This window comes from Echeneis naucrates, chromosome 16 (genome assembly GCF_900963305.1).
Source record: "Echeneis naucrates chromosome 16, fEcheNa1.1, whole genome shotgun sequence".
NCBI lineage: Eukaryota > Metazoa > Chordata > Actinopteri > Carangiformes > Echeneidae > Echeneis > Echeneis naucrates.
Window position 1 is genome coordinate 7,301,019 of NC_042526.1, and position 221,863 is coordinate 7,522,881.

General features: G+C 41.8%; 10 protein-coding genes across 21 annotated transcripts; 5 read left to right on the forward strand and 5 right to left on the reverse strand.

Moving 5' to 3' along the window:
• Nucleotides 1-1,127: 1,127 nt before the first annotated feature.
• On the forward strand, nt 1,128-16,436 carry tshz3a (teashirt zinc finger homeobox 3a). 2 transcript variants are annotated; one of them, XM_029523719.1, is made up of 3 exons: nt 1,128-1,209; nt 12,956-15,388; nt 15,479-16,436. In XM_029523719.1, exons 1-3 carry the CDS (start codon nt 1,170-1,172, stop codon nt 16,261-16,263), a joined length of 3,258 nt encoding a protein of 1,085 aa, XP_029379579.1. In that variant the 5' UTR covers nt 1,128-1,169; the 3' UTR covers nt 16,264-16,436. The 2 variants fall into 2 exon arrangements, with proteins under 2 accessions (XP_029379579.1, XP_029379578.1); XM_029523718.1 differs by having other exon boundaries at nt 12,956-16,436.
• A 23,087-nt stretch (nt 16,437-39,523) lies between these two features.
• Nucleotides 39,524-53,548, reverse strand: LOC115056147 (zinc finger protein 536-like). The gene is made up of 4 exons (XM_029522409.1): nt 53,540-53,548; nt 51,502-53,152; nt 45,286-46,215; nt 39,524-39,876 (listed from the first exon to the last, which is right to left on the reverse strand). The coding sequence occupies exons 1-4, from the start codon at nt 53,546-53,548 to the stop codon at nt 39,641-39,643; spliced, it is 2,826 nt and encodes a 941-aa protein (XP_029378269.1). The 3' UTR covers nt 39,524-39,640.
• Nucleotides 53,549-65,789: 12,241 nt separating this feature from the next.
• On the reverse strand, nt 65,790-73,870 carry uri1 (URI1 prefoldin like chaperone). 2 transcript variants are annotated; one of them, XM_029522793.1, is made up of 11 exons: nt 73,080-73,870; nt 72,109-72,143; nt 69,781-69,859; nt 69,493-69,628; nt 68,368-68,459; nt 68,215-68,278; nt 67,882-68,077; nt 67,561-67,795; nt 67,298-67,449; nt 66,977-67,217; nt 65,790-66,678 (listed from the first exon to the last, which is right to left on the reverse strand). In XM_029522793.1, the coding sequence occupies exons 1-11, from the start codon at nt 73,149-73,151 to the stop codon at nt 66,490-66,492; spliced, it is 1,491 nt and encodes a 496-aa protein (XP_029378653.1). In that variant the 5' UTR covers nt 73,152-73,870; the 3' UTR covers nt 65,790-66,489. The 2 variants fall into 2 exon arrangements, with proteins under 2 accessions (XP_029378653.1, XP_029378654.1); XM_029522794.1 differs by lacking the exon at nt 73,080-73,870 and adding an exon at nt 72,908-73,053 and having other exon boundaries at nt 65,791-66,678.
• Nucleotides 73,871-74,547: 677 nt separating this feature from the next.
• LOC115056784 (protein C19orf12 homolog) lies at nt 74,548-76,179 on the forward strand. The gene is made up of 3 exons (XM_029523499.1): nt 74,548-74,662; nt 74,985-75,145; nt 75,325-76,179. The coding sequence occupies exons 2-3, from the start codon at nt 74,986-74,988 to the stop codon at nt 75,588-75,590; spliced, it is 426 nt and encodes a 141-aa protein (XP_029379359.1). The 5' UTR covers nt 74,548-74,662; nt 74,985; the 3' UTR covers nt 75,591-76,179.
• Nucleotides 76,180-76,419: 240 nt separating this feature from the next.
• LOC115056723 (cytochrome b-c1 complex subunit Rieske, mitochondrial-like) lies at nt 76,420-78,312 on the reverse strand. The gene is made up of 2 exons (XM_029523409.1): nt 78,089-78,312; nt 76,420-77,147 (listed from the first exon to the last, which is right to left on the reverse strand). The coding sequence occupies exons 1-2, from the start codon at nt 78,198-78,200 to the stop codon at nt 76,537-76,539; spliced, it is 723 nt and encodes a 240-aa protein (XP_029379269.1). The 5' UTR covers nt 78,201-78,312; the 3' UTR covers nt 76,420-76,536.
• A 261-nt stretch (nt 78,313-78,573) lies between these two features.
• Nucleotides 78,574-82,765, forward strand: rxylt1 (ribitol xylosyltransferase 1). Of its 3 annotated transcripts, none has more exons than XM_029523166.1 (6): nt 78,574-78,769; nt 78,929-79,117; nt 80,436-80,538; nt 80,684-80,998; nt 81,130-81,300; nt 81,832-82,765. In XM_029523166.1, the coding sequence occupies exons 1-6, from the start codon at nt 78,622-78,624 to the stop codon at nt 82,232-82,234; spliced, it is 1,329 nt and encodes a 442-aa protein (XP_029379026.1). In that variant the 5' UTR covers nt 78,574-78,621; the 3' UTR covers nt 82,235-82,765. The 3 variants fall into 3 exon arrangements, with proteins under 3 accessions (XP_029379026.1, XP_029379027.1, XP_029379028.1); XM_029523167.1 differs by having other exon boundaries at nt 78,968-79,117; XM_029523168.1 differs by lacking the exon at nt 78,574-78,769 and having other exon boundaries at nt 78,948-78,999.
• Nucleotides 82,766-83,579: 814 nt separating this feature from the next.
• srgap1a (SLIT-ROBO Rho GTPase activating protein 1a) lies at nt 83,580-156,980 on the forward strand. 5 transcript variants are annotated; one of them, XM_029522329.1, is made up of 22 exons: nt 83,580-84,265; nt 110,777-110,972; nt 116,985-117,147; nt 122,838-122,900; nt 125,740-125,919; nt 126,554-126,682; nt 128,302-128,523; nt 129,036-129,137; nt 134,109-134,306; nt 134,781-134,865; nt 135,962-135,989; nt 136,966-137,071; nt 138,979-139,039; nt 139,711-139,788; nt 139,974-140,108; nt 141,562-141,667; nt 141,838-142,062; nt 143,300-143,379; nt 147,937-148,117; nt 149,920-150,057; nt 153,144-153,516; nt 154,229-156,980. In XM_029522329.1, the coding sequence occupies exons 1-22, from the start codon at nt 84,202-84,204 to the stop codon at nt 154,634-154,636; spliced, it is 3,321 nt and encodes a 1,106-aa protein (XP_029378189.1). In that variant the 5' UTR covers nt 83,580-84,201; the 3' UTR covers nt 154,637-156,980. The 5 variants fall into 5 exon arrangements, with proteins under 5 accessions (XP_029378189.1, XP_029378191.1, XP_029378188.1 ...); XM_029522331.1 differs by lacking the exon at nt 136,966-137,071 and adding an exon at nt 137,757-137,790; XM_029522328.1 differs by having other exon boundaries at nt 153,141-153,516; nt 154,229-156,978.
• cfap263 (cilia and flagella associated protein 263) lies at nt 156,514-159,671 on the reverse strand. 3 transcript variants are annotated; one of them, XM_029522334.1, is made up of 9 exons: nt 159,539-159,671; nt 159,259-159,385; nt 158,867-159,028; nt 158,669-158,788; nt 158,284-158,394; nt 158,026-158,124; nt 157,826-157,933; nt 157,452-157,607; nt 156,514-157,298 (listed from the first exon to the last, which is right to left on the reverse strand). In XM_029522334.1, the coding sequence occupies exons 1-9, from the start codon at nt 159,616-159,618 to the stop codon at nt 157,158-157,160; spliced, it is 1,104 nt and encodes a 367-aa protein (XP_029378194.1). In that variant the 5' UTR covers nt 159,619-159,671; the 3' UTR covers nt 156,514-157,157. The 3 variants fall into 3 exon arrangements, with proteins under 3 accessions (XP_029378194.1, XP_029378193.1, XP_029378197.1); XM_029522333.1 differs by having other exon boundaries at nt 158,639-158,788; XM_029522337.1 differs by lacking the exon at nt 157,452-157,607 and having other exon boundaries at nt 158,639-158,788.
• A 258-nt stretch (nt 159,672-159,929) lies between these two features.
• parp12a (poly (ADP-ribose) polymerase family, member 12a) lies at nt 159,930-164,541 on the forward strand. 2 transcript variants are annotated; one of them, XM_029523208.1, is made up of 11 exons: nt 159,930-160,335; nt 161,020-161,155; nt 161,258-161,513; nt 161,612-161,761; nt 161,911-162,100; nt 162,179-162,353; nt 162,452-162,687; nt 162,819-162,918; nt 163,016-163,146; nt 163,510-163,661; nt 163,841-164,541. In XM_029523208.1, the coding sequence occupies exons 1-11, from the start codon at nt 160,016-160,018 to the stop codon at nt 164,095-164,097; spliced, it is 2,103 nt and encodes a 700-aa protein (XP_029379068.1). In that variant the 5' UTR covers nt 159,930-160,015; the 3' UTR covers nt 164,098-164,541. The 2 variants fall into 2 exon arrangements, with proteins under 2 accessions (XP_029379068.1, XP_029379069.1); XM_029523209.1 differs by having other exon boundaries at nt 161,615-161,761.
• Nucleotides 164,541-170,286, reverse strand: tbxas1 (thromboxane A synthase 1 (platelet)). Its single transcript, XM_029523210.1, has 14 exons — nt 169,999-170,286; nt 169,698-169,791; nt 169,447-169,540; nt 169,066-169,118; nt 168,861-168,957; nt 168,646-168,762; nt 167,600-167,688; nt 167,361-167,509; nt 167,062-167,192; nt 166,589-166,945; nt 166,392-166,480; nt 166,090-166,227; nt 165,682-165,844; nt 164,541-165,432 (listed from the first exon to the last, which is right to left on the reverse strand). The coding sequence occupies exons 1-14, from the start codon at nt 170,036-170,038 to the stop codon at nt 165,319-165,321; spliced, it is 1,725 nt and encodes a 574-aa protein (XP_029379070.1). The 5' UTR covers nt 170,039-170,286; the 3' UTR covers nt 164,541-165,318.
• Nucleotides 170,287-221,863: the final 51,577 nt, after the last annotated feature.

Genomic DNA, 221,863 nt, shown 5'->3' on the forward strand with positions numbered 1-221,863 from the left:
CAATGCTTGAAAATAGTTTCATTTAATTTGTTTATTTCTAAATTCTTCCCTCCCTGTTAAATCCCAAGCTTTTGGTTTACAGTTCACTCTGTGCATTTGTAAATTTGTATGAATATACATCTACTCTGTCCACTATTTTCAACACAACCAATATTTTGACATTAGTCAATTCACAATAGACTTTGTTGTTTTTATGAGAAATTATGTACAAATGCTGTTCTGGATTGTGATTGTGAATTTGTTTTGTTTTGTTATGTTTTTTGTTGTTTTTTTTTACGCACAGAACAAGTGAAATCTAATTATTTATTATTGTTATCATTATTATTATTATTATGAAGCTGAACAATGGCTTTGAAAATTCCAGAGGTCCCCAAAGTGTCATTTGTGCGTTTTACAAAACCTGTAACAAATATATTTAATTCAAAACCACAATAAGACACTAATGACTAATGAAATGATGAATCTCAGCAGAAACACTATCTGGACAGATTCAAACTAAATTTTGATGAAGGTTAAATTCAGTGATCTCATCCGTGGGCGTCAGTGGAGCATTATTCATGGAGTTTGTTTTGTTTTGTTTTTAAATCAAGATCCCAGAAGGCTGTGTGTGTGTGTGTGTGTGTGTGTGATTCACAGGAGGGATCAGAGGTAGGAGGACACTCGGTGTGAGGTGTCCGCCCCTCTCTGACAACTAAAGAGTTAACGGAGCGGTGGGTTTGCCCATTCTCCCGCTGTGAGTGACGCGATCGGCTCTCTTATCCCTCAACTTTGCCTGTTGCCAGACCAGGCAGCCGAGGTGGACGCTGGCTATCACGGCTGACATTCTCAACGCGACCACACCAGAAGACAACAACAACAACAACAACAACAACAACAACACCACCGCCGCCTCTTGATTCACACCTCCTCTGACTTTTCGCCGCAGGCTGCGATTCCGCGACGATGATTTTTAGTTTTTCCTCTCCGTCGGACTCCCCGGTGTTGTGCAGTCTACTACACGAAGGCGTGAATCTCTCATGAGTAGAGGTGGATCTTCCCGGATACAGCGAGAGGGCATATCAAATCAAAAACAACCACACACACGCACACACACACAGAGAAAAAGAGGGGTGGGCGGGTGGGGGGGGGAGAAAGAAGAAGAGTTTCACGGAAATCCCCTGAAATAAAAAATGCCACGGAGGAAACAGGAGGCACCGAAGCGCGCAGCAGGTATGTGTGTCCAACTATAATGTGCTCTCTATCGCACAGCTGCGGATGTTACCTTTTGTTTTGTAAAGCTCACTTTACAGTCGCCGCATTTCCGTTTCCACTTTGTGTTTTCCAGCGATGCGCTTTGTCACTCCTGGCTACTCTTTGAGATCTCCTAGAAACTGCTGTGCCCCCCACCCCCCTCTTTTTTATTTTTTATTTAGATATATATTCTCAGAAAGGATGTTCATCTGTGCATACAGCGATCCGCGTTGTCGCTCGACACGCTTCTGTGGCGTCCATCGGGCGACTCGGCTGCTCTAAACTTTCGCTTCCTATTGTTCCAAACTTGAATCCCTGATAGTTGATCGTCCCCAGCTGCCGTCTATGTTATATCTGTAAGAACAAACCCTCTCCAAATAAGCAGTTTGTTTTGGTGTTGTTTATTTTTTTATAATGGTGAGTGTCCGAGGCGTGCCATAAGAGGGACGAGAGGGGCTTTGTGCGCATTTGATCCGAGCGCATAACTTCTTTGCACAAGCAGGGGAAAAAAAGCTACCATACCTTCTGAGCTTTTTGTTTCCCCCTTCTTTTCTTTTCTTGGGATAAGATAAACAATTTGAGGGCAGACAATGGGGTTTCGTGGGCTGGAAGGAGCCATAATCGACAGTTGCCATGTCTGATTTGACGGTTGATTGATTGGCTGTCATGCAGCTTTGATCTGATCCTTCCCGATTTGCATCAGAAAATCACTTCCCACCATGTGCTGCAGGCCCCTGACGTCACGTTTAAACCACTTTGAAAGGCCCTGTGTACTTTTTACACACTCACTCTCTCTCTCTCTCACACACACACACACTCACTCATTCACTCTCACACTCGCTCTCTTCCTTTCTCTCACTTTAATGGTCAAGTTACTCCAAGAAAAGTGAAAGAAGGAGGGACGAAGTGGTTTCACAGTGAGACATCACGCACAGACACACACTTCCAGTAGAGAACATCACACTCTTATGTGCACATGCTCACTTGTTCACTTTGAACACACACACACACACACTCAGTGGGTTGAGGAGGCGGAGGGAGTGGGTTAGGGGTTGTAAAAGGAGCCGTGTGCTATGTAATGGAGGGGAGGAATGGGTTTGCTCTGTCAGACCAGGCCGTCACAACGGCTTTGTTTCATGTTTGATTTAATTGTCTCTCCCCTGACAGGCCCATTCATCAATGGCTTTAATGGTCAATCAGAGACAGGCTGAGTGAGTGCTCCCATTCTGTTTAGCCATAAGCTGGCCTGGGCTTTTATTTCATCAAAATGCCCCAGCCTAATGTACATGCTCACTGGCTCAGAGTGGCCGCGGGGAGCACATAAAGAATGACTGAAAGCTTTCTGATTTCAGATCAGTGAGAAGGATGGGGTTTTTTTTTTTCATCTCCTCTTCTCCTCTCTCCTCCCTGCTACACTGCTGTTTCTCTGTTGACGAAAGGGAATAAAAGGCTGTAATATAGATCGTTTTGTGTTTTTAGAAAACAACTTTTTCTCCCTTAAACCATGCTTCTTTGTTCATTCATTCATCTATTCATTTCTTCATTTTTTCATGCTCCCCTTCCACCCCTGTCAGTCAGCCTGTGCAGCTGCAAGTTATAAAGTTGTCAACTGTTCAGTGGCACACAAAGGGTGATGATGAATTGATTGCAGCACAGAGCATGGTGATAGAGAGAGCAAAGAAAAGGATGACAGATGATGGGCCTTGATTAGGGACTTAGGGGGAGAGTCAGCCCACTGCAACCTTGAGACTTGCATGAAAAATCCCCCCCCCCCCCCCCCCCCCCCCCCCCACATAAACACACACACATACACCCTGTTTTGCTCTCATTGTCTCTCAAACACACACTCAGCTTCTCTCTCTCTTTCTTTCCTTCCCCTGTCTGAGAGAGTTTTCTCTCTCCATAGTAGAAAACTTGTTTTGCCTGCTTCATTAGCGTTGGTCCAATTAGCCGTGAGGCTGATGGAGTCCTGACAGGCACTGTGATTGGAGATGACAAGCTCGGGGTGCCCAGCCCAATGAGGTTTGCCACCACTTTGATGTAATCAACTTGATATTACACAGAGCCGCTCGCCTTTGGTTGTGCTGTAACTCAATTTTCCGCTGCAGGTGACAAATGGGCCTGCGTACCTGGGTCAGGTCTGAGTGCTCTTAACAACCGAGGGCAGCTGGGCATGTAAACAGCAGAGCAAACATGAGAATAACACTCTCCCAGCTGTGGAAATACAGACCTCCTTCCTTTGCGGCGCTGCAAACCCAGACCCCAGAGCTGTTGAGACGGCTGCAGAAAGTCGAAATACCCCACCGACTTAACAGGAAGTCTACAGCGGCTTTACAGCACACTGGCAAAGAAATGGCTATTTCACTGGAACGTATAACCTGCGCAGTATTTTTGCAGAGGGCTGCCAGTGTATTTACAGTCTTGTGCGTGAGTGCTGTGTGTGTCAGTGTGCTGTCAAGACCAGTAAAGAGAAAGCCACCTTCTCCCCTTTTTTGACTGTCATTACCTGCACGCAGGTCATCTGTCTATGAGTCTGGATAAGAGAATAAGAGAATCCAACACAGGTGGAGGGGTGGGGTAGTCTGATGTGGACCAGGCCCCGCAGCAACGGCCTTTCTGCAGGGTCAGGATTATGGCTGCCAGACTGGCAGCCATCACTCCCTTTTTTTTCTACGAATGTTTGCATTTGTATGCGTTTGGGGGTGTGCATGCATTCTCAGATCAGCAGGCATGATCTTTCTGATTTGTTGGGTGTGTTTGCTGTGTGACCACGATGAAAGGAATTGTAACTGTAAACCCCCTGCTGCTGTTGTGCCATAATTCTCTTAACCCTGTCGGTCTTTTACGTCGTCGAGTTTCTTCTTCTGTTTTCTCTCTGTCTTCACACATTACTTACGCAGGGCATATGCCAGCACAAAAAACACAAAACATGGCACATAAACATGCTGTGTTGGCACAAGTAAAGACACAAGCTTTTAAGGCACGCATTACAGACACATGCGCCCCTGTTGTGACTGGGCTGTAAAAGCAGCATTCATGTGAAGTAAGTTGTTTTTATATATCTGTCTGCCTTCCTGTTGTTTGTGTGTGAAAAGCATGCCTTTACGGAAGCAGCAGGAGAGCCAGAGTTTGGACCGTAATTGTTCAGGCAACATACAGCCCGACAGCGTTAGCAAACTTTAACAACAACCCGCCTCCAGTGGCCTTGTTTGCAGGTGTGAGTGTGGCGAATGTTTTGGCCTTGCAGCCCTGTTGCTAATGAAAGTCCTGTGGCTGGATTCCGGTGAGGTTGAGTCACGTCTGTGATCTATGTGTCTGATAAGTGCATACCTAATGAGGCTGTGAGCACCAGTGGAAGAAGGAGGAAGGCTGACAGAGTGTTTCCCACAGGTATTGACAGATGCCTTTTTGTTTTTGCCATAGGCCCTGACTCCATAAATCCAGCCTGTGTAATGATAACAGTGCCACCCTGCCAGCCAGGGAGTGAAAGAGAGAGTGCAAGAGAAGAGAGAAAGAGGGCAGAGAGGGGGTAGGAAGAGGAAGAGGAGGGTGCTGGTGGTGGGGACGAAAAGGAGAAGAAGAGCGGGGGCGGTGAAATGGGCCTTCTCTCCTTTTTAACACGCACTTGGCAGATGTCAAGCCATAGGGCTGGACTGTGGGAGAGAAAGAGGAGTGTAAGTGCTGTAGTAGTGTCACAAATAGAAAACCGTTAGCCATCCACTCTTCCCTTTCAGCTTTCAGTGTGCTTTCAGCCGAGGTTTTCAGCTGGGACTGCTGTCTGGGCACTGAGTTGGAGGCTTTGTAAAAATAGTCCCACTGCTGTTGTGATAGATGCAGCTGCACTGTGGCGACAATTGGGACAGACCGGATCCCTCCAAACTACCTCCTACCCACCCCCCTCTCTCATTCTCCCACCCCTTCCCAGAGGTAGAGAGCGTCAGAGCCTGGTGGGATGTGTGCTCTTTTCGGGGAAACTGAGCCGCTCCGGTCTTCAGGGGTCCTGAAACCCAATCCAGGAGGAGAATAGCTTGGCCATGCCAGAGAGCCGATTTCCTTTTCAACAGAGTCATTTATCACTGACCCACCCTTCGCTTCTGACACGGTGACATGTGTCATTTATCAAACAGGCTTTACCAGACACACAGAGAAGGGAGGTGGATAGGGGGCAGAGAGGAAGAGAAAGAGAGAGTGAAAGAGGGGAAATCAAGACAGAGAGACAAAGAAGGGGAAGAATGGAGAAAGAAGTACAGAGTCAGAGGATAGCTGGGAAAAGAGACTGTGAAAGAGCGAGTTTTTCCAGGGAAGAGTGAGTTTTCCTCAAACCCGGTAGGAGAATTGGTTGGGAGGGAAGATTTTTTCGAGATGACAAGAAGGATTTAGTTACAGAGTTGTGTTTTGATGAGTGACAGAATGTTCCTCCATGACAAATCTGTAGATGTCTAAATGAAGGGAAGAAATATGCTTTGTGAGCATAAAGGGGCCTACAAGTGTACTCATATGTATAGCACACATGCATGGCTCTATAGAGGTGTGTGTGTGTGGTACGCACATGCAAACGCACAGCCATATGGTGTCAGTGTATAATGTTGTAATGTTGAGTGTGCGAGTGAGTGTGTGTGTGTGTGCTGCTCCCTGATGAGCAGAGCTGACAGGTATCACTCATGTAGCAGCCTGGCCTTTAAATGAACCCGAGCTTCTCTGCTCTCCCGTGGCCCTAACAGGCTCTCTCCAAGATGGATGCTTCTTTAAAAATCAGATTAATGATGGATACCAGGCTTATAGTGCCATTTATCATGAAGAATATTATTTAGGCCGGCCGTGTATGGCTGTAACTGGAGAGCCAGGACGAGAAGAAGCAGGGTGGAAAGCCTTAGACAGACACTCACTGTGTGATGGATGGCTGAGCGCTCTCTCTGAGTGTTACTAGACACCAGTGCCGCAGCAGTAGGCCATAATCAGATAGCCCAGGGATGTTTATCCCACAACTACACTACCCAGATTGCCTTGCCTGAAGGGTTGCTTTATGAAAGGTGTAGTCTGTCATTATTATCATCTTTAAAAAGTTGGCGGAATCATGGAAAAAAAAAAAAAAAACTTGACCAAAGGGCACACAGATGACTCAATGGAGTTTATTACAATTATAGATTGCAAAATGACCCATAGGATCCAATATAACAGACCGTAAAGATTACCTTGGAGTTTCCATTCAGCGTTGCCCAGACGTGTCCACAGCCACGCACCATTCCCCAACAATCATGAATAAAAGAGTACAGTAAAGGGTCAAGGCAAGGCCAGCCTTGTTGCTGCTGCAGAAAAGTAAAAACTAAAAAAAAAAAAAAAGACTGTTTTGTTTTTGGGCCTGTTCTTGTTCCCTTGCTGTGTCTCCTACCTCCTCCTCCTACACACCACTGTGATTTATTTATGGTGGCCATCCATCTTTGTGCTGTGTCCATCACCTCCTCGTTGCTAGGCGATCGCAGCAGCAGCTGTGAGATGTGAGACAGGTTTGCTTGTCAAACTCCCAAGCCCCAACTTTACCCCCTTCCGCCCTGACATTCCCTCTTACCCCGAGATTCAAGTATACAACACAGTCCCAGGTTTAGCCTCAGCCAAAAACTTCAGTCCTGACTCTTCAGCATTAGCTTTAGCTCAAACTCCTATCTTACCTGCTCAAACCTGAATCTCAGAAAAACCAAAATGTTCCTGTAGTCCTCCCCCATTTTAAGCTCCTGATTGTCATTTATTGAGAAACACAGACACCTTGACACACCCTATCCTGACATCACCATTATATGACTGAGAGTGTCTTCAGGCAACTAGGAAAACTGATCAAGCAGCATTCAAACAGGTCCAGTTTTATCAGCAGTAAAACTTTGTAGAGGTCAAAAGGAATATGAACGTTGTAATTAGCCGACTGAGTCGACCTTTGCAAACCTCAGCTGAGCTCATCTTAATTCCAAGACAGTTTAGATTATTGAAATGTTACATTGTGACATAAACTGTGACATTAAGATGCAGGATGTAAAAAAAAAAAAAAAAAAAGTTCACAGAGAATTTCCTAAATTTAGTTCAAGCCCCGCCTTCATCCAGCTGCTTTACTGTTTAGCCTTATTCACGCAGTGTGATGACCTTTTAACAGCATTGTTTCAGAGCTGAAACGGTTCACCAAGTAATATGGAAATGGAGGTCCTGCCTGATGGAGCTTTACTTGAGAAATGCCCCACGCAGGTACTTTGACTGACTTGCATACCAGACAAGACAGACTCAGATGTGTACCTTGTACTGGAACATTGTCTCCCTACGGCACCTCCATCTTTATTACTGCCCTTGGATTTGCACCTGTGGAAGCTGTTTTTGTCATGTGTGTTTTGTTTTGTTTTGTTTTTTTTTGGTTTGTTTCCTTTTTGTTTATCGCTTATTGTGACTGCATCGAGTTTCAAATAGGGTCTTTATGAGTTTGGTCACCTCATTCTCCTCCGTGTTAGCGTTAGTAACGGGAGGCCTTTATGTGTTTGTGGCTTGCCTTGTGTTAGATAACCAAAATGAATTTTCAGGTCTCGAAGGTCTTTGTGTGCACCTGGCAGCTCTGAGGTCATAACACAACAATCAGCTGAGGGTTGAATCTATTCAGTGTCAGTGGCCTTTTTCTCTTTATTTTCCTTTCTCCCTCTCTCTCTACCTCACTTTCTCTCTGTCTGACTCCCTCTCTGTCTCTCTCTCTCCTCTTACTATGTGCATTGACAAGGTTCAGCCCTAAGCTTTGCCTGGGGCCAGAATGATCTCTCTGTTTTTCCCATCTCCCATATCACACATCCTGCACTACAATCGGCGGACACAATGTATTCACAATGCCATCAGGGGGTAGAGAACACACACAAATAAAAACTGACAAAGACATCCATGATTGCTTGTAACATGATAGCTTGAGAGTGATGTAGCGGCAGTGTTATGCATTAAAGAAGCCCAATGTGAGTAGCACTCGATAGCCTTCACTGGTCGTATCTGTAAAAGCGACTTAATGCCAGGACTTGTTAATTTTTCAGATGGCCACAGATCACCTGTTACGTATTTTCTCGTGGGACCTTAAGGCAGCCTTTAAGGATCAAAGGGAAAGAAGGCAGAGAATTAGGTTTGATTGAGTGCATTACTTTGGCAAATGTGTACAACAGAAAGGCATTTTAGGTATGTTACTGATCTGCTGCTATTTTGACAGAATGGGGCTGTTTTTGGACTAAATTATTCTGATCTATTTAAAGAGTTTTAGGCTGCTGGGAAACTTGAGAAAGTGGGTGGAAGTCTGCGGTTTGTAGTTGTTGTCTTTTTTTTGTTTTTTTGATTGAGACTGGGGTGACTTCCCGTCCTGCAGTGCTCTGGAGCTGTTTCCTGTCAGAAAGAGCCCCCTGCTGTGGGGCCATGTTGGTTTAAGGGCGTCAAGGTCCAGTTAAGATACTGTACACATGTCAAGAAACGCTTGTCATGTTGTAATACAGTTTAACTCGTTCCTCTCTGTGCCAACTGACTTAAATTCTCTCTGCCAGTCTGAGATCGAAAACCTCTGGCAGCGAGGTCCAACCTGTTTCCTCTGGTCTTTAGCTTTAGGGTAAAAACTATGCATAAAATGTCTTAAACCAGCAACAATAGCCGGTGTTTTTTTTTTTGTTTTTTTTTTTCTTTGTGCGTGTTGTTTGAGTTTTTGTTTTTTAACAGCGCCATAAAGATTTTCCTGTAATCTTTACAGTAAGCTTTGAGGGACCACCCATCCAGACCATTTCCTCTCCCTTTCCTGGATCCCTGTAGTGTCTTTGTGTATTGTACAGTTCTCAATGCATATGGTAATAAAAGTTATATGCAATCATGATAATCATGTTATGAAAACCATGTTAACATAATTTTTCTCTTCTGGCGTTAATTAAGCATTCTAATTTCTCTTTTGTATCTTTATAATACATTGTAATATGCATTCAGATTTTTTTTACAGTTATTTTATATATTAATATTGGTGCTATGGTCTGTTTAGAGCCCTTTTTAGAATAAAAAAACTGATGAAATATTGTACTCATGATGACAGCACAAAGGATTGAGCTTTTTTATGTCATGATGCCTGTGGCAAGGTTGTACTCTTTCTTTCTTTTCTTTTCTTTTTTTTCAGAAACCAAGCAGTCATTTGGGTATGAGGGGTCAGACTCAGGTAGACTTTTTAATGACACATCCTGTTTATCCCACTGCTGTTGGGTGTGATCTGGCTCCCAGACTATTCATTTAGCTATAGAGGTCAGACTAGGAATATGCACTTTGGTCATCAGGGGGCTGATGAAGGACAAACAGACTGAAGTAGCTTGATGATTGAAACTTAGGCCAATTCACCAAAAGACACAGATATATATGGAGGTGAAATCGTGTGCTAACATGAGCTGCTGTCGACATCCAAAAAGTGAAAAGATTTCTATTTGAATAGTGTATTTCTTGGGAATACGTATTATCACTGTTGCATATGAGGCCTATTTAAAACAGGGCATTAAAAACAGACAGTGCTTTCAGGAGCACTTGGGGAGAAATAACCCATGGGACAGAGAGAGAGAGAGAGAGACACTGAAAGCCTCTGCTTTAGAGGCAGCCACAGCACCTTCCTGCTTAATCACCCCCTGTCTCTGCCCTGTCTGTTGTTCCTGATCGTCAGAGCAGCACTGCAGTATTTCTATCAGATGATCTCTCCCTTTACGTCTGCGGCCCTTATGTTTATGAAAATGATACTCCACAGGAATGCCTCCTGGAAGCCAAGATGTCACTGTCTTTCTTCATTGCTTGCATCTATGTGAGAGCGTGTGTGTGTGTGTGTGTGTGCTTGGGGGAGGGGTGGTGGGGGTGTCATAATTGACTGAGTAGCTTTATTTTTAATTGCGCGAGGGTGTATTTGAGGTTGTGTATTTTCTGCTCGGGCGCTGTACATTTTCTTCAGCTCGTGTGTTTGCGTAAATGTGTGACTGTTATTTCTGTCTGAGCCGTGACTGAGATGTTGATTGTGCAAATGTGCACCTCCTACCCTTCTTATCTCCCCCTCAACCCCACCCCCCCAAAAAGGAATCATTCATGGAACCTAATGATTCTTGTCTTTTCCCACATGGCATCAGCTGCCTTTATCATTGCAGGAAAACATACACACACACACACACCAGGAAAACTCATACATTGGGCCTATACCATATGCTTAGATACTGGTTAAGACTGCATCCAAGAGTATTGTTGTATTCATAATCCTCTTCCTTCTTTATTCTTAGGGAGCCTCTATACTCCCATCACCTTTTATTAGCTTGATAAATCACCTCTGTTGTCAGTCAAGCCAGGGAGAATAATTGGATGTGGTTGTCGCCCTCTGTGATGGATTATCAGTCATTGGGGATTAAATTAACAGATAGTGCTCAGACATAATGGTTTTTGTTTTGCATTTTAAATTGCCTGGGAGCACCGCTAGACTCGGTAGGTTTTATAGTTGGTCCTTTTGGACTACTCTCGCCTTCGTTGTGCTATCTGGGCTTAATGACAAATGAAGAATAACCTATAGTGCTGCAGCTCTATTAGTATGAAATGTAAAACATTTACTGTGTAGTTAAAGTGCAGAGAGGCTGAGTTCGGGGAAGGCTTACAGATGTGATAGCCTGACATGAAAGCGGATATAGCAGTAGTTTGATGAAATGGAGAGACAATATGAAGAAATATGTGGAGCATTTTCTTGTTCAGGAAGAGAAAAGTGACCTGACAACTTGGTCAAGCGGTGTGCCTGGCTGGCCTGATGCAAGCTGACATCTGTGACCAGCTAGTCAGGACACAAACACATTAACTACCTCATCCTGGCTGGATTTCCCCTTTTAAATGAGAATCTGACGTGAATATCTTCCAGAGGAGAAGTGGTAGAGAAAGTAAAGGACAAGTAAAGAGGGTGTTGGCAGTGGTGTGAATGCTGGTTACGGTGAGATTTCCTCCTTGTGTGTTTGCCCGAGCGTTAGGGATTTACCTCTTCGACCCTTCTCTATCCTCCCAGACCCCTCCCTCCCTTCCACGGCCACATTATCATAATTGTGTCCAGAACATGAGGGGCCGGGGAAGTGATCATGTCATTTTATTTACACCCTGCTTGGTCCTTTTTACAAACGACATGCCGCTGACTGCCAAGCGGACTGGGGCCCGACGACATCTTTTGATCAGGGCTGTCGCGACCTATCAGCAGAGAATGGCAGGTAATGGATATCCAGTGACAAACCAAATCTCCGGGAGGACGAAGAGTGGGCCGCACCTGCCAGGTCTCCATTAGGCCGGCCTCTCAGTAGGGCTGCCTGCTGACTGTGCCCCCAGGGCCAAATCAGACCAGCGCCTGCTGCATGGCTGCCTAGAGATTGGCTGTTAGCACTGGAAATGAGAGTTATTTCAGCTATGACATTTTTGTTTAGACTGGACGTGTGTGTCGGTGGTGGTGGGGGGGGGGGTGAAGGATTTAGTCACAGTGTGTGTATGTGTGTCTGTTTGTCTCCACATGCGCAGAATCAACTGTGCCCAAATCATTAAAGCCGGTACCTACAGCTTCTTTCTGTGGCATTTGTCTTAGTTTACAATATTGTGGCCTCAGACCTGTCCACAGGCCATCCACTGTTTTCAGAGATTATTTGTTTTTCCTTAAATTGAGCAGTTTAGCGAATGAGGTGGACAGGAAATGGGGGGGGGGGGACACGGTGACAATGCGGAAGAAGGGGGTGAGTGGTAGGTGGGTTGGTGTCATTTGAGCGGGCTTGCCACTCAACACAGGAGTTTGTTTTGATGTGTGTGTGTGTGTGTGCAAACACATGCACACGCTCCACGTGAACAGTTTGTGCCATCTTGAAAAGCAACACATTGGATAAGCATCACTATCCAGATCCAGGTCAGGATCCCTGATCTTGGTTCCTCACTTTTTTGTTCTTTTTGGGTTTTTTTTTTAGACTTTGTCAAATTTTGTATACCTCATGTTTGAATGACCTTTAACACCTGTTTGGACAGTGCAGACTGTAGCTGGAAGAGGAGTATTGACTACCATCTGCATGTTAAGAAACTAATGAGCTCACTTCAGTCTAGATGACATAGTTTGCTGTCTCTTCAGCTTGTCAAAATTTCACAACAAATTCCTGACATCTTTCTCTTGAAATTCTTCAAGATATGCTCTTTGTCTGTGTGTGCATGTATGCATGTGTGTGTAATCAGAGAAGAGGCAGATGAAGAGGCGTCAGACATATTAACTGACAGATGGAGGTTGATCCAACTCATTTATTACCCCAGAGGAGAATGCCACTGTGAGATTGGGCTTCATTAATTTCAGATTTAGTTTTCATTTCAAGCTGTTGCGCCCTGAGATAAATAAAATGGCGCATTATGTTTTTGCCAAGATATTTCTTTTTTGTTTTCCTCCAATAGAAGGAGTGAAAAGAGGGGAGGCATAAGTTCCGTGTGGCTGGGGTAGTATATAAATACAGGCTCGCCTAGAGGAAAATAACACCTCAACGGTTGATGAGGTGAAATGGGATGACTGTAATTTCTCAGCTCAGCTTTAAAGGCTCCCACACAGATGGCTCATTTATCCCTGGGAGTCCTCGGGCACACATAGCAGGGAAACTTTTTCTCCAGTTATTCTAACATGGCGTTTTCACTCCCTGCAATTTAACTCATCTCTTTCTTTCCCTCTTTGTTTCCATTCTGCTTGCAGCCTATTCTCCCGAGGAGCTGACAGAGCACACTGTGGAGGATGAAGAGGCGGAAGCAGATGACCTGCCCTCGGCCCCTCAGGATGACCTTCCCATGAAAGATGAGTTTGTAGAGCAAAGTGCGGGGCCTGCCAAGGAGCAAGCATGTGATCACGAATCGGCGGGGGTCACAGAGCTCTCTGGACAAGACATGGACAGCGAGTCACATGTCAGTGAGACCAGTGACCGGCTCTCAGACTTTGAGAGCCCCTCCAGAAAAGCTGAAGGCATATTGGTCTCCCCGCCTCTAAATGGTGGCACTAAGACACCTCCTGTAGGCATGGACACCTTAGAACAAATGAAGGCTATCTATTCCAGCTTCCTGACCAGCCCCTTGTGGTCACCACTGAACTTTAATTCCACTCCGCCACTGGCGCAATCGTCGGCCTCTACAGACAAGCCAACTCGCAGCAATAGCACTAGTAGCAGTAGCAGCTGCAGCAGTGGTAGCTATGACTGGCACCAGTCTGCCGTAGCAAAGACACTACAACAGCATCCTCCCCAGAGCCGTCACCCCGTTCAGTCTGAGCCCAGCCTCTTTAGTACAGTCCAGCTCCACAGGCAAAACCCAAAGCTTTTTGGCTCAATCTTCACAGGGGCCAGTAAATTTCGCTGTAAGGGCTGTAGTGCCGCTTATGACACCCTGGTGGAACTGACAGTTCACATGAATGACACAGGCCACTACCGTGATGACAACCAGGACAAGGCAGGAAGTGGTGCCAAGCGCTGGTCAAAACCACGCAAACGGTCCCTGTTGGAGATGGAGGGGAAAGAGGATGCCCAGAAAGTTTTGAAGTGCATGTATTGTGGCCACTCCTTTGAATCGCTCCAGGACCTCAGTGTCCACATGATCAAGACCAAACACTACCAGAAAGTGCCTCTGAAGGAGCCCATGGCCCCCGTGGCAGGCAAAATCATGTCTTCTAAGAAAAGGGGGCTTGTTGGTTTGGACCTCACTGCTTCGGCCCGTTCCAGAGATGGAACCCCGAAAACTAAGCATCCACAGTCAGACCTGAGTGAAACCCTACAGAAACCTTCCTCTAGCCCTTACACCACCTCCAATAACCGCTACGGCCATCAGAATGGCGCTAGTTACGCTTGGCAGTTTGAATCCAACAAATATCAGATCCTTAAGTGCATGGAGTGTGGAAGTTCCCATAATACACTGCAAGAGCTGAGAACCCACATGATGGTGACAGGACACTTCTTAAGGGTGACCAGCTCTGCAGGAAAAAGAATCAAAACACTCCCTGAGGCTACCTCCCCCAACCCTGGCAGGGTGGCCACACCTACTGAACAAAGGGTCCAGTCTGTCCCGCTGGCACCCTCCACCTTCTCTCCTCCACCTCTTCAAGCTACCACAACCTCCCCTGCCTCCACCCCTCCTCTCAAAGAGATCAAGAAGGAGGAGGTTGAGGAGGAGTGCACTAAGCAAGAGGCTGTTGGAAGTGAAAAGCAAGTTGCAGTTTCTGTTGGAAAGGAGGAAGATACTGAAAAGGAGGAAAAATATGACATCTCAAAGTACAACTATCTTACTGAAGAAGACCTGAAGGAGAGCCCGAAAGGGGGCTTAGACATTCTCAAATCACTGGAAAACACTGTGACATCAGCCATCAACAAGGCCCAGAGTGGGAATCCAAGTTGGGGGGGCTACCCCAGCATCCATGCAGCGTACCAGTTCCCCAGTGCCCTCAAGCTTCAACAGGGCAGCATGGAAAAGAATTCCCCAATAAAGTTCTTGTTCAATGGAGGTGACGGAGCATTATCCAAGAACCAGCCCCTCATTTCCCCACCACTGACTCAGTCTTCCCCCTTCCCCAGCAACAACTTCCAGGCAATGGAGGACTTAGTGAAAAAAGTGACAGAGAAAGTAGCAAAAGTAGAACAAAGGGTGAAGCAGTTGTCTCCTAAGAGGGAGAACCATCTCTCCCCTTGTAGCAGCGAAGCTGGAGACTCACATAAGGGAGGAGAGTCTGACTCACCTAGGGAGTGGAGAGCAGTCACTCCATCCAATAGCGACAGGGGGAGCAACAGTGACAGAGCATCCCCGGCAACAGAACCCAAGAGAGAGACGGCAGTCAAATCCCCACTTGCCTCAACGCTCAGATGCAGTACTGCCATTATTACCGGCCATACTCCTCCAGAGCAGCCCTTTGTCAACCCTCTAAGTGCTCTTCAGTCAGTAATGAACATTCATTTGGGGAAAGCAGCCAAGCCCTCCTTGCCAAACCAAGATCCCCTGAGCCTGCTCTCAAGGCTCAGCCAGAGCATGGCTGAGAGAGCTGCTGTGGCCGCACCTCCCTCTCAGACCAAAAAACCAGAAAGCGTAGTCGATAATAGTTTTTACCAGCCCATTGATGACCAGCCTATGGACCTCACAAAAGGGAAAAATGAACGAGGAGGCTCTGTAAGTTCAGCCTCCCTAACCCCCTCATCCACTGCCTCCTCCATCTCCCCTTCCTCTCTCGTGACTCCTGCGAAGCTAACTGTGGTGTCTCCCTACACGTCCAGCAGCCCTCTACATGAAAATGCATTGTCGGATATCTCAGACATGCTGAGGAACCTGACACAGTCCCACCACGTCCCAAAGCCTCCTTCACGGACCCGGGTCTCAGATAAAGCTGAGGTTGTGGGGTCCACTCATGATGATGACGACGCATCCCTGCATGGGCACAAACGCAAGGGTCGCCATTCCAACTGGAACCCCCAACACCTCCTCCTCCTGCAGGCCCAGTTCGCCTCAAGCCTGAGGCAGACGTCAGAGGGGAAGTATATCATAAATGACCTAAGCCCACAGGAGAGAATGCACGTATCGCGTTTCACCGGTCTCTCTATGACCACCATCAGCCACTGGCTGGCTAATGTCAAGTACCAGCTAAGGAGAACGGGCAGAACCAAGTTTCTGAAGAACCTGGACTCCGGTCAGCCTATATTCTTCTGTAGTGACTGTGCATCGCAGATCCGAACCCCAGCAGCTTATGTGTGTCATCTGGAAGCTCACCTCGGGTTCAGAATTAGGGACCTGGCCAAACTGTCCCCCAAACAGACCGTCAGGGACTCCCATTGTCACACTGAGAAACTCGTGCCGCTGGAGCCCTTCCTTTCGCCACAATCACAAGATGACTGCAGTAGTAATGGGGCGGTATACCGCTGCCAGCTCTGTGTCCGTAAATTTGCCACTAAGCACGCCATCAAGCTTCACCTCAGCAAGAGCCATGGGAAGTCTCCAGAGGACCATCTGCTATATGTGTGTGAACTAGAGAAACAGTAGATTACTCTCAAAGGCAGACATACAGAAAAACATGTAGAAAAAAGAACTGAATATTCGAAAAATGTTGTCATGCACAAAGATGATATGAACTACTGTTTTAAAAAAAAAAAAAAAAAAAGTCAGCACAAGGTGTTTGCATCTATTCGGCCTATAAACATTTCTGGTTTCTCTGAGTTTCAAAGGACATTTGTTTCAATTCAAAATACACTGGTCAAAGATATTCAGCCCAATTTGTTGTCTCCCTCACACTATGTATAACTTTGCTAAGGTGAGACAACGGAGGACAGATTCATAACCACGGGGAAATCTCTTGACTAGAAGGTCAGCAAATAACTTGAAACGTATGAGCTATTGTATTTATTTTGTCTTTTTTGTGAGTTTTGTTTTTGATTTGATGGTAGACTGCATGTTCAACAAGTTTTACCGCTATGTTTTTGTACAGTCCTGTCCTGTCCAGATTTTAAAATGCTCTCTGGTCATTTTTTTTCAACACCTTAAAACAGCCAAATGCCTGGGAAAGCTCCTTAAAAGGGTCTACCGAACAGCAAATGTTCATTGCTTGTTTTTATGGTTTTCTCTGTACAGCCTCTTGATTTTTCTTGCTGATTGTAAAAGCTGCCTTGTTCTTTATCATTGAGTAAGGGGCACTTAAAATCCAGGTCTCTGTAAAAATGTACATATAGTATATAAGCGTACAAGTTTCTGTTTAAATTATGCATACTTGTTATATTTCCTAATTTAAGAGGACTATGACTATCCACTGGTGCAGAGCCTTTGAAGAAGATTAAAAGGACATTGTTTTGCACAATAGTTTTATAAATGTTATTTGATAAAAAAAAAAATACAAATATGTTAATGCCTTGTGCTTCTATGATTAAATTTAATTAACTGCTGCATAAAATATTTGTTTTCTTTTATATTTATCAATCATGGAAATTTGTAGATCAAGGTGCGGTATGAACCTCAGCAGGCGGTATTGTCCAAAATGTAGTTTCCAAGTTATCGTATTTTTCATCTGGCTTAGTGGAAAAATATGCATCTCAGAATTAAAAATACACACACACACACACACACACACACACACCCCTCCCAATTGTTGTCCCACATTGTAATGACTAAGCATTTACAAATCATCTGACAGATTGCTCACCAGCCTACATCTGCAGAAACCCTGAACAGAGCTTAAAACCCTCAGCATTTATCTCTGCAGTTGTCTTCTCTACCGCAATTTGTCTCGATATTCCTGGTGATTTCTGTGTCGTTGCGTTGTTGCGGGGCGGACTCGAGAGGTGCGAGCGTGTGCCACTGCCTGCAAGGCGTCTGGCAGGTGGTGTGTGCTGCATGTAAACCACCAGATGTTTCTGAAACGAGCCACTGGAGGAGGAGGAGGAGGAGGCAGGCAGGCTGCAACAGCAGGCAGAGTGGGCTGATTACCACAGGGGCTTGGATGCCATCAGGAGCCCTGGGCACAGACAGCAGATCTGGCACACACCTGGACTCCAAGACTGTCCCTTGGAAAAAATAAAGCGGATCCTATATACGTGCTCTGAGACGAGCTGACAGTGGTGCAGAATGCACAGACAGGTGCTATTGCCTCAAAGCAGGCTTTTGGATCTAACAATATTACTGGCAGGTGTTGATGCCATCAGAGTAGTCACAATTCAGGCTCAGTGCCATGTAATGAGAAAGTTTTTATTTATTTATTTTTTATCTTGTCTATGCATGATAAAGGCGCACTCACACACGCATTCCCTCCACAGATTTTCCAACCATCTACCTTTGTCTTATTTGAAGATGCCTGGGGACACCATGTTCTTTGTGTTTGATGTTCCCAGGCTTTGCTTGTCATGACGGACTGACTGAGTGACTTGGGGCCGGGGAAGTTATCTGGTTACTATGGTGACGGCCATTTGCCCAGCCTCTAACCCTGTTCGCTCACTCAACAGAGGACAGCTCGAGTGCAGCACACCCATTTACTCTCTTAAATCTCATCATCTCGCTTCAGTTCCTCCCACCCGGGAACAGATTAATTAACACACACACACTGTGTCCTGACCCCGTCTTCTCACACAAACTCATTACCGCCTCAGACTTGCTCCCGGCCCTCCGACGTTTAGGAGACATTGGTCTAACGTTGTGGGAGAACCCAGTGATGAGTCACATCTGACAAGCAGAATGAAGCCCTTAACAAAGGATGATAATTGAAAGATGGGATTCAGACCGGTAGCCATTGATAATGTAAATGAAAAACGCTGAGCTGCCTTATTAAATATCTCGTGAGTTTTCCAAGCATACCATGTCTATGCAGCTATAAAATGATCTCTTGGACATGATAAATTTTTTCTCTCGGCACTGTAAGTGTTGATGAATGCTTCAGGCTTAGTGAAGGACTCAGGGGTGATGATGGTTGGGGGCGTTAATGAGATAGTTGACACTTTGGGGGTTAATGAGGGGCTAGAGGGAGCGGGCTAAATGATTGGACTTCTGCTCGAATGAGCATTATAGTGGCTGCTAGAGCAGAGCAATGTAGAAACTACGGGTCTGCTGTAGCCAATTATTTAGCATAAAAAACACAAAACTCCTCTCAATTGTATTTTTCTGCTATAATAAAGCGGAGATTAGATGTGTTATCCATTGTTCTTTTGTCTTGACTATCCTTGAGGGCTGGATAGTTATAGATGCCGATGTGCCTCAGTGCTCCTAAAACAAAGTCAGTAGTGAAGGGGGAAGAAAGGAGGCGGACAGGACAGGGATAGGATAGGAGCTGGATGAGGCCCCCCTCCACCCCCTCCACCCCCCCCACTCCTCCACTCCACAGATCTCCCATCAGCCCTTGTCATCCCTCTAATGAATATCAGTTAAATTGCTCTGTGGATCTGAGGAGTTTGGATGTCAATGTGATTTGTGTGAGTGTGGCGGATGGAGGGGCCCAGACTAATGAAAGGCGAGCAGAGCCTGACAGAGTGATGAGCATCAAGCCCATCAGACCAATCACACAAGAGTGGGTGACAGCACCGACAGCTGAGGAGGAGAGGCTATGTATTTAGAAAAACAAAATGGCTGCCAAAATAGTGGTGGATGTATATAGAGTACATTGATTTATATCGCTCCTGTCTCAGTGCGCTTGTACAGTTGTGCAAAGTGATACTGGCCGCTGTGTCACAAGTATGCAGATCTGAAAAGCCATAAATTGTGGTTTCAGTAAGATTTATAGAAGCCAGCTCTCTCTTGTGTCTTTAATGCTTTGTGTTAATCACAGGAAGTCTTAAAAATATCAACAGGTTTAGAGGGTAAAATGCTTTAACCACTATTAAAAAGGAAGAACAAATCAAATGCTCCTTCACGTCTCTTTGGCCTGACATAATTTGATTTTAAAATATATTGCTGTTTCCTGAATACGTGTGTGCCGTGATGGAAGGCAAAGTACGTATTGTCCATTCTACCAAAAGTGACATGACGGCCTTCGACAGCAGTGCAGGAGTCGCGGGTAGAAGTGAAGTCAGCTTCACCTTGGACCTCTGACCCCTGCCTCAAACATATGGGAGGCATCACACATTTCTATGACAAGAAATATAAAGGTCACTGTGCCATCTCTGTTCGCGCCAGGAAAGGAAACATCAATTGATTCCAAGAGCAACTCTAATGTATGAAGATGGCAAGAACAATTTAAGCTAGCAATAACACACAAAGGTTTTGGTGGTGCGAGATGGAGTCAGAGACTCGGAGAAAAAGAGGCTGAGAGGTGAGTTTAAGGTGGTCTGGTTTCCAAATGTGCTTTCACTAGTAGCTGCAGGTTTTCATGCTGCTGTGTTGCAGTGCTCCGCTGCTGTCTGAGATAGCTGTCAGAGGTATTTTGGTGTGATATCTGACAGATTTGCCAAAGATACTCGTCTCAGGGCACTACTCTATATATCGTTAGTTTAATGCACAATGACAAGACCAATTATAGGGAACTCCATGCTCAAATAGCATGTCAAAACCTGTGTATCAATCCATTAGATCCTGTCTCCCATCACATTAAGTGGTACCTTTAGCTATCTGTTCGGCACGTAAAGAAAAATGCTGACAGAATGGAAAATCTGCCCGCGTTGTTCACTGAGCTGATGTCTTTTGGAGGAGGTTGTCTCTCTCTCTCTCTCTCTCTCTCTCTCTCTCTCACTCACTCTCTCTCTTTTGCTCCTTCTTTGTCTTTCTGTCTCTCTCTTTGCTGCTCTCTCACTCAGACGCTCTGCCACCAAGCGCAAAATGCATAAACAATACATCTAGATAATGGCCTGCATTGTTTACTTAGCCCTGAAAATGTATTTGTGCAAAACTCTAAAATGCATTTAGGAGGAATCATTCACTCTGTATAAAGCCATGTTGACATTGGGGTGCTCTCAAAAGTGGGGAAGTGTCATAACAACATCATACATCACCATATCAATTGGAATAAAAGGATGTGATGTATATAACTTGGAAAAAAACAGTCGATTTGACCAGTAGATTTTCTCCCAGTCTTTCTACACCAACTTGCTTTGTCGGCCATGACAGTGGGTGGATGAAGGTATGTGATTTAGTGCAGTTGGTCCTAACAACCTCTGTGTCCTTGTGACGAGGACACACGGCCTCAGGGTGTTGGCATGGAGGATGTGCCTTGGACCGCCTGGCACCTCGCCTGGCACCACGCGTGGCAACACGTCCACACTCTGCCGCCCTTCTGATGGATTGGGCTGTCTCTGGTGCCACCTTCATGAAATCACTTTTTGATTTGTTGTCATGTTTTTCTCCCATTTTTCCCTGCTACTTAGGTTTTTCACGGATAAGAACACCCTCTGGTCAGGTATTACAAGAGTGATTAAATTAACCTTCAATAAATCAACATAATAGAGCATTACCTGTGAGTTCGTGTGCGTGCCTGCCCAACAGTATGAAGGTGTGCTATCAGGAGGTCAACATCAAATGTCCATCCATGACTACTGCATGAAACACAGTTGCCCCGTGGCTGGAGCTGCTCTTTTCAATGTGCCATTTCACAGGAAACACATCAATAAGGCGCGATTACAAGGCTGACAAAATTAATCTCAACTGTCATTTCACAGAGCTCGGGTTTGAGAGTGCTCTGATCAAGTTACATTAGCGGGAAGCTACTGAATGATTTGGAGTGAAATCAAAATCCATTTGACTCCCCTTCTGTTTGGCTAAGGCTTATTATCATCAAAAACCATTTCCTATCAGATACAAATGGCCTTTATGAGTGCATTTTAATCAAGGTTTCTGAATTTATTTAATACACACGATATTTTGTTCTAACTGTTGCTAGCGTAGACGCTGACATCCAAGGCAGAGAATCTGTTGTACGTTGTGACACTTAGAGTGAGTGTGTCAGGCCTGCAGTGCAAAAACACCATAAGTCTCGCAAGCAAAAATAGAAACAATATTTTACATGTATAAAAGTAGAAATACTACCCTTTACATATGTAACATTAGGCTATTTCAAATATAAAATGTCATTTTAAACCAAGGAATGTTTGTGGTACTATTTATGGTCTGCATTTTGAATAAAGTCATGTGATGCCTTTGTATGTGTTAATTTGAGCCTGAAGTAACGACAACTCAACACTTCACCATGTGATTTATTGAGATGGATAGATTTTTTTACAGAGAGCCAAACAATTTTCAACACAGTGCTCACAATTTCCCATCATAAAACTCATTCCTGACAGAGAAACAAGCTGAAACCTCAAGACAACTCATTCTTTCCATCTGGGCTGTCTTCAGTGTCCTTCAGAAGGAAATCTTGACAGCTCTGTCCGTAGAAGGAAGGCAAACTCAGGACATCTGCTTCTCTGCTTTACAGAGACATGGCAGGGATTTTGACACAGGGTGTCAGTGTCTGGGTAATCTGACAAGACAAGCCTCATGTTTTATCGGACCCTTCAAAAAATGTGCCACCGTCGCTCTGGCTTGTGTCTTCCGTACATCATTCTGTCTTCTGCCTGACTGTTAAGCATTGTGTAGGTGGCGCTGAAATGGACTGTCCCGTAAAACAGACCAAAGAGGGTTGAAAAGGAAAAAGAGAGAGACACAGAGAGAGACAGAGGGAAAAAAAAGAGGAGTCAGACCCGTGACCTCTTCGGCCGTGCGATGTGTCTGGAGCTGGCAGGGGACGCAATTGAGAGTGACACTCCTGGTTGGAGCTGCCAAACTGCCACTTCCTGTCCTCTTTATTCACACATAACAGGAGTTTAAGCTGGACATCTGAAGAGCGGAGAACAGACATGTGTCTCCTTGTACAGCCATTGTCATTATTGTGGTTCAGAACCACAACTGCCAAAATCACAGTCCAACACCCGTCTGCCAAAGAAGGTCCATAAAAGGGGAAAAACGGGAGTAGAGCGGCGTGATGGGTGAAGATAAATGGTTGTGTTTCTTTTTCTCGAAATTGACTGATATATGAAACTTTCTTCATCATTATTGTTCCCTCTGTTCAACTCCTTATGCCTCCCTCTGGTGTGTCATTGGATTTGGGAGTCCTCTGTGTCTCAGTGCGATCAAATTGCTTTGGAATTGGAGAAATTTGACTCATAATTTTGACGTTTTGTGTTGAATAACCCTTTAACTTTGTTAGGCTCAAGTTTGTCAATTCTCCTCTTCTGCTCTCTCCTTTAATGGCTTTGTTTTTCTCCTTCCCAGCATCCCTAATAATGCTCGTGTCTGAGATGGGTCACTTTCACCAATACAAATAAGATTCAAAGTCATGTGTCCAGCTCCAGGTTTTCATTGAATTCTGTCCCCTTAGGTCAAGTTTGTTTTATTTCTCTGATATTCCTGTCCTTCCTGCCTTTGTCTTACAACTATATTCATCTCTCGATCTGCTCTTTTTTTCTTTCTCTCTCGCTCTCTTCGGGCATAGACACGCTCTCACTCGCACACACGCACACATTATCCTTGGGCTATTACCAGGATAAGTCAATTTGATCCATCCAAGGCAGTGGATGTCATTTTATTCATATATTTTCAAGCCTGGTGACTTTATTAAAGGCTACTGCTTCAATCTATCCTGAATGGATGAATGCACCCACTGATGAAACACAGGAAAAAATGAGGCTCACACAGCCTGAAATGACCACAGCCAATCAGCCTGTCATTTTATAACATGTTCTCAAATTCTGTATTTTATATGAAATCGAAAACAGCTTGGTGGCACTGAAGCTTTTGGCACAATGTTTTCTATTCATCTGTGAGTGAAGAGACAGAGAGCTGCCTGCCCGCCTTCCAATGACAAGAGAATGGCTGTTGAGACTTCCAGCTTGGGGGAAAAAATGAGATGTTACAGTCAGTGGAGGCACAGAGCAGAGAAAGTTGGAGACGAGACAAAAATGTGTCTATTCATGCCAACTGGTGTCCTGACCCTCCTCCAGGCTGCCATTGCCTTCTGTCAGGAGAAAGAATTAAAGGGCCATTCACCAGACATGAAGACTTCCACTTCTGTCCGAGCAGGCCTCATCCGCTCTGTCCCATCCCGCTCTTACTGCTTTTAGGTCCCTCTGACACTTAATAGGTGCTGAAAGAGTCAACTTCCCACATACGTTCATTCAGAAAAAAAAAAAAAATGTAGGTGCTGTCTCTTTAAGGTGAATATGGAAATGCCAGAGTGCACATAGCCAATTAGTCTTCCAGAGAAGAGGGGAAGGTCGGATAGAGTTCAGAGGGAGAGCGATGACTGATGGTTAGAGGGACTATAGTGTCTGCTGCGGCACCTCAAAGACCAGGCTGGATGTGAACTGGTCCAACCGAGCTTGGACTGGACCAAAGACAACCAGAGCTAAACCGAAGTCATAGTGTGTTGGGTCTATTGCTGACTGGACCAACAACTCATGGAAAACCTGTTCTTTCTCTTTACAGTTCAACGTGAACTTAAACATGTGTATGTGCTGTTATTTCCAGCAGAGCGAAGACAATTTTCCGTATTAGGTTTCCATCTTAATAATGGCTCATAAGAAGCTGATTACTGCAATAGTACAATTTCTATCATTTCTAGTATTTGCCAACATAAGTCTTATTCTCATATTTTGTCCAAAATGTTTTATTCACAAAGACTGCAGCAGTGATATGGGAAACATATTTGCTTAAGAGAGACTCCAGCTGTGGCAAGCCCCCACAGTTGTCTCAAAAAAAAAAGCTTGGATTCACAGAAATCTTTTATCCAATTGGAAGTAAAGACATAAAATTGTCTGCTAGACCCATAGAAATCCCTGCAGCTGTTGTAGTGTAGATATATAGCATGGTAAATCCACTTTATTCTAAGGAAGTGACCGTTTATAACACACTTACGTCTGGCAAAAAAGGGGTTCTGCCCTTTGATGTTGCTCGCCAAAGAATCTGAGATGCAACGAGGATCCTGCCAGGAGAACTGCACCCGTCATCTCATCATAGTACACCACCGTAGCTGTGAATGTACGTAGTCTCATAGATCCTGGTGGAAGAGTTGAAGCACCAGCAAAAAGCGTTCCATGAAGAATCAGTAGAATAATACTAGTGAAGAGACTAATACTAATGAGGTGATGTAATATTTAATAAAAAAAACGGTGCTGTAGAAAACTAACTCAAGGCTCGATTTTATGTTAAATTCCGTCTTTAACTTTCCTAATTTATTGGTGCGCACAGTTCGTTTGATGTCAAGTGTGTATGCAAAAGGAAGGATTGTGTTTTGAAGTAAAAGTTCAGGACGGATAATCTAGAGCAACTGTTTTTAAAAGAGAGACATCGATTGTGGCCTGAAGTGACTATACCTACACCAAATCAAGTTATCAAATCAGAAACACACACGATTGGTGACTCTTAAATTGTCTGTCTCTGTATGTCAGGCCTGCGTCCTGTCCAGGCTGAATTCAGCCCTCGCCCAATGTCAGCTGCGATTGGCCTCAGCCTTCCTGCGACCCCGATAGATAAGTGCTATAGATAATTGATTGACGAAAGGAAAACACCTGAAATCTACAGTTGTTCCCAAAGTCCTGAGACTGAGCAGAGGAACTATGCATTTTGCCACAACAGCTGCAAGGATTTCAAGATTTCAACTTCAGCTGGACTCAGTGAAGACAGATTGGGATGATTCTTATAGAGATGCATTTTTTTCAGACAGCCAAACGTGGCTTGAGTGTTCTTATGAGTCTCCACTACAAGGATGATGAGATGGAAAAATATTTGGTGAGCCTCTTTCCTTTGTTATTTATTTTTACATTGTGAACCCGGGCATCACCCATTGAATACTGAAAGTGAGTACACAGGTAAGTGGTGGAAGTGGAGGATCGGCATCTGCAAGGTGACCCAAACCAGGCTTTGGTGACAACCTGTGGCCCTGTTTTCTGTTTTGATTATCAACGCCAAACAATAAACCAGAAGGCTCCCAAAGCTCAAGATATGAGAGAGAGATATGTGCTATTCTATGTGTGTGTGTGTGTGTGTGTGTGTGTGACAGTTGCAGAATCTAAATTCATCTCCCCTTGCTTCGGAAAGCTTCCCACAGCCCTCCACTGCCTCTTCCACCCACCTCAACTATCAGAGCTGTATCGTTTTGCAAACCTCTGCGGTGATGTTGTCAGGCTTCTCTCTGTGAAGTGGCCCCAGCCATAAAACAACAGTGACGTGAGTGATTGATCCAGCAATGAGGATGGCAATACTCCTCTGCATCAATATGAAGGCAGCCTGCGGGACTGGAGCCCTTTCAGACAGCTCTCTGTTTCTCCTCAGAGGAAAAATCCATACACAATTGATGGCAGTTCAAAGAGAGGCTTTATTGTGGGATATCAAATAAAACATCAGAGAACACAGAGAATGGGAGAGAGAGATAGAATGAGAGAGTGCACGTGAGTGAGTGAGTGAGTGAGTGAGCGAGCGAGCGAGTGACTGAGTGAGTGAGTGAGCGAGTGAGTGAAAGAGAGAGATTATGGTTGTGAAACAGCGAGAGAAAGAAAGAACGATCGGCATTTAGCTTTATCTCCTTTTTGCACCTGAATGGTAATGAACTGGCTGAGATGAAATGGAGAGACTTCATCGTTTGCCGAGGACTTGCAAACAGCATGTGGATGTCAGCAGTATCTATGGCACAATTACATTATATGATCCTGCACGAAAACGGTATGCAGATACTGAGACCAGGTGATTGTATGCGACTGAAGACACCGCAGATAGGCCGGTAAAGGTGTTAAGTATTTATAGGGTTATTTCAGGCTATATGAGAGAAGTGCAAGTAAGAGGGAGAGATATCAGTCGTTTCCTGTCTGTTCTCTGCAGTCTGGCCTTCGGCAAACCCTGTTATGATTTCATCAGCGCTGCTTCTAATCCACTTACTTAATGAAATACATAATTAACACAGCTTAATTGTGGTGGGGACAGTTTTGAGTAAAATCATTTCCTGTGGACTCTGTTTCTGTAATTGAATGTGTGCTTCACACCCGATCAAGACCTCTCAGTTAAAGCAGAGGTTTGTTAGCTTTCCCCGAAGCGCTTTTTTAAATAAGATGTTATATTCTTACTGTCCATGTCTTAATGTTCACCCATTTGTTACCTGGACACTCAGCAATCAGATTCAGTGATGATTTTTATTGATATTTGCAATCTATGAGCTCAAGTTATACTAATTATTTATAACGGTGGAAACAAATGCTGAAATTTTGACCTTTTTTTTTAAATACATGATGCATGAAATATTAGCTGCTGCTGCAGATACAGTGTACTTGAATAATTCATATGCTGCTGATGCATTCCCTTAATTACAAGTCAAAACAAGGTAATATAGTCAGTCATGTCTGGTTGGTGGCATTCATCGGAAATACAGTGTTTAATGTTGCTTTCATTTTTATTCCTCTTCAGTCTTTCTCCCTCCCCTCGCTCTGTCTTGTTCTTTGGTCATGATTGATCGATGTGTCAGGTATGATGGGGCATCATGGCGTTAGAGCGAGTTTGCATCTCAGGCATGTGACTGCAGCAGATGGCACAGCTGAGTATTAGAGTGGGTTCACCTGCTGTTTGCTCTCCTGCATCCTGCTTTACTGCTATCAAATACCACCAAGGGAGAGCAAAGGAGTGAGAGGGAACGAGCGAGGGAGGGAGGGAGGCAAAAGAAAAGTTGCAAGCAAGGCGGGCAGGGAGAGCAGGATTTGGAGAGAAAAGGCAGAAGAGGAGACAAATGGGAGGGAGGGATGAAGGAAAATAAAAACAGAGGGAGATGAGATGAAGACATGATGTGTGAAGAGGAGGGGAGGTTATGTGTGATTGTGCACATGGGGGATGCAAAAAAAAAAAAGACTGCACAATCAAATGTGCTGTATTCTTTTAATGAGCTCTCTCGCTCTTAATTTCCTTTTGTGATTTTCTCTCTCTTGCCTTAAAGTCTCAGTCATAAGACTCAGATCATAAGCTCATAATGACAGGATGTGGTCGAGGATCCATTTAACACCCGTTCCAGACCAGTGGATGAGTACAGATGGAGGGGCTTAAGAGACACACAAAGTAAGTATGACTGATTGCTGAGCCCAGTGACTCCAAGGGACATCCTCTATGTAATTCTCTTAGTGTAGCATAATATCATTTATCCTACAAATAGACATATGACCCTGCAGTACCCGTGTCACTCAGAGTTCAAGACTCAGGAGTGCACTGGAAGGACAGGACACACACTCACACAATCCGTTTAGTGCGCACACAAACATTCGGTTTCACACACATATGCCGGAGCTCATGCACCAATGCTGCCTGGCAAACACAAGTGCACATAGACCCAGATAAGAAACGTCATTCACACATAAACACTCGTGCTCATTACATATGCATAACCAGCATACAGCATCGAGGGCATTGCTGACTAATAGAGGCACTCTGTGTGGCCTGCAAACATAAGCGTGTTATCAGTGATGAATTCCACCACACCTACACACCTTGACAGCAGTCCAACCAACAGCCTCCTCGGCTGCTATCTGCCCTCTACAGCCCTGCTCCTGGGCTGTTTGGGAATGAGTGGCAGGTGTGTGTAAATGCTAGAGCCGATATGTCACAGGCACCAATCTGCAGTCCCCAGGGATTCTACTGGGAGTTCAGCCTGAGTATCACACCGCGGAGAAAACAATTTCTTCTGCCAATACTCCAGCGCATATGAGAAATGTTTTAATATTTGCTGCTGCTTTATGGCCGCGGCTGTGACAGTGATGGAGAAAATGTCAGCTTTTTCCACCCTTAAATGCCACTCTTTGTCTCAGTCTGTTTCTTTTCATTGATCTCTGCCCCTGCCTCAGAATCAATAAAGTCCACCAAACAGTCGCTTGTCTGAGAATGCATTGCCGTCTCTCCCTCTCAGGCCTTTCAGTGATACAGGATTTCACACTTTACTTTCTTTGGCTAATTAGTTATCCAATAAGAGCTCAGCTTGTGGAAGGCAACATGGACAAAGAGAGAAATTGCATTGCAATTCCACAGCTGATTTAGTTGTCAGTCACTGGAAAGAATGCGTGCCCCCCATCTCCATCAACACCGGAGAAAAGGCTAATGCAGATATTGTGTTGGGAAATTTGGATGCTCAATTTACTTTCTTTGGCTCTGAGTTGTAGTTTTGTGTGTTTTGTCTAACTGCAGAAACATTTAGTTCAATAACAGTGGCACAAAAAAGAGGACAACAATACTTCCCTTCTTCCCTCCAGCTCAACAGAGGCTTGTCGATAGTAAGTGACCCAAACTTGCACTCTCACGGGGGGGAGGAGGGTAATTCAGTCAGCGTTGTCACTCAGCTGCAGTCCCCGGTCACCTCTTCCCTCTGGTGCTGCTGCAAAAAGGGAAGAACTAAAGAGATATAGCTGTAACAGTTTAGGGCTCAACCAGGATGGTGAATGTTCTTCATTGACCACAGCCCTTGGGAGAAGACCGTAACTAGAGCCTGTGTCAATTCTGATCAGGCACCTGTAATGTCAGTTAAACAGACATGGGAAGTGATTTAAACCCTGCATCTCTTTAAGTCACGTACATGTGTCATCAGATGACTGCAAGATTACAATTTAATCATGAGCAACAATAGATCCATTTAGCTGAATTGTTGATTCTGGGGGTCAATGAAAGGACTTCAGGCAGAGTGACGATATAATATAATGCATCACTTCCCTTACATGTCAACAGGGCAGACAATTAAAGGTTTGTTCTCACAAGAAATGTCTTCCATTCCTGAGAGTCGAAGGAGGAGGAAGGAGAGGAGGGGGCATGAAAATGATCCCTCCTGAGACGGACTGTACAATGCATTGTCTTTATAGACAAATGTCGATATTCGCACAAGCACAAACATGCACATACAGTGTTTATATTGTACTGTGGCACCCATAAAACACACAGAGAATTCATAAGGTTATAAAATGTAACAATAGATATACAGTAAATCTTGTAATTTGTCTTTTGGGAAGAAAGGAAACAGATGTACAATACCTGGAAGCACCCAACTGTCTGCATGCTGCAGGCGTTTGCAGGTTAATGTTTAAAGCAAACACACCACTTAAAAGGCTTTACAGCTCACTTTAACAATTCACATGTTTTCCCCGTGGTGTACTACGGTTCAATCAATATTTACAGCATGAACAGCTGTTTTCCAAATCCTGTTTCTCACCTTTCATGTTAGTCTCACAGTAAGAGCACAAGCAAACAAGTTCTTCACCTGCAATGACGAACAGAACAATAAGTGACCATTTATGTTTAGCCTTTGATTTTTATTGAAAATTTTAAAAGGAATTGTTCAGTGTTTTGGGAAATGCACTTTTCTGTCTTGCTAAGAGTTAGACAGGGAATTCAACACCTTTAGAATTTATTTCAGTTTTAATTGTGACGGACCGGTTATATAAACACAGAAACTTTACCACGAAATGAGTCCTCGCGACTCAAACGACTATTTTCTGATGTCATAACTCTCCACTATTTATTTTTTATTTATTGAAAATACAATATTAATTAGTCAGCCTGCCAGTCACAGACAAGCTGTATAATATTCTGGGAGCTGTCATTTCACAGCCTCAAACGAGAAATAAAGGTTCTTGACTGAAAAGCCACAGAAATTTAGCCCAAATTTGTCCATCTATTTGGCTACTTCCAGCAGTGACTGACCGTTAGGGTTAGGCATTTCTGTTCATCAGCACAATTTTGCTTGTCTACACTTTTACACAACAGCTGGTGTACTGCCTGGTTCTTTGTCACTCAGAAAAAAGTAAACCGATCCGAAAAGAGTGCAGAGCTCGACACAAAGAGGGGATGTTAAAATACACTGAGATGGTTTTTGGTCATTAAAACCACAATGACATTTATGTGGGTGTCATATCGTCAAATAAAACATCAGGATTTTGGATGGATTTTGTTTGCTGGAATAGTTCCTTGCAGAGCAAATGTTTCTTTCTGCTTTCTTGTCTTCAGGAAAACAGCATATAGAAAAACACAGTATGAAATTTTGACAAAACCAAGGAGAATAATTTAATTAATGGGCTTTATAGCTGCTGCTTAGTGAACCCGTGGACAGCAGAAGTGTACGAGTTCTTTCAATGTTCTTATCCAGATTTCAACATCAGAGTATAATGCTTACAATGTGTCTTCTCTCAGAGCTTACTGTAAAGTTACTGTAACCCTAACCCTAAAGTAAAGTAACCCTAAACCTTCAATTTGTATTTTTCTGTTTGTTGTTTGTTGTTGTTGTTTTTTTTGTTTTTTGGGGTGGGGGGGGTGGTGCAATGTTCTTTTAAAAAATAGCCATTATAATCACACAGATTAGCATCTAATGAATCTGTATTGTATAGTTATAAACATGGAACTTTTCCAAATATTTGCAGTAGATGAAGTTTCACCCAGTGCTGTGAAAAAATGCGATAAAATGTAAATTGATCTTGAAGAGCATCACAGGGACATCTGGAGTTTCTTCCACATATCTCACTGATTCTCAAGAGAGCTACATGCAGAGAGACCGAGCAACAACACTACTGCAAATTATTGGTTTAAAAATCATCTCAGAGCAGAGTTGAGGCAAAACATCTCTGAGCTCCATAAAGTTTGTATTTATTTTCACAGTATATTATCCGATACTTCTGTTATTTTCGTCTGCCCTGAGTTCAAAAACTGTCCCGATATTAACGAAAGTGAGAGACACATGCTTGTGATTTTCACACATACAGTAGACACGCAGACAGTCCTGGACACAGTATGCGCGAGGCCTCGAGATAACATGAGTAAGAGAAACTGATGGTGTGTGTACACGAGGTCTTCAGAGCACTCCAGCTAAGGTGCTACAGCTTGTCAAAGCAGCCCAGTGTCAGGTGACAAGGCATCACGCCACCTCAGACAGAAATGGCCCAGTAATGTCTCAGCCAATGAACCACGAGCCGCAGCTTTGTCTCTCCATCACAGATGAGTCCAAACAGCAGCCTGCTGCTGTCACTGCCTGTTAATGCGTCTCCTCATAAACACACACCTTAACCGCATCGATGCTTCACTTTCATGTGGCCAGTTATCGTTATTGCTTTGTTTCAGCTCACTTTGGCTTCTCTCTTACAGTTTTGCCGCAAGTGCTTTAGACCTGTTTCTATAATTAGATAATTGTACGTCTGCCAATGTTTCTCGCCCTGTCTAATTTCATTGCAGGCGTGTTCCAAGATCTCAGCAGTTACTTTACAGTTCAGTGTATCATTCTGTAAATGATCAACACATTGGCCAAAATTTTGAAATAAGATTCAGGCAGCAATAAACCCGAACAAACCAAATGTGGGTGGTCTTCCTGTGAATCATCATAGTTTTATTTCATTTGCTTGACCGCTGAAGCACACACTGCAGTCCGTGTCAAAAATTTGACCACATATGAGCCTGATCAATGACTCGTGTCATTCTCTGTCATTCTCACTCCTTTTTTCTTGACTGAGCAAGGGAATTTTCCTCCAATTATTGCTGTAACAAAAGCAAACAATAGCTAAGTATAGTTGAATCTGATTGAGCAAACAAATCATCTTCCAGAGAAAAGACTAGTTGAATAGCATTTGAATGCTGGTATTGTATAACATGTTTCCCTCTGCCACACATCTTCATAGTATTCTGCCTAATCCTCTTTTCCACAGTCTTGTCTGAAAAAGACCTTTCACTCTGTGGCCTAAGGGACATGAATAATTGTTGATACAGAGGCTGTTTCATAAACTCCTAACTCTGTAATCACTCTCTGACAGATGTAGGCCTACTACATATAATCACACACACACACACACACATTTAACCCGCTCTTTCTTTTCCCAGTGACTCACTGTTCATATCAGCATAATGACCGCAGACTGATCCAGCCCACAGGGGCAGAGAGATGGGGCAACACTGAATTCTGAATAAACAATGAATGATGTATGATGAGGAGCTGGATGTGGCCACAGCCTTGCGTGTGTGTCACAACGTAAAGGGATACTCATAGTCCAAAGACACTGGCCATGGCTGTGCTGACATGAAAAAAAGGTTGCCTTTGATTACGGGATTTGTGTGATTCAACCAATTCCAGGAAATTCTTTCACCTTACGCAAGAAGTTCAGGTCAGTAAGTTGAGTGTTTGATACCTCCCGAAACGTCCAAATTTCTGTTATTGCAGCGGAATGAAATCAAAATAATGACATCTGACCAAATGCAGAACAATAGCTCTGCTATCTAACCTTTTGTACCTTGCTAAGTGGCAGCATCCTGGTATAGATTCTGCGACGATGAAGCATGAATAGTAATTGTTTACCTGCAGTTGGTACAATGTCAACAGACTAATCCATCACATGGACCCTGTCCACTTATTTATAGACAGGGGGAATAAATCAGGCGAGTGGATGAAAGTTGAAAAGACAAACACAAGGACACAAATAGGAGCCCCATACATAATCCTTTAAACATTTTTAATCAAGATGTCAGCAACAGGAAAGATGAATGAAGCATTCATCTATCTGTAATTAAACTTGTGCATCATCATAATGTAGATATAATGTGATAAACAGCTCGACTGTGATATACTGATACTAATAGTGAGGTGAATGATTTGAGCTTTATCACTGCTTGAAGTTTGCATTGTAATAGTGAAGGTAAATAATTTGAGCTATATTGTCATTATGGGTTTACAATGTAAAACTTGGTGCAGGGTGATATGAACTGCTGTATATCTTCACTTGAAGATCATTCAGCGTTGTGGAGTGATTGATTTTAATTATACGACATTAACTTTCTGATGAAGCCCAATGAAAGAGCTTCTATAAATAGAACCGACACTTGGATACCAAATACATCCCTAAATCTTTGAAGGACATTAGCAAAGATATAAAATTTTTACTTCTGCACTATTTGGTCAGTGAAAGTTGTTTTTAGATAGTTCTTTAACCGTATCATCTGACCAGCTGTAGTCAGTACTACACTGGAAGAGAGTATAAAAATGTCACAGGATGCGTCAGCAATGACTGTTTTTTGGAAAATCTTTTTGTGATGTGTTTATCTTATGATCTCCCAGATGCCTTAAGCAGTGCTGCTTACAACACAAATGAACCACAATCCATCATTTACTAGGAAAATTCCCCCTCATTTTTTTATATGTGAGAGATAAGAGAAAACTGTGAGCACTTACAAAATGTCCTCATGTATAAATATTTTCTATATGAGCTTGATTTTAAAATATTCGTGGGCCACTGTGTCACTCTTCTTTTTTTTTTTTTTTTGACTCGCCCACACACTTTCTGATGTGTTGTCGGGAGGTGTTCTCTCCTATGTCTTTTTCATCAAATTCAGGGGCCAGGAGACGGCACAACACCTTCAGACAGTCAGGCGTACAGTATGACGGCTGGAGAAGAAACGCAAAGAGACAGCGAAACAAAAACAAAAACAAACTCACTGTTAATCTCTGCCATGTGTGTTTCCTTCACTGGCAGACATTGCAGATTTAAGCTGATGGGCCTGATTCTATCTGCTCCAAAAACTCCTAGTACAATACTAACTTTCAATGTCATTGGATTTGTCTGTGTGTGTTAGCAGAGGGGTGGCGTCGGGGTGGGGGTATGGGTGGTGACTGAGATTACAGTGAATGTCACCCTACCGCCTCTCTCAATCATCCACTTTCAATCCATCGCCATCCCACGGTTTGTGAGACAGCTTGGCGATGATGCCAGTAAAATGGGATCAATAGCATAGGGAAAAACGGACCAGACAATCTCTTACCCCCTTGAACTTCTGTACCTGTGATTGATTTGTCCCCTGCCACAGCAGAGGAGACATTAGAGACAAGAAACATGTGTGTGGCCACACGTGTTTGTGTGTGCATGTGCACCTGCCTGCATGTGTTGAAAGCATGTTTTTGTTAAAGTGTGGTGTAGGCACATGTGTGTGTGTGTGTGTGTGTGTGTACATGGATCTGTGTATGTCTGTGTCCGTGTGTGTACTTGCACTCTGTGATTGATGATCTGAAGCACACACACATCATCAGCAAGGCATTTGCGAGGTGTGTGAGTCAGGAGCTGTCATCCCCCTCAGTCTCCCCAAGCAGAGGCCTCGGCTGCTGATTTATAGTAAATCATTAAAATCTGCTTATTATTGCAGCAGCTCATCACCCTCCCCCTCCCTCAGTCCCCATAACCAGCCCCTCCCCCCAAAAAACTTGCCACACCACTGCAGATACACACACGGTGAATATCATCTGACCAGCACAACGACACTAACTCACACACACAAAGTGATGGTCAGCAGGTTCTGGCACATTAAATCCATTTCTGACGCGTTTGAAAATAAATACCCCAGATGTCTTGTTTCATAAACATTGGCTGAAGAAGCCAATGAAAGAATCTGGCTGTGTTCCTGAACAACAGCTGGAGCAGAGTGGACCCATCTATTCACACACACACACACACACACACACACACACACACACACACACAAACACACAAACAAGGGGGGTTTATGAAGAAACTTTCTTATGGGCATTCAAGCTCACATGTGCATATTCACTAAAAACCCACACCCAACACACACCTGCACAAGTCCCCTGTCTTCCGTCTGTGAAACTGAAAATGTGATGTGACTTGAACAATGACAGGTGTGTTTGTCAAGGATGTGGCTGTCACTTCAAATCAATGGACGGGAGCATCTTCCCAGGGAGACTTTCCACTTCTGAGGCTTTGACTGGTTACACTGCGCTTCAGTGCAGGTTGGAGAACAGTAAGTTGTCAAAGTGGAATTCAGAGAGACCTGTTTCATTGTCATCTGATCAAGAAAAAAAAAAGAATAGGCACTCATTTTTTTATTTTATTTTATGAGAAAAATGTGCGTGGTGGCCGCTGTATACTGGCTTTTGTAGTCATAAAGGACATCGTTATTATCCGAAGATCGTTAGCTTGGACAGAATCGTAGTATCGCTGTTGTGGAGACTTACTGTTCACGCAAGTTGAGTAGGTCATACAATAAAAGGCTGATGATCTTTTCCACTGAGTAACTCAAGTGAGAATCTCAGCTTGTCTGTTGTCACTTTGTGGTGCATGGTTTGTCAAATGCTTTTCAATTACAGCCTTTAACTTGAGGCATTATCACATCACCATGAAGTGATTTTAATGGAGTTTGGTGCAAATGTTTGTTATGCGAGATGGGCCTCCTCAGCATAAAGCAAGGAGGGAGACTGGGAGAGAGGGAAGGCTTGAAAATCAAATGAACTTTGGGTGATAACAAGACACGAGCGGCTGAGCAGGGGAGAAGCTGTGGGCTCGAATCCAGTGACTTCCTGCTTTGGTATTTAAGTGAACACATGTATTGTGTACTGTGATGGGGGGGGGCGCTCTCTTACGTGTGCGGCTAAGACTCAGAACATGGCTGCTGGCATCCGATTTGGCAAATACAGCATTCTGGGCCCTGATTGCTGTCTCCGACAACCCCAGTCAGTTGATCTTGTCCCATTTTTTGATACCAGCTCTCCCTCCCTTGCACATACAATATAACAACCTCCTATCCATATTGTCTCCAAAGCTCCTGGATCCTTGGAGCACAGGTGCAGGACTGCAGGGCTACAGCCCACCGGCCCTGGATGCTGAAACAGGAGAGGCAAGCCGGCACACATGCAGAATTACAACGCCTCCATTTCTCACTCTGACATAATCCCCATGTTTTATTTGTCCCCTTGTAATTCTTTTTATATCTTGGGCTTATGTTCTTTGGCATCCATTCAATCCCAGCCTCGGGACACAGGGCTCTACCAGGCCCATATGTGTGCCTTGCTCCAGTTAACGCATATTAGTTCCTTTGTAACTGTGACTAAACTGGCACGTCTCAGCTGGGAGATGTGCTGGCTTTGACTGACAGCCCATGTCTGGATCCTGTACTTTGAGTCTCGCACAGACTTGTCAAACATGGGCTCTGTCAAAGCATCCCTCACTCTGCTGTCAGGCACAAGAACCAGGGAGAGCTGCAGAAGGTTCACATCTCTGACCGCATGTCTCCGAATTACCTTAAACCCGAGATGAGTGTCTGTGGGTGTGTCAGGTGGAGAGTGAATATTATCTCACACTCCGCTGTTCCACAATGTTACTTTTGCCAAAACTAAATCTCAGACGGATGTTCCTGGCATGTTCTTTCTTTCCCTCAGTAGAGAAAATCCTTAAAGAACACCTAAATGAAACATTTTTCATGCTTATGTCTCGGAGTGATTGCCTGTGAGAGAGAAAGAAAAAAAAAAAGGGGGGGGGGGGGGGGGGCAGACTTGTATAGCCTGATCAGATCAGTCACTAAAATTACATCGAGAAAGCTTTTCCAATAACAGCTTGATATTAGGACTTCAGCGCAGTGTTGATGTATGTTGTCGGCTGAGAAAATCTGTTAAGTCTGTGCCATGTGATGCCAACAGTCTTAAATATTGTTTTCACAACTGTGCAAGCTAATTACCTTTAATTTTTCATCTGTGCTCCAAGGGTTGTAAGAGACCATGATTAGTGATTCATTACTTCTCATTACCTGGCCTGTCAAACTGTTTCCTTTACTTATTCAGGCTGATTAGCTGTACATGGCCCGCCCCTCTCAATGAAGCTGAGAAAGAGACCTTAAACATGGTCTGCAGATAAGAAACTCTGAATAGTAAGAATAATGGGAGGATGAGCGTGCAAAAAAGTGAAAACAAAAAAAAAAAACAAAACTAGAAGATGATGAGGACTTTCAAATTAACATTTCACTTTAAGCCAATTAAAAATGACATGAATTTTTGGCTATGAGGTCATTGGATAAGACCTGCACTGACAGGCTGTGAGATGACATGTCTGCCTTTTCTCCAGAGAAGTGTTTATTTATAGGTTGCCAGAGAATGAGGATTGATTCACTGCAGGCAAACAGGATACCATTCACAACAAAAAGGTCAAGGTGAGCCAAAGCTTAGGTGGATAAAATACAGGAATTTGGCTTCTTTGTATTTCACTTGTCTCTGACGCCAATCAGGGTGCGAAAGGTGTGGGAGAACATGCTAACAGAGAAAATGCCCTTTTAAAATAAAACAATGACATGATGAGTTTATAAAACAACACACACCACAGAACAATGTGGGCAACAAAAAAAAAAATAAATAAAAAAGCCTGAGTGTGACATTGACTATGGCAGAAAGATGTTAACTAAAACATTCATCACCATTAGGAGTGATTAACAAACTTCCCCAGCATTAATTAAAAGGCCCTGCTTTAAGGGAAACTGCATAATTAGGAGGTTTTACAGGATGAGGCCTCAGGGATGATCCATATCCAGGGGGCTGTTGAAGGGGTACATGTGACAGACTTACTACAAAGCTGGGAGCTTTTGTGGCATTTCCTTTTTGCACCACAAAATTCTGTGCCCTTGGTCAACTCACAAGATGGTCTGTTCTGGTCTGATCTGGCTTGGGTGGTTACGATCAAAAAGTATCGACAGGTATGACAGTCTTCCGATTAGCGAGCCAGCTGGAGGCCCAGACCTTGTCACCTGTCAGGTAAAGAGATGAAGGGTGAGTGAGCAGAAGAGGAGGGGGAGGAGGAAGAGAAAGAGGGCTGAGAGAGCAGAGAAAGAATTGGTAATGTCAGGCACACAAAAACAATAAGTGGCAATAAAAACCACATGTATGCCCAGACTGAGTCACCTGCAGAAGTGTTTGTGAAGCACTTCATTATAAAAACCAGAGGGTCTGAGGATGACAAATGTGTATCCAAAGAATCTGTGATTGGATCAGGGATTAAGGGGCTGCCGCATGTCTCTGTTGGAAAACGGGCAGCAGACAGACAGACAGGGAGAGGAAGAAAGAGAAACAGGTGGAAGGAGGACAGTAAACGAATGTCGGACTGCCCAGGCAGGGAGACAGAGTGGCAGAGTGGGTGGGCTTTGACAGACACATCTCACACAGGCTGACAGCTCCGTCAATAGCCCCAGGATGGCCGCCCTGATTGACAGCTAGCAGGTGGCGCATGAATGGAGTTGTCAGGCCGACTGTCAGTCAAAGTCACATCGCTGTGGCTACAAGGGCCCGGCTGAACAGGCACACAGCTGCCCAGGGTGATCTCTGGGTGTACTGGCAGACTGCTGGCACAGGAGGCTGAGGAAACTTAGATCACGCTAAAATCACCATACAATGTAGTCGCAGCATAATACAATAGCTGTCCTGATTGGGGCTATTTTACACTAGTGGGCAGATCTGGTATATGCACACATGGGTGGTTCCACTCAATTTCAAAAAAGTAGAAAAAAAGAGATTTGAATGTACTATCAATGCATCTCTGCAGTTTTTCCATTTCCTTGGTTCCCCTTAATTGAGCATTGTTCCAGCATGAGGGCATGAAGCATAGGAGTTAATGGGCAATAATTATATGTGAGAGAGGCTTTCTCCCTGGAGTGGAATCGAGAACAAATGGAAGCTCCGATGTGCAACATTCTACTTCATTACATCTGCCGCGATTAAAGCCTGAACATCTGGCACCATATCCTGACAGATAGACAAGACTTCTGGACTGGAAGGGAAATCGAGCGATATTTACAAAAATGTAACACAGGGTATTTACTGGATGAAAGAACAAATGCTTTAGGCGGGCACGGTACATTCTCCCTATCAGACAAGTGTTGAACTGATAGATGCATGTAAACACAAGTAAATCGTTTGGACACTTTTGACAAAATGAACGGCACTAAATACCCCCACAACACTTTCACATCACAATGGACTTTATTATTATAGGCAGCGTCTTTTGCTACAGATAAATACGTACTGTGGCTCTTCAAGTAAACACTGGAATGTACATCAAGGTTGGTTAACTTTTTTTTTTTTTCTTTTAACAATCTCAATCATCCTAACCCCTTTGAGGTGAAGCTAAAACAATAATCAGAACTGTCTGTGTCTGCTGTTGCCATGACAACATCAAGTCCCACAGAGTGATGTCATGCCAATCTGGTCCCTCCCCGGCGCATGGTTGTCTCCGGTGATGCTCGGGGGCAATCTGGAGGGCCTCTGGGGCGCGTGTGAGCGTCGGAGGCGACGATCGGGGTAGAGGCTGTTGTCGAAGGGTTTACGGTGGACGCAGAGGACGTGGGTCTTCAAGTTACCCTTCTGGGAAGCACTGTAGGGGCAATATCTGCACTGGAACGGTTTGCGAGCTGTAAAAAAAAAAAAAAAAAAAAAACAGAGACAAAAGGCAGATAGAGAAACAAGCTTTAGTAAATATATACAGTTTGTAGTAGTTTAAAGTTGATGAGTGCCGAATGTATAAATATCAAAAAGATGATTTTTAAGATTAAATATTTTACAGATTATACTTGTGTGTTTACCTGCCTTCTAAGACTCCTGGCTCTTAGGCAAAACTTACATGTTTTACATATTTTAGGTCTGTCTATAAATTATTTTGTGAAATTGAAGTAGATAAGAGTGATTTCTGCGAAGAAAGTTTATAGTTCTTCATGTTTAATAGAACTCTCGGTGGGTCGTTTTCCTCGTACTACAGACCAGATGTTGGCAGGTGAGAAACTGAATTTGGACACCGAGCCTATGAAATACCGCAAAGAAAAAAGTTTACAAGTTTCAGCAGAGTTGAAAAGGTTTTCAGTTTTTATGATGTGAAGAAATCAGCGCTATTTCCAGAAAAAATATTAAAATAAAAAAGAAGAACAAGAACAATTAGCAGGTTTGTAGCAACCCAATTTTACCAAAACAGTGACACTTCATGGACTGACAGGTTTTTATAAAAATGGGCTGTAAGTTCTAAGTCATTGCATCAATTTCCTGCTCACAACACAAACATAGACACACACACACACACACAGACGTATGTAAAAACACACACAAGTGTTGAGTTGAGGAATGACAGACGTTTGCAGCTGGGAGGCAGGGCATGCCAAAACTTCCTGTCTGTCCCCCTCTTTAGCGCCCGCCACATTGCTCCACCGAATAATGTGAACCTACATGGCACAGCATGCAAACAACAAAGTGTGTCGTTAATAGCTTCCAGAGGTTTATCTGACCTCAATAAAAATCAGTATGACACCAAAGCCTGAGGGTGCTGCTAAGATCAAAACAGAAAGTGTGCTGGATGACTCATTTACCTTTCTACCTAGACAGCCGTGTGTCCTTGTTCACCGCTGTGCTATTTTTGAGATGTTACCTCATATAATGACTTTCTCTTTTCCCCTCTGTCTAACACTTCAATGTGTTTTTCTGTGATTCATGGTTACAGTAAACCATTATGTGCTGATGTCATTTGACATCACTTCCCAAAAACTGAGGGCTGTCTCAGCCTTTTCACCCCACCCTTGCCTCTTCCTCTCTATCATGCTCCTCATCAGAGCTGAGACAGCTGTACGCAGCTGAACACTCACTTTCACATCTACATAAAAAAGGTGTTTTTAGGGGGAAAAGTGGGAAAACTCACAGAAGGTGTGAGCAATAAAAGGTAATGCTCCATCTGTCGGTGTATAATAACCTGATGGCCGTAAAGGACACACACACTCACACACACCAGTCAGAGAGAGGATATGGCCTGACACATCTGAATATCATCAGGATGTGAAAGAGGTATTTGTATGTGTACATGTGTGTGCTTCTGTGTGAGAGAGTGAGCCAAGGAGTGATTGAGAAAGAGAGAGAGAGAGAGATACAGAGAGGATTACATTGAGGGAGGGGGAGCTGACTGGGAGGGACAATAATACAGAAAAAGCTTTGTCAAAATTCAGGTATAGTTTGTGTCTCACTGCAACGTCTTCCAACTTCAATAAACAGAAGGTGGAAAAACAGAAAAATAGGTTTGAGTCACCAAAAATGAACATCTGGGATGCTCAAGCTCTTACTGTTGAAGCTTAAATGCATCATCTTGAACATTTCATCAGGAAAACTGTCATCCAACTTCCCCAAATTTCACGTCCATTGTGACTAAACCAATCAGACTTCCCTCGACCTTGTTGTGCCAATCAAATATGAAAAATCCTGTAGCCTATTATGCTTCCATAAAGTCAGTTAATAATAAGTCAAAAGGTCTCATGTCTACATCAGCCGCATGTCACCCTGCTTGACTCCCTTTCTCTACCTCTATTGCCTTTCTCCCCCCCCCCCATCTTCCTGGGTCTGCTGTTCTTTCTTCCCTCCCACCAGAGGAGAGGGGAGGTCCAGGAGAGGGCAACCTCCAAATAAGTTCCATTAATCACAGGCAAGAGTCTAATGTAACTAATATTTTACAATTAGAGAAGACAGCAGTGGGCTCAGAGCAATCCATCTCTTCACCGCATGATCCTCCACTCACAGGCTGCTCTAGCCACAGCTTCAGACCAGCCGTACATACTACACACCAATGCACAACGCCTGCACTTTTATACAGCTGCACATGCATGAACGCAGAAAGAGGCTGGACAGGAAATGAGAGCTGTGTGATTGTGTGGTGATGAAAGAATGAGTAAAGACGTGACACAAGACAAAGAAGAGAAAATGTCCCAATGTTGCACGGCATTCCCATCAACATTTTACTCATCTACATCATTACTGAGATTTGGGATCATGGCAACATGAATGCAACCGGATCGAACACTGTGTATGCATTTTAGTCAGATTCAAAGCTTGATCTGAACCCCTTTGCTAATGGAATCCCAGACTGCACGGGAAAATTGTAAATTGTACAATCTTTAAAAAACATTTTGAAGTTTTGTTTGAAATCTTATAAATCATTTGACCATTGGCACTCCCCTGGACTACTTTCTACCGAACATGTTGCTACCATAACATGTTGCTTTTAAACTTTGGTTTTTGTACAACATTATGAAAAGATATTTGACTTTGTGAGCCGTGAAGATCCTGTAACTTCACATTTTATGAATGGTTGTATGAATCTAACCCGCTCTTAAAAACCCAGCACAGAATGACAACATTTTTTAAAAATGTAAACACTTTCTGTAACAAATTCATATATTGTTGGGTTATATCAAAATAGACATAGAAACGTCTCTAACAAATCCTGCTGATATGTTTGATAAGCATATCGTGTCTACATGAAAATCCAGTCACTATTCTCAAAGAATTTCAAAGGACATCTTATCTTTGTACTAAGCACATATTTGTGTGAGGTTGGGCAAATGTATATTTGTGTGTGTGTGTGTGTGTGTGTGCGTGTGCTGTGAGAGTGTGTTGTGTGTCACAGGCTGACATAATGACCATGATGACAGTGGCGGGGCCGTCGGGGGCCAGAGGAGCTGAATGGTGACGGATGACACAGGCCTGAGCTCTGATGGCACACAGACAGTGAGTGATGACTGCACATCCTTCCCGGTGCTCCACCCTTCATTATCTCTATGGGGAGAAGAACTGCACAAAGGCAGGCCGCGCTGCCCTCTCGCTGCCCTCAAACGACATCTGCTCATGGAGACAGCCGCACTACCGCTCTTCTTTCACCTCGCTGTCGCTCCATCTATCTCCATCTATGGTGATCTTTCTCGCTCCTTTTCTCTCTCCTTTTCTCTCACTCTCTGTCACCCTCTCCGCGGAGGGTGTACAGAGGTCACACAATGAGATAATGACTCACCCCTTTCAACCTTTCAAATCAGGGCCTTTTCTTTCTCTCTGTCCTCCATGTTCTTTCATTCTTAATCCTTTCTTTATCGATCTTCTCATATTCACTTGTTCTCATGCGTTAGAGAGGCCTGCTCTGATGCCTCAGAAGAGAGAGGCAGTTTAGTGAACCGTTAACTGGTTTAGAGTGAGATAATGCTCATAACCTTAACGTACGCTGATACATGGCTGTTGTCTCAATGACGGCTGTCTTAATGGTACCTGTGAAATATGAATGCGTAACAAAAATTCCACAGTACCTGGTGAAGCAATATTTTGAAGGCTGCAGCGTCTGTAACTCTATGTGTGGTAAATGTTGCCATCTAGTGGTTTAGTCAGAGAAGCGGGGAGAGTGAGAGTTTCTGTTTGAGACACAAGGGAGGGCTCGGTGAGACTAATGAGCATGCAGACAGGTTCAACCAGAGGTCACCATCTGGCCAATTACCACTGCTGGCACATTGGAGCCGACCTGAACTGTCATCACAAACACATCACTCCATGTCCAAACTGCCCGGCAATATGTCACCATGCCACTCGACGTGCCATACAGTATGGAGAGGATGGGGGCAACAGGAGACAGCCCCATGACAAAGCCACCTGGTCAACACTGCAGACAGGACAGGCTGCCGGGCCACCTGCTTAGTGCAGTTTTAGAGGACACTCAATGGACTCTCAATGTCAGTTAACTGCCTCCACGTCCAGTTTGACTGACAGGTGTTTATTGTGTCTTTTGGCATCTACTTCGTCGGTGACAAAAAAGAAATATATAGTGGATCAGGAGGCAGTAAACAAAAACGAGAGAGATGCTAGAATGATTTGTCGTAGCTAAGGCCCTAACGCTTCCTAAGAAACGGAAGCAACAGTCAGAGCAGAGGGTGCCATATTTGGGGGGAGGGCGGGGGGGGGGGGGTAATTTAATGATGCTCATTGTTCTGATTTTTCGAAAAATAAGTGAAAAACATGAGGTTTGCTAAACAACCCCATCCAATTTTTCAATCCAAAGACTATTATAAGCAATATAAGAAATGAAGAAACATGAATAGTGTGACTGCTAGGACAGAAGTTGAAGGGGAGGGGGGCTGCTTTTTGGCATATGATAATAACCATCTGTACAATCAAATACAAAAGTACATCTTGCTGTTAGGATCATAAAGAAAGGGAACAGATGTTAATCCCTAATGGAGTTGACAGGCACTTTCCTGTCTTTCACATGAACATATTGAGTTTCTGAATAAGAGGGGGATCAGAGAGAAGGTGTATCATGTTGCACTCATAATACATGCATATCAAAGACCCCAGCTGTTGGATTCCCTCTCCTGAGAGACAGCATTATTAAATCTGCACTCAGCAAGCATATCACACCATCACAAGAGCTTAAGCCTCTCCATCAGTGGGCTCCACTGGCTTGGGCGATTTGTAACCTATCACACAAGGAGATTATATCATCCTTTAAAGTGTAGGGGTAATCAGTGCCACACACCTGTGTCTTCTTTAGCCCTTATTTGAGATCAGACATAAGATCTGCCTGGAAAAAAAAAAAAAAACAAAAAACAAAACTAGGGTGCTGTAAGTATAAGCGTGTGGTTCATAATTGCCCTGATTCATTTGCACACTCACACTTGCTCTTCACACTTCTGCTGTCAGGTGACGTGGGCTGAGATACTGTCAAAAACTTTTATGTATTTCTATCGCAGCCTTGCCATTGCCTACAACATGTTCTGATGCAAAATATACAGCCAGAACAACAGTCAGCCAATCATACGCAGAATGAGGCTAAACAATTTTAATGTTATTTAATGTTCATCTGCAGCACTCTATCTCTACGAGGGCCTACAAGGCAACTCTGAGGGCCAAAATCAGAAGGCTCATTCCTTGTCCACTAGGTGGCAATAGATACTTTGAAATCTGGAGGTAGCCCTGGATACATCTTGATAATTGTCACAGCTGCATTGAACATATTTGACAAATACACTGATGCTCACCTGATGCAACATCTTTCTCCAGATTCGCCCCGCCGTTCAGGCTGGTTTTGTGAGCGCTGGCAGGCGCGCTGTTCAGGCTCCCCTGAGACCTGAGGAAGGAGAGCAGGCCACCTTGGTGCTGGAGCGGATTGGCCTGTCCTGGAGTCAAGTTCTCCAGAGAGGAGATGGGAGATTCAGCCACAGCTCTGCCCCATTGACCTGGCTTGTCTTGTTTATTCTCACCAAGACCCTGGAAATCAGTGTTGGCCTGTCTTAGCTCCGGAGCGTTATTTTTCAGCACCTGCCACTTGGCAGCATCATCATTTTCACCCTCCCTCTCTTGCTCCGATTTCTCAAATTCACCTTCAACATCGTGGCAAGCGGAGCCTCCTTTCTGTGTGTTCATCTCTTCTTTTGTTCCCTGCATCAAAAGGTCACACTGATATGCAGGTTTCACACTGAGTTCCGCTGTGGTATTAGAGTAACTTTGTAGCCGACGGGTAATGGAAGAGGAGAGTCCATTACTAATAGCACCAGACATCTGTACCAGTGCAGCAGGAGACATGGCTGAGAGAGACGTGACAGACTCTGGCCTGACGGACAAATCTAAGGGCTCATACTGGGTCTTCCTGCTTTGAGAAGATAAAGCGCCATCTATGACTGCCTCCTTCTCAGTGAGGTCAGACTGCTTGTTGACGAGAAGGGTTTTTTCAGTGGGGTTCTCCAGACCAATGTAGTGACCTGCGGCCGGGCTCCAGTCTTCCGTAGATCTGGGTCTGAGCTTGGGGTTGGGGCTGGAGCTGCTGCTACTGGTGGTGGGGTGCAGTGGAGAAGAGAGATCTCTGCTGTTCTGCCAGTGGGGGAATTGGTAGCATTCCAGGTGGAAGCCAAGGGAGGCTGTCTGTGCAGCGGTGTAGTCACTGGAGAGTGGACACCTGTAGACTTTGTCACCTAACACAGACAATAACAGCAAAATAAAAAAAAAACAAAAAAAAAACAAAACACAATACAGCCCAAATCAAATTAGGAAAATACGGGTATATGAGCCATACTGAGCATTGTGTTCTCAGAAAAAGTGTATACCAACAACCGATGTCTAAACATGAAAAATGTTGCAATCCCACACCAGGCTGAGTTGAATGATTTAAGCACTGCCCTGCAGTAAATCAAGCTTGTAATCAGCTTTCAGCTCCAGTGATCCATCATTTTACAGTATAGACGCCACCACCATGTGCAATAAATACACCCAAAGATGTTAACACCAAACAAGATTCTTCCAAAAATAATAAACAGTGAAATTGTAAAGCAACAAGAACAAGGCAGATGTCGCAGACAAAAACCTCATTCCATCAAAAGCAGTAAGTGGGTTTCCCAGTCAGAAATAACAACGACCAACATGTGAGCACTTCTGATTAACTGCACCATGAACTGCAGTTGAGTTTATTTTTGCTTCATACTTGAAAAATGGTGTGATGGGAGCATAATTCAAAAAGTACAAAGTGTATTATTGTGGAGAATGACAAAGGGTAATTTTTCTCCTTTTAGCCAGTGAATAATATCCATCTGGATATAAGATTTGATCCAGCGCACCATAACTTTTAATTAAAGGTAATTTAAAGGTACTTTTTCCCTCTGTTTACCTACAGTTTAATCCTTATGGTGATCACAGAAACACCCTCCAGGGTTAAACACACTCCCTGTGACCATTTTGAGTTAGTGATTGTCTGAGACCTCAGCCTTGCACTGTCTTTAAACAGCCCAGCTGTTTCGCTGCCATTCCAATTACAGTAAAAGTCATCCGACGCCATTAAGCCACAAATATTGGCAGTTTATTGCCCAACACTCTCCTGGCATTTGAAGGTCAGGTCATACATTATACTGTGTCTTTTAGGGATGCGTCTGGGATAGGGAGATAAACCCACCACCATTAATTTAATTCTATGCATATTGATGCCTTATTGTTCTTCTTTAATGGACTAATATCTGAGTTACAACAGTGATTCATTCCCGCCAGAGAAATATCAATTTCATACACCTCAAGATCTGACCCTGAGGTAATTCACTGAGGTAAATCTAAATCTAATGATCTGTAGTTGTTACTTTACTTTGTTTCCAACTTTGATAGAATATCCGCCATTGTAAGCTGAATGGGAGCACACAGAGGATGTATTTCACCATTTCAATACGTAGAAAAAACATAAAACAACACCCACGTTGTAATTAAATGGAGCTGAACCTGACGAAATTAAAAACCATCATAGCTGAGATGGCAAATCCAGGTCCTTGAACTAAAGACAGTGGCCCCTTTTTGTATCTGTGTTTGTGTGTCAATCTGCCAACAGTATGTTTGATTTAATGTCAGCATACATTACATGTGCGTGGCGACATACGCTGCTGTGCAAGTGCGGGAAAGAGACTTCATCAGTGCCACACCCTTGTCTCCAGTAACAGTCGAAAAAATTCAAACAGCTTAATGGAAGTCTTTCAGACACGCCATATATCTTAATTATTCTGTGGCTTAAATTACGATGACATTACCGGCCGGCTCCAAATGCAGAAAACACATATATCTGACCTCATCTTTCAGCATGGTCCTTCCTAAACCCATTTCCCAGCCTACACGAGAGCAGTAAAACAGCACAAAGCCTGAAGTCTCTGCCTTTTTTCTCTTCCTTTGGATGGGTGCCATCTTTGTGATTGCCTGGTTCATGCTAACTTAATCAGTTTAAGATTTACTTACACTGCCGAGGCTCACATTATGTGAGGGGAGTAATTTTAGAGCTTAGATTTATCAAGCAAAACTCCAATTACTGCATCATTACAAACCCCAGCCTCTCGCACCTAACACAGAGCATATAATGAAGTGATGCGTATGAGTTATCCGCCCTTACTGGATGTGCAAGGCAGAGGAAAAAGGTAAATAAATAAATAAAAAGCCTCAAGTGAGCTGTGTCTATGGAAAAAAAGCATGCAGCTGGGCTTGGACAAGTGATTCATTTCATATGGAAATAGGCTTTAAGATTTACAGCCATACATCACCGTCAATGCAATCACAGGCTCACATACTATATGCTTACATAGGCATTTGGCAGTTATGTTGTAGATATCAAACTCTACACAGAGTGGAGCTTTGGCTCTGTCTACTTATGCAATCAAGCACCTGAAATGCAAAACAGAGATACATGGTGGCTGGCTTGGTTTAAAATGAAACAGAGTGAGAGTGAGAGTCACACACAAGACTGGTGAGAAAAACAGGGGCACCAGATGTTCTTTGATGTTTATAATAGCATATATTATTAATATTAATTAGACCACATAGTCAATGACGCATTTGGGACGTTTCCAAGTCAATTAAGCCAAATGGCATTCAGGAGACGGTGGAACAATATTTCAAGGCAGGTGTTCAGAACTCCCTGGGTAAATCTTTTTATCTGCATGCTAGGAAAACAAGCATTTTGAGCTTAATTTGAGCCTCATATCTGCAATAATAATTAAAAAGAGGAGGATTAAAAGACAGAAGTGAGAGGGAGACGGAAGAGCCAACAGGTAATCAGTTTAGACAAACCAGTCAGACTGACTCTGATCTCTGAATAAGAGTGGAATTTGTGAAGCCCGACACAGGACCGAGTTAGATAAGAACCCGTTTAGTTGAAAGATGTTTTTACTGTCAGCAATCACAAAGAATAGGCTGATGTAACTGGAACAGCCAAATGAAAGTAATATTCTGTACAGCAGCCTGTTTTATCTGGGTTTCTGGGTAAACCACTGCTCATATTACCATTCACATTTTTACAGACGCTTATCATTTCAGACTCTGTCGCTTCAATGCTTACAGTAAAAGCATCTTAAAGGCAGAAAAAACACATGTGGGGACAACATCATTACAAGATGGCTGATCATTGACCTTGAGGTTAAGAGTATTGAATGGGAGTAATTAATAACTGTCAGAGCATTTTATGTTTGAGCATGTTTTTTTGTTTGAAGCTGGGATCTAACTGGTCCAATGTAGGTCAGAGGCCTGAAGCATGCACCCTTCATTAGTTTATCATTTTAAAAGGAGTCATTATTCTTAATCTCAGATTATTATTAAAGTCAAAGTGCATTTTCAAATCTGTCCTGATTAGATATTGAAAGAAGTAATTTGTAACACACGCGTTCTATTGAAATCAAAGGAGGATTTCTAATTTAAGATGCTGGATATTTGTAGTTAAAATCTAAATCCAGCACTATATCTGGATGTATCAAGCAAAGAAGCCGTCTCTCACTCTGACAGCCATGACTGTACTATATTTGCTATCCATATTGAGGACATCAATAACTTCATGACCACCATAGGCTGACTATGAATAATGCAGCCAGTAATTCTGGACTAATCAATGTTCCTCAAGCTGAACATCTGGCAGTGGTAATTCTTCCTCAGCATCTCCGCTCTCCTGAATTAGAAAACACTCGCTCTCTTTTCCGTCTACATCCAGCCATCGAGACAGACAGACTTGATCAGTTACAACCCCCCACCTCCAAAAAAACTTATCCCTGTTATTAAACCCTCATCAAGTGGTGCGTGTTCTCCATATGTGTAGGATTTACCTATCTGTCCCGCAGCAGACCTGTGTGTTGAGCCAGGGCCAGCAGCGTGTGATTGTGTTAATTAATCTGTCATTGTGAGCGTAGGGAACAGCTGCAGAGGTCTCTGGGATATATTGTCAGAGCTAAACAATGCGGTGCTAAGCCCCCAGAGTGAGTCTACCATTACACAGGACTAAGAACAGAGAGGAGAGGAGGAGAGGGATAGAGAGAGCCTGCCGGATCCATCATTGACTAAAGCAATGACGCCTGACCTTTACAATGAATTAGTTTCCATGCTTAATATTGACTGAAATTAGAGTCTGATACAGAATGTGCCATCCCAGAACTGTGCACACTCAAATCCTCAGCTAGCCAGCTATCATAAATGTTTCTGGAAGTGACACCGTATGGTCTTCAAGATAGGGAAAAAGAGGGAAAGTACATACAACAGAGTTAGAATATGTTTCTTTAAGACAACCAGAAAGGGATTTGGCCTTAAACAGCAGGCATTTACATGTAAATATGCAGATACCAGTATGTGTGTACAATATGGAAACAAAACATCTAATGAGATTAGACCTGATCCATTTATCTCTGCTATACGGCCATCATTTAAGAGGATACTGGATCGAATCCCACAAGAGCGCATCAGACTTCATGCACATAACAGCAGTCCTCATTGGAAAATAACCATAGTCATAAGCTGTGAGGAAACCGAGCAAAAGTTTGGATTTATTTTCCTTGTCTTCTCTTAACAACACTGTTATAGCTGTAATTTAGGCTCATGATAACATGTTAGCAGGATGCCATGACAAGAAAGGCATTTACCCCGAGAGCCAAATCATCCAAATCACCAGGTGGAACAGAACACTATCAATAAAAATACCAGGTGGTAGATCAAATCATAAAAATCACTGGGTGGTATATATCAAATCATTAAAAACACCAGATGGCATGCATTAACATCTTGTGCCCCCGTAGGCAAGGGGTGGGGATGTGACGGATATAAAATAGAGGGTACTAATTATCCCTACAATTCAACATGATGCCATTATCTTTAAAAGGAAGACAAAGTCCTCATGGATGACAGTAATGCCTGTCGTGGTATAACTGACCCTTCGCTTCATGCGCACCTACAGTAAGTGGGGAAGAATAATGAGGCCACAGCTGTCACTCAAATTAAAAAAAATTATATAAAAACAAAACAAAACAAAACAGGACATATAGAAAAGATTATAACGTGGATTTTTTATGTTTAGTTGCTACATTCTCAGCTGATCATTTCTCCTCTAATGACAGTTTGTTTCTGTAATTTTTTCAAATCCACACAAAAAAAAAAAAAAAAAAGAAAATTGCGGGATCATATCTGAACTAAATAAATCAATAAATAAATAAATAAAATTAGAAAAGAAGAGTCAAAGCTGAAGCAGCATAGGCTAAGATAAGTTCCTAAGATGAAAAAATGTTTTATATTGAACATATAGGGTCATTATTTTCCACACTTTGTTCGGGTCCTCCCACAGATACATTAACCAGCCACTTTCACAGGCTGAGCAGTATTTCAAGGTGTGTGTTCGCTAAACTGAACTTCATGTGTTAAATCGAGTGCCGCCTTAATAAGATCTTAAAATAGCCCTTTAAAATAAAATTAGCTTCCCATGACTGCATTACCTGTAGCTGGGGAAGAAGATTGAGGTCGATGGTCCATGGTACTGGCAGAGTGGGAGTTCCCTGTCTCTGCGATGATCTCTGTTGGCCCATGATGACTCACGCTGCTGGGGCTACTGGGTCTGCTGATGGCCTTGGTATCCGGGTCACTGAGACACACTTTCCCATCATCTACAGGAGGGCACCTCTCAGGCAGGTAGGAGGAGCACTGCTGCTGGTCTTTAGGGCTGAATATTCGCTGTTCCAGGGTCAGCCCCGGGGTCATGATCTGCCAGCCTGGGTAACTGCTGCCACTGTTGAGTGTATCTCTATTAGACATGATCTTCTGCAGATATTCCATGCTAGAAGAGCTCAGCTGAGGGTGGAGAGGATTCAAACCCAACAATGAGGACCTCTCAGCGTCCGTCAGAGGGCCTGGACCAGAGGAAATCATCCTCCCTAACATCTCCCTAACCTTCATGTCAACTCCTGCTGTGGTGACTATCTGGTTATAATCTGGATGGTCAGCTCTCTCAGCTGAGAGAAACCTGTTGTGGATGCGGGAGATGTACTGCGAGTAGAGGTTGCTGTGATGGTCTTGTGTCAGGCTACTCAGGCTTACTGGGGCATCATGCTCAGAGGGGAGATTACTCTTAGCTGCGAGCTTGTTGAGGTGGACCTTCATGTGGTTCTTGAGAAACCAGGGTTCTTTGAAACGACGGCCACAGATTTGACAGCAGTGCTCAAAAGAGTCCTTGTGTTTACGCATGTGACCTTTCAGGAACCAGGCCTGACTGAAGGTCTGGCCACACACCTCGCAGGGGAATTCACCAATGGGTTTTCCCTTATCGCCAGGTCCTGTGGCAGGCCTTTGTCCTGAGCCCGAGTCTGCTGTTATATGTGTTGTCTCAACGTGGCCAATGAGCTCCTCCTCGTGTGCAGCAGCAAACTCACACAGGGTGCATTTGTAAGGTTTGTGTAGGATCCTGATGTGTCGCTCAAGCTCCTGCTGCTTTCTGAACTTCCCCTTACAGAAGGAACAGCGGAAGCCACTTGGTTGGGGCTGACTGGGCTCATCGTGCACAGTCGTCACCTGAGGGGATGTCGATGTATGTGGCTGACTCTCCGCTGCACGAGAGTTGGTTGAGAACTGGTTTTGCGTCGGGACAGCCTGTGCCAGCTGGGGGTTTAGGATTTGTGGTAAAGTAGATGTTTGCTGTTGGCTAACATGACCGGCTCGCATCTGCCTGTCTCTTAATATCGCCCTCTCCTCAAGCTCATGAAGCAACCTGTTTTCCTCTCTAATTCGCCCACGGCCTTTGCCTAGAATGCCTTGCTTGTGAGTACGAAGGTGTATCTTCAGGTTGCCCTTCTGCGCAGCCCTGTGGTCACAGTATGGGCACTTGAAGGGCTTCTCGCCAGTATGGGTGCGCATGTGAAGGGAAAGGATGCTGTTAAAGCGGAAACGCTTTCCACACAGTGGGCAGGGATATTTCCTGTTCTTGCGGTTGTCATCCTCAGCCTGGGATGCAATGCTTTGATTAGTTACTCTGAGGAATTGGGAAAGCTCTACTCTCCCATTCATACTGCTGAGAATCCTTGCATCCATGATTTGATTGGCCAGAAGTGCCATCTGGCTTCTAATTGGATGGGTGGATGGGGTAATGAAGCTGTCCTTTCAGAGACTGGCTGATGTTACAGTATGGTGGTCAGAAGCGTCTGTGTGGGACAGTCCGAAGGTTAGCAGTCAAACTGTGTGCTTACTGTTTGCTCTTATTCAGTCGAAACAGGATGTAGATTCATGCTGTTCAGATGAAATGTCTGTTTGTTGTAGCTCAGACCTAAAGAGAAAGGAGAAAGAACATTAAGCGAGTTCAAATTCCACATAAACAAAGAAAGTATTCAAACACATATATTTGGAACGCTGGAAAGCAGTAACAGTAACATGCACGTAAAACATGAAAGTAGAGTTATGCGCAATTAAGTGTTCTTTTGCAACTGTTGTATATTGCCAGTGATGCACCACAAATAGGTCAGGAAATAGAGCAAAGTAGGTTCTGACTCTCCTCATCCTGTGTTAAGTATACCTGTGGTTTTAGATTATTGTTGGAGACAGAGAAAACGCTGATTAAGTGAAACCACATAGGCTTCCTCAACAAATATCTCATCTTTACTAAAAGTGAAAATCTTTGTCTAGATCTCATTTTGTTCTGACACAAAATACAAAGGCAGCACAAACATCAAAGACTGTCTTGTCCTTCCTTTGCATTTCACAAACCTGTGAGACATCTTAAAAGAAAGATTAAAGTAAAAAAGTTCCGCCTTTTCAGCAAATCTATTGCATGTTACAATGAAACCTTTACCAGGATATTTACGTCACAGGGGTCCTAAAGAAAATAAACGGCTTAATGATGCAAAAATGCAAAGTTAAGGGCAGAGTATCCAAATGGAAAACTAAAGTATGCTTCAATTTTCCACTGCCCAGCTCCAATTTTTTTTTTCTTTTGATTCAGCTGTAGCAGCAAAACAAAGCTTCAAATTCACATCGTGCTACAATGGTAGAGGTCACATAAGCGTGCCCTGCGCAGCTCTACTGCAGCACCAAAGGGCACAGAACAAAGCCTGCACTGTCCACACTGAATTAACACAGGCTTACATCATCCTGGACTGCAACCTCAGTCAGTCCTGAAAATGATGTACACAAAACCGCACAGATCAAGAGCTGGCAGGCTGGCAGCAGGGGGTTGGTGTGAGTAGTGTGTCTGCTTCAAGTTGCAGATCAGAAATCAATTTTAACCAAACAGTGCTGACCTAATCATATCTGAAGGGGGAAAAAAGTGACTAAATCATATCAGAATATAATAGATACAGTATTAGTTAAACTGGGCAGCACGGCGGCATGGTGGTTAGGGCTGTTGCCCCACAACAAGAAGGTTGTGAGTTCGGTTCCCTGCCTGGGTTTCCTCACACCATCCAAAGACATTAATGTTCAGGCTAACTTGGTGACTCTAAATTGTCTGTGGTTGTTTGTCTGTGTGTGTGTGTGTGTGTGTGTGTAGGGGGTGGGGGGATCATAGGATGCTGCCGCCCACCTCCCACCCAACGCCAAGGATTACGAGCATTCGAACTATTATTGCATTTGCCTCTATTAATGACATTACTGTACAGTAGCCTTGGATGTGTAATGGTGTACAAAGCATCCATTTGAAGTCTGCATTCGATCAATAATGATTGATCATTCTCAAGTTCAAATGGATTTGCAGTATCTTATGATATGGGTTTGACTAGTGTATAATTGGGTGCATTTCTTTTCATTAAGCAACGCACATACCTGCCTGTCACATCCAAGTGGATGAAGGTACGAGCGAGGCAAGTATGAAGAGAGTCACCTGCACTTAACACAACTTAAAGCAAAAACACAACACTGGATTTAAACTAACTCAAGGCCTTGAAAAAAAAAAACGTCTGACACTAAGTCTGAGCCACCTGCTGCTGCTTACATTCTAAATACAGTAACACAAATGTTGTACACAAAATTACACAGATGAAGAGCTGGTATACCTGCAGCTAAGGCTGCTGGGAGCTGCTGTGAGCTGAGATCAATGTAAAGATACAGGTCTGACCTAATCATATCTGACAGGGAGAAAGTGAGTGAATTATATTAACATACACTAGATCCACTTCATATTTACTAAAGTGGTATTCGTCTGATTAACTAAGCATAGATGGGAGGCTTAGGAACTTCATCACTCATGTGTGTGTGCGTATGTGTCCCAAGATATGGAGCGGCACGTCAGGCCATCAGGTGTTTTCTCTGTCAGAGTGAATTAGGCTCTTTTGGTACAGACTGAGAGAGTGCTTGATTGGTATTAAGCATCATGTCACAGTAGTGCCTCTTAGGTGTGGCCGCGCTCAGACGAAAAAGGAGCAGGTGTGATTTAGCACAGGCAATAAAAGAAAAAAGTGACACGTACACATTTAAACCAGCCCTGGGAGCTGTGCATTCTGGACAATTTTAGATCTGACACTCTCAAACATTGTTAGATTTATTTTGACTGCAGTCAGGCTAAGGATTCTGTATTTCAGTATTTAATCTACAGGAGGGTGGATGTATACTCTTCCTACTCTGTAGCTGCAGCATGCTGTCAGTCAGGATGGATGGACAGTATTGTAAATCCATAGCTAGGTGACACTGGAATGAAACACGTGAATAAAATTTATAGATCAGAACTGCATATTTCATGTGTCTTTTTAACAGCAGTTAAAAAGCATTAATAATTTATGTGGATGGTCGAGCAGAAAACTAATGCACTACAAACAGCTACGCCAGCCTGCAGCCAAGTTACGGTAAAAACAGAAACTACAATTAAGATTTTCAAAAGTAGAGCTAGAATGAACTACTAGGCAGTGTGATAACTTCACCAAATCCTAAACATATGAAGAACGTTCTTATAAATCATACGCTACAATGAGCTGAGAGGGCAGATTACTTGGAATTTAAACTGTTCTTCAGTTTTTAAGTGTTTAAGTTCACAAATGTGATTTCAAAAGCCTGGAAAAGATGGAAGGGTGGATTATTTAACTAGCACTTACTCCGGTGGTTGCCTTTTTCTATTTCTTTTCTTCGTGCTTGTTGAAAAATGTGCTCCCAGCACTCTGGAGTCAGCTTACATGAATTTGTGCTGTCAGCCCACAAATGACACGCAAATAAAAGCTTCATTTATTTATTAAGTCCATTCAGTTAAGGTGTGATATGTGTTGATATAACATTCTGATGAAACATATATCAAATGATGCCGCATGATATGTAGCTATACTTCATACACCTCAACTAAGGGTGCAGCTTAATGCGATGCATAACTGTCGATGTCCCAGATTCTTTGCGACATGCCTCTGCCCACTTCAAAATCACACATAACAAGAGATCGCGACGCTTCAAATTCCTGGAATTCCCTGACATCCCAGTCTGCAGATAACAATTGTTTTATTCATTATTACAGAGCAGGCTTATGTGCAGACAGTAAAAGCCTCGTGCCACGCATTATGCCCCCTGCGTATCACTCCACCCACGCCCCAGCCCACCAAATCAGCCAGCCAGCCATCCTGTGAACTGCCCTGTCAGGGGATGAAGCGCGCGTACAAGGAAGAGGGCAGTGGTAACACAGCTGCCCACCATGACCCGTACAAAAGATAACACCCATATACTTTCTGACAGCCAGATTAATGAAACTCTATAGGAGCTTCTCTGTAGGCCCCCCACCCCCCCAAAAGCCTGACGGAGACAGAATAGTCTAACCAGCTCCATTCATTACTGCAGGATTACAGAGCACAGAAAGAGCACACACAGCACTGACAAACTAGCTCCTTGTGAGTAATAGCGAAAGAACTCATAAAGGAATACATACACATTTGTTGTGGATGCAGTAAATCTATGCCACTCCTTCTACAACTATCAGAAATCTGGCTTATGCCCTGTAAAAATAAATCTGGCATGCATGTGGCGCAGTGGTGATGTGCAGTTATTTGAGTCAGCTATTTCACATGTTAAGCAAAAGAAGGCTTTCGATTCATTTTGTTCTGTTTGTCTCACCCACTAATGCCGATTAGATGCCTTAAATGCAGCAGAGGGAAAATAAGTTCTTCTCATAACACACTAAAAGCTACATATATAGCCACTGGAGGCCTGACGGAAAGAGCAGGTTCGCCAAGCAGTGACCAGCTGTGTTTATACCTGTATGAGTTGATGGAAAACCTTTCTCTGCTATGTCAATATTCCTATTTTACAAGTTTATCAAATGATAAACTGTTGCAAATCATATTTATGCAGCAGGAAAATACGTGAAAGTGACTAAAGGAAAGCATACATGAATGAGGAAATATGTAATATAATGACCTCACTACTGTGTGTGTCTGTGTGCACGCGTGTGTGTGGGCTGTAAAAACTCTGCTTTCAAAGGCAAACACAGAACAAAGCAAGGAAATATAAACACTATGTCCTAAACTCTCCTTCGTCATGCACATGCAAAGACACCCACTCTCTCTCATGCTGTTTCTCTCACACACCGCACGCACACACACACGCACACACACACACACACACACACATACACACACACACAAAGACATACACACAGTGGCACGTGCATATAGAATGTATTTTAAATCACTAATGTGTGAACAGTTGATCTTGTTTGCACAGACCACCTGTTCTTTCTGGACACAAACAAAGCTTTGGCGTACGATGGGGTGTGTTAACAGTGTGGGGTGCGTAGGGGATGCCTTGCACAAGAGAAGACTATCCACATGGTGTAGGCTGCATCAGATGGTTGGGCCCTGCAGGACAGCAGCCAGCTCCAACAGAACTCACACAGATCTCAAAGAATGGAGCTTCTTCAGTCTGCAACATACTGACACGCTTTGCTTTCTCAAGAAGTACAACTTCCTTCGGCGCAAGAAAAGCAGATTGCCAATACAGTCTTGTCACTATATCATTTAAAGAGACAAGATCCTTTTCTTTTTGCAGCGTGTTTGTCTAAATATTTGCAAAACCAGAAATCAAAAGAGATTGCAGAAAGAGAGGGAAAAGCTAGATCTGTCTTCTTTCAGTTGCGAAAGCACTTGGAGGCACTGAAACAAAAGTCATTAAACGAGTCATCACAAAATCACAGCGGGAGTCTGGTAATGCCACTTACAGTATCTCATTAAGCTATGGCATCTACAGGAAAAAACTGACAAACAAAGAGCATAATCCAAGGCACATTAACTGGGCTGATAATTCAATGAACTCTCATTTGGCAGCCATCTTGCCCTTGTGATGGTCTTTTTTCAGCCACAGCAGCAGAGCACAGGCCCCTCGTGAAGTTCCTCTCTCTCTCTCTCTCTCTCTCTCTCTCTCTCTCCTGTACACACACACACACGCACACACACACACACACACACACACACACACACACACACACATATATATATTTATATTCCTCCTCTCAATCTCTCTCTCCCTCTCTCTCTCCCTCTCTCTCTCTCTCCCGCGCTCTCTAAAACAACAAAACATCCACCATTAGACAACGGGGTACCAGCGTAATTAGAAAATGACTTCCTTTGCAATCCTAGCTAAGTAGTTTACACACTGTAATTACAGGGACAAAATCATCTTTTCATCATTTCACTGATTGAGCTCATCAACCCAGTGGGATCCCAGGACTGTGCTCAGGCAACATCTGGGCTAAGAGAATTAGCCCTTAGTTAGGCAGGCCTTACACAGTGGCAAGCAACACCACATGAACACCGGACATGGCCGTGGCACACATCTCTGATGGGGTGGGGGTATTTTGTATCAGTTTGGGTGTGAGATCACAGGCTTTATCAAAACAGCCGTCTTTCAACAAAACATTCAGGATGTATTCATTTTAATACAATGAGAGACAATTCAGGAGCAGGGCAAGGTCACTGCACAGTAGCTCCCTCCATTTCCCACACTTCCAAAAAATGCCATATCAAACTTCGACTCCCCCTCAGCGCACTCCTGTACTTGTGAATTGAAGCATTGAAGATTGACCTTGGTGCACAACAACATGCCTTTTCATGGGGCGCTCTGTTTACTCTAATTCTCTGTGTGCCCTCAGCCTTGACTTTCTAACAAACACGTGTGGTCCCAGAGTTGAAGGTGAAGTGCTTTGGTTTGTCTCTGTCCTGTGGAAGGGCTCTGCCTCTATGTGTTGGCAACAGAATCAAGTGTTTAATGTGGCAGCTGTTAGCCTCGTGGATTTTCACTAATCACTCTCTCCTGATTACTCTGATGAGTGTATGATGCTCTTAAATAATCAACCCGCAATGAAAAAAAAAAAGAAAAATAATTATCATCATCTCCCTAAGTAGTGCAGCTGCACCCGCCTGCAATAATTACAACTAGAACAGGGCGCCTTCTCTCGTCACTTACAACCACTTATTATTAGAGATAACGCTAATTGGTGCAGTGGTGGGCGACAATTCTTCATGGGGTTCATCATAAAAAGCCAAACCTTGAAAGTTATGGCACATTAGAGGTCTTAAAGCCAAGGTACGGTATTAAACACTGGATGCTGAGACACGCCGATAATCTGAGCCAGGGGAGTAGTAGATGTCCTATCAGTAGCCCTTTGGTTGCCTCACTGCCTTGCCCTCACTCCACCCTTCCCCCACTCCTGGTATCAGCCTGGCAGACACAATTAACATTTTCATAAAAACAATTCCCTGCCTCCAATAGTCCAATGTAATTTGTTTTCCATCTCTGTTCATTAATCATTGTTTAAATCGGTGAGCCATCCCCTCCACTCTGCCATCTGCACTCAGCTGTGTTACAGATATGACACCTTCCCCCTTAATGGGAGCTGACAGCCAAGAGAGGAGGCCTGTGGAAAATAGCTTCCTGCATGTGCACTTCCACCTCACATACTGCCAGCAGGTGAGAGAGCTGTATTTAATGGGTTCTGATTAATCTCAAAGGCAAACAACATTATACTACGGCATTATACAGGATGCAAGGCTGCAGTATATGCACATACAGCGCAGATGTACAGCAAGGGTGCAAAACCACATTGGTGAGAATAACAAGACCAAAACTCATGCACACTTGCGTGATAACAATGGTGATGGATTCCACATTTTGTCGAAGTTGTCGACTTTTTTTTCTCCCTCTAGTTAAATTAGTGCAGTGTTCCTACAATATGCTATTGTTTTCCTGGAATTGGGAGCAAGGTTATTAATTATTCACTGTTGTGTTCTCATATGAGGGGGCTATGCTTTTCACTGTATTGCCTCATAGCTCAAATACTTAGGGCCATGGTACTCGGGCAAATTTCATGAGGCAACATCACAGAGATATTATTATCACAAGGCAGACACTTAAGAGATTAAAAGTTTCCTGAAGAGTTTGAACGATTGGAAAGGTTCAGATTCTCCTCTGATAGGATTTCAAAATTCTGGGATTTCTGTGGTCTGCACGGGAAAGACAAAACAAATAACTTTTGCCTTGCTTTTTTCTTCTTTTTTTTCCCCTCCCAAGTGAATTTAAGCCTAAGTCTAAATAGCTTAGGCATTTTGGGGGAAAGAAAATCCTACTCAATGTGGTGGTAAGAGGGTGCCAAAAAGTTCATCTGGCCTGTTGATTTCAGCATGGATTACAGATATTCAAATCATGTGCCTCATGTTCAAACAAGTACTGCTATCAGGGGAGAAAGTTGCCAAGCAGAGCTTTGTCATGTAAGCTCTGTGAATTTAGTGCAGCATAATGAGAAAACGGCTGTGGCGCTACATTTAATACAGTTTCATCCACTCACCCGCCTTCTCTCTAATTTCCTCTCAGTTATGATCAGAATAAATTTGAACCCGCCCTCCTCCTTCAGCAGGGTCACAGTTTTACATTTCAAAAAAAAAAAAAAAGGAAAAAAGATGGTGTCAAGTGAATATAGATTATAGATGCCATTATTTTGTGTCATGAACTGTGTCCCAGCAGCATGAGCACGGATCCTTCTCCAAAAGGCTTCAGACAAACGCCCTAACTCTTTTGGGGTGTCTCTAACAAGGGCGGCAGCAGCAGCAGTAAATGATGTGTATATTCAAAGCTGAATATTTCATGTTGATTGATCGTACTGACTGCCACCCACCTGCTCCTCCTCCTGTCCCACCGGAGCTGGCATGAGGAGAATTCAGTAATTGAGAAGAGCAGAGCATGGTCTCTCTTTGCTCACATATGACAGATGGGGCATCATCGCTTCAAAGGAGAGCATTTGGAAACAGGAGGAAGAGGAGGGGGCAGGCAGAGGGTGAGGGTGGCTTTGAAAGTAGCTGTGCCACTCTGTACAGGTGACAGCTTTTTAAAAAAGAAGGGGGGGGTTCATCATACCTAAAGCATGGCCTCTCAGAGACTGTTACAGCAGGTAAAGGTATGTAAAAAAAAAACAACAACAACAACAACAACAACACAAAAAACATGTAAATAGTGCAAATCTAGGCAGCTCAATAATTCCCAAAAAATGTAGGTACAGACACTGCTGTGCTGTAGCTACAGCCTTTTTTTTTTTTTTAATGATGGGATTTATGGCTCTAAATCGCAATCAGCCGTCATTATCGAATACAAAAACGTAATGGGAGGTCGTTAAGAAAGCATTTTAGATCATGCTCACTGTCAGCTGCTCACGAAACGCATGCACAAATAAGCACGCAGGGAGACACACATTTGATGTGTTTTTTGCATTCTTTAGAGAGATTCGCCCGTTTTCGGGCTCTTTTGGTCACATTTCAGTCCCTGTCTTCAGTTACTTTTCCGCCAAGTAGGAAACACAAACAGTGTCCATCAGAATCCGACTGGTGAGAAACTTAAACTCTCACTTTTTTTTTTTTTTTTAAACTTAACACAGATAAGTAAAAGAGTAAAATCGCGGAGAGGAGACAGGAGTGTGGTCTTACCTGGTCAATGCGCAGAGACGCGGAGGACGCGCCGGCTGACAGCTGGAGTTCAGACTGATGTTCAGCTGAATGACTGACTGCTTCACACGCTTTATCATAAAACGCCCAGTCGGACCCACATTTCCCCCCTTTTTTTTTTTTAACTCCCGCTTCCTGTCTAAAAAAAAAAAAACGAAAAAACAACAAAAAACAACACAACAAATTAGACTATATAAATATATATTTAAAAACACACAGCACAACCTCTCAGTGGTCTCGCCGGGCGAAGGCAGCGGCAGGCTTTGCTCTGTAGTATTTCCAGTTGGAGGAAGCGCTAATGAAATCTATCTTATAAAAATTACTCGGGATACTTCGACATGTCCCGAAGCCGTATGTCTCCCTCATCTGGCCGCTGGTGTGTAAGTGTAACACGCTGGCACCGTGCGTAAAAAGGACGCAGACACCATTCAATCCCTCCTCTGGGCTTCACACATGTGTCGGCGTGATGTGCTGCTGTGTGTGTGCGTGTTGTGGGTGTCAGAGCTGATCAGAGATTAAGTGCAAAGTGTGGACAGTTTGTGTTCAGCGACAACTTCTGTGAGATCATGCTGCAGTGTCTTGATCTTTACACTTGGTCTTTATATAGAGATCAAGATGGCATCAAGTTGTTGGGTTTTTGTTTAGTTTTTGGGTTTTTTTTTTTTTTTCGTACACATTTTGAGTGTGTGTGTGTCTGTGTGTTGCTTTTACCCCCATGTGTTGTGGTTGCTTCCGGCTTCATGAACAAAAACTGTTTGCTGGTTTGTGACCCGATAAAGGATGATGCAGCATTTTAGTTGGTAAATGGGTCTATTAAGGAATTTTAACGGGAGGCTTGTAACATTTATCACAGCCCCACCATACCTGACCTTCACTGTCTATTATCCTGCACAGAGTGAGGAAGGGCCGCCTTAGTGGGAATAAGTGAATGCTTTCCAACCATCCTCCCCTCAACAAGTGTGTCAGATGAGTTGATGTGAAATCCCTGCACAATATTGAAGCACAAAGTATAAAAACAAATACAAATGAATACAGCAGGCGTAGTTTACATAAATATAAATATTTGTATATCAGGATGGGACATGCTTTACCGCTTTCTTTTGCGTGTTTTGTCTTTTGCGTTAGTTGGAAGTTGGATGCCTTTAGGTATTTGTGGCATTTTAAGCAGCTCACCTAGTCTCAAAGGTGGCAATGGAAAGATTAAAGCAGCAACTAGTGTTATTTTTCACCATCAGTGAATCTGTCAGTGATGTACTTAGTTGAACTATGCTTGTCATATAAAATATTGGAAAATGTTTATATAAACAGGCTGATTGCAGAGTCCAAAATTGTGTCTCCAGATTGCTTGTTTAGTCTGATCAAAAGCACAATGATATGTGTTTTGATATAAGACAGATGGATCCAAACAATGTTTAATATTTGTGCCTGAAAAGTGACTCTAAATTGCTCTTCGATTTTCTGACTATTGTCATAAAATAAATAACTTCCACTCAAGGGATTTATATTATGTATCTAGGTAGAAACATTGTCCAGACATGTTAGGGTTTGTTGTTTTTTGTTTGGTTTAGTTTTTTTCTTACAAAGATGTGCAGAGCCGCAACATAAATCTGCATGATATGTTTGAATCGAGAAACTTTGTGGAATTTCTCAGAGGGAATTTAATAAGTGCGAGGCATCTCGAAGTTGCGGAGCAGTGACATCAGCGTGTGGATCGTGTGTTTCTCTCCTGTGAGTTCCACCTGAGGGATGACCGAGGGATGGAAAAACAGGTCTTCTCATGGGCCATGAGTGTACATGATACAATACGTTTGGGTCTTTATTGATATTACGTGTTCAAAATGCAGCAAGGCAGATATATACCGGCTGCTGTTTAAGGCATTTGTCTGACATTTGAAGCTAAGTGTAACTCTTACTCTCCCCCTTGTAGGCCCAAGCACCTGTCTGGACAACAATACCTGCTTGAATCCTTCATCACATAACTCTTAAAATCCCTCTTAATCCCTGAAATGGAGATCTCGCCTGTGTTCCAGCCCATTACATAGTTGGTGAACGCTAAATTTCTTTGAAATGTAGTGCTGCTGTGTTCCAGCATATACCTTCACAGCTTACCCTACATAAGTCCATTGATCTGTGTCTCACCAACACAAGGCTAGCATGTTAAGTATTGCCTAATCTGTCTCATGCTACCTGGATTTTCATATTGGAGAAATAATCCTGATGAAGGGGAAGTGGGGGGGGCAGAGTCACCTCAGGACCTGTTTAAAAGCTCCTTATCAGAGACTTGCACTCCCACAATTTGACTAAAAGAGGAGTGATAGCCTTTCAACTCACAAGCCGCAGCTTTAATTAAAGCTATTTGTGGGTGAGATGAAGCTCGGTGGTGTGCATGAGTTGCACTTCAAGAGATCAAAATGTGTCCAAAACAATATAGTTCAGCCCACGATTATGGTCTTTTCACATCCACTATAGAACACCTTCCTCTGCATAACATGTTAATCTGATCTAAAAGTGATTTTTGTGAGCAAACGCAAACTTTAACGGGAGATAGCGAACTGTAAGAGGAATAAGTCAAATAATATAAATGGATAAGTTCGAGGGAACGTTTTAAAATCTTGGATCCTTCTCAACAATGAATTACTGTTTTTACATCTGTTTAACTTTAAATGCAATCATCATCATATTAATAGCAGTAATATTAGCTAAAACCATAAACAAGAGGTGGATAATTTTCTTTCTTCTTTTTGTGTATTAGTACAGGCATAAGAGGATGAATAAAATCTTGCTCGCATCTTGTTTTACACACAGTTTGCACTCTGTCTGGCAGCTATTCTACACTTCAACAGTGGTGAGACATGCAGTGCTGTTACACAAAGTATATTTACACAAGTGCTGTACAATTTTGAGGTACTTGGACTTTAATGGAGTATTTCCTTCACATAAAAGCAGTTGCTCGCTGAGCACCCAGGTCATATTTCAGATGTTTAGAAGTAGTTCAACCATAGAGACATTTTTCCCTTCTGAACTCCTCTGATTGTTTTATTGCACCAGCCAAGGCCCAAATAAGTTGAAAACCTTGTATATTTAACAAAGTCGAAAAAGTTAAAACAAATTCTAATGGCAGAACTTGTTGAGGAGCCACTGAACTGCATTTTGCTTATAAACCTTCAGTCCTTTTTACCCGTAATGGCATATTTTTAAGTAAATGAATCAAAAAGAATGACGCTTGTATTAATTCAGAATCATGTTTGTGCAGATACTCTGCTTCAGAGAAAAAAAAAGAGGGATGCACTGCTCCAGGTTAGGAGGTGAATCACAGGAATTTTGCTCTTTTGTCCAAAGTTTAAGTCCGGGCTGCTGTCTAAGAGCTGAAAGTTTGAAGCGCTTGACAGTCAAGAGTGCTGCCCAGAATCCAAACTGATCTACTAACCAGACTTTCTACTGGTCTTTCAACGGTTCAATCGTGTTTGTTGGGCCCAGGCTGAACTTGATTTGTTGTCAAGAGTGGTTGGCCTGGAAATTCCCTCTCTCCCATTAAGGTTGGCGTTTGACTCTACTTTTACTAACTGGAGTAGGCACTTTGCGTTTGGTTAGCTTTACAGCTTTGATGAAATGTTATTGCTCCCTTAGAAGGTTTGGTTGCAATTTGAGCTGGTGCTTTACTAAGCGCTTCAAATTTTAATGCACAACAGGAAATTCACCAGGAGTAGCAATAATTCATAAAAAAGAGACCACATTAACTCAGTCAGTGTCTGGTAATAGCTGTTTAAAGACCAAAACAATTTACACTAGGTATCAGGAGCAGAAATGCATTACCATTACACATTATTACTTGACTGTCAAACAAATTTGAGAAAACCTCTCCAGACTGTTTCTGCTGAAGATATTGAGATTGAAAATGCTGTCAGCACAAAACCACGCTGAACAAAATAAAAATCCACCAAGAGCCAACTTTTTTTTTCCAAGTAAGTATGAAAAAACAAGGTTTGTAGCCAAAACTGTTTAATTTCCAATAACTTTCCACCAATAATCTTTTCTCAATGTTTCATAAAGCTTGTAACAAATGAATGCATACATTCATTAGGCAAGTCAAAAGAAAGTGAAAGGAAACGCTATACCAGGCACCCGATTCTGTTAAATAATCAGTACTTGGAAAGGGAACAAAAACAAGGCAGCTACGGCAGCATAGAGTGATTCCTAAACTGGCGACAGCATTGTTCAACAGAGGAACAGTAGATAAAAAATTATGACAAGCACGAGGTTTAAACAAGACCAACCAAAACAGGGACAGTGGTGAAGTGCCGTTTATGCTGCAGTAGAAGATGAGCGTGTTCAGAGCTTGTTAAAAAGCATTAACATTGCTACTGTACTTTAACTCAGTGAACATCATATTCAGCTACAGAAACCCTGTATGGTTAAAAGTGAGACTTTTGATTTGTGAAAGAAAGGAGAAGAGAAGATGGTTTTGTCAGCTGTGGAAAAGAAACAAAGGCTTTCCTACAAAAAGAAGAAGAAAGACATTTTTGTGAAACATGGATATTAGCTTGTCAACAGTCACTTCTGCTGCAACCTGGCAGCTTTAAACTTTGACACCCTCTTCGGTGCCTGCTGGGGTGGGGCGACCTCAGGCATCACCTCCTCCTGTTTCCTCTCCAGTATGGTTGGCAAAGCTGGTGGAGCAATGGTCAGATGTGGAACAACTGAAGGCATCGGGTCCTTTTCAATCACTGTACCTGAAAAGGCCTGGAGGAACGAGCAAAATATTTTCATGCTGTGTATTCTTGTTTCACACTGCCTACTGTGACTGACATTTAAGGGGGGGGGGGTTGACCACAGGCAGCTCCCACTTTAACTTAAAGAGTCTTCTGTGAGAGTTTTGTTATGTTCTCATTAAGATGAGCATGGCTCAAAGGAGCTGTTCTCATAAACTGTTTCATAATATAGGTATACTGCCGAGGCCTTCACTCCCTTAACTGAGATTGAAGACTACACAAAGAAACTTTACTGGGATGTAATTAGAAAATCAGACATTTAAAGGTACCTCAAATCTGCTAGTGGGGTGCAATGGCATTGATGTGGGACTGTCTTCCTCTGTAATGCCGTCACTGGTGTCACTGTGTGTTGCCTCATCATGGCTGAAGCTGCGTCCAATCATCCGCCGCTCGTCAAAGTCTGCTGCGCTGCTCTCACTCGTGTCGCTGCAAACGCTATTCTCTCGGCTTCGTGACTTTAGGATGGACTTTCGAGGGATGGGTTCCCCATTCTTCACATCCACAAATAATCTGACCAGTAACCAGTAAGTGAGTAAGTAATTCAACAACACTTAAAATAAAATTCACTGATTTCAACGTGTTGTTCATACCTGTAAATATCTGCTGGTGTTGTGATTTTGTGAAGTTCGTGATGTGAGTGTCCGTTGTTGTGTCCGTTTTTCTTTTTCCTCTTTGAATGTTCTTTCTGCTCTTTCCTTTCACTGAACTTCAGTGTGGTGTTTTTTCCTGTGTTGATCCTCACCTGAAAACAAAATTTAGAGATGAGAGGCAAGGTAAAGGCAAAGTCACCAAAACAGAAGGAACCTCAGAATATTACATGAAGAATAACAAATTCAATATCTCATCATCTGACCTTCTTGGGTTCAACTGTGTGAGAGAAAAAGATGGTAGGCAAACAGTCGCCTCCTTCTTCCTCATCTTCCTCTTCTTTCCGGTTCACATTAGGTGGTGCTTTGCTGTGGGGCACAGAAGCCCAGCTTGGCTTCAGACTGAGTCCGTTTATAGGGGGAGCAGCATCTCCCTCCTTCTCCTCCTCCGACGAAGAGGATGATGTGTCATCCCCGTTCACATCTGCATTATCAGATAATCTGAAGAAAAATAATTCACATGATAGTCCAATTCATTATCAGATCAAAGTTACTGAGAATAAAAACCCTGAGTGTGTTTCATGTACCTGTCCTGTTCATCTTGTAGCTCCTCCAGTTTCTCCAGTTCATCCAATCTAGCCCAAAGCTCCTCTTCACTCATGATGCCTTTTTTGATCCCTCCATCTCTGTTATCTGTATAATTCTCTTCATCCTCCTCTTTTAAATCAAATATGGCATCCATCTTGGGCTTGGAGTTTGGTTTGTGAGCTATTCGTTGCCTCCCTGTTGAAAGACAAAATGAAAACTAAAATGTCAATCTGGGTCTGGTATAGAATTTGACTATGGGTTATAAGCTTTCTTTGCTTTCTCAAAAAAAAATGTGAGTGTGTGCAAATAAAACGAGGGCAGAGGGAATATACCTTTGGTGACAGAAGTGTCATTGTTTCCAACCTCTTCTCTGATGTCAACGTAGTCTCCTTTACTCTATGGAAGAAGCAAAGTCAGATAAATCTGTCCTCTTTTATGGTTTATGCAATATTATTTGTGAGACAACTTGCAGTAACGCAACATACAGCTGAGATCGTCTCCAAATCCTTCGCAAACCCAATTCTGGCTTCAAAGTTTTTCATAGTCTTGGATAGATTGTCAAGTTCGCTTTTCACATCTGTAGAGAAAGAAGGCGAATTATGAAGAAAATGTATGCAGAGAGTTGGAGATAAACTGACAAAACCTATTGTGCAAAAAAACAAAAAACAAAAAAACAACTGGCTACAGGCTGAAAGAAATTTCAATAAACCATTTAACACAGCAATGACAACCAGCTGCTAAAGAGTTAAACAAGTTGGGGGGAAAAAATTGAAAAATGATGACATAAACAGTTCATAATATCTTCTGCCCTGAATACTAGTCCGGATCATTAAATCTTCACAACAATTAAGCCCTTTTACTAATAGCAGCAGAGGGCCCTTGTTTCCATGGTGATCGGGAGCCCCTCCAGTCAGTGCATCAACTGGAAAAGAAAGGTCAAACACAGAAGGCCTGACAACTCAGCCGCTGTCTGACACATTTCAGCTAGCTATGTTTGTATTACAGCACTTAGCTCTGTAATAGCAGGGTGGGCAGGGTCAGGAGATAGGAGGCGTGGGGGGGGGCAGACGGCTGCGGATGGGCTGTGGCAGCACATTTCTGCTTCACTAAACACCCTAATAATGTTCACATCAGAGATCGTTACTTGGGTCCATTTGACTTGATATGAGATTTTCAGACATAGAATGAACAGCAGTGAAAACACAGCTACATGAATCACACATTATATTTGACGTATTGTTGCACTTTTTACGATTTGACCACAGATGAACATTTTTTTGGCTTGCTTTCACATTGACCGTATGTAGCAAAAGGGATTAAGTAAAACAATAGATCAGTTCAACGTGTCTTGATAATAAAGCAAAAAGCCTAAAATAGCCCAACAGTTTCCTTCAGTCATTACAAATAACATCAGAATTACGTTATCTATGCACAGGCATAAATAGAATGTCCTCCTGCAGTTGTGTGGTGAATCGCAACCAAAACTAAGTTTGTTACTTCAGTATTAAGACGAGCCATCCAGACTTGATGCAGCTACACCCTCTGGTGGGTGAAGACAAGCAGTGTTGACTGATTAACAAAGCTGTTCAGAGAGGGGTATACAGACTTACATTTCATCCTGTGATCGACAATTTTCTGAGCCTGCTTGGCAGAACACTTAGCGAACCAGTTGTCACCAAGCAGCACTGTGACCTCGTTGGTGTGCACCAGCTTCCCAGGCATGAAGGCCAGCGTGCCAAAGGGCACCTGTTTATAGCACAATGAGCGGATGAATGACGGGCACAATGTAGACATGAAAGTAAAAAAATAAAAAGTCAAGAATATCCAGTTTGGGACACAGATTATAGGTGAAATTGCCAGTTACAGCAGGAATTCACTGTAAAAAGGTTAACGCTCACCATGACATCATAAGACAGTTGATCTGGAAGAGTTTCAAGACGGTCACTCAGGGCTTCATAGTCACCTGACACCTTCTTCCTGCAAATTCAGGGATGTACATTGATATTAGACCAACAACTACTCATTTTGTATTATGTTGCCCAATTTGATTTGTTTGATTTATATTGGGAAATTAAGCAGCATAATAGGAAGCAAACCGCAGTTCATAGATTTCTCTTTTAAGGAAGACTGGGCATAAACCGAATGGCCTCAAGAGGTCATTCGTAGCAGGAAAATCTAAAACTTAACATACCAACCATATGATGATGGCTCACAGAAATGTGTCCAGTTACACTTTCAATGTCTCCTTCATCAAAGGCGTTTGGAGAAACACTACCAGAGCTTTATGTTAGCACTGTAGTATTTTACATTACCTTTCCCAGAGAAGAATGCATGATAGAGCCAAAAGCCTCTAACATAGACAAATTAGTCTCCCAGGTATTCTTAACTTCCTCCACAGCAATCTTTTTATTGTCCCATTTATCCTATCCTCAAATGACTAACCCTTTTTCCGAGAAGGAAAAATCAAATATAACTTGTCATGTTTTGGCCATATCTACATATGAAAATATAAGAAAGGTGCAAATAAAACTTTTTCCACATATGACATTTTGACATATCACATCAGGAAAAGCACAGGTGTAATTAGCAACATTCACAATGGCTGAATTCCATCAATTGATTCGGTTTAAGGGTCCTGCTGCATGCATGCTGGTACTCTGTCTCGCTGTCATGTCTTACTAGGAAAATAGAATAGAACAAAGCCATTGTTCGTGTAATTACTAACCTTGTGATGAATGAACACAGAAATTCACTAAATAGGCACAAATATCTTCTGGTGTTTAAAAAAAAAAAAAAAAGAAAAAAGAGAAAAAAAGAAAAAAGAAAGACTGCTCCGTTGCATTGAGGGCCTTCTGCACATCTTCACACGTTCTCAGTTATTGTGCCTCATAAGACATTTGTTTAAATGATTTTCACCTCATTTGTGAAAGATGTTGGTTTTGGGAAAGAACCCCATATTACCAAAAATACAGAGCCAGTCATGCAGGGATTAAAATACTGAGGTTTGTAGCTGAGTTGACTTGGGTTTGAAGAACTAGGTGTAGTTTTGAGGAAACTTTTATGACTTTGAAATTTATGTAAATACTGTTTACAAGTGGGACCTTCATCATTATAATGCTGTGGTAAATGATGCAAACATCAGGTTAAAGCTCGACTGGTGTATGGCAGGAATTATATGACAAAGAATTCAATATACCAATGAGAATGATAATGGAAAAATACATAGAAAGCCTCTAACCAACAGTAAGGTGGGTGTCCTACATCTGGCCTTTTAAAAACTGAGAGTAGTGCTGTTCAGTTTTGATTAGGATGACACTCCTGACTTGAACAGCTTTGGCCAAACTTGAATCTGAGGAAAGGTCTAAAGGAGTGCCATCAAATAGACTAAAACTTTATTATTCACAAAGGTGGATAACTGTATTTGGCACGTCTGGAAGTTCATTACTGAAAACCACTGTGTTGGTGTGCAGGGCCTTCTTTAGTTTCTGTTGTACTGAAAGCTCTCCTTCCTGCCACCACAACTGTGTTTGGGAAGCAGGAATAAATGTGCTAATTATGCTACACTTGAAACAAATGCCTCTGATTGGTCAGGGAGTGTCTCATTTGATGATTCTGACCAGAGTTGGCACTCTTTAGGCAAGCCATCAATATTACACAGAATCATGCTTGATTAATTGGACGCCTAACTCGTGGTTATTATTACAAAATGAACAAACACACAAATCTTAACAACAGAAAGGATAGTAGATAATGACAGGAGCTTCATTTCTGAGTGAAATTTTCATTTGCTTTCCTTGTCAAATTAGCTGTATTCATATATAATTGATTACTCAGAGACAAGCAAGCGCAGAAGAGCCACTGCTGGTTTGACAAAACGTCCACTGTGACTTATTTTGTACGGGTCAACTGTTTGTACAGTGTAACATTCAGTTGTCTATAAAGTTCACCAAGTCAAATTCAAAGTTAGTTATTAGATCTGAGCTTTTGACTGACCTTTCTTTGCGAAGGAACACATAGATGCGATATTTTGAAATAAAGCACCATCATACTGTAACCTGTGTTGACCAGCTCTTTTCCAAAAAAATTTTCCACCGTAGTGTAAGTGTAGTGCAAAATTGTGTAGTGCATGTAGTGTACTGAAAAACAAACAAAAACCTTAAAATGGTAACAGTATGAAACAGCAAAAAAAAAAAAAAAAAAATACATAGGACTTTCTAAATGCTTACCAGTGTTGAATCTGACTTTCACAGCTTTTCACCACCTGTTTTTAGGACAAATAATTTCAACATGAGTAACGCAGAAATATTTACAACAGCTACGTTCTTGATTCGCATCCCTTTTCTGGTTGGTGCCTTAATTTGGATGATATTACCAACACCCAAATTATTATTATGACCCAGGCAAGATAACACCCAAATTATACTGATCTTGCCTGGGTCATAAGAAAGGACAGACAAAATATCCAACCAAACTAGGAATGCAAGTCAGGGAAATAAAACACAGCTATCAAAACTACATGGAAAAGGCCAGGGCCTGTGCATGAACACCTTTTCACTCAGACAAATGGAGAGGTTTGCTGCAGCCCCTGACTCAAAATCAGAAATATCAGTACAACTTCTCAGGAGCCAAGTACAAACAACAAAATCCACTCACACGCAAGATCCTAATCTGCAAGTGAACTTGTTGTAGAAGTCAGTAGACTAGTTTCATTTGAAACTTCCTCGTTTGCTCTTCTAAAAAGGGGGGGGGGGGGGGGGTCTTTGACACGGTGGATTCACTAGCTAACTAGCTCCCTGTTAGCTAGCAGTTTACTAATCACCATGAAGTGAAAGTGTGTCAGTCTGGAGGTCATTAAACTCTGAAGGCCTGCAGGTACAAGACAAGTTTCAAGATTCACACCATCCAGCACACAACAGTTCACAAAAAAAAAAGAAAGAAAAGAAAGAAACAACACTTTAACATGTGAGTGGCTGCAAAGAGGAGAAGCTTCTGGAAAAAAAAGGAGGGGGGGGGAAGTCAACTCACAACTTAGAAACATGGCAGGTGGTGTAACCGGGGCACAGATGTGTGTTTTAATGCCTAAAAGCAGCTGGGCTGACACTTTGCCCGGCTGGTCCACCTCGTGGCCAGCAGCCGGCTCTGGTCGGGCTAAGCAGACACCAGCCGGCCGAATGTTTGGTGCTTTTGGGCCCGTTACCTTCTCGTGTTCCTCCCGGAGCCTGGCCACTCCGCCGAGATGCTCCATGTTCATACTACCTTTCTCTGCCATTGTCAACCCACGTCCACAACGGCGGAGCGGGAGGGAGGGTGGGTGGGTGGGTAGGTAGGTAGGTAGGTAGGTAGGGGGGGTTTGTCGGTGGTTTTTGTGACCCCAAACAAAAGCTCAGGGGTTGTTGTGAGTCCTAAAGAAGTGTTTATGAATGCAGCAGCAGCGATTCCTGAGACCCGTTCTGCTCGTGTTCATCAATGGGGCAGTGATAGTTATCCACACTCTCGGAAGTGATATCATCTCACACTCTCATTTCAGGATTTCTGCATGATTTTCAAAAAAATATATATATCCGCAGTTTTAATGATCCAAGGTTTGCAAATATTCCTCGTCACTCTCGCTTCGCCATGCACGTCGGTCCGTCGTAAAGTCACGGGAATGGCGACGGACTTCCGGTAGAAGACTTCAAAATAAAACATCTCTTCGCTGCGCTGCAAATAATTTGTGCTGAAATATGAAAGAAAAACGCACTGGGGTGAATACGAACACACATGTGGTATTATGATGTAATGTAATGCCGTATTATATGAGTTCATATAATATAATACCGTAATTATTTTGAAAATGAGAAATGAGAAATGCCTTTTTTGCAGCCAATTAAAACCAGCTTAACACAACTCATTCTGTGTCTCCCGGTGTATTCTGGGTAAAAGTGGACGACTGCATGAATATAAACAGTCGTCGTACTATAAAGGAATAGGTGTAGCTGCGGCGATCAGGACGGAGTCACATGCACAAGCATTTTCAGAGATTAATGGATGAGAGAAGTTAAACCTGCCTGTGACATGGTCGATCTGCCTTTAGCTTGATGATCATCATAACTATAGATCTTACTGAAACACATCCGGATAACAGCCCATATGAGTGTAGGCAGGTAATCCATCCATGGTTCCAGCCCCCCTTTTACCAGGCACTCATTGGCTGTTTTTGTTGCTTTTAAACGTTTCCAGAAATTTCACATCTTCCAACAAAAACCTAAACAAAAAATAAATAACTAAACTGATGTGCATATATAATTTCGATCATTGCTGCGAGATTAAGAGTGTACTAATCAATTATAGTAATCCAAACTGCAAAAAATAAAAATGGCTATTAAATCAGTTCAATTTAGGGCATTGCTGTTACACATGCTTGTGCAGGAAAAATAAAATCTGAACGTCCTGTGCATCAAATATGATTTTTTTTAATAATCTGTAACTAAATATACGATCAACAAAGCCAATGTATTCTTCAAAAGGAGACAACACTGAACTATGTTCACTGTAGACTATGAACTCTCTATTCTTCACTGAGTAACCCTCTTAGCAGTATCGGGTGTGAGATTTCGGAACTTCTCCAATGTCCGTGAACGCATCTTTTTGTTTTGTTTGTTTTTCTTTCCCATAAAGCATTGCGGCTACAGTCCTACGAGTTCAGAAGTCAGAGACATCAGCTGGGCAAACAGAGCATCGCTGATATAATACACACAGAACAGCTGAACACTATTGATGAGGATTTCTGAACACAGCGAGGTTAGTAAGCAGCGTTGAATAACACTCAGAGGAGATCAGAGGCTGCACTGTAACGATAGACTGAGCCTCACTGTGACTTCTGATGCAATCGGCACAATATCACTATCAAGCACTGTTACCTTGCTTTAGGAAAAACATTAATGTGCCACAATCTAAACTTTCCTTCGTCGTGTGGATGATAATGTTTAGTCCATTCTCGTGTTGTGCGTCAGTTTCTGATTGTGCATGTGAAGTGACTGTGTTTTTATTTTTTGCCCATTGTTGGAAGTATTTTAACTGTGACACTTTCTGGAATGTCCCCTTGCTTCAATCTAATTCACAGCATGTGTCATCGAATTGATGATGTTATGAAGCTCTGTTGTGAGTTATCTGCCAACCAGCAGATCCAGACTACGGTGAAAGGCTCAGGGAAGGGGGCGGCAGCAGCTGGAGGACTGGCCTTTGCTGGGGGGTTGGTTGGGGGTCCTCTCGGTATTGCAGTGGGTAAGTGGAGACATATTCCTCCAGCTCAACAGAAAACAGATTTGCAGTCTGTTGACTTACTTGTGGCTCCTGGCAATTTGTTGTCAGCATGTGCTTTCTGCTGTATAGCACACATATGACTTTTGGACGGATCAGTATTATTGATCATCTCACACATTCAAATCCCTCTCCCCCTGCAGGTGGTGCTGTTGGAGGCCTTCTGGGCTGCTGGCTGACCAGTGGGCAATTCAAACCAATGCCACAGATCATAATGGAGCTCAGTCCCCAGCAGCAGCAGAAGCTTTATGGTGATCTCATGGTCATCCTGGGAGACATTCAGTGGACAGATTTAGTCCAGTTAACTGCTCTGGTGATGGGCAACTCCACCCTGAAGCAGCAGCTAACAGCTGCACTTCTTCGGTACGTTACCAAGGAGCTGGAGGCCGAGGTGCATTATGTAGATTAATGCCTGAGGAAACATTGGACACCTGATTAAAAGGCCCAAGTGCTGTAGAGGATGGACTCTTTGAAAATAATGGACATTGTTTTGTTTTTTTTAAATAGAGCTCAAGAGACTTTTGATTAAATGTGAAATCACATATTGTAGTTACACAGATGCTGTCAAAGTCCTGTTAGCAGCTAACACCGGTGAAAAAGAAGGTTGGCCCATTAAAATTACTTGAAACAGCCTTTTATCTCGGGTAATTTAAGGAATTATTTATTAAGCCTTGAATGTTTGTAAAGATCATGTTAGACTTTTGAAGTTACTCTGAAATAACTAGCTGCCTAACTGCAGCTACAGTCATGCAGTCTCCAGCCATATTTAAATATAGAGGATTGTGCACCAACTAGGCACCAATCGTATAGTATGAATTTTTTGATTTGATGTGAATTTATCAATTGTTTGAATTCAACCAGCCTCTGTGTACCATAAGGTGTTGTGCCATCACTGAGTCAATTTGAACTATTTAATGCTTCAGTAAAAACAGTAAAAGCAAAAACGACTGCAGGTTTCAGTGGTTCATGCAGTCACACATGCACTTTATCTTACTAAGCAGTTTGGATATGATTTCTGCTGCCATCTATGTGATGAAGATTTGCAATGTTTTTAAGTTGATACAGTTGTTTTATTCAAAGGCCCAATTTTTCTGTCTTTGCTCCCATATTTATATTTGTGTGACGCTTGTGAACTTCAGAGGAACCCCTCCAACTGCAAAGCTACAAAGCTGATAAGTTTATTATTCATTGTGGGGAAACTGCTGTGACTGAAAGACATCAAAATAACTGACAAAAAATAAGTGTTAAATAACCTTTTATTATTACATAGACATATTGTATGTCACCAAGCACTCTTTCACAAAGCCATCTAAAAATACATATTACAGATAGGATCTCTGACAGAGCGCTGTTGTTTATCCAACAATGACGGTGTCATCGTCAGGGAATTCGTAGTAGGGAACCTCCAGGTTCAGAGGAGCAGGCCCTTTTCTTATTCTTCCTGAAGCATCATAGTGGGAGCCATGGCAAGGACAATAGTACCCTCCAAAGTCCCCGGCATTGGCAATAGGCACACAACCCAGATGGGTGCACACACCAAGGACGATTACCCAACGGGGATTAATCACTCTATCCTTATCATGCTGGGGGTCACGGAGCTCTGCAATATTTACAGCTACCTCTGTGGCAATTTCCTTCTCTGTACGGTGACGGACAAATAGAGGCTTTCCTCTCCACTTGAAGGTCATGTTTTTCCCTTCAGGGATGTCACTCAGCTTGATTTCAATCTTGGACAGGGCAAGGACATCAGCTGATGCGCTCATGGAAGAGACGAACTGGGTGACCACTGTCTTGGCCATATAGACGCCTACTACAGTGGACGCTCCAGTCAGAAGGTAGGAGAATGCTCTTCTTGAGTCACTGCTCTCCTGGGATGACTTTTTGGGGTCAATAACCTCGTTGCGACGGTAGTCTGAAAAGTCAGGAATCTTGACATCTGTGTGGGCAAGGCGGATTCCTCCAGGAGCTTAAAAAGAAAGCAAACAAAACAAACAAAAAAACTCAGAATTTAGTATTTGAAAAAATAGGAATAGATGGAATTAATGCAGTATAGAGTGATCATCAATTTTGAGAATTTTTCTTCGAAGTTTCAACACCTCACCCTGCATCCTCCCACGCTTACTTAAGAATCAATTTGGCCATGGTCATGAACACAGATTAATAACTTGTGGTGCCTTCATGTGGCACATTTGAATTTAATGTTAATATGGCAAAGAACCTTTTACAACCTTGATTAAACAAATTTTTATTAATATTATTAATTAGTTGTTCCAGAAGATAACTGAAGCCAACAATATCATGATTTGAGATATCATACCAGTCTGAGGAGGCTTTACACGTTTCACATTTTAAGCACAGAATCAATTGAGCATTCTGTGTAGCTCATTGATATTGTAGTTCATATTTAAACGATTCCCCCCCAAACTGTTGAAGTCTGCAAATAGCGAGTTTTGTCCCAAATATATACTTATTTATCATAATATTACCCCATGAGTGCCAAATGAATGGCTGATAATTAGCCAGAGTGAAGTTCATTTACAACATAATCACTGTTATAATCATAAATATATAAGACCTGGCCACATGGCATATTTGTGTATAATACAAGACCTAGGAATATTATATTCATGCCTCATTCATTCTTAATAGTTAATTGGAAAACATCGGCGTTCAACTAAAGCTGAATGTCTCAGGTGACAGATTCCACTTCCTGTTAGCCACAGAAGGTTGTTTACAGTAGTTTACCCACAATAACAATGGGTTAAACATCACGCTATACCAGTTTTACGCGACACCAACGACAAAATCTACTCGAAATGAAGTCACAACATTAAAATTTTCATGTTCCACCAGGCAGCTCAGTGACAGATTTCGCTAACTTTGACAACCACCGCAATTCGTCCTTACCAGAGGCCGGAACCAGCTCCTTGGCTCCGGGGAAAACCAGGCTTCTCACCGTCTGTTTTGTTGCCTGCGAGTACAGGGAAAGAGCCCCTGAACGGGCAGCTATGAACATCATCTTTGCCTGAGATGAGGAAACTTTTACCCCGCAGTTGGGGACACGACCTTGTGTGCGCAAATCTTAGGCGTCACTCTCTAAATTGCCTGACTAGAAACTGTCAAGTCTCCGCCTCAACGTTCCTCATCACGGAAGGGCTGAACGAAATAGCCTGTTCTTTTTTGTTTCTTTTTTTTTTTTTTTAAGAAAATTAATAAGTAGCCTTACAGTTTATAATCAACACAAAATAATAATCTATCTAAAACTGACTAAAAACGAGGATAGCGTGAGACACAATACAAACAAAATGGGAATTTTGTACAGGCGTTTTTCCAAGCCATCTATATCCAAAGGTCCTGGTGATGTAAACAAGGGCTTTCTCACAAAATATGGAGACGCTTTACACAATGGTGACGTGAGGAGGGAAAAAAGGAAAACAACAATGAAAATACCAAAAAGAAAACTATTCCTCCTCATTATTTTTGCTTATGTTGCGTTTTCATTGTATGCGGCGTATAATGTTTTCTTCAGCACCAAAGTAATCTCCCGCGTTCACAGGGTGGTGAAGAAAGAGACAGGGGCGCCCTCGGGTAATTTCTCTTAACCGATGCCTAGCTTCTATCGCAGAAGGGCTATTTGACAAAAAACCCCAAATAAATCCACAGTTAGGAACTCATTTGTTTCTTGCAATGTAGCTTAAGGAAGTGCGTTTTCACAGGCCGAATGGAAACGGTGTGTTGTATTTGCAGGTGTTGTCAGAGATGGCGGCGCAGTTGCTCCATTTTTAGCAGACGAGTGGAATCCGTGGGAGGATGAACAGGTGGACTACAACTCTGCTCTGAACAAAAAGAGAGAGGCTTTTAAACAGCACCTCGCTCGAATTGACAAGAGCAAATCTAAAAGATTCAAGGTCCAAATCTGGGGGAAAGCTGCCGTAGGTAAATCGCAGTTTCATGAGGTGTAATCAATCTGTCACAGCTTGTACAGAGGGTCCTGGTCCTGGTTGTCATTTTGAAATAACAATGCTGTGTCTTTTCGGTGTTTGTTTTCATACGTAAGTGTTCATTGACTCTACAATCTAACATTTTTCAGGCTCTTTTTTTATTAATTATTAATTGAGCGTAGTAAAAAAAAAAAATCTGAAAATATGGATTTTCAAATTGGTTAAGGGAAGTTTGGTATCGCATTTACCAAAAGCTCTTCAAAATCAAACATTTTCCCAAAAGCACATGTACAGTTACATACGGAAGCTATATCGCTATCACTATAAATCGCCTAACCAAGTGAAGAGAGAGTGCCAGAGTGAAATAATATACATAATTGGCTGTTTAGAACAATGTATTGAAAAACAGCATTAAGTCTGGACAATTTAGGGAAAATACCATTTTTGTATGTTCAAGTAGCTGTGGCCCTGGTGGTCCTAGGCCTAATTACGTAATATATTAAATTAGTAAAACTAAAACCTGAAAAGAAAGCATTGTCTTCTTTTTAATTACACCTTATAAAACTAACAGACCATAAAATGTTTGATAATTTGCCCCATAGATTAGTAAATGGAGGCAAAGACTGCAGATCAAGGATTTTTTCATTTTGATCTGAAATTGATTATAGCGTTTTTGTAAAATTGTCTCAAATTGTCCACATCATTTTGACTTAAGGCCAAATTTAGAGATAGTACAGATGAGAGTATATGTATTGGGAAGCAATGAAATTATCCAGATTACAGGTCTTAGTATATTTTTTGTTTGTTGATCAGCATCTTTGTATGCATGCTGTTTTGTGGCTGAACCCTACTGTGCAGGGATAGATACCATGACAAGTGGAATCAATGAACACAAAGAACGTTGTTATTCAGTTTAAAGTAATAGTTTGTAATTAAAACCAATCTTTTCCACAATACCCTCTGTAGTCCAAAAGTAAATTTGATAGTCATACATTAAGTTTATTTACTTAACATAACCCATACTGTCAATTAATAATCGACATTTTCCATGTTAACAGAGCAAATGTGAGGGAAAAATATTAAAATATCTCAATCAATTCTATTTTTTCCCAAGAAAAAAAATTACTAAGTTTTATTTTTCTTGCATTAGAGGGGAGAGGGATAACACTTTTGATGGTCTACACATATAAGATCCAAATGACAAAATGATTGATACGCCTGCTGTGGAAGCTTGGCATCAAAGTGACTATATCAAGGTACTGCACATGTTCACATTTATCTCAAATTGTGGTGCATTTTTCTTTCATCCTCAGGTCTTTACCTGTGGGAACATATTTTAGAAGGACCTCTCAACCCTACTGACAAGGTAGCACAATGGAGAGAGGGGGAGCTGCAGTTAGGGAAGATTGATTTCAGGTAACAAGTCCCATAAGTCTTCCGAACCCAAACATATTTACAGCCTCTTTGCAATAAAGCACACCATATAAAACCCATTGAAGAAGACTGAAATATATCATTGATATATGACATCTTCCCCTTTCCCTCCTAACTTTCTGTCTAGTTTCTACACAGGCCCTGCTGTGGTCCAAGGCCATGTTCCTCTGGATATGAACAGTCTGGTTCTGGTCCTGAATGGGCGTGAACAGCAGAAGGTCTCTTACTCCACACGGTGGCTGGAGCATGTTCAAGCTCTAGTTCATTCCCACACTGTGCTGCACGTGGCTGTGGTCCTACTGGGCAACGAGCAATGCAACAATGACTGGATTGGCCCATACTTGAAGAGGAATGGTGGCTTTGTTGACCTGCTGTTTCTGGTGTATGACAGCCCCTGGGTCAATGACAAAGATGTCATCCAGTGGCCTCTCGGTGTTGCTACGTAGGTCATCCTCGATTAGTATTATGTGTATTCATGTGTAGACAATATTAGTGCTGAGCAGCTTCTGTGGCCTGTTTTATAATACATAACATGGTCTAACATGTTAAGCTGTTTTCCCTTTTTCTGTGCAGGTACAGACAATTTCCAATGATCAGGCCAAATGCCCAATTGATTACCTCCAGCAGGCCATACCTCTGCAATTTCCTAGGAACTGTTTACAAGAACTCCTCCAGAGAAACACTCATGCAGGTGCTGAAGCAGTCAGGCATGGATAAGGAGTGCATCACCACTGCCAGAGAGAAGTACGTCATTTACTATTTAGGGCCATTGTTTAGGACTAATATGGAAGAGAAGATATTTAATTGCAATTTTGTTTTATTGACTTCCATATTTTTGGATTTCATTGTTACATACCATGAATAAGCACTTACTTGTATGTCCCTTTTTAACATATAAAATATTGACATAACTCTTTGTGCTACATTTGTCTTAAGAAGACTAAAACTTTGGAGGATACCCTTTTGATATGCTGAAGCATCACACAGTCACTGTGTTCTTTGCTGGAAGCAGTTTGAAACACCCAACCCCCAACATTTTGAGGCAAATTTTCAAGTTAATCTTTTTATTCTTTGGCCTGGTTTCAATCCTGAATGTGACAACTAAATCAATTTTAGAATTTCTCCTCTTTTAATTTCTGTAATTTTAGCTTTTAAGGTAATTTTAAACATCATACTTTGAGATAACTACATGACTTGTCCTAATGGAACAGTACAGGAATGGCCCATATCTTTTATATTTATCTGGTAGCATACTCACCTTCCTTCTCGCCTCAGGTGGCTTCCTCAGGAGACAGCAGACAGTCTGAGACACTATCAGACAGCTCTGGCCCAGAGCGAGCTCACCCTTTGCCCAGTCGGAATCAACACCGAGTGCTACCGCATCTATGAAGCCTGCTCTTATGGCTCAGTTCCCGTGGTGGAAGATGTACTGACCCCTGGTACCTGTGCAGCGGGGTCCAGCGCCCCACTGCGCCTCCTGAAAGCTGCAGGAGCGCCCTTCATCTTCATCAGTGACTGGAAAGAACTGCCGGCCATCTTGGAGAGGGAAAGAGGGATGAGCCAGGAACAGAGGGTGGACAGGAGGAGGAGGCTGTTGGAGTGGTACGCCAGTTTCCGTCAACAGATGAAAGAGAGGTTTGCTGATGTCATCGAGGAGACCTTCTTCAAAAGCGGCTGATTGTGGTGCTTAACTAACAAACCTTTTAAAGCTTAACAGGGATACCAGAAAAGTTATGTTATTTATTTAGTGTGGAGAAATGTGATGTACTACTGGAATAGTGAACCTGGTGATGTTCGGTGTGATATTCTTATGCAGGTCTTTAAAAATTACTATGTCTATGATAAAGTTTAAAACCTGCCTACACTAGTAAGTTAAGTCCTAAAAAGGACTGCATGGCATTACTGTATATTTATTACCTAAATGTTTACAATTGTGGAATGTCTTGGCATCTAGAGATCATGAATGATGACTTGCCTAGTCCTTGCATAATTTCAGCTATGTTTTATAAATCTGTGTGTATGTATGGTGATTTCCAGAAAACACTAAACATTAGGTGTGAAATGAGGTGAGATGAGAAGTGTTTTAGGACGTATTTGAAAATGGTACACAAATCTTGTAAATTTTGTATTGTGAACAGCTAGAAATTGCATGTGTCCCTTTTCTGAAAAAAAAAAAAAAAAAAAAAAAAAAAAAAAAGTATTTATTTCAGTGGTGTGTTGCTCTTTTTTTAATGGTGGTGCAATACAATAAAATGGAATGCTGTCCTGATCAGAAATCTGCTGATGTGCTCGTCCTGTGCTTCAATTTATCCTGCAAGTGGCGCTGTGGGCCAGTTAATTTTCAACAGTTATTTTAATTTAAGTGTGAGGGGAAAGCGTTTTGAATGAAGAAGAAAAACTTAAACTTTTCACTTTCATATCAACCAACACAGATGAATGTATGTAGGGTTCTAAAGACAGTGTATCACCCTGAAGGTTTAGAACAACATACAAAATGATACGCATGCTGATTGTCAGAGAGATAGATGCAGACACGTGTTCTCAAATGGGACAATAGTCTGAGTTTTTTTTACACCTCCCTGTTAAATAATGTATCACCCTCTATTACAGTCATCTGGATTAGATGTAGTCTATATGAGTGCATGATTGTGAGTGGAAAAAGCAGAGCTCCTGGAGTGGTCCCGAAATTTCCCCCTCCGCCATGTGTACACCTTATCTCACCTGGCGCAGAGCTGGGCGTTAGATTATTTTAAAAAGTTTTTATTTCTAAGACTGGCTGTCCAAATATTTAAGTCTCTAATTAAAAATGGTGATAGTTGGACCAGTGTACCGACTGATATGGACGTACAAGAAGCCGTAGGATCAGGAGTGTCACTCCAGTGGTGTCCACTAGCCGTGTGTGCGTGTGTGCGTGTGCGTGTGATCCCTCCCTCTCCCCGCCTGGCTCCGGCTGCTGTGTGCTGCAGTCGGCCGGCCCTGTCTGCCTCTGAGCCTGCTGGGAGTTGGTTGGTTGGAGGAACCGTCGTGGGAGAGTCAGTCGCCGGGGGGGGGGATAAAGTGTGTGTGTGTGTGTGTGTGTGTGTGTGTGTGTGTGTGTGTGTGCGCGCGCGTTTCCCAGTCCCAAACTGAACTGGAAAGCATTATCAAATACCACACGCACTCCTCTGCCCGCCGGCTGCTACTACTTTGAGGGATATATATATGATATATGTATAAAAAGCCGCCACGGAGACGCGAAAAGTTGCGTGGCTGTCTGAGTGTTTCTTCTTCGGTGGTGGCGGCAGCCGCGGGGCTGTTGCGTCGCGCCGGCCGCTCCGGTAGTTGAGCGGATCCATCGGTCGGAGCAGGACCGGAGCACCGGCCCTGCCGTGAATCCGCCGCCCGTCCACAAGGAAGAGGAACCATGAGGGACTAAACCTTTCTCCTCCGGATCCAAGCCCAGCTGGTTGCTGACTGAAATCCTTTCAAAGTGCCATTTTGTGTCGCACCTCTTCCTCCCGTGTTCATTTTATTTGATTTCATTTCATTTTTTTCCCCGTCTCCCTCCGGTGTGGGATGCCTCGGCTGCTGTAGGATCCCGCTTGTTGACAAACAGTTTAAAAGAAGAAGTTTCCAAAAAAGCTTCGGACGCTTGGAGATAAGAACATGTCCGCGCCGAGGTTCAAAAAGGATAAAGAAATCATCGCGGAGTACGAGAGTCAAGTGAAAGGTGAGCAGGAGAGACATGTTCCGATGGGAAAATGTGCTTGTTGGAGTCGATATAGATTAAAAAAACAAACAAAAAAAAGTGTCTTAGTTATCAGTCTGCCAGGCATGTGGTGAGTTTAAAAAAAAAAAAAAGTTGGAAATGGTCAAAATGGACCTGTTTGAATTTAGTGCGAGGTGAACTTCTAACACCAGAATATCTAAACTGTAAAATTACACATGGGCCCAGTACAGTTTAGTGATAACCATGTCCACATTGCAAAGGGAGTGAACAGTATAAAAAGACTGATAGTTGTGCTGGTGGGGGGGGGGCTTTCAGCCTTTGCTTCACTAGTTTTGCATGTGAAAGCCCAAGAAAGTACTCAGCAGATACTCACCAGCATAGAGGAGATCACTATCATTCACACATGACCTGCAGTCACTATCAGGTTTAGAGCATTTATTTATGATTACTGCTCATAATACAGTACCCCCCCCCCCACACACACACACACAACCTGTTACTGTTGTGGTGGCAGTGACTGAGCTTTCCTCGTTATTGAGTTGGAGATTTTAGTTACTCATGCATCCGGCAGCTTCACAGCAGGATTATGCAATTCAAGAGAGGATGAGCAGAAGTTCAGTCAAGTTAAAAAATACCCCAATAGGTAACACACGTGGTAACTATTGGGGTATTTTTTTGACTACTCTGTGTCCCATATTTTTCCCATTTGATCTCACAAGCCCACACGATCACTCCACGGTGTACCATATGACAGCTGTGTCTTGGTTTAAGCACCGTCGTGATACAATCCTAATTTATCTTGTGTCCTCTATCTGCTTCCCCTTTCCTCCAATGCATGCAAAACAGAGGTAGTTTATTCCCAGAAGGACCAACACAGGAAAGAGGCAGTTGCTTGCTCCAGGGTAACCATGGGGATTTGGCCCCCAGCCAGTCAGCTCTGTTCTTCACTCCTGTGAGCATGCTGAAATACCACCTATTGAAATCTCCACATCCAACCTGACGTGCCAAGAGAAAGAGGAAGGCGTAAGGGTTGATTGGGATTAGAAGATGGAAGTGATAAAAGAGAGAAGTACGCAGGGCAGTTTGAGGATTTTGAGATGTTTGTGTGTCTGGGTGCAAGTTCTCATTTCTGAGGAATGTTCAGCGCCCCTTCCTCTCCCTGCGAGGATGACTAAGGGCTTTTAGCCGATAATAGAGGATGATGCACAGTCATAGGGGGTGCTGAACAAGAGATGACGAAGCCTTCCATTTGGCATACAGAACCCAGTGGGGTGATCACAACAACCTGATGCTGATAAGAATAGCTGTTGCTTAATGGGACCACTGAAGCCTCATGAGCACTGTTTTGTGGAAGATGCAGAATTCAGTTATGAGGGCAATGCGCTGAGGCTTGTCATGCGACAGAAATAATGTTGCTGCGATGTTTATTTATATTTTATTCCTTTGGAGGGGGTGAACATCACAGGTTGCATTGAGCTATTTGCATAAAGTACTGTACTTATCTGCCTTGTATTGCAAATTGCCTTGAGAGTTACTTTATTTCATGCATTCATTCATTCATATATATATATATATATATATATATATATATATATATATATATATATATTTATTTTTTTATTTTTTTTTTACAAATACATTTGGAGAATCTTTTTGCATTGTACTTTATTCGAATGCGATTGCTGATGTTATTTTACATATAAAACAACCCAGTACTCACTTTATGTTACACCATATTGAATCATAGTCATCTATAGCTTCTATAAACACTCAGAAGTTTGCGCTTGTTGTCAAGTAAACAATAGGTCAGATTCCTATAAAAGCAGATGCTGTTGATAAAGAAAAAAAACTGGTAGGCTTGTTTGCGCATCAGCAGTTAGTAGTGGAAGAAAATGGTTTGTAAAGTATTAACGTGTTTTTTGCATTCAGTCAACATTAAGTATTCTGTTCTGGAGGAGCTCCTAAATTTGAAGCTGTAAAGCATTTTATGAGTTTGGCTTTCACAGTGGCAGTGAGTGGGATCATATCTGCAGTGTAGCTGTGATAGTGTAAGGTAGATTCTATTGAACAGACATTGACTACTCAAGAACAGCAAGCGGCAGAAGGTAACGGGGGATGTGTCACCATTTCTTTTACATCTTGTCTGTCTCACGGTTAAATTTGTGTAATTTTAAAAATATTTCAACACACAGTTATTTTTTTTTCCCTCGTCTGGAGCCATCTGTCCTAATTTTTGCCACTTGCACTGTGGTCATCTGCTATCATCCAGCTATCTGGCATTATTTTTTCTTTTCTGGGGGAAAGAATGAAAGCCCCAAAATACAGTTTCAGTACTTTTCATAATCATGGTTGCATAGCGTGATGAAGAGGCATGCTATTTGAGGTATTCCACATAATTTCCGACAGTTACTGTCTGAAAGCCTCCTAACAATGGGTGACAGTACAATTCTTGGCCTGACTTGTCATTCAGCCGCCAGCCAATTTCTTTACCCTCCCGCAGAAGAAATGAAAATGAATGTCATTTTGGTTAAGATAATTATCTTTTCATTGTAAAAGCTATTAAAGGGGGATTAGAGATTTGCTAATTGCTTGAATTGGCATCTACATCAGGACTCAAGTTTGTTTTGGAAAACAAATACATCAAGAAGACTGGATTATGACAATGGAACTCATTTGTGCTTAATAATGCACATTGGCTGTGCTCAACTGAAGTCATTTTAAACCAGCAGGGGAAACATTGTGGGTACATTGGCATTCTCTGTGCAGCTGTGTGTTTGTGTGCGCTGGCAAAGTGTTGGTTCGTTGTCTTGCTGATTGCTTGCTAGCTGATTGTGACCTGAGGGTCGTGACTCTGTAAGCAGGGCCCCTTGAGCCCCTGACTGGGGTCCTCTCCTAAGATCACCATAAAGGCTTGCCCCTGTGACCTGCCCCCACTGTCGTTTGAAATCAGAGGCATTCCCATCTATATACTCCAGCAGCCTGGTCATCTCATGTTTACAGCCAGGGGGATTAAAGGCAGGAAAGTGCTCTGAGGGGGTTTATTTGGCTCTCAAATCAGACTGTGGCTTGTGAATAAATATCACTGGCTTTTTAAAATGAGTAATAGTTGGAATTAATATTCTCTAATTGTGTAGCAGAAGAATGAGATATACGTGTTGATCATCTATAGGTAACATCTGGATTGTATCAATTTTGTTTTTAGCTAAATAAATCAATTTCTCACCCTATTTCAGTGAGTAGAATGTACAGTATAGTGTCCTAAATGTGTCCACAGTTGTTTTATTGGTATGTTTTGGTACAGATTACACAAATGTTTATTTAAATATTTCGAGGGTATAAAAATTAAATAGTTTTTATTAATTTGTGCTTGAAATGTTTTTGAGAAATGAAATATTTTCATCGTAAGGGGCAAACTTTAGCATTTAACTAACATCTAAATGACTCTTCCCAGTTCAGTACCTCCTACAGCAGTGAAGTTGTGTAATACTCATAATACTCAGTGGATATTGCTGGATCTCCTAAAAGTGTCTCAGAGGTGTTGATGGAGTTTAGAGCTTTAAAGAGAAATGGAATCCCAATGTCTCCTGCTGCTTTTCTTCACAACATCACACATCCATTCACACACTTTGCTTCTGTTTTTTTCTCCCTGTCCTTCAATAAGTGTGTGTGTGTGTGTGTGTGTGTGTGTGTGTTTGTAGCGTGTTTCCACCCAGTGGTATGGCACTGGGTGTGGTTTCAGTGTGTTTGTGCATGAGCATGCGTTTGCATGGGTGGGTGAATTGTCATTGACAGCACCATCTGTGACCACTCACCCTTTTTGCAGTTTTAATAAACTGCTGAGCACAAGCAACGCTTCACTTTCCCTGCTGTGCTTTTCATTTTAGCCACAATGACCACTCGGATATTACTGCAGCCCCTCTGGACCTTCACCTCCCCCTCAAAAAAAAAAAAAAAAAAAAAAAAAAAGAAAGAAAAAAAGGCCACACACACCCCTATCCATGGTCACTCATCCCTAAACCAAACTAAAAGTCTGCAATATTTACGTGGCAATGTTGCAGTTGAAGACTGAAGTTTTTTTTTTCTCCAGTTGTAACAACACTGGTTAATTTGGTTTCTTCCCAAAATGGATCAAATCAATCCCACCACAGTGTGACGCCAAGTGACGCTGTTTTGCCTCTCAATGAATCATCTGGCAATTGAAAAATAAACGCTCCACTCTCTTGTGTAAGTGGCTGCACATGCCATGTTGTGCTGTGAGCCCCCCCCCTGTGTGGAACCTGAGTGCTTGATAATGAGCTGGATGCAATTCAGTGCGTAACCACACTGCTTTAGCTAACAGAAGGTACAGTGTTCATGAAATTGGACAATGCTTGAGAGAACGTAAAACACAGGAATTAAAACTGAGTGGGAAGGCGAAGAGAAATAAAAGGCAAGGTTGGAGAGATTTTGGCAAATTTCTGGACAAATTTACTTCATTGGAACCACTGCTGGGGCCCAGCAGATGGACAGACAGGAAGGCAGACAGACACAGTGTGACCCATCAGGCCATGCTGCTGCCTGGATTAGGAAGGAGACTGGGGGATGGGATGGGACAGCAGGAGGTCAGTGCAGGAATAAGTGAAGACGGAGGTCATAATCTCTGACTTGCTTGACTTGTGTTAATCTGCGTCTCTCTGTGTGTTCAGCCGATTCATCTCCATGATGTAAGCTGTTTATGTGTTAATCGGTGGCAAAAGCTTTTTAAGATCAATACAAACAGGCTCTAAGTGAAATTTCTTGTTGGTCCTTATTTCCTGCATTCACTCGAACAATGTAACATCTGACAGCTCTGCCTTCTTTTCTGTGTCAAAGGTTTTACTTACCATGACAAGCTGTTGCCAAACAGCGGGCTGTTACTGGGCTCAGGTACTCCTGTGTTGTCTCAGATTAACCTCATGGGAACCATGTCCCTTTATGTATTCTCTTTGGCAAAACCTGGCGTTCTCGTGGACAACAAATAACAACAACCTGAGTACAGACTGTGCTGTTGCAGAGGATAATGGGCCATCTTCCTGGAGCTGCTGCTGGTTGCATTTTAATTGGAATATTAGGCGATTTGTATTCCCAACAAATTCATGTTCTTTTGTATCATTTGGCCATTAGATCAATCTCTGATGTGCCCAGAGCGGCTGGTTGTCAATAACTGCTTTGATATCATCTCCACTAATTTGTTTATGACTCAAGTAATTCAACATGCATTACAACAGGCATCTTGACATAATCAGGTTATCCTACTCAGAAGTTCATAATTGATGTAAACATAACTAAATAAAAAAATTGTTTCCTTGGCAGTTGTTTGAATTGGTATTGGCACGTGTGCAGTGTCACAGAGTTTAAAGCATAACACTAGGGACAAACATTTAGGATTTAAGAAACAGTGCCTTTGTTTCGTTGATTGCAGTGGTATAAAAATTAAGCTGAACTTAACAGGAAACAGACAAAACTCCAAACATCTTGGTATTTTTATGTCTAATATTTCTTATGAGGGTGCACAGAGCTCAGTAATAGGATACACTCCTAAGGAAAAGGACAGCCAATTTCAACTTTTTTAGGTTGACAGTACTTTTTGTGTGTACAGTACACTTCCCCTTTTAGACCACCTTGCAGTGAGGCAACAAGTAAAGTAATAAGAAAGACATTTGCCTAAATTTGGAAGATGCACACTCAAGGCAACAAAAGCAGTGTATTTACCTTATCTGATCCTGGACCTCCACTTTCTGACTGAGTATCTCTGTACTTCTGACTGCCATCACCTGGCATCCTTCCCAGCTTCCTTAATATAATACAATTCAAAACAGGCAAGTGTTTGGCAGGAATAGTAACCAAGAGGCTTTCATTGTGCTGACAAATCAAAACTCAACATCATTCATCAAATGGTTACTCATATTTTTTTAACTTTACACAGACAAGCCAAATGATATTACTCACTGTATACAATGCATATTATATATAATGTCATTCCCACTATATTCTTGAGGTTGGGTCTCTTAAATGTATGTCAGTATGTCGGAATGGTGTTATTCAGAACTTAGTTTTTCTACAACAAAAACCCCGTAAGGGATCAGTGTTGCTTTCCACATCAGTAATCCAATTCTGAGGCATGGTTATGAGGCCCGGTAAAACTAAATCAAACCCTGATGTTAACTTCTTTTCTGATACATTACATCAAGTGGAACTTTATATTCAAAACAGTTGTCTATGTGGGCAAACATTTCCCCTAGCTTATGTTTAAAAAGCCTCTTTCAGCTGTTAACATGATCACATCTTCTTGTAAAAGCTGAAATGTGCATCATCAAATCAGCCATTTCTGATGTGAGTTATCAAACACACAGTCATACTCAGATATCCTTTTAGGTCTGATGTTTCCAAACAATTCCTCCATCCACCGTCTGTCTTCAACTCTCATTCCCACCCAGCCTTAACACGGAGGAACAGAAGTTTAATTTACTGATCATGCATACTCCCCCTTGTCCCTTCCCCAATTCTTTCCCTTTTTTCTACCTTGACCTCATGACCTGAAAAAAGCAGGCTTTGAGCCTGCTGCCCTCCTAATCAATAGCCAGAGACCACCCCTTGAGGCACGGCTGCTATGTTGGACTGCCCTGAGGAAAAGTTTGAGTGTGAAACGGCATTAGAAAAAGAGGCTGTCAATGAGATGTCAACTAAAGGCTGCGTCTCCCTTGTGTCTGTTAGTCTCACTGATTATAGCTTCGAGCTAAGCCATGCCTCTTTCCTTTATTTTAAAATATAATGCACACTCATTGCTGCGGACAGCAGAAAATGTCTACATTGTTTATTGTGGTCACCCTTTCTGGTTCCTTTTGGGAGTGCAGAGCGGCACTGGACAGAGTCTCTCATGGTCTCAGCCCTCAGTGCATCACCCTTGCTATAAAGCCTCATTGTGGTTTGCAGCAGGAGGTTGCCTGAGCTGCAGCCATTGCTGGTGTCTGAGCAGCCCTAGGCAGGTCTTATGAGCTCTGGCCTGAAATTTTCTCCACCCTCCCCCGACATGGAAAGTAGAGCCACAGCTGTGGTTCCATACATGCATATGTGGGGTGTTTCAGGGGAAAAAAAGCCATTTACGGATAAAGATCTGTCAGCCATGTTACTTCACTGCTCATTGTGTCTCACTGCCGGTGGTCACACACACAGAAAGCTCCGTTGTAACCCACTTGCTCACTTGCTCCCAATGCTTCAAAGTAATTTCTCAATGGCTAGCAGCAAAATTAAAATAAATCAGAGAATGCAAATGAAGATGAAACTAGATATTATCTTTCACTTCTATCTTCTGTAATGCTTTCTCGTTCCCTGAAAACTCTCCTAGCTCCTGTGCAACACTGGTCAGCTGATTCCATAAATAGTACAATCATTTTATTGTCATGAGACTTCATGTCATGTGGTCATTATGCAACAGATGAAGTAGCTGATTTTTTTTTTTTTTTGCATCTCCTTCACGCCTTGAGTTTACTGTGAGATAAAAGACAAAAATGCAGCTGAGTCATCAACTGTTGCTAGTGCAACACTCGCTTAGATATTCACACACACAGGAATGTGATTAATATTAGAGGCCGAAAAGTAAATGTTCCATGCAATACTTCTGGTTTTCAGTTTCTGTCTGTTCTGCCCCTTTGCCTCCGTCCTGCCACTGAACCCCTGCTGTCGGCCTTCTGCCCTCGACAATTTGACTTGCTGGCCACCAAACTACTGACCTGCCAAATTTCTTTGGTCAAATGTGTGTGCTCCTGTCGTGCTGTCAACAGGCGTTGTGGATACCTCTTAAATAATGAATAATTATTGTTCTGTGAGTGTGACTGTATATGCAACTTCACTACACAGTCCTTGGAAGTACATATTTGTGTTTGCAACAGTTTAAAAACCGTGATGGTTAGTCAGATAAGACATTACAAAAACACTGTGGCACTCTTTAGAGTAGTACTACAGGAAATACGATGTTAAGATTAATGCAGTAAATCAATGTCTGAATATTTAACCTCAAATGACTAACACATTTTATTTCTGTTGTTCACTTACATTTCAGTCAGTACTCCCACTGTCTGATTTGTGCATGCTCTAAAACCATTCAAAAGGCACTCTTTCTCCTTTTAGTCGCATGAGGGACTCATGGACAGAACAAAAAGCCTATGTCTCCAACCCTCACCTGATCGAGCGCCATAATATTACATATAGCTACTGCTCAGTTCTTGGAAAACTTTGCGTCATTTTTTTTCAACGTTTTTTTTCTAGTAGGTGTTTTTTTTTTTGAAGGTTAAGATGAAGTGGAGCGCATTACTCTCTGCAAGATGTCCCAGCGGAAGACTGACAGCCTATTTTATTACAGTTTAACAGAAGTGGCATGAGCTGCAAAGCAAAGTAAATTTTTTAGGCTGGTCTTGAAATAGAACAAGCCTGATACTGTCCTGATGTACCCTTTTTCTGCAAAACTAGTGTGATTTAAATAATAATAATAAACTATTAAATAAATATAGATTATGATCATCTCTTGAAGGAATATTTTGCTGAAGTAGAAAAATAGCTGGAGAAGAAGATTGTTTCACACAGTTCAATACTGTGTTTCTCTGCTTGCACTTGCTCAGTCAGCTGCCCAGCATCGACACAGGAACCGTGAACATGCCTCATATATCTTACTTTTTAATCAGGCTATGTGGAGGCAGCTACCATCTCCCCTGGGGTCCTGTGATTTGTCCTGGTTAATGGCATGTCGGTGGGGCATGATGCATGGCAACCTGGCTAGGTGTGTGGCACATGCATGACTGGACAGCGGTCTCTCTCTCTCACACACACACACACACACACACACACACCCTCACTCAGGAAAGGGCAGCCTCTATGTCTGGGCTCTGTGGGAGACAGAAAAGAGAAAGCCCCAGTCTTGCTTGCTATAGTGTAGAGAAACAAAGGAGCTGTGAAAGCTGATCTGCCTGTTCTTTTCTTCTTCGTACTTCTTTGTCCCTCACTCTCACATTTTGAGCAGCTGCCCTGAGGTCCATCACATTCTTGGGCTGCACTCGGCTCAGATCTCATGTGGGAATCCAAAATCACTTGGTTGATCTCGCGGTGGTGCCTCCTGGAGGCACAACTTGCACTTGGTTTCACCTGTCCAGCCATGCCAAGTTTGTGTTCACATGGGGGAGATGACAAAGGCCTTTAGTGAACTATTCTGACAGACATTTTTTTCAGTGGAAGTCATGTCATTTCAGTGCCTAGGAGCCAAGCTGAGAGCCTGCTCTCAGAGTCAGCCATTGCCGTTGGTACTTAGAAAAGTGGGAGAGGATTGGCAGTTAAAGCTCTCCTGAGGGTAGGTCAGAGGAGATAACGTCACATAACTTGCTGTAACTTCCTCCATATTGGCTTGCACTGTAATTATCTGGAAATTAGGTCTTTGTGAAACCTTCTCATTCCCTTTTCATCTGTATGTGTGTGTGTTGGAGCATAACATATTATCTTGGCCACTGCTGCCTCTTGACTAACGGGGCAGTGGGAGGGGAGGTGTCGTCATTGTGGACCTCCTGATTCTCCACAGCTTGCTTTTCACCGCCAATGCCTTGTGAGAAATCAATCTCTGCTTGTTGTGATCAGGAATGTGTCGAGAGGGACTGACTGGTCCTCAGGCTACAGTGTGAGACACAGAGAGGGAGCTCAATCTGAAACCTGAGTGAGGGTGGAAATTAGGATGTGATTTGAACTACAACTGTCTTCTTTTCAAGTGATGGTAGGCACAGAGAAAAGACCTATGAGATAGTTGCACAAAGCAACAGGTTTCTGTTTATAAATGTACATACAGGCAGCTCTGTAAGGCCTCACTTTTAGCTTTTAATTCAAAATGGCACTATACCTAACACCAACACATTAACATGCTTTAATGTTTTAATGTTCACCATCTTAGTTAAGCTTATTGGGCATTAATAGGTATTAGGTGATAAACTCTACAACTTTACACAGTGATCGCACCAGATGATTCAGAGGCTCACCCACGGGATTACTGTCCGTAGAACCGCACTGCTCTGCAACTACACCGGAAAACCACATATTTAAGTTTCAGGAAACCTCCATCGTATCAAAACATAGCACAACTCAGAGTTTCTCTTTAGTAATTTGCCCCGTCCTCCAGCACTCAAACTGATATAAACATGTAATTATTCCTGACTTGTTCTCTCCCCTTTTCTTCTTAAGATTCCTTTGTCAGGTGAGGATCTCTACGTTTGATCTTGAGAGGAGGAATGTGGAGCAAATATTTATCCATGCCTCAGTTTAAACCACCAAACACGGCTGCACTGCAGTGAGCTATTTCGATCAAGGCAGTCTCATTATTATGCCCTTGCGGTACGGCTTTGCCCATACGGACGTTGTTGCATCAGACTAAGAGCAAAAAGATATTCAGATCTTATAGTAAATTCTCTCTTTCATTTAAAGTTTGACTTTAGCTGTCAGTTTGATTAGTTGAAACTGAAGTCACAGGTTTCTGTTACATATTTTGTTTAGTTCTGGGAATATTTCAAACTTGCATGATGATAAAATTATAATGATTGTAAGTTTATGATGGTCCCTCTTTTTTCTCTGATGATTCATTCACAGCCCTTAAACAGCCATTAAAAATTCATGCATGCCTATTTAGTTGAAACTCCAAAGTGTATCATATCAGCATAATTATATCTCTTTGATTTTAGATTATGCGTCTGCTTTGAAGTTTAGCTTTTAGAAACTAAATTCTGTTCCAGTAGAAAAAGACCCACCATTAATGTCTGTGTTGACACTCGTCCATGAACCCTTGTGTGTGAGAAATCATTTGTCTCTTTACTTAAACTGCCAGCCCCCACCCCTTAACCATCCTCCACCTGCCCTCATTTCTCTACTCTCAATCTTCAGTCCCAGCTTTAGCTCACCCATCCATGCTCTTCATTACTCTAACCCAGAACCTTCCTATTTCAGTCCCAACCCCTTTTGCCCTCAATACCCGGTCTGTGACCAGCCAGATGAAGGTCTAAGTCATGTAGATGCTCTTCAGCTGACATTCAGTCAGAGGTGTCATGTTAACCATAAACACTAAAGAATTCTGGCCTGGTTTAGTTGGGATGAAACATCTGGTAAATTCATTTTCACCATATTTGCTTTCTTTTGTTTGTAGTTTTAGTGTTTCAAAGGGCAATCAGCCCTGCAGCTTGGTTGTGGTTGTTATCGATACCGTCCAAGGTCTGAGGTTTCATCTGATATTTTCATTCTACGCTAGATCTTTTATGTAATGAACGTGCAATGGCACTGCTTCATTCCACCAATAAACCTGCTAAATTTCCAAGTTGATTGTCGTTTTCTAATTGTTTTTTAGTGTCTGACATTCTTTTTATGTTCAGTGCTTTTGAGTGTGCTTATGTTGTATTGTGTATATTGCAGCACTTTTGTTGTTTCTTACCTTCTTTTTTATCTACCGCTTGTCTGCAATTCAAGTTTTCCTCTTGGGAATAAAATTAATGCGATCTGACTTATAAACAGTGATGTCTCAGCTGAACTAACAAAAGTGGTTGATCAGTAACAATCGAAATAAAGAGGAAATTAAACCAAGAGCAAACAGTAACAAAGCAAACCAATTTAATTAAGTAAATAAGTATACACTCATTAAGTCACACAATACAAATACTGGGTTTGTTCTTCCCTTTCCTCTCCAAATGGCCTCACTTGTCATGCCATGGATTCCATAAACTGTTGGAAAGAAAACTTATACAATCTGGTCCACGTTGACATGATTTCATCACATTATCGCTGCAGCTGCACATTCATACTGTCTGTTTCACCACGTCCCAAAAGTGCTCTGTTGGACTTACATCTGGTGATTGGGGGAGGCCTCTGATGAACATAGAACTCATTGCTGTATTCATAAACTGAATCTGGGATGATTTTCTCACTTGGTGCATTATCAGTAACTATTAGAAGAAGGTAAACTGTGGCAATGTAGGGATGAACCTGGTCAGCAAAACTACACAAGCAAACTGACAGTCAAGCCATGATTGATTGCTAACAAGGGGCTAAGAAAATATTTCCCACACTTTTACACTACGACTCACACAAGGCAACTTTGACCCTACCATCGGTGTATCTCAGCAAAAATCCAGATTGAGGCAGGTGTCCCCAGCAGCCTCAGTTTGTTGTTCTTGGCTGACAACACCAACACCTGATGTCATCCGCCTGAAGGTTTTCACATGTTCGTTCTGAGATGTTGTAAACAGTTCTCTTTACTGTCTCTAAACTCTAAAAATTCCCAAAGGGGGGTGGAAATAAAGCTGAAGTGAATCGATCTAAACATTAACTGACCCCCTTGAGTTTTTACAATACACTGCTGCCAGACGACTGACTGACTGGATAATGAAATGAATAAGCAGGTGTACAGGTGTTCCTAATAAAGTGCTCAGTGAGTGCAATTTCCTCCTCCTAACCAGAGTGAGCTGGTGTTATAGCTAAACTGGAGCTGGACAAAGAAACTGACTTCATTAGACTTTCTTCCCTTCAGGGACCTTGACTCCGACTCTGGCGTTCTTCTCATTGAACAATCAGCTGTCCAGATATCATGTGGTCGATCTGCTCAATATTTCTCACTGAGGTAATGACATCCACTGTACACAGAGTTGACAATATTGCTCAAGTTATGTCAGTGGAAATGATTGTGAATATTGATTTCAGAGTTGTGTATCAGTTAGCTAAGATAGTTCCTTTTGACCAGTGTTTTTAACTGCAGTCAAAACGTGTTATCACCCATACAATAAAACCCAGCAAACAAAGGGTTTAATGTTGTGAAGAGAACCTTATCTGACAAACTCTAACCTTGAGATGCCTTTTAAGGTTTAACAAAGTGCATTTCATCGCATTTATTGATCTCAGTGTACTAAAACCCATTTGTGTCTGTGTGCTTCATCTTAATATAAATAAATGTAACGCTCACTCAGACATTTCAAAAAGTTTAATGAGGACTGTATGTTTGAGCACTGCTGAAGGACAACTCTTAAATCACTCCACTCTTCCTGCCAGAGCTCAGACTCCGCATTCCCAAAGTGAATATGTTTACATGAGCCCGAAGTCGTCTCCAAGAGCGGATTATTTCAGCTGTCACAACTCTGAGCACCAGGTGGGAAAAGATGAACTGTTTTTATTCACAGGGCGTTTCTGCTTTCTGTGCAACATTTTCAGCCTCTCCATGCTACAGAAAAAAGTTTAAAATGGGCAAAGAAATGGCTTTTGGTTGTTCATCTACACAGAAATTGAAAAGATGACTGATGACACACACAGTGCACATCCCTGGATAAACATTTGTACATTCTATTAACATTCACAAGGCCAATGCACAAGGAAGCTGTGTGTTTCAAGTGCAATTTAAAGGAATTAGCCTGGTAATCAATACTGCCTGTGTGTAGACACAGTGGGATTTCTAAAAGTATTTTTAGCAAAGGCTGAATGAGCATGCCTCTGAGCTTGGTGTTCATGTAGAGGCTGCATGACAGTACAAACTTTCAGCTGTGCTTTGTCTAAGCCAGCTGCTCCTTTGTAGATAAGACTTGTTATCCATCTTTTTTTGACCTTGAAAGTAGCCACATCTTCCTCGACTTGTCCTAAGGAAATGTGAGAAGAGAGACTGGAGCCGGTTATCTTTTTTTGTGGCTTGTTTTCCTTTTTAGAGACTTTCCTAGAAAAATTAATTGCCTCAAATGAATTTGGGGATGGATTCTCAAAAACTTTTCTTTGAAGTTGGAGATAAACAAGAGAAGGAAAGGGATGACATGCAAGTATACTGAAACTATCCTAAGATTTACATATGAGCTAAAAGACAACACCAGATGGAGGCTGTTGTGTACAATATAGCAAAGAGTCAACATCAACTCACCGATGTTTCTTGTGTACAGATCGCAGTAGTCTGTACATGAATAAAGTACCTTTGAATGAGTCTTTTCCCTGTCACGGACTAACAGTAGTTTATTTTAGTTTGTTTAAAGTAAACATGGAAGGAGTTACTTCAGGGAAGTCTCTCTGCAACATTTATGTTGTTGGAAAAATATAGACAGCCTGCAGTCTCTGCTGCAACTCAGTTCTGTCTCAGAGATTATCAGAGCCATCAGACGTCCTCTCCAACATTTTTCCTTCTGAAAACCAGCACTTCACCAAGTCTGCGTCCTCTCTGTTGCTCTTGCTTGCAGCACATGCCCATGCCTCTGAAATTACAGGCCTTGATTTGAATAGAAGGGTTGTTCCTCTTCTGTCCCTCCCCAGCTCCTCTACTGGCTTAACCCTATCAAAGGCCCAGAAACCACACATCCTGTGAGGTGCTGTTTTTTTTTTTTTTTTTTTTTTGTGACGGGGCAATGGGAGGGGCACAGCAAGGGGTGGTCAGTAATGAGAAGGAAAACACATGAATGGAGGATAATGTTTTCCTCCACTGTTTAGTGGATACAGAACAAATCAAGGAATGCCTGATGTGTCCCATGTGGGCTTTTTGTCCTCTCATTTTAGAGTAGTTGTGCACCCCTCTGATATGAGCCATAATTTGCTTCACTGGGCAAGTTTGCAGTTGGCCCCTGTCTTTTGTGTCTGTTCTGCACACACACACACTGTTTGCTGTCCTTGAGGTGTCATCAATGTTTGACTTAACTGCACATCAGTACGGATAAATCTATTCCCGCCCTGCTGCAGAAAAATAACCGTATATACTGATTTACTCTTTGTTCCCTTAATATTAACTGTTGTAGTTTTCTGACCCTTTGCAAAATCATGCTCCATTGTCGTGGTGTAAGGATATACTGGTATTGACAATAACATTAATATTTAAATATAATGTAACATTTAAATCATTGATATTGTGTTAATGATATTCAGGTTTCATTTCATGGTGGCAAATCGTCCATTTCCATTTTAATTGCATTTAATTGCATTGTGCCCATACCCACAGCCATGTTTAAGTCAAATTCATTAAAAAAGAGACAGAAACGCACAACTAAGAAAATCTGACTGTGAGCATTACATTTTCTGTATATCTGCTGATATCACTGTTGTGAATTCTTGTGTTCATGATAGTCTGGTAGTGAAAATCTGACATTGCGATAGCCCCACTGTATATGATGCCCTCCATATACCTGGTTCAATTTACAGCAGAGGAGGAAAAGTTACAGAGGGGACAAATTATGATGTCATGTAGATGGTAAAGCTCTCTGTTGGTTGGTGAGTCCATTGCTTGAGTTCAGTCTGCAGTGAAACTACAGATAAGACGACTGACACTGCTAGTTAGCTATTGTTAGCAATGCTAATGTGTGACTTTACTGGTGTGGGTTCAGGCTTTCAGTTTAAATTTTCAGTTTATGTTGACTTTGCATTTTATGGTACTTAATTCTGCGACATAATCGATACCTGCAGTCACATGACTATGAATCTATCACCTACAGGTTCACACTTAGCCCGAGAGGATTTCAAAACAGTAATCTAGGCCGACTGCAGGGCGTACCTAGATTAAAGCACAAACCACAAGCTTATTACTTTACGACTTTCTCAAGTTGTTTATGTTCTGCAGAAGCTTCTTTTTGAACCTGCATTAACATATTTTTGAAGTAAACAGCCTTCCTTCATGATACTGATCTTTTCTTGGAGTCATAAAAAGATGGATTAAGCTAATCACTGGCCAGTCTTCGCTGGTATTTGTTTTCATTAAGAGGGGAGATGAAAAATTTTAGCATGAGAGGGAGACTGAAAAATAATTCAGAGGTGTGCTTCCCCGTCGTCTGCTGTGGTAATATGTAGAATTTGTTTAGGAGAGACATCAACTAAAATTGCATTATAGGCCTCAGCCTTTCTGAAGAGTCTGAAGGGACGTATAGAGCCAGGTGTTTATGGAGATGGAGTGTGTAATAAGAGGAATGGGAGGCTTTGACAGAGACGCCTGAAAGACTGGGGCCAGTCTCACTATGCTCTGAAGCCAGCAGACTGTTTTGACCTCAGTGGTAGTAAGCACTTAAAGGTAATACAGTAGCCTCATGGTTTCTTGAATATCATCCATCATCATTTACATGTTTTTGTACTTTGCCTCAAATACAACTGGGATCTCCTGCAGAAGTCTGAGACAAAACCATGAACTTTGTAAGTGAAGGGAGGCACTTGTCTCTGACATATTGGATGCAGTTGTTAGTGCTGTGGTGGACAGCAACGAAAAATGGAGCTTGTCACACAAAATTAAGATGTTGCTTTTGGTCACTTTGATTAAGTTTTCAAGTGTGTGCCTTTTTTTTTTTTTTTTTTGGATTGTAAGTCTGTTGGCTGGTGCCGCTTGTCAGAAACACTTCAGCCATTGCTGTGTACAGTCATCTCCTCTTTCCGTCTATACTTTCCTCCGGCCCAATGGTGCCACAGTGTCCCGACTGTGGGAACACGTTGTCAACCCAAACTGTAAGCGGCTCCAACTGGCTCCGGGCCATGGAGTTCCTGCCCGGCTATGATGTCTCCACGTTGCTGTGTGGGAAGACAGGCAAAAGAACAGGCCTCTAAAATAGAGATGTACATACTGTGAAGGAAGGCAGATGTACAAACACTGTGGGTAAACAGAAACCTGGACGGTGTGAGAGACACACAGACAGATGGCATCGGAATAGATGGAGGGACAATGGAAGCAGGTAGTCAAGCAGGCAGTGTGAAGACAAACATTCATACAACCTGGGATATAGCAGAGCGTCAGCCACCCAGATTTGGTTCATATTCATCTAAAAGAGTAACATTAAGATGAAGTTAATGTTATGTGAATGTTTAGAAAATACATTTGCTGTTTTCTGCTTCTTAATTTGAATCAATATAAGTGAATATTGTCTGTTTGTGGGATGTTCTGTAATGAAGGTTTTTTTTTTCTCTGTGCTCATAAACTAGACTATAAATGCTCAGGCAAAAAAACCAAACACATATAATGAAGGTAATCATTGATTTCTGAACTATTTCTCACAGTAAATACAAAGGAAGTAAAAAGCTTGACTGACAGTCACTCACAGACTGAAATAAGAGGCAGCATTGGAAGGTGGACCCTGGCAGCTCTTGGCGCCATCAGAGGCTACTGACAAAACCTGAGGCAAGCTCAAACTGTCCAGTGCGCAGTGGAGAGAAACGAATGGAGGTCAGGGGCTGCACTGGAGAGTCAGGAAGGGCAGCGGACCTGTAGGTAACAGAGCCATCAAACTGAACCCATCCCACCCCCGACCGAAAGCCTGGCAGGCATACCTGCAATGGAGCCCCACATAGGTGCACCATGCACATATTTGTATTTGAGATCCGTGTGCACGCAGGTGTCTGGGCAAAGAGCCACATGTGTGAATAATCATTTATATGCTGCCACTGACTCAGGCTCCCTGTCTCCTTGTGGCCCACAAGGAGGAATTATATCCACAGTCTCTAAGAAGAAACCCCTCACAGGCTCATCGCCACAGGTCTGTTCTGCCATTCTTTAGGTTCATCTTTCAGAGTTTGTATTATCCAAGTCCCCACCAGTATGCTCCAATTTTCATCTGTTTGCTGTGAGGGGAAGAAAAAACCTTGTGTGCCTCAGAGCCAGATGAGGCATTTATCTCTTCAGCTGTCCGCCCGCAGAATTTTCATAGTATTGTTACCCCAAACAAACATCCCAACTGTAAGAGTTGTAGGCCTGCCCAGCCAAGTCTTTAGCCTTAGGTTAGCTTTGTTCAGAAAGAGAAGTTGACTGGCTGCCTTGACATATGAGCTTTAGCTCCTTTATCTCTTCCATCACTAATATCCTCAAACAAAAGCACAAAGCACAGACCAGATGCAAGGCAAGGTGTCGTATTTCATTTGGAAAAACAGAAATTGTTAACACGCCTTATGTACTGTATGTCAAATGTACTTTTCTAACTCCAATTTGTGCGTGTGTGTGTGTGTACTTTTAAGTTAAGACGAGCTGAAAGCCTTTGCCTGGACTGGTTTTGAGTTATATAGATTATCTAGGTCTCTCTTTCTTCCTTGCACACACAGCGGTCCCTGTAGGGCAAAAGAAGGAGCAGCTGGGTTTGGTCTGGAGATGAATGAGAAAAGTGGGTGAGGTCTGGCCAAGAGGCTGAAAAAGATCAATGTTTTTCACAGATTCCCTTTCCTCTGATGCAGAGCCACACAAATGCAGCCACTTCCTGTCCTCAGCGTAACTCGTCCACATTTCAATCGTCCTCACCCCAAAGTGTTTTTGTCAAATTTTCACTCCTCTCTTTAGGATTTTAAGTTGAATTTGAAAATATTGAAGTTAGCTTCTTTTATGTTTTGGGTGTAGATCACTGTGAATGAAACTGACCAGGACTGCAGTCCGCTCACAATGAACAAGCCAAAACTTTACAGAGGCACCTTTCAAGTGGGGAGGTTTGACATCGGTGGACAAGTCCTGGGGGCACACACTAAAAGATGCATGCATATATGAACTCACTAACACACAGACACGGACACACAGACTCGAGCTGACACGTCCAGCCACCCAAATCGCGGCCGTACCAAACACACCAGACTGGTGTCCAGATCAAACAGTGTGTCTAAATGTTAACCAGCAGCTGAACAAACAGGCCTGCCTCTAAAGTGTGCTTACTTGTCCCAGCATTCAGCTCCTCACTCTCTTATTTTGTTTGGATCAAAACAATAGTCCTCACAGACCACCACAATGTCAGCAGTGATTGATCTCCCTCCTGCTCACCACAGGCTTCTGGTTTGTGGGGGTGTTGCCTTAGCAACAATGGCTTTTTGGCTCACATACCGTTTGATGGAGCTGAATCTAATTGGCTGAGATTATTACATTACATTTGAATATTACCCTGTTGAATGGAACTGACATAGATTTAAGTGTATATTTATGCTCAGTGAGACTCTCACCGCACCTCACATTTGTCTATCGACTGCTGGAGTGCATTGTATTGGAAAAGTAAGCGCACCACGGCTGAGCTGCTTCTGAATCAGACTATAAAAATCAGAGTGCAGGAAGGAACCTGAGCTCTTTGGGTCTGCCGCCCACAATACTCCTGAGTCCAAGCGAAAACACGAGAACTCGAATCACAACAGCCACTGCGTATCCTGTGTGTGCATTAGAGTTGTCGAGAGAAGTTGCTGGTTATGTGTCTATTCTCTGTTGAGGTGTGTACACGGGAGTTGTGTGTTCCTTTAACATTTATAGCTGTGTGCCCGTCCATGTCAGCGTAAATCAAACAACAGCTGATAGTCTTCCTCTCTTCAGCAGTGACCAACAGCCAAAGCTGCCACTGCAGATAAGCTGCTATAAAACACACCTCCACATGAGTAGAGTCACACCATTGGGTCATAAAATATCCTTTTGGTTCAGCTCATAGCTTTTGAAAGGAGATGACTTTCGGCAATGCTATTCTCCACTATGAATTAACAGCCCTTCCCTGGATGACAGTAGCCTAGACTTTTTTTATTGGAAGCGCCTCTGTGGTTTTGGAAGCCGCTAACATGTCAGTCAGATGTTGTAATGGGGCCCACTTTGCCAATTTTGTAATGTTTTCAGATAAAATGCTTTAGTAACACTGGCAGGACTTTGTGTGTACTTTGGCTGTGCTGTATGTGATGAGAGAGAATCTGTTGAGCCATGTTGGCAGCTCTGTATTAGTTCAGTCAGACTCGAGTGCTCCTGGAGTACATGGCAGTTGTTTTTCACCCAACAAAGGAAGTGCTCACCTTCCAGTGCTGCTTTTTTCTATGTTTTATTGCAAACAGATTGGGTATGATACTCATTGGTCAATGGAAATCCAGTAATCACAGTCGTGAGGTAATCTGGGATAACAGGAATAGTACAAGAAACAGTGACACACTCCAGCAGTCATGCCCAGTTCTACGTCAGAGTGGGTGGCAGAGTCCAAGAAGGTCTGACATACCAGACACATGATGAATTTCTGACTTGTCCCACAAATGTAATGAAGTCACTACACAAGCCCCCTCACAAGAATGACGTGTGACCTCTTCAGCTTGAGTCAAGGCACAGCGTTCTTTCGAGAGCATTGTGTATGACTCTTGGCCATAACTTTTTGGCCCTAATGAGTCAGGATGTCAGATGGAAAAACTATTTTCATCTGGGAGGTTGCTGAGGATGCCGCAGTAATTGTAATGTAGGCCAAGTGAGCTGTGGGTGTAGGCTGGCCAATAATAGCTTGTTTAAAATTGCTATTGCACTGGTAGTTTGAATGGGATTGCCCATCGTGGGCTCTTCTTCTTGAACGCACTGAAGATCATAGGAGCTGAATATGGACACACTAATTTAGGGTGCAAAATGAAACCATTTGTTGATACAGGGTTGTGTTCCAAGCTGTTACTTTTGTGTTACTCATTTTCAACTTTCAAGAGAATTTGGGCTGCCTGCTGCTCAGATTATACTGCTGTATCATATGTCAAACACATAGATACATACATAGTGTGTGTCTGTTTGTATTTGTATATGTGTATATGTATGTATGTGAGATGCGACCATGGGAAACTTCATCATCATCCAGTCCAGGGCTTGGCATGCCATTTTACCAGCCTCTACATCACCAAATGCTCGATGGTAGCCTGGCTGAAAAGGACTGAACCCTGCGGGCCTGTGGTTACCATCCATCTGTCTGTCATTAACTTTATGTAGAGCAAGAGAAGTAAGAGAGAGCTTCAGGTGGAGAGGGAGAAGGAGAGGGGTTGGCCAAGCTGTTCAGAGTGCTTACAGAAGTGGATTTAAATCTTGGATTGAACATTTAACGAAGTTCCTGTAAATCTGTTGCAAACTAACTATGCATGCTGCCCTGCTGGCTGCACTGACACAAGTCTATGTGTTGTTCAACTTCATATTTTCAACACTATTCTGTTATCTTTCCTGTATCCTGCTCTTTAATAAGTCCTCTAAATGTGGCCCTGTCATGTTATTTGCATTGATTATTTAAAGAAAGTTTGTCTGTTGTGAAAATAACAATAGAGGACATTATTCACGGACAGGCATGTAAAGGAGTGAGTGCAAGTCTATAGTTCCAAAAGCTCCAAGCTAAATATGTACAGATATTAGATTTTAGATTACACCAAATTAGAGATCCCTGTTTACCAGTGAACAGTGAGTCACGCTCTCTGGAAATTAGCAATGTGTTAAGCACATCTTTTACCAATATTATTGCTTGGATGAAACTACTTTTAGTGCAGTTTTTACCATATGTTCTGTGTTATCAAAGAGGCATTGGAATTGCTGATAACCTCGTTATAACGGCAGTAGGCCGTTGTTGGTTTATTCGTGTACAGAAAATATGGCAAAATACATATTGTAGATACTCCGCTATTTCTGGCATGTAGTCCTTCTCCAACTCAGTTAAACACTGATTGGCCGTTTCTTAATTGCCTTTGATGGTACTTATCCTGTTGTGTATCCAGCCTCCAGAAGAGGAACAGACGACCCCCCCCCATTTCCAAAACCTAGATCTGAAGCAGATGGTGGGGCTGGACACCCTCCTCTCGTCCCTCCCCAGGACTCAACTGCTATTTCAGGTGCTGCTGATCAGCCACTCTGAATGTGGAAATGCAGCCCTGGGACTGATGTGGTACAGCATGTCCCAGTTAGCTGCTGCTGGAGACTGTAATCAACGAGGAGAAACTGTAGAATCTATTATGGTACCCTTAAAGGAATGCATTGCAGAACTCGGCTAACGTGAAATGCTTTTTTGACACATTGACAGAGTTCATCGAGAGCAGCAGGGGAGAGCATATTTGTGAGTTCAAGAGAGACAGCAAAATAACGCATGTCTCCGGCCCTCTGACACTCATTGAGTTGTTTTTACTGAATCCCAGCTTCTCTCTCTGTAGGTCAACATTGTGGGTCATTACCCATCCTGCTTACTCTGCATTTTCTCTGACAATAGAACAGGCCTGTCTGGCAAATCAGAAGCCACACTGAACTGCAACTTTGAACATATTTGTCACTGTGAATGGGGTAATGGGAAGTATGTGATGTGGCCTCCAAAGGAGCAATTGGATAACATCCAGCCCAGAAACAAAAAGGCTTTGGTCCAAACTGATCACCACAAAGACCGAACAGTGCTCTTTCTTTGTTTATATTGACAACACGCACATTCTGGGCCACATTGACTGGATGTCCATCAGTCAGCTGAATTTGTTGCTGACAGCTTTATTGGCCCTGTCTTGATTCCACAGACGAGCTTCCCCCCATGTCAGTGTACCTAAATGCGGTTATAAAAGCTTGTAGAGTTTTGTCAGGCAGAAGTGGAGTGGCATGTTGTTTCCTTCTGTAGCATCATTTCTCAACACAATGCACAGGTGCTCTCAACTCTCCTTCATTCCCCAGTTCGAAAGGGATGACAGAGTGCTTTGATGTCCTTCTCCACACACACAGACACACACACACACTCCCCACACCCGAATCCCTCGGCGTAGAAGCCTCCACACGTGTTCGCCATACAGATGACCTCAGAACAGCAGGAATGCACCATGTAGTAGTAGAGCAACACTTATGACAGTAATATGGATGCAATTTTAATAAAACCTTTGTAATACACTGAGCCTATTTAAAATACAGCGCAGAGTCACATGCGTTAATCTCTGTTGCTTGTGTTAGTTTTGTTGAAAACCAGTCAGACAGGCGATGTTGCCTGCAGTACGGGATTAAGTTGAAGCATCAGTGTGATCAAAGGGAGCTGTTTAGCTTTCCTCAGTGAAGTTATTCCAAGTATCTGCCTCTGGGACTTGGTAACTTTCTCTGCTCTTTATATGAACGTGAATACTAAACACTGAAATGGCAGAACAGTATAAATGGCAGCTTTTCTCACAGCAAAATTTAGCATTATAGCTGACCTGGTGTGGGGTGAGCCCGACAGGCACAGCTGGGTTAATATGCAGAGGTTTTCTGACATGCAGGTGGATGTGGATAGCAGTTATGAGAAGGATCACTTGGCTTTAAAAACACCACCTTCAGACAAGGAATGAGCTAAAATGAGGAAACATTTTTTCAATGGTCTGCCATTCTCCTGGTTTGATTTGGTTTCACTGCAGAATTTTCTTGAACTAAAGCACAAGTGTGCGAAGCACATCATAGCAATGCAAAATGTCTGGCCTGCGATTTTTTTCTGACAGGTGGTTTGCTTTTATCATTAATTTCTTCATACTTGGTGCTTCAGCATCAATGGCCAGTGTTTGAATATGAAAGTGATTTAATGAGTTTCCGCGTGCCGTCAAGAATGTAATTGTGTTAAATGATCCAATACGCCTTTTGTGTCAGTGCCATGGCAGCTTTGTTTTAATCCTCAGATCCTCAAGAGATGGAAGCAATTGCAAGCTTTACTCATTCATCAAAAAAGTCAGAGTGGACTTTAATTCAGTCCCATTACCCACATCTGTCTTCGTGCTCATTGGTCGTCTCCTAATTTGTCAGTAGCCTGGTGTGCTTAATATTAAATTTTGGAGTTTGTTATTGCAAGCAAAGCACAACTTTGTTGTTGAAATCTGTGTTGGACAGTTTAACTGCTGTGATAGGCTCTCATTCAGGTTTAGCATCGGAGAAACACCTCCCTTGTGTCCCATCTGTCTCTAAGTGGTTTATTTCCTTACGAGTGATAGAAAGATGGAGCAGCTACTTGGATATTCAAAAGAAAATCAACAGCTTCCAATAGGCCTGATGTAAATCAATAATTTATCAAGATTCTAAGAAGAGCTAATGCTGATATACGGAGCACAGACTTCTGGAAATTGATTACGGCATTAAGGACATGTTCTCTCACAAATACACACAAGTGCAGTGCTCACTCATCTTAGACTTGAAGCTTTGTAATTGAGTCAGCAGTTGATTTGGCCATTAAGTAGCATGACAGACTTCTATTAATAGTTTTCCTTAAAGGATCTTCTGGCTTTTTTGCAGAGGCATTTGTTGCTGTCTAATTGTTTCTTGTCAAATACTTATCTTTGCTCCAGCCCACTTTACTTCATATTTTTCATTTAGCATCAGGTTGATCTCATTAAAAATTTTGGCCAGTAATGTATGTTCTCTGCTCAGGGTTAGTTTAGTCTCTATTTGAAGTGATGTTGACTACAAAAGCCAATCATAGAAATGAACAGGATGAATTTTTCTGTAGGTGGTGAGAGTAAAAGCCAGCAGTTACTAGAGCAAATACACAACTTTCAATTTTGCGAGGACTGCAAAGAAATCATAATTGCAGTGACATTGCAGAGCGCACTCGACAAGCAAATTACAGAGAAGTTTGAAAAGTGGAAATCTGAAGCACGTGTGAGGAGTGACACAGATCTTATGGATATCAAGCCAGGAAAAATAATAAAATTTCTCTCGATCAGCAACAAAAATAGCCAAAATGTTTTATGTGGTAGCCACTAACAGATGCTGAAGAATGTCTTACCAAAAGCCACACTGATGCACAGTGACATCCAGAAAACTGGTAACTGTGGCAGAGTGCTTTTGAGAACTGGCCTACTTTTAAACTGGGTAGAACTGTGTAACCTGCTGAAAGGAGCAAATAGGGAAACAAAACAACTGCACACATATAACAAGGTGGTTTAGCATTACAATGTATTCATATGACCAATCACAGTATCATCGAATCTGAAATGCAGATGTTACTATTGTGTGATGTTGTAATTTAGGAAATGTACTTTATTCTTTTGTTAAATAGATTGCTTTTTGGATGTACATGTTAAACATTAAACTGAAAAAGTGATTTATTGCACGTTTCATAAGACAGATCATGGTAAGTGATTATTTGGTCAAGCAGACAGCTGGGATCAGATGGAAACAGATTTTTAAGCAAATAGGTTGACAGTATACGGCTTCTCTGCATCACAGAGTACAAAATGTACTTTCTCTGGGTTTATAAATGAGTTTATCGGCAGAGCGTGAAACATTGCTTTCAACCTACACCATCTCAAATCACAACAACACACACAATAGGGCAGAATGTTGTCTGAGTGACACTGAACTTCATTTAGACCTTAATGAACCAATTTGTTCTGCTTGTTTTCAGTGCATTGGAGAAGTAATATAGTCAAATTTTAAAAGAAGAGCAGGAAAAATGGTGCTTGCAGTGTTGCTGACAGTCCTTTGTCACCAAATTGTCGTCACGATTTAGGATGAGGGGAGCCCAGACATCTGAACTTAATCAAGAGGCTTTTAGGGCCAAAAAAAAATCTTATTAAATCAGTACATGCCTACTTTAAAGCAATACTATACGTACACACACACACACTTTCTGTGGTCTTCATCTTACCCATTGCAAGTATTTCAGAAGAATTTTAATCAGGCTTGAAGATGTGAAGTACTGGATCTTTATGTCTTTGTGTCTGCGTTATCATTACCTCATCAGCTATAAGTGCTGAAAATGTGACGTATGTTGAACTTTGTTGTGAAACTACCTTTTTTGTCCAACTACATCAGCCATGCCAGGAAGCAGGCAGTGAGATGTTAACTTTGTAATAATACCCAGTTGTAGAAATTATTCGTGAGGTCATGTTGCAGCTTTAGTGTTTTCTGCCTTTAATATGAGGGATCACGCTGTGCCCCTCTCCATTGGTGTCCACGTGGCTCTAAATCACCTCATTAATCTGTTTCCTTTGCTGAAGATTTCTGGCCCAGGCTACCGCCCATTAGGAGAAATCCATTATACACAGCCCTAGCCAGACAGGACACACAAAGGAAACAATTTGCGCTTGTGTGTGTGTGTGTGTGTGCGCGTATGTGTTTGTAAACCTAAATGAGGGGCACTCTGACAGTTGTGATTCCTCAAAGACCTCAAAGGGTAATTTACTTGAAAGTACAACTTGTTCAAGCGAGACCACAGTCACTACTCTTCTTTCTCTGGTGACTTGGGTTTTTAGGCAGAGGTACCTATGAGGGTGTGTGTGTGTGTGTGTGCGCATACTTGCTCTGTAGCTGTTGGGTGGGAATGGCCTTCCATTCGTCTTTGGGTTATTTTCAGCACTAATGAAACACCTGAGACCAATGTTGCCAACCCCACATCCACACAAACACCCAGAGGAGAAATAACTAAGACATAATAAGGAGCATCTGACCAGTTTCTTGTACTGATGTGTACATGGGCTGAGCTGCAACTGTTCATCCTGCAGATTCTTAATACTGTTTATACAAATTAACAGATTTGGAGCGGTAGATGATAAATGGTCATAATTGCCAAATGTAATCATTTGTAATTAGGTGATGTGATGAAAGACTTGACCTTTGTCTGATAAACATGTTGGTGTGCTCAGTAAATGTGTTGTTTTTGTTCCTCCAGACATAAATGCCGCTTTGTAGAGATGATAGAGAGTCTGTACCTCAGAGATAAAAATGGTTCACTATTTTTCCACCATGTGGATAAACGGTTCATACAAATTTAATCTTTACATTCCAAAAGTGTGTAAGCCTCATTTTCAGCCATTAACTGGCTTCAGCCTGACCTGTGCACATGTTTGTCTGCTCTTCCTCAGAGATCCGGGCTCAGTTAGTGGAGCAGCAGAAATGTCTGGACCAGCAGACAGAGATGAGGGTCCAGCTGCTGCAGGATCTCCAGGACTTCTTCAGGAAGAAGGCTGAGATTGAGATGGAATACTCGAGAAACCTGGAGAAACTGGCTGAGCGCTTCATGGCAAAGACTCGGAGCACCAAAGATCACCAGCAGTACAAGTGAGGAGGCTGTCTCCGTGTTTCTTTGCTCAGTTTGTTTATTGTTTATCGTGCCATATGAGCTTATTTAGGAGCTTAACAATAGTCTTAGAGATAGCGGCTGCCATAGTCAAGAAAGGAACCAAAAATGTATTCAAGCAGCATCAATCACTCCGATTCTCAAAGTGGTAAAGGGACTATGGTGCAGATGAACTACATTAATCACATTCCCGTCAGTCAAAGACAGAATATGACATCAGTGGTGATGTGTTACTTCCATGTCTTTTATTAATTATTCTCAGATATTTATTGTAAATATTAAACCCTGAGAAATTCAGCTTATAGCTGTTTTTCTTAGTCTTAACATTGTTACTTTTAAAAATGTCCAGATATTTTCTTATCTACCTCTAATTAAGGATGATTTAAGTATCAGTCTCCTTTATGACCTTTATGCCTTGCATACATTAATGCTGATCAGGTTTTAGCTGTTTTCATATGCATTGTGAGCCACAGCAGCGTAGTGTGCTGTACAGATTGTACAATAAAGTCGAGTTCTTCTGGGAATAATTTGGTGATATACGCCGTGCAGTCTGCACTCCAATGGATCTTGCACAGGGACCTGAACCAGTTTGACTCAGAGCCGTTTTTAAAGATCTTGACACACTTAAATGTGCCATAGCTTATCCTTGGCCTTATTATCCTTAGGAGTCTGCTCATGGAAAGAGCAGACATTTGCATATTGTTTGAACTTGTGGTGGGACCAAAAATAAAACCTATGTTTGTCCTCGGCGTCTGCAAATATCCTCTGGTCTGTCTGACGCTCCAATGGCTCTAGCAGCTGCGTGTGCCAGTGTGTGTGTTACTGGTGAGGGGACTCTGGTATGGCGTTTTTGTGGTTTTCATCTCGTGATGTACAGTCTGGTCACTTCATTCCCAGGGTAAACATTTGGCATGTGCCAAGGAGCATATTTCTTAAGTAAATACAAGATGCTTGAATAACAGGAAAACCTTCCTGTGGGTTTTAAATCGTGTGCCTGATATTTTTATATTCCTATGATACCAACAGACATGCAAGACTTTTGGGTTCTCCGTATTCTCTTGATTGTTTTCATTGGGTATTCTTGGCTGTATTGTCAAAAAGATTATCTCTCCTCTGTCTGTGGCCTATTGCCAGTTTTTCACAGAGAGCAAATTGTGCAGAGCAAATGAGCAGCTACATTTTTGGTAATTAGTAAAGATGGGCTGCATCCAGAAGGGAAAGTACTGTTCCTGCCGTCATCAGAGCCATAGTTTTAAACCCAGTTTACATAACTGTTGTTCAAATACTCTGACAAGTTCAATTCATTCAACCTAAATGATTTCCAGTATGTATGTAATTAAATGTCTTTTGATAACTTTTTTTTTTTTTATCCCCCCCCTTTTTCTCAAAAAATTACGTGCCCAGTTTCCTTGTGGTCAGCCACAGGCTTCCCATTGACACACATAATTTGTTTCAGTTGCCGTTAAGAATCTTTACCCAATGGAGCACACACACACACACACACACACACCGTGCTAAATCACACAGCTCTTTAAAGCTGTGAGCACATGGTCCCACCAAGCAGTAAACATCAGTGATAAAAGATCTATTCAGGCTCTTTACTTTGGCAAACACACCAATAGTGCAATATAAAAATACCCCATTACAACAAAAATCACTGCTTTACACAAAAGCACAGATGTGAGCATTTTATCGTAATTACTATGAAAAAGTACAAATATTTATTAGGGGTGTGCCCAAAATCGATTCATATACATTTAGGTCCATTCGGACTCGATTTAAAATGTCCTTAATATCGACAGAATGACAATGTCTCCATTTGACATTCTGTCTTGCAAAGCAGACTGGAGTAGATCATGAGGATCCTTTGCACACCTGTAGATTGAAGCAGAAATTATTATGAATCAAATCGATTTTGAATCGAATCATAGCCCCAAAAAATCGGAATTGAATCGAATCGTGATATAGTAAATGATTCCCATCCCTAGAAAATATACTCGTTCAGTCCATCTTACTGATGGGATGAAATATTTGATATCATTAAACTACATTTAACGAACAATCGGTGTATAAAGTTAATTTTAAACTCTTTCATACAGTTTCATAAACGAGTGGTCAAATTTTAACAGTGTCTTAACTTAGCTTATACAAGTTGATAATTGCCTTCAGCTCACTGCTGGAGAGGAATCCATCTTGCTTCGGGGGGGGAGGGAAGTACCCTGTGTGATGCTTTTGTTCCCTGTCTGAAATCAACAATCCCGGTGCAAGGCTACAGTAAAAGATGGAGGACACACAGACTACATCCAAACAGTGGATGTAGTCTGTGACAGGAGGATGAGATTATAATTTTTCAATCTCTAATTTAAAATTACTGCAATTCTTGTATAACTCTGCAGTGATTTATGGTTGTTACTTAACATGCTAAATCCACAAGTTATCTGCCACATTCAGAAGCCAACGATCTCTGTTTTTGTTTTGTTTGTTTTTACCGGCTGACAATTATAGTTGCCATAATTTTAACAGCTGGAAACACACGTCATGTCTATAACACTACAATTACTACAGTTACTCTTAAGTCAAATTTTGCTCCACTAGATGTAAATATGAAGGAGCCGTTGTGTGTTTCTGAAAAAGGGTTGGCTTTGCTTTTCCTGTTCATTGAAAACCCTACATAGCTCGTGGGGTTCAACATGACTTATTGTGTTGGTCAAAGCAGCTGCATGTCTCTGGGAGCCATTCAATTCCACCAGTATCTTCTATGTGCCTTCCTGTGAGAAAGCAAAACAGTGTCCAGCTCACAGCAGCAGCCATTCAGTCTGCTTTATCCATTTGAGTTTCAGTGACTGTTTGCAGCGCAAACATCCACAAAAGAAAAAACTATATACTGTATTATGCAAAGTTTGTTCAAGGGGGGACATGGTGAGATGGTGAGCAGAGGATTCATTGAATTATTTATGTTAACAAAGCCGCAGCTGGGATCATCTTAAATAGGCTACTTTTATCCAGAATTAAGTTTGTAGTGACAGGACTTCCTCTTTTTGTACAGGAGGATAAAAAGGTTTTGGCTGCTTAACGTATATATCACCAGTAAGAAAAGTGGGAAACAATTTTAACCCTATTTGTGTGTGTGTTTGTTTTTCATCAAGATTCACATCTTAACTGTTTCTATAAGATCAGATCAGTTCGGGTTGGTAGCGATCACAGTGCTTTGACTGCAATACAAGTGAACCTCACTCACTTTGCTGCAGCTATACGGGCTGCCGCAACAGTTCATTAATGAAAAGTGTTATCAGTGAGGCACTGGAGGACTTTGCCTCTGCTGCCGACTCCTGTTTCAATATCCTGCTACTGAATGGGTGTGCAAGCATGTTGACAATTACTCAGTAACTCCTGGATTCAGGCTGTATTAATGAGCAGAGCAGTCACACATATATATGCATTTGTATATGAAGCAGTTCTCATTTATCTCCCTCTCTGCCTCTCTTGGATATAAGACCACCCTCCCACCCTTTTTTTTTTTTACCTATATTTTAGTCCTTTGGGGGCCCATCCAAGTGTTTGAGTCTGTCTGATCCAGTTCCTGCCCTGGATGTGGGGGAAATGATGACATTGAGAGATTTTCCTGCCATTATGTGGGGCTAAGCAACTCCCAGAGCTCACTTTGTCATCACGGCTAGTCTCTTTCCCCTCCTTATTTCCTAGTTAAGTCCTGGTTTCACCACAGGCTTTTTCTTTTATTTAATGGGTCAGCCATTTAATAAACATGTAAAGGAGTACTGATGAATTTGTGAAACCTCTTAGGTTTAGAGAAACTCAGAGTGAAATCATACGTGCACCTAAGATTTCCAGTTTAAGTATGTCTGCCGTATAAATGGGTTTAGCTTTTTTTTTTTTTTTTTTTTTTTTTCCTTAGAGCATGTAAAATTAATTCTGTGCCACTCATGGAAGATTGATACTGTTTTTATCCATTGTGTGACATACTGAGTTTTTAAGGTATTTGCATTTACTGTATCAATTTGAGTACAGTTTTTTGCAGGTCAACCTTTAATAATGAGGACTCCTGCTCTGTAAATAAAGCAAAGACCACAGGTCAGAAAATCTCTATCCTGCTGCAGCTCCAGCTGTTCTGCAACCATTTTTCTTGATACTTTTTACCACGTTTGGGTCTATATTCAATGAAAAAGAGGATGCTTTCTGCACTTTTGCAGAGACTCATCACGTGCTCTGTCCAGCCTTATGTCAGTGGCCAACAGAATATTATGCATCAGCACATGCGGAAGTGACTATGAATTAATAAACATACATGCAGACACACGTGCCCACTTCACAATACTGATCCAGTGCCATTGCATGGAAGTCTTGCTCACTGCTGATACATAATGCAGAAAGGATTTATGGTAATTGCACTTTGACAGAGTGTGTGTGTGTGTGTGTGAGATGCTGTCCGGCAGTCTTGCTGCTGCAGCTCTGGGACTGCTTCACGTATTTTCACCTTCTCTCACTTTTGCTCCTTCTGCACGTGTCCTGGAGCCTGGCCATGTTCGTCCAGTACATCGCCCTGCTTTTAGCTAAATCAGTTTTTTTCATTCACTGTCTTCCCGCTGTCTCTGAAAAATGACTCTCGGATGTTTTTCATGTCAGAGTGCTTGGCTCTGCCTTTATCAAATGTAGTTTGCTTCCTGTTTTTTCAGAGTCTTCGGGAAAATTTCAGCTGGGTTGAGTATTTGTATCAGTAATTCATTTGGAGAAATTCTTCTTCTTTTTTTTTTTTTTTTTTGCTCTTGCAGCAGATGTTGTGCCAGCTCTGAATGATAGTTCAGGGCTGGGTCACTTACCGAGTGCAGAGTTTCACCTGTTGTGTTGACAAGTGCTGCCTGTCCATGCAAACTAACTTTGTGAGAGGAGAGCAGAGGCGAGTTTCCATATGGTTCCTGCATGGTTCCTTGACCTTTAAACCTATCCCAAACATTTTACGTGCACGCACACACATTCTGTGTTGCTTTTTAGCAAGCAGAAGGAATGCCATAGATTAAGCCAGAGGAAGTCAGCCTGCAGGCCAGTGTTAATACAGGGCCCCACTTGCTCTGGCCTGGACAATGTCCTACAGTTAGCTTGGAAGCAGCCGGCACACAGCACAGGAAACAGCTCTTGGGCTTCTCTCTCCCCCCTCCACACTTTTTAGCCCTGTATTACTCAGATATCTATCTTTCCCGTTTTTCTCTGCCTTCTCTCCCCTCGTCTGTCTGCTGTCACAGTTCATACATAATTCTACTTTTCAGCTTAACTTTAAAATACATCTTTGGCTTCTTAGCTTTATTCCGCTAAGTGTATTTAAAGCCTGTGGCTGTTCTTTGGTTATAGGAAGTCAGCTTGGCTCAGAGCTTTGTTAGAGCAATGCCCTAGAAATGTCAGTGATACAAAGTATTCCCAACTAAATTGAGTAGTCCTTGCAGTATATGGAGAGTTTTTCAGGCCTAGAACTAGAAGTATGTGGGACATGTAACACCAAGGGAAGCCTATGACGCATCCCTCTTCCACTTTAGTAACGGGCCTGGTGCACTAGAAGTGTTTGTAGACTTTCTGCACGAGGAGGATGTGTCACCATCTCCTTGTAGTGATGACAAATATTGTCTAAAGAAAGGATAGCTGAGACATTGACATGAATATAAGCACAGGAAAATGTTCAGGAGCTCTGAGGAGAACCATGAAGCTATGCAAGTATTTCACACATCACCACAAATTTTGTGTGAATTTACATATGTATAATGTGTGTATTTATTCAGTCATCACACATGTAACACTTGTTTCTAATAAGGTTCTAACATTAGTGCTTCTAAGTGATCTGATGCTTTCTTTTTCTAATTCTTGTTAATATCATATTGTGCTATTGGGACAGCATGCTGTAAATTTTCCATATGGACTTTAGACAACTGATTTATTTGTTTGTTTGTTTTTTTTTTAATCTGACCGTTTGTTTTCTCTGGTTGATTTAGGAAGGACCAAAACCTGCTGTCGCCTGTCAACTGCTGGTATTTGCTACTGAATCAGGTGAGGCGGGAGAGTAAGGACCACGCCACACTGAGTGACATCTACCTCAACAACGTCATCATGAGGTTCATGCAGATCAGTGAGGACTCCACACGGCTACTTAAGAAGGTGAGGGTGGAGAGAACGTTGGCTATGATCCTATTGTGCCCACGTACAGCTGCCACGGCACCTCCAAAGACTGTGTGAACTCACACTTAACTACTTTTTAGTCATAGGAAGGAGCAGCAGGGGCGTAAAGGTGACTGGTTCTGTTTTCTCTTCTGACCACAAGGGCCACTAAGGACAATGTCTAATCTCACAGTAAATCACACAATAGCTCTTCAAGTCATTTTCCAATACACTCGATAACAGAGGTTCTATGTGGCTGGGGGTGGCATGGCCTTCAGGTGTTTGGTTTAAGATTCCAAAAGGAAGTGAACAGAGTGTGTGTGTGTGCGTGCGTGCGTGCGCGCGTGTGTGTGTGTGTGTGTGTGTGTGTGTGTGTGTGTGTGTGTGTGTGTGTGTGTGTGTGTGTGCGTGTGCGTGTGCGTGTGCGTGCGTGTGTGTGTGTGTGTATTAGAGTGAACAGAATCGCTGACGATAACAAATTTGCACAGGAAGTCATCGGAAATGTTGGACGTTAACATAGAGGATGAAGGAAGGAAATCTTGGGCCATGTTAAGCATTTCTGTGTTTAACTCTGCACATATGCTGGAGAACATATATGCATATACGCTAATGATTAAAATTTTCCAACTCTAATGACTTATCTTTGCTGTAGTGTGCATTAAGTTTAACACAAATGTATTTGCATAAATACAGTTGCTATGTTTTTCCTACAAGTCTACAGTTCACTACTTGCAGCTTGCTTACTTTTGTTTAAGTTACTTTCAACTGCACAGCTGGTCTAACCTCTGAAGAGGTCAGATGTGTCTTTTCTTTGGGTTAGGGTTAGGGTTAGAAATTTAAAATCACCACCATCACAATCTAGATCCCCCCCTCATAGCGCTCAGATCAGGCAGTCTCGAGACACTCGTGTTTATATGAACGGTCCTTCACTTTCAATTAACCCACTCATTTGGCAGTGAAATATATTTAGTTACATTTACAGTATATATTCACTTTTCTGTTTGATGTCATGTCATCTGCTGGGCTCCTGTGGTTACATTTTGTGACTTTTGTGAAGGAAACCTTCGTCACCACAGTTTCAGACCAGTATGCCTTCACTCTCCCATCTGAACTGTGGTCTTCACGACTGAAACCCGGCCTCCGCTTGCATTTTTCCACCACAGAAAAACTACGCCCTAAAAGATTATGAGCTCCTATGCTTCAGGAGTCACATTTATTCACCGCAGGCCTAAATTACAAAGTGGCATTTCTTCAGAGGAGTGCCTTTGTGTCCGTTTAGCATGTATGATTTTTCTCTCTCTCTCTTTTTATGCTTTCTGGCTTGATGCAACAAGTAAAAGTGGGAAATTTGTATTTGCTTTCAAAATAACATCTCTTGATGGATGTAGTTCGAGCAAACAGGAAGCTCCAGCAGCCATTCCCCTTGTAATAGGGCTTAAACACTGTGGTTTTTACTAATGAGGCCAGATGTGACACAGACCATCATTTTTTCAGATGTCGCTTGGCTCCCCTGACTCAACACATTTCAATGATCATAATGATACACTACCTCTTATGCAGATTTATTTTTCGAGGACCTTTGAAGACGCTTCGCCCAAACCCGAACAGTCTGTAGGGCAGTGGAACGCCACACGAGTCCTATAAATGCTTCACCTGTGTCGTCATTGCTGTGGAATCTGCAATACCCAAGCACTATAGTGGTCCCTTTTTTAAAGTTTGTAATGCAGTTTCTCAGTGTGTCCAGGTGACATGGTGCAGACAAATGGCAGCCTGGTGGGAGGTCCCGGCTCATAGGAGACCTGAGACACCGCTCGCCCTCTAATTAAAGCCTCTCTGAGCCTTTGATCTCAGTAGAGCTTCAGTAACGAGGCACAAACAGTAAAGTCCCCCATCTTATGTGGGCTCTCTCAGAGCTTCGAAGAGACAGCTGTACTGTTGTCGACCTTCCAGCACATCAAAGACCTGTGCTTTTATTTCCTTGTATGTTCTGGTGTCTTGCTGTGAGATGGAACGGCAGCGAAGGACCCCAGAGGGAGCCCCCGTGTCTTTTTCAACATCCCTCGATCTCTCTGTTTGCTGTATGGCATGCATTCCTGTATTTTGCTGCTTCATTGTGGAAACTTTTTTTTTTTTTTTTTTCCTTCTCTAAAGCAGCTTCAGTCAAATTCCTTTGAAAACACACCATTTTGGATTGTTTTGGTTTGATTCAATGCAAGCATCAAACAGTGGACTTGTTTCGTTCTTTATGCCCGGATAGAGCTTATCATGTTTCATTATTCATACAACCAGCTCTTTGTTTTACTCCCCTGTTTTATTTATGGAAGTCACATTTATGTAGCTGCAGCTACAAGGTGAATTTCCCAAAGCTAGAGGCAAGTCTTCAGCTTTTCCACAGGCGAGGCGAGGACTGGAGAGATCTTATTTTACAATAGGTCTTTGTCGCAGAAGAAAAAACACAGGTGTAAAGAAAATGAATTTTAGGTGAAATCTATTTGGCTGCTTCGGGTACAGTGTTAATAACACTTGTACCAGAACAAAATGTCTGCAGTGAGTATGATTATTCATTTGTACCAGGTTCCACTAAGGATGGCACACTGTGGTTCAGCATTTTGAAATGCACGCCTCTAATTTGAAACCAATTAAATAAATATATCAGTCAATGTCCTGTTTGCGTGTGCGTTGTTAGTATTGTATGTGCGGCCTAGCTTAGCATAAAGACGAGGAACCGGCTAGTTTAGCCATGTTAAAAGGGAAAAATGTCTACCACCTCTCTTAAAACTCATTCATTAACTTGTAACTGTATGTGATATTGGAGTTTTGGAATTTGTTGTATATATTTTTTTAATGTATCTATCTAGTTATTTTCAAACAGTGGTATGATATTCGGCAGTCCTTTTCTCCACACACAGTGAGGTTGCCAGTGTTTTGCTTTTATTGTTGAACCTGGTGCTCAGCAACCTTAATCCAGCGACCTGAACTATCCAGAGAGGCTGCATAGAACCAAGAGCTTACCTTAAAGCCATTTTTCACTCATTTTACATGTCTGTTTATTTGTCAATGAACATACAATGTACAATATGTAATTGAGCAGGCCTGTGCTGAACTGAGTGAGGTTTGCTGTTCTGCCTGTTTTTTCCAACATGGCTGATCATGTCCCAGCTCGAGCTCTGTGCACAGACATGATACTCATATAAATCATTTCATTTAATACCCATTGATCAAATAAATGCTTGCGTTTTGTTCTCAGTGTTAGATACTGAGACCTGCACTGTGTGCATGCGCGCGCACACAATCACACACAGCCCCAAGGGTGCACAACTGCTATTTCTATACCATGATTAATGTCAGGGGCAATATGAAACCCACCATTCCCCAAAGCCTGACTTGGTTTCTCATCTCCGGGATGTTTTCATTTCTTTAATGTGGTTGGATTGCAGATGTTAAAATGTTAAAAGGGAAAACCCATTTGTAGGATCCTTTTAATAAATTAGACTAAATTGGAAACCCCCCAACTTAGGTTCCTCAAAATGGAAGGGGGGGGGTATGTGTGGCGCAAACTAAATCACATCAGTTACACAAGACGGCATTTGGTAAACAGCCACTATTGCTTGTAAATGGAGGTATACGCCTGTTACATTTAGTTCTTATGGAAGCCATTACGTAAGGTGTAGTTTTTCTGGTGAAAGCACTTTAAACATGTCTTAAATGTAATTAGTATTTACTTTCATCTCTGTCTTTACTTCTGTCACACACACACACACACACACACACACACTCTCTCTCTCTCACTCACAGCCCGTGTGATCCCTCAGAAGGCTTTTCATTGAGTTCTGGACCACTTCCCAGCCTCCTCAATAAGGGATGAGCTGACAAGCTTTAGATGTGACAGACAGTCAAAGGTTCTGTCCTCTGAACTGACAGCTGCTAATAGATTTTTCCCACAGCAGAAGGCCTGTAAGTTTACTTATAGTATAGTACTGTTTTGTTTTTGTTTTTTTGTTTGTTTGTTTAGTTTTTTGGATAAAGATGAAACTCAAGGAGCAGATCAGTGTATAATTTACCATAAACTGAGGACCTGACAAATTTGGAGCTGCTGAAGCTCTGGATATCCAGGCTTATACACTCTTTATGCTCTAATCAGGTAAGAGCCACAAATTAGGAATTGACTGACCAGGTGGTGGCTAGGTCACCCAGCACGGCACTCTAAATTCAGACACTGCCCTGGCAGCTAGTAACTGAAAGTTTAATCCTCTTTGCGGTCTATTTACATGCTTGGAAGTTGTGCAGCTTTACCTGTGACTGTGAAGAATTGAAGTGAGCTTGTGTTATGATCAGATTTCCCCAATCTTACCTGTTGCTAACAGTCACATGAGGCCTCCAGTGTTCATGATAACAGATTATGTGGGACTTTTCTACTCACAAGTATTCTGAATACCAAAAGATACCACCAAATTTAAAACATGGCTTTAAATCCAGGAAATTCCCCCAAATCTTGTAGATCGTTTCGAACTTACTTTATAATAATTTATTTTGCACTTAAGGTGCCCTTTGACCTCATTAATGAACCAATGATGTTTACATTAGCATTTCTTAATGCAATTGGCACTTTTGAGGTCTGACAAAAATGAATGTCCTTCTGAAACATTTGCTGATTTTTTTTTTTTTTTTTTTCTCTTTCATATTTTTTATGTCCCCATGTACTATTTAGTAGTCTCCTTTATTGCCTGCGTTGGCACATTACTTGATACCCCCATCAGAGTAATAACAATTTGCCTGCCAGCTTGCACATTATGACTGATATAGATAAAATAAAGACACACTAAAGTATGCCTTGCTCTACAGTGCTACCAGACAAAAATCACCATTGGCTACATTTAATAAACATGGAATATATTTGTAGATTCAATTTAAGTTTATTTTTGACCAGCATAAACCTTTAGAAAATCTACAGTACATGCCTTTTCTTGATCAGACATACATTCTTCTGTCGTCCCATCCTATTGCACTAGGTGGTTCAATGCCCTCTCAGGACGCTCTCAAGGCCTTTTGTTGGGAGCAGCTCCCACAATGAGATTTGTCTGAGGATGATTGGGTTATGGAAAGACATGGAGTACAGGCCAGCGGTGTAACATCATCCAGGTAGCAGCACGTTGCATCGACTGCAGCGGAGAGATCAAAAATTCATTGTCATGACTCATAATCTCAGAAATATAGTATAGGAGTCAGTGTGAAAGAAATAAGGGAGCAGCTCAGTTATATTGATAGTAAATCCATCACAGGATCGGTGTTGAGCTGTATCCCACAACCATGTGATGCATTAACGTGGGCGTGTGTGTGATAGTATTACTGAGTCAGCCTTGTGACACAGCTGATTGAGTTAAGATACTTGGGAAAATGTTTCACATTCAGCCTTTGAAGCCAGATAATGCATTAAGAATGTGGACAGTGAAACCATGGAACAGCCGTCACAACGCCGATAACGCTCTCGCACAGAGACCTTGTACTTGATACGAGTAATGTTCTTCTATTGCGTTCGTACCATTCATTAATTCACATTGTAATGAAACTTCATTGGCAGTCAACTGTGATTATTTGCTTTGGGGAAATCTTAATGTACATTTCATTGCATCAAATTTGTGATTTGCTTCATTGTTCTTATTGTTTTTTCTTCTGTATTTCATTTTTTTTAGAGCAAGGAAATCGCCTTTCAACTCCAGGAAGACTTGATGAAGGTCCTAAATGAGCTATACACAGTAAGTAGTGATGACTCCATTATTTTTCTTTTCAATGCACTTTTATACGTTAGTCATTGCTGTGGCTGAACCTGGTTTATATTAAACTGTGAAAAAGTGTTGCATCTTTAAACCTGTAGCTCAGAGATGTCTGAGGGATTCTAAACAAATGAACCCAAAGTTATTTTTCAAACTGTAAGAAACTTCTGATTTCTTTTACAGCACTCGACCATGAAACACAATCCCTTTTACCCACGATAACTCATCTGTAATATTTCAGTTTTATGTTTGCTTGAGTCATAGTGTGTATGTGTGTGTGTGTGTGTGTGTGTGTGTGTGTTTTTTTTATTATTATTTTTTATTTCCCTTTTTTTTTTTTTTATTGCAGGCTGTAATGTGAATATAGCTGCAGCTACAGACCTTTGACTCATAAGGTTACATTTTCTCAGGGTCTAAGTACCATTTCATCAGACCATCAAACTGCTTCGGCAAACCAGCTGCACATCTGCAGTGCAGTTTTTATGAAAGCCATCTTTGTATCTTTGTGGGGCAAGGTGTTTAAATCATGACTGAATAGGTAATTCCGCTGCTTTAATTGCCGCAATCAGCCCCGGAAAGCCTGCTAGCTTAGTTTGAATTCTCAGAGATTTTGTGAGACAATTATACACTGGTGTTCTTGTATAGCTTGGCTAGATAAACTCTCATGCTGTGTTGTTTATATATGAATGATGAGGATCTATGTCATAGAAGCTGCTTTGTGTCAATTTCATGCATCAATCACAAGAAGCACTCAACAGATAATATAACTCCACAATAACTTGCCCCAACAGTAAAAGTACGAGAGAAGAAAATACACACAGAAATCAAATACTTGGCTGACGTATATTTTTCTGTCAACAATCATGCTATTCCTCACCTAAACTTCAATATTGTTGTGTTAAGCTCCTCATTGATCGTCATAGTGACCTGGGATGTGCATAGATGGTGATACAAATTGAGGCAGTTGTTGAGCTGCACAATTTGCTTTCTGTCTTTAGGCGACTACAGCAGTTACACTCCCAGTCAATGTGCTGCTCCAGACACGACAACATGCTACTCCAAATTTTGTGTGTCACTCTGACCACAATCTCCACACTCCAGATTTGACCTGGTGGGAGGACACGCGTGCACACACATGCACTCAGTTATGTATATATTTGCACACACCGCACAGCTGTTGCATCAGACAGCCACGGTGCCAATGTCAGCCTCTGCCAATGAAATAGCAGGTCTGCTCCATCTCTAAATAAGTCCCTCTAAAAGAAGAACCAAAGTAAACACACAACCGGCAGATTCCAGACCAGTAAGTAAGGAGTACAGGGCCCAAGGTCAGTCACCCATCTCTAAACTGGTTCCAGTTATGGCAAACCCCACCTAAGAAAAAGGGCTGCAGACAGATGAGGCTTTTCGTTGTTGTTCCGCTTGTACATAAATATCGCATTCTGAGTAAAGATGTTTGGATTTTGAGACGGGTGAGTCTATTTTTGCAGAAATTGTGGTTTTATGTTGACGAGTGTGTGGCATATGCAGGTTGTGGAGCTATAATTTACTGGAGTTGGTTCATTCCAGGTTAAACCACCGATGCTCCATACTGATGTGTTTTCTGTCCTTATTTTCACTCCATTACACAAATCAGTTCTCATTTAGCTTTACTAAAGACCCAATTTATGTCAAAAAGTCTGATTAAATGTGACTTTTGAAAAGAGATTGACAAAACTTTTTGTTTTTCATTCGTAAAGGTCAGTGAGTTTTTCCCGCATATGGCTCCATGTGAGTGTCATGGGCTTGCCTCGGTTTTTATTTTTCCCTCCACCAGTGATTTATCTGGACTGGCCTCAGATTCTTCATATGTTTCCTCCATTCTCTTAAAAACACTCTGGTCTCATCGTAACAAGACGTAATCTCACATCTTTTTTTGCTGTTGAACGCATTATTTGTGTTTTGTTGTTTACCTGCTAATTAACATATGAGCCACTCCTCAGTTGATCAGGGCAGTACACATGAGTAATGCATACACTCAAACCTTCTCTTTTGATGATGACTCGGTAAGGAAGGTAGTGCTAATCAACAGGTCACCCTCATGGTCATGCATTTTCCCTGTAGTAAATCTCTGCTGTGTCATTGAACTGCAGCAGGAGGACAGAGCTGCGTGTTAAAGAGAAATAAATATCAAATGTTAATCCTCGAGTAACAGAATCCTTCACATGGCATCCATTATAACCATGTTTGCTCCCAGAAGGCTAACTTTAATTACCTTGAAAAAAAAAAGATGTTTTCAAACTGTCTTTGAGTTATTAAGCCCATTTAATTGTATCTTGAATAACAAGAGCTGAGTTGTCAATCAAACCACAGAGGGAAATTCACCCTCCTCAGATCTGCTTTTACACTCAATATTGAAGGTTACTACTTCCTAAGTCTAGGTTTTTTTCCCCCAGACAGAGAAGTGAAGGCAGAACATTGGATTTAGTTTGCAGTGACTTGTGGTTGTTGTGGTTGTGTGAGGGCCTGACATAAAAAGGCTGCAGAGAATCTGTCCTTGGTTTGTGGTTTCGAGGGAGACTAAGAGCCCGCTGTGAGATGAGTTGAATCGATTTGTGATGAATGAGCGGGCTAAAGGATGGAAGCTTTAGTTGTGGGTTATAAATGCTCCGTCTCGACCTTAAAGATGAGTTATTGTGACCTTCGACCTTGCAGGAACCCATAAAACTTGACATTTCTTAACCAAGAAAGTGACTTTTAAGATGCTTTGGCCATCTTATAGCTGAACTAATGAAAAACAGGAGATACACATTCTTTTTTTTTTATCTCTGTGTGTTTTTAGGTGATGAAAACCTACCACATGTACCACTCGGAGAGCATCAGTGCTGAGAGCAAGCTGAAAGAGGCAGAGAAACAAGAAGAGAAGCAGATTGGCAGGGGCGATCCTGTCTTCAGCATCCGAATGGAGGACAAGAACCCGAGGCGAAGCTCTGTGAAGAAGATTGAAAAGATGAAAGAAAAGGTAGAATGCCACGGGGTCCGCTGCGGCATAAGTTTGTGATAGTCGTATTTACTCTTAAATTTAGTTGGTAGTCACACCGCACACTTTACCATGAGAAGTCTTTGAGAAGTTTGAAGCTTCTGTTGAGGATTTTAAGCACAGTGACCTGAGCAGAGGAAAACTCACTGTAAACATCGTCACAGCCTTAAAGTCAGGCTTTTCTCCCACCAAGCCTGTTTTCAGTTAAATATCTGTAACAGACAATTGAAGTCCTGGCAAATAGTTGTGGACAGTGACTAACTAACTGCTTCTTGTTTGTCTGGTAGAAAGGAAGTGCACAATAAAAACAGATGGCTTAGACTGAAGCATCCTAGTTGAAATAAAGGGGACTGGCTGTTTTTAGTTGGGGCTTTTCTTTTTCTCTTATGTTTTTTTTTGGGGGGGCTATTTATAATACATTTTTATGTTATGTCTCCTCAAATGTGCGTTGAAGCTGTTGTTTTCCCACTGATGCAATTTGGTGACGTGCTATGTGCAGAGACTTATAAAAGCACAATCACTTGTCAGAAAGGCAAATTCTCTGCTCATTAAATTCATTCTCTCGCTCGCTCTGTTGTTGCCTGCTCCTTATTCTTGCCTTTAATCCTCTCATCAGCGTCAAGCCAAGTACTCTGAGAACAAGCTGAAGTCGATCAAAGCGCGGAACGAGTACCTGCTGACACTGGAGGCGACAAACTCCTCCGTTTTCAAATACTACATCCATGACCTGTCGGACTTAATTGATGTAAGTATGAGCCCACACATTTCTGTCAGTCTTGTTCTAGGATGACTTCATCATCAGCGCAGGATGGTTTGTGTCTTGTCTGACTGGGGAAAGTCTTTACAAAATCCCAGCACACACTTTACATTCATCTTTGACCAGTTTTTCCTCCCCTATATGTAAATGTGTATATATATTTATTTTAAAAGTTTATTTTAAAAGAATTGTGGGGTCGTCTGAGTGGGATTTTACTGGGAAATAACAGCACAGGACAGAACTGAAAACTTCTTTTCTCCTTACCTTCTATCCCAGATATTATATTCAGTTGTGTTTTTCTGACATTGTGTCACTGTTTTGAAATTTCTCGGCATCTGTCAGACTGTCAAAGAAATGGTGGGTCAGACCCCAAATTCTTCTTTTTCTGTCAGTTATAGCCTTAAATCGTCTTTTCATCCACCACAGAACTCACACCTAAAGACTGTAACTTGCACATAGATTGCTTTATTTGACATTTTTGCCACCATGCAGATTAACATGACTCATATGTGCTTTATACATAATAAAGCTCAGCCGGTTTTGTTTTATTTTGCTGGAGAAATACTTAATGCACCATTTTCTGTTTCTCAGGAAACAGGATGAGGCTGAGTTTATTTTCCAGCATGCTTTTGGGGGTTTTATATTCTAGACAGGGCTGAAGAAGAAGAGAAATGCAACTTCTTTTCAGCGGCATGCTGTGCACTGAAATTACCCATCTTCCCGCTTTGCTCACACGGCTTTACATCTCACCGGGGGGTGGGTGCGTGTGGGAGTGTGTGTGTCTGTGCAACTTCATTCGATGCACTCTACGTGAGCTGTATGTGCAGCTTTCCACACATTTGGGTATTGATGAAGGAGACTTTTTATGGTTGAAAACAAAATGTGCAGGCTGGCTGGTAGTGGTATCGCATTTGCCTGTTACTCAGGCGCTGTCAGATTTATGTGTGCAAGCGTTTGAGTGTGTGTTTTGTGGCTGCCTGGGGTATGTGTGTTTGCCCAGGAGAGACCTTGGCTGAGGTTTTTAGTTATTAAAAACTGGCATTAGGTCCTGGAGGTAATGTTCAGATTGTGCAACATGGAGGCATCACTTCAAGCTCAGAAAGTGCAATCTTCGAAACCTTCAAAAGCAGTGAAAAACAGCAGCAACTTTGACTAATCAAATAATCCACAGCAAACACCAAACAATAAAAAATTAAATAACCACAATTTTCCATAAAATATGCAACTTCGCACTTTTTTTAAAGTTTAGACTCTCACTAGTTTATTTTCCTCTGGTGACAGAAACTTAATAATTTGAGTTTTGCTATAAATTCTAATGAATTAGCGTGAGTGAGATTATTTATGTTCCTGTCATGGCAGACTCCTGTGCAGTGCTTTTCAATAGTAGGCTTACACTGTTGTTTGCACGTCAACTACTGTTTCTGACTTTCTGAAACTGTGACAGCTGGAAAACTATCTTTGGTTTTGATTTCTGTCATTATTGTTCCGCGTGTCAGGATCTCGGATTACAATTCAGATTTGAAATTTAAACGCAAACAATTAAATTCTAGGTACTTCTCTTACTGATTCTCTGTCTCTCTGACATTGACCGTTCTCTTTCCATCCAGTGCTGTGACTTAGGATACCATGCCAGTCTGAATCGAGCGCTGCGCACCTACCTGTCAGCTGAATACAATCTGGAGACGTCACGCCACGAAGGTCTTGACATTATAGAAAATGCTGTAGACAGTCTGGACCCACGAAGTGATCGGCAGAGGTTCATGGAGATGTACCCAACTGCCTTCTGTCCACCAGCAAAATTTGAGTTCCAGTCTCACATGGGAGACGAGGTGTGTATTTAGAGTTTTTAAGTATTTTTAACATTTTAAGAATTAAATCAGGAAATGTGGAAATTTGCAGTTACACTCAAACCTGTTATATTTCGATCCAAATCTTCAGTACTGAATTTAAAGTATAAGTGACTTTGGAGTTGATTAGAAAAGTCTCAGGCTAATCGGGTTGTGATTCTCAGTGGCTTAAATGCAGTCTTTTACTATCAGATTTGCTTTTATGGGGCACTTAAATTGACAAGTTGGGTGTTATTCTTCCCCCTGCAGCCATGTAGCTCAGCATGTGCTAAGAGTTTTACTGTTTGGCTGCCATGACCGATGTTGATATCGTGTCTGTTTACTGGCTGGTGTTGTGTGGCTGTCTGCAGTCACTTGGCAGACGTTACTGTGGTTCCTTTTGCATTTGCAGAATTTAAATTCCTGCTTGCATCCTGTTTAAACCAGAAGCTACATGACACAGCCTAGTTTCAGGTTCCTGATCATTCATCATTTCTTTATTTTATGTTTTCCAGGTGTGTCAGATCTCGGTGCAGCCTCCAGTGAATGGAGAGCTCATCCTGAGGTTCCAGCAGCTGCAATCTCGCCTTGCTACTCTGAAAATTGAAAATGAAGAGGTAGGTAATACAAAAACCGACTATACAGGCGTTTGTGGCAGAAAGGGGTGCTGTTATATCAAACTTGTCAGAACTATTCTCTGCTGCTCCAGTTATGCTGTCTACCAGGACGTTCATTATGCTGATATTTGTTGGCAACAAGATGCTCATAGTTGTGGGGTATTAAAGCTACTAAAGAAAGTTGACTTCAGCCAGAAGTCATCCAAGGTGGGAATAGTTGCTGATGATCTTTGCAGAATCAAAGGTTTTTTGCATTGAAACACCACACACGCACATGCACTATATTTTCCTCTTTGCCATGCCCTGCAGGTAGCCATCAAACCCTTTCTGTCATTTTTGCTCTCACCGATAGATTTCTCTGTCTTGGTTTTATTTGCAGAAAACACATCCTGTGCTTCTCTGTTTTGACAACAGGGAAGGAAGGATGCAACTGCTGTTGATTCACGCAGTCACGCCCATCAGGCCAACTATTGTCTTGTATCTGACCTGCTTCATCTCTATGAGCTCCCACTGGCACTTTTCTTTGTACGCCCTGTCTATTTCTCCCTCCTCATCAGCACACTGTCTTCCTATCGTATATAGATTGAAATAACTTGCAGGCTGGTCTTGATTACTGTAGAAGATATAGTTTAACACCACTAGTCCTACAATTGTGGCAGCGCTAGCAAACGCAAGCTAAGTAGAAATAGATGAGGAGTAATAGGTCTGTCTCTTTACAGCAAGGCCAAAAGCACTCACATTGTGCTAACAAAGCACAGTTTATAATTGGCTTGTAATTACACCATGCCATGAGCAACCACAGGTGCTAAAGGTAGGAGTGGTAAAGTTGATTCATTTCCTGAGGAGACTGTGACATTTCTTCATCTAAAAGCACATCATGGCTGCCACTTCTTGTGCATATTTATTTACATAAACAAAAAAAGTCCACTGTTTTTCACCAGTTTCTTGCTAATCCTTTTAATGTAAAGCAGCAGCCAGAAATGTTAGGTTTGCATTAGCAGTAATTTACTAGAGTTGTTTTACAGTAAGACTAAAAATGATGCTGACGCCAGTACTGAATGGATGGCACCCTTTCCTGTTCCTTGTGTGTCCTTGTGTGTGAGTCTGCAATTTTTCAATGAAGAAAATAGAGGGCCACCATTCACAATTAGTGCTACGTTGTGGTTAAAAAGTCCCAGTGTTCATTTTTAATTTCCCTTTGAGTAAAAATGCCAAATATTTGTTAATCGCATTTTACATTGAATGGGGATCTTTTGGTTTTGGCCTGTATGGTACAAAGCAAGACTTGAAAATGTTTTTTGACGTTCACGGCTGGTGATGAGCAGCTATACCACAGCATGTCTTTGACGTCTCATAGATTAATAGAAAAATTTATGATAGCTAAAGTTATCATTAGTCATACCCCCACAAATTCTTATTGAGACTCAGTGTTTAACGCCATGTTTGCTGACCAGTCTGTGTCCTGCTGGAGATGTTCACATTCAGACAAGGTGCAGTAGTAAAGGTATTTCTACAACAGGGCACATACTCTGGTGTGTGTGTTTGTGCAGTGCGTGCGTGTGTGTTTGTGCAGTGTGTGTGTGTGTGCAGGTATGATGACAAGGCCTGGTTGCTTCATGTCCTTGTTTGCCGCGGATGTCCTGGTGGGTCAGAATTGGAGGACGCTGCTGCCTTGTGTTAGGATCACCAGATGGCCTCTCTTCCTGGGAACAGCGTGCTAGATACATCCTTGAAAATGAACTTTGAAAGCATTGTGACAATTTACAAGCACAAATGTCAAATGAACAACAGAGAAAAAGAGTTTGCCTTCATCCGGCCAGGAAAAGCTCCAGGGCAGTGCTTAATAGAAGTACAGCTGTTTCCTCAAACCTCTTTGACTTCTGTGAAATGGGAAATCAAACCAATACTTAATAATTTACTTTCCGTCATTGGTGACTTAGTTTTAGGTTTTGTAGACTCTTAATAAATTGTCTGGTTTAAGATGGCCCTGCTGGGTGGGAGAAATGAACACAGATTCTTTTCTGTGTTAATGATGAGGACATCATTCATTTCATTTCAGTGTTTTCAGACTAATTTTACACCTTCCCAACATGTCTGGTGGGAAGCATACATAACAGTTATTCTTGAGACGCGCAAAACTCTGGCAATCTCCCTCGCAGGGAGTGTTTGTTTTTTCCTCAGATAAATCTCAGGGAGGCAGATCAAAGCCTGTCTGTTTGCACTCAAAGCAGGATGATCAGCAGATTACACACAACCCACAGGCTCTGTAGTAGGCTATGGACGTGGAGATGACTGTGGGTCATGCTGTGCTGCTGCCTTTCTGAATGACACTGATTTGTAAGTCTGACAAGTGAAATCATTCTGGATTTTGGCTGTAAAAATCCTGTTTTCATACTACTCACCAACAACTGGCTGACTCAGCTCCTCATACATAAGAGCGCAAAGCATGTCAAGCCCTGGTTCTTAAAATGAAGTACGCCTAACACAATCCCAGGGACTTTTCTTCAGGTCTGCGGTGCAGCTGTAGAGACTAATGGGCATTTCCACCCGTTTTCTGTAAAAGCGCTGTTATAATTGAGCCCAGCGGTGAATACTGGTTACTACTGGTCTGCTGAATAATGGATAAACTCAACAGCTTTTCCACCAAGAGCAATTCTCTTGCATGCATATCTTTACAATGACAGCCAGGCCTCTCGCTTCCACTGCTGCCAGATGAAGAGAGGCCGCCTAGGACCCAGGAGAGTCAGCCCCAACTCATTCAAAGGGTGATTCTAGGTCTCATTGATTTACCTATTTCAGGGACTAGCTGTGGATAAAACTAGTGCATTCATGTGAAGTGGCACCCGGGGATTTCTCTCATCTATTTAAACCAGTAGGTTTTTTTTTTGTTTCGTTTTGTTTTGTTTTTTAAATTCCAATCAGAAATGTCCTCTTCTAGCCTTGGTCAAATCTTTGTTTTTTCACTGTAAGGGGCGGATGACGACTCTAATTATATCCACATTGTGTCTCTACCAGTGTGTGTCCACGCTATAATCCATCACATCAACACGTGAAAGAGGCCAAGTCCACCTCACTTCTCAGGTGGCTTTTGTTCTTTCTTGAGGGCCAAATGAGTCACAGGCCATGCGGTTTAAAGAAACAAGCTACAAGCCACGTTTGTCTTGGTGTGAAGAACCAGACATTCACCTTGTTCTTTCATTAGCACAGAGGTCAGACTCCCTCACTGGGGTCACCACTTCTGAGCAGCAGTCCTATTGACCTTTTAAGATTAATTAGAAGGAATTCCAGCTGCGCCTCACTCAGGCCCCTATTGACCTTGTGGGGCCCCCACCTTTTTAAAATTTCGCACAAGCAAGCCATGATGCAACAGCACCTCTCATTTCCCCCCTGGAGTGTTTCTTTTGAAAACCTTTTGGTGAGGTTTTTTTTTTTTTTTTTTTTTTATTGTTGTTGTTGTTGTTGTTGTTGTTGTTACCACCACCCCCGAGACGTGGTTGTCAGTATTCTGCATCAAAAAGGCCTCTTGGCCTTTGCAAATTTTTCAGAGCAGTGATTCATGCTCACACTTGACAGTCCTTAAGAGTCTTCTTCCTTGTCTGCCACACGTCTCATCTTTTTTGTTGTGCCCTCTTTTCCTATTTCCTCTTATTATGTAAATGCCCTTAGTTGGCATGGTCATACATTATTATTATTAGTATTATTTTAGTAAAATGGGCAGTTTGCAAATGAATTTGAAAGATGAAACGTCAGGCTGAATGTAGGTCCCTGACTGGTCCCTTGTTTAATCACCTTAATTAATGTCTTTCAACATCACTGATCATATGTCCAATTTTAGTAAATATAAGTATTTTTGTCATCCTCACAATTTGTTGATCACCATCAAATGGTAGCGTGCAAAGGGTAATTGCTTTTTAGCCTTCACTTAATGGTCCTAACATTACATTTTTGCTCTTGACATTATACAATGTAATTCATAAAATATTTAAAATTGCCAGACACATACGCATCAGCTGGGAACTATGGATGGAAATCCTTTTTTTTTTTTTTTTTTTTTTAAGACTAAAATATCTCTACAACTGTTTGGATGATTAAGGGAAATTGTCGGTCGCGTAAACCTTCTGACTTTAGTGATGCCCTGACTTTTCCTGTAATGCTCAAAGAATGAAACTTTTAGTTGCATGGCCCAGGATCTGGTTTTATGGAAATGAGCACTCATTTAACAAAATGTGGCTTAGAAAATAAATGACACTCTTCATTTTTGTGATGGCATTATTAATAATTAATCAAATTATGACTTCATTCTTCTAACAGATTTTTTTTTTGGATGAAATCTTAGCTTTAGCTCCATATAGCTCCAACACCATTGTACCATGACCTCTATAATCTGCCATTTTTATTTATTGTCTTCACTATTAATTTATATATATTTTGTCCGCTTAAATTCTGTGGAGCTGCTACATACTCAATCGCCCCCTCCTATTTGTTTGCCACAGAGTCTGTCACATGTTGTCATCATAAAGTAGACATGGCCACTGCCCGTAGCACCACACTGGCTGAAACATCCCTCTCACTAAGTGGCAGGCCATGCTCAGCCAAATCCTGAGATTTATAAGCGAAGCACTCCTGTTGACAGGGAAGAGGTGGTTATGGAAATTCATCTTAAAAGCCTGCAACTGAAAGTGCTGCCTCCCGCTGACACAGTTCACTGCTGGTCCCTCCGAGCACACACAGATGGATTGCTTTGGCCCAGAGTCAGGTCCAGGGCCTGATGGATTTTTGTTTCTTGTCAAAAAACACCAGAATTTTTCAGTGTGAGATGGGATGGAAAGCGGGTTTCTCAGGAAGTGTGATGATACAAGCAGCTGAGTATGCTGTGATGGTAACATCATGAGATGACATTTAGCTTTTAAGCAGACATCTCTTTGCTCCAACACATTCTTCATCATCTACCCCGGTGCCTTGTTTTCCCAGATCAAAAAGACATCTGAGGCCACCCTGACCACCATCCAGGACATGGTGACCATCGAAGATTATGACGTGTCTGAGTGTTTCCACCACAGCCGGTCCACCGAGTCGGTGAAGTCCACGGTGTCTGAAACATACCTCAGCAAACCCAGCATCGCCAAGAGGAGAGCCAACCAGCAGGAGACAGAACAGTTCTACTTCATGGTGAGTGTGGGAGATGTGTGGATTACAAGAAGACTTGCTGGATATGAGTGAGTGAATCCGACAGTAAAACACTTCACTCTTAATGTAACCTAATTTTTAACTTAAAATGAAAAGGCGAATTCAATACTTGCTAAAATTACTTCTTAAGATTAATCCAAAAAAATAAAGTGAGAACTCTTGTCTGGACTTTAATGTGCATTTAAATTCTACTGAACTCTGAATTCCATGCACTTAGAACCCCTTTGAAATCTTTGATCAGCTGACAAAATGGTTGTACTCCCAACATATTTTCATCTTGTAAGGCTAATTGCTATCCTGTTCCAGTCTGAAGATGAACATGGTCTGATAAAGGCTTTAAAGCGACTCTGAGCGTGTCCTTTGCCCTTGGTTGCCTTATCGTAGATTGCTGTCTTAAAAGCGGGTGCTGCGTCTGGCACTCAGAGCCACTGTGTAATTGCTCTCAATTCTCTGCAGAAATTCCGGGAGTTTCTGGAGGGCAGTAATCTCATCTCCAAGCTGCAGGCCAAACACGACTTGCTGAAAAGGACACTCGGTGAAGGTAGAGTCACGATCCCTTTACTCGCCCGCCTGTTGCAGCTGCCTCCCCACACCATGTTGAGCACTTGAACCCAACCTCCGAATGTCAAGATCACTTCCACCAGGCTGACATTAGTTTAAAAAAAAAAAAAAAAAAAAAAAAAAATCAGATTAAGGGTCCAAACAACCAATGCATCATATAAATGTGTTATTTTTATTTTCCTCAGTGGCAGTCAGCCCCCTTTTGTGGCAAGTCTCCCATCGTTCACCTGCTTTTTCCACTAGTTAAGACTCTGAGGTAGTAATCTGGGTTTCAGCCAGGCAAGGCAGAGAAGACGGAGATTATGAAGATGTATTATCCATCTTACTGACTCATTTACTCCCAACATAAAGGGCTACAATGTATTATAAGGGTTGTGGTCATTATGTGGCAGTTTCTTTTTCTACACTGGCTGGATCTCCTCGAGGCATCAGCTAATCTACCGTCAACCCAAAGAGTGTCTGTCAGTCATTGTTCTAACCCACAGTCCTGGTGCTCCCTGTCAAACTGTCTGAGTAATGAGTAATAGTGATGTGTGCTAATGAGGAAGAGAAAACACTCCTGCTTCTCCCACATGCTGCTTAATCATATTGTTGTGAATGAGCCGAGGCACAGTGTGTCACACAGACACGCTGACAGGTCAGATCCTGTTCATCGGAACAGATGGCCACCCAAACAAAAACACTCATGTTCTCCAGAACAATTTGGAAGCTTTTCTGTTCTAGTCCATCTCTCCTTGTCCAAACTTGTTTCCCTGTGAGATACTATAATGATTAGTGTGTCTGTGTGCCTCCATCAGATGTAAACTGTACCACCATGTGCCCAGTAAATGTTTGTTTGTGCCGTAATGAAACTCAAGGGCTGCCTTTTTGTGTGCACGCACGTGTGTGCTCATAGGTGTGTAGATTGGTTTTGTTTGTGCTTTTCAAGAGGCCAGTGGTTGCGGACAGATGGCAGGCCTCAAATGGTTCACGAGGCATATGCACAACGCACCGCAGGGACCTCGGATACAGGTCCTGGCATGCTGACACATTTAACTTCCCCTCACATCTCTTTTCTTTTCTCTCTGAACCCACAGGCCACAGAGCTGACTACATGACCACAAGGTAAAGTACACACTGTCACGGACACACATTTCAGAATCTGTGCATATTTAAGATACATATCTAGAACATGTTTTTGTATTTTTTTTGTATTTTTTATTTTTTATTTTTAAGCCAGTTACAAGACCTTTTGTCAACAGTTCAACAGAAGTGTGGAGTCATGAACACAGAAAAGTCCATAGTTGGACTCTGGAAATTGGAGCAGATGTGTGGCGTCTTTTTAAGCCCAATGTGGTGTCATATCGCATGCTGTGCTCTCCACGGTCCAAATAGTGCTGCTCGTTAGGCCTTAACTGGTAATCAGAGGCTGTAAAGAAGAGAATGTTTAACCAAGGAAATTAAGAATGCAAAAAAAGAGAAAAGGAGACGAACTTTGCATAAAATTTAAATGTGCTAGTGTCAGGTTCAAAGTACAACAGAAGGATGTATCAGTTTCATCCTCAGTTTTAAATTTTTGAGACAACATCAATATTCATTTTCAAGTGTAGCATTAGCTACAATTACCTACATTGCTGTTAAGAAGCTTGAACTTACTGAAATTTGTTCAATGTGTTTTGTTTTGTTTTGTTTTTTTTTTTATTTCGTCATTATGATTGAGCAGCAAAAGCATTCAAAATCCTGAACACAGTCCTACTGGTCAGGAGAAGTCAAACACGCATTCACACAAACTAAGAGAGGAAAAACCCTGCTGGGCCTGTCTAAAGGTGGACACTCACATATGCAGTGTTCTCAGTGAAGTCTAAATTTAATGGCTTATGATATCTCGTGAAGAAAAAAAAAAAAGATTGGATTGTTGGGAAAAAAGGAGGATTTTATTCAGCAGTGTCTATAAACTCTGCCATTCACCTGTCCATCATCTTAAATTGGATGATTCTTAAAGATTAGACAGTAAATTAGTAAGAATGAGTTCGTAGAGATTAATCATTTTGACGGGAGAACTAGATTGTTTATTTAATGTAATGCACTTTTTGTATTCTAGACATCCAAATGGGCCGCTCAAAACCCACACTGGCACCCGGCGGGCTAGACCCCGCTCTGTTTTTAATGTTAGGTTATTTAATGGCAATTTGGAGTCGTTTATCAAGGTACTGATTATGAGTCCGCTCGCCTGACATCGCTCCGCCTCCTTTCTATTTTCTATCTTGCTCTGGCTTTCTGGCCATTTTGGTGGGTTCCCCCAAGGCATCTTAGCTGCAATTTATATTTAGCCAAAAAAAAAAAAAAGCTAAGATGGATTCTGGAAACCTTCCTCATGAGTCAGTGAGCTCTTGCTGTCTGCGTCTGAGATGTAAAGGTGGCACTGATAGATTTGGAGAGCTGCAGGAGGAGAGGAATGGCAGGTGGAGGGATAAATGTTTGTCTTCGTCAGCTCCCCTGACTCATTGCTGACCTGGCATCACTGAGCTGTTCTGGCAGAGATAGTCTCTCCGCCTCTGCCAGAGTGAGCGCAGAGGCTAGTGAAAGCAAGGGAATAAATGGCAGTCAGAGGAGCAGATGCCAGACTGATAAGGCATGCTGCCTCCCTCTCCTCCAGCCTCTACACTGCCTCTCACTGGTGGCTGCGTTCAGTCCGACCTGGTCCTGTCCAGTTCTCACTGTTTCCTTTGGGGGTTCGATGCCAGCACAGTGGAATGAGGGTGCACTCTTAGTTAAGGCTTTGGTGGGCAGCTGTCCTAATCTGGGTCTTGCTTTTCTCTCTCTCTCTCTCTCTCTCTTTCTCTCTCTCCATCTCTCTCTGTCATCTCTGGCTCTTGCAACATTTCTCTGTAGCCGTGGACGAAGGAACTCACACGCTCGACATCAGGTAGACACCTTAAAGCATCTTGGGGGAGCCCATGCTGCTTGCCTGCGCTCATTTTCTTTGTCTGTCTTTCCTTAACAGTGTTTTCACTTCAAATTGTGTTTGTCATTAAAGTTATGAGTGAATTCAGACAGACTGAGTTGAAGCCAATCAATAATACCTACAGACTTTGAGGAAAATTGTGTATCTAGTTAAAATTAGTTTTCCCTGGCCGCCATCCCCAGCCTCACTTATCCAGGGAAATAACATTACATAATCCTGCTGCCCAGACCGGTGCCTTAACCCCCACAGCTCCACACCAATGATAGATAGTCAATTTTGGCATGGGTGCTGTGTTTGGACCCATGCATTTACCCCTGGGGGCTGTAAACAGATCCACTGTGTCATTAAAGTCATGTGCTGAGTCACTGTCCAGCACTGAGCCACAGGAGCAGCTGGCGCCGACACAGAGCAAGAGCACAGTCCACATCTACCTACGTGAGAGGAATGTGTTTTCCCTGAAGGAAATGGTGCCCCCCCCCATCTCGTTCTGTACTGGGCTACATATTGAGTTTGTGGCTCTATAGATAAGCTCTTCTTAATTTAAACAGCATAGAAAGACAAAGTATATTTAGCTGCACTGGAGGCTGATATTTGCTAATCATTGCAATCAGTTTGGGATAAACAGGTAAATAGCTGGTGAAGTCAACTCAGTCCGTCTTAGTCAGATCTCAACACAATAATCTTCACCTTTTCTGCTATCCTCCAGACTTAACTGACACTGTGTGCATGTTGAAATATTTCTAACATTGTCTTGATGAGTTGCTATTGGAGCCCGACCAGTAATCTGCAAATAATCAGCACGCTCATGATTATAAAAGATATTCATTCATGGCTTTAGTTTATATGTTTGCAGATATGCAAAAGGACATTTTAGAGCATTCAGTGCATATGTAATTATTAATTTCATGCTTTTGTTTATTTACAGAACTTTTTAAGGAATTTCTTCTACAATTACACTTAAATTAGCTGTTATTGAAATATGAGTAAAGATGGAGGAATAAGTATAAAATCCATAATATCTACGTGTAAAATTGTCAGAAATTCTCAGAAATCCTGAATGGGTCGGGCTCTAAGTATTGTGCTTATAACAAAAGGGCAAACTCAACATCATCTGACATTTGGGTGTTTTTGTTTATCCTGCCTTCTAAGGACTCTGGTCAAGCTATCCCCCGTGTGGTGGAAAGCTGCATTCGCTACATAAATTTGTATGGTGAGTTGGTTGGTATTGGTCTGCATACACATTTTGGATACTTCAGTCAAGCAATCATGAATTGCTAATGAGATATATTTACATTTTATTTGACCTTTTAATCTTAACCAACCTGCTTTTTATGGATGTATTTAATGTTGATGAGAGGTGGCACACCTTTATAGTTTAGGGTGTGTACGAGGAAAATGCCAATTCCATCCTGTTTATAGCGGCGCAGTCCCCCCTAACCCTGACAACGTAATGTATCATGAGACAGATGGGCATTGCTTATTCCTGCACAATTTCTGAGTTAGAATATTGGTCTTAATACAGATCAAGAGAAATAAAGTTAACTCTAATCTTTAAAGATGTGACAGTGGAGAGCTGTAGTGAGCGTTTGCAGGGGGCTGCCAGCTGAAGATGTCCAAAGGGAAATCTAAAAGGAGACAAACAGCAGACTAATTATGCTCCTCCTGACCGTTGACCTCTCAGTAAGGCCTAATCCCAGCTGGGAGACACTTTAGTAAAGCTTGATTGTGGTCTCCCTGACTCATTAATTTTCTGTAATTAGAATAGTGCAGGGGCTTAAAGAGCAGGATGTGTTTTTTAGATCCAAATGAAAAGCTTTTCTTCACATCCCTCTCTTCAGTATTTTTCTCTCTTTCGCTCTTCCTCCCTCTGTGTGGGCACAGGGCTCCAACATCAAGGAATATTCCGTGTATCTGGATCCCAGCTGGAAGTCAATGACATCAAGAATTCATTCGAAAGAGGTACAATATGTTTGTTAAAACGCTAACAGCTGCACATTATCAAATGGATATAATGTGGCATATTCCATTAAATTCATATTAAGCCACTTTTTGAGTTTTAGTTAATCAGTTATATTTCACATGGAGCCGGGATGCTGTAATTTGTTACTCATGCTGTCTGACCTGGTGATCTGTCTATGTTTTAGGAAACGACCCTCTGACTGATGATGAGAACAATCACGACATCAACTCAGTGGCTGGCGTCCTCAAACTTTACTTCCGGGGTCTGGAAAATCCCCTTTTCCCTAAAGAGAGGTTCAGTGACCTGCTCTCGTGCATAAGTAAGAACACTCATTTTTATGCTGGTCTTGTTGATCATGACTGATTAACGCAATGTCTTTCTGTCGAAGTAATTAACATGAATTTTTTCAGTGTTACTAAATCACTTCCTCTCCTTCAGATTTAATTTTGGTCCTCACTGATAAATGAACCTGGTTTACTTTACTATTTAAAATACATCTCCCAAAACTTTGATGTTTTTTGTTTGTTTTTTTTTTTACAAGATTAAAAAAAAAAAAATCATATGAAAGCAGAATGGCTTTGACTCTGTGGTATTTGGATGAGGGCATGAGGTCTGTCATAAATTGAACAAAGCTGGTCATGCACACTTACAGGATGGTGGTCGAATGTTGAATGTCCACAGAACTAAGACACGCAAAAGTCCTTCCAAGAATAGTGTCATTGTCATGTGACCGGGTCAGTTCATGGACCACTCAGCTCTCTCTGTGTTGCTTTTAAAACACAACATGGTGGTGCTTTTTGACTACGTTGAAGTACAATGAAATATGCACAGAAGGAACGAGAGTCATCTGGACATATTGTGGGCTGTAAGAAACAAACGCACGTGGTGTTTGTTTCTTGGGAGCACTTTTACATATTTGTGCAGGATGAGTGATGGGGATTCCCTGGATGCATTCCCCAGCTCAACATGTCAGTTATTGCAGTGTGGGCTGAACGCCCAGCAGGCTCCATATTAGAAACCCTCTCCTTATTCCATATGGAGCTGCACAGACCTGCTACAAAATCACTGCTCTCACTTGAAAACAAAGCATTGTCTTACAACTCCAAATAGGTTTCAGTTTGGAATTTGCAATAGGGATGTTAAGTGCAGGTGTCGATGATATTTCAGTGTTCTCTGGGTAAATTCTTACTCCTGAAGTCTGGCAGAGCCTCCCAGTCCTGGTTTAGCTATTCATGAAAAATGAAGTACATCACATATATCCCAGAAGTCCAAATCCCAGATGGCACAGAGTAGCTGGAGGGTGACAGGACTATTTTTAGCAAGCCAGCACAGCTCCAGCTGAGCTGAATAAAAAAGGCTGCTTCGGGTGCCACAGTAGAACAAATGTGATGGTAGTGAAAGACAAAGGTTGGAATCCACAAGCATTTTAATGAAATGCAATATAAGAAGATTCTGAATCTTTTACCTCTGTATAAAGCTCTGATGACGATCAGTGATAAAGTTTGTTGCAAATGAGTCACTCTCATTAGTGCTCATTTCTCACAGGGTCACACAGTACTTCTAAGAAGTCATTGGGATAGCTTCAATATGCTCTTTATCTGGTAATAATCAATACATGGGCACTGTCCATTAAAAGTTGTATATGGAAAAGACTTCTTTGTCTGACGAGCATGGGCTCTGGATTCCTTTTCCAGAAGTGAAACTAAGTTTAATTTCATTTCACAAAATTTACAAGTATACCAAGATCATAAACCATACCCTGTTTTTTCTAGGAATAGAGAACCTGTATGACAGAGCTCTGTACATCCGCAAGATCCTCCTGACCATTCCCAGATCAGTCCTCATCGTCATGCGCTACCTCTTCGCCTTCCTCAACCAGTAAGTTTCCAGACACATAACAGTAAAGCCTTCCTTTATCCTAGTTTACAAGGGCTGTATCCTCTCAGTAAATCTCTCCCCTGGTCATGGGGATCCACTGTCATCTGATCATAACTGTTGGCCCTGTTTCTGTTCTCTTACCTCCCACCAACCTCCCCTTCCCTCTCCAGTTTGTCCCAGTACAGTGATGAGAACATGATGGACCCATACAACCTGGCCATATGCTTTGGCCCCACACTCATGCCCACACCAGACAGCCAGGACCAGGTCTCCTGCCAGGCCCATGTCAACGAGATCATCAAGACCATCATCATCCATCATGAGACCATCTTCCCTGATGCCAAAGAACTAGACGGACCCATTTATGAAAAGTGCATGGCTGGCGGAGACTATTGGTGAGGAATGAGAAAATAAAGAAAGTCCTTTCTGTATAAACATGACGTACAACCCGTGATTCATTACTGAGTGCAGCCTGTGAAGCTGTTGGGCCACCCTTATGCTGCTGTCTGGGGGTCAAATCTTAGGTTATGCAGGACAAAAAGGAAACACAGACAGCAGTCTGAGGTCATTTCATGCAGCTGCAGCACTTTCCTAAACGTAATGTAGGTTTGCGAGTGGGACAGACAATGGTTTTCTCATTGTTCCTTGCCACGAGTGGAACAGGGGCATTCAGCCAAACCTCCTTCATTTGGGACTCACTCAACATGTAGGTATGCGTCTACTCCCAACGCTACAGCTGTGTCAGTAGTATGTCACTGCCGTTAATATGAGCAATTACACACACCAATTAGCTTTCTGTGGGTAAAGAACATGACAAGGTAGAAAATTATTCAGGGCTGACTTTATACAGTGGACTGCTTTTTTTTTTTTTTGTGAGACAGGTTGAAGCAATCACTTTAATTACCCCCATCACCACAGCAGGAGGGGGGAAAAAGAGGTCACTTGGCAGGGAAACGATTATTGGGTGAATTGCAGCACACATTGGAGTCTGACAGATCAAACCAGAAGCTCTTTGCCAGCTCTGCATTTTTAAGCAGGGCTTATGACTTTCTTACTCTCTTTGCATGGCACTGTTTCTCCCTCTCACATCACCACAGTCTGGCAGAGATTTATTCAGGACTGGAACTCACCACCTGAAGCTCTGGGGTTCTCTTGGCCACCTCCATTTCTTGCAGTAGAGGAGGTGGCCAGTGACATGTTAGCATGGGAGGAGCATTCAGCTCCTGGCAGGGCTAATCTGCTGAGATGCGTGTGTGTCTGTTTGGCATTACTGCCAGCTTTCTCAGCACATTGCCAGAAGAAGAGATCATTTAGAAAAAGAGGCCCAACCTTTTCAGATAGAGGATCTAAACCTCTCACAGAACGCTGATAATGATGGTGGTCTGAACCTCTGTTAGGTCATAATAATTATAAAGGCCTCCCGTCTTTGTCATCTTAACTGAAATGAGATTTGATGAGAAAAATCCTTCTAACTGACTTCAGACAGGAATCCTTTTTTAGGAAATAAAAGAAATAGACTTGAAACTAAACAAAAGAAAAAAGATTCTGTGCTCTCGCCTGTTTTGAAACTGTCCCCAAACTCCCAACTCTTCACCGCTCTTAAGATTGATGGTTTGCATGGTGTCTCCACAGTGAGAGCCCCTACAGTGAGCATGGAGCGCTGGAGGAAGTAGACAATGAGGGCGGGACGGAAACGCACACCAGTGAGGATGGTGAGTGTGTATACAAACCTTCCAGCATGCATGACACACCATTCACAGAAACACCTTTTACACACGTATAATAAAACATATTAAGTGTTAAGTTCAATCCCTCACTGTCCCATCATATATTTTCTCCAAAAATCAAACCTTCCTTTGGCTCTGTGGCGTTGCGTGGGTTAAACCTGGATCTCTGCACTAATCCTTCCTTTCAGCCTGTTAAATGCAGTAACCTTGGAGGGCTCGGGAACTGAGCTCCCACTGATGGACAGCTTTTCATATTCTAATGCTGCTTTCCCCTTTGGGGCTTTTGGACATCTCCACATCCCCATTTACAAATTTCCATGGTGGTCTGCAACCACTGGCCCGGTCGGGACGGAAAGGTTTAGAACAATGGGTTAACATATTCAATTTCCTTCTCTTTTTTTTTCTCTTTTGATTACCTCCTGAAATATCTGCTATAGTAATTTGTAAAATAATAACTGTATGAAGTGTGTCGAGAGTGTCAAGTTGAAATCGCTTTTCAAAAATTATACATTCGATGTTTTTGCTCCATTAATTACATTTCCACATGTCTGGGAGAGATATGAAGAAATAAAAAAAAATTACTAGGTTTATGAGGACGCTCGAGGATATTATATACTTCTTCCAGACCTGGGTGGGATAAATTCAAGTTCTATGATCATACATGTGGGCTGAATGAAATGAATACCAGTCATTGTGGTCCAAATCAAATAGTTAGCCGAAACCAAAATATCACACAAGATCAGCCGTTGCTGTTTGACCTACAGGGAAACGCCATAAAAGCTCAGTTCATGAAGGAGTGATAAATATCCCTGCCAGAGAGCCGTCCAGATGTAGACAATGTGTAAAAAAAGAAAATCAGCCTATAGTTGAGCTAAGTCTTCATTTCATACCTTGGTAACAGACTTCCCTGAACCTGTTTCCATGGTGACAACAACTGCCCCAATCCTGTCTAATTTTCACACTCAGTGACAATTTTTAGGGGCTCCCGTCATCGTGCGTCATCCGTCTCCATAGACAGATTGGAAATGTGGTTGATCTCCTACACAAACATCTTATTACATCAGCCGTTTGTCATTCACACAGCCTGCAAATCATCATCATCATCTTCATCTTCATCTAAATGTCCTCTACAGCTAAAGAGGACGTTTGATTAGACAGGAAAACTTTAGCATGTGAGGGTTCCCACTGTAAAACACAGATGTCAGCTATCAACTCTTTGAGTAATTTAATGAAAACTATGTTTTCCAGAAATCCCTTGCTACCGTGGATTTTTTTCCTCCCAAAAGCAGACTGGGAGGATGTCCACACTGACTGAGTCCCGCCCTGTAGAGTCTTGTCAAGTTATGGTCATCAGTTATTTTTATTTATCCTGGTCATTTGGATTTCAGACGCAAAAGTAAAAAAACCTCTTTTCCTTTTTAATTACAGGCACTCAATTTTGCAGCCTGATGTATGGATATGTTTTTATTCTCAAAGTGCACTTGCCCTATTTGCCCTCTGAGAGAGAGGGGGAAGTGGCGACAGTGGGGAGTAAAAACTCACTCCATGTGTCGGTCTAAGTAGCAGCCTGGAAATCTCACCGTCTCAACAGCATGGCCCCCTGGAGTGTGACCGAGCCCATTCCCTCAGATTAGTGATCTGGATTGGCCAGAGTTACATACCAGGCAGACACAGGAAGAAAGCCGCAACAGTTGCAGATTATCAAGATATAAATTAGGTCCCGTTAGATATTTTATAAACCAGTTTGTGCCCTCATCCATCTATCTTTTACCGCTTTTCCGTTTCCGGGTTGTGGGGGGTGCTAGAGCCAATCCCAGCCAACGTTCCAGGCGAGGGCAGGGTACAACCTGGACAGGTCGGCGACAGACAGAGACGAACAACCATTCATTCAGACCTGCGGACAATTTAGAGTCACCAGATAACACAAACATGATGTCTTTGGACGGTGGGAGGAAACCCACGCAGGCACGGGGAGAACATGCAAACTCTGCCGCGCCAGGCCGGAAACCGGACCTTTGACCTTCTTATTGTGGGGCGCCACTATGCCGCCATGCTGCCCGTTTGTGCCCTCATGTTTTTGTTTAACATCTGAGTCACAGAATTACTCATTCAGTTTCCTGAAAAGACTTTGTTAACCCTCTGGATGAAAACTATTTTTAAGCTATAATTTTTAACCTTCCCCTAAATTTCCCAATCAGAACCAAGAGCACTGCTGAGCAGGGGAGGTGAAAGTTCATTTCTGGCCTTCTTGAATTTCGAAAATCTGTTGCAACTGGAGAAGCTGTTTTTCTCTCTTTCTTATTGTAGGACACTTTTTTTCTGCCTTCTTGGTTTCTGGGGAAACCTTTAGAGCAAGGATAAGTGTTATGAAAGTACCTTCTAGTGTTCAGAAAATCAGAAAACGTCACACCATCTTGTGTGCATCTTTAAGTCAATCATCCACACCATATTGTTTTCACACTAGATTAAAGCAACAGTATTATTACAAAATGAGGAGCCCAAACTGGGGCAATATAGAGCCATGCATTTGTCTCAGTATCTTATTTCCTCCCACAGCCAACATACATGACAGTCTCATGGACCGTGGCTGTCATGCAGGGAGATGAACTGCCTGTTTTCAGAGTGGCACTTCTCGCAAATCATCAATACATTGATGTTCTATCTGCTGGTAAATTGGCTACAAGGTCAGAAGCCAACTAACTGGCATATTGATTATATATTACTTTACAGAAGTACAGCACAATGTCCTTGTTGCCGAGTCCCCCAGTAGGCATACTGTATATATTGGCTTGCACAAGTCAAATGACTGTCCATTTTTCTGCAAAGGAATCATTATAAATTTCTGAGTAGAAATTCAAGTGTAACCCACTTAAATCTTTTCCACGCCTGCCCCATTTGTCTGCAAGCTCTTAAGATGAATGTTTGTCTTTAAATAAATGTGTATAGCCACTGATATATTTATCCTAGATATGTCTCTGAACAGACTTGTACCCTGTTTTCGTGTATAAATGTGGATGTATAGCAGCATCCACGCTGAGTCTGCTCTGCTGGCTCATGTAAGAAATCTGACAGTTTGTATTTCTTACACCACAGGCCTCCAGCTCTCATGGCTCAACATTTCTTTAAATCTAGTCACAATGTGAGCATGTGAGTGTGTGTGTGTGTGTAACCCCGGGTGGTTGAGTCTGAAGTGATTCTCTGTTATAATTGCACAACATGACAGAGGGGGATCCTTTCCCGCAGTGAGATTTGTTTTGGTAACCCGCTGCTTTCAGCCACAGCCACGTCACTGCAGTGTTAGCATGTGTGCGCGCGCCTTCAGCAGGAATGTTACACAAACATTTATAGACGTAAAGCAGGATGGATGAATAGTTCAACTGAGGCAAAGAAAATGAAGAGAAATTCCCCTGACTGATAAAGGGTGCTGTCAACTTTAACAACCTCGTCCACTGCAGTGCAGCCCAATTAATTTAGACAGTGTATTCCTGTCTGTCACCTTTCATTGGAGTCACATTACATCCAGCCCAATCCTGACAGCCCGCTGATGCAAGGAAGCTGACGAGCTAAAGGCAGGAGGGGGGAAAAAAGGCTAGAAATTGAAGATGTTGAGAAGGAGACTGAGGGAAATAAAGAAACCGCCGCTCTGCTCAGAGTCACAGCTGTATTTTCTCTCTCACGTGTACTGTCTGCACATTTAAGAATTACGTTCAAGCTCCTGTGAAAAATATGTTATGATAGCTTTTCACGTCCAATGCAAACCTCATTTACTCTTATCTACCAGCATAGGTGTAGAGAGGCTGTGTTCTGGTGAGCCTACGTCTGTCCAGGGACCCCCATCTGACTTAAAGTGAGGGGGGAGGAGGGCAGGGGCAGCAGTGAGGGAGGAATAAAGAAGCTATTTTTAGACCTGTGTTGCTGTAGTGCATGCGTATTGGCTTGGAGACTTGTACCTTTTTGAATAGTCGACTCAAGGTACCTGATCTTCAGTTTATCAGGAGTACATCTGAAGAAACAAATTGTGATCTCGTGTGACTGTAAGCGCTCATTCCGCCACTCTTTAGTATTGTATGTAATAACTGCTCTTTCTCATGTCACTGATCCAGGGCTGTATTTGTACAGTTATTGAGTTGTTATACACCCGATCTGACGATCCCCGCAGTAACTGACATGCCCCTGAGTCATATAGATCGCCTCTCACCAGCATCTATAAATATCCTGCTAAAGCTCCTCGGGGCTTGTTGTGGCCCGGCCTGCTGTTGTAGAGCTGGGTTACTATTGACTACAACTGAAATAACTAACTGGCTTAGCACACTTTGAACTCCATGTGTAGAGCGTGTGCATCCACGTGTAGGAACACGTTAGTATTTGACTGTCCTGCCTCAGAGCCAGCATGAATCTAACTGACGTATTGTCCATCAAGATTAAGCTTTTTATTTCATACTGCTGCACTGTTTGTATCAACGATTGAAATGCCTGACACGTTCTTGATGTCTTTGCCCTGTCTGACATACCTGGCCTGTCTCATCCTCTTTCCGTTGACAGAGGGCGAGCCCATTGAAGCCATCGCCAAGTTTGACTACGTTGGGCGCTCTTCCCGAGAGCTGTCCTTCAAGAAGGGTGCCTCCCTGCTGCTGTACCAACGGGCTTCTGAAGACTGGTGGGAGGGACGGCACAATGGCATTGATGGCCTGGTGCCACATCAGTATATCGTGGTCCAGGACATGTGAGTGTTTTTATATGTAAAACAATACAGATACATCTATCAAGCATCAAGTAAATGATATGAATTTTTACCCGTTTTAGATGTGACTCAAAAGAGCCAGATCGTGCACAGAGCTTGCTTTCATAGTGAATACTAACCAGCCAGGTGACCTCTAATGTTGGTTACTCTAGGCTGTTTTTAAATGAACAGTTTGACATTTTCAAACATTTTTTATTTTATTCTTTTTTTTACTTTTTTCCCGATGACTGACACCGCTCTACTGTCGGCAGCAATCAGCAGCTAGTTAGCTTAGCTTGGTTTGACTCTGCCCAAAGCTAACAAAATGCAGCTATTATCACCTCTAAAGTTCTCAAAGTGCTATTTAATGGTCCTGTTTGTTTAATGGACACAAAAACCAAAGTGTACAAAACACCAGCTGTCGTACTGGGAGGTATGTGCCAGGCTATTTCTTAGCAGACAGTTTCCCAGCAACCAGCAGACGGTTTCTAATTATTTCGCCAAATGATGGATTATTCCTTTTAAGGTGTAGAAAATACATTTCAAAACATGAACAAAAAAAGATTTAATGTCATACTGCACTGAGAAAATCAGCCAACTCCAGGCAGTGAAACTATCTGCTTCAGGCTGTGGTTTAAATAATAATCCTGCAGGTCACCTGAGGTCCACGGCAGTTCAACAACATACTTGTCCCTGTCGACTCTGCGGGACAAGATGCCACTGGGCATCAGTCAACGGGGGTCCTGCAGACAGGACTTTCAGCCATGTCGGGCCTGCCCACCTCTTTTGTCCCGTTCTCCTTAACCAGCCTTCTGTCACTGTGTCTGACTCTCAACTCTAACAAGCATACACTGTGTCATGGCGACTGTCTAATGAACTGGATTCACTGTCCCGTCAGGATGGGCATAAAGTCCCTTGCTAGCTGGCCAACTAAATGGCCGTTTTGAATGCCTTCCCCTCTTTCCCCTCCTCATCTTTTTCCCTGCTGCTGTCCCGTCGGTGTACTTCTATCAATAATTCACCAGGAGGGGCACTGCTGATGGGCTGTCTCTTAGTTAATGAAAGAACAGGGGAATTTACAGCTGTACGGTTTGTCCACGAGTGTAGTAACATCCTGCTCTCTGCTCAAACAGAACAGGCTGAGGAGTGTAGGACTGCAAAGGGTTGAGCTCCCCCTTGTCTCATAAAAGCCTAGAATAAAGCGCAGACACAGACGAATGACAGAGCACTTTACTGCAGGACGTCTCCTCTCAGGACTCAACTGTCTGTCTTTTGATGTCTGTAGATTTGTTTACTGCTGCCTCTGCTTTGGAGAAGCTCTGTCTGTGTTTATTGATGTGGTATAATAAGCGTGTCCACAGAGACACACTTTTCAGCTAATACTCATGATCAGCTCAGTAGTTCTGCCACCTGACTGACCACCAACTGCACCTACTATCCAGTTACACACCTCACTGAAAATCATACAGCTGGCTTGTGTGTGTGTGAGAGTCTGGGTGTGTGTGCAAGTGGTGTGTGCGTTTCACCACTCCAGTGCATCGCCAGAATACTGAGGCCTGGGAATATGACTCATCGGACTCTGTGGACCTTGGGGGAGAGAGAGAGGGAGACATGCTGACACACAGGAAACTGATATGAAATCCTTTCATCATGGAATAGGGCAAATATAAAAGAACCTCGATTTGCAGTTTTGTTTTGTTTTGTTTTTTTCTTTTCTTATTTTTTGAGGGGGGGTGGTGGTGGTTTGTCTGTCACTTCCTCTTGCTATTTCTATGTCTCAGTGTCACTCTGTCTCTTTGTCCCAGCGACGACAACTTCTCAGACACTCTGAGTCAGAAGGCTGACAGTGAAGCCAGCAGCGGCCACGCTGGAGAGGATAAATGTTCCGGAAAAGACATCAGCTCGCCCACCCACACCAGGATCTCAGAGGCCTTCATCACCAGGTTGTTTTTCAAACTGCTTTATAACTGCCGTACGTTGCACTGCAACAAATATTGTAAGCAATTTCATTTTGTATAAAACTGACAAGAGTTTGAAATTCACTTGATCAAACCGCTGGTTTTCTGTAGCACAGCAGCAGTGATCTGTTTAGAAAGGGAAAGCTGGCATTAGTAATGCATACTACTAAAAGTGACTTTAATGGCCTGAATACTTAAAGGTGAGAACTGTACGTCTCAGTACATGACAAGAAATAGTCAAAATTTCCCCAAACTTCAAACTCCTATCTCCTACTTTACTATCACTGTGTTAATTAATGTCAGCGCTCCTCTCGTCATACTTACTAATGTACTGAATAACCACAACACTTTTTGAACTTAACATCTTAGTCTAATTAGAGTGAGCCAGCAGTCTGGCTGCATGTCTGCATCTTGAGTGGTGCAACATCCCAGACGTATAATGAGCTACAGGTGTGAATGCAGCCAAACCTCCCAGATACTTACAGAATAGATAAACTTTTTACTGACACTTACATGGATGCACATAGATATACATGCTACATAATCACAAACTCAAAAGAGAGCAAAGTTTGATGCCATTTCTTCAGTTTCTATGAAGCAGGAAAGCATTGTAGAAGAGAAACTCAGTCATTCTGTATCCTCAGCCCACCTCTCTCAGCTTCACTGCCATAGGAGGTATAAACTGCTCACACACTGATCAGGCGGTTCACATTGTAAAGCATGAGTAATAAATGCCTGCTTCACATTGGTGCCTAGTCATCAGCAAGTCATACTGGAATAGACACGCACTGGGCAAACAGCACACACACAGAGGACACACACATATCCGATCACACCTCCATCTTTTTGCCGCTCGTGTGTCGGTATTGCGTCTCCTGCTCTTCTTTACCAGCAGAAATACAGCAGTGGAGCAAGTGACCTTGAAATGCCTCTCACCAGCTCTTGCCATATGCATTAACAGATGCTGTTTTATTCAAAGCCACGCTCGCTGCCTGTACTTCACTGTTAAAATGTTGATGATTCACACTAGAGGCAATATTTACACCACTGCAGGTATTTGTGTACGGATGCAGAACATGTCTGAGTGAATCATCTTTTTCCACAAATGTCTTAACGAATCTCCGCTACAACACTACCTGTCACCAGCTCGCTGGTTAGCCCTCTCTCTTCCTCTCCAGTCTACCCCCACCCAGCTCACTTCTTTTCTTTCATTCAAACAATCCCCATATGTGTTGAATCATTCATATCCTGAGCTTTATTTAGATTCTTTCCTGTCCTGATGTTTTCAGTCAACAGTGCTCTCACCAAACAGACCTAGTTTGGCATCTCAATCATAGAAAGTCAGTGAACACCACATTTCTATGTGTTTGTTTTAGTACCATGAAGTATAATAGTTAGACCGCTCTCTGCTTTGACTGGTGGATAGTCATATGATTAACATCATTATCAGCTGAAGCCATATTAAACACAGGGTGAGCTGTCAGAGTGCTGACAGCTTGCAGAGTAAGTTGCGGTGTCTGTTGTTGTTCACACTGTCCCGAAGGGGGGGCGGGTGAAATGAATGTAGACTGCGCCCCCAGCAGGTTGTCAATGCTTCCTACACTGGTTTACTATGTACCACTTAACCAAGGAGTCTCTCTTTCTCAATGACTAAATTATCATTAGTCCCTATTTGTGATGTCGAAAAACTTTTCATGCTGATCAACTCAGATTTTTACACATACAACATTTCTTTCAGGCACATATCTGGAGTGTTGTTCCCTGTGTTAGCACATTTGGGTTTCAGAGTGTTGCATAATTGCAGGGCTGTTTTTACAGATTTTCTTACTAATGGAGATGAGCAGTTTCCTGTGATGAAATGGTGAGGTTGGGGAGATAACTCAGCACAGCAGTGTTGCAGGAAAATCTCCAATTGCATTCTCTTAAGAGTCTTTCATATCCATACTCATTATTGCTTTTTATTTAGTACAGCAGTGATACTGCTTGTAAATTGTGATGATAATGGCTGAGATGGTGTTCATTAGGCAGACGTAAACCTTCAAATGAGGCCATTTGAGTTGGAGAAGTGATTAAAGGATGAGCAATTCACTGCTTGTTGATCATTAGAAAGAACCAATATTACAGGTGGAAGACTAATTAAATTAGTTCATCTGACATATATTACTGTTATTTAATATTTTAAGTTCCTGACACTTTGGAAAGCATATTAACATTGGTTGTTTTTGTTTTTTTAGTTTTTTTTTATATACCAAATCTCATCTGAATGGGTCAAATGGAATAAATATCACACAAATATATTATTGCATTGTGTAGATTAAATTCTACGCTCAAATGGTCGTGTCAAATACCGTCTTCAGTCATTCTGCCTCTAGCAGAGATAGTGATGATAACAGCTTTGATTAAACATTACAGCTCTGACTAGAACGCGAAAATATGCAGCACAGAGCTCGTTTGAGCCTCACTGAGGAGGATGTGCTGCTGTTTTGGATTTTAATGGAGCAATACAACTGTTTCCAGGGAGTAGCTGCGAGTTTGTAAAACTCAGCAGGCACGAGTGTGAAGGAGTGTGTGTCTGATCCGATGTGTGCACATGCATACTTAACTCTGTTGCACCGTGTATCAGATTCTGGTGTTAAATTAAGTGTGTTTGGTGCCGTGCTAGGTTCAGACAGAGGACAACCATCCCGCCAGAGCAGCTGTAGCTTTTCCCAGGGAGTCTGTTTTGGTGCTGACAAACCACAGGCCTCCCTCCTCTGGCTGACAGCCAGGTCCACCCAGCCTGCTCTCCTATTCACTTTGTGGAAGGCAACAATATTCCTCACATAGAAGTCCTGCTGTTATGTATTTTTCTACCCAATATAAGTTTTGTTTGTGTTGTTTTTGTTGTGTTTTGTATGTTTCACCAAAGGGGTCCAGAGAATGTAACATGTATTATTTTTTTCCCAGCTGAGGGGATTTTCATGTCTGCAGAGTTAGTGTCTTCAACTTTAGAGTTTATATTTAAAATAGATTAAAAAGAGTCAATCAAGCCGTGAATAAATGTTTCTGTTTTATGCTTCTTTCTACAGTAGGCACAAAAAGCGATCAGACCCACCATCCCGACGGCCACCTGCCCGTCCCAGCGATGTCCACTGCATGGTGCATGCCTCCCAGCAAGGGCATGGCGGCACCCCAGAGATGGGCTCCCCAGTTCTTGGCCACTTCAGCCCACGGGACATGCTGCGGAGTCGCAACCACATGGCTATGGACAGCCCTGAGCGACGCCGTCGAACAGGCCACGGCAGTTTGACAAACATCAGCCGTCACGAATCACTGAAGAAGATGGAGAGCCCCCCTATCCGCCGCTCCACGTCTTCGGGCCAGTACACGGGCTTCAGTGACGCCCACCACCACCACCACCACCACCACGGCGGCAAGCCCCTGGATCCGGAGAGCATCGCACAGGTCAGCGCTGGACGAGCGGCGACCCAACCGCAGCTCCCTCCACCATCAAAGCCCTGCCCTGCCCTGTAAAAACATAGTCAGTCCCTGTCTTCTGCTTCCTCTGGCTGCTAGTGTCTGTGTGCTAAATACACAAAGAGTGGCTTCACAGGCAGACAGCACAGAGAATAGGCTGGCAACGGGACTCTTCATTGTATTTATCGCTGTCTGGATTGTGAGCTTTCAAATTTTGCCATGAAATGGAAAGCAAAACATAATGAGGCCTGACTGCTGCTAATTTGTGATAAAATAAAACATCCGGATTTGCATCACTGCTGATAAGAAGGTAGTAAAGCCATGCAGCTTGTATTGAGCAAAGGTCACAAAGAGCACTCTATACAATGCTGGGCTGTCTGTCTGCTTACTAGGAGCATGCTCAGATGAACACATCTAATCATCTCTGCATCTCCAGATGTATTATCATGCAGAGGGAGAGGTGTCAGGAATACTCTCTGCATGTATAGTGCACGCTTGATCATGTCTCTGGGGTCCAAGTTAAAATAGGAATATATTTATGTTTCCTACCTCACCACCCTTTAATGTTCTCAGCTTTTTCATCTTTTGTTATCTCCCACCCATCTATTAATATAATTTCTGTCATTCACAACGTCAACTTCCCTCTGTCTTGCTCATCTCTTTCACCTTTGTCGTGACACATTCTGTTTGTCTCCTGCAGGACATAGAAGAGACCATGAACACTGCTCTGAACGAGCTGCGTGAGTTAGAGCGGCAGAGCTCGGCCAAGCATGCCCCCGACGTGGTGCTGGACACCCTGGAGCAGCGGCAGAACTCCAGCAGCAGCGGTGGGGGTCCGACGCCGGCCAGCTCCAGTGAGTCCCTCAGCCCTATCCACGGCGTCATGCTGAGGTCCACCGCCAACACAGAGCCACCGATCCGCCGCAGCACCAGCTCCTCCAGCGACACTATGAGCACCTTTAAGCCTGTGGTAGCGCCCCGAATGGGGGTGCAGCTCAAACCCCCCGCCTTGAGACCCAAGCCTATGGTCCTGCCCAAGTCCAGCCAAGCCTCACAGCCTCCAGCTGCAGCTCCTCAGGATGCTCTGGACAAGTCCTGCACCATGTAACCGTTGGGTGAGGAGCCAGAGCTGGAAAACAAAAACTCAACTTTCAAGGAGCTGAAAAATGTAAACTGTCTAGACTTCATAGATGTATGGAAAATAATATAGAAGTGTGTAACATGCATTTACAGGAACATGGGAAGGCATTTCTTTGAAGTGTTGAAGCTGAAAATGAGATCCTAAAAATCTAGTGTCAAGAAGATGCACAGAAATGCGTTATTATGCTTAGGGTAGTCATTTTTAAATAAACAACAAATCACAAAGGCTTCCCTCAAGGTTTTAGAAAATGTATACTAGTTAGTTTAGTTTACATAAACTCCTGAACTGTGTAACTTTGAACAAAACATGGTGCATGCAGCTCCTCCACTAGTGGAGGTTTTCCATGAACCCCAAATAGAGCTTGATGAGAAGGACCTTGGAGGACCCATGAGGGGAGGGGCGAACAGCTTTGAAGGCCTTACTGACTTTGCGATGTAACGGATTATAGATGTTAAATATTATGAAGGTGCTGTGACTACAAGGACAGAAATGGTGTGGACTGATAACAAATCCGACGAGACCTTAATAACTAATGGTACTCTGTTAATAAATTTGTAGTACTGACTCACTAGTGTGCAAATTGCCTCTCGAGAGGCAAACCATCATCAGTCGTTTGTCAGAAATGTACAAAGTTCATCTCTGTGTCGGATTTGCTCAAAATTATTTTGACACATTTGCATATTGCCTGGAAAGAGATAGAATTATTGGATAAAACCACTATTTCATTATGAACTGAACATTTCAACGCATTCTTGAATTCTTGCTTCAATTACTCACAATGAAGAGATAAAATATTCATAAGTTATGCCTTTACATCTGGAGGCTGTGTGAAACCGTATGATGACAAATCTATCTACAGTGTATAGAACACGTGTTATTACACAGTATGAAACACATGCCACAGCTTCTTTTACGCCTTGCTTGGCTTTATCTATCCAAAGAAATAACTGTATAAGTGTAATGCATGGATGTTGATGCTCCATATATGATCTAAGGCATTCCTCATATTGACTGATGTGTACAGACTCAAGGCAGTGCCCTGTGGGGTGCTGCCGGTAGCCATGGACCTAATGACTGTTAGTGTAAAAGCCTAATATGTTCACTGCTTCTTTTGCTTTTCTTTGTCTTTAGAAACAGCACCTTGCTTCAAAGTCCCTCACGTCAGTTTTCACGTTCAACTGTGAATGCCAATTATGTGTTTTTGTGTTGCTCTCTGACTCACACTGAGGCTGTCTTTGTGGACTTGCTGCGTTTGTGGAAGATTACTTTTCAAATATCACAAAAACCGTGCACGTGGAACAGCGGGAAGCGTCGGCGACAAACATCCTGTGCCTGTCTGCTCTTATGTGTCCAAGTCGAGTAATAATTTCAAAATGCAATAGCCCCATAAAAACGTGTGTGCCAGTGAGTGTGACTGCAGCCGTTTTTGTAAGTAACCTCTGTACTGTAGAAATAACAGACTTGGGTGCATGTCTTAGGAATGTTTGGGTAGCCTAATAACACATAGAAGAGATATGGTTTGCAATGAGTTAGCAATGCTCTCTAACTACAGGTTTACACTCTTTTTGACTTGACAGGTATGGTGTGTTTAATAGTCAAAGGTTAATTGATTTTCTGAATTACTAACTTTCATTATTTTTATAATCTTTGTTGTTATCTTTGTTGTGTCTCAGAGTAGAAATTACTTCAATTTAGAACAAATGATGTAGAATAAATCCAGAGATGTGTTCCACCCACATTATGGATCCATTTGTATAAAATGCTCTTGTCACTATGTAACATCATTAACAGTAGGACTCAGTTATGCCATCTGTAGGCTTTAAGTTACTCTGTGGTGTTATGTACATCTGTAGTATGTACTCGTGAAAGTGCCTTTGAAGATGTTTTAGAGGAACTTCAGACATTCTGTCCTGTTGCATTTCCATGTCAGATTCTGTTTTTGAGGAAATGCAGTGCAGAAAAAAAGACACATAAATAAGTAATGATGCCATTTTCCAAACAGTTATATTACAGAATTAATAATAAACAAACAGCTTACCCATTGTGACATTGCACTTTTATGTATATGACTGTATATATGGCATGTAACATCATAACATTTAGAGTTCTTTGAGGGATTGTACCTCCAAGAATTTCTTTCTAATAAAGAAAATAGTTTGTTGAGGGTGAGGTGGATTTTTTTTCTTTCTAATTTAACATTCAACTGCACTTGAAGAATCTCACTTTACATTTTAAATTCATGTACATGTACACAGATAAAAAGTATTGATTTTCTCGTGTTGAATTCATGTAATCATGGCACACTAACCAGTATGCAAGAACATTATGTACGTTTGTTTTTTGTAATGATGCATGGTTAAAAAAATTTAACTGATTTAAAATTATCATATTGAATAGCTAAAATTGTGAAACAGGAAATGTGTAACTGAAGCATTGCCTTCATCCACTGCCCACTAATTCATTAATTAGTCCTAAAGGTCTTCTGTTTCTATGTGTTGTGTTCTGCTATAGGTGGGAGCTTAACCGGGATTTGGTGCTCCTCAGACGTTGATCCAGCCACAGTGCTGTTTGCAGGAGTAAGAGTGACTCTCTGTTTGCTCCAGGATTTAGCCTTGGTCTTCAATGCCATCTGATGAAAATAAAAGAATGAGTCCTTTGTTTTGAATACTGTCACACGACCATTTTAACCTCAACTGAACTGAACTCTGCTGCTGGGTGATAAAAGTGGAAAAGAAGATCATACGCTTCTTATTGTTTGAGGGGGAAAAGAAGGTTGGTTTACCTCAGCAATCCCAACTTTCCTCCCCCAAATATGAACACTATGTTGCAGTTTCTTGTGTTTGTCCTTGATATGCATGTACTCAGTGATATCAGGAGCATGATAATCTGACATCTGGTGGCGCAAGTGTTGGTTGAGGGCCTCTGCCTTTAAACGCTCCTGAAGACAGAGAAAGTCAAATGGGGGATGGAGCGCACAAAGGGAATTAGTTTAAAGAATAATAGGGGAGAGAAATCAAGAGTTAACCGATAGCCTTTGATGTGCTTTCATCCAATTTACATAAATTCATTCTAATTTAATCTGCTAAACTTTGGTAACCAGTAGAACAAACGGTGTACCATTCAATAATTTGACTAGCATCCTCACAATGAACTAACCTTCTCAGCCTTCTGGATCTCTTCCTCAATTTTTGCGAGCAACTGCTTCCTTTTGGTTAGGTCTTTGCTTAATTCTGTGGACTCCCATGTCACATTTTGCAGCTTCTCCTGTCCATATACACATTAAAATAAGATGAAGTATATGTTTCATAAATCTCCTCTAAACTGCCCAAGAAAGTTGGTTAAACCACACGAGTCACCTTGTGTGAACTGAGGATGCGCTGCACTTTCAAACTGTTATCTTGAAGTTCTTGTAGACTTTGGTCAATTCTTAGCTCATTGTATTCTGGGAAAATGGCCTGGAAATAACACATAACAAAGAGTTACATCTAACCCAACTCCATGAAATATTTACAAGTACAACTAATTATCCGACAAAGAGAATTGCTGGTCGCATGCAAAACATTCTAACTCACAATCTGAGCAATCAACACTCTATCCACACTTTCATCGTCTACCTCGTACTCCACTTTTCTTATTTCCCTTTTCTGTTGAAACCGCTGCTGGAGTTTCTTTTCTTGGACCTTGAGTGCCTGGATCTTCAGATTTAGCTTCTCCATCTGAGTGACCTGTAAAAGCAATAGTCACTCAAAGGAAAGAAATATACAGTGTGTGAGTTTTTGTTTTTTGTCTTTTCACATTTGCTCCAGATCGAAGAAATAATTACCAAATTGAAATTTAAGGAAGAAAAATATAATTCTCCCGTCATTCAACTAGAACTCAACTGTAATTTTTTTTTTTTTTTTGTTCAAATTTCCACTTCCAGTGGTGATTTGTGCAGGTTGACATCATTACACAAAACAAGATTTCAACCTTAGATTTGTCCATGATGTACTGAAGCACCTTCCCTGGCTCCTTCATTTCCAGTCGACTGTCCTTTAAAGGTTTGAGCATCTTGCGTTCAAACTCTTTCTTTGCCTTCCTGACCTCTTCAAGTCGCAATTCTGCCTCTTGCAGAGAGGCCTGTAAAGACACGAGGAATCTCTGAGGTGAAATTTACTTTAAGTAAGCTTACCTTGTGAGGCTGTGCTACAACCTCACCTTGTAGTTATCATGGATCTTCCTATATCTCTGTTTGAGCTTCTCGTGGTCTTGCTGTGTTTCTGCTACTTCCCTCTGGGCCACATAAAGCTTCTGCTCCAAGGTCAGCTGCTGGGGTCTATCTGATATGTGGGAGGGGAACCTCCACCTTTGCCCACGGCCCTGAAAAGGCACATATACCAAATTATGTAGGGCTTTTCCCCTCCTTTGAAACAGAATTTTAGTAATTTCAGGGTAAATCTCATCATGCTATGAAAGAAAAATGTACACATGTTACAGTGATTTAAAAAAAATACCTAAACCATTTAGCGTGCCATGCTATGCTAAGAGCGGAAGGCATGGAAAGGGCCTGACATGACGTTTGCTGGCTCTTGTCCCCGAGTGTCACTTACCCCAGCCGCTGGCTGAGAGGCTCCCAGACTCTCTCCATCTGCCCGGGACACCAGGTCCTGTGGATCCAGGCGGCTGATGAACCGTTCAAACATGTCGTTCTCCCTCAGGAGGGCTGCGAGGTCACATCTTGAGACGAAATAAGGAACATCAGTCAGGGAACGATCGATGCTAATTTAGCCCTCTCGGCTAAATTAGCATGTCGCACAAAATAGTGAATAAAACGAGCTTTCCACAAACAAACTTCAGCGAAAATGTATCGGATGAATGTATATTAATTACTTCAGTTCTTCCACTTGCTCGTCAAGCTGTTGTTTTTGTGTCTTTTCGTCCTTTCCTTCTTCCACCAGCTCGCCCTCCATGGTTGCTAAGGTAAACGCTGGTCTGCACCGGTTGCTATGGGCAAGTGTTGCCTTCAAGAACCTGCAAAAAAAAAAAAAAAAGTTTAGATTTTTCACTCAAATAAATTGTACACGCCTTTTAATCATTTTGGGGATTGTGGAAACATTCAACAAACTTTGGTGTATTATTTAAATATTAACTACCGAAATATTTGATTTGTCATATTCACCCGCATAACATTATTTAACGAAAAAAGGGCCGATTGAAAAAAACAAAACAAAACAAAAAAAAACACCTCCCTCTTTCCAGTTTCAGTTTCATTTCTCAGAAAACAGAAAGCAGAAAGACGAAGTTGGTTTCCTGGAGCTAGTTCCCTTCGTCCATTGCAGCAGACAAAGGTGACGGATCTGACTCAGGATGACTTCAGTCATCTCTAAGTTCGTCCTCAAGGCTCTCTGTGACCATCAGGGCTTTCTGGACTTCCAGAGTCTGGATGACACCGTCTCACAGAGGTTCACCGTGGCGGACTCGGTCCTCCGTCACGTCCTCTCCGACGACGGGAAAATAGCCATTAGAGCCGGCAGACAGAAGCCGGACGGGGGTCAGATCATGAGCCCGGACAGCCTGCTGGTGGCCAAAAGCAGCCTGCGGCTCTGCCAGAAGAAAGCCGGAGAGTGTTCATCCTGCGATGGCCTGCACCTGTGCAGGCATCTAGTCTGCGGAGGCTGCACCTACGGGTGGGTGTCACACCGATTTTAGGCAGGCTGGAAGGTTTTGTCAAGCTGTAGTTCAAGTTCAAAGCGTAATTAAACAGCTGGTTGATAACTATTTGAAGGTATCATTTGTTTTTGGTAGATTTCTTAAAAAAAAAAAAAAAAAAAAAAAAAAAAGCTGACTAATGAATATTTGAAAAGTTAAAGGCCCAAACACAGATAGTGCGTCATCAGGAGTGTTGTTTGTCATTCTCGCGATTGCTATTTAACAACTTACGCAATCAAAAATATTATTTTATATGTTTTTGTGTGTAAAATACTGTGTACGTTCAGAAGATGGTTATTGTGGACTATTTAAAAGCCGGCGTTTGACCTTGCAAGGCAGGAAATGTTTAGGTGAAACTAGTTTGGTTAAAGGGCAGGGACAGGCAGAACAGGGAAACAGGTTAACCTAAAATGGAATGTGGAAACAGCAAAACGCCTTTGTTTTGTTTTGAGAATGCCAAATATCTGCTTTGATAATAGTTGGTTCACATCTGAATATGTGATCTATATCACAATCTTTGGTTCACTGTGTATAGTATTTTTATCATAAAGAGGAGAATTGTAATCATACATGGAATCTTTCTTTTTTTTTTTAAGGCAAACAATAACAAAATTCTGTGCTTTATTTCATTTGGTTTATTCTGTAAAATTCTCATTTTTTAGACAGAAGTGTCAAAAGCCCCATAGTCTGGATTCTCCACACAATGCAGAGATTTTAGGGAGACATGATCTTCTGGACCTCACTGAAAAACAGTTGTTCCAGCTGTTACTGCAGAATGATCCATTTTTGCTTCCTGAGGTACGTTTGGTCAAATTCTGTTGTTTAAAAAAATGTGCATATCTGAAAGAACTGTATTGTATTTTTTATGATCTAATCCTCCCCCTATAAACACCCTTCTAGATATGCCCACATTACAACAAAGGCAATGGGTTGCATGGGTCATGCAAGTTTGAAAAAAACTGCAAAAAGCTTCATGTCTGCCAGCATAATTTCCAGGGTGACTGTAAGTTTGGCACTTCCTGTAAGAGAGCCCATGCTATTGATGCACAAGGAATCAACATATTCAAAGGATTCAGTCAGGAGAATATTGGAAACCTTCATGAGCTCTACAGAAATAAATTCATCATCATGGGTCAATGTGCTCCTCCTGTTCCTGGTAAAGATTTCTTTCTTATCTGTCATGTTTATTGTCATCTAATGAGAGTGATAATCTGCACTGGGTAATTGTATGTATGTATTTATGTGTGTTATCAGTAGTGTTACCAAAAGTGAAAATCCCTACTCCCCAGAAGCCATCCAACTCTGGATTCCCACCCAGTCCTTCTAGTCAATCTAAAACCCTGAGTGAAGTTGACAAAAATGAAATCTGCCTCTTCTTCATCCGCAAGCATTGCAGTTTTAAAGGTAACAGTATTACTGATCACATCTGCAGTACAGAAACTCAGAAATATGTGTTGTATATATTATATATCCATGTGTACCACTTTCTAAGTGTCTTTCTGTGCTGTTTTGTTTGTTTCTTTGTTGTTGTTTTTTGTTTTTGTTTTTTTCAGAAAAGTGTGCTCGTGTTCATTGGCACTTACCTTACAGATGGCAGGCTTTACAAAGCGATGGGGTGACCTGGAAGGATTTGCCTAATGTGGAGGACATTGAGAAAGCCTACTGTGATCCAGGACGGGACAGTAGCTGCATAGATCAACCATTGTCCTTTGCAGGGTTTTTTAGTCTTCTCCGTCTCCAGAGGTGCTTACATATGTGAAAAGCATATAGATATCTAGTTCCCTCAAGGAATTTTGCTAATAAACTGTATTTTGCTCTCAGCTCCACTCCACCCATTGAGCAAGGGATTGACTTCATGAAGATGACATACAAAGGGTCTCCAGTTCGCCGCCTTTCCACGGTCTCTGCTGTCTCAAAGCCCCCTCACTTCATTTTTACTACGCAGTGGCTTTGGTACTGGAAGGATGAAACTGGACAATGGAGGGAGTTTGGGAAGGTACGTCAACCCCTGCTTTACTCTTCATCACTTAATTTTTCCACATGTATCACTGACAAACTAAACTTTGCTCGACTGTTCTGTGTGTTTTGTGTTAGACTGATGGTGACAGTCCAGCCTCTGTCACTTCTGAAATTCTGGAGAACGTGTACCTGGCAAACAATGACACAGAGATTCCTTTCAGCGCTGGCAAGCAACAGTATATTCTGAACTTCAAAGGCGGACCAGGAACGCCACAGATGTATCAAGAAAACTTAAAATACAAGACTAAAAGAGAGGTCAGGAGGAGGCCTTACTTTGTGTCTGCTCATGACGTGAAGGCAAAGGTGGAAAGGTATTTTCATTTCACGTTACAAACACATTTTGCATCGTCCTTGCAATTCTAACGCCACCACTTGTTTAGATATCTCAGTGCCTCTTACTTCGGCAGTGGAAGTTTTTACTTAATGTTTTTCTTCTCTTTAGTGCTTCATCACCCACGTCCAGCTTCAGCTCCAGCTCCTCCATATCTGACATTGTCCCCAAACAATGGGATAAGAGCGCCTTACCAGATTTTGGATACAGGGTATCTATTAATCAGCTTTTTTAATTTCCATAACAGTGAATATATATTCATAGACCTTCATTAATGGCTTTTTATCTGCATTCGACTTATCTTTCAGCTTTGTCCCCTCTCCGAAAATGCAGTGGACTATAAATTGATTGAGGGGTTGTTTAAGCGGACGTTGCCTCGCAGTAAAATTAACAGTATCCAGAGGATCCAGAATCCCTCACTGTGGAAAATCTTTCATTGGTAAAACTCTCAGTACTATCACCTCACCCTTATAACCACAACCCTTTTATTTAATTTGTCTATTAAGGAAAAAAAAACAAAACACTATGGGTTTACAGAGTTAATGTGCTGCACTCACCCTTAGCTCAGCAAAGTATCTTCTGAAGTTTCAGTTATTTGCTTGGCTCGTGCCACCAGAATACAATTTGCTCTTTCCCCAAAGCGAAAATCTTGAAATGAAACCATGCTAAACTAAGGTCATCAGCTGCTTGCTATTGCCTTATACTTACCTCACACACGGCTGCCATATACACTGACAGTCATACACATTTTACCACCTAAAGCACATCATTGCAGAGAAATGTTCTATGTGGTGTATTTTAGGCAGAAAGAGCAGATGAAGGGGAGGAACAATGGGAAGGAAGTGAATCAGCTGTACTTGTTCCATGGGACAGATGAGTCCCTGGTTGAGGCCATCTGTGAGCAAAACTTTGACTGGAGGATGTGCGGGGTCCATGGCACTGCCTATGGGAAAGGTACAGTAACACAGCCCAACCAGTTATACAATCACAACACAGTATCCAATATTAACAAGTCTTAGAGGATAATGTGTCTTTTCTTCAAAATGGCTGTGACAGCTTCTGGTACCAAACTGAAAATAGTGCCAAATTTTACTCTACTAAACTGTGTGAACACTAACTTCCTTGTTTGTTAGGGAGCTACTTTGCCAGAGATGCATCCTACTCAGACAGGTATGCCAGCATCAAGAAAACCCAGAACAAGATCATGTTTGTTGCTCTGGTCCTGGTTGGAGAGTACACTACAGGAAGGAGCAACTATGTTCGACCCCCAGCAAAAGGCAATAGCAGAACCCTCTATGACAGCTGTGTTGACTCTGAGAGCAACCCCAGCATCTATGTTGTCTTTGAAAAACATCAGATTTATCCAGAGTATCTTATTGATTACTCTTAAATCATGCTGCTGTTGCTTACGTTCCTGAAGATTTTAAATCAAGGAAATACTATAATATCTCTTTATGACTGGTAGCAATGTATAGCTTTGTTTAATGATTAAGGTGTGTGAGGGGTGTGAGGACTATTTAGATCCTTTCTATCGAATTACTAGTTAGATTGATGGAAAATCATTTTATTCTATAAACTGATATTTACAATATGGCCCTGTGAAATTTTGTAAATTAAAACTGTAAACTTGAGGGAATGGAATTTGCTACAATGCTGATTTTGCACTATAGAGCATATACAAAAAAAATATGTATTTCCCTGTCTGTTTTGTTCTGCCAAAATGAAGGCTGCGGAAGGCAACAAGTGATCTTTTGTATCTAAATGAGATTGGGTGTTATTGAATGCTATGGGTTGAAATTCATTTAGATAAATTCCATTAAATTACTGTTTGTGATTATGTAACTGCTTTATTTTTACAAGAAGATTGAGTTACACACAAGTGACGTTGGCCTTGGATGATCTTTGATTCCTCTCACCGGCAATACATATTTCAATGGTTCAGAAACATTTGAATGCAGCATCAGTAACTTTCCTATTGCATGGTTTCAAAATAGCATTCATGACCTGATGAATGTAGAATCATTCCTAAGCGTGGGTTAAAATTCAGTGCAAAACAGATTAAGATACCAAAAGTAAACACAGTAATCTGAGAAGTAATCCCCTTTCAATCAAGTGTTTCACATAATCAAGAGAAAAGTGAAAAAGTAAAAACTTTTCATACACCAATAATTTGTTTCAATCTGAAATAGCAGTTTAAACTGAGTATGAATGACCTTTCGTGAAAGCAGTGTTGTGACCTGGTCAAAATCACAGCTGTAAAATGTTCAGCCGCACTACATAATTGGTAACTGTCTAAAAGTAGAGCTCAAGTCTGTCCTTTATTGATAATATCTGATGAATCAATCACAGCAAAGAGTTTGGAGGGAGTACAAAGTAAAGCTAGAGCATGATAATCCTCATCTTCAATCCCTTTTCTAACTCAGTCAAGAAAAAAAAAAAAGAAAAAACACTATTTGAGCACAATAATCCAGCTATGAAATGGAGCTATGGAACTAAGGAAATCTATGGAAAGTTCAGATTTAAGAAATTGCTCACATGCTGTGTCGCTGTCACAGGTATCTGCAGGATTTATAAATCTTCACAGAATCCAAGAAGATTAACTGATGGGTTTTTAATCATCTGGTGGTGAATTCCCTTGGCCCAATCCCGCATTCCTCCTTGTAATTTTCACAAATATGCCATTTTTAGGTCCTAAAGTGCTTGATGACTTTAACTTAAGCGGAACCTGCACAAAGAAAGGAATACCACATGCTAAAAAACTTTTCCAACAGATTCATGTTTACTAAATATATCCTGTAAATTGTTGAAAAAATTATCAGTTAAAATCAAGTTAACCGTTACAAATTTAGATGTTGAATAAATTTGTTCACAATTTATTTAAATAATTCAGGTCAGCTAGTGCAGTTTAGGTGCTGTTTATTTCATGTTAATATGATATATATATAACATCCTAGTTATGAATAAAGTAGCTCACCTTGGTCTCAGAGCAGGCCACAGTGCTGTATTTGTGAAAAAGTCGGATTAGAGCTATTTTAATCTCCATCTGAGCAAGTCTCATTCCCACACAATTACGGGGGCCAGCCCCAAATGGAAGGTATACAAAGGGATGTCGACTGGCCTTGGCCTCTGGTGTGAATCTGGAGAGCAACAGCAATTTTTAATGAATTAAAAGTGGTAGCGAATTAGAGTAATTAAACACCAAGTATAAATTATAATGTTTACCGCAGGTAGTCACATTCTTACTTTGATTCAGTTTAAGTCTAGCTGTACAGTTTGTCAATAAATCAGTGAATACTTCATATCAGATTAGATTTATAGATTTATTGCAGACTTAAAAACACAAGGTTTATAGTTTTACTCGACTGTTCTAGCAGCCTCCTACCTCTCAGGAATAAACTTCTCTGGCTCTGGCCAGTGCTCTGCGTCATAATGGAGGAAGCCCACCGGGATCTCAACTGTCGCTCCTTTTGGGAGAAACTGGCCGTTCACCACGCAGTCATGATCAATGTCCCGTGCAAACCTGTGGGACAATATACAATGAAAAATAACTATTCTGCGTGATTTCAGTCAAACTAATTTGTACATCTTTAGGCCATGTCAAGGCCTGTTAAATAAAACCATTCCTACTGTAATAATAAGGAATAAATAATGCTTTGGGTATCCTTATTTAACATCTCCTTTTACCTGAATCCAGGAGGGTAGAGGCGCAGTGCTTCACATATAACCATGTCCAAATACTTAAGCTCTTGAACATTTGTATAATCTGGTGAATCCTACAGCAAAAGGGAGCACAAGGTAAATGCGTAACTGTTGACAGTCATTTTATGTCATAACTAGAGTAAGCAAAGCAGACAAAACCAAAAAAGAAAAGAAGCACTCACATATCTAGTAAAGAAGTCATCCACCTCTTGCTGCACTTTGCATTGACATCCAGGGTGGATGGCTAAGAGGTAGCATGTGAAAGCCAATGTGTTGCTGCTGGTTTCATAGCCTGCCAGGAGGAAGACGAAAGCCTGACCCACAATTTCTTCCTCAGTAATCATCTTCTTCTGTGGAAGCCGGCTGTGTGGCTTCTGTGGGAGAGGACAGTCATTGTCCTGATCTGCGATCAATGGCTGTGTTTGCTGGTTCCTGTGATCAAGCTCATCAGTGTGGTTCAATGTGTCAAACTGTTCTAAAGACACGGTCTCTTTGCTGGTTCGAGCATCCAACATCAGTTGAAGGAAGTCTCGACGCCTCTGCAAGCAAAAATTTGATTAATTTAAAAACTATATATCAGAAATTGTGTCATTGAAGATACAATCTCTTGAATGTACTTAAATAATCTATTAATCATAATTAATTTTATATACACCTGTTCAGGTGGCTGCTCCTCTCTTTGCTGGATAATCCTCTGAATACTCTTAATAAAGAACTGATTCATCTGGTCTCGTCTTTTGTTGGGGATAAATCTCGCCAGAGGAGCCATGATGGAAGGAAAAGCAACTGGACACACATGATGGGATTATCTTGCTAACTGATAAAATGTCTGTTTTTGTAAATACTATAACATGTGGTAAATCAAGAGTAAAAAATATAGTATTTTTTGTTGCATTCCTACATAAATGTCCAGTGTAAATGTCTCCAGTCTAACCATTCAAATGTTTGACTCACTGAAAAAGAGCATGATGGGCCTGAAGAAAGAAAAGGAGAAGAACATCTTAGCATGGCGGACAAACGGATCATCTGGGTTGTTCTGAGAGTCCACCTGAGTTCCAAATGCCACACTGGCAATAACGTCCATGGTGAAGCAACCAAAACACCTGGAAAACAGACAGACATAAAAATACAGACATGACACCACAAACTAACCATAATTCTAATCGCCTAAGCTCCTTGTGTGTGCTGACTACCTGTGGATGTCAAAGGCCTCTCCTGACTCAGCATACACACTCAAGTTGTTCATCAGGGCTTCGGTGGCTGCGTTGATGAGTGGAACCATCTACAAAAAAGGGAAAAGACAGTGACACTTTCTGCTGAATGTCTATTAAATGGAAGGAGACATATGTAACTGTCTTGTTAATATTGCTCATATTGGTCCATGAATACCAATTATTAATTATTAATTATTAATTAATAATTAATTTAACTTGAAATTGTGACTTGGATAAAAAGCAAGTGGGAGTAATTTAAAATGGCTTAAATTAGTGACATTGTAATTGATTTGTAATGCATAAATCTTTATTTTATAAAATAATTAATAGGAAAATTTATAAATTTGATTAGTTCATGAATTTGATTATGGATGTTTCTGAGATAATTTAATGCGTGGTATTCGGTTTATTTTCTTCTTATTATTATTATTATTATTATTATCATCAACCTGCTACCGTTCCTGCTGCTTGTTGCTTTTGTGAACAATAAACCAAAGGGAACAAGAAAAAAGATGAGTTCTGTCTAGCGTTCTCTGTTGGTCTTCAGACCCTTAACGAGTTGGAGCAGGCAGTGATACCGGGGGAAAAATAAACTTGACAAAGATCAACACAGTTAAAGTGACACAACAAGCAAAGTCACACCGCGCGGAAGATGTAAATAACACATGAAAAATACACATAATGTAAATGGTTCAATAATTAAAAGATGAACCATATTATTTATCTAATCTATTTACTTGTGTTAAAAGCAGTCATAAATTAATGACACAATGTTGCTGGCAGCACAAGGTCAACTTGGATTAACCATAAATTAAAAAAAAAAAAAAAACTTGTCACACTAAAGTGAACCTATAGTGGAAATAGATTTGTAGATTTTCAAATAAGACTTTTTAAAAACAAGATTGAGAATGTATACTCCACTTTCTCTTTCCTTCCCTCAAACTGAGACAGACAGAACATCATGTGAAAGCTGTTTTTCAGTCGTGCAAGAAATATCAGTTACAATCTGAGCTTGCATAGGTCACCTCTTTCATCTTTGCAGCACTGAACGATGGTGTCAGGATGCTCCGCACTCTCTTCCAGCGTTCGTTCCTCAACATGAGCAGACAGTCAGTCATGGGCTTAGTGGCAAAACGAATAGTCTGTATAAGGGAGCAGGAGAAACGGGCTCAAACGTCAAGACCTGCAGTTCACGTTTGAATCATGAAGCACATAGTGTGTTACTGATTAAAGTTCTTACCATTCTGTTAGGGAAACTGCTGAAGTCTTTGACCAGCACCTGTCTGAGCATGTCAGGGTCAGCTACCACCACAACTGGCCGGCGCCCCAAGTAGTACCTGATTTACACCATCAGGTTTTTACTTGGTATTAGTTTCATTTCAGAATGTTGAAGGACTGAAATCCATATAATGTTAATTGAATATTCATTAAGGTATTTTATTTACCCACAAACCCTGCCATGTGTCCTTATGAGATCACTGAGCGGGTTCAAAAAGCCCTGAAAAGAGCAGCAAATAACAAAGTTAGCTGCATGTAAATTGCGAGAAAAAGAAAACAGTATGGCAGTTTCTGACTCTTTTTTGCTGTTTAAATGCTTCACATAGAGCAGGGAACAACCTAATATACAGAGCAACTCTGAAACTCATCTGTTGTTGTTGACAAAAAGTAAAAAGCACAGAAGAATTAAATGGTGTGACATTGACTGTGTAATTTAATCCATGAAGGCTTCATGATGGCATGTGCATTACAAAAGCATGTTTGACTAAAAACAAAACTATGGGTTTAGGTTTGGCGTTTTACAAAAAAGGGAAAGTGGTGTAACTTACATGGCGAAACGAGAATATGTTGCCGAAGAAAGGTATTGGCTTTGGGTGTTTGATGCCACATTGAGAAAGGACTGAAAAGGGGTAAATTGAGTACCTAGAGGAGGAACAACAAAACAAAATGAATTCCATAATCGCTGAATAAAACCCTTCTTTTTTTCCCCCCCTATCAGCTCTCTCTGGGTACTTTGTGTCATAATGAAAACAACAAAGCTGCAACATCAAAAACACACAGAGAAATTGAATTTGCTCACCAGTAGAGGAGACCTAAGAGGATGCTGAAGAGGCCGAGTGTCACAGACCAGCCACAGGCCTGAATGTGGATGATGTTCAGGAGGGACATGGTGTCTGCGGAGCAAAGAACACAGGTCCACGTCGGTGCTGATTTTTACATTAATGACAATCTCAGCATTTTCAGCAGCTCCAGTTCCGTAGTCGTGTCTTCTCCAGTGTGCTTTAAAAAAAAAAAAATAAAAAAAAAAAAAGCGGCTCTGACCTTTCACTCACTTTTTTTTTTAACAATGAGTTACCGAGTTACACAACTAACTCACTGACCTGCATTTGGGCGTACACACACGTCACTGGGACAAATCATGGTTTAATGGCGAACACCTAAAACTGCCGATGAGAGCCTCCGCGTGCTCAAACAGCCTGTCTGTATCACTGAGTGTAGTCCGTCTGTCCGTTTGTTAGTCATTGATGTGTTTTGTGTGTATGGGTCGTTTAACGTTTACGACGGTCACGTGTCACGTGTCGTTTATAGTCAAACCCCTTCGCGCTGTTTAGCTCGTAACCTGAGAAAAGCATCCTGACTCGCTCACAGCGGACATGTTGTTGTTGTTGTTGTTGTGGTGGTGGTGAAGCCTTCCTCTGTGTGTATCCGTCCGTTAGACAGTGAAGGAGCTCCGTACTGCTGCCTGCTGCTCCGGAGAGTCACAGCAACTCCATGTTTTTTTTTTGTTTTGTTTTGTTTTGTTTTTGTTTTGTTTGTTTGTTGTTTGGTGTCGCTGGCTCACAACAATTTTTCAGGAAGGGGGCCGTTTACGAACCCCATCTTCCTCCATCGCATCAACAAGAATGCTAATGCTAATGCTAATGCTGACGAGGTAAGGGCAGGCTTAAAGTTTTGTTAGTCATGCCATTTAATCCTAAAAGCTCTTCCAAGAAAAATATACCATATCTTTATTTCTTTTTTTCTCCCCACACACACACACACACACACACCGTGTGTTTACAGATAATCTGATCTTTTTCACTTCTGCAGGGACACAGTGTGAGTTTTGTTTGAGCATTTTTTTTCCCCTATTCCTTATAAAGAAGACACATGTACCTAAATAGTTTGGACATCCTGTGATGGAGGAAATGTGTCAGGCCTCACGACACAGGCTCTTTTCTGTGTGCACATGTTCACCTTGTTGCTGCATAAGTTCCCAGTCCAAAGACATACACTTTTAGGTTAATAAGGGACTCTAAATGGCGGATTTGCCTACAGGACAGGGTGATTGTTTGTCTGTGTTTGTCTCCACATGTAAGACCTGCAGTAGACCGGACCTGTCCAGGGTAAACCCCAAACACTCTGACTTTGGAGGAGTGTGGGGTTCACTCTCCAAAAGTCAGCTGGTAGTGAGATGAATAAAATGAAATTACTAAGCATAATATGAAAGAAACGATACCTGTCCTTCATCCAATTTCATAGGAGAAATAAGTTTTAGTGAAAAATGATTTAACCTTAATGATTATGTATCCCTGCCACACAGCAAGGGAAAGAAGAATGGGGTTCAAACTTGAAGAGAGACTTTTTTGCAGCTGCTCCAGTTTTGTTTTTTTGTTTTTTTTTTTTTTTACCTGTCCAACATTTTAAAAATAGCAAAAAAAAAATTGCAGTAAACATATCAAAAAGAAATAATTGTGGTAATGGATTCCCATTTTGCTTCCTGTTGTAGTTCTGCTGAATTGCCTGCAGAGGAAGCTCACATACCGTGTTATCCATGTACTAACATTCAGCGAGCAAACAGGTAAGACTAACCATACCACGCATCAGGAAATGTATTATTTATAATTTTAAAGTGCATTTAACTATACCAAATATTGTGTCAGTTGAGGTCGACCGCGTTAAAAAGCACACATATTAGCACAGTTTGTCTCAATGTCTTTAACGGCCTGAGACAGGTTATTTTGCTTTTGGAGAAAATTGATTTAAATGGCAAATACCACAATTTCTATTAGTGTTCACAGTATAGAAGGTAATATTCCCTGAGGACAAGCACAATGTACTTCATCAATCTACAGCTGAATTTCATTTCACGCATTAAGAGAAAATGTGTTTCAATAGAATAAAAATTAGCAAGCAACGCAGTGTCTATTCTCATGGGTTCAACTTCCAGGAAAAGTGACGGCTCATTGGGGCAAATGGTCCATTTGAATTCAGATGACACAGTGTCCTAATTATGCATACTCAATGACAGCTACACATCCAAATCCTTTGAGGTGTTAAACAAAGCTGACTCTTCAAGTTCACAGTATTTGTGCACATGTGCACATCTGACTTGTGTGCAATCAGTCAGCATTTTACTGAATAAAGAATAATGTTGCGGAATAGAGGATGTGCAAAAGTTTTATGTATTTTGTGTGCTAAATGATGCGCACTAGCTGTTTCAGTGTCAAATGAACACACATTCTTCAGGTTGAACAAAAATTCACAATTCTTATGGAACAAAATCAGAACTGTTCAGCTCTGTTCTTGTCCAAGAATAAGGTAAGTAAAGGTAGAGTTTGTAGCACTGGCCTAAAAAATTAGCTCTTTTCACTTATGACACAGAAAGATCTGTGATAAATGAAGTTTTACTACACAAAGGATGGCATCTGGATTCAGTGGTGGGTTCTTTCAAAGTATATTCTCCCAGAGCAGAGATGCCCAATATTTATGGTCTGATAAATGTGCAGCATGCCTTACACAGCATGCAGCCAGGCAGGAATAACAATGGAAGCTGGAGCAACACTAAGCTATTAATGGCGAGACAAGCTGAGAAAGAAAGCTGAGGTTGGCTGGATATGGCCTGCTCTGAGGACCGCCAGTGGGCCCTTGAAGCCTGAAATGAACCATGATAACGATTCCTCTCTGCTCCTTATATTAAAGCATTACCACTTAGATTCCTGCCCCTGTCAAGGCTAGATGTTGAAAATACACCCCCCCACCCTTTTTGTTTTCTTAAGGGATGTTTAGACTTGCTTAAACCAGTTAAAATCTTTACAAGCTCAAGGGCACAGTCTGTAGGACAACCTTTAAAGGGCAAAATATCTACAGAAGGGCTTCCATCATGGACTGAGCTTATGTCAATCACACTATGACTTTAACTATAATTGGAATGAACATGTTGTCTATTAGTGAGTAATGTGTGAGTAATGATAAAATATATAGATAAAACGTGAGAGATGAAATTGAGTATCTCAGGAGCTATTTCTGTGTTTGGAGCATACTTGCTCAGCTGTTCATCATGGGGGCTGGTTCACAACCACTGGAAAAGTACATTTGTAATATTTTTAAAGGTGAAATTTCCCTTCAGACTAACCAGAAAAGTATAACTGTTTTGGGCCATTTGAAAGCTTCAGATATATATTACCGTGGCCTAAAAGACATTATTCAAAGGTTTGATTTTAAGCTGTTCAGCGATAAAAGCATTCTCAGCCTTTGACTTTGCTGCGCAGTTCTACACAAGCAATCCTGTCGCCACATTTCTTGCCTTGACTAAATATTTAGTCAAGGTAAGACTAAATATTTAGTCAAGGTAAGTCGGGCACTTAAAATAAAAAGTAAATGTGCACCACCAAAAGGAGAGGGTTTTTTTTTTTTTTTTTAAGAACATGAGAAAAAAGTACCTTTCAGCTTTGGCAGGTTATTCAGGGAGGGCAGGCCTTGGCATAGCAACAGCCTAAATGCTGGTGCAACAGTGTCTGATATATCATGGCTGATGCTTAATGAGCCCAGATAAAATATTTGCAGAGAGACAGGGGCAATGGAACTATATCCCTGCCACCCATCCTACAGGAGTAATTACATCAAAATTAGCATTAACCACCAGACAACATATGAAATAACATCTAACAATTTGAACCACAAATTTTATGTTGTATTAAAAATTCACAGACATTCTGAGAATATATCTTTATTCAAAGGAGCAGCCCAAAAATTTCAAGGGACATTCCAGCAGTGCCAGGTCAGAACATTGAATAGCTTTTGCTTGCATTAACTTCTCCACTGTGAAATAAGGTTAGGTAAGGTTAAGGTTAAATAATGAGGGCATTTTAAAAAAGAAAAAAAAAATCTTGAGATGAAGTGCTTTGTCCTTATTTCTATTTTGCTTCCAATCTATTCATTTAAAGGCCCAACTCAATGACCAAAACAGCCAATTACTTTGCAAATAATTTCAGCCATGGTGGGCCTCCCTTTCATGCCTGATTTGTCTTTCTGTTTAGGCCTTCAGGTTCCTTTGTCCTGCCTCCCGTTCAAGTCAAAGCCTCTTTGGCTTTTTGGCCCAGGCTGCTGCCATTGTGGTGTCGAGGCAGCTCATTCACATTAGAGACAACTACAGATATAGACACTGAACAGGCACAATGTAGAGTGAAGCAGGCCCTAGTGGGAAACAGTTAACAGAAAATTGGCAACTGGTAAACGTTGTTTAACATTCAGTAGCTAAAGAGTCAAATATTTCCCTCAGGAATTGGTCAGAAAACTACAAATAAATATTTGTGAAAAAACAGACTGCAAGTTCACCCTGTCAACTTAAAAGGTGATGTCAGTGGTGTATTTACAGCCTATTTGCAGTGTCCAGAAGCGGCTGGCCAAAAAATCTTTCATTACAAGTTTAAGGAGGACTCCTTGAGTATTGTGGGAGAGCTACATTTATGACTGAATAGAAAAAGAAAACAGTTTAACTTAGCAAGACAATCAGAATTAAGAGTAAAGCAAGAGGAGAAGTAACCCTTAAGTATGCCTCTGTGCCTTTCTAGGGGTAATTATTCAAATCACCAAATTGTTAATTAGTTTGAGTAATTGCTAAAAGTATACGTCTATGTGTGTTGGGGGGAAGTTGATTGTATTACTGTCTGGAAAGCGTCCAGAATCAGAGGAGCAGAGAAAAACAGGGCTGGTCACTGTGAGTTGGTTGTTCAGGTTCACTAGCTTGCTGCCCCTGGGCCATCAAATCAGTGCAAAGCAATTAAGATAATGATTTGAAAGACAAAAACACAAAGCTACCTGTCTGGCATACAGTACAAATAACCCCACGTTTTCCTATCAGGCCGTGTGAGAGCCGGTGTGGAAGAAAAAATAAATGTAGAAAATGTAGGGAAAAATTTAGAATGTGAAACAAAACAAAAAAAACAAGGACATAATTCTGGTCAAACTCATTTGTACAAAGATTTATTCATGGACATTCACTGATACACATGCACACACGCACCACATCCTCCTCATGAAGGTAAAATTGTGAAAAGCTTTTGAAGGCATAAACACTAAAGCTAAGAAAAGACTTTTCATAGTACATTAACACATCACAGCTGAGCATTTACTGGTGTTGAATGGACAGGAGGAACACGTGCTGCTCAACTGACACTGACGGATTGAACATGCACACTCCTCGCTGTCCATGTGAACACTACACTACACTGCAAAACTGCTCACCAGTGTGTTTGCATGTGAAGTTTTTCTCTCTGTTCATTCTAAAACCTGGGATTTCTGGCTATGCACAGGTCATCTGCCTGTATTAGAAAATTACCATTTCAATTACCGCACTACTAGAGGCTGCTGAATACTGCAGTATACAATCCACCAGCTACCATTTTCTGAGCTCCACATTTATATACAGTAATCCCGGGATCGTGGTGGGAATGGAGGCAGAAATGACATGGATGATGAATAACCATAACTTAAAGGCAGACAGGGTCCTTTCTGTTCTGCTCATAGCATTTGTGGAAAAAAGCACAATGGTGTGTTTTGAGCATAGTGTTGATGATACATATTAATTTGGTTATATTAATGGGAAGCATTGTTTTCATTACAGAGACTAATATGAAATAGCTGATATAAAAATGAAAACCTGATCTAATTACAGCTGTCACAGTCTCCCACTGTGAGTTACAAAAAACCGTGGTAGCCATGGTGTTGCCTTGCTAGAGGTCTCTTGTAGTGAGCACAGGATAGAAAATCATTAGAAGAAGAATAGAAGAATGTAATTTATAATATTCATGGAATTAACATATCAGACCTATCTCCCAGAGAGAAATGGTAAACAGAGGCCGAAAATTATCGGCCAGACTTTTAAAAGCTGCGGTGAGGAATATGTATTATATATATTTATCATATGTATTATATATATATTAATGGACTCATTTACATGTAATGTAGTGTTTCATCTTCTGCTACCATCTGTAGCTTTCCAGGTTCTTTGTTGGAGAAAAAACCTCAATTTAGTTGTATGCTCATATTTGAGCTATAGAGTTTTCACTTGGTCTTGTTCTGATAAATCTATTGACACATTTTTATAGAAGGGGGGTGTCAAAAGGTTCCCCGGGTGCTTGGAACATACAGGGGTCCTCAGCCGACTTATCCAGGAGGCAAAGGAGGAGAAAGACAACCTAACAGTTGTCTGGCTGGATTTTGCAAAAGCAAGGGGACAAGGGGTGGACAACACGGCTGATAACAGTAGAAATTGGATGCCGAAGATTCCCTGCTCAATCTGTGTGGAACCAATTGACAAAGGTTGGACTGAGAGGCCACTTGAGGAATGCAGCCGTTCGTAGGTTGGAAAAAGTGGCCGAGAGACACTCCTGTTGGCTCTGGCATAAGAGGGAAGACACAAGCTGGAAGCATGGAGGGGAGGAGCAGTGACTTGGCCAATCACTGCTGACTGCCAACTGGAGGCTGGTGTGGATAAGGGTCAAAACACCCGAAGAAGGTTGGAGACCACCTGATGACTTCTCTTCCAGGCCAAGGCTTCATCCATTAGAAGTGTTGGTATAGTAGCATCTTAGATGTAATTTCCGATTATCATTTTAATTATATATCTTAACTCAACTTTATTTGGTAGCAGAACACAACAGATGGTATCTCAGGGTCCTCGGGGTCAATAGAACATACCAGGCTGTAACTCTTTGGGTTGTGATTGCAGAAACCTCATAATTTCCACCACAAGAAAGCACTCCCCTTTAACAGGAGTCTTGAGCAGAACCAGGCTAAGGGTGGAAGGCCCTCTGCTTCGACCGTTCTTGAGAAGATGACACAAGAGGAGCCTTCTTCCAAGGTTTAAAGGCATATTGACGGTAGTAAATACAATGGAGGAAATAAATTATTTCTACACCATCTTCAACGGCCCAATAAATTGGTCTAGAAATCCTTTTGGAGCTTGAAGAAATTGTTGCAAAGATGCCAAAAGCAAATGCTTCAACCAAGTTGTTAATTTTTTAGAGGAGCCTTCTTCCAAGGCATAGAGCACCTGACAGTATCAACAAAGTAGAAAAAATAAATAAAACAGCAAAATATTTACAATCAAATGAGATAAAAAAAAAAATAAAATAAGACAAACTAATTCAACACCATCCTCATGTGCATGAGAAATTACTCCAGAAATTGTTATTTCAAGAGTTTGGTGAAAAAAGGCACAAGAGGAGGCTTCTTCTAAAAGCCTGTTCACAAAATCTCAAGATTTGTGAACAAGGAAAAACAAGAAAAAATGCAGGAAATGATTTTGGAGCTTAGAGAAATCTTTGGCAGTACACATTACAAATAAAGGAAGCAAACCACTTCGACACCATCGTCTGGTGTGTAGGAAATTATTCTAGAAATCCTTTTGGAGTTCGGTGAAATGCTTCGGAAGTTGACATAAGAGGAGTTTTCTCTTTTGGCGAAAACTGTGGTTTCAGTAGATGATGTAAGCAGTGTTTATGAAAAACATTTCATTAAATAATTCATCATCTTCACGTTCTTCAAATGCATATTCGACGAGTAATTATTGTTTTACAGTGGGAAAAACACATATCTCCTTATATCTGGCCTTTGTTGTAATGTAACCCTGTCAGTGCTCATACACTCCACTTGTGACATGTAGAGGTCAGTACAGGTGTAAACATTCACTCAAACTTTCCTTATTTTCACTCATGTGATGTCTTTTGAAGGACAGAAAAACTGTGCTACTTGCCCAGTAGTGATGGGCGATACCACATTCGATTCGATACGGTCCAAATCACTGGTAATTTCCTATTGGTGAATTTTCTCATCATAATATCGCGGCTCTTCTGGTGACGTGACTTGGATGGACCAGTTCAATATGCTGCGGGCTGGGGGGGTGTTTCGACACAAAACACTGGAGTAAGTAAAAAAAAATATTTAGAATTGACACATGTACTTTTATTGAGCATTTATTAATTCGCAGTCGATGCTAAAATCCTGGTATCGACACCGTGGGATCAATCTGCCCATCACTATTTCTCAGCATGCTGTTGTTTTGACTAGAAACATCCCAGCCTCATTTTCAACTTAGAGGTTGCTGGAGACAAGGCTATTCAGTTTTTTGTTTTTTTTTTTCTTTTTAAGCTAAATCACTTTGTCACCGTGGTTCTGTAATTGAAAAGACCACCAATCAGGGGATGAGATGAGATGAAAAAAGTGGCATACCCACCTTTTTTAACATGTTTTCTGCAATAAAACATGTCAACTTTGTTAGGTTTTGGAAAACATGATTGATTTTTTTTTTCTTTTCTTTTCTTTTTTAAAGGACTTCCATTAGCAAGGACAAATGTGTCAACACATTGTACACCCCTGATCGTGCAGATTTCAAATACAATTTAAGTACACATCATTTCACGACCTTGGTTATGTGGCTGTTTCGACTAGCTCTGCTATTTATTGATGTAACTGCAACCGTACATATGTGGCCCTGAGCCAACCTTGGTTGAATTCGCATTGACCAGATTATTGCTCCTAATGTAATGGCACACAAAACCCAGACCAATAGCCTTGAAGGCAAACACTATGCTAAAGTATTAGATAGAGAGTAATATCATCGCGTACAGTGACGCACGCTGATCCTTACCTTTCAGTATTTCAGTATTACTCTGGGATTCCTTGTGAATCTTGTTTTTTATACTGTTATTCATCAAAGCCAGTTAAAATAACACTGAGTAAAGAGCTATATTGTGTACTGTAGCTCTATCTATGTAGCTGCAACTGTACATATTGCTCCCCTTGAGTTCAACTGGTACAGACTTTCCCCTGAATCAAAGGATTCTACATATACCAGCTCTGCCACTGATATTGTACTGCAAATCACATTGTTTCTTTGGGTCGGTGGAAAACTTTTGTTAGTAGGGGCTAACCACAAGTTCAAAAAGAGGATGCAATCCACCATTTTGGTAGCAAGACTGTTACATCTCTCTGGTTAACCGCACAAAACCTACATCAACAGCCTCCAGGACAAACCCAACCCCTTACCATTATCGTCAGGAACATAGCAACAGTAACAAATCCAGTTTCTTCAGCCCTTACCTGTTTTGGTGTTCATTTGGTGTTCACTCGTCAAAAACATATTTTTAATGATAGCAGCTGTTGAAGTGAAAGAAAAAGAGACCTCCCTCTTTTACAGGCAACAGGATATTTTTCAGTATCTTGTGAAAAACCACGGATATGAGAAAATTAAGAAAATGCTTGCAGCATGAAGAAAAACTCAGTGTGTGCTGTGTCTGAGTCTGAGAACAAGTCTGAAGTTCTGAGGTTCTAAAGTTCTGAAGTTCTACAGTGTCTTTGTGACATCATGGAGTACTCTCTCATACAAACACACAAGTATTTCTTGTGAGGACATTTGTCCACATGATCATTTCCTGAAGCATTTTCTCTGTCTCTGATGGATGGCACTGTAAAGCGTTTGGCTGCTCCTGTCATTAACTCTTTGGCCCCAATCTCATTAAAGGTAGGTCCGCTTCCTTCTCTTCATCTTCCTCACACTTGATTTGCACTGTAAATTGCGTCAAGGCTTTTTCTCTTCCATCAAGTAAAGCTGCAAATATCCCCAATAAGAATAATCTGTCAATATTTTTCTAATTATCACACCTTTTACACCTCATGTCCTTAACAACGCTCACCTTTCCATTTCTGTTTATACGTTAAATTATGTTAAATTATATCAATACAAAACAAAATTTAGCAGTTTTTGTGCGCTATTACTATTTTTGACCACAAACTCATTCTGGAAACAAAAAGAGATAAAAAGAAAGTGATTTTAACATACGTCTGTTGATGTGAGGAAACCTTTGTAGCTTAGCATCACCATGGATGTTAGATCGTACTGATGTAATGATATGCAAACCTACAAATGTCTTCAACATCTCTGACTCACTAACTGTGGGTTCACTGAGCCTCATTCAACTGCTTTGCCTGTGGCCTCGCTGGTATCATTTGTACAGTTAAGGATGATCTGTCTCCCTCTAGAGACCAATCTGGCATTGAGAGCCTTAAGGTTAAAATTTTCCTTTGTCTTGAAAAAGAAGACTGAGGAGTGCCAGGTGGTTAATGATTAACTGATTGTAATTTGTGACTATCTACATGAAGCTTCTTGTAAACAACAATCATTAATCAATTCATTTTGTCTGCTTTGCAAAGCCAAACTAATAAATACACCTTTTTACATCACTTCCAACATATTTCATACTTTTGCGTGTGCCCCCTGTGTGTTGAGGAAATTGCAAAAGCTAGCAAAGATTATATCAGAGAACTGCTTAGACTGCTGACTAGTGCTAGAACTACTTCCTTGCAAAGAGTAAAACACGATTCAGCCACACAACCGAAACGTAGCATGGTCCAAAAGGCTCTCCAGGGTGGGACATACAAACTGATAGATAGCTTTAATGGTGAGAGAGCAGATAGCGAAAAACAGATACACAAAATGAAAGATGAGGAATAATTTTTTCTCGATACTTTATACATCTAACTGGTGTATTTAATGGTAGAGATTTTGTATTCCGTAAGTGTGTGTTCACGTGTGGTCCAACCTCCCTTGGGTTCATTGCAGAAACGGCTTATTTATCTCACAATGTGGGCCATGTGACAGCTGCTGACATAAGAAACATCAGTCAGAAGTCTACGGGTGAATAAGTCAACATTAAGTGTAGGGCGATCTAAGAGAGGAACATGAATAAGTCTCTGTATTTTTACTTCAATTTGTTTGTTTTTCGGTAAATTATTCGATTTGCATATGATAGCATTACTTATGTATGTTTCTATGTTGTTATTCACAAGGCTATAAAGAAAAAAACTGAAGTAAATATAATGTCACCATAAATAAATCAACATGGGTTTTGAAAGCAAGCTGATTAATTTTTCAAAGTACTAAGTGTCTAGGACAAACTAGTTGCCATATGAGAAATTAGACGCATTAATCGAAAAACTGTGAAGCCAGAGCTGTTGTCTGCTCTTGGTATTTATTCAGCAGCTGAGCCAGGGGTGACAGTTTGGTTGCCCCGTCAAGATAAGGTCGGTCTGATACAGAGTGTGTGAATAATGCATTAGAGATGATGACCTCTCCCTGACCAAGAGATGGACAGAAATAATACTGACGTCAGCCCTGAGCCTCACAAAGAAAAGATATAGAAGGATATTAAGCCTGCGGTGCTTCTTAGGGATCAGCTACACCTCTCAATCCGCTTGTCTCTGTCCAATGGGAGGTGTCTGTGTCGCGCTCTCTCTCTCTCTCGTGTCTTTTCATCGTGACATGACAGGTATCTGTGAACACAAGGGAGCAGAGAGGAGAGGTCACTCACAGAGATGAGATTGGACTGCGTGGAGATATTTTTGTTACGTGTGCATGTGCATGCACAAACCAAATGCATTTTCTATTATTGCTTGCAATTGAAAATAATACACTGGGCTTTCTCTGACTTTTTACAAATTATAAAATACATTTGAGAGCTCAAAGGCTGTAAAAATCAATCATTACAGACATCATTTGTTGTTGTTTTTTTTTTTTAACCTCCATCTGGTTCTACGTTCAGAATTTCCTTTTCTCCTCACTCACTTGCTGTCTACGCTGTCTGTCAGGGTGGACAGTTAATATACCCTTTGAGGTCACAGAGTGTCCATTTTGGAGGTGTGCAACTCAAGAGTCCATGACTCCAAGTATATTGCACTTCAGTCTTAATTGTGAAGAAAGCCTCAGCTTCTAACTAATATCTGCATGAAAAATAAAATGATAGTTTAGGATTATTAGTATGTCTACAGTGTCTATGGCAGATAAAGGGACAAAAATCTTTTTAGAAGCTACATATTGAAATTTTCAAGTTTATTGCCTTTTATTATTATGAAGAGAAAAACCTGTTGTTTTCAGGTCTAGTCAGCCCAGCTAAGCTATGCTTTTATTTTGTCTTTGTTTAGTTCAGGTTGCCCTTCACTTCCTGTTTTATTTTGGACAGCTACCTTATGTCTTGTTTCAGGTCCTTTCACTTCACCTGCTCCCCCCCTAATGATTCCACCTGTGTTCAATAATTGCCTCACCTGTGATCAATTGTTGCCTGGCCCAACAGTGTTGAGTTTGTGTGCTGGGTCTGGTTGAGCATTAGATTGTCTCTGCCCTTTGTGAAAAGCTTTCCAGCAACGTTTTTTGTGTTTTCTGGGTTGGTTTTTTTTTTTGGGCAGAGTTTTTGTACCTCTGCCTGTTTTTTTTGGACTGACTGCCTGCGTACTGAACCAGTGCCAGAAAAGACTTTGAACCAGCTGCCCGACTCTGAGTTGTGCATTTGTGTCCAGTGTTTGGTCCCGTCTGCTGTGGTGATAGTAACAGGTAAGAGGCCTAAGACTGGTGCAACAAAAATTGTGTTGCAATGACTGTTGGAATGATGAGCTAGCTGGAAGATCCAGCGGTGTTGCCTTGTCTCAGTTGTTGTTTTTTTTTTTTTTTCTTTTTTTTTCCCCCCTAACCTCGTGTTTTCTGTGCTGTTTCTCTCCTTCGCTCTGCTTTGTATTTGCTTGTTTGCTTCAGGATGTTGCGTCCTATGCTACTCACAGACTTCACCCTAGTCGTCCTCTGAATTTCAACCTCTGCATCAAAAATGCGTTCAGCAATCTTTCAATTTATTTTCACTTTATTGTATAGAGGGTAATGTTAGTCAGTTGTGCTTCATAGTAGCTTGCCGACTGACTAAATGAAAAGCAGCGAGGGTGGGTCATGGCCAAAGACAGGGTAAAGCTGTGGCTCATGAAGTATTTGTTTTGGTGGGAGGCGCTAGCGGCAGAAAAGACTGTTTACAGGAACTTAAAGGAAAAACAAAAGTGTCATGATTGTGCATTGGGGATATCAATCAATCTCTCTGCCATGAGTCCTAGGTCTTCTCCCTGCTCTCACCTTTCAACATATGAATGCGTAATTTCAACAGTGCAGGTGAGATGTACTGTAGCTGTGCAGTCATCTCATAGTCAGAAACATTTCCCCTCTTTCTCTCTGACTTATTCTTTCAATTCTCTTGCCAATTTCTCTTGCTGAAAGAAGCTTTTCCTATTTCTTTGTTAATGAGAACATTCAAATTTTACACATCATCTTCTGGGGTGCTAATTCAGCATAATTAAATCCTGCATGTGTGCAGATCTGAGAAAGTGGGCTCAAGCTAAATTTACTCAAGGCAATTTGATATCTAGGACTTGACTTGCCTCAGTAGTCCAATGTAAATGCATTTGATGAAAATGAATGTTATGCATCTTAGTGAGTGGCATCAAAGTGCATAATCTGGATTTTTAGTATCTACAAAGTTGGCCATCATTTGCAGTCAGTTTTACTGACCTGGGTGTTCAGACTTTATGAAAAGTTGCTGCACTATGGGTTCCATTGATCTTAATTTTAATCATGCGCATAAATAGCAAGTAGCTTCAGTAGACCAGCCAAATACTTCTGTACAGATGTCTGCTGACATTCAGAGGACATCAGAAGCAGAAGGTGAGCTGAAATGATTTTTTTTTTTTTTTTTTTTCCCTTCTTTGTCAGTTCTGAAAGGCTGTGAAATGGAGAGCAGTGGGTGGTTAATATTTGTGGCGCAAGTAGAGAGAGGCTGAAAGAAGAAATTGATCTCATTCAGCTGACATTGGGAGATGTTATTATCCACCGAAGTTTTGTATAGTGAATTAACTTTAATGTAAAAAGCATAACTTCACTACCCTGAGAAAAAGGATATCATTACATTTTAGTTTACAATTTGCTCTCTTGAGTCAGGCTGCTAAAGCCCTATGTGGTAAATATTGCTCAGACAAAAATGATGGCTTGCCCCATTTCCTCACAGGGAATATTCTGTTTAGATGGAGCTTTTCATTATATTGTACAACTGCAGTCTGTGGAAACATTGAAATCTCATGAAACAGCCAAAATAAGCAAATATTTAGTCTCTCCCAGGGAGAAGAGGTCCATATGAAATAGAAGTGCGTAACTAAGTTGATCTTGATCAGTTTATTTTTTTTTTTTTTTTATCAGGACTAAATCAGTGCAAGCCGGAATTGAAAAAGGGAGACTGGCAAAGATAGAGTCCACGCAGAAAGCTGTCTTTGTGGAGGCTCCCTCCCCTGTGCGTTTTAGAAAATGAAGCATTAGATTGTGTGCTGGCATGGCAGAGGTAAGATGAAAGAGTGTCTGACACCAGTCACTGAGCTCTTCTCCTCCTCCTCGTGTTTGATCCTGTCTTCCGGTCGGCCGGCTGCCCGAGAGTGGCGTAGACAGCCAAGGCCTTGGTCAGGGCATTAGCATGAAGGAAAGGACAGAACGGCTTTCATAAGATGTAAACACATCCACAAAGGTGCACACACAAATGCAGAAACACACAGTCAGGCAAACAAGGGTAGTGATGGTGTGTGAATACAGCCTGAGCCCGGGCCAGTACAGGATGTTCAGTTCGGTTGAGACACTCAAAGCTTTCAGTGTGTCCAGAATCACTCTATACAATACATTTTTAAAAAGCAACACATTTTATGAATGCACAATTTACCTGGCATGTGTGACCTGGCAGTGATGAATGAATGTGATTTTCTTGCTCAGTATTTGATTTTAGTGTTGATTATATAGGGAGTTGTCTGGAGAGAGTCATGTTGGAAATGGCTTAAGTCTGATATTAGCTCAACCATATTAATAAATGTAACTGTTATAAAAATATTACCTGTCCAGTAAAATCAACCTGAAATCTGCTGCTCACACACAGCAGGGAAACCTACTCTGTGTGTGTGTGTGTTTAAACATGCTTTTTTTTTTTTTTTTTTTTTGACACAGCATCACTTGTGTTTGAGGTCCACTAAAACACACAGTTCACCGTGTTCACATTGACATCTGCTGACAGCACATTGTCACAGGGGTAAAGGAAATATTGTTTGTTTCTCTGTAAAACAAGTTGTCCAATTGTCTTTCATTTACACTTTTTTTCTTTTCTACTAAATCTCACAAATAAAACTATCCGCATGACTCTGTACCATTAAGGTTCTCTGAGATTTTTTTTTCTCTTTATTTTGACAAATTGACTGAGAACTCTATCACAAAACACCACATTATGTTTTTCAGTGAACGGCTCACAGCTTATTATAAATGTTCAGCTACTCCATGCAGCAAATCTAAAATATGATCCCCACGATCTCAACAGCAACTTGAAGGACAAGAGACTGATTGGAAATGAACGTCTCCATCAACTCCACCACCAAGAAATGAACTGATGTTCTACTTTTAATTGTTCCACTTCAAAACTGCTTCAGCACACAGAGATATTCTTTATCAGCACTTTGTCAGCCTTCATACATTCAGCTGAATGATGAGTTGATGAGTATCTTTATACACTTTAATTTTATTTGTTTCTATGCTGGTCTGTGAAAATGGTGCTTTATATGAAACCAGTCCATGGTGCAAAGAGGTTGGGGACCGCTGCTTTAACCCACTTCATCTTCATGGTCAGCAGGGGGCGCACAGTAGCAGGGAGGTTATTTGTGTAGCTCTTCAGTGGTAATGTACTTTATTTATGACAGGAGCTGCAACATTACTGGCTGTCTGCACTGAGTAGCTCATCAGCTGAGGCCTGCACTAATGACACATGAATAACGGCCACAAAACTGTCAGAGGCAATTATACAGAAAAGAGTGAGACTATAATGACCAACTGAATCTTCTGCAGGTGAAGCTGGGTGCATACTACTACTTATTGTAGTCTTCCAGCCCATCAGAGGAAATCCCTACATTTCAGGATTTCAGTTGGTGTTCAAACTGTTTGTCTTCTTGATTTGACAGGTTTTACAATGGAGATATCACTTTTTTTTTTTTTTTTTTTTTTTTTTTTTTTTGTTTATTGTAATGTACTAATAACGGAACAGATGTAACTCAACCAAAATCACAAATGTTCCTCCAGGATGTGAAATATTTTAAATTATTTTCTCCTTGCACCAACCGCTTTTATACTCGCTCAAGTTTCCTCATGTTCTATTTTTGGCTGTGGACTAGTGCAAAAATCATGATACATACACTCACCATTTGTTATAGTTACCCTTAAATCTTTTAGCCTTACCTTTTTAGGACATGTTTGGGTGCCGTGTGTTTGTGATACTTCAAGACTCCACTCCTGTTGATTGCTTCCGATACTAGTGTCATGTTAACTTTAAGTTAAGAGGTAAATCAAAAGTGAGCAATAAATAATAAATGGAAATGCTTTAGTTTTTTTATTTATTTATTTTTTTTTTTAAAGACTTTAAGGTCACGCTTGGTTTAGAACTCACTCAAAATCACAATCTGAATGCGAAACCAGCAATCCCCTTTGGTCTTCATCTCTTGAGCCTCACCAGCGAACATGAGGAAACGAAAATGTAAATGAAAACTGGATGAACCTGTTCAGTTTAACCCTTTTATTGTCAATCAAAACAGTGCTACTTTGTAGGAAATTTTGCCTGAGTAGTTTTATAAAAACTTAGATGCAATGACATCTTTATAGTTTATATTTAAAAAAAAAAAAAAAAAAAAAAACACCCTCATGCTGCAATTTAGGATCAGCTCCTTTGCTCACCGCTGTCAGAGCAGGACGCATACACACCAGAAAACTAAAGCAGCAAAATCAATTAAAATCCCATTAAAGTCAGCACCGTTATTGAGGTCATTACCAAAGGGGGGGAGAAGCCTGATAATGATGGTGGATCAAACAAGATCTAATTAATTCATTTATTCATTAGCGCACAGCTCTCTTGCAAGCATGGTGAGTGCAATGAAATGAAAACAGAGCGAGATACAGTCAGACATCAAGTGCAGCGTCTCTGCAGAAACATCAAAACTTGACATAAGACGGAAAATATGAATATGAAACGTGCAGACAACATCAAAGGCAACGTATTGCCTGTGTAGGATACTGGCTGCTTTTCAAAGGAAACAAACACGTGGACATTTTCTGGCGCCACAAAAGACTGCTGCTCTCAGCTGGTTCGCCTGCACACACTTGGTGTCAGCTTGGTTGCATGGAAAGAGAGAGGAGAATGACAACAATGAGCGATGAAAATAAGCGTGCAAGAAAGACAAAAAGAGGGGGAGCGTTACAGTTTGATTCCCTGCTCATCTCCCACCAGTGGAGCCGCAGACATTAACATTGGATATCGATCCCTTCTCAGATGGCTCGGGGTCCAGAGGATAAGGAGAGGACAGAAACGTACTATGTTGCTTCTGCAGAATGGATATTTGTGTGCGTGTGTGTCTAAGTGTTAGACAACGTTAGAGGGACAAAAGAAGTAAAGAAGGAATGGTAGAAGAAAAGGGAAATGAGTTTGTTTTGGAGTATGTAGAGTTGCATGTAGGATTTGAGATAAAGGCATAAAATGGACAACATTTACACATCACAGCCTTGTCCTCCCCCCATTAGCACACACAACTGCTTGCCAATCAATATGCAATGGCTCAAATGAAAGTTGAGACGCTCACATCACGCTAACATACAATACTGTGCTTAGCTGAGGAGTCTGTATAGGCCATAGTTTTACTTTTCTAATGCTGTGACAGCAAGTTAGATTTGATTTAAAGTTAAGCTGAGATGTAACAGTTTGAGTGCCACTGATTGTGGAGTGGGTGCCAGGTCAGGATCTTGGGGTAGACAAAGAGAGGTTAGATGAAGAGGACCAGCTGAGTTGATTGGACTTGACAGAAGCAGCGTCATCCTCCTGTGCAAAGAACAAGTGTCCCAAATGAAAATCTATACAGCCTGATGGCAGCAGCAGACCTTTACGTGATAGAAGGGAACCTTTGGTCAGTCAAAAAATGGCTGTGGGCTGTGAACTCAATTAGATCGATAGATTGACACATAAATTCTCAATGCTCGTAGATGGTGAATCAATTTTTTTGTGCGTTAATATTCTATGCCCTGAAAAGAAATGCAGAATAACTGAACCATTTTGTTTGAGAACACACATGCTGGTGCAAGCTTTTTCTGGTGATCTGAATCTGCCTGGAGATTAATTGATCACTTGTTTCATCCTGGAACAACTCAGACTTTTCTTCTGTGCTGCTCTAACGTTTCTGTTTGCACCAAATTTCAGTTTGTGCCCTCCAGGTCCTTGTGTCAATAATCTGAAGGTCACAACACGCCTTAGCCCCGTTTCTGCTCTTTTCCCAGTCTTTAATGTTACAGCTCTCTTGGTTTCCTCAGCATCTCGAACCAGCCAATTCAATATCTCCACTGAGGACTACTCAGAACATTTAGTACAGACACTGGCTTCGAGCAGTGAAACACAAGTCATCTTTTCTTGTTCCTCTGTTCCCACTGTATTCTACAAAAACCTCATTGGCTTTTTGCGTGGTGACTAAATCAGTAAGTTTGATCCATGGAATTCATGGTAAAACTGTCCTTTCACCCCAGTTTCTTATCAAGGATCATGGATCATCTCAGTTCCATGATCCTCCTTAAATCTGCTGCTGCAATCGTTAATATTAGTTATCATTAAAACACTATTAATCATTTTCCATCATCCATCCATCTGCTATTTTTACTTATTACAAATATTTACTAATGCATGTTTGTGGTACCAAGCATTAATCCCTCACTACAGCTGCATGCTTCCTCTTCCTCTCTTCCTACTCTTCTCTCTCTCCGACCACCCCCCTTCTCTGTCTCTCTCAATCCAACCGGATGAGTGAGCTGGCTTTGCCCACCCTGATCCTGGTTCTGTCCCAGGTTTCTGCTTCTTAAAGGAAGTGTAAGAAGCAGAAAGCGCTTCCTCCAGCTAGTCGGATTTGTTAGGTCTCTTTAAATAATTCCATAAAGAGTTTGGTCTAAATCAGCTGTGTGTAAAGGGCCATCATATAACTGTTATGATTTGACGCCATGCAAATAAATTAGATTTGATGTGTTTCTTGTCCTTTTTAATTTGAAAGAACTAATTATTAGGGAGCGGGTCGTTTTTTTTTTTTTTTTTTTTTTTTTCCTCCCCTCCCCCCCTCAGGTCCTGTTTGTTCACCTAATGACTTTTCCTAACTTGATATGCCTGATTAACTCACCAATCAGTTATGGTTGGGAGTTAAGATAAGCTGATGCTGTTTTAGGTCATTGGCCTTCTGCTAATAGCTGTCCTGGTAGCTATTTGTTAGGTTGCTTTGCATTTATCAGCAAATTTACTGTACCAGGTCTGCCAGGAAGGCTTTTATCTCCCGCTTAGTATTACCTCCTGGACTATGGAGGTCGTTTTAATTTGCCCATTTGCTCTACTATAGCAATTAAAGGATATTCAGAGTGGTATTTGCTGTTTTTACTCAAAAAGGTTGTAATTTGTTCTTAACTCTTAGCCTCTCCCTTTTCTTACAGAATTAATATTACATATCAGGGCATTGTGTAATGTAATTATGAAAATACATGACAGTAGTTTGGCATTTGAAATGAATGGGTGAAATATTTCTGTTTGCCTTTTCACTGTCTGGAAATCTCTGACTGCTTGTCTTATTGCCTCGGGCACAGAGTCACAGAATATTTAGCTAACATTTTTTTCACTGGAGGCCTCAGTGCCCTGACTAACTTGTATACACTGTAACTCCACTCAGTGGCTGCTCCGTCCCCCTCTGCAGTCTCAGCAGGGCAGCACGCTGCAGTAAACCGAAAGCCTACCGCGCAACGAGACAACATGCTAGAGTCAAATATGTTTGTTTGTTGTTTGGCAGGATCTGCAAGGTCCATTTAAGATGCTTTTTAGAAGCACGCTAAATCAGTGCCACCTAAAATCAGTCTCCCATGTTAAAACGTGTGTGTGTGTGTAAGCAGGATGAATTTGTGTCATATTTCTTATATTTACTGTGTTCTTTGTTCTGTCCAGAGCTCTCAGCCTGCCTTTTTTTCCCCCCTCCTATAAGTGTTTGCATGGAATGAATCATTGGCATAGGTCTCAAGCAAAGCTCTTCTCCTTAGCAGCTAATACGCAGAGAGAGAGATACAGCTGGGTTTTGAATACGATACTATGTAAACAAAAGCCAAGTAAGTACACTTTGTGCATGAACTTTTTGAGCATGATTAATGTCTGACAGGAGAGGAGGAAGCACTGGAGTAGAAAGCAAAACATTGGGTCAGCAGGCACGAAGGAGTGATGGAGGGAGGAGAAGGCAAGAAATGGAGGGACTGATTTGAAGTACATGTACAACTGAAGAAAGGGCACTAAGGGAGACGATAAAATTATGAGATCAAGAGGGGAATGCTTACAGGGACAGGAAGATGTGCAGGCAGAAGAAGGAAAGGGGAGATTTTTTTTTTTTTTTTTTTTTGGTGGGGGGGGGGGCTGAATTTCCTGAATGTCCTTTGCTTCACATACACACGTAGCCTCCACGGTCAGGGCAAGACCAATGGTGACTGAAGTTGCTATGGCGACATCCTACCAGGGCTGTAATTACAATTAACATCCCGTCTAAATGACCGCCCCTCTCTCTCCTCTCCCTCTGCATCTCTTCAGTAATTCTAGACTTCAGCTTAGCTCATCCAAGTGCTAGTGTTGGTCTCTGTTTGTTTTACAGCTAAATAGTCTTTCTCCAAAAACAACAGACAAAAAAGAATAATTTTCTTCAAGGCTTAAAGGCTGTTTTATTATATTCATTACATACACAACTCGGTGTTACAAGCTTGTGCCTCACAGTTTTGCAGTGAACTGGCCATGAAAACAAGTTCCTTCTTCATGCCAACAGTAGAAAGCTGCAAGACACTAAAGTATATGCATGTGATTTAAAAAATAACTGGTTAGTTGCAGTTTCATATCTGCAAAGTAAAAAGCATGTTTAGGGCTGAGTTATAAAGATGTAAAGATGTATGTCAGTGCAGCTTATCTTTTGATCACAGAAGGCCAGAGAAGGAGAAAACAGGAAGAATGCTGCAAAAGAGCAGAAAGCAAGAGACCCCCACTGTTAAGTTTCAGGCTTTAAAAGGAGCCTTGTCAAAAAGCGGTCTGTCATGGTGTCAGAGCCCGAGCAGCAGTCCAGGGGAGGCAGAGATTGAGGACTGGTGCAGAATAAGAACGTGGCTTTGGTACTCACATTCAATGGAATTCAAAAAGCAATAATTAAAAGGCAATTGAAACAAGTGACCGTGGCGTTTGTGCAGATTTATGTCGAGAATTTATGCCACATTTTTACTTTTTGTTATGTTTGCAAAATTACTGAACCAGAGTAAGGAAGGCTTCCAGACTGACCTGCGCTCTGCAAAAATGTTAAATTCACAGTCAGGAAGCAATACATCAAGGACGACGGTGAAGAAAAACAGCTGGGGAAGATGTAAATGAAGACAAAAGATGAGCATATGATGAGCATGTGAACGTGTACGTGCATGTAGGAGTCACATTATTAAAATAAATAGTGGGAAGATGAATATTTATGGGTGTTATAGAGCCAGAGCAGGTGAGAGACATGAATGCAGAGGATTTAGATCGGAAAGAGACCACTCGGGCAAAAAGAGGAAAAAAAAAAAAGGGCTTGACTGAGAACAAGGATATAAGAAAAAAGAATAGATGTGGAAAGGGGTTAGAAAAGGAGAAAAAAAAAAAAAATGAAAGTGAGATGAAAACAAAAACGAGCATTGCTGGCCGATAAAGGCAGAAGTCATTCTTGCTGCTTTCATCCTGGATGGGATTGAGCTGCTCCAGGACACTCTTCCTATTCCTAATTGGGTCCACATCACACAAGGGAATTAGATGGCTGCAAAATGGAAAATCTGCCATCCTGTCGACACCCACCCATCACACCTCTGCTGGCCCCTCTGTCACCTACATCCTCTGTCGGCAATTCTGCGGGTCATTATTTCATTCTACGGCTCCGGCACCCCAGATGGTCGAATCATCTCGACAATAGATGGTGGAGTCATAGAGCCTGTCCTGTTGTGTTATTCCTGTCCAGTCCAGTGAGTCTCATCATCGCTAAACCGTCAGTGCCTCTATCCCTGGGCCTCAGTGACAGAAACGAGAGGAGTGCAGACTTCTGGAAGAACACAAAGGTGCATGGCTGCCTGACAGCTTTTAGCAGCTGGTGCTCTTCTCTGGAGAGACCTTGCTCCATTATTACAATGATGAGTGTTATCATTGCACATCGGCATCCTGGTTAGGATTTTTTTTTAGGGTTCCAGTTACACATTTGTACATGTCAGCATCACGTTGTGGTATCAGAAACTGTGAGAGGTACAAACGCCTTGTCCATGTACCATGAAATTTCCTATTGGGTCTCATAGTTAGTGAACCCCTCCTGTTCCCTCCTTACAACAATCAATGGCATGAAAACAATATATTCATATGGCTTTTTTTTTTTTTTCCCAGATATGATTATTCATTATTTCCATAATTCAGTGCTTGTTTGTTGAGCTTGGAAAAGGTCTTCACTGTCAGAGAGTGAGACTGGCTGACTTTCATCCAGGAAGCAGGAGTTCACATCATCACGGACCAGCATGTATTTTTCATAACAGCAGTTTATCCCGTACCCTTAAAACCTTGGCACAGTGAATGTACAATAAAGTTTTTCAGAATAAATTAGAATCAAAATAATTTGAAGAATGATGTTCTGAGGTTAAAATGTATTGCTGCTCTCTTTTTCCACTGATGGTGAACAGATGAGGGGGAAAAAAAAAAAACAACATAAAGCCAGAAATAAACTCGGCTCCTCCTGCAGAGGTGACTTAGTCAATGCAGAAATTACAGAATTGCTGCATGTTTGGGAGTTAAATATGCATCTTCGCTACACAGATAAAAATTCTGGATAGTAAGAATGTATTGATTATTTTAATGATAAAATACTAATCCACCAAACATTGACATGGATGCAGGGTTATGGTTCTAGGATAACCGGAATACCCTTGCTCGTTTAATCACTTTGTCCTTAATGCCATCAAAAACAGGATAAAAGCAAGCATGCTCGCTCAGTGTGATCACTGCGTGACAATTTTCATCTCTGCACCTGAACACTGTGGCACTCAGTAACCATGTATGCTTCTTACTGTGCACTCTTTCGTGACACCCATCAAAGTGGGAGGTTCTGTTTAACTTCACAGAATAAATACACAGGAGAGACCGTTAACAGCACAATTTCAAATAAAGCTGTTTGTTAGCTACATTCCCAGTCTATGTAACTCAAACTGCATTTGATGGCTGCAGAAGTAAAACACAGACAGGGCACATTTTATTTTTACAGTGCACGGAATACCGCGCTCAGTGTCTGTATACACAACAGCAAGTGGAGAATTTAATATTTGTAGTAATTCCACACATTCTTAAAGCTGCTGTTTTATTCAGACACTCAGACAGGAAAAAGGAGCCACAAATTTTGGAACTGGCTCAAAATCAACCAACACCCCATAATCAGCAAACTTTTTAAACAGATGATTTACTGGCGTGTTTGAGAAGAGATCCGTGCATGCTCATACTCAACATGCACAGAAAGACATCTGATTTTCCTATTCAAGAAAATTCGCCCCCTGCAGGCTCTGGCTCCTGGAGTTTTTCATTTATAGGAAGGTGATATAACAAATTAAAGCAGATACCTCCCACAATACCAGCTAAAAGCACATATCAAAGTGATTTCATTGCGGGTAAAATGTCAAAACAGGTCTACTTCATGCTCTCGTTCGTTAGTGTGTGCTTGTGTGCACTGAAAATAAAGCACAGAAGCCAACAGTGTTTCCAGAGTCCATTGATTTTTCCTCCAGCCTGCCCCCTCCCTTTGACATTTCACAGACACTGTGCAGCAAAGAGCCAATATACAGGATGATGAAAGCCATGGTGGCTTTGTGACCTCTGAACCCTGTCTGAAGCATGACTCAGCTTATCACGAGTTGTGAATGTGATCATGGGATGCTTATCTGCCCTGATCTCTCCTGCGTTCGGCCAAGTTTTCTTCAACTCTGTATTTTCATGTCACAAAAGCATAATCTACTCTTCCCCGAACCTCAGCGTCACACAAACTATTACTGCTTCGCTCCAGTCTTTCGCTCTCACTGTCATCCTCCTTTTCCTCCATCCTGTTCTCCGCCCTACGCTGGCCTGCTTTGCTCCTTCATGCTCTGTTCCCTGCTCCTTCACTCTGCATGCTGCTCTCTCGTATTAGGTTCAGCTGTGGGATCTGTGGATGAGGACACCAAAGCCCCAAAGACTCTTCTGAAATCACAGAGCGTGAACTTGTACCGAAAACACACATCATCCTTTCACAATACAGGGCCCCATACACACAAAGACAACACACGTATGCAGCCAACACTCCGTGGCTTTGATAGAAAAGAAAAAGTTGGAGAGGGTTTCATTTTGGATTGTGTGAGGAATAAGGCAATGACACTTATTTGCCTCAGGGTTTTACAAGTGAAATTCATTTTAGGGAAAAATGCATTTTTTGCAGTTTCCAAATCAAATGGCTCCGCGTAATTCAGGAAACTGTTAAATTACATATTTCTTTATGGCTCATTTCAAGGGTATCACCAAACATCAACTTGGATACTGCAAGAGTGAAACTAAGGGTTTTTGTAGCAACACTTGCATTTAAACACTGTTTAACCATTTCCTTTGTTTTTTTTTTTGTTTTGTTTGTTTGTTTTTTTAGCCACATTACATTCCAGGCATGAACCAAATGGCTGAGCAACCAAACAAAAATTTTTCAACAGCTAAATGGATTATCATTTAGCACAGATAATAGTTAATATCCCAAAAAGATAAGTGCGCAGACGTTTGCAATCACCTGGCGCTTCTTCTGGCACCACAGCAAGACAACATTTTGGTTTCTTTTATAAAGTCTTGAAGGCTATCTCGTTGATTAGCATCAAATTAACTAACTCTCCAAGATGGACTGTAACTGCTTTGAATGTGACTTTTTTAGAAAAGGGGAGCCTGATGATATTAGCAACACACAGTGGTTTGATTAATGTCTGCTGCCTGATTTATTTAGTTTTTTAATTTGTATTTTTTTTCTGAGCCTGCTGAGAGCAAATATTTTGATTCTGTTTATACTGGAGCTTTGACCAATTTTATGACCACGAAGTTTCAAACATTGACTGTTTCTGCTTTCTGGCACAGCACTCGAATAATAATATGTTGATTTTATTTTTCACATTCATAATGTGATGGGCCAATCAATTAAACTCTCTGACTCTTTGACTCTTTGATATTGGGCTGATACTGCGCTTCTGTATTTGCAAAAACCACCTGAAACCTGCAGGGAAAGTGTGACTGAATCATACACAAATTGCAGTGTGTGGCCGATCTGATAATGACAAAGCCTTAGTTGCAACATGAAAGATCCTGATATACCTGAGGGAGAGGTGCTGGAGAAAGTTTAATCACTCCTGTCAGAATAACATGCACACTCCCTTATGCACCTGGACGGACACTTCAATGAGTCTGAACCTCCCTCTGTAAGCAGACAGCTTGAAACAGAATAATTGGTGTAACAGAGGGACAGTGTGCATCTCCTAATTATTATTATAAGTCATGAATAGGGTGTTAAAAAAAAAGGGCTTAATGTCTCAGATAATGCATGATTTGACCCAGCTAAAATGAATATTGTTACGTTTTTCTGGAGTAGCTCCACCATCAAGTGTATTAAATATAAAAATTGAGGTTAAAAGGTAACACAAGACAGTCTATCCTCTCATGAGTATTTTAAATGAGAATCAATTTCACAAAGAAAATTGAGTGGAGAACATGAAAAAAAAAAACTAAGTGTAGGTAATTCAGACCTTTTTATTGCTGAAGTGATAATTGGATATAAAATCTTCTCTACAAATTGGGGTAGCAATTAATTGAGCATGATAGTCTCAAAGCTTAATTTCCACAGCTGGGGTCTGAAGGTAGCCGGGGTGCTACTCCGGTGGTTTCAGACTATGTTTTGAGGAGATGCTCTAAAAATGGATAGATCGCAGAAGCCTTCAGAAACTAAACCGATCTTCAGCTGTCTGCATGGTTCGTGCCCGCACTCGCAGAAGAGCAGCGAGCCTGTCAGTACTGATTTAGACACCCGGGCTCAGCCACAGGCCCCCTGCAGCCACTGCCCTCAAACTGCTGGTGGCCTGACGCAAACTTGTGCCCACGCATATCAGGAATCAAAGCAATCAAGCTCTGCTAAGAAGTGACACATTCACATCACAGCCGCATGTTACAGGAGGAAGAAAACGCAAAAAAAAGCACACAAAGCTACCTCGAGCTCATTCTGCAAATCTGAGTTAGCAGTGTTTCAACAAAGCACACATGATTTTTTTTTTTTCCAAAGGGAGTTGGGCTTTATTAAATTCCAAGGGTATATTGTAATTGCAGTTAGAAATCTCAGAGAGAGGTCTTTTTATCTTGGACAGACTGTTTTCCCATTCAGTAGTTTCCTGTTCGCCTGTCTGTTCAGTTGTAATAGTTGAGGCTGCCAGGACAAACCTATTGTGTTCGAATCAAAGCAAATTTCATTTCAGCACTTATAAAGCGTGACTCCTTTTGAGCAGAAACAAAATTTCTCGAAAGTGTTGTTAAAACATCCGAGTGCTTTATGGTTTGACAGCTGATACTGCAAATGCTCACAGATAGCAGTTGAATAAAGATGCTCAGAGAAAGGAGAGGGAGATGCAGACTTTAGTGGTGGATTACTCCCGCTGAAAGCTGTAGTAATTTCTTTTGGCATATATCCCTGAATTCTGACTTAGTTCGCCTGGTCTTGGCATCAAATCCAGCCATGGAAAACCCAATTCGCTGCGCTTATTCCTCCCAACCTTGCTTTCGCTCTTGTTTTCTTTCTTCAGCCTCAGCAGAGTGTGGAAGGAGAGAAGTGAGCAGGCCTGGTTGCTTTGATGTGCACTTAAGAAAGAAATCTGCCTTTCATAAGCGCCCTGTCTTATCAACCCAGGACTGATCAGGCGAAGCATCGGAGAGTTTGGCTCTTTAATACCAACGTCCCTCCTGGGAGGCTGTCATGGTAGGGAGCTCGTCACGATATACTGTGATACCCGACAAGTATTCTCAGAGCAAAGAGTGTGCATACACTTTGATTGACAATATGTCTATTTATTTGTTCATTCCAAAATGTTCATTGAATGTGCCACCACCATGCTGTTTCGCAGCAGTTATAGATTCTTCTCAGTGTGTACTGTGAGAGAAATGAAATCAATGACCTACAGAGGGCTCAGGTTCACTGTGATGCAGCTGGTTTCAACAGACATATGTGGAGTCTTAAGGCAGCTCCTGCTTTATGACCTGATCTCTGTCTGGAAGGAGGAAAGCAGACCTGGCTGCCTGTAATATTGTATCACACACTGAATCACTGTACATGTTGAATTAAGGGGCACGAAGAGGAGGACAGTAATGGCCCAGCAGCTCATTTGGCACTCTGGGCCACCTGGCAGGATAATCTGGCCTTCAGCATGAGAGTGTTTACTGTGTGAGTACCTCTATACAGACGTTATGTCTTTTGGGTTTAGTCAAGGTGAAACTATGATGCTTTTCATGTAGTGTGTCCTTGAAAATGCACCAAATGAGCCTCCCAATTTGTTTTCTTCCATCGTATCGTTTGTGACAGCCTGAGAAGAAAAAGGAAAAAAAAAAAAAACTTCAAAAAAGGTGAATAAAAGCTCCTCAAAGAGAATGAATGAGAAGGGATCTTTAAGTTTAACAGTAAAGCAGTCAGTTTTAGGCTTGATTCTGTATACCAAACTGACATGCTATTCCCCTTGTGCATTTCCTGTTAAATATGAAATAAATTGAATCTCGTACAGCGCAGCTCTGTAATTAATTTCTTCATTTTAGTTTATTTATTTTCTAATGATTTTTTGATTGGGACAAAGGTACATATAAAAAATGCTCTGTCAAATTTGATCATAAGAATCCAGATATTATTTTGAGTAAATGCAACAGGAGAGGTTCAAACGACACGTGTGATATAATTGACACTGGTTTGTACACCTCCATGCTTGACGCATGCAGAGCGCTTCAGGACTATAAAGGTGTGCTGGGGATGATAGATGTTGCGTAAGGTGTTTTCTGTTTAATAGTAGAGCTGATCATGAAGTGATGAAACGTGCAGCACAAAGCCGCGCTGCCAGCTAGCACACTGAAAAGCTCGTAAGTCAACAACTAACAAACCAGCAGCTTATCAATCATCCTTCCAGCCAGCCAATCAGTAGAAAAAAAAAAAAAAGTAGCAGCAAAACAGGGAGCCAGCCAGCCAGCCTGCCAGACCTCCCTGCAGACACGCATGAAGTCAATAAGTCTGCTGCCTGGCCGACCACCACAAACCAAGTCCGTCATCATGCTAGCCGCCAGCCAGCATCTCAAGGTCAGTCGGCCAACCAGCCTGGAGGAGCCAGGAGGTCCAAATTTAATAATCCCACTTGCTCTCATCACAGATCATAGAGAGCTCTCAGCAGAATATATCAGGCCTAACCTCAGCACCACTGATACCGGGGAGGTGTGTGCTTTTAAGTGATTATGTATGTATGTTTGTACATGTGCACCACATAATACCCTGATATTCCAAAAAAAAGGGCGTTAGAAACGATGAAAGGACAGAACTATTTCCTGCACTTGTTGCTGTTGTAAGACGCTCATGGAAATGAAACGATAGAAAATGAAAGACGGTGTGCACCTTGAGTAAAATTAATGATAATGAATCCAAACTATCAAGACTGTTGATTTTTAATGTGAAACAAGATTCCCCTTGTCTCTTACCTTTTTCATCAGAATCACAAAAATCTTAATTAACTGTAAATCAGACTATTTCCATCTCTGGCCACTAGAGGTCAGTGGCCAGTCGAGCTGATACTGTTGGTGACACGAACGCGACTGCTGAGCTTTAGTCGAGAGCGCTTTGGCTAAAAACAAACTGGTCTGATACTCTCAGAGACAGACACCTCATCAAAGAACTGAATATTTATTGTGACAAAAAAAATACTTCAGTGGCACGTAGTCATCCAGAAAGCCCAAACCAAAACTGTGCCGCTATACCTAACTTCAACCTTTCTGAGATGAGCTTTCTGAAGTAAATTGGACACCTAAAGTATTCCTCCTTCAATCTGACATGGAGAACAGGCAGCTACAGCTCTCAGTCAGAAGCTCCACCTTTGCACCGCTCCATTCAAATGTTTATGTGAAGGAACAAGCACATGCCATCACACGGAAGAGAGACAAGAGAGGAGCTCCCTGGGCTCCTTCGGCCCCGGCTGAATAGGCTGCTCCAAGTCACAAAGGAGGGCTTGTCTGCTAAGGTGCTTAGAAAGCGCTCAGGTCGTTGATATGCAAGGCGACGGGGTAGCCCACAGCTCGCCTGCTTTAGAGTTAATTAAGCTGCAGACCCACTTGGCAGGATGCCCCCCCACCACCACCACCACATTGCACTGCTCCAGTGGCATTCCTATGGGCTTGAACCCCCCCCCCACCCCCCCCCTACAACTCACCCACAATTCATAAAAGGTGTGCACAATAATCCAAGCTGTCCCAAATAGCTTAATATTGCAGCACAGAATCAATAAGAACCTCGAAAATTTGCTTTCTAGGAATCAATCTCTACTTCGCTTCATTTTTCTTCCTCTCTCTTCTCTGAAGGTGAACCCTCAACCCAAACAGCCACCACATGAGCCCTGCACCTCCTTGCTGCTCGGTGAGCATCTTGGCAATCTGTCGCCTCGATCACTTCTATTTCTTCTCCTTCATTTGCTCCTTTCTTTCATTGTTGCTATCATGCAAGAGGCACTGCCACTCACAGCTCTCTCACACACACACACACACACACACACACACACACTTACAGCTCTTTCCATTCTGCCTAAGGTTTCATCCACATACTGTATCCGTGAAGGCAAAGAGGGCAGGTTCAATCAAACAGAGGACAGACTCTCCAGCGGGCTGCCATCGTTCTAATTGTGGATTCATCAGAGACGGAGCAGATCAATACGGTACTCTTGACTCTTTGCAACGAAGGATGATCTGAAGTTTGTCCTATTGGAATTTCTTTTACTGAGGGGGATTGGACACTTCCATTCCTGTTTGAGGATGACGAGAAGAGACCTCACTCTCTGTAACATTTAGGGTGAGAGAAAATAGAGGCGTGCCAAAGAGAGAGAACCCCCCCACCCATTTTTTTTTTCCATTTATTTATTTATTTTTTTGCAGTTTTCCCGCTAATGACTCCGTTGCCTTTGTAGTCAGAAGCACATGCATACACGGAAGCTGCTGTGTCCTCTGTTTTAATATGACCTTGGTGCTCCGAGGGAGAGCTCGCTATGAACTAGTGAGTTGGTGAAAGAAGTCAGCACCATTAAACCTGTGAGGGCTTACAGTAACACTCAGCACTCTATAGCTGCTCTGTGGAACTGGACCTCTGTAATAGTAGCTCGACAGTTAATGTACTGCTGGGCTTTCAGGGAACAGAGGGGGTGGTAGTGGGTTAGAAGCTGAGTGAACCCACACTAAAACAATATCACTCTCAACAAGTCATCTCTGCCTGTAATGAGTCTGAGCATGTGATTACTCTGCTAAATTAAGTTACATCCCCCAAATTCTTTTGATTTCGATGCAGATTTGCCCAAAATTACATGAAATAACATCTTGCGGGGTTGTAAAGAGGAGGTGGCTTGATTTGCATTTGAAACAAAGCCCAACCTCAGTCAGACGCGAGTGTTTTGTTGTCCTGTGTCATTCCTACTTTGTTTGATGAGCATAAAGAATTACAGGAAGGCACTCGGAGATTCCTCTCTCTAAATGTTTGCTCGTCGTGTAAATATGCTCTCTTTCATTACACTCCATTTAATCAGCATTTTTCTTTCAAGAGGACGGTCAAATGAAATCATCCTCCTTAAAGGTCAGGATGATGGGTCCCAGTCTTGTTTTTCTCTGGGGGAGAGACTTAAACATTGTAGAGAACCAGCAACACTTCCTTCGTCTCTCACAGCCACAGCTCTTTGCTGCCATCGCACAGCAAGAGGTCTCCCAACGCCTTCATTCGTCACCTTTTCCTCAGTTTGTTCTGCACCTCAGAGGATCATAGCATCTTATTTAGATATTCCATTTGCATGTTCCTGTGCAGAGGCACGTTGTAGAAACAAAGACAAACAGCTTCCATGTGGGGGAAAAACAAGGAAAACTGTGAAAACAAAGAAAGACAAATGTTATAGGCTTTGAATGAATGGTGTGCAATTTTGTGTTACACAAACACTCATCCTACCTCATTCCAGATGAAAACAGAGAACAGAAATTGGAAAAAAACAAACACAAAAAACAAAAACAAAAAAAAAGGTTGTTGATAAGAAATCCTGAACCATCCTTCAATCCTCCTGTTGGTATGCAATTGATCTGAAGGTCTGTGTCTCAGATTACATGATTACAGCTCTTCTAATTGAATCGAATATAGATTAAAAAAAGGATTTATTTCATGAACAAGTTCGTCAAACCTAAAAACTAATGCTACAGACTGAGGAAAAACATGAACCGCCAACGTCCATTCAGAGTTTCAATGACTGATTTTACATTGCGATACTTCATAGAAACATGAATAAAAGAGGGCGGTGAAATACAATTGGAAAGCCTCAGAAAAAGCTTTTAAATGAACCTGGACTTTTATTTATTTATCTATATATCTATATACCCAATATATATTCATCCAATTTGTGGTGACTCACCAAATCTATGTATATCTATATTTTATCACATTCATACATAGATTTGGTGAGTCACCACAAATTGGAAATCACATATTTACTCTAATAAATAATATTAATCACCAGAGGCGCAGAGATTCATTTTCTCTGTACGTGTTTATTCAACATAAAGGCAATATAAAAAAAAATAAATAATGAAAAATAAGATTAAAAGTCAAACAAAGCTCTGTCATGAATTTGAATTTTGAATCTTGAAAAGTTGAATTTTCTGTTTGATGAAAACCAGAACAAAGAGCCCGTCAACATGCCCATATTGTCTTTGTTAACATAATACATGCACAAAGCATTTAGATAAAATTAACATACGAGGTGTTTCTGAGATTCTTCCGTTTGTTCAGACTGGAACTTATGAACTTACCAGATCAGAGCAAAGGAAACATACAAGCCGATTATAAAACAGTTGTCTTTGTCAAATTATTTTATTTATATACAGCACAAATGCCATTGCATGTCAAACCCACAAAGCAAACTGGAACAGAAATTGACTGACTAGTTGAAAGGTCTAGGAAGAGGGGAGAGATTCATGGGGGTCATAACTGAGCTGGGTGAAATGCCTGCAGTGGAGAGACAGTGGGACTGGGCCTGCTATGTGCGGCCTAGCGAGTATTGATCGCTGCATCAGGATCCACTCTGCACAGACACATCCATGTGCCATTCAAATCCTGTGGCTCTTTTATGTGGTGTAAAAAAAAAAAACAAAATAAAAAAAACAGATATGCATACAACATATGTTAGTGTTTATTCTTCTTTATTATTTCCTCCATTCACGGCCTCTGTGGTGCAGCCGGAATATTATTCATCTAGTGTGTAATCACTTCAGTTAAAAAAAATCAAAAATAAAAAATTGTCAGTGACACATTGGAAGAAGTGAGGCTGAGACCAAATCAAATGTTATTAATTTTGCAATATTAAGCACGCCCACTTTCCTTTCCCACTTTTTACATATTCATCATAAAACTAATGCAATTATCAATACTGTAATCTATGTGGCAGTCACGTGGTACAAAAAAGTCATTATTCGTGAGCCTTCTTTAATGAATAAATCTAATGAAGTGCAGTAATATGTTAGTAGCAAGATTTCTCTCACCTTAGGGGGTGAATGCGTGTGTGTGTGTGTGTGTGTGTGTCTGTGTGTGTCTGTGTGGGTTGATACAGGGGCTTGAAGTGTTGTTTGACATGGTGAAATGCTTTTCTAAAGACAAAGGAAAAGACAGCCAAAGGAAAAACTGGGATGGACAAAAATGTTGGATGAAAATGTGGCGCAGCAGATGTTAGAGATTATATGAATCTTTGCTCAGTCTAATCTTACCTGCCCAAACGTGGGTGTGTTGCCAAAAAAAATAAAATAAAATAAAAAGAGAGAGAGAGAGAGGACATGAAAAGGGGTGAGAGACTGTATATTTAAAGGAAGGAGTGTGTGCAGTGAGTCGTTATGACTGATGCATGAAGCCATATAAGTGGATGATGGGGGAATTGCAACCAATATTAATGCAACTAAACTCCAACATATGGAACATAAGCACCCTGTCACATAGACACACAACATCATGACACTTGATGTATTTATTTGCTCAGGGGATTGTAAACCCTCCCTTCCCCCTCAAGACTCCTAAAACCTCCTTCCATGCATTATTCAGACACAGCGGTGCAGTTTTTGCTGATATGCAAGTCCTCGGATGTGCACAGAGGAGTTGTGTATAGGACTTTGTTTGAGGGACATTACGGGATGTGGCAGGATGTTGTTCGGTCATGTAATATGCTTTGACTGTCTGGTGTCTGCTCTGCAGCTTTCCTGTGAATCGTGCAGAAAAAGGGAAGGAAGAAATAGAGGGGGATATACGGAGGTGAAGCGCGGCAGCAGCAGGGAATGTCTTAACCAATGAAAGGCCAATTACTCGATGGGTTTCCTTGATGTGTGCTGGAAGGAGCAGAGCATTGCTGACATTTACAGACAGAAAATAAAGCCTTAAGGCTGAAGACACAGGCGCTAACAGGTACAACAGAACACACAAACATATATATATATATAAAATAACCCACAACGGGAGCAAAAATCTATCACATTACATTTGTCAACAATTCTCTTAATGGTGTGCTTTAACACACCACTAAAAATAACGACAAGAAATATGAAAACTATAAAATGTAAAAAAAAAAAACCCAGCTCCCCCAACATTAGGAGACAGTATTCATCTTCAGCAGCATCAACCCCCACCCTTCATCCACCCTACCTGACCCCACACACTCCCCTCCAAGCCCTCTCTGATTCTGAAATCTCAAATAGCTTTTACTGTCACCACCAACCACTCCATCCCTTAATCTCTTCAAGGAGATCCATTACCATATTAATAATGAGATGTGAACCGGTCATAGATTAAGCCTGGCAATAAAGCAGCCTGCCAGGCTCTCACACTGGGTCATTTTAATGACAGCGCGATAATTACAACTGCATGTGTCAGAATTGACAGACAGAACTCATGTACATCATACACACATCCTCTGTCTCTCACACACACACACACAAATACACACAGTGTCCTCTCCTTCTACTGGGTTCACGTTAAATATAGGCTTTGGCCTTCATCAACTTGCCTGCATTATAAATAGCTTGAAATGAAATATGACAAACTGGTTTATTCACCTGCTAAGTGGCACTGAGACGAGAACCAGTGTGTCAAGACCAGCGGAGTGGACGCTGATGTAGATGCTATTGGTAGCAGATTGCATTTGCTCAGCGTGCTGTTGGGTTTTTAATTCAAACAGCAGCCAGGTTCTCCTCATGTGCTCTTCACAAAAAATCATAAACTACAACAATTTAAGTGCTTATTTTCTAGGGCTCTACATCCCTTGCAGACATTCAGCACTACAGATAACCAGAGAACAAAAAAAAAAAAAAAAATAGTAAATGAAAACGCATAAGATGTTTCTAATGTGTTGTTGATATACACAGTGTTTTATACAGGATACTCTCAGCAGGGCTGCTCATTATTAAGCGGTAAAACCTCAGATATAATATGGCACACACGGCTTACTGTTGCTTTGTGTTTGACACTAAGCTGCTATTGTGTTCAATAGATTGTATGCTGTGGCTTTGAGTGACACAGCGGTTGGCGTCTAAAGTGAGTGTAAGAGCTGTAAGACTGGGTGAGAAACGATGTTTGTTTCCCTTGTTGCCGTGGAACAGGTCCGTGTTTGTGTGTGTTGCTGTGAAGAGAAGAGGCGCGTGTGTGTGTGTGTGTGTGTGTGAGACAGAGATGCTTTGTTTGATTCAAGCAGTACACATGTGCCATGCTTGACTTGAAAAACTCAACAGATGTGAGCAAACCGCTACAGTGAAAAACAAACAAATCAAAAAAACTAAAAGACTTGATTGTATATTTGTGACAAGAAAATATCTATTGCAGACCCGGAGATGGAAACACATGCAGACCTCATGCACTGGTACACATCGTTTAATGTGCACTAACGCAGCAGGTTTAGGTCAAAAGTACACATTATGCTTCACTCTGGTACAAACGCACACAAACACACACACACTCAGCAGACATGAGCCCAGTGTAGTGATGTTAGTATGTGCTTGACTGCATCTCAGGCTGATCAGAGCAGATGGCAGTGTTGTAGTCAAATCTGTCTCAGCGGAGACCTCTGTGCAGTGTGTTTTTGAGACTGAAGATTTGAATGACAAGGTCCAAAACTAATCCATGTCACTGTTTTTACAACACTCACACTGTTGCTCCACAGAATCAATGTTTTGTGTTTTTTTTTTCTTCCAAATAATAATAATCACTGTACCTCAGAAACAGTGAGTTTATCTTCATTAGGATAACAACATTTTATATGTCCTGACACAAATTGTTACATTAGATACTTAACACACCAAAGAAGAGTATTGAGGTAGGCTGATTTCTGAATTCAAGATTTTATTGTGCTCATCTGTATGTTAATTTCCTTTATGGGGAAGAAAAAAATCTCTGTGGATTCATGGAGCTTTCTGAGACATCACAGCATGCTGAGAAACCAGCACTCATTTATTGGCTAAACTGATTTATTATTTTTATTCCTAAAACCTCCACTTTCACGCCCAAAATAAAAAAAGTTGAAGTGATTTATTCCAGATTCTACATTTTACATACATTTTAAAATCCAGGACTCCTCTGAATCTGTATTAGCCTGTGTCTGGCTGTGTGTATACATGTGTATGCATCTGTATTTAAGAGGGGTGGGGGGTCTTTATACTACAGTATTTATAAGCAATTTCAGTGTACTGTGTGTGAGTCATTGTCAGCTTGTGAGTTGAACAGTGGCAGGAAGGCAGGCAGGTAAGGCAATCTGTGCTGTGTTCTCATTAACCGCCTGTGGATTCACGAGAAAGACGAGAAGATGAGAAGACGGGAAAACAGGTGTAAAGAATAAGAAGGCCGAAAGAAAACAATTCAGGACAGCGGAGAGAGACGAATATTTGAGCTCCAAATCCTTCAAGTAAAAGAGAGGCAAAAATGTTTGTTGCCCTCTCCACTTGAGACCTGTGAGGTGAGGTGGGCATTGAACAACCTGTGAAGGAGCTTTGTTGGGCAATCCAGACGTGTGTTTGTGGGTGTGCACAAACAGATGCTTTTTTTGACTGTGTGCACATTCAAATGTGTTTGTGTGTGCACAAAAAAGAAAGTTGTGTGTGTGCACGCGTGTGTGTCTGTGCACATATGCATCCCACCCCATCTGTACGTCTTTATGGAGGGGAGTAATTGAGTGGTAGAGGACAGGGCTCAGCACCGCAGGGAGCCAGCTGGAGTTATTGAGGGATGAGCAGTCTGCCTCTGGGAGCCAGCATCTCTCTCTCTCTCTCTTTCTCCCCCTCAAAACAAGGCAACAGGGGTGGGGGTGTAAAGAGTGAGGCATATTGGGAAGGATGCAGCATGAGAGAGTGCCCGATGGTGTGAATGAGAGAGAGACTCCTTCCTTAGCAGAGAGAGAGAGAGAGATGAGCAACAAACCACTTTGGGAGATGCATCTCTTCCATTTATTGTCCTGTGCACGTAAAATTGTGTCATTACAATTTGTTGATGTTTACTCACAAATAGATAAATGGACAAAGAGGTTTTCTTTTCTAACATTTCAGTTCATGTGAAAAAGATTTCAGTCATTTAGACTTGAATTTTTTTTTTCTCAGACTACACCAGGCTGCCTAAAATGAGGGACATTGCAACACTTGGGAGCCAGGTGCAAAATGATTTAGGAAGAATAGTTTAGCACGGAGTCAGACGCTGCAGCCAATTTGGTTCAACGCTTGGGGCTGATCTTGGCACTGCAGGGGAGTGGCTCAGCCTGCAAAAAAATTACAAATAACATTAAACCCAGCCTGTGATTCAGTGACGACCTTGCCCTTTTTGGAGTGTCCAGAGATGGTGCTTCTTCGGTTCCAGTTTGCATCAAGTGTTTAGAGCCCAATATTCAGGGATCTCTCTGGGATGGAGTTAAAACACAGAGCTCATATACCCGCAGGGCATCAAAACTGAACATTGTACTTTCATGACACATTTACCCAATCACTGCAGTTTTCCTCATATTAACCACTACACCAGCAAAGGATAACAAAAGGTGGGAGCTGTATTAAAAATAGATGCATTGCAGATGCACACTGAAGGACAAGAACAGGGGGTAACAAATGTGAAGAATGGGTAGGAGCACAGTGGGGGCAGCATTGCAAGCAGGAGGAGGACAATGAGGATGTATTTGGTGAGCAAAAGAGAGAGGGGGAAAAGGTTGAGGAGGTTTAAAGAGGTGTATAAGGCAGGTCACGCCTACAAAAGATGCAGCTACTTTACCCACTCCACGGAAACACAAACACAATATGCTATAAAACTACAGCAGAGTTGGAAAGAAAAAGGTAAGTATGAGTTGTGACCACAGGGGTTTAACTGATGATGACAAGTGTCTCCTTATATCTGACTGCAGCAGAAGTGAGTCTGTGCTCAGTACACAGCAGCCAGCTGTTGGTAATACTGCCTAATGGAGTCTGATGAGTAGAGTACTGAGAGTACTCTACTCATTAGTCGAGTGGATGTTACACTCCTCCTGTGCTGGAGCTCATGAAATTTTGGATTGCCAAATGATGCCTTTTAAACCCACGAAATTCAAGGATTTTCAAATTTCTAGCACTTTAATAATGCATAGAAATGAACTATCGGTTTTTCAGCCTCGTTGGAGGCATCTCAGCTTTAGCTTTAACAACAATCATCATCACAGTAAAAATAAGAGAATCAGGCGTATAAAATGTGCATATGGACAGATTTGGATTGTGTGAAAGGCGGATTGGTCGCTCTCACTTGCAGGTGAGCACAGTTGCCTCCACACTCTGAATGAGTTGTTAACAGCCTTATGGTGCATATACACCAAATTATTGCTCAAACTGTGTGAATGAGTAAGACTATTGTTGCTCTGTCAATACAGCAAGCGAGTTTCTGCATACGTTTGTTGTTGCTGCTGGTTACCAACATTTATTACAAATCATTCAGTCACATCAAACTCACTGAGAAAAGCAAAAAACAACAACGACAACAACAACAAAAAAAACCTTGAAACAAATTGTTCAGGTTAATGCTCCTTAACCCGGGATCTGTGGCATGTGTGCTCCATGCAGTGCAAATCATGATATACGGAAGATGTGACAAAAACATTTGGAAGGAATCCAGGTCTTTGGAGCCCTGGGTGAAGAATAGCTCAGGGACGTCACAGTCTTTTCATCTTGAACACCAGCCAGTAATTTAGGATGGTATCACTTGTTGATGGCTTGTTGACTTGATTAAGTACAGTGGCACACAGCAGCATCATAAATCACTTTGATCTGCAGCCAAAATTTCTGAAGTGCACCTTTAAACAGGAAAAAGAAGAAAAAAAAGAGGAGCAACAGCAATAACAGTAACTTGTGTGCTTGTGAACAGACAACAAATGCAGTCGGTGCTTTTAGCTTCAAAGGCTCTGCTTTAACAATGACTTCAACATTTGTTGGTCGATATATTAACAACGTGCTCCTTTATGTCATTTTTGCAGGATTTACGCAAAAATAAACTGTTGGTCAATTTATAATGAAATAAAATTAACTGTGCAATTATGAAAAACATACCCACGCACAAAAGGAAGATATATAGAATGCATAAAAGCCTCCTCGATAAGATTGACAGGATGCTCTGTCAAAAGGTTGGCCTGTGGGAAACGTTCTCCAAACAAACATTTTAATCAAATGGAGTTTTCCAGGTGTCGTCCGAGTTTAGTATCTAAGTCACCCACATAAGGCCATTTTGAGGTGCTGCTTAATTACGCTCAGCTCACAGTAATTTCCCCGCAGTTTCGCTCCATGAATAATCCGGCATTAGGATCGGTGGGTAGGCGCGCTGTAGCCAAATCCACAAACAATATCATCAGCCCACATGCAATCAAGCAATCATTAGGTTTTAGAATATTAATGGTGAACATACAGTATTTCTGCTGTGATGGACTGTGAAGGGTGATATGTGACTATTTAAAAGCACCCACCCACAGGCAGAGTGTAATGCACTTCAGGCTCCAGGGAGAAGCAAAGTCACTCCATTTATAAATGATATCACTTCAGCTCAATATCAGTTAAAATGCTGAAAACAGATACGCCGTAGCGCTGCATGAGCGAGGCAAACAGTTCTATAAATCCTCCTTTCACTTCCTGGAAATGTTGTTGGTATCAAAGAGCTTTCTAAGACTGCAGGGATGTCTCTAAATCATACAGAGAGGAGCAGAGCTGTTATAATTGCTTTTCAATGCCTGTGATGCCCCACCGGATTATCCATGTCATAGCTTATTGCTTTTTTATTGTTAAGTGCCTCATAAAAATGGCATCGATACATGACCATTGATTTGTGCACAGCCGGGTAAGCTCCCCTGATGAACATACGGAGTGCACAAGCGCACACACAAACAAATACAGCCCACAGACACATACACACACGTGAAAGATAAGCATGAGATCTGTGTGTGGTCCCCCACACCAACCCACTGAAATGCATGGATGAATTAAGGGAAATAGATGAGCGAGGAAGAGGGAGGAAGGCGGGACTGAAGAATTGATTGTGGGGTGTTGGAGTGGGAGTGGGGCGTGCCCCCTTGCTGCTGGATGTGACACAGTGCTGACTTCGAGGCATAGTTTCTTGCCATAAGTGAAGAAATGTGTGTGTGTTTGTGTGCAAGAGTGCATGTGTCAGTATTTGCACTGCGGAGCCCTGTCTGTTTTAGCTCAGCCCGGGTTTCCACATCCTGGCTGGCGGTCACAGTTGCACCACACACATGCACACAAAGACGTGAAACACAGGCTTATCACAGAGAGCAGAACACTCCTCCGATTAATAAGCCATGGCACTGCAGAGTCTCACAAGCCGGGATCCACTCTAACCAAATCTGGTTAGGTCCAGCTTGCAATATTCCCCAAAACTGAAGAAATACTAAACGGGGCATTGATCTCGATCTTTAGAAAATGAAAATGACTTTAGCCCTGGTAATCTTGTGGGAAAACAGATCAGCTGAGACGGGTTCGGCATATCTGCCCTGTAACAGTTGAGTTCCAAAATGAGCTCACCCACAAGCCCCTGCACTCCTCCCAATCCTTTATCTTTGAAACCTACTGGGGCTCGAGTGAGAATCTCAGCTATTATTCAATTGCCAACTAAGCATGAATATTAATTGTTTTATCTAAGCAAGGGGGCCAGTCTCCTCGCCATAAAGAACTCCATGCCATTCATTACTGTCAAGGAACTGTCTTCATTGCAGAGTCCTCACTCTACGCTTATATGTGCATGAGCCTGTGCCCGTGTGCTCAGTGGGGGTGGGGGGGGGGGGTTATCTCAAACTATACCTCATAGTTTTACATGTCTTGGTGCTCCTCTGTGTCACAGCAACGTACGTCTCGCACAATCAATCAAGCGAACCCATTGTGACTCACAAAAAGCCAATGAGGTGCATCAATAACTGAGGCTGAACTCCCCACCCATGAATATTCCCCTAATGAAACAATCTCTTTCTGTGTCTCACATATGTACAATTATCATGAGTGGCACATAGTGGATGAGAAAGGAAGGAAGGAGGGGAGAAATATCTGTGGACATTGATGTATGTGCTGCTCCTTTGTCTTTTGGCATGTAAGGTAATGTTTTCAACAAAAGCCTGACTGTAACCCGTTCGCTCCAATTCCCATCCCCCAAAGATGCAACACGAGAAAGCAATTGGAGGAAATTACGGCCACATTCACTCCTTAGAAACATCAAACATGGCAGGATCACAGTAATATCCTCCCTCCAGCAGCCTTCATTTCCATTAAGACAACATATCACTCCCCGGTCCCTATTAACCCAGGGACCCAGGCCGTCCTGATCTTGCACAAGCTCAAACACTTTGCACTGAAAACACTGTGTTCATCACTTGGCCTCCCAGTATTGCCATTAACTCTGTGCTAAGACCATTATTTAAACACTGAAAGCAGAATGAGTAATTTGGAGCAATGCCGTGCCAGCTCCCAATGTCTATTCTATAGCCACAGCTGCAGTGTGCAGTCTGAAATCTGTCGAGGGGCCAGTAAGTGACGCTCCATTGAGCCTCCACAAACAGCACAAGACAGAAATGAACCACTGAGGCAGGAGAAAAAAGGGAATGATTTCCCTCTAAAAGAGAGAGAAGACAGATGACAAAGCAGAGTAGAGAAGGAGGGGTGGACAGAGAAAGAGACAATGGACAAGTACGTGTAGAAATGCAAGATAAGTGCAATAATTGTGATTTCCTAAGTTAGACACATGAACCAAAAAGGAAGTCGAAATGCGAGATAGGCTTTTCTTCCATTAAAGATGCATATGACCCTGAATCCATAATCACAAAAATCCCCTGCCACCTGTGACATCTTTGGTTCTCTTGTCCACAGACACCCACGGACAAACACACGTCTGCAGCGCCGTGTTTTTCTTACCCACAGAGACTATCAACTGCCCTGACAGCTACAGCGATATTTACAGCCGGGTCGCCCCAGGGTTGCCGGGTTTCCTGCCACGGAGCCGGCACTCTGCACACACAGTACTGCAGGTGACTTCAGCGATTACTGCCTCTCTGAAAGAAAGATGTGGGGGGGGGGCGTTTCTCGACCATTCTCCACTTTAACAGGAAACACAACGCTGGTGTGAATCCCACATCTGAGGTACTTCAGTCCTTGAGAAACAATAACAGAGGCCTGGTCTTTGACGTCAGCATCGTAAAGGCAGAAACAGGGCTGGAGATCAACTCTCTCCTCTCTAAGAGGGGGGGGGGGTTCTTCCTGTTGCCAGGAGAGTTTCATCTTTTGGTGGCTGGATGTTGGCAGAAAAGAGAAATATTTTGAAACAGGCTTGAGAAAGACAGAAATAGAGTGAGTTGATTATAGGCTGTTCTCTGTTAGGTCAGATTGTTCTTTTCACTGTTCCTGCACGTTCACTTTTAAAAAGGATCCATTGTTCATTCGACCACTGAAGGTGTTCCTGTTGCTAACAGTGATAATCCATGACCATGATCCGTGAACATAATCCATGAACACCTCTGGCATCAATTACTGACCTTCAAGGAAAGGACACGTTAAGAAGAGAATGTGAACCGTGATATGAGTCATCCACTGAGCCCCAGGTAAACAATAAGCAACAATAACAATAATAGCAACAATAAATAAATAAATAAACAATAAAACAATAGGGTTATAAACAATAACCCTAACCCTAACCCTGCCAGATCACCAAAAAGGAAAGTTGGAGTTGTAGAGTCAGCAGAAATGGCTGTTGTGCACTATGACGTAATCCACACGTGTGTTTGTTTTGCAGCATGAGTGCATGTGTACAGGATGGAAACACTGTGTTGCTGAATTTGGTCCAAAGCTAAAGTTTTGTTCCGTACAAGCTTTACATGCATATGGCCTTTAATTAGATGATGAAAATGTGCCTTAAAACAAGATGAAAATAGATCCTACACTGGGATATCTATGCTTTTTATATCATTTTTTTTCTCTTCCTCCCTAATTGAGACAGAAAATACGAAGTAAAGAGAATAATTAGAGAAAATACTCAAGGTTTCCCAATTATTCTAAAAGATCAGCCCACTGATTGTCTGAAGTGGGTCTGTAACAGGGAGCGGCATGTTTGCACCTCTACGTTTTACAATTATTGATTCGCATTGCTGATTTATGTTCAACAGCAACTTTAAGTTCCAACGCACAAACTACAGCGAAGGTTGTTTGCCACCGGTGATGCAGGTCTTTACAGTCTCACTGATGTTTACATTATTTAACCATGAATTTTAAGTTAACTCCAAGCATTGTGTCCTCAGATCATGTTATTTGCTCCTGTTACATCCTCAAAATAATTAAGATGTTGATAATCTGCACTCTGGTTTGTATTGGCAGCTGACCACAAAATGGATGATTTGGAGACATTTACAGAGAAGAATTAAACGGCAAATGTCACAAGCAGGATTTGGTGTCATTACGTGCTACAAGATTGTGTGGCTGGTAAGTTTGTTTGCTTTTGTGGGTTTTTGTTTTTGTTTTTGTTTTGTTTTTTTTTCCTTGTTGTGTGGGTGTCATCGGGCCAAAAAGCTTTTCCCGCACATTGAGTTTAGAGCTATCCGAAACAACAAAAGACCTTGTTGGGCAGAAGTTTAAATGTCATTCTGTGAATAGATGTTTCACACCAGTGCAAGACCCCATCACAAACTTTACAGGTAGTTGAGATCAAAATGGAAGCCGGATTTGAAGATAGTTTTGGTCAGAGTTCTCATCTTATTATAGTAAATAACTCCCTACTGAGCACACGCTGTGTGGAGTTGCAGATAAGAATTCAGAATACATAAAGGCTAACTTGCTTTAATGATATTAACTCTGTGCCTTTCAGCAAGATCATTCTGAGCCAATATGACTGTAGCACATTTAATATGCAACTTAAGCTTTACTTTCTTTTGCCCTTGTTTTACTTATTTATTGGTAGTTTGATAAACCAAGTTTGAAAATCTTGGTTTATCAAATTTCTCATTATGGTTCAGATTTCAAAAATGAAAAATACAGTGAAAGTTGCATGCTAAACATTTTCATTTTCACAAAGCTACCTCTTTGCATAAAGGGAATAATATAAGTGTGCATGAGTGACACGTCCTTATTGCCACTGGTGAGCTGTCTGAATTTCAATAGTCTATGAGTGGGTGATCTTCTTTGCATTTCTGTGAACCCCTTCATGTCTGTTTCACAGATGCCAGCCAGATCGACAGACATAGAGACAGACAGACAGACTGAGACATATTCTCCAACAAACTGCTGTCCACATCAATGGAACAAGTGGATTCTGGAATAGCAAAACCAAGCTTGCCTACTCACATCAGCAATCGGTCAATTCAGATTTGCGGGAAAGCACAAACCTACTGCTGATTTCAATAAGTAACTCAGCTGTGATTTATAGAGTTAATCCCCCACAGGCAGCATGTACAGCCAGCTCTAATGAAACGCATTGATCTGGATGTGATCTGACGAGTCCAGATAGCTGCACCATGTGGAAAAGAACACATGGATCACTGAGCTCCTCTCCAACATTCCTGAACAATCTGGACAGGACATTGAGCATTTTATCACCAGCGAGGACTCAGCAGCTCAAATGCGTAGGTATCCAGCTACTCGTTCCTGGTGGGATAAGCGTCCTGTCTTTCTTCTGGGAAAAGAGGAATTGATCTAATGCACATTGCTACTGTGAAATCATGTTTGTAACTTTATCTTAATCCCAGTAGGAGACACTTAGCCCAATAGTTTGCAGTGGATAGAAAAAAAAAAAATCCAATTTAAATTGCTGGAAACTCTATTTGTTTTACCAAAACACAATTTCATGCATGAATTCAACCTGAACCTCTATACTACTTCTCAATAATTCTCTGATGATAATTAATGTTACCCATTCCCTTATTAAAAAAAAAAAAAACACTAATCTGCATCATCTCTGTCTTTGTGACCTGTGAGTCACTCAGTCCGTGACCAAGAGGAACCATTTGGATTAGCAGGACAGTTTAAAGCTCACTTGCTGTGAGATCATCTGAGAATATGTCATCAGTTCCGCTCACAACCTTGGGACTCAGAGTGGACCCGACTTTAGTTACACAGCGTACGAGAGAGCCCAAGTCATTAGCTACCATTAGAGCATTTTATAGGAGGAGAGGTATCTGCGCTGTGGGGCATTGTATTTCATACAACATTCATCATGCTATCAGCTCCCTTGTTATAAGGACTTGGCGTGGGAAGACACATGTGGCATGCTGGCTAAACTGTAGAATGCAAACGCTTACCTCCCTTTTCTATTTTCAGAGCAACAAATGCCTGTCTGTCTGTCAAACATGTAGCTGGTTGTATATGAGGTTATCTGGGGATACAGTAGTTGGCTCTCAGACATCTGATGAGCCATAGACAAAATCCATGGTTTTTGTTTAGTTTTTCATTATTCGGCACTCAACACACACTTCAGCCATCATGAACCAATACACATTCATGCCGTAACTAGGTTGGACCACACACTCCAGCAGGTGTCACTCTAACATGTGATCTCTGCATTAGAAAATTAGAACTTGTGGCCAACTGACAGCCTTTGCTGCGACCTTGTGAGGGTGCAAGAGGTGGAGGTCTGTCAAGCAGTCGTTCAGTCACAGCTCTGTTTTTACCACAGAAGAGTTCGTCAGAGGTTCAGCCCGGCCCAGCAGAGGACTGTGAAACCCAGTCTGCCTGCCACACTGGACACACACCCCTAAAACCCCCAAGTGGTGGGGGGGGGGGCTTTCTCCTTGTTACTTAAAAAACAACCCAACCTTTGTGTATTTGTGTTTCTGTGTTTCTGTGTGTGTGTGTGTGTGTGTGTGTGTGTGTGTGTTTTCTAAACTGGATTAGCTGAGCGTTTAAGATATTTTCAGATAACGATCATTAAAGCTCTTTGATGGCTTTGGCAGGAAGACCGTGAGAGCATTCATCTCAAGGAAATGGAAGAGGAGAGACATTCTTTCTGTGAAAACGGGGGAAGCTTTTTGATTTCCCAGGGCATGCAAAGCCTGCACTCTTCAGTTAGACAGGAAAGAAATGGTGGTGCATAGACCTACACCACTTGAGAAACCACTGACAGGCAGCAACTCAAGGACACAACCTTTAGTTTGTTTTGCTGAGGAATGAAGTTGAAAGTGTGGGCGTAATTCTCTGTATGTCTGTGGACTTTGACCTCCCTGCACCCTGTCCTTTTTTTTAATTTTGGGAGGTGGGGGGGGGCAGCTCCTTTCGTGTACAGTGGCTTCATTCAGCGTGAACTCACGTGCACATCATGGTGTTCTGTAGCATGTAAATCTTCATTTGCTCTGATGGCAGCTTACATAACTTTCAGAGCAGCTGCAGCTCCACAGACATGAATTTACATGCTCTGGACAGTTTCTCTTTCTCTGTATGTGTGTGTGCCTGGACGTGTACATGCAAATATGTGTATGCATACAGGTATATGCAATAGCAACATAAATATAACACCACATTTGATAGTTAGATGAAGGGAAGCTAACAAAGCTTCGTCCTGGTGGTTTATGTTCACCCCACAATAGAGGAGCTGAAACCTGATGTGTCCCTTTGAGCGACATCATGCTCAGCAGGCTGCAGGCTTTTAAATAAGGCTTTTTCTAGCACTTCACAGAGGAGTAAAAGCAGGGCAGGATTAGCTTCTTTTTTTATGATCAGCTGTACACAGCAGGGAGAAAATGTTAATTATGTGTGTTGAAACTATTTAAAACTGTTTACACAGTTAAGTGTACACTATTAATGCTTATTTACAGTGTCAAGTGTTGAAGCTGGTGAGTCTTAACTTGCCTGACACTTAAAAACCTTGCTGGCATGCAGATTTGACTTTAAGTCAAAGTCAGAAGATGGTGAAATTGAGGTAAACAAACAAAACTGTCGATTGAGACAGAAACTCACGAGCAGCACAGGTGGCTTTGTCTTTAGATGCCGTTTGTTCTTTTTGCATTTAACGTGACAGGCACAGTTTGTGATGGGGACAGTGAGGTCTTATTTAAAAGGGGAAACTTGGGGATAGAGGTTGAAACAACACGCAGAGGCAGAGCTATCCTTGATTTTTAGTCCCTCAGGAGCAAATGTCCAAAAAAAAAAAAAATCCTACATCCAACAGTTCTCACAATGTAGCTCCATGGCATCCTTCATGGGACCATCTCTGCCGAATAAATGCCATCATCTTTTAAACTCTGAATCTGTTGTTCATATCACAGACTTTCGGGGGAATTATTTAATGTCTTAAATTCAAACTATGATGCAGTTTTTAGTCGTACCAGTGAATCTAATAATATCAGTTATTTCCTCAGATTTTAAAATGCCAGAGAAGACAGAACAACTCACACACTGACTGATACTCCCCCACAGTGTGTAAACTGATTAATTTTAAAATCAGTCAAATGCCCCTTCAACTGCAAAAAAGCAGTTCATTCGACCGTGTCACAGTTCAAAATCAACCATCCAGCTGCACAGCAGTCTTTTAGATGTTGTGTATGTTTTGGTTCTCGTAAACATGTTTGTAAATTCTTGTGCTCAGCTGCTAATTTTGCTCCGACCCAGACTGTATGTATTTCCAGTGTGATATTTGGGTTCTCCTATTAGGTCATGTTCATCCATGACATGATTCATGTTGTGCAATGTGGACTCAGCAAAAAACAGTCCTAAACACATCCGAAGGAAGTCTCATTGTTGCATAAGCTCTATTTACAGGAACAATTTGTGCTGAATGATAAAAAAAATATTCTCTCTTCTTTGTCATACCACATGCCATTTTAAATCACTGGCACATATCCTTTTTATTATCCCTCATCTGAGACCAGAACAGCATGTGTATAACTAGAGTGAGTACCAGGACTGATTTTATTGATCAGAGTCCATCTCTCCATCCATCTCAATAAATACTGTACATATTAATCTTTACATTAATGTACCCACCTGCATAAACAAACATATAACTAAAAACAATTAGGCTCTTATATTTCATTGTAGAAGTTGGCCTGCCGCTTTTGTGTGAAATGTTTCTGATGGCCTGTGATGGGCATGTTCTTTTACCTTGCTGTTCAAAGCTGGTGACCTATCAAATCAATGGAAAAAAGACTTAGTGATGATCCTCATTCTGTTTATTTGAGGACTGTTCCTCAATCTGGATAATTTACCAAATGAGACAGTGTTCGGTCATCAGAGTTAGTCATTGGAGCTACTTGGACCAACAAAAGAGCAGCAGCCACTTTTCACTGGACTTGGCTGCTTTTGTCTGTCGAGCTCTGGGTTGAAAAGAGATGAAAGAAAGATGAGTGAGAGTTTGACAGATGGACAACCCACTGGCCTCAACACGGAATACATTTTGAAATCAATTACAGCCTCCAGGATAAAGCAAGCAACCTTGACTCGCACACACTTGATTGAGTGTCCTTGAAAAAGTGAAAAAACTTGTTGCGTACATGCCAATGAAACATGTAACTGCAGATTGATGAAGTCTGGGTAAAGACAATAGGGCAAAAAAGGAAAGGACAGAGAGAATAAGAAAGAAGCTGTTGTAGTGGATGTGTCAGCACTTTCAAGGGTGACTAATGATGACTCCGCAATTGTATTTGAAGATTATTAGTCAGAACGTATCAAACCTCTTAGTGCATCTCTTTTGACAGCGCTCAGAGGTTCATCCATCTGATGCAAATTAGTTGGTTGGATTATAGGGAAACAAGTTAAACAAGGCCATGACAGTCCCATCCTCAGTTACACTGTCTGTAACAAACCTCTGAGGAACAGCCGCAGACCATCACAGGCTGAGCAGCAGCACAAATGACTTGCGCACAAAGACGGGCCACTGCAACACAAAAAGAACATTTTGAGAAACATATTGCTGAACACTAAAAAAAAAAATTCATTTGGGGGAAAAAAAGGAAAGAAGAGAAAGAGAAGCTATTGAGCGTGTTCTCGTTTTTATAAGGCATGGCAAATTGCTTGGTTGTTGAGAACAGAACTGCATGCATTGGTGCGTGTGCAGCATATTGGTTAATCATTTACAGCTTTGGGTTGTAATTTATGCGGCACGCTTGTTGTTAAAGAAACACTGTAGCTCAATCAAAAAGGTAGTCAATGCCAAAATCTTTGTCAAGACAAATTTAAATTGTGTTTACTTTGCTGAGATGTCTGGTAAATCACCAGTTCTCACAGCAGGAAAAAACATCATACTCACACATAAAATAACAACCACAAAGCAGATTTTGAGCAAAAGAAAACAGCCTTTTTCTAGAACATTGTAGAAACGCCTGGTTTCTGTTGTTGCTTGATATTTCCACCGTTGAAGTGGATGTCAGGTATTTATGAGGGTTAGACGGCCCTGACATAAGTGGATATCTGTTAAGGAGTTAATTATAAATCTCATTGTCATTAAGAAGAAACTCAAAGTAATCAAAGTGTATAATGCTAATGCCCATGAGGACTACGCCCCACTCATACAATCAATCTCACTGAAAGATATAAAACTAGTAAGACCTACATATCAATAAAAAGCTCTGGTTAAAACCTTTGATTTGTGACCTTTTCCACCTCCTATGGTGTTTACTCGGAAATATTACTATGTCCCAGCAAACACATGTATTATTTCAACTTATGTAAGACAATTGCTAAACAGGAATTCACTCCACTCAAGATCTTACACAGGCATTTTTTTGTTAAACGAGGACTGGGTAAAAAGTGATTTTCCCATGGAAATGTCCATTTAAAAGTCTGTGATGATGTCATCCAAGTCCAGACCCTGATTCTAATATGTGCGAAGTAACAATTGGACCTGTGGGACTAAACAGGGGACTGCAGTGGTTAAGGGACTGAATCAGCACACAAGCTATTTCAGTACTATACCAGAGGTTAAAGGTCAGTAACAACTGAGAGTGTTTTCCACTGACACGGGACAGGCTGAGGGAAATGAGGGGAGAAATATTTGGACTCCTTGGCTCCCCTTAAAAGTGACTTTCAGAGGAGAGCACGTGGAGCCGAACTGAACACAATGAAAAAGGACGGATGATGTATTTATATTGGCCCACCTACATAGACCACTTATGCATAAGAAACAGTTAGCTTCTGCATAACATAGACAAGGCAATACAAGATGAGAGAGGAATGAGAAGTCCACAGGAGGTTTAAGTGGAGGGCACTGCTGTACAATAATTGAGCTGAAATCGCCACATATATTATGCATGCAATTTATTTTCATATTGTGTTTGGTGTTAACTTCTGTTTAACTTCATATGGTTGTATGTGGCTGTGTGTGTGTTTGTGCCCTCTAATTCTGCAGGCAGTCCTCTGTCCTTTCTCAAGACAAACATGTGCAACAAGGCTCAGGAGAACTCATTCGTGAGTAAATACACACTGCGAGTCCCTGCAATTGCAGTGGTTTTATTTGTAGCTGTGTATGTTCTTTTGTGCTAAATAACAGTTTGTAGTCTACTCGGCCAGAAAATATAGGATCATGTAACAGACTAATTTCAAATCTTCCCAGGTTGTTGTTCCAAGTGGCGTAGAATGTTTTACAAAAAAATAAACAGAAAAATGACTTGCCATCAGTGAAATTGATCCAATATTACAGTTTCAGGCTGTCTGTCAGTCGGTGTATTTGATTTTTTTCAGCATTTCATCATCTGTTCATGCATGAACTTTTCAACACAGCTGACTGCATTTCAAGGAAACTTGCAGTGATGATCCGTCTGTTGGGACATTGTGAAAATGACTCTGGTTGGCTTTAACAAAGCATGCTGAAGCAAGGGTCTAATTACCTGTTGCTCAATTTGTTGACAAAAGGATTCCAATTTTCGCAAACCGGTTTTTTAGCTTATGTCTCGTAATATCAGTCATTGTTATTTTTCAGCTACTGTAACATGTTACAGTTGAGATACTGATAATAAAAATGGAGAGCAACATGAACAGCCATATTGATTTTGTAGAAGTCACTGCTTTCACAGAGTGCACTCAATGGGAAGTGAAAGGTGAAATTCAACTTTCAAATTATTTTCCAAACTACTGGGAAATGCCTTCTGCAGAACTACACCCTGCTTCTACTTAGGCCGAGTGGGCCCTACAAGAATTAAGAGTGAACAGTTGTTTTTCTACACAATGAACTGTACAACACACAACCATAATGCCATATTTTTTAACCCGAGAATAAGTAACTAAAACAAACTTTACATCTAAAACGTTTAGCTTAGCGTGTTAAATATTAATAGGGACGTAGGGCTAAGAAAGTGATCATCACAGGAATCACAGTATCGTCAGGAAACAAAGAGGAAGAGGGGAAATGCAGCTCCTCAATTTGCTTCTTTTTCTTTACTCCTTACTCCTTACTCTTGACTCCCCATCACAGCCCTGCACAAACCGTGGGTTGGTTTATACATTTGCCTCATTCCCTGTACAAAAGCATTGCTGTTGATGTTAGCATCATCCCGATGAGAATGAAGGACAACTCTGCCTTTTCCCTCAGAAATATGTGGAAAAACTAAATGTTCCTTAAATATGGATTTAGATGGATATCATACAAAGTGCATGAACAATCAAAGACTTAAAATTATATTTATTGTGAGTCTAACCTCTATACTGAATACGCACCCACATATTGTCATGTTTCAAAACTCCCAGTTTTAGCTTTGAATAGCTCACCACAGTGCAGTATAGGCCCACAGTTGGTCCCCTTGGGAACATGCAAATTGGGTTTTAAGGAAGTAGCAGGAAATAAAACAATGCATGGGAGGAGAGCTTCAAGTTATTGGTGTCCAAATTCTTAAAAAAAATAGCTTTAGGCTTGTTCAACCTGTGGCCCCTAAGACCCAATCTTGTGCATTTCCTGCAGTTACATCATCAAATCACACGCCTGCAGTGGTCAGCACCATATGATGGCTGTGCAGGCTGCAGGCCTTGTGACATACTTAAACTGAATAAGTAATTGCATAACTCTGCAAAGCTTATAGCTTGGAACATGGGAACATGCACAGTGCCTGCTAAAGATAGATCATCCCTGATCCCCCCCTACAGATAAACCTAACTTTAAGAAGACATATAGATGTTTTACTCGACTTTATGTGTTCTCCCCTACGGCGTTACCATAAGCAGAGATCTTTATGTTAGTGCATGAAAATTCATTCAATTTGTTTTCAGATTAGTGCACTTCGGCAGGCTTGCAGAGGCTGAAAGCTCCCTGTTCGAAGAAGAC

Coding starts and splice junctions, on each gene's coding strand:
- tshz3a (XM_029523718.1), top strand. CDS start 1,170: ATGCCACGGAGGAAACAGGAGGCACCGAAGCGCGCAGCAG. Junction 1,210..12,955: donor GGCACCGAAGCGCGCAGCAG/GTATGTGTGTCC, acceptor TTCTGCTTGCAG/CCTATTCTCCCGAGGAGCTG.
- LOC115056147 (XM_029522409.1), bottom strand. Junction 46,216..51,501: donor ATCTTCTTCCCCAGCTACAG/GTAATGCAGTCA, acceptor TGTCTGTGTTAG/GTGACAAAGTCTACAGGTGT. Junction 39,877..45,285: donor GGAGAAAGATGTTGCATCAG/GTGAGCATCAGT, acceptor TTTTTTTTACAG/CTCGCAAACCGTTCCAGTGC.
- uri1 (XM_029522793.1), bottom strand. CDS start 73,151: ATGGCAGAGAAAGGTAGTATGAACATGGAGCATCTCGGCGGAGTGGCC. Junction 72,144..73,079: donor TCCGGGAGGAACACGAGAAG/GTAACGGGCCCA, acceptor TCCTAAAAACAG/GTGGTGAAAAGCTGTGAAAG. Junction 68,078..68,214: donor TGACACTTCTGTCACCAAAG/GTATATTCCCTC, acceptor GTCTTTCAACAG/GGAGGCAACGAATAGCTCAC.
- LOC115056784 (XM_029523499.1), top strand. CDS start 74,986: ATGTGTCATCGAATTGATGATGTTATGAAGCTCTGTTGTGAGTTATCT. Junction 75,146..75,324: donor TCCTCTCGGTATTGCAGTGG/GTAAGTGGAGAC, acceptor CTCCCCCTGCAG/GTGGTGCTGTTGGAGGCCTT.
- LOC115056723 (XM_029523409.1), bottom strand. CDS start 78,200: ATGATGTTCATAGCTGCCCGTTCAGGGGCTCTTTCCCTGTACTCGCAG. Junction 77,148..78,088: donor GGAGCTGGTTCCGGCCTCTG/GTAAGGACGAAT, acceptor TTTCTTTTTAAG/CTCCTGGAGGAATCCGCCTT.
- rxylt1 (XM_029523166.1), top strand. CDS start 78,622: ATGAAAATACCAAAAAGAAAACTATTCCTCCTCATTATTTTTGCTTAT. Junction 79,118..80,435: donor CTGGGGGAAAGCTGCCGTAG/GTAAATCGCAGT, acceptor TTTCATCCTCAG/GTCTTTACCTGTGGGAACAT. Junction 80,999..81,129: donor TGGCCTCTCGGTGTTGCTAC/GTAGGTCATCCT, acceptor TTTTCTGTGCAG/GTACAGACAATTTCCAATGA.
- srgap1a (XM_029522328.1), top strand. CDS start 84,202: ATGTCCGCGCCGAGGTTCAAAAAGGATAAAGAAATCATCGCGGAGTAC. Junction 141,668..141,837: donor CTCTTCGCCTTCCTCAACCA/GTAAGTTTCCAG, acceptor TTCCCTCTCCAG/TTTGTCCCAGTACAGTGATG. Junction 142,063..143,299: donor ATGGCTGGCGGAGACTATTG/GTGAGGAATGAG, acceptor GTGTCTCCACAG/TGAGAGCCCCTACAGTGAGC.
- cfap263 (XM_029522333.1), bottom strand. CDS start 159,618: ATGGAGGGCGAGCTGGTGGAAGAAGGAAAGGACGAAAAGACACAAAAA. Junction 159,386..159,538: donor GAGCAAGTGGAAGAACTGAA/GTAATTAATATA, acceptor TTTCGTCTCAAG/ATGTGACCTCGCAGCCCTCC. Junction 158,125..158,283: donor TAAGAAAAGTGGAGTACGAG/GTAGACGATGAA, acceptor TGTTATTTCCAG/GCCATTTTCCCAGAATACAA.
- parp12a (XM_029523208.1), top strand. CDS start 160,016: ATGACTTCAGTCATCTCTAAGTTCGTCCTCAAGGCTCTCTGTGACCAT. Junction 161,156..161,257: donor ATCCATTTTTGCTTCCTGAG/GTACGTTTGGTC, acceptor ACACCCTTCTAG/ATATGCCCACATTACAACAA. Junction 163,147..163,509: donor CTGTGGAAAATCTTTCATTG/GTAAAACTCTCA, acceptor GGTGTATTTTAG/GCAGAAAGAGCAGATGAAGG.
- tbxas1 (XM_029523210.1), bottom strand. CDS start 170,038: ATGATTTGTCCCAGTGACGTGTGTGTACGCCCAAATGCAG. Junction 169,541..169,697: donor CTCTTAGGTCTCCTCTACTG/GTGAGCAAATTC, acceptor TTCCTCCTCTAG/GTACTCAATTTACCCCTTTT. Junction 167,510..167,599: donor GAGGCCTTTGACATCCACAG/GTAGTCAGCACA, acceptor TCTGTTTTCCAG/GTGTTTTGGTTGCTTCACCA.